Genomic DNA, 264,733 nt, shown 5'->3' with positions numbered 1-264,733 from the left:
CTCTTTATGGTTGTATATATCCGTAGCTGTTTGGGGCTTTAGGCATCATCTACTTTGTGTGGTCAATCGTCTAGAGTCTATTATCTTGAGTTATACATAGCATGTCTGCACCATCCCTGCACAGTTGAGCCTCGACACCCCCATTGTACCCATGAGATATGGGCTGCAACTGTGTGTGCTGCCATGCCAGAGTCTGTATTGGTTTCTTTGAGTTAGTCGATGTTCAAGTTGTTCATGTTCAGGTTCACTGCTGAGTCGTGTTGTTGTTGCTCTATTGTTGTTCATTGTCTTCCGTATTTGGATTTTGTGGAGTAAGATTGTCATAAATTCTAATATTGAACCAACCCAAATGATTTTCTCATACTAAACTGATCATTTAATGTGGGAGAATAAACTCGAACAAGGGTTAGAATATAGACATGTGCTTACAAATCTATCTCAACACGGGGCCAATGGTTAGGGTTAACTTCATTAAAGACCTCCAATGATTAGTGTTAAAAGGGGATGGAAATGGAGAGAGCTCTTGGAGGGAGCTTTTAAGGGAGATTTTATTATCCTTTCACTGGAGTAGTGTTTGCAAAGAAAAAGCTTTCCATGGCCTCATCGGAGAGAGCTTTTTGGAGGGAGATTTCTTTGCTATTTCACAATCAAGTTGAACCTTCAATGTTACATGTATATCAAAAAAACATATGCTTTGAACTTAGGGCTAGGACAAGAAGCTACACCCCACCCTATTAAATCATGAAATTCTTCAAAAATAATTACAATATTAAATCGGCATCTAACATGTAGTAACCAAAAAATATGATTCGCACATAGCAAATGAACATTAAGACACAAGCCACCCTCTCAAATCATGAATTCCCACAAAAGAATTACAAAAACTCTCTCTCTTGCAAAAGTATTATTCATGCCAAGTTAATTAAGTATTATGGTTAAGATGCTACTGCTAAATAAGTTCACCCTCTATGTTCTCAAAGTAGTCTCACAAAAATGCTCTCTTTAATTCTCCTAATTCTGCTATTCTCAAAGTTCATAGGCCATTTCCATTACAAACATCTCATGCACACTGCACTAGGAGAACCCACTACAAAGGGCATGACACATTATCTCCGCTACAGGTGCTCTTATTTTTGGCAGTTCCTGTGGGACCTAAATTGAAGTCTCACTCCGTCAAAAGTCGACTCGAGGAGCTACCTGGTTTTAGTTCCCTATATCACTCGGTTTGTTTGCACAGTCTGGGCCTGCCTCAGCTTGGTCCTGTCTAGTTTTCCTTTGACCTCCTTAGTTTTCAACTTGCTCATCTAGACCAACTTGTCTAGTCTCTCGTCCTGGTCTAGTAGTCTCTAGGCTGGGTCTAGTCCTTTCTCGTCCAGGTCTAGCTAGGAATAGGCTGGGTCTAGTCCTATCTCATCCAGGTCTAGTCACTCACTCTGGTCTAGTGGATTCTAGACCAGTGTGCAGTAAGTAAAGATCTTCGTGCTCAAAGCTTGGGTGGGATTTTGGTTACTATATGACACATACAACGCAGTCAAAAGAGCAACAAATCCCACTACTAAGTCCCTTGAAGTACTACCAGATAAAGCGTCAACCCTTCGTGCTGCCAAGGAGAAGTCCACTAGCCGCATTACCCCTACCTTGCCCCTCAACCAATTCTACACCTCCCCGGTCACCCCCATCAATAAACTTCTCATTTACTGTGTTAGAGCAAGCTCCTGTACAGACAGCCATGGAGGAGCTTACAAGTGTTCTAGCTAAGGTGAATATTAATTTGTCGACTTTCTAGGGTCTCTCCACAGAGGATGCTGACAACCATGCTCAGAGGTTTGTTTCTCTTTGCCAGAGGCTGTGGCCTCAACCAGGAAGATCCCTACTTAGTACTCTTCCCATCTACCTTGGATTAATTAGTAGACAAGTGGTATAGTCGGTGTGCAGAGAACCACTTTACTACTTGGGCTACATTAAGACAACAATTATGTGAAGCTTTTAGACCAAGCGACTTCCAAGAAAAGGTTCAGGAGGAGTTGGCCAACTTGCTACTTCAACCCAAAGAGACTTTGGGAGAACTCATGACCCGAACAAAGCCTCTGGTCGCCAAGCTTCCTCACTAACCAGGTGAGTTTATGGTGAAGAAATGGGTAGGAAGGCTCTTCCAAAGACTTAACAGCAAAGAACTTAGAGAGAATCTCCGACCTGACGCCAACCTGGAGCAATTTGTTGCGACTACTACTAGGATAGAGGGGGCAAGGAAGCTATTTACCGACTTTTCTCAGGTAGAGCTACCTCTATACTCTTGGAAAGTCTATTTTACCCTTTGACTTCTTTACGTAGGGAACTCAAAGCCCTAAAACTACAACATGCTCTCAACAGGAGAAATCAATCTCTCTTATATAGGAGAAGCCCCCACATCACAAGGCTTTGGATCAAATCAAGAGAGAGCTAGAAGAGCTTAGGTCTCAGCAGGGGACTAAGGCTATGGTATGGTGTAGCTCATGCCGCTCTCCAGGACACGTGCTCCACAGGATTGCCCCCTTCGCGTTTATGGCCACTTCTGCGTGAAGTTTGGACATGAAGACAAGGATTGGTACTATATCAAGGGATTGCGGCAAATACAACAAAGTCTAGGTCCTTCTCTCCAACAAGGGCTAGCACCAACATCCATATATGGTTTCCCCCTATGGCCATCCAAATTACATGCCACCTTTGCTCAATACCCCTACTGTCCAAGGTATGTCAAGTACTTTTCCGTCTCAAAATTTTTATCATACCCATGCTCCCTCAGCCCCTCGGAGCTTCTACATCTCAGCTTCGAATTCCATGCAGCAAGAGCAAAGACCACCTCGTCCCCCGTTTTGTCCATCAAATTGGCCCATCTCTTAGCTAGAGATGTGGAGAATATGGGCATTACCAAAGCAAATGTCCTTTACTTGAAGGGTCTCCTCCTTGTCGTCATTGCCCGGAGTCTATGGACCACTACATTAAGGATTGTCCCAAGTGAAGGGAATCCTCATCTTCAGTCTCAACTCAAAACCAACAAGAAGATCAATCTGGTCGCAGTGAACACCATCCCTCAGCCATCACTTGCTTCTCATGCGGTTAGACCATAACAAGTGGGGGAGGCCGTTGGCATCCTCACTCAGGCACAAAGGGTAGATCTTGGTATAAGCTTGCCAACAGGTCCATCTCGTCCATCTCCACTTCCACAACCTTACCCAATTGACGAGCCTTCCATTAGTGCTAAGACCAGGCCAACCTCTATGCTATCTGACATTGATGGAGACTTCTTGGAAGCAGTGGCTGACTTGCAACGGGTCAAAATTTTAGAGGAAGCCCAAATCAAAGGAGCTAAGCCCACAACATAAGCAATCTTGAAGAACAGCTTTCAGCAAGTGTCACTTTACGATATGCTCCGGCTCAATGCAAACCTCAGAAGTGACACCCTCTCAGTCATTCAGTCTCTGTACCCGGGTGTAGGGCCTAGTGGCACGCACCCCCCCGAACAACCCTCAAAGTCTTACAAGATTTCCTATCCAGCCGCTCGCTCATCGATTACAAAAGTCCTCGTCTCACTATATCTATTCTTGGGCATAAATTCTCCGGCGTCATAGTCGATGGTGGATCTGGGATCAATCTGATGCAAGAGTTCACTATGCTGGCTTTAGGTCTGCAGCCTACCTGCCCTGCTCCATTCAATGTTACATTGGTCGACCAGAGGACAATCTATCTAGTGGGCATAGTAGATAAAGGTGCCTCTGAAGGTACAAGACTTCACCTTTAGCTTGGATTTTGTGGTGGTCAGTCTTCTCCAGGTGGAGGGAGGATTTCCTTTGCTTATTGTTGGTAGACCATGGTTGCGGCACACTAAGGCACTTCATGATTGGGGAAACGTTGCCATGTGGATACATACTCTTGGCTCCCCCATGCAACCAATTCGACTCGAAGGAGGCATGGATCCAATAGTTCATCACAACTCTTTGTTAGTACAATCCATTCCCGACCTCATGTGGTCTCTATTCAAGCCTTCCCTGTGGATACACCCTCTTTCACGGATCCTCGGGCTAAAACCAGTGACCCAAGTCATCCAGAAGAAAGTGTGACAGTCCCACAAGCAAGTGTGTTAGTCCCTGATGATCATGCTTCAAGTGTTCCACTGATGGAAGTCATCGGCCTTGGTGAACCTATAACACATCATAGAAGGGGAAATAAATCTCCTCTGCAGGAGTTTGCCAACGTTCCACCTCTTCCATTAACATCCCCTGGGTCTGACACCCTGCCCACTCAAAAGCACTCTGTTGTGTTTGAAGACTTACCCTTTGCGGAGCTTCCACCATGATGGTTACAAGAAGAGTATGTGGAGTTTCTAATCAATCAGACACTAGCCCATGATGTCTCGAAGCTCGAAGAGGCAGCTCACTCTTCATCTTCTGATGCACCCTCCCCAGCTACACCTCCTCACCCGATCAAAGAATTTTCCTATTTCATGGGAACCTCTACACACACTTCTCTTGGATACCGCCAGCCTCAACACTATACCTACTATCCTCAGGAGCTTCAACCATCGGCTTCCTTACCCCATATGCAGTCGACACAGAGCATTCCTTGCGACGACCTTGTTGGTGCACATCAACATGGTTGTGTTAGTCGACGCACTGAGTACACCAGATTTTGAACCTTGTGGATTTCACTAGATTCTTTACACATCTTTGCAATCACGAGCTAAGAGGTTTCGAGCCCAGGTGCAATCGGTACAGTCTAGCTTTCAGTGATTTGTAGCTCCTATGTTGGCTTGGGTTATTAACATACATATAAGCCCGATGGATGTGGATGCCGAGATGCACAGTACGCACTCCAAAGTAAAAGGGAAATCAATCGCCCACCATAAAGCAGGTCTACTTGAGAAGAAAATGAAGAAAAGGGCTAAAGTGGTGAAGGATACAACATAATCACTAATAAAGTTGCTAGTATCAGAGAGTCAGCAGCTTCAAGTGAAGCATCCTATATGACGATTATCATCTACTCCCGCTACTAATTTTGGGACATGCTCGGGTGCTTCGGATCACACTATGTGTGTTACAGTTGTGGCTTCTACAGTGTGTGTGCCTCTCTCTATTTTCACTCCTACCACATTGACTAGCTCTCGCGCCCCGCTTGGAGTTGCTTCTTCTCCTATGCCTATCCCTGTTGCAGCGACTCCACCCGTCTCTACTCCACCACAGAGACTAGCTACCAGTTCCCCGCCAATAGTGCCACATGCTCCTAGTTCACCACCAACAGTGCCACTTGCCAACCCTCTCCCACCTTACCATCTTCCACATGACACTGCTACGGGTTATTCAACAATTTCGGAGTCTACATCACTTTTTTGGCTATTGGAGGACATACTGCAGGAGTCCACGTAGGCATTGCTACCAGTTAGCTTAGGGCGGAGCAGTTGGCTGCTACTCACCAGTGCCACTTCGCTACATACACAGCTATGGAGGGCTCTTTGCATGTCACAGAGAGCGCGATTGCAGATAAAGATGCTACTATTTTTGCTTTGTGACGTGCATTACAAGAAAAGTCTAAAGTCATTGATGACCTCCAAGTTCAGATGCAAGGACTTTGAGGAATGCTACTTTATAATGATATGGGATTTTAGGCTCAAGAGAGTAGGGGATATGGTTGGATAGGACAGCGGATACGGGTACATGCTCTTGTTGGGTATGTACAGCCAGGTAGCTTTGCCCATTTCATGGGACCCTCTACACACACTTTTGTCGGATACGGCCAGCCTCAACACTATACCTGCTATCCTATGAGCTTCAACCGTTGGCTTCCTTACCCCATATGCAGTCGACACAGAGCATTCCTTGCGACGGCCTTGTGAAACACACCAACATGGTTGTGTTAGTCGACGCCCTCAGTACACCAGCTTTTGAACCTTGTGGATTTCACCAGATTCTTTACACATCTTTGCACTCTCAGGCTAAGAGGTTTCGAGCCCTGGTGCAGTCGGTACAGTCTTGCTTTCAGTGCTGATGTGGATACCGAGATACAGAGTACGCACTCCAAAGCAAAAGGGAAATCAATTGCCCATACAGCAGGACTACTTGAGAAGAAAACGAAGAAAAGGGCTAAAGTGGCGAAGGATACAACAGAATCCCTAATAGGTTGCCGATATTAGAGAGTCAACCGCTTCGAGTGAAGCATCCTTTACGACGATCATCATCCACTCCTGCTACTAGTTTTGGGACATGCTCGGGTGCTTTGGATCACACTATGCGCGTTACAGCTGTGGCTTCTACAGTGTGTGTCCCTCTCTCTACTTCTATCATTTTCACTCCTACCATAGTGACTAGCTCTCGGGCCCCGCTTGGAGTTGCTTCTTCTCCTATGCCTATCCCTGTTGCAGCCACTCCACCGCCACTCCACCCGTCTCTACTCCACCAAAGAGACTAGCTACCAATTCCCCATCAGCAGTGCCACATGTTCCTAGTTCACTACCAGTAGTGCCACTTGCCAGCCCTCTCCCACTTGACCATCTTCCACATGACAGTGCTGCGGGTTATTCCACAATTTCGGACTCTATATCACTTTTTTTGGCTATCGGAGAACATACTGCAGGAGTCCATGCAGGCCATTGCTACCATTGAGCTTGGGGCGAAGCAGTTGGCTGCTACTTACCAACGCCACTCTGCTACATAGGCAGCTATGGAGGGCTCTCTGAGTGTCGCAGAGAGCGCGATTGCAGATAGAGATGCTACTATTTTTGCTTTGCAACATGCATTGCAAGAAAAGTCTAAAGTCATTGACGACCTCCGAGCTCAGATGCAGGGACTTTGAGAAGTGTTACTTTGCAATGATATGGGATTTTAGGCTCCAGGGAGTAGGGGATAGGGCTAGATAGGGCAGGGGATATAGGTACACACTCCTGTTGGATATGTATATCCAGGTAGCTCTGTCCATTTAGGGGGACCCTCTACACACACTTCTGTCAGATACGGCCAGCCTCAACACTATAGCTACTATCCTCACGAGCTTCAACCATCGGCTTCCTTACCCCATATGCAGTCAACACAGAGCATTCCTTGCGAACGGCCTTGTTGGTGCACACTGACACAGTTGTGTTAGTCAACACCCTGAGTACACCAACTTTGGAACCTTGTGGATTTCACCAAATTCTTACACATCTTTGCAGCATGGGCTAAAAGGTTTTGAGCCCTAGTGAAGTCGATATAGTCTAGCTTTCAGTGCTTTGCAGCTCCTATGTAGCCTTGGGTTATTAACATACATATAAGCTCGGTGGATGTGGATGCCGAGATGCAGAGTACGCACTCCAAAGTAAAATGGAAAACAATCACCTATACAACATGTCTACTTGAGAAGAAAACGAAGAAAAGGGCTAAAGTGGTGAAGGATATAGCAGAATCCCTAATAACGTTGCCAGTATCAGAGAGTTAGCAGCTTCGAGTAAAGCGTCTTGTATGACGATCATCATCTATTCCTGCTATTGGTTCTATGACATGCTCGGGTGCTTCGGATCACACTATGTCTGCTGTGGCTTCTACAGTGTGTGTCCCTCTCTCTACTTCTGCCATTTTCACTCCTACCACAGTGACTAGCTCTCGTGCCCCGCTTGGAGTTGCTTCTTCTCCTATGCCTATCCCTGGTGCAGCCACTCCACCAGTCTCTACTTCACCAGAGAGACTAGTCACCAGCTCCGCACCAGCAGTGCTACATGCTTCTAGTTCACCACTAGCAGTGCCACTTGCTAGCCCTCTCCCACTTGACCATCTTCCACATGACACTATTGCGGGTTATTCCACAATTTCGGACTCTATATCACTTTTTTGGCTATCGGAGGACATACTGCAAGAGTCCAGGCAGGCTATTGCTACCATTGAGCTTGGGGCGGAGCGGTTGGCTGCTACTCTCCATCGCCACTCCGCTACATACTCAGCTATGGCAGGCTCTCTACGTGTCACAGAGAGTGCTATTGCAAATACATATGCTACTATTTTTGCTTTGCGACATGCATTGCAAGAAAAGTCTAAAGTCATTGAAGACCTCGGAGCTCAGATGAAGGGACTTTGAGAAGTCCTACTTCATAATGATATGGGATTTCAGGCCCCAGGGAGTAGGGGATATGGCTGGACACGCCAAGAGATACAAGTACATGCTCCTGTCGAATATGTACAGCAAGGTAGCTCTGCCCATTTCATGGGACCCTCTACACACACTTCTGTCGTATACGCGCAGCCTCAGCACTATACCTACTATCCTCACGAGCTTCAGTCGTTGGCTTCCTTACCCCATAAGCAGTTGACACAGAGCATTCCGTGCGATGGCCTTGTTGGTGCACACCAACATGGTTGTGTTAGTTGATGCCCCTAATAACGAGGTGAAGGATAGAGCAGAATCCCTAATAACGTTGTCAGTATCAAAGAGTCAGCTGCTCCGAGTGAAGCATCCTGTATGACAATCATCATCTACTCCCGCTACTGGTTTTGGGACATGCTCGGGTGCTTCGGATCACTCTATGCCTGTTATAGTTGTGGCTTCTACAGTGTGTGTCCCTCTCTCTAGTTCTACCATTTTCACTCTTACCACAATGACTAGCTCTTGTGCCCCGCTTGGAGTTGCTTCTTCTTCTATGCCTATCTCTTTTGCAGCCACTCCACTCGTCTCTGCTCCACCAGAGAAGCTAGCTACCAGTTCCCCACCAGCAGTGCTACTTGCCAGCCCTCTCCCACCTCGCCATCTTCCACATGACATTGTTGCAGGTTATTGCACAGCTTCGGACTCTAGATCACTTTTTTGGCTATCAGAGGACATACTGCAAGAGTCTGCTACCAATGAGCTTGGGGCAGAGTGGTTGGCTCTACTCACTAGCGCCACTCCGCTACATACGCAGTTATGGAGGGCTCTCGGCCTGTCACAGAGAGCGGGATTGCAGATAGAGATGCTACTATTTTTGCTTTGCGACATGCATTGCAAGAAAAGTCTAAGAAAAGTCTAAAGTCATTGAAGACCTCCAAGCTCAGATGCAATGATATAGGATTTCAGGCTCTAGGGCGTAGGTGGTATGGTTGGATAGGGCAGGGGATGCAGGTACATGCTCTTGTTGGGTATGTATAGCCAAGTAGCTCTACCCATTTCATGGGACCCTCAGCACTCTACCTACTATCCTCACATGAGCTTCAGCCGTTGGCTTCCTTACCCCATATGCAATCGACACAGAGTACTCCTTGTGAGGGCCTTGTTGGTGCACAACGACTGGTTGTGTTAGTCGACACCCTAAGTACACTTCAGGCTTGATGATCCCATTAGTAGTGCAGCAAGTGGCAGCTCTAGTCATCGACAGCTAGTTCGGCCAAAGCAGTAGAGCTCAGCTCCTCCACTAAGGTGGATACTTCAACAGTATTGGTGACGACTCCCTCTCTCGGGTGACTGGATCAATCTGCTCAACTAAGATCTCTTTTGTGTATATAGTGACTTCTCAGTTCTCTTTGCAGCATAGTGTTACTCTCACCAAGACGATGAGTGGTTTTTTGGCGGGCAACCTGTAGCAGGGCTATAGTGTCGCAAACACTAGATAGACATGAAGGAGTACGAGCGGAAGTGCGACGCGAGAGAGAGTGCAAGAAGAAGAGCATAACGATATGGTGAACTCTCTCTACTGTAATGTGTAGAGCATAGTGAGTTCTTATTAGGTTTTTACAAAAGAATATGAACCTCCCACTTAAAGTCCAATGTCGTACTTTAAGTGTGAGAGAAGCTACTATACAAGCTAATATACAAGAGATGTAGAGAAGTGATGTACTACCCTACACTTAACTGCTTGCGAAAATGCGCAAAGCTCTCTGAGGGAAGTCCTTTTGTAAGTAGATCAGCAGGATTTTATGTGGTGTGAACTTTGACAAACTGAAGTTGCTTATCCTTGAGCATTTCCCTGATGAAATGATACTTCACATCCACATGCTTTGTCTTTGAGTGATAAACTGGATTGCGAGCCAATTGTATAGCACATTGACTATCACAATATAACACAGGCATCTCTTCTTTGATTCCCAAATCTGTTACTAGTCGATTAAGCCAAATTGATTCTTTGCATGCCTCTGATGCTGCAACATATTCAGCCTCTGTAGTAGACTGAGTAACACAATCTTGTAATCTGGAACGCTATGATACTGCTCCACCAGCCAATGTAAAGACATACCCTGACGTAGACCTTCGGTTGTCTAAGTCACCTTGCATAATCTGAGTTTGTAAAACCCTTTACACTTAGCTCCTGACTCCCATAGCGTATACGCATACTCTTTGTAGCTTTCAGGTATCTCAATATTCCTTTCACTGCCTCCCAATGTTTCTTGCCTGGGTTTGACATGTATCGACTTACTACTCCCACTGCAAATGCAATGTCTGGGCGAGTAGCAATCATTGCATACATCAAACTACCCACTGCAGACGCATATGGAATCTTATCCATTTCAGTCTGTTCTTCCTCAGACACAGGACAATCTTGTTTGCTAAGTTTCACATATGGTGGCAATGGAACACTCAATGCCTTTCCCTTCTCCATATTGGAACGTTGCAAAACCTTGTCAATATACTCTGTTTGAGATAACCAAATCAACTTCTTTGATCTGTCTCTCTCAATGCGCATACCAAGTATATGACTTCACTCACCCATGTCTTTCATGTCAAACGATTTTGCCATCTTTGACTTCAAAGCTGAAATTTCTTCCAAGTGCTTGCTAGCAATCAACATGTCATCCACATACAAAATAAGGATCAGCCAACTGCCATCCTTAGCCTTCTTTGTATATAGACAGTGATCGAACTCGCTACGTTTGTAGCCTTGAGAAAGCATAAACTTGTGGAACTTATGGTACCATGCCCTCGGTGATTGTTTTAAGCCATAAAGACTCTTTAACAATTGGCACACCAAATCTTCCTTGCCTTTCTCAACAAACCCTTCTGGCTGCTGCATGTAAATTTCCACATCTAAATCACCATGCAAGAACGCTGTCTTGACATCCATTTGGTGCAACACCAAATCTAATATGGCAACCAATGCAAGAAAGCATCTCAATGTAGTCATCTTGACCACCGGAGAGAAGACTTCATCAAAGTCAATGCCTTGTTCTTGTTTAAAGCCCTTGGCAACAAGCCTTGCTTTGTACTTTGGCTGACCATCATAAGCGGTGATCTTATACATGTAAACCCATTTACAAGGTAGAGCCTTTTTGCCATGTGGTAATTTAACTAGCTTCCATGTTTGGTTTTTATGCAGAGCTGTCATCTCTGTCTGCATGGCCAATTGCCAATTCTTGGAGTCCTTCATTTGCACTGCTTCCTTGTAACATGAAGGCTCATTGCAATCAGTCAACATGACATAGTTCATAGATGGAACAAACCTATCAGGAGGTCGCGTGATACGTCTAGATCTACGCACAATAGGTGGCTCAGGCTCAGCCACAACCTGTGGTTCCACTCTATCCTGCCCTTGCTCCTCTTGAGCCCTGACATTTTGTCTTGCACGTGCAGGTCCATCTTCTTGGAAGACAACTCTTCTAATCTCCTCAGCCCTCTCTGGTTTAGAATGATATTTGGCTTCATTAAAGTGAGCATCATTGTTGCGGATAACCTTTTTGGATTCGGGATCCCAAAGTCTGTACCTCATCTCACCAGAATCACCATAGCCTAGAAAGATGCACTTTCTACTCTTTGGCTCAAGTTTGTTCCTAAATTCCTTTGGAACGTGAGTATATGCCTCACAGCCAAAGACTCTTAGATGCTTGTATGGGGGTATTTTGCCTGACCATACCATCTCTGGCACTGAATCCTTCTGCAAAACCTTGCTAGGAGATCTGTTTATAGGATGAACAGCTGTTGATACAGCTTCAGCCCAAAACCCATTTGGCAGCTGTGCATTAGACAACATACTTCTGACCTTCTCTTGTACGGTCCTATTCATCCTCTCAGCAACACCATTTTGAGGAGGATTGTAAGGAGCAGTAAGTTCACATTTTATACCTTTTGACTCACAAAAGTCCTGAAAGGCCTTTGAAACATACTCTCCACCATTGTCAGTGCGTAAGCATTTAAGCTTCTTGCCACTCTGATTCTCCACAAGTGTCACAAACGTTTTGAAAACACTAAACGCTTCATCCTTGTGCTTGAGAAAGTAAACCCATACTTTCCTCCAGTAATCATCTATAAATGTCATACAGTAAGAAGCTCCCCCTAGAGATAGGTTAGGCATAGGTCCACACAAATCACTATGAACAAGTGCCAACTGTGTATCTCTTCTACTGCTTCTATGCTTATGTGGCTACTATGTTTGCTTACCATACAGACAATGTTCACAGAATTCAAAATCATTAAATGACAAGCCAGGCAAATAACCAGAACGAGACAAGATTTCCATTCCCTTCTTGGACATATGTCCTAACCGGCTATGCCACAAAGAAACGTTCGGCTGCTCGGTTACATTGATTACATTTTTAGAGACATTTGATACATAAATCATGTAAAGTCCGCCAGACTTTACTCCATGTGCTACCGTCATAGAACCCTTGGATATCTTCCACATGTTATGTCCAAAAGTGGTGACGTAGACAGCATCATCAAGTAAACCTGTGCTAATCAATCTCTTTGTAATTGCGGGAACATGTCTCACATTCTTCAGCGTCAAAGAAGAGCCATTCTGAAACTTCAATTGAACATCTCCAACACCTAAGATCTCACATGTCTGCCCATTGCCTAGCCGAACATGATCTTTAGTGGTCACATAAGAAGTAAACCACTCCTTGTTTGGAGACACATGAAGTGATGCCCCTGAGTCTATAATCCAGTCACTCAGTGCATTTCCATCATATGCTGTAAGAAGAGCTGAGTCCATTGTATTCTTCAAGAAGTAGATGTCTCCTGACACTAGACTGTCACCCTCTGCAACAGTGTTTTTCACATTTATTTCTTGAATCTTCACTGAGGACTTGTTCTTCTCACCATGGTCTTCAGCTTTCTCTTTGCCTTTTTCTGCTTTCCATTCTCTGTAGTCTCTTTTCATGTGACCCTTCTTTCCACAATGGTAGCATTCTATGTCACTCTTGCCTTTAGCACTGTGGGACTTGCTACGAGACTGATTCCTCTTTCCACATTTGTACTTTTCTTTGGTCCTTCCCCTGACAACTAAGGCTGTTCCTTTGCCTTTGTCCATTGTCTTTCTGTTGGTTTCTTCAGTAAGCAGACTGCCTTCTACACCTGCTATGGTCAAACCATCTGGAGGTGCATAATTACTCACAGCAGTACGAAAAGTGTCCCAACTTTCCGGCAATGTGATCAACACAAACATAGCTCTAACAGGTTCATCAAACTTGACACCTTGAGCTGACAACTGACTGTAGATGGTGTTGAATTTATTCACATGATTGGACATAGGTGTCCCTTGTTTCATCTTCAAGTCAACAAGCGTCTTAAGCCAGTATACCTGTGAAGCTGCACTCTGCTTCTCATAAATATCACTTAGCTTTGTCCATGCTTCATAAGCCGACATCTCGTCTGCTACATTGAAGTAAACGCTTTCTGCCAAAGTCAGCATAATGGTAGAAAGTGCCAATTCATCCATTTCGCTCCATTCATCTTCGTCCATATCTTCTGGTTTTATCCCCTTGAGCTTTATAGGTTTTATCTGCTTCTTTTGTACCAACACGTGCCAAATCTGCTTCTTCCACAATGGGAAATTGGTTCCATCTAGCTTCTTGATATTGTAAAGAGCAGTTTCCTGTGATCCAGCCATAGCTACGCTTCACAATAGTTTACTTTCCTGGGAAAAATTCAGCAGAGTTTCCCCTGTAAATTGACCTGTGAACCAATATCAACCTGTCAAATGAACCAAGAAAGCTTCAGATTCTGCATAAATTTTGGCAGAGTCTCCTTTGTAAAATGGCTCTGGTGTACTAAAAGACAGACCAAAAACAGCTTAAAAAACCACTGTCTCTCTAACACTGTAAGTTGTGGGTAAACCTGTCCTCCACTTGTACTGTCTCTCACTGTCGTGTAAGCATAGACTGCGACAATGCCTCAACGGCAGTAAAGCAAAGATGCAATCCCAACTGTCTAACTCAGAGTCAATACATCCTAGCTGCCTATCTAAGGGTGCTCAAGGGATCGCTCCAAGACCTGTATCACCGAAAGGATCTCAACATTCGAGAATCCCCCAGCTCAATAAAACCTCACTCGACCCTCAACAAAGGCTGCAGTAAATGTGACAGTACATAGAGTTCCCACAAAGTCATACATCCACAAAATTCCCACTATATGCTGTAACCGCTGCGGCGGTTGTTTGCTGCGTGACTCACAGCCAGCAAACCCTCAATAGACATACATCATCTCTTACAATACATCCCATGTGGAAGTACCTGTAATGTCAGGATGAAATCTGGAATATCAAGCAGCAAACACAAGCTACCTGATGAACTAGTGGATGTCGCCTACAATCTGTGTGTAGATGCGCCCGTGTCGTATGTGACACGCCTCCAAGAAATGTGAGCCGTCCTTCGATGTGTAGACAACCACAAATCAGCACTCTGGGAGTGCCGATATCCTCAGCACCTGTAGTCGTAGGCCGAAACCCCAAATTTGCGGAGTCAGATCTGCTCCCGTCGAGACCACGTAGTCGAAAATGGCATGTGCAGAACTTTGTCGAAGCCGAACGGTGGCCGAGATGACCTCAGAATGAAATTCTGAGAACACCAAGCCCTTTTGGCTTGCCCACAGAATTTGGGGCCGTGTCTTCGCCTGTCGAATCTCACTCGAATGTGAGCAGGTGACTCTGGCTACCTGCAAATGTTGCCCCAAGCCTCGATCCGAGCTCTGATACCAGTTGAAGGAGTACGAGCGGAAGTGCGACGCGAGAGAGAGTGCGAGAAGAAGAGCACGACAATATGGTGAACTCTCTCTACTGTAATGTGTAGAGCATAGTGAGTTCTTATTAGGTTTTTACAAAAGAATATGTGTACATACCTGGCGGCCTGCCCACTTACCTGGGCGACCACATTGGGCTTTATACCCCAACAAGACAGTTAGTTGCAGTTGGGCAGAGTCCACATTGGACTGACTTTTGCTTGGGCAATGACACATGGTAGGCATACGGGTTGTGGTCTAGCATACGCGAGGCCAGACCACCACGACCATAGTTTTGAGATAGTCTTAACTGGATTAGATGTTTGTGAGCCTTGGTGGCTCTTTATGGTTGTATATATCCGTAGTTGTTTGGGGCTTTGGGCATCATCTACTTTGTGGTGAGTCGTCTAGAGTCTATTATCTTGAGTTATACACAATACGTCTGCACAATATTTGCACAGTTGAGCCTCAACACCCCCATTGTACCCATGAGATCTAGGTTGGAGCTGTGTGTGTTGCCATGCCAGAGTTTGTATTGGTTTCTTTGACATAGTCCATGCTCATGTTGTTCATGTTCAGGTTGACTGCTGAGTCGTGCTTTTGTTGCTCTGTTTTTGCTCATTGTCTTCTGTGTTTGGATTCTATGGAGTGAGATCTCACGCACGCTGCATTGACAAGCACCCACTACGCATTATCTCCACTACAAGTGGTGTTCTGTGATGTAGCACATTGTAAACCCCTCCTCCATGGTCATTTGTATGGGCAAGGTCAAAGGGGTCAAATTGCCTTTGAAAGAAATGAGACTTGGGAGAAGGTATACCTCAAATACAAGATTCAACATCATTTTGAAACTTTTCATTGTTACCAAATATGGTGATCACATATATGTGATTGATATGTGATCATGATCAATAACGATGACATTCAATTCTGTAGGACAATGACAATAAACTAGCAAGAAGCATGGTACATGCACTGCAAGGGCACTCAATGCCTCAAGCACAACAATCCCTGTGTAGCTGATAAGCATGTAAATATTATGAAAGACAAGGTATAGTGTGGCAAAGTAGAGAGTCCCCCAACCACAAAGATGGAAGGCTACATCTTGGCTAACTTTGGTATGATGAAACGACCAAAGATCAATGATAACTCCATCGGAGTGTATTATTGAACTAATGTGAGTTATTTTATTCTTTTTAAGAGCCTTGATTAGTAGCTTGGTAGGGGGGTTGAGTGTCTACCTTGTGCCTTTGATTGTAGAGAAACTTTCACCACTTCATGAGACTTTTCCAGCTCTTGTCTTGTAGGGATAGAAGCTCTAACTTGGGAAAAAAATTAGAAAAAACTCTTGAGGTGTACCTTGATCGTGTCCTCACAGATGGTTAGCTTGCACCACTTCATTTTTCTTCGTTTTCTCTTGGCTAGTGGTTTGTGGAACTTTACTTAAATTTTCTCAATCTCTTGACTTGTACCTGAATTAAAGTCTCAACATTACCAAACTCAATCGGCCAAGTGGTATCACCATCTTCACCCTCACAATAATTTCCAACCTTATCGATAGGCATTGGCTTGATCTCTTTGAACTGAGCTTGATTTTTTTTTTATATCCTTGATCGCGTTCTCACAGATGGTTAGCTCACACCACTTCATTTCTCTTTGTTTTCTCTTGGCTAGTGGTTTGTGGAGATTTTGCTTAAATTTTTTCAATCTCTTGACTTGTACGTGGATTAAAGTCTCAGTATTAGCAAACTATATCAGCCAAGTGGTATTACCATCTTCACCCTCACAATAATTTCCAACCTCATCGATAGGGCATTGGTTTAATCTCTTTGAAAGGAGCTTGAATTTCTTTAATATCCTTGGATTTCTCAATAATTAACCCCATAATGCCCATTTTTATTGTGTTGCTACTCAATTTGTTCACAGTTGTGGTCATACCTGGAGCAATTTTCTTAAAGTGAGGATAGGTTGGATTGGTGTATATAGCACAACCAATAGGCTTTGATATCCCAAGTTTTCTTGGGCATAGCCTCAATATCTCCCCAATAGGCTGGTAGTATTTTAGGGGTAAGAGCCTTAGATCCCTTAGATTTCTTAAAACTTGCATCTCCATAGACTCAAGATTACATGTCTAGGTCCATATGAGGATGATCCAAGGCAGGTCCTCTATCACGAGTTGATTCAAAAGTTTTACTACCATCTCTAGCATCCCTCATAGCACTCTAAAGACTGTCAAGCCAATCTTCTATGACCACTACTATTCATGTCATGACATCTTAAGTATCCTTGACTACTGGGTGTCTCTCACCTTGCTCTTTAACAAGCATGCCATCAGAGGAGACTACCTTACTTCATCTTCCTGGTTCTTTTTTGGTCTACTCTTGGTCTAGGTTCTCTGACCAAGTCAAGAGGAAGCCTTAATGTTTTCCAAGAATTCTTTGTTAATCTTGATGGGTTTTTTATAAGCTTCTAGCTTTCTACTGATAACGGTAGAGTTTGAGAAATACTTCCATTTGTTTTCTAGATTTGGACATGCCTTGAATCCGGCATTTATAGGCTTGAATGTTTTCAACTAACACAGGTCCACTAGAGTCCAAATATGACTCCACTAACATAGGTGAAGCTAATTCACGAGCTCTCTTGGGTTCTCCTTTAGCTTCTATTGCATGTTGTTTTGTAACTTTTCTTTTCTTTTCCTATTCCTTCTGCCATCTTGATGTCCAGGATCTTTTCCTTTAGATTCTTTCTTTTGCTCTACTTCTCGGAGTTTGTCTAGGCTTTGGTGACCACTTGTTCGAGTACCATTGGATCATTCTCTGAAGAACTAGCAAAAGGTAGCATCTTTAATAAATTCATGTGGGCCTTGCCCCTTTACTATGTGTTTTGAACATTCAAGAATGAGATGAGTGACACCATATTCCCAAAAACATCCCTTGCTTGGCTCCAAATTCTTCTCTCTCAAAGGACACTCATCCTTCTAATGGCCATTTTCCCACACAATTGCGGAAATCTCTTGGTTTTCTTCTTGGCTTGGGAGCTAGTTGTTGCATTCACCCACTAGCAAAAAAGTATAAAGTACTCAAAGTCATGGTGATTTGACCCTCAAAAATGCTTCTCGATACAAGTGATGACCACTATTTTTTTAGGTTTGCTTCTTGGCTTGGGAGCTAGTTGTTGCATTTACCCACTAGCAAAAAAGTATAAAATACTCAAAATCATGGTGATTTAACCCTCAAAAATGCTTCTCGATACAAGTGATGACCACTATTTTTTAGACTTGAGCTACTTTCTTCCTCGTAATAGGGAATGATGGGCACCATAGCCGTTTCCTCTTTAGACTCATTGATCCACACATAGATCAAATGCTTAGTTGAAAACCGCCAAGTAAAGGAAATTGTTGTCCTAGAACATGTTTAAGTTCCCCCCCCACCCCCCCCCCAAACCACCACCACCACCCACCTATATATATATATATATATATATATATATATATATATATATATGCAAGCCTATTCATTCATGCCATGATATTCTATACACTAGCCAATCTTGAGTTTTCATTGGTACATATGTACCATCATAATGTTGCCCATAATAGCACTTATAGGTCGCATGTTTGGTCCACTTACCCTCAACACCACACCACTTCCTCTTAAGTGAAGCCATGTTTCCCCCATGGTACGTTAGGTACTTATTCTACAATCATCAACTGAACTAGACACTAAGGTGGTCTAAGGAGCTATGTAACTCTTCTTATCATGTTAGCTAGGATCAAACTTACCATAGGTCCAACTCTCAGTAGTGTTGTAATTGTCACCTACTCACTTTTATCTTTAGCCTTTTTGGATTCCTCGCCATAGATGTTGTAATTGCCAACCAATTATAAAGTAGCACAAATTCACCATAGGTCCAACACTCTCTAGTATTGTGGATGTCGCCTACTCACTTTTATCTTTAGCCTTTTTGGCTTCCTTGCCATAGATGTTGTAGTTTTCAACCAATTATAAAGTATCACAAATGCACCCATTTAATGTCTTATGCTTCATTGAGGGAACTTCTCTTTGAGGGCACCTAATTATTGTATCACTCTATTTGCACAATCCGGCATTGTCTCTCCTTTCCTTTTGTTAAAATCCACAACTTTGAGCAATCACATTATGCTTGATTCTAGTCTTTGGGAAGGTGGCAATGAGATCTCTAGCCATATATTTTTAGATAATTTATACTTAAAGGTGCTAAGGTTGAAAAGCGTGATGAGATATTTCCTTTCAATGTCACTCCCGAATCCCCCCCAAATCGAATTGATAATAGAAGTCATAGAGATGTTTAGCCCTAAGAAACAATTAGCAACCACATCCTTGATCCATCATATTTCTTTACCCACTTCTCGAATCAAAGGGTTGGACCTTCCTTGGAGGTCATATCCTGATCTGAAAGGAATAGGTCCTTCCAACTCTTTATTAAATAAATTTAATTTTGTGAACTATTTTTTTTCTTGTTTGACTTTGCATTCCCATTACTATTCCAGTTAAGCCATTCCATGGGAATAAACTCTCCAGGGCACTCATTGTCTTGTTTTTAGTTTGATTTTGGTAAGAGGCCCATTTTGTATTCATTCCTTTTGTCCTCTAAGAACTCGTTGTCCGTGGATGCTTTACTTGAAACCTTTTTGCAAACAGATATACCCAAAAAAATGGTCTTTAAGACCTCCTCCCCTTGATTAGCTATTATTGAACCAAACATGATACAACGCTTGTAGCAAGGTAAAAACCTCTTGTTGGATAAAACATACCTAATCTTGCTAATGGACAAAGTCTTTAGCTTTGGATACTAATCAGTCTAAAAGACCCATATCACCTTCGATGCTTATGCTCAACTTCACTGAATGAAGGGGTTAAGTATAATTTTTTGGTCTGCAAGATGTGGATCAACCTAACTTGGACCCTCTAAGTTTAGCTTTACCTTGTAAGATCTCTCCAAAAAATTTATAAGAATGCATTGTCCATGGGATCTCATATTATAGGTGGAAATTTCTATGTGCTAACCCCAAGTAAACTACAAGAGGAAATAATTATAGGGAGAGAGTGGATTGAAATTCACAAACCACTTATTGTTATATCCTCTAGTCTCCCCTCAAGGTCTAGGCCTCAAAGAAGACAAAGCAACTAAGTCCATTGTATTGTCTTGTGCAAAGAACCCACAGGTACCATGTAAAGCAAGAGATTTTCCTCACATCATATTTTTACCAACAAAAACCACGCCATTGGAGAAAACCACTCTTCAAAGAACACTATTCTAAGTAGTGGAGTTGAGTCTCAGCTTACACAAAAGGCTAAAGGTGGTGAAGTCCAACTACACAAAGCTCAAGGTACCCCACAACGGCTAGAAACAATGATAGCCCATGTCTAGGATGTATTGCAACCTCCCCTGTGAAGTCTTTTTTAACAAAAGAGTCAAAGATAATGCACACAAAAAGCGAGTTTCCTATGGCTTTGGCTAGAGGTGAAGCTCAACAATATCTAACAAGCTCAATGGACACTAGAGCATCACCCAAAACGGCTCCAACACCACCAAGCCCATAGCCAATGTGCATAGCCTCAAAATTCAATCTCGAAGAGAAAAAACAATAGGCTTCATTGACAAATGACCAGAAAAGCAAAAAAGCCTCATCAACCACTAACCCCCACCAATGGCACCTATGAGGATTGGAATAGTACCTAAATGTAAATGGAGCAAGTGTCCGATGCTTAGTTCTAATTGACCACAAAGCAAGGTAGAACATTGTCTCCCACCAAACTTGGAGTATACAAGTCAACTAGTGCTTGAAAAGGGACCAATATGATGGACACTACCGTCAGCATCTAAAAGGGATCTGAGCATATGGAACTCTAAATGATGGCTTATGAGGATATGGATAGGATATGCAAGAAGAAGTAGTTCTTGGAACAGAATGGATGGCACAATGCCAATGCTTAAAGGAACTTGCATCCTTTTCTTGTCTTCTTCATGCAAAATAGAGCTGCAAATACACGTACCCCAAATGGAAAATATACCTCTGAAGTCAATTGTGACTCCTTCTAGACCATTAGTTGAGCATTCCCTTCTCCAAAAATCACCAAAGCTGCATACCAAGAGAAGTGGAAAAACTAAAGTGGATATTCTAAATTCTTCTGACCTTGATGTTCCCTATGCATCCACATCAACTATCCAGGAGGCATATCTACACAAAAGAAGGAACCTACTAGTAAAGAATCTACTTCAAAAAGCTGAAAGACATTTTCTATGCATTAGAATCGCTTTTGCGTTCCACCCATGCACTCAAACTTGCAAGATGACACAACCAAATCGATGAATCAACTTGAATATTAGCAACAAGATTAATAGCTTAAATCTTCTGCCTTGACACCCTCATCATTCAAGGCCCATTACCCCAAATGTTTTTTATAAATCTCTAAATCAATGGGAGCATAACCACTCTAATCCCTTGACTTTCATACAACATCTTTGGCTACTTCCTTTTCTTTCAAGCCGATCTTCCAATGTAGCCTAATCTAGATTTTCTATATGTACTTTATGATGGTCAATCAGCTTCCTCTAGAGTATGGTCCATACAAGAATCCCAAGTGAGCATACCAAAAGGGCACATTTTTCCCATTGGGTTTTTGTCCCTTGGCCATCTAGGTTTTCAAACCCGAGCTTACTCCAATAAACCTTTCATTTTTATTTTCTTTCCAATCCAAGAACCTCCCACAAGCCATGCCACCTTTTGTTCACATATCTTGCCAGCACCCAATTGCTAATATAGTCATATATTTTTAATATTAGGCAACATAATAACTTACAATTGGCCTCAACTATCTTCTTTTATTATACACTTACCCAAGCTACAAGCATCAACAACTCCCAAAGCTGAACTCAACAAGGTTCTTTGACTAAAGGATCAACACTCCCTCAACACCCTAGCACATTGCAAAGAGTCTCCAGGCATTAGGAAGGGGAGAGTTGTGTAGCGATTTGTGCAAAACTGGATTGCAATGGTGTGAAGATGCGTGGTGCGGATGTCTTAAGTGAAGCCTTACATGTATAGCGATAGTAGAAGGAAAGATGGATTGAGTCAAGACAAGTCACTCTTGAAGATGTGGTAAAGAAACATATTTTTGCATTGGAAATACTTCTAACACACTTTTCAATGTAATTCTTGCACTCGTAGTGATGTATAGTTGATGAGTTGGGCTCTAAATAAGTTCAAAGATGTATAATCATGCTAGATTAATTGCCTAGATGATTATACTTGATCAGAGGTGCTCATTAGTTTTTGGGTGCTTGGTCACTTTTAACAACCCTAGGTATAAAGGTCAAAAGGCTAAAATGTGAGCATACTTTTTGAGAACAAGAGGTTGTCTATGGTGTCCATTTCCTATTTCAGCACTAAGTAGTCTCCTACTCTCTAATCCTCTCGTGTTAGCTTCTTTGCTTGTCTACTCTGCATTAAGAGGCTATTCTTCTCCATGTGCACATGTGTGTAAAGTGATTTGAGGCGTGTGCATTATTGAATGCCTCTCCAATGGATGCTAATCTTTTAATTCCCAAGAAGAGGAATTTGAAGAGGAGAAGCTATTGGACTGAGCTGTGTGGAAAAGTATTCTTGCATACATCTCTCCTTGACATTGACCGAGTGGTTTGAAACATTTTCTACAAGGACTTGTGGGCTTCCTTCATCCTCATAAACTTGCTCTCGACTTCCTACATCTCCCAGCTTGTCAAATTCTCCTTTCATACTAAGAGTCACTTCCCACCAAGGGTGCTCGACTCATCAACTTGATTGAGCTATTACGCGAAGCTTGAATTTGTACAAAATTGACTATTGAAATTTACAACAAGATTTTCAGATTCTGCCAATTGTCCAACAAAGTTCATAAAACTTGAAGTCGCAAGATGATTTAAAAAACGGTAGAAATTTTTGTAAAAGCAAAATATCTAGCCGATTTCAAAAAAAAAAAAGATCAAATTGCCAAGTTATAGCTAATATTGAGTACCGATTAAAAGCGAAAAAAGCAAATATTTTATGAGATCTCTTTACACATCAATTTTCAAAACTTTGAGTTACCGCTGTCTTCTCGTAAACGGTCAAGAATTTTGACAATGGATCGCTATGCCAAAACTAAGTATTTTTGTTTGCTTTGTAATATTCTTTTGTTAGTATATTCTTCTTGATTATTTTATCACTTATGGTACACGTACTACAAGAACCTACAATTATCAAAAAATTAGTAAATCTGAAACAAAGTTTTGCATATGATCATATATGACACATTGAACTAGAGGATAATCTATCGCATATTACATGCACTAAAACTACACCAACACCTAGAAACAGTAAAATCAATAGAAAAGCCTTCAGTTTGAAGGATTTTGACAGTACCAAAGATACAAGCATAGTGTTGGCATCGCTCAATTTGCTAGATGATTATTTTCATGATGAATTTTTTTTCAAAGAGTGACAAAGTTAAATGTGCATCTAATCATTTTAAAAGTAGTGTTATGATCAAACAACATGGTGAAGGTCCACACATGGTCTACTTTTCAATAGTTGTTTCTACCACAAATTTTACTTGCATAATATATAAAAAACCCATGCAGCCAATGGGATTTAGTCTAAGAGGATAAACATCAAGGTGTACAAAATAATTTTGATTGCTTTTAGGAAAATTTTAATTCAATTACAGGCCATCAAGCATGTCAATAGGAAAAAATTGAAGCATAAGTTTATCTCAGGTTTAACATCCCACCTTGGTATTGAAATAAACATGTTTGAGCCTATAGCTTTGTCCGCGGCTATCCTTAGCACTAAATGCTCGGATCAACATTGGAAGTCAATACAAAATGTTGCATTCTCAGCTCTACTAACAAAAACAACATGCATACTTTTCTTCTCACTTTGACAAAAATAGAAACTAGAGTCATACTTTCTTTATATGACGTAGATTTGATATTTTTTCTCTATCTTGCAGCGGGACAACAACCACAATAACTCTCAACATGCCAATACCAATTCTCAACAAGTGCATATACGCTTTGTTAAGAAGAGGAATGGAACTTTCCATACGTGTATAGACTATCAGGCTTTGAAAAAAATCACTAGATTCCTTGATCCTAAAGTTGATGACCTACTTGATAGATTGAAAGGGTTTTTCAATAAAATGGACCTTAAGTCAAGATACCATCCTCAAAATGATAGAAGATTATGTCTATAGAACTAGATTTATGACACAAACAAATCACTAGAATTTCTTGTTATGGCATTTAGTCTTACCAATGCACCTGCTACTTTCACACAAATGATGAAGAGAATTTTTATTGATCACCAAGATTGCATCATTGTCTTTTATATATATATATTGGTGTTTACTAAGTTTGAACAAGAGCATAAAGGGCAATTGTAGCATGTGTTTGACTTCAATAGAATTATTTGTATTTGAATAATAAGAAAAGTATTTTCTTTTAGTTTAAAATTGATTGCTTATGACATATTGTTTCTAAATAAAGCATTCGTGTTGACCCAAATAAAAAAGAAGCAACGAGTTTATGGCCAAGGCCTTAAAATTTGCATAAATTATTATTTTTTCCGGTCTTTGTAGTTAGTATAGGAACTTTATTTACAATTTTGGATGTAAAGCCCGTTATTTGACTCTCAAAGCACTCGACATATATGGTATTCCTAACGGCTTCAAAAAAATTAAAAGGTAAAAAACTCAAAGATTCCAAAAAATTTCAAAAAAACATAGGTCTAGTGTAACCCCGCCTACAAATGGTGGGATTACATTAAACCTACATAGTGAAGTCCTATTAATATGATTTTGCGACCTTAGATAGTGCAATGAAACTCTACCTACATAGTGAAAGGAAATTTTAAAGAGAAGGAAATGCTAAAAGAAAGGTAATAGAGAAGAAATGCACTCAGACACTTCTTTTATATGGAGATGAAAAATCTTTTGACTTTTTATTTTGATGGGCTTTTCATTTCCTATGAATTTTCATTTTCATGGGCCTTTTTGTTTCCTATACTTACCCTTCACTTATGCATTTCCCGAGAAAATCAAGGATATTGTAGATTGGCCTCAACCTTCTTTTGTCCGCGAGATAAGAGGATTTCTTGGAATTACCGGATGGTAGAGGCGTTGGTGGTCATAGCATACTGCACAACCCACCGACATAATGTCAATCCAGTGGATCAAGACCCGTCGGCTAGTGCATGGAGGCATGGATGCACCTAATGTGATGGTAAGAGGACTCTAAGGAGAGGGGAAAAACAAGAGAATAGGAGAGGGAAAGCCAAGGGAGCTAGATCTACACGCATACACACTCTACTCACTAATCATGCGAACAATGATGTTAATTCTACTCTAATCTCAAGCACACACTCTCTAATCAAGCATTGAGCAAGCATATGGAAGCCTAACTAGAGCCATGCATGCAACCCACACACACATGCTCTCTAATCTAGCACACATATGCAACTACCATGCTCAAACAAGAGAGAAACAAGAGAGAGAAGACAAGATTAAGACTTAATCACACATCATTAAAACACATAATCAAGAGACAAGAGCTTGAGACAGCGGGCATGGGCTTGAAGGAGGGGATATGGTAGTAGAAACTAGGGTGGCGGACCAAGTGAAGCAGGCAGCGAAGTAGGATCAAGAAGGCAGTGCATGATTTCTATTAACTTGATTTTGTTTTTTGAGTTGAGTTGATTTTTGGTTTTATTTAGTTGTTTTTTGAGATTTTCTTGAGAAAAACAGAAAAAGAAATCCATAATCCAGATGAAGAAAAGACTGAAGAAATGCCTAGCAGCAGTACAAAGAGAAGCAAGTACAAGAAAATGGCAAAACTTCATGAGGTATGCCTTGAAAGTCATCTGCACAAGGCTATGATGTGAGAGGTGAGAAAAGAATGCTGATCAACCTTCGACAACAATGTGAGGCCAAACATGATTGAGAATGGTTATCAAACTCCGAGATTGCCTTCAAGGACAAAAAAAGTTGGTGATCGACTAAACGAAAGCACCCATCAAGTGTAAAGTTGCCATCAGACACTTCACACGATGACAAGGCCGTATATTGATAAATCATTAGATTTTTTTATTTATTTTTTGCATTTATATATCAAGTCCTCTCTCTCAAGGGGAAAGGGGGACACTTGTCCCAAGACTAGTATGCTTGCTTGGTATGACTCTTGCTTATGATTGGCTAGGCCTGAGGGGTCCAATGAGCTTCAAGCATGGGCTACAAGGGGAGGTTGACCAAAGCAAGTAAGGGTATACTCTCGCATGCGCACACACACACACACACACACACACACACACACACACACACACACACACACACACACTCATTGTGCATTGTGCAAAGTGCAAGAGCTCCCTCTCCTTCTTCAAGCAAGTAGAGAGCCTACACCAACTACAACACAACATGGAGATATCGACGCGCGTATATCGACGAAATTAGCGGGCGTCGCTATATGCGTCAATATACGCGTCTCAATGTACGTTGATATACGCGTGGAAAGGCTTTACTTCCCACGCGTATATCGACGCCTATAACAACGCGTATATCGACGTGTATAACGATGCAAAAAAATTTGGGGGAAAAAAGCAAAACCCGCGAGCAGCAGGGGCCATTTTCGCCTGCGCTCTGCTCAAATCTTGGCCTCCACCTGCTGCGCAGGTATTATGCCCCCCCCAACCCCTCTCTCTCTCTCTCTACATCGTGTGTGTGTGTGTGTGTGTGTGTGTGTGTGTGTAGGAGAGAGAGAGAGAGAGAGAGAGAGAGAGAGAGAGAGAGAGAGAGAGAGAGAGAGAGAGAGAGAGAGAGAGAGAGAGAGAGAGAGAGAGAGAGAGGTGTGTGTGTGTGTGTAGGAAAGAGAGAGAGAGAGAGAGAGAGAGAGAGAGAGAGAGAGAGAGAGAGAGAGAGAAATGTGTGTGTGTGTGTGTAGGTAATCAAAGAGAGAGAGAGAGAGATAGAGAATTAATGTATGCTTAGGAAATTAAAATTAAAGAAAAATAATTAAAGAGAGAAATGAAATGAAATGTTATATTAACGTCTTCGAAAGGCCAAAGTGACCTATGAGACATGAGACAAGAAAGTTAATGTGATGGATCTGATACAAAGTCATAGTAAGAAGATGACAAAATAAAATATTATGGAATCCTAAACTGCTGGGTATGGACTAAACGGTTAAACCAGCTAGCTGGGACAGGTAGATCATAGGAGATCCAGCAGCTGTCGCTGGCGGATCTTATCAATCTCCTCCATGGTCAGTAGTTTGACCGGGCGTTATGCATGTTGAGCCAAAGTGACCTAGCTAGATCCTCTGATGCAGCCTCTGTCGATGTTGTGTAGTCCTCCGCAGTCGTGGACGTCTAGATCTCCCTAGCTCAGTCGCTCGTTTGATCAATAAAGAGATAGAAAAGTAGAGAGCGAGAGAGAGATAGGAAATAGAGAGATAGAGAAAGAGAGTTATATATATATATATATATATATATATATATATATAGAGAGAGAGAGAGAGAGAGAGAGAGAGAGAGAGAGAGAGAGAGAAAGAGAGTTTTATATATATATATATATATATATATATATATATATATATATATATATATATATATATATATATATATATATATAAATATATAAATAGAGAGAGAGAGAGAGGTAGGGAAGTGAAGAGCGAGACAGAGAGAGAGATAGGAAAATAAGGAAATAGAGAGAGAAAGAGAGATAGCGAGAGCGAGATCGAGAGAGTCAGAGAAAGAGAGATAGCGAGAGTGAGATCGAGAGAGAAAGAGAGATCGAGATCGCTTTTTTGAGCAAGAACCATGCAAGGCTTCTGAATCTTTCTCAAGTTGCTCATCCATCTCCACATTATCTTCTGGCTTGGACATGGAGGCCCCGTCCGGTTTACAATCAGGTAGAAAACTTTCATTGGGCTGAAAACTTCCATGGCTTGTGCTTTCATCAAGTGCGGCATTGGAAAGCTTTCTCTGACAGGCTACCTCGGAATGGAGGCAGGTGGGTTCGTAGACAGAGAAGAAACTATGGAACTAAAAGAGGCAAAGGGGTTTTGTCTGCTACATGCATTGACATGTACACCTGGGAGTGCACGTATGTGTCTACCCATATAGGATTTGACCAATAAAGACGAGATTTTGACCCGGTGGTCCTGATCTCCGTACACCTCTGGACCCAGGTGTACGGAGATTGGGCAAGACTAGAGAATGCGAGGTAGTTTACATTGTGAGGAGTATATATATTAAAACAACATTCATAATCATTGTAGATGGCAACGTCATCAACTAACATGGAGGAAAAGATTGCATGCTCGTGCACGCTCTACAAGTATCAAATCTTGCGCAAACGTAGGATATGTAATGAGCATGTGCACAAGTATAGAGAGTTTGCTAGAGAAACCGTACAGAATCTGCGATACGACTCCTACGGAACGGGCATTGATTTTCACGACATAGCACCTACATCTGAGAGAGAGAGAGAGAGAGAGAGAGAGAGAGAGAGAGAGAGAGAGAGAGAGAGAGAGAGAGAGAGAGAGAGAGAGAGAGAGAGAGAGAGAGAGAGAGACATAGCACCTTCACACCCAAGGGACCGACACCTAGGGGGGGGACGCCTACGGGATTCAGGACGCCTATGGGTACGACGCCTTCTTCTCCCATCACGGCCGCTTCGACACCTAGGGGTGGGGCAGAGGCGGGTACGTCCTCATCTCCGCAGCACAAGCGCACTCGCCGATCTCGGCGATCGTCAGGTGGAGGTGGTGGTTGCTGTGGAGGAGGGTCCACAGATGCTTCGACCCCTCCTCGCTCACGACCCCCGTCTTACCCAGGCACACCTCTCGACACACCTCTTGGCACACCTGGGACACCTTGGGGGGCAGACGATCCTAGTGCCTCCAATCTCTATACTGTACGGGGAGATGGTTCTGTTGACATGGATAGAGTCGGGACTGATATGCGAGAGCGGATTCGCCAGCTCGTGGAGCTGCAGTTTTTGACCAGCATTCTGACGTCTTGGGATCAACAAGACAAAGAAAAAGTCACTTACATAGTGGAGACCATCCTGAGAGAGTACCAGCCTGCTCCGGGTTCTTTCGTTGTTTCGACGCGGTGGATCAAGGGTGTTGCACGAGACACCATCAAACATCGATGAGATGCAGCTCGGAAGGCTTTCAGGACCGGCTCGCCGAAGCCTTTGGGCATCCCACACGAGACGTGGCTGCAGATCAAGGAGGATGAGCGGACAGCGGCCACGCGGTTCAGACAACAGCGTGAGGCCGTGCAGGTACGACAGATGACTAGTGGGACATCTCATCTTGGTAGCGGAGGCTTCGACACCTTTCGCTATGAGTTTGTGAGTTTCTAATCCAATCTTAACTATGGCGTTTTTTAAAACGCGATGTATCATGTATTCTTATTACTTTGATTTTTGTATAAACGCAGAATCTTGCGATGCATCGAGCTCCATCACGCGAGGAGTCGTCGGATGGATATCGCAGAGGTATCTATGAAGTACTGAATGATCTTGAAGCTTCAGGAGAGCCTGTAGACTGGGAGGCCTTACAGTCTCGCTGATCGCTTGAGGTGAGACGTTAATATATGTGAGTTGATTTAATTAAGTCAGTATATGTGAAGTAATATCAATACTCATTTTGTGAGTTGTCCTATGTGCAGGTTGCGACGCCTAGTCATTAGTGGACCAGATTTCATCTATATGCTTTGTGAGACACAGACACGCTTCTGTGTCTCTTTTTTGTACAAACAGTTAGTGTTCAGACAGTTATTGTTTCCCTTATGGTTATGATTATTGTCATTGTCATTGTATAGACAGTTATTGTTTCTCTTTCTGGTTATGCTTATGGTTATTGTTAATTTTGTTTATGGTTATGGTTATGGTTATCTGCATTATGGTTTTGATCAAAGTGGTTATAGCCGGTTATGGTTTTAAGTTATGGTTATGCTTTTAAGTTATGGTTATGGTTCGTTATGGTTATGCTTTTAAGTTATGGCTATGCTTTTCAGTTGGTACGGTTGTCTTTCATTGGCCTTAAATCTCATGTGAGATCCTACATGGATAGCATGTAGGAGGCGTATACATGATATGGTTTTTTTTGAGAAGTTTATGTAAAAACAAAGGGAACTCTGCCGAAATTTCTGCGCGCGAGAGCATGGTTGATATTTTGGTGCTGCTTGCTTTCTTGGGCAAAGGGCAAGAAGTCTGGCTGTGGCTGTGTCCATCTTTTAACTGGGCACAGGCCAGGCTACCTGCCCTCTGTCCAAGAAAAAAAAATTCTGCTATGGTCGTCGCTATATGCATCGCTATGCCAGTCGCTATGCCCGTCGCTATATGCGTCGCTATCCGCGTCGCTAATAGCGACTGGTTTCACAGCGACGCGCATAGCGACGGGCAACATCGATATATGCGTCGATAACACCTGTTTTTGTTGTAGTGTGCAACACTCTTGTCTATGGAATGCAAATCCAACCAAGAGCCATGCTTCAATGCTTAAGCTTGCCATCTTCTCCATCTTCACATTACTATGCTATTATATATGCTAGCGAGAAGAGTGATGATAACTGAGGAACTAATTCTTTCTCCTATGAAATGTTTCTTCTTCCTCTTCCCGACCCTCATTCCCTGCTAACTCTCTCCACCTTCCAAGGTATTTGAGGTCTTGGGACCGAGACTTGGGACAGTTAATGCTTTCCACAAAGTTTATGTTATGCTTGTGATGCATGAAGCTTTCCATCTTCATTGCATCACCTAGGTCACAAGGAACACAAAGATTGTATTGTAACAAGTCTCTCTTAATGGGAGAAACTATAATACAAATGCCTATTGGAGGGGGGGGGGGGGGGGGGGGGGGGGGGGGGGCTCCACATAAATTTGGTCCTCAATTGTTGTCATGTTCTCTAAACTCTCTCTCTTGCAAAATTATTGTTCATGCCAAGTTAGCTAAATGTTGTGTTTATGCTGCTACCATCAATTAAGTTCACCCCCTATGCTCACAAAGTAATTTCCTAAAAAGTACTTCTCTAATTTTTGCTACTCTCAAAGTTAACAGGCCATTTCCATTACATTGGTATCAGAGCATTTGGTTTCTCTTTTCTTGCTTAAGAAGAGGTGTCCTTAAGTAGCCTATAAATGGTTGAATTTGTTAATTATATTAGGGTAAGTGGGACTCGGATCTATAATCGATTTTGTTGAGCCCACTGTGTGGGATATGGTGCACACCTAATAATGACGTATGTTTAGACTTGTCTACGGCTTTACCATTATTGAGGCATAAGAAGTCCGAAAGGAGCTAGCCCTTGGCAATTCTGCAATATTAGACCCACTCCACTACTCTCTATAATTAATCACTTCGAGCCGTGGGTGTAGATACTTAAGAGCTTATTTTCAAAGGTTAAGAGGAGTGGCAACTAAAGTTTTGGATTGCCAAAGCATACACTAAGTAAGTACACAAATTTCGTTAACATGATTGACAATAACCAAGAGAGTAGAATGAGCATTGATAGCTTTGATTTTGCACATAAAGGTGCGAATGATGATGCCCCCATGTTTGTCAATTATCTCGTTACTAGGTTGCAGCAAGCTATGGGCAACCCTGCTTTGCAAGCCAAAGTTACTCGACAACTTCGCGCTTCTGGGATTTCCATTCCTCTCTAAGAGGAGAGAGAGCTTAGGAGGCCCCTTGAAGAGACCCCCAAAAGAAGGCTCTCTCCCATATAAGAGGAGGAATCCAAAGAGCAAGAAAGCAATGAAACTTTAAGTTCCTCTGAAAGATGTGGCTCCACGAAGACGGCGGTCTAGACGATCGCCAACTCCTCCCAAGAGGAAAAGATCAACATATAGTCCTTCTCCTCATCACTCCGAAAGGGAAGAGAGGAAACAAATGAAGAAAACAGCAAAAAAGAGGTCACCCTCTTCTCCTTCTTCTTCACCTCCCTCCTCTTTCGACGAAATCTATGGCTATTCTCCTAGAGAATACAAGAGGGGAGGACATCACAAATCATACCCTGCATGGCAAAGGTCACCAAAACTCAAGAAGTTCAAAGAGGGAGGTAATATTATCTTTTTTCTCACCTATGATGGAACCTTGGTGCCATCGACAAAGTATTGGCCTTCATCTAGCAATTTGATGCGGCCTTTGGAGACGAGGGCTTCACGGAGTCCTCCAAGCTACGTCATGTAGGTATGCACTTCTAGAAATCAGCTCGTCAAATGGTGGGCTAGCCTTAGTGGCAACGGCAAAGCCCCAAAGACATGGAAAGCTCTACAAGTTTCCATCATGAAGCAATTCCTTGCAAGCGATGCAAAGGACAAAGTGCTCTCCGAATGGTGAAGTTTAAAGCTTCTCTCTCATGAGACTATCCATAAATATGTAGACAGGTTTTGGGATTTACATCTCAAGGCTATTGCCTACCAAAAGATAGACTTCACCGAACAAAAGCAAATTTTTTGAGCGGGATTACCTGAAGAGATGGCCGAATACGTCAACTCTCAACGGCCTGGTTCTATCACCGAAGTAATCCATCACACCATGCTTGCTTCACGCATCAATTTGCAACAAGGGGCTAGATGGAATTTCAAGCCCATGGAAAACAAAGACAAAAATGATGCAAGGGAAAAACCAATGCCCAAAATTCTTCCCAAGGCACTTCCAACAAAACAACAACAATCAGTCCAAGGAGAAGGGAGTTTACAAAGGCAAAAACAAACTCTCTCCTTAAGAGCTTGAAGCCATAAGTGTTTTAAGTGTAGAGAGCAAGGGCGTGGCTATAGTTCTTGTCCCAAGAAAAATATTGGCAATGAGACTCCTAGGGCTTCCACCATTGAAGCTCCAAAAGAGGATGCTCATTGCAAAGGATCATCTCTCTCCTATGCTTGGGGAAAGGTAAGGAGCATGATGCCTTCATCCTGTTTGACCCCAAATCTACTCACAACTTCATATCAATGGAGTTGGCCACCAAGTTAGGCATTCAAACTTTCGAGATGGGAGATATTGTAACGACTGACACAGGAAGCCTCCGTTACTCCCTTGATTGGGAAGTCGAGGCTTCATGTCCAAAGCTATATTGACAAAGAATACTTTTTCATCTCTCCTCTCCAACATGAGGATGCTATCCTAGGGGCACCATGGTTTGATCGCGTGGCTGCCAACATGAAGTTCCCTGAAAGGAGAATCTACTTCACCTATAGGGAAAAGAACATGTATCTAGATGCTAGTGAGTGTGGTCGTACTATGCCACTTGTAAATTCTCCTGCTTTTGATAAATCAATGAAGAGCTCAATTTCTGCATACATGATTTTTGTCAAAGAGTCCCTAAAAGATCCTTATGTTTCATCAAATGTAAATGGTAGGAATCAAGAAGAGTTAGACTTGTCTAATTTTCTAAAAGGATTCCAAGATGTGTTCATCGATGATATCCCTATGGACTTACCTCCATAACTAGGGGATGATGACCATCGCATTGAGCTCCTAACGGGAAGCTCACTACCTAATAAACCTCCTTATCAAGTTTCTCAAGCTCAACAAGAGGAGATCATGAGGCAAGTACAAGAATTGGTTGACAAAGGGATGGTGAGGCCTACCTCCTCTCCCTTTTGTTCTCCAGTCCTTTTAGTGCAAAAGAAAGATGGTACATATCGTATGTGTGTGGACTATCGAGCACTAAATCATATCACTATAAAAAACGGATTTCTCGTGCCTCGGGTAGAAGATCTGTTTGATAAGCTATAAGGGTCTACCTACTTCATTAGGATTGACCTTAAAAGTGGCTATCATCAAATAACGATAGTGGATGAAGATATCCTAAAGACCGTGTTTCGCACAACGTTTGGTCTTTATGAATATATAGTCATGCCTTTTGTCTCAACTAATGCACCGGCCATGTTCGATCCTCTAATGGAGAAAGGATTTAGACCCTACTGCCAATTCGCTGGAGTGTTCTTTGATGATATCATCATCTGCTCCAAGTCTTTGGAGGAACATAAGCAATATCTCTAAGTGATTTTTCAAGCATTGAGGGAGAACAAGCTTTCTCAACCAAAAGAAAAGTGAATTTTTCCTTCAAGAGATTCGATACCTAGGTCATATTATCTCTCAATATGGTATCCGTATAGATCCATCAAAGTTAGAGGTAATAAGAGCATAACCTAATCCAAGGAATCTACATGAGCTAAGAAGCTTTATTGGTATGTGTGCATACTATAGATGCTTCATAGCCAAAATTTCTCAAATAGCAGGACCACTACATGACGTAACTAAGAAGAACGTTGAGTTTAAGTATTTATATTGACTTTTAAGGAGATTTTTTTTTTGACAAGCTCAAAGAGAAGCTTACCTCCCAACCAGTCCTTATGCTTCGGGATCTCTCAAAGCCATTTGAGGTCCAATGTGATGCTTGTGGTGATTGCCTTGGAGCAGTTTTGCTTCAAGAAGGGCATGCCATAGCATATGAGAGCCGAAGGCTCAATACAGACGAATGTGTCTTAGGCATTTATGAGAAAGAGCTTTTAGTTGTTCTACATGCCCTAAACACATGGAAGCATTATTTATTGGGGACTCCATTTATTCTACCAACCACCAGAGTCTCAAGAACTTCATGATGCAAACCAAGTTTTCTGACAAACAAATGAGGTCGGCAAATTTTCTTTCTCAATTTATTTTCCATATTGCTCACATTGCTGGTGAGCACAATCAAATGACTAATGCACTTTCACGACGACCAAAAGTTAATGCGGTATCTATAACTACTCACAATGATCTATCTTCTATAATAGATGAGTATGCTAATGACCCTAACTTTAGAGACATAATGTCAGCCCTTGCTTTGGGGAAGAAAGAGGAACCATTCACCTTAAAGGATGGTTATCTTCTCCACGGCAATAGGCTATGTGTTACCCACTCCCTTTGTGAGAAAGTCATGTATGAATCCCACGCTCCTCCCTATGTGGGGCATAGAGGCATTCAACCTACTCTTCGAGGAGTAGAAACTTACTTCTATTGGCCTACCATGAAAGTGGACATACAAGAGTATGTTTCAAAACGTGCAGTATGCCAAGAGACCAAGTCTGATAGAGGGAAGCAACCTGGATTACTCTGGTCATTGCCTATCCCAAATTCACCATGGGAGAGTATATCCATAGATTTTATCTTTGGATTACCCAACTCTATCCACGGGAATATGGACATTTGTTGTCAGGTTTAGCAAGCAAGCACACTTTATTCCTGTTCACAAAAAGACTATTAAGGCACACCAAATGGCAACTCTCTTCATATCTCAGATTTTCAAACACCATGGATTACCAACATCCATCGTGTCAGATAAAGATCCTAGAATGACCAAATAACTTTTGGAAAGGTCTCTTTGAAAATCTATGAACAAGATTGAATTTCTCTTCGGCCTATCATCCACAAACGGATGGCCAAAGTGAGATAGCCAATCTTACGATACTCGATCTACTAAAGAATTATGTTATAGAAGTAGATCAACGCTCACAATGGGAAAACTATTTACCTCTTGTAGAGTATGCCTACAATAATGCTATACATACTTCTACGGTTAAAGCACCTTTTGAAATAATTGAGGGAATACATAAAAGTCCTTTGCTACTTAAAGTACATGGGAAGATCTTCGCTGCCAATGAGTATAGCCGTGACCTACAGGAATATTTTCAAAAGATTAAGGAGGCTGTATCCATCTCTCAACAAAGGCAAAAAGTTGTTACTGACAAGCACATAACGGCCTTAACGTTCAAAAAAAATGATTGGGTCTTACTTAAGTTTCCTAAGGCTCGATTGAGGCAAACGACGGGCAAAAATCCTACAGGCCATCAAAAGTATTATGCTAAGCTAGCAAAAAGATACTATGGTCCTTTCCAAATCTTGAAGCCCATCAATGAGATGGCTTACCAACTCAAATTTCCTAACCATTGGCTCATACACAATGCTTTTCATGTGAGCCTACTTAAGCCCTACAAAGGAGAGCCACCAAGTGAACCAATTATTGAAGACCCTCCCGAAGTTGAAGACTAAGAAGAGGTGCTACAACCCGAAGCTATTCTTTGGCATGAATACAAGGTACTACAACATGGTAAGATTATCCGACAGTATCTTATTAAGTTCAAAAATTATCCTTTTGAAGATGCTAGATGGATGCAAGGAATACAACTTAAGGATAGTATGAACCTTGTCAATGCTTACAATGCTACATTAGAGTAAGCAAATGTACAAATTTATTTTAAATGACCAATGTTTTTGTCTCATAAGACTAGTTCTTTTTTCATTGTGAACAAATTTAAATAATATTCATGCTTAGAATCATGTTTGTGATGACGATGTCTCTCAAACACCAAGTAGAATTTGTCACTCTACTTTGGGAGAATGAAATGGACTAAAGAGCAGACATGCTTGTGACAACTATGTCTCCCAAGCACCAAATGGATTAGTCATCCATCTTGAAAATATGTCATAGGGTAAAAAGGGATCCTCTATCCAGTAAGAAAAATTGACTATTGACTAAGGCTTTATCTCTTCTACCTCATAGTCGATGACTACTATGATTTCAAGAGAGAGATAATGTCATAAAATCTAATATCTAATCAACCCAAATGATTTTCTCATATTAAACTGATCATTTGATGTGGGAGAATAAACGGGAACAAGGGTTAGGATATATACATGTACTTATAGATCTATCTCAACAGGGGGCTAGTGGTAAAGGGACCCAAATGAGAGATGGTCTGTCAAAGAGCAAGGCTAACCAATGGAGCTTAAAGACCTCAGGGTTAGTTTCATTGAAGACCTCCAAAGGTTAGTGTTAAAAAATCATTTGACCTTAGGTAAGCTAGGGTTGAGCTTGAGGTGGACACCCGGCCCAAGCTTAAGGTGCTTGTCGTGCTTGCCCACTAGGGAGCTTGAGGTGCTTGTGGGAACACCACCCAAGCTTGAGGTGCTTTGTCATGCTTGCTGACTAAGGTGCTTGAGGTAAGGTTTGCAAAAGTCAATCATCAATCCCTACTACAAGGAGGGGGCGAACCCTACAAGAGGGGGGATGAGAGAGAACACACATACACTCACACAAGGCAAGCTTTCTACAAAGAAAGCAAAAGGGACACTTGTCAAGTTCCTCCTCATGTTGCCCTCATGGTGTGCCTAAAGCCTATTGGTTGGCCACCCAAGGGGTCCAATGATAAATCAGTAGATTTAATTAATTGTTTTTGCATTTATCAAGTCCTCTCTCTCAAAGGGGAAATGGGGACACTTGTCCCAAGACTAGTAGGCTTGCTTGGTATGACTATTGCTTGTGATTGGCTAGGCCAGAGGGGTCCAATGAGCTTCAAGCATGAGCTACAAGGGGGGGTTGACCAAAGCAAGTAAGGGGGGGTATACTCTCCCACCAACAAACACACACACTCATTGTGCATTGTGCAAAGAGCGAGAGCTCCCTCTCCTTCTCCAAGCAAGTAGAGAGGTTGAGAGCCTACACCAACACTCTTGACTATGGAATGCAAATCCAACCAAGAGCCATTCTTCAATGCTTAAGGTTGCCATCTTCTCCATCTTCATTACTATGCTATTATGTATGCTAGCAAGAAGAGTGATGATAAGTGAAGAACTAATTTTTTCTCCTATGAAATGTTTCTTCTTCCTCTTCCCTACCCTCATTCCTTGCTAGCTCTCTGCACCTTCAAAGGTTTTTGAGGTTTTGGGACTAAGGCTTGGGATAGTTAACGATTTCCACAAAGTTTATGTTATGCTTGTGATGCATGAAGCTTTCCATCTTCATTGCATCACTTTGGTCACAAGGAACACAAAGATTGTATTGTAACAAGTCTCTCTTGATGGGAGAAACTATAATACAAATGCCTATTGGATGGGGGACCGGCTCCACATAAATCCGGTCCTCAATTGTTGTCTTGTTCTCTAAACTCTCTCTCTTGCAAAAGTATTGTTCATGCCAAGTTAACTAAATGTTGTGTTTATGTTGCTACCATCAATTAAGTTCACCCGCTATGGTCACAAAGTAATTTCCTAAAAGGTACTTCTCTAATTTCCTAAAAAGTACTTCTCTAATTTACACATAATTTTTTGGTGAGCATTTTTTGACGAGCACTTTTTTGAAATGCGACAGCAGATTCCAAAAAGATTCTTTCTCTTTCTCCTGTCTCAACCCTTAATAGTTGGGCTCTCTCTCTCTCTCTCTCTGTCTCTCTCTCTCTTTGTCTCTTTCTCTTTCTCTCTCTTTGAATTTTTCCCTTGGCAAACACACCTCAATCAAACATCCATCATTTACAAATCTCCCTCTTGTTTTTCCTCACTCATGCACACTCATACAAGCACATAAATAGAACCAAATCATTGTGCATACACACACAATTTTTCAAACATCATAACCTATGTCGAGCAACAAGTTCAACCACCAACTGGATAATGCTACAATCGAGAATATTCTCCGCCTCACTCATGTACACTTATATATAAGCACAAAAGTACACCCGAATCATTGCACACATACTCTTTTCAAACGTCATGATATACGTCGAGAAACAAGTTTAACCAGTAACAGAACAATGAGGCATACACTTGGTTCATTTGCAACAATCTAATTTTAAGGGTTTACAATCCAAAATAATACAATCCAACTTTTATCATGATAAACCTATCTTATTTTGGCCTCACTCATGTGCACTCATACACATGCTCACTCATATAAAGCGCAAAAATACACTCGAATTAGAGCACACACACACTCTTTTCAAATATCATGATATACGTCGTGCAACAAGATTAGCCATCAACCGGACAATGATGCAAACACCCGAATCATTTGCAACAAGCCAATTTCAACGGTTTACAATCCAAAATGTTCCAGTTCAACTTTGTTCTCATAAATCAATGGATGAACAACATTGAAAGATTGCCGAAACAAACCCATATAAACTAATATTAAAAGGGTTGAAAGTACACATTCTCAAACAACAACTATAAAAAGATAGATATAGAGCAAAACAAAATCGTATAATATACTCATATGGCTTCACGCGCTTATTCCTTCAACACTAGCTTACAATGGGGAGATTTAGTTGTCCTCATCGCTAGTGTCATCATCATTGTCATTGTCATCATTCTCATTGTTGGCTCCATTGGCTTGTCTTTGTGCAACAATGTATGTCTTCCACACTTCTACCCAAGCCTCCACATGTCTCTTGAAGGTTTCACACTCCTGTGGGATGCAATAACCATGTTCCCCCTAAAGCATGATTGCATCGTTGGCAATAATGACAACTTGCTCAACATCCTCTTCGGTTGGATGTCATTTAAATCAAGCTCATACGTGGCATTGAATAGGGACGTTGTGGCATCATTGAGTGCACAAAAAGCCTCTATGTAGTTGCGTGCACTTTGTGATGTGCATAAATTATTAATTGCATACACATTGTTAAGAATGTGATTAGCATGCACACTGTTAATCGAGTCAACACGAGGAGGTGGTGGACCACGCTAAGGGCCATGCTCATGTTGTGCGGCTTGCCCATGCTAATTGCATTGTCCACGGTTTTCCCTTTGCATGGTAAATGTGTGAATGCAAGAAGATTTAAGGAGAACCTTGCGAAAAAAAAACATAGAGAAACTTGCGAATGAATGAGACTACTATTTTTTTGGCTTTATAAAGAACCCTTCGTGACTTTATTTCCAAGACCATTCACACCATGTCCTTCGTTTGCTTTTCAAATAAAATTTTTTATTTAAGAAAATCTCACTTGAAGATTAAACATCTTCGGTTAACTTGCCTTCAAACCAAGGATTATTTAAAATCACAACGCGATCCTGAATAAAAAATTAAAACATAGTGAGAACAACAAGTACCAAGTTTTAATGTGCCATTACATAGAGAATAAGTACATATGAAGTAATCAAAACATTTTGGCTTTCACGTTCCTGGTGGCTGCAGTTCTTGTGGCGGTTGTGCTATTGGGATGTGAGTGATTGTGGGGGCCCCATGGGTAGTGAGGAAAATAGTGGCCTATAGAGTGGTTGACCATCGCTTGGCCAACCTAGAACGACAATTGATGGTCTGCTCAAGGATGCACCAAACAACAACGTCGACTCCTAGTGACGTGGTAAAGGTGATGGAGCAGGTTGTGAATGTGCTAAACGTGAAACCTCGTCCACATGAAGAGTCGATCCTAGACCACTAGGAAGCAGCTACTATGGTTGAACACATACCAAAAACAATTTTCAACCTTGCTTGATGCTGATGCAATGTGGTTGTAGATGCTCACACTCCATCGCCAAGCCGTTGCATCCAACAAGACATTTCAAAATTGCATCACCAATGCAACCTGCATGAAGATACCCAACAACCTATGTAGAGGAGCACGTATATTAGTGGACAATGGAATGACATCTACTAAGCAAAGATGTCCACTCCTTGACTTCTCGTGTAAAGAACTCGCTCTTCTCTGCTCCGGGCGCCAAAAGGGTCGTCTAGCATTAATGGCACCTCTCGTAATGGCTCTCAGATCATGTCACTGTCAAATTCAAAACCATCATTATCGATTGCCACATCTCTAGCCTGATGATCGTATAATGGAACAACTAAAAGTCCTCCAATTTTACGTGTGAGCATGGCTAGCACCAAGATCTTAACATGCAACATGGTTTACATTTAAAACAAAACACACCAATATCTATCATGAAACTTGTAGAGAAATTCTTAAGAACTTATTGGATCTATGAAGTCGTCTATAATAATACATGTGCATGAAAACATCCAGAGGAAGACGATACGAAGATGGTGAAAATTGCACAAGCGGGCCTCCTTGGTGAGAGGGTCTGCTCGACACGCCACCACAACTGCACCATCAAATAGTAACAACTATACAACTAGGGTGAATGCACTGGAAATGGGCTCAATAAAGAATACAGTTGAATGTGGTATGCCACCAATGTCAATGTCAAGTTTGCAATGTGTGGGTAGATCTGCCCACACAAGTCGCACCCCTCCAAGCCACTGATCAGGCTCCATTTTGCCGGTGTGAGAGAGAGATCCAACCAAACGATGGGTCATTCAAAGGCTCTTGCAATGCACAAGACCATGCGTAAGAAGATTGATTGAGTGTCCAACAACTTCAAAATAGAAATTAGATACCGAAGTGTCATAAACTAACTCAAGATTGAATTTTGGATTGAATTTTGGATCCATGAGCATCTTCCATAGATGGTCTATATCAGCAAGTACTGTAACATGTACGGGAACCACTCTGACACTCACAATTTCTGTCATTTATGTGTTTGAGTGAGCTGAAACTATGTCACATCCAAAAATTTGATCAATTGTCACGAACCATTAAAATTTAAACAAAATGCATTGGCTTATTGTTGCATTTTTTACCTAGTGGAAAGGAAGCAAGTAGTTTGAGTGGCCTTGCTGAAAGTGGGTGACTACCCTTGCTTTGCCCAATAGTGATGGTTATGGTATGCATCAAACCTCGAGATCTTAAACTACAAGACAGCCCCGACCTTCGTGATTTCAAGTTTCGCTTCAAGTCACCCTGCTCATAATCTGACCCACTAACTTGCTTCTTGTTCCTTTCAATCTGCTGCTCTTCCGAAAACTCCTTGAATTCTTTGATGACTAGTCGTCCTCTCTTCTTACCTTGTGTAGGTCCACCAACTGTAGTTTTTGGGTTTGGACGTCCCTTCGTCGTGCTAGGGGAAATGGCATCGATGGGAGGCTGATTGATGGTGACACTTCCTCTTTTTCCCTTCCTCCTAACCTTCTTCTGTAATGTTGCATGTCCAAAAAAATGGTGAGGACACTGTACCAAACCAAACCACTTTAGTTGCCCAAGAAAAATATAACCTACTGTTGTATTCTTTGGCTTCGTTTTCAGGGAACTCGCCATCCACATAGTCCAAGAACCATGGACAGTCTCTCCACGTATCCTTACCATGGAGTTTGTTTATCCAATCATTGGGATAGATCCACTCTCCTCTCTCTCAGACTCCACTTACGCGTCACTAGGCTGCTAGAGGTAAAAGTCTATACTTGAATACATGTATAGCAATTGTTCCACAGTACGTGCAAAGTGCAGCTTCTCCTCTATGTTGTGTGTGCCTCGTGTGGTTGGCTTCCACTGCACAAAAGCCTTGCCAAAGTGCTCTTGTCAAAAAGTCTACGTTGCCTCTCCAAGAGATAGGCCACAATCACGTGTGACATGTGCATATAGCTTCTTCACCATGGATTTCTTAACCTCCATCTTCTCCGCCAAGCTTAATACACCCTTGCACTCCAAGTATTAGTAATATTGCAATGTACAATTTGATCCAGTACTCTATTGTTACTATGCTCACCTTTCCAACTGCCACCAATAAAAATGCGTTCTTGACCACTGCGAGAATGGTTTCTCTCGAGTCAGAATAGATGCCTCCATCATCAAAACTCTGTTCTTGGCCAATATGTCGACCAAACAACATTTTTTGCAGTGTATCATTGGACACCATCTTAGACAAAACAAACAAACAAATAGTGCATTCAAAAGCAAATAATGCTTACTCCACAGGACTGATGCAAGTGTGTGTAGCCTTGAACGCTCTAAGGGGATCATTTTGCAACCCTTTTCTCTCCTAATCCACAAATGAAATGCATTTCTATAAAAATTCCATGCCATTCTCGAGATTGGTGATGACCGCTATCTCCAATCTTGTCTACACAAAGAAGTTCTCGATCTCTTATATCTTGTCTTGTAATCATCTTCGTTCCTCTATTCCTTGGCCAACAAATGATACATTTTGAGCCAATACATTGCATTGAACTCCTCCTTTAATAAAAATTGCAAAGACAAAATGAGTTTCAAGCAAAGTGACATGTAGTCACCTAATACATGTGTATTATAAATTTATAATTACCTTCCACAATAGTTGTGCTAGCAAAGACATTGGTAGTTTAAGCCATTTTGATCGGTTCATTGTCGAGCCACAAAGTGTCCTCTTAGCTTTCACCCTATCCTCTTCATCAAATTTGTCTAACAAGGACCGTGGGCACCCTATCCTCTTCATAAAATTTGTCTAACAAGTGCTAATTTTTGCATCATAAAGATGTTGTGAGCAGTGGTGTGAGGCACATAGACTCGTGTAGCTATTTTTAAATATAAAATTTACTAACAATTAAAAATTGAAGTGCACCAATAGTATTGTGCAGGAACTTACTTGTTGATCGTGTCGAGCACTAACAGAGATTCCGCCATCTCCTCAGGGTCAAACTTCAAAATCATGCACTCAACCTTGGGGGTTGAGAATTCATCTAACCGCTCCCGCAATGCCCAATCTTTCCACGCATGGAGCCGATGATTATCGTCCCATATGATGAACATTTTCTCCTCCATGTTAGAGAGGTTGGGAATGGCTCTAATTTGGTCATCAAATGTAGTCAACGTCACTAACTCTCTCCCATAAGCGCCATGCCTATCAAATGGTATAAGATCTTGCCCAAGAAAAGCTCTGGACACAATGAAATGAGCCATCATGGGCTGGTAACCTCTTTTGGCTTTAGAGGTTGTGAGTTCTGCCACACAATTATTATTTGTTTTAATGGACGGATTGACCAAAAGACGACAAAGAGGGATTCGTGGCAACATGTAATTGTATAGCACAACATGTGCATCAATCCAACCTGAAGAAATATGGCTATCAACCACATATCCAAAGAGATCAGTAAGAGGATCATTACCTGTGTTTTGTGCTTCGAATGTCGACGTGATTGTATCCTTCGACATTCGTTAAATTTTTATTTTATTTTTTAATAACAAGGTGCAAAAAAAAAAAAATGCCGAGTGAGAGAAAAAAATAGAAGGTGTACATTTTGAAGATAGGATAGTGAGAGGAGAGGTTAAAAGAGAAGGAAAAACTAATATAAAATAAGTAATAAAATCACGACGCCTGCAAAAAAAAACCTTTGTGAAAAATTGCGTTATGATCTTCACCATCAGTGGTATGAATATACTTTTAATTCAAGGACCTCCTTTTAGATAAGAATATTTAATGGTTTATTAATATATTCTTGCTTCTATAAAAGTAATCTTGTTTAAGTATAATTTTTGAAGGTTTATAATCAAATGTATACCATTTTGACATTAGCAAAAATCTATACTAACCTTATAGAAAATTAAAACAATAGAATGAAGGTTTTAAAAACCATAGAAAACTCACTATATATATATATATATATTTTGAACTCTTGAGACATAACTTGATACTTACTGTGCTTGTTTATATATTCTAAATCATGCTCGTAAAAATAATCATTGAAATTTTCTTAAATGTTTAAACTATATTTAAAACTTATAGCTAAATTTTGCTAAGTAATTTATAGATCAAGTTACGTAAATTGATAGTTGAACGATATATATATATATATTTCATACTCACAATTGTGAGTTGAGAGAAGTTATATTAGCTCTTAAAGAATACAATTTTTCTCAAGCACTACATGTGCCTTGAGGGGACTAGGGTTTTAGTAGAGACTTGTACACAGAAACAAAGTGGCAATACACCTATCCACTATAGTGTTCTAAGTAGTTCCCTGCCTGAATCCATTCTTCATCCTTGTCAATTGCCCCTCTTCTTGCTCCTACTACATGTATAAGCTCAAATGAGGTACATCTAGTTTGCCCTAAAAAACACAAAGGTTTCTTGACTTCCATACCTGATTCAAGTAGCAGAATCTAATAGTTTGTGTGCACACCAAAGCGGGCTGGCTTTGGAAACCACGACTTCCCAAGATCAGGTCATCTCTAAAGAAAATGGTCTTTCAAGCCCTTCTTACCCATTTGCAAACCCTAGCAGCCAGTCCCCGCGAAGTAGGGCACTTGTAGAACATATGAAGGGGGTCTTCAGAGCCTGCCCTGCAGCCAGCCAGAGCAAGTGTCAAAGCTGATGCCTCTAGCGTGCACCTTAATCCCAATAGGCAAGGCACCCCATAGCACTTTCCAAATGAGTAGCTTTATGTATTTCGGCCCTTTAGTCTCCCAGATTGTTTGCCACTCTTTTGCCAACGTTCCTCTAACCAGTTTTTCTTCTAGATTCTATTGAGTGGGGCGAACCAATCCACTTTGTACACTAGTCCAAAAACCAAAGAAATGGTTGCACAAGTCCTCGGTGTAGACAAACATGAAGGTATACAAAAGGTACAAATGTGTGTGGCAAAGGAAATTGTGACAACAACTTTGATGCAAAAAGGGGGACTCTTGCTATGTACTTGGTGAGCAATAATTTCTAAATGTTGTTGAAGCAATGGGCCCCTTAGTGGAGGACATTCGTGAGGATGATTAATAGTTGTTCTTATTTGTGCAATTATTTCAAAGTAACTAAATTTTGTAATCCAAATTTCATAGGTCGGTGAAAGCAACAAAAAATGGGCCAACAAATGAGAGCTTCAATGTAGATTCCTTGTTGCGGCTAAAGAGGGATCACACATATGATTCTTTTCAGAGAAGTAGGTTTCTTGGGAAAGGAGTGGAAGGGGAGCGATACTTTGTGTTCAAGAAGTCTACGGTTGGCCGTGCCTCTAGATTGGAGTTGGTTAATTGGATGCGAGGACGAAGTGGAACTAGAGATCTTTGGCACACTTGGGTACAATTTGATCACACTCACCAAGTGGTGGATTGAATGATCATGGCATGCCATGTGTACAATCCAAGGTTCAATAATTTAGCAACATATTTTTCAAGTTTGACATATCTTAAGAAATGACTAATAATATTGAAAGTACATGAGTCTTCCAATAACTCCAATCCATAGATCTTTATCATGTTCTCTATCCATAAACCTCTACGTGTGTGTGTGTGCGTGTGTTGAATAGCACATAATACTGAAGTATCAAGTTGTTTGTTGGAGTTGCTTGCAAAATGGCTACATTAATGCACCTTGTATTGCCAAAAAAGAGAGATAGGCTGGAAGATGTCTCTATTAATAAATGCAATGGGATTGTTTTGTGCAAGTTGATGCATCTCTACATACAAACCATTGCTCAAAGAGATAGGGGCGACATAATCGGGTCTAATAGGCCCGATCAGACGGAGAGAGAGAGAGAGAGAGAGAGAGAGAGAGAAAGAGGATATCTACACACACACACACACACACGTGCACCCACGCGTGCCACATAGACCCCACACACACATATATTCTCACTACCATTTTACATTTTGTACGATAAGGGAGATAAACATTTGCTCAAAAACATTTTCATTTTGATCCCGATGGCTAATACAACTTTGGATTTGCTAGACCACTTTTGCTTTTACTTCATATTTGATCTCTCAAATTCAGTATACAAGGTCAATATGATTTTCAACTTCAATTTAAGGGAGAGGTTGATTTTGCACAAGGAAGTGTGACCGGAGGCACAATTTTCTCGAGACAACGACAACGCAAAGGCAAATGGCCATCGTACCATCGTCTTCTATATCTACATACATTATTTGCTTACTATCAATGCCCTTGAGTGTATTAAAAAGGCCACAGATCATGCAAGTTCTCTTAATGCTTCACTAGTTAACATGGAGATGACACACACACACCACGCGAAAGTGATAGAGCTAGCAGTGTGTGAGGGGCCTTAACATGGAGGAACCATAGAAGTTGAAAACAAGGTGAAGATTCACGGTGGCCTGCATAAGGATGTACCTAGCAAGGTATGTGGTGCGGCCCAGTGCTCGAAAAAAACTTTTTTCCTAAAACTTGGCAAACCTACATATGGGAAACAATAGAGGTAAATTGACAAAATTTGAAGGTTTTTACACCAAATTACACTAATTTTTTCAAAATTTTGTAGGTTTTCTCACCTTAAAATTTAGAGGTAAATTTCAAAATTTGTAGGTGGGATTACACTAAACCTAGGTTTTTTTCGAGCACTCCCTCTCTCACAGAAGTTCATATTGATGTTGAGGTAAGCCACAATGTGCCGATTATTGTGAGAATTTGTCCAAAACTTCTTGTGATAGACAACGCACTGCGCGCAGAGAGAGAGAGAGAGAGAGAGAGAGAGAGAGAGAGAGAGAGAGAGAGAGATATCAATGTAACAAAAGAGGAGTAATTGCAATAGAAAGCCAAAATAATAATAAATTGGCTTGTTCGGCATCAGACTTGCGATGCAGCAACCGATGACAAGAGCAGAAGAAGAACTGGGAAGCTGGGAATGAGGCAGATATTGTATCGAAAGGACTAACCATAGCGTACGCACGCCATTCTTAAAAGACTCCTTCATGCGGTTCTCCATAGCAAACGATTTGTACTGAGCGACTCTGCGCCGCCGTAGGTGCTAGAAAGGACGAGCCTGAGACTGCAGAAAACGTGACAGCGTGAGCGATAGACTCGCAATCGCACGGGACTCCAAGGCAGAACTCCGCATGTAGCTATAATCCAAGCTGAATTCCACATGCAGCTGCACGCCTTCACGTCGTCCTGACTCCGCTGTGCAAAACTGCTGGCCGTGCACGTGGACGCCATCCACAAAAGGACGCCCAACCAAGCCCAACACTAAGGCCTTTCTTTAGCAGGCCAAAAATGGTATTTGGTGAGTAGCTATTGGTTCGAGATCGAATGTGTGAATATGTGTCTCTCTGAAGCCATCACAAGAGTGTGCGCGCTCTTCTAAATTGTCAGCAACTTTCCACACTCTCTCCCCCCGATGGTGGGGACTGAGGAGACGCCAAGCCTCATGCTGTGAGAGCCTGCAGTAGTAGACTCCCTTTTGAATTCCATACTTTCCGGCCATGGCGTGTGGTAGCTGCTGCTTTTGCCCGCGGCTGTAATTGACATCACCATTAGTTTCTCTTGCCTTTAATTATCTCGCTCTCCTCTCTCACCTACCCTGCCTGCAAGAATGTCTTCTTCGCAAGGTGTGCCCGCGAGTCACCAGTGCAGCTTGGTAGCGGCCATAGCCACCCCGTGGGCTTCAGGCAAGTTCTCTCTCTCTCTCTCTCTCTCTCTCTCTCTCTCTCTCGTCATAGCTAATCCCCACGTTCTACCTTCCCTGTATCTTCGCTGGGAGCACGTATGATCGCGAAGCTATTTTTTGGGCAATGTATGTCGATGCCAACCTCTGTGATGGACAGCAGAAGGTCCATCGTATCTGCCTACTTCTCTTGCTCTCTCTCTCTCTCTCTCTCACACACACACACACACACACACACTCACTCACACGCACACGCAGAAAAGCTCTCCCTGCGTGTTTGTGTCGTTCTCGTCACCCACACACACTCACACCGTTATTTCCTCTCTAGAGAGACACATAGCTTTCTATTGGACACGGTTCATTCATCACTACGAAACCTCATTGCACAATTTATACGTCCTTTTCTTTACTGCAGCTCAATATCATCAGACATTTTTGGATAAGGCTTGCTTAGCTGCATAGGTTTTTTCATCCGGATGAGATCATAGAGCCCCTTTCGTCGAACTTAGCAGCGTTTTGCCACCTTTTCTTGGCAGCAGATCTCTTAAAGCTTCACATATCCAGGTTTCTTGCTAGAACTCATCCCTAGGCTGAACTTGCGCTTGCCAGCTCAAGTGTACTTCATTTTCTGTCGATCATGCACAACTGTTCTCAGCTTGATTTTTGTTTAAGTGCTGTGGTGTGGGACTTAATGATCGTCTAATTGTCTGTGCAGGCCCCACCTATCTGCTGAATTCCTGGCTGAAAAGTAGCTCTCCTGGAGAAAACACATTTTTTGGTATCACTTTGTCTTCAGCTATACGAGAACATGGTCTTCTGACATCCGGTATTACACCTCTCCTTTCTGTTGGGAGCATTGTGAGTGCAAGTCTTGGCGGACAGTCCTGGCGTCGAGTGTGCAAGAACTTCAGCATGGCAAGAATAGCTCCTTGGGATGCCAAAAGTAACTCATTGTCATCCACAGTTCACACTGTAGATGAAGATCCTCACACCAAGAATCAATCCAGTAAAGCAAGAGCTCCCAAAGTGGCATTTTTCGACGTGGATGGCACCATCACGAGAACCAATGTCGTCCTTGCTTATTTCACACATCGCATCACAGAACTTTCCTTCATTGTTAAGCTCTTTTGGATCCCTTGGTTTGCCCTCTCTTGTATTTTCTATCTGATCATTGACTCCGTCAATCGGGCAATCTTCAATAGGGTATTTTACCAAAGCTACCGAGGAAGATCAGTTCAGTCAAAAAAGCAAATGGCAGAACTTATTTACAGGAACTACTACCGGCCCAGGTAATCATTTGGCACTCTTTGTTCTCTGATAATGGGGTGTTTTCTCTGATGCTTTAATCACTGGCGAGTATAATGGGTATTTTTTTCGAACCCAATTATCACTTTTTCCTGCTTACAGATGGTGGTTCGCTCACCCCACAGGCGTTTTTCACTTGTTGCGATGTTATGGTCAGATATTTTACAAGTTTTGGGTTGCCTTGTGTGACATAGTTCTGTTCAGGGATTATAACATCTAGATCATATCATGTGATATCATCCCAACCTTCTCTTTGGAGTTGTGCTATGTTTAGATTACGAATATGGCTGTTAAATTGTTATACAGCAGGTGACCTTAAAAGTTCGGTTGTCATTAGAGGTGGTACGGGACAAAGAAGTAATGTCTAAACAATCAGTCGTTAGCATTGATAATGAGTGACAGTTTGTTATGAACTTCAAGAAGCTTGATATCAGCTCGTGAATCCTGATTGCTGTCAAGTCAGCCATTGTCCATTCGAATAGCTATAGCCTTCACCTTGAAGACAGTGATGATAAACATATATGCACCTACAGAGCTAATTTCAAGTTTTTCTTTCTTGAATTCTCTCAGACCTCTAAATAACTATTTTAAGCTCAAACAGATGTAGTTTGCACATGCACCAGTCTGACACCATTTTGGTCAGCTCGAATGTCCCTCAGTTGACTGCATTCCTGTGCACATGTGCTAAACTGTGTCCGATAGAGGGTCAGTTGACGAGGGCGATATGCTCTCTGCAGCAGCAGAACTGCCCTTCGAGGAACACATAGCAAGCTGCACCCTTTTGCAGGTCTGTCAATAGTGACAGCTGGTGTCATTATGATACGATCGGTGAGCCAACATTACACTAGGCAACAAAATAGTGCAGTTTGGGGAACAAAAGCCTCGCCGAATGGCTCCATGTGCGCAACACAAGACGATGGAAAGTGCATCACTGGGCACATTATGACGAGACAACACATACTGGGCTTAGCCCCAGCCATTCATAGTTGCTTGTTGTTTAGGTGATACTTGGATTAAGTTAAATGGCTCGATTTAATTGGTTCTTGGTTTGATGATCGATTCTTCATTTTTTCACTTTGAGCAGGATTTTTTCTGGTGCAGTGGATCTAATTCGGAAGCTAAAGCAAGATGGCTACCAGATAGTATTTGTGACTGGCTGCCTAGATTTTCTTATAGCTCCATTGGCTAAAGAACTTGGTGCAGGTATTTAATCTTTCTAGTTTAGCCAGTACTTCAAAAATTTCTATTTTCACATCAAGTTGTAGCATCGAAGGACTTTACCTTGCAACTACAATGTTCTCATTTATTTCAGCTTCAAATTTTCTTGAGTTTTAATCAGGATGCATGTGTAAAAACGCAAACTTCAGGCCTAGCAGTAGTATTTTGAGCAACAAGATGGTCTACTTTCGCGTGTCGATTCCTTTTGAATGTTGCGATAGTAGTATTGATACACGTGTTATGAATGCAGGTATTTTAGGGGCAAACTTTTGTTCTTTCAGGCCCCATGTCAAATTGGATCGATCTGGGTGGGTGGGTGGGTTGCAGACCGAATGACAATAAGCTGGGATACTGCCATTTATATTCTTGCAATAAAAGAGTATAGTGAAGGTCATACAATCAAAATAAGGAAGGCTGAGAGTTGGATGCTGGGTAGGGTTCACTCATCCTTCAAAAGGTGACCTTGAGCTGACTGCTCAGCCTTGGAGCTGATTGTTTGGTGCCTAGTGCAGAGAGTAAGGATTAACGTGGTTGGTTGAGCAGGAGAAGTATTTCAATACAAAACATGGAACTTTTTTCATTGCAAAATCATGTGGCTTACGAAATGGACTTCAAAGTAGAGACAAAAAGATTTGTTCTAAGAGAAACTAGTCTTCTTGCCGGTCCTTTCAAGGATTTTCTAAGAGGGAGGCGTGAGGTGGCTAAGAGAGGTTCCTAGGACTTACCTATGGTGACATTGCTCGCGTTCGTCCATACCTGTAAAGTGCAGCGGAAGTGAATGTTGAACTTTGCTCAAGATGAGTGTTGCGAACTGTGCTCAAGGGTTCCTTTTACTTACGGAAGGAAGAGCCTTTCGTTCCTTTAGTGAGAGAGTGCAAGTGATCACAAACAAAGTGGTAAGACACTGTGAATGAAGGTGTTGAGACTGAGAGATAGAGAGAGAAGAATACGACACCAGAATGTTGTCAAACCCTCCGCCGAAGGCCCCACTCTCTATGGCGAGAGCGGTCTACTATTGATTGCACAAAACTCTACAATGCTTTGGACTTGCCGAAGATGTCGACGACGAGACGGGCTGAAATATGAAAACGCTAATGGCTGAAATCCGCAAATCTTTATCTGCTGAATTCTGACTCTATGTCGATGATGATGTCGATGGCGACGATGCGATGCCGCCTCGATGAAAACCAGATGCTGAAATCTGCGTTTTACGTGCTGAAACTGCAGATTTCGATGGATCTGATCGTGCGGCGAGGATCTTCTGCGGGAAGGTGAGATCTGCGAGGTTTGGGACTTGCGGTGCGGAGTCTTGATGCTGAAAACTGAAAACGTTGATGCTTCTTGGGGTTCTGTCGCGATGAATCTGCAAAACGCTAGGGTTGCTGTATGATCCAAAAACGCTAGGGCTGAATCTGTTTTTTGTTGCAAAAACGCTAGGTTTTTGCTGTCTTGCTGCTGCCAGATTGTCTTGCAAATGCAAATCGCTAGGCTGATGCTGTGGATGAAAAGGCGAGGGGAATCTGCTGTGTCTTGCTGCCGCCAGGCTGATCTGCAATGCAAAAGCTGGGGCTGATCTGCAATGGAGAAAACGTTGGCTTTTCTTGGCTAAACGTTGAGTCTCCTGCCGAGGGGGGTCTCGCTGAGAAGGTGCACTATTGGATGTCATGTCCCTGTTGCCTCTTCTACCCAAAAGTGCTAGCGCTAGGGTCTCTTATATTCTTGAGGTTCTAATTTGCCCTACCTAGTTCCCAACAAAAGTCACTTAAAAATAATAAGTGAAAAATGTCAAAAATAAGGAAAATAGGTCTATGCATTGTAAAAATGCTCTTGATGGGTTTTGATGGTTATGCTATGTGCAACCAGAGGATATGCATCTATTCTATGTGACAAAAGCTGCAGCACAACCCAATGGAAACTCTGCCTCAAATCGCGGGCGTTCGCACAACCTACCACGTCATCAATCAGCGTGAAATGATGTGGAATGTCGTACAGCTTGCCATGTCAGCCACACTAGTGATTTCTTTTGATTTATTTCCTTGTGTCTCCCAGGGGCCCATCAGACTGGACCGTGTAAGTTGAAACAACTTATAACTTTAAATCTTGTGAGTTTTCGGGGGGACATGCCACGTCCTCATTTTGTGACATACCCCCCTCTTGAAAGAATTGTAATCGCCCTCCATTACGCATGCGAAATCAAACATAAGACAGAAACCAGTTCAATAGACACCGACTCTAAGCACTGACGCACGAGACAACACAAATTTAGCACTTGCACAAAGATGCTAGAGAGGTATTTGCTTTAGATTGCGCGAATGCTGATACAATGGTCCCACATGTTGAGATGCTTGCTATTGATGCTTGGATCTATGAAGCTAGGGGCTGAAAATGCAAAACGCTAGGGATGCTGGCTAGGATGATGATGATGGCTGAAAACTGAAAAATGCTGGTACTGATGACTGGCTAGGGCTAAAATCTGTTGTCGCTGGCTGATCTACTATACTTTGCTGAATTCTGCTAACGCTAGGGTGTCTGGGAACATGCTGAAATCGGCAAGTGTTGTGAGTAGGTGGAAACGCCACGGGTGCTGGGGGACATGGAAAACCTAGGATCTGATGAGGATACTTAGGGCACTCTGTGCCCATGCAGTGCTGGTCTGACTTGTGGAAATGCGGTCACCTTTATAGGCTGGGAAGGCTGGGTCGAACATGGCTGATTTGACCTCCCAGGACTTCATAAAATGATTCTTACATGTCGCTTATTAATAAGTTGGGTCACTTTTAATAAGAGGTGCTTCATATGCGGTGAACTACCTAGGATGGGTACGAACGATCTTTATGGGAACACTCCACAATGCCTACACCTAGCAGACACTGGCTATGCTAATGTGCAATCAGAGGCTAATCCACTACTCTTAAGCTGCCTGGACATGCACATCCTATGTACAGGCTCACAAGGGTGCCAAAACACTTCCTATGCTGTCCTAAACCCTAGAAATAGGAGTTACAACTTGTCCACATGCACATAGAGTTATTTGTGCACATAACACAAGACTATTCACCCTCCAAGCAATGGCTACCTCAGACAAGTAGGAAGGAAACCAATCTTCTGAGGAATCTACTTCATTTGCAGAAGCTTTGGATGAAGGTTCTGATGTTCTTTGCAAGCAATTGTCACCACTAGTCATTGCATGACTATCTAGAAAACGGGTTGTTAGGTGAACCTTGTCCTATTTTGTGGATCAACCTTCACTACCGTTCTCCTAGTTGTCATTATTATCATCTTAATGACCTCTTTGTCACTGTCTTGATGTCACCCTATTGTCAATTGCTGGGTTCTTTTGTCAGATGTCTTATCAACAATGTCCCCTAGTTTCAACTTTCGCTTATGAGGACAGTTGTTGGGGAAAGCCCAACTTGGGTTGCAGTGCTATGCTTCAGCAGCATGGCCTTCCAGTTGCATTTCTCAATCGGAAGTTAAATAGTGTCGGAAAGAATTATTTAGTTTATGACAAAGAACTTCTGTCTGTTATTCACTCTCTCAAGCATTTGAAGCAGTTTCTGTATGGTAGAGAGTTCACAGTTCGCATAGATTATCAAGCCCTCAAGTGGCTTCAATCTATGCCTAGTGCACATTGTAGTGATCGCCAAGCAAGATGGTCACAATTTTTTTTTGAGCAATTTGGTGGTTTGATTGAGTATGTGCCTGGTAAAGCTAACCGTGTTGTAGATGCATTAAGTCGCAAAGGACAGATCTTGGCTCTTGAGTCAAGATCCACAGTTTCTATTCAGGGTGTCTCTTACGACAACATGAAGAATCAGTTTGCAGATTCCGAGTTAGGTAAGCAATGGTTGCAGATTCTTGCTTCTCAAGGGCCCAACAACTATCTCATTCGTAAAGGTTTGTTGCATTTTCGCCACGTATATGTGTTTTGCCCTCTCAGGACAACCATATTGCACGATGCTCATGACTCACTCACGGGTGGACACAGAGAAATGAACACCACTTTGCAAAAAATAGAAAGATTCTTTTATTGGACTAAAATGCGAAAAGATGTGTTTTGTTATGTCTCATAGTGCATCATTTGTGAGAAGGTAAAAGCCCCTACGAGTAGGCAGCAGGGTTTTGGTACAGTTGCCTATTTCCGAAGGACCTTTTCAAGATATCTCTATGGATTTTGTGACTAATCTTCCACCTAGTTTGCATGCAAGGAACACACAATGCTTGACAATCGTTGATCGTTTTAGCAAATTTTGCATGTTAATTCCTTGTAAGACCATAGTCACTGCACAAGATGTAGCCCGGTTGTTCATTAAGCGTTGGTATCCCCTATGTGGCTTGCCAAATTCAATCGTTTCAGATAGGAATGTTAACTCCAAGTTTAATTTTTGGCGAGCTCTCTTTGAAATTTTTTGCACAAAGTTAAATTTTTCATCTGCTTTTCATCCACAGTCAGATGGTCAAACAAAAATTTACAATCACTTTGCTTTTGATGTTTTAAAGTCTTATGTGCATGATCAATAGTCTCATTGCGAGCTATATCCCCCATTAGTCCAAGCAATTTTGAATGACTCTTATTCCTATGCCATTGGTAGAACTCCAAACGAGGCAGCATTTGCTAGTCCGTTCGAGTCTCCTTTGACTCGTTCGATCAGTCAATTGCCTTATGTCAATGCTGAAAGTCAGTCATTGGATGAGATTACTGAGAGTGTGAAGCGGCGTCTTATTCACGGCAAGCTAACAAGTGTCGTCAAGATGTTACTATCAAGGAAGGGGATTGCGTCTATCTGAGAATCATGAAGCAACGTCTTTAGCAAGTCGGGAAGAAGTGTCCTAAGTTGTCTTTCATAATGTATGGTCCATTTCTTGTCATTAAAAAGATCAATGAGGTTTCTATGAAATTGTAGTTGCCTAACTCATGGTCAATGCACAACGTTTTCCATGTTTTCGTGGTTAATAGTGTTTCAGGGTACACCTCCAAAAGACATTTTCGAAAAAGAAAAACCAGAAATCATAGATGATGCCGAAGTCATGGAATCGGAGAAAGTCTTGTTGCATGGTTTCACCATGGTTCAAAGAAACAAGTGCGATAGTACTTTTTGAAGTTCAAAGATCGAGGAACCCACGAAGCCGTGTAGGTTGACGAAGACTTTTTCATAGACTACCCAGAGTTGTTGGCAAAACACAAGGAAGCCATGCAGCTGATGCTAAGTGCACATCTAACCCTATGTACATGTGGACAAGCTATGCCAGTTCTAGGATTCAGGTTAGCCTAGGAAGTGTTCTGGCACCCTTGTGAGCCTGTGCGCATGCCGTGCATGTCCAGGCTCTTAGAGTAGTTGCATACCCTCTGATTGCACAACCATTAGTACCCAACATTTCCTTTTCCCAAGTCAGTGAACCCATTTGGGGGTCGTATAGTTTGGAGGCATTTTTCATTTATTTTATTTATTTAAATATGAGGTTGTGGATTGTTGGGGAGCAAGTGCTCGACCCAACTTTCTGCAAGTATAAAGGGAGAAGAGGGGCGCCATTCACAAGCAAAAGAGGTAGCAGCAGGAGTTCCAAAACTCGCAAGGCCTCGACTCAGCAGTATCGGCGGAGAAGCACATCAGCGTTTTTCGGCCACCAGCACCTAGCGTTTTGCAAGTTGCAGATCAGCCCCCAGTGTTTGCAAGTTCGAGCTTCACCTAGCGTTTTCAGTCTTCAGCATCGCCACCAGCAGATCAGGTTAGTGTTTCCAGATTTCAGCCCTTTGCACTTGCAGTTTAAGGCCTTAGCCTCGTAGATCTCATCTCCCGAATCAAATCCTCATCATCCCATCAGTTCAGACAGCGGTTTCCAATTCAGCCCGCAGATTTCAGATTTCAGCATCAGCGGTTTCAGCGCACCGTCATCGAGTCAGCGTCATCGCCATCCTCTCCGACACAGTGTCAGTATTCAGCAGCAGATCAGCATTATCAATTTTCAACCAGATCAGCCCTAGCGTTTTTGCATTTCAGCCCGTCTTTGTCATTGTCATCATTGTCGGCAAGTCCATTGCATCTAGACCATTGTACCAGATTTGTGCAATTTATAGCATAAACCTCTCTCGCCATAGAGAGGGGGGACCCTTGGAGGGGAGTTTTGAGAACCCGTTTGGTGTCGTATTCTTCTCTCTCTCTCTCTCTCTCTCTCTCTCTCTCATTCTCAGCACTTTCACTCACAGTAGCATTCACTTTGTTTGTGATCATTGCACTTGTACTCTCTCTTTAAGAAGAAAGGAAGGCTCTCCCTTTTGTAAGTAAAAGGAACCCTTGAGCAAAGTTTGGAGCACTCATCCTGAGCACTATCAACATTCACTTCTGCTGCACCTTACATTGATATCAGAGCTCTTTGACAGTGTTCTGTATCACTCAAGGAAAGAAACACAATTTTTTTTTTTTGCTTGTTGCGGTCGCACATAACCCAAGTCCTCTTGGGCGTGTCGATTCCTAATCGTGTTTTGGAAGAGTGGCAGGTAACCCAAGAAAGGAGGGCTTGTCCAGCCTCCCCTTGTTCCTCTTTTCACTCATTGAGAGCGGACCGTGCACTTATCGGCCGGCCAATCAATGTGAGGTGGTAAAAAGCAACTTTGGTGTGAGCGCAAAGCCGCTAAGGGGTGTGCCCGTAGGGAAGAGTCGAGCTCGGGTAAGAGAAAAGCCTTCTCAAACACCGATTGCAAGCTAAGAACCCAAGTCTTCCAAGAACCCAACTACCTCAAGAACCGAAGTATCTAAGATCTCAGTGTAAGCGGAATGGATACTTTGCGTGAAGGTGATGAGAGTGGAGTTGGAGAAGAAGAAGTTTCTACACCAAGAGGATTGTTTCCCGATCTTGCCCCATCCCCATCTACGCGATGGATTGTATCAAATCCTATGGAGGCTTTTATCAAGTCGATGATGGAGATGATGCTACAACAGGAGGTGCAACGTCCTACCTTAGAATGAAGAAGAGCAGCCATGGAGCGTGAGCGCGCTCGGTGGTTGAAGATCGAAGGGCAACTATGGAGTTTGAGCGCGAGCAAGCACGCGAAGCTCAATGGATAGCGGTGGAAGAAAAGTGAGCGGCTATCGAGTTAGAGCGTGAGGCGCAGAGAGACCAAACAGGCTCTGTGATTGCATATATATCTCATTTTCAACGATTGAACTTAGAGGTTATGACACTTAGTCTCGATGACAAACTACATTATTTCGTTGACGGACTTGAGCTCACCTTGCGCGATGATGTACATAAGGCCAAACCCCCTACGGTTAAGGATGCCATCTCTTATGTGGAACGATTAGGAGACTTTCGAAGAGATAGAGACAATTTTTTGCTTGGTTGAGTCAATGATAGCCCATATGGTTGCGGATCTCGTGACCCTTTTCGAAATCAGCGTGAAGTCTCTTATTCAGGCAACAGATTACTAGGTGGTTCTAATTTTTCGCAATCACAATCTAGTGCTAGTTCCTCGTTCCGGTCTAATATTTGGAGTCTTGGAGCACAAAATGGTAGACCTAATTTTCAAAATGATCGGCATAATTTCAATCGACGTCGTCGAGGTTGTAATCTTTTTGGCAAAATACATCTCAGGATAGACGTTCGTATGGCAATCAAGCTTCAACTTCCGTTGCACCTCAACAACAGTCTACTTCACATATCAAGCTTCAACTTCTGCTGCTTCTCAACAGCAGTCCCCTTCACATTTATCCAAAGATGGATATGCACAATTTGTGGTGGACCTCATATGGGTTCATTGTGATAAGAAGCCTTAACTGTCCAATCTGCGACGAAATGCTAATGTGGAGACGCCTTCAACATAACCTTATACTTCTGAGAAATATGCACCTTCTACTGCAAAACAAGACAAAGGCAAGCGTGTGGTTAGTACAATACTCGTCTCAAAGATGGCTACATTTCTTATGAAGAATGCCAAGAATGATAAGCTAGTACCAAGCAGCTTGTCTAATCAAGTCTTGGTTGTTCTTCTTGTGCACTTTTTTGGTGAATGAAGGGAATGGCCGGGAGTGCCCAACTCGACTCCTGAATCAAAACAAAACAAAAATTATAATTTTTGGCCAATGTTGGTTACATCAATATGATCCTCTTATCAGTTTCCGAGGACATACCATAACCCTATGTAAGGATGGTCATATTATTACTTTGAATCGGTTGTTCCGAGGACATATCATAACCCTATGTAAGGATGGTCATATTATTACTTTGAATCGGTTGTTCTGAGTACTACCAAAAGCTGTTGTTTCTGCACTGCAAGTTAAGTGGATGGTACGAAAACCGGATAACTTCACAACACTTTTAATGATTTGTAGCACCGATGATGCCCCAACCAATACATTTCAATCCAAACAACACCAAAACCAACAGCCTTTCTTGAGCAACCTTTCTACATACTATACTTGGATCTCTTTCCTGACGTTTTGCCAAGCACCTTATCTCCCAGTACACCAGTAGATTATCCTATTGATCTAATCCCTGGTAGTGCTCCGCCTACACAAGCTCTGTATAGAGTCTCATACTTCAAATCTTAGGGAACTGGAAACAATTGGCAGAATTGCTAGATAAAGGTCACATTCGTCTAAGTAAAAGTCCTTTATCTAGCAGAATTGCTAGATCTTTATCTAGCAGAATTGCTAGATAAAGGTCACATTCGTCCTAATTAATGTCCTTTTGGTGCTTAGTCTTGTTGGTAAAGGAAAAAAAGATGGTTCTATGCGCTTGTGTATTGATTACTGCACATTAAACAAACTAACAATAAAATACAAGTTTCCTCTACCACGGCTAAGATATTTTCAAAGATCGACTTGAAGTCTGGGTACCATCAAATCAGAATAAAAGCATGTGATGAGTAGAAAGCAGCATTAAGAACAAAATATGGACATTATGAATTTTTGGTATTCCCTTCGGACTAATCAATGCTCCTTCATCGTTTATGACCTTGATGAATAAAATTTTTGGTCCATATTTGGATAAATTTGTTATAATTTACTTGGATGACATTTTGTTTTTTAGCAAGAATATTGCAGAAGACAAAGCATATCTTCGTTTGGTGTTTTTAGTATTGCGGACTAATGTGCTTTATATCAACAAGAAAAAGAGCAAGTTTTTCAAGAATCAGATCGAGTATGTTATATCAGTTGGTGAAATAGCAGTTGACGCTCATAAAATCAAAGTTATTGTTGAGTGGCCTCTTCCAACAATGCTATTTGATGTTCGCTTATTCCTGGGTTTAGCAAATTTCTTTCATAGCAAGGTCTACAAGTTTTCGACATTGCTACTCCTCTCTCAGAGTTTGCGAATTTTGAAAAGCTTACATGGTCCTTAGAAGTAGAAAAGTCTTTTAATTATCTCTACTCTGGTCATGGCCATTGCGGAACCTACAAAACCATTTCTAGTAATGACAGACGCTTCAGATCGTGCTTGTGGAGGAGTTTTGATGCAAAGTGATAGAGTTATGCATTTGACAGTTAAAAGCTTACTGCTATACAGATCCGTTATCCAATGGCGTTTCTAGCCATTGTCTATGCATATCATGTCAAACGTGGCAATGGAAGATGCAATAAAGACAAGAATTGGCTCGTGATCCGGTGGGTACCTAAAATCCGATCTAGAACTCCTACAATGCCAAACACATGAACAAGGCACACCAGTTGTCATAAACTGCTGACGTGTCGAGCCCTAAAGAATGGAGCCAACTTGTAGATCCCGACCAAGGGGCCTAAACCCTAGAAGAAGCTGAAGCAACAGAAGAAGCAGCAGCAACAGAAGAAGCTGGCCTGCTGATGTGGCAGAGTCGTACGGAATCCCACATTTTATGCTGGCCTATTGACGTGACAACTGTACGAACGCACGGATTTCGCGTTGATAGATGTTGACGTGGTAGTGTACGGATTTCCGTAATTCGCGCTGAAAGATGTTGACGTGGCAGTGTACGGATTTTCGTAGTTTGTGCTGGCAGCTTTTTTCTTATTTCAGCTTTTGAGGCCAATTGCTTTTAAGTTTGAAGGCTTTTCATGTAAACTGCTTTTCATAGGCAAAGGGCCTTTAAATATGTGCAGAGGGCTCATTCTTTGGCACGCTTCAGTGAGAAGGTGCAGAGCGCGAGTACATGCATTGTTCGAGTTCAAGTAATATAAAGAAATACCAAAAAGGGCGCCAAGGTTTGGGGCCAATACTCTCTAGGGTGGAATTCCGCCACTCCGTGTCGCGTGTGCTCTCTCTCTCTCTCAGTTCAATTGTTATTGAAGTGCTAAAAGTGTATTCAGTCTGTTCTTTTCTATTGGCACGTGGTGTCCGTCTTGTGATAGTGCTATTTGAGCATAAGGCGTTTGTAGACAATGCAAACCAGAGGCTACAAGAATTTTATTTGAAGAATCTTTGTGTTCCGACCCTTGACTTATTAGCCACTCCCACCCTTACTACATCGCGCATCAGGCGCGCTCCCATCTTCACCGCTCTGTCTTACAGGGCATAAGCCATAAAGATTCTAAGACATGGCGTTCATGGATTCTGAAGAATATTTGCAGCGTCTTCTCGACGAGCTTCACGACATTCTTTCGCGGCATCCTTAGCAGAATCTTTCGATGCTGCAAAGTTTCAATAATTTTTGAATTACATGTTACTCCCTCTGATGCCTCAGGTGGTACCTCCTCCTCTGGCACCAAAAAGTACGAGGGCTTCCAACAAGCATTCTCCCAACCGTTTGTTTTGATCGAGGGAGTCTTCAGGAATATGGTGCAACCATCTGACCCTGATCTAGTGCAACCGCCTTTGCCACCGCCGTTGCCCCCACCTCCCCCACCCTCCACCACCATCAGGCTACTATGGTTGGAGCCCAAATGGATATCCTTATTATCCTACAGCAATCCAACGACATCTATGCTTTGGGGAACTATACAGAAGAATCCAAGATTTCTCGAGCAGCGGGATTTGTTAAAGATAACGCTATGCAATGGTGGAGTTCAATCGCGACACAACCGCATGCTCCAAGGACCTGGCAAGCTTTCAAGACAATTTTTGCACGTAGTTACATGACTTTTATGTTGGAAGTTCGGATTTTGGCAGTGTGGGGCAACTTGAAAATGCTTGCCACCAAAACCATGGACGACTATAACCAAAGGTTTCTCGCCTTCCGGTGTCCTTCTTTAGGTTCGTTCCTTTGGAGGCCCAATGCGAGCGATACACCATTGGACTACCATCACCATTGCAGGAATATTGTTTGTCCAAGCAAGTCTCCACCATGCAAGAGCTTATGGACCATGCCGTGGTCGGCTACAAACTGATGAAGGGAAAGTTAGAGTTTCCCACAGAAGAACCTCCGGCCACTAACCACAACTCTCGACAACAACGAACAACTCCCTCGAGAGTCTCGTGAAAATCAACCGCAAACTTCAAAGGCCTCGTTTGATGCCTCAACAACGAGACACCTTACTACAAGAAGGCCGATGCTTTGGATGCTTTTAAACAGGTCATAACCATTCTAGTTGTTCCCATTGCATTGATAGACTAGCGAAGCTCACGCCCGCACCAACGGTTGACAGAACCTCAGCTCCACCTCCAGCTAAGAGAGTCAGACTTGCTATCGGACTAGTTCATGATATCTATGCATACGCCATGAAAGTACAAATGAATTGTGTCGAGCATATGGCAAAGTCAATGGGTTCAAAGCCCTTATTTTCTTCGATCCCAGAGCTACAGAGAACTTCATCCATCCAGAATTGTGGAAACAGATGCACTTTGATTATGATGCAGAGGGTGGAGAAATTGAAACTGAGCTAGCCACGGGGCAAACTTAGAAAGTGGTACCGTTCATTGGTGCTCTTCCAGTGACTATCCAAAATTATCATGGAAAAGCTCATTTCCACATTATGAAGTCGCGCAATTGCGACATTCTCTTGGGCATGCCTTGGCACGACAAGAATGTTGCGACTCTCTAGGTTCGGAACCGAACCATCGCCGTGATGCAAAAGCACAAGCCAATCGTCCTCAAAGTTTGGTTGTTCGTTGATGGAACTCTAGTTGTTTTTTGTAGCTAGATACTTTTAAACACTGTTTGAGAAAGTATTCTTTGAAAATTTGTTTGAAATGGACGGTATTTGTTTTGAACTTATCTTTGTGCCGATTTGAAATCTTTGACTTTGGATTTAATAATGGTTTCAATGATTGGTGATTTTACTCCCGGGTGGAGTAGTGAGAAATGTTGTTTTGGTATTGATTAAACCTTCGAACGAAGCAGACGGGATGTCTGGGAAGCGTATGGTTGTATGCTTGAAAAATATTGTTGTTGTTACTTCCGGCCCGGACTTGGATGGTTATGCGAGACGAGTATTAAGAAGTCTGAGCAGTGGTAACTCTCAGTGCTCCAAACGACGCACGCTGCGGTCTGGGGGGCGTTTGGTTGTAAATGGCCTCTATATCTCCCGGCCCGGACCTTTTTAGGTTATGCGGGAGGAGTGATGAGGGAGTCGATGAATATCTTCCGGCCCGGACCTTGTTAGGTTATGCGGGCGGAGTGTTCATCGAAGACTTTATGTTTCAATGTCTTGTAACATGCACATGTGAGCATTTGTGTTGCATTGTGATGTGTCAACCACTAAATATTCCTAATTGCATGAGATTGCCTGGGTATGTAATTTTAGTGCATCAAAACACTTGTGGAAGATCAGTGTCGTTTGGGTATGATGGCTAATTTTACTACGCCGTAATATCAGGAGTTCCGATCCGGACGAAAGGAGAAGCCAACTCCTTGATCAAAAGAGCCGAAAGGAGAAGCCAACTTCTTAACAAAACGATCAAACTCATTGTCCCTCTGATTGTCCCTCGGAATGTCACTTGGAATTTATGAGCAGATATGTTGTAATCACGGACGATTACTTTCTTTCAAGAAGGGGGGGTGTCACAAACTGCTCACATGTCAAGCCCTAAAGAATGGAGCCAACTTGCAAATCGCGGCCAAGGGGCCTAAACCCTAGAAGAAGCTAAAGCAACAGAAGAAGCAGCAGCCATAGAAGAAGCAAAAGCAGTAGAAGGATTTTTCGTTGGCCTGCTGATGTGGCAGAGCCGTATGGAATCTCGCATTTTATGCTGGCCTTGGTGTGGCAACTGTAGGAACGCCCGGATTTTGCGCTTACAGATGTTGACGTGGCAGTGTACGGATTTTTGAAATTTGCGATGGCAAAATTTTTTTAATCAACTTTTGAGGCCAATTGCTTTTCACTTTGAAGGCTTTTCATGTAAACTGCTTTTTATAGGCAAAGGGCCTTTAAATATTTGTGGAGGACTCATTCTCTGGCACGCTTCAGTGAGAAGGTGCAGAGCTCGAGTACCGGCATTGTACAGAGTTCAAGTAATATAAAGAAATATCGAAAGGGGTGCGAAGGTTTGGGGTCGATACTCTCTGGGGTGGAATTTCGCCACTTCGTTTCGCATGTGCTCTCTCTCTCTCTCTCTCTCTCTCTCTCTCTCTCTCTCAGTTCAGTTGTTATTGAAGTGCTAAAAGTCTGTAAGCAAGATAAAAAGCAAAAAAAAAAGAATTGACTTCCCAGGTTATTTGGGTCGTCAATCTACTTTTGCCTCGGCAAGAAAGTAGAAGAAGCATGTGCGATTTGAAGGAGTTTCGAGTTCTCCTTCTTCTTCTTCTTACAATTCTTCTAGCTCTTCTGACTCGAGCGAAGAACTAGAAAGGGAAAAAAGCGAGCAAAAAGAAAAGCTTCGAAAGGGCAAGAAAAAGGCAAAGAAGCCTAAGTTTCGCCCAGTCTTTGACAGTTCTACAGAGGACTCGTCTTCAAATAGTTCGGAATATGACTTTCTCGAAGATAAAAACAAGAAAATTCGAGAATTTAAAGAAGGTGGACAATCAATTAAATTTGACAATTTTTCTGGAGCTTTTGGTGGTTATTTGTGCTTTAACTCAGTGGTGACATTACCTATTCAGAGCCGATTTACGGTCTTCATGATCACCAGAGTTTACGGCGTACGCTACTTCTTGTCACAGAAGCAGCTATCGGAAAATCAGATGCGGTGGGCGAACATCTTGTCACAGTTTCACTTCTAGATTGTCCATGTGCAGGGACAAAAGAACTTGGTGGCAGATGCTTTGTCCCGGAAGCCGTTAGTTTTGGCTATTTCCGCGATTCATCATAGAAGCATTGAGGACATGGTTGATCAGTACACCATAGATCAAGATTTCTCAGATATATTCTGTCGAATACAGAATGGGGAGGTAGTAGTAAGATATTCCATCCGAGATGGCTACTTGATGAAGAAAACGATGTTGTGCATTACACAGCGGTTGAGGGAACACTGTCCACCATGTACGTGTCATCGCGGCATTGATAACACCTTGAAAGGTGTGGAAAAATACTTCTTTTGGCCGAAGGATGTGGACGATTTTGTACGCAGTTGCTTGGTATGCCAGAAGGTTAAGTTTGACAGGCATAAAGCATAGGGATTGTTAGAGCCTTTACCCATAACCACCCACCCCTGGGAAAGTATTGCTATGGATTTCATTTTTGATCTCTGAAAGACACAGAGTGGGCACGATGGTATCTGGATTGTTATTGACAGATTCAGCAAGCAAGCTCATTTCATTCCAGTGAAGAAGTTAGTCGAGCCGGATCATTTAGCGAGACTGTTCATTGCCCAGATATTTAGATTACATGGCATGCCTGAGACGATTGTCTCCGACAGAGATCCCCGATTCACGAGTTTGTTTTGGAAGGCTATTTGGGAGAACTTGGCACACGGTTGTAGTTCTTGTCATCTTTCCACCCATAGACAAATGGCAAATTTGAGATTGTAAATGCAGTCGTACTGGATTTATTGAAGTCTTACATTTCGGATCAAAAGACTCAATGGAAAAAGTATTTGCCCTTGGTGGAATTTGCTTACAATAACACGATACACTCTTCGACAGGGAAGGCGCCATTTGAAATTATTGAAGGTGCTCCGAAGGTTCCACCCTTGTTAACAACGAAAGATAAGATTTTTGAAGCCAACCAATACACGAGGGACTTGGACACTGCTTTTGCCAAGGTTCGAGAGGCTTTACAAAAATCTCAAGAAAGACACAAAAAGGCAGCAGATCGACATCGTCGCGACTTGAAATTAAAGGAGAACGATTGGGTGCTCTTACGTTTTGAGAAGGCATGCCTGAGAAAGAAAAAGGGAAAGAAGCGGCTTTTTTCAAATCTTAGCATGAGATACTATGGACCTTTCCAGATAAAAGAAAAGATAAATGATGTCTCCTTTAGACTGAAGCTGCCCGATACTTGGAGAATTCACAATGCTTTTCATGTGAGTCTCTTGAAGCCTTTTAAAGGCGATGTGCCCGATGATGGGGAGCTAGATGAGAACCCGAAGTGGAGAAAAACGAGGAGATACTCGTTCCAGAACAGATATTGGCACATAAAGATAGAAAGATAAAAGGTAAAGTGATGAGGCGGTTCTTGGTTAAATTCAAGAACTATCCCCCATTGGATGTGAAGTGGATGGAGGAGGAGGACCTGGCAGATACTCCTCATATTGTGAATCTTTACCTTGAAGCATTCGATTTAGCATAGTCTACTCCGATAAAGCCCCGATTTCAGCTTCAACGGAATTTGGTGCAGCGGGCTTGCACAAGAGGGGAGTCACTCCGCTCCTTTGTCAACAGATTGCCCCGATTTTTGATAATAGAGTCATTGATGTCCCTATTGGGTTTTAGGGATACTGTGGGCTGACAGTATTTTGCTGTAATGACTTTAAGACTTGGAATTTTTGATAATATGATACTAATTTGTACTTGACTTGTTTAAGTGTAGGAACTGATAGACGAAATGACATGATTGGAATAAGGATTAGTCAATCGGGCATCTGAGAGATCTTGATTGGATCTAGATGTGATTGCTAAATACGTTGCCGATTAATCATGGTGTGAGACTCAATGAATTTTTGAATGTGATTTGTCATGTGATGTCCTGTGATGTCAAGTGATGTTCTGTGATGTGACTTTCGATTGGTACATGTGCTAGATGTGTTGTTCCTAGTGCGTCGGTGGTGTCTGCTAAGACAGTTTATGGCTTTTGTTTGTTTTGCAGGCGTAATTGAGGGCGATTACAATGCTTTCAAGAGGGGGGTATGTCACAAATGGGTCACGTGGCATGGCATGGCCTTGGACACAATTACAGTGGGGTAGCAGAGCACACACACACTCCTCGGCTAGCAGACATACGCGGAAAAAGCGCTAACATGTTGATGTGGCATACCATACGGACTTCCGTGATTTGTGGCGCAAGACGCAGCAGCAGGATGTACGGAGATCTGCTTTTACGCCAACTGAATTCTACGCAAGGCTAATTTTGAAGCTTTTGGGGCTATTTGCTTTATTTTAAGAGGCTTTTAAAATTGACAGCTTTTGGGGCTCTGCTTTTGGGCATCCCTTTTAACCTTTAAATAAGTGGGTAGGGTCCTCACAACTCAGAGCATCTAGACGCAGAGTCTGAGAGTGAGAATCCTTCCACTCTCTTGTACTTTGAACATAGATTAATACAAAAAGAAATACCGAAAGGAGCGCCAGTCTGTGGGGCCAATATCTCTAGGCACGGAACTCCGTCGAGCCGTGTCGAATCAATTGTGAACTGTGAACTGTTTTGAAGTGAATCTTTGTTGTGTCGCGGTAGAATCTTGACTTGGAGTGTCCAAGTCTGTTACATCTCAATGGGTTTCTTCATCTCCCCGATGGCATACTGTTGAAGGGATGTTGTCTCTATCTCCATGAGAACCCATGTGCGCTGCAAAAAGGATTAGATTCTCCGTAGAAGAAGAATCGTTCTGAGCTGAGATATCACTGTTACAAGCTTGGACACTCCAAGCGAGAAATCAATAGCAACATACAAATAGAAACTGCAAAATCATTAAACTTGAAGAGAGAAAGAGAGAGAGAAGGAGAGTCAACTAAAAGCTCAAATCATTCATCAAACAAAATCCTGAGAACATTCATCTTTCTCTAACAATACGCGTGTGAAAGAGCATGTTTCTCCTCAATTGGAAAATTCCAATTCAATGCACATATTTTCATAAAGTCGTTCTGCAAAATATTGTCAGTATGTGAGTATCCCTAAAATCTTAAAGAGAAATTAGTGGCTTTATTCAATCTAGGCAATTTATGACAAAGGAGTGGAATGGCTCCCTTCTTGTGCAGTCTGCATCGCACTAAATTCAACCTGTTGATTTATTGGTAACTATTAGCATAGACATTGCTAAAAATCCAAAAGCTTCAAGGTACAACTTAAACTCAAAAGAATTTGCGATGTTCTCCTCCTCCATCCACTTTGCATTGAGAGGCAAAAAGTGCCCTTGACAAAATTTTATGGTGGACCTTGCTTATCTTTCTATTCTTTCATACGGTTCCTTTTGTTCTCTCTTCCCTGGAAGACTCTTGCCCTGTTGAGGTGGACATTGGCTTGTCCGTAGGATAGGTCAACGACTGGCATGCATACCAAAACCTTGTTTGGCATGTCCCATAAGTCTTTGAATGGAGTCAAACTTCTATTGTGGACAATACTGTCAAATCTCTTTTGGTAGTCGGTAGCAAAACCACTCAATCTCGTTCTTCATAGTGACCCTCTGAAACGAGGACACTGGCAAATAAGAATCCCAAAACCTTTGACAGTAGTCATCCAAAGTGTCTTTGTTAGTCATCCTCATCTAATGCCAAGCAGTGATAACATCTTCTTCATATTCTTCTGCTATCCAAGCAACAAAAGTGAAAATTCTCTTGAATTTTACCGAATTCTTAGGTGCTTCTCTACGCAACAACATAGTAGACCACCATGTCGGTGCATTTCCTTTCAAGTAAGGTGCCGCCCTTCGCACCTTGGAGCGTTCCGAGAAACACCCTTCCAAGAAGGCGGGCCTCAAACGCACAATGGGTGTCTTGGTAGCCTGAAAACGTGTCAAACTTGACTACTTGACCCCAATCCTTGGCCTTCTTGTTCTTTTGTTCACTATTTGAACTGTCAGCAGAGAATGACGTCTCCTCCATTGAGCTGCTAGATGGCTTCCTATGCCTTCTAGACTTTTTCAAAAATTTATTTTTCTTGCTTTTTCTCCGCTTCTTCCACTTTTTCTCATCCTCTTTGGAACTATAAGACGACGAACTGTCGGAACTCTGTAAAGACAAAAGAAAAATTTGGATCATCCTCGAAATGAATACGCTTCTTGGATCCGCTTACCACCTCAAAAGTCGACTTCCGGCCCAAATAATCAAGGAAATCCGTTGATATCTTCTTCTTTTGAGAACGCTTTAAGCTTTTCATCAATCATTTGTCTTCTTTCAAGGGCTTAGTCAATTTTTGTTTAGGAGTACAGTTTTTGCTTTTCTACACTCGGCTATTCTTTTAGCTTCCTTACTGCCTTTGAGAGGAGAATCAACGGCCTCTCACCATCTCGCATGAATCTCATTAATTTTTCAGGTGATTCACATATTTCGGGTCTTTGGAGTCCTTGATCAATCTTTTCACACGTGCCAACAGGCAGTCCACGTTTGCACTCCGCTCAATCTAGGTTCCCTTTCGGAAATTTGCCAAAATCTTCATTGGTTTCTTATATTTCCATGCTGGGTTTCAACTTTTCTTCATCTCCCCGGCAACCAACAATCCAAGGGGTGTCGTCTTTGTCAGATTCTTTGCAAAAATCCATGTGTTGTAGAGAGAATCGAATAGTCCGTAGAAGAATCATTCTGAGCTCTCACTGTTGCACGCTTGGACACTCTAATTGAGAAATCAATAGCAACACACGAACAGAAACCGCAAATGACTGAACTAAACTTGAACAAAGAGAGAAAAGGAGAGTCGGCACAGCATGGTAGAGTTCTGAGCCAAGATGCACTAGCCCCAAAGACTGGCATCCCTTTGGTGTTTCTTTATTATTACGCTTCGCAAAGTACAACGCAAGGGTCCTTGTAAACTTACAAGGGATGCCCAAAAGCATCAAGACATAAAGCACTCACACCCAAAAGCGTTTACTCTCAAAAGCTATCGCCAAAATTTGTTGAAATCTACTAGCACAAAACGCGGAAAATCCATACAGCCTGCCATGTCAGCATGTCAACGCGACCTACACTAATCTCAACCAAAGTTCAAGCTTTTGACGTTTTGGGTTTAGGTCCCTCGGCCAATGTAACAGAAGGTGTGGTAGCACGGGAGCATAGAGGACCCAAGCCCCATAGAGGGATCCGTATACAGGGGTGCAAACAAACATCTAGACTCTCTTAGAAATATCCCACGACCCATAATGGGGGAATATGAGGAGTCACATGCGGAAAACAGGGCTGCCCACTAAAAGGCCCAATGGTGGCACAACGGACAAAAACCAGTATATCCTCGAGGCATGATGCTTGGGACTCTAGAAAAGCCTTACAAGGCAAAGCACATGCACAAAGAAGCCCTCACTCAATCACTCACTCTAAACGGGGAACTCCGGATGTGACCTCCAAACCTCTTAATATCAAGATCAAGCAAGGGTCGAAGCTTGAAAGAGGGTGTATAGCAGCAATGTGGGGTTCGGCTCCTCCAAAGGACATGCATGTCATATGGCCCATCACACTAGGAATTGGGCGTTCCTTATAGAGAAGGAAATAATTCCCTCTTTTGAGAGTCATCAATTCTCTTCAAGAGAGAGTAGGCAGAAAATTTGCATTCACTTAGAAGTGCTTATGCAATTACAAGCAACAAAAGTGTATTCATCATAAAAAGACTATCTCTCCATCGAACCTTTGAAGAACATGTGTGTTTATTCATAACTGAACTTAGATAAAAACTGAACTCTAAACAGAACTAGAAGACAAGAGATTCAGAGACTGAATGTATGTTGATTGATTTGAAACCTGTTACAAGGGTGTTCTTATATAGAAATTGAAGAGAGACAATCAAAAGACATGACCATAGGTCAAGAGGCATGACTCTAAGTCAATAGTTGTGTCCTTCTATTGTAGAGTCGTGACCATTCGGCGTAGAGGTGCATAGATGCGCTGAAGAGACAATACACCAGAGGCATACTGCTTGATTGGGCGATGGAGTTGGGGCAGTCTCGTCGCCCACGGATGAGGGGGCCCTCTCGACATCGACGCAGACTGCAAAACAGAGGATCCATACCATATTGGCGCGACATAGGAGCCGTCCTAACAGAGTGCCTACCTTGGAGGACATTGAATCTATAAAGACTTTTGGATACTGATGTATATGTATATGATGCCTCGACTGTCAGAGAGCTCCATTGTATCAGCTCACCCTTTGTATTCCCCTTGTATCAGCTTTCACCCCACCCCAACCCACTATTTTCTTTTCAGTTCTTTGTACTTTTTGTACCCAGACCTGGTATTAGATTCACCACATGTAACCTTTTGGTCTCATAGGTCATTTTGGCCTTTTGAAGACGTTAATATTACATTTCACTTCATTTCATTTCTCTCTCTCTAGATGCTCTCTAGCCCCATATCACTTCCTATTCTTTGTCGAGGCCATGACTCTCTATCTGTAGGGAGGACGACACAACTTGAGGAGCCTAAACTCCTATATCAGAAGTATGCTGGTGACATTCAATTTTTTTTTTTTTGTCTTGCCAGTGGAGGTTTCATCAATTGGCAATTTTTTTAATGCTTTTTGGCTGGGTGTTGATGCGTTTATCACGGGGGATTATGGATGGTTTTACTTGTCTAGCCCAAGTAGCGGCAAGACTGGCCAGAAGCTAGACAAGTAAAACCATCCAATAATCCCCTGTGATAAACGCATCAACACCCAGCCAAAAAGCATTAAAAAAAGTGCCAATTGATGAAACCTCCACTGAAATGAATGTCATCAGCATACTTCTGATATAGGAGTTTAGGCTCCTCAAGTTGTGTCGTCCTCCCTACAGATAGAGAGTCATGGCCTCGACGAAGAACAGGAAGCTATGCATTTATCACTTGCAGGTAAAGCTATGGTTGTAAATCAGGTACTTCTTCTGACAACTTGTTATACTTCTTCTGGCTGGGTGTTGATGAGTGTTGTCACAGGGGATTATTGGATGGTTTTACTTGTCTAGCTTCTGGCCATTTTTGCCGCTACTTGGGATTTCATGTAGGCATTGACACTTCTCCACAGCAGTGGCTTGAGCTAACTTTGTAGTCCATTGAAGCTCTGTCTGATGTCATCGGTCTTCTATGCATTTGTCACTTGCAGGTAAAGCTATGGTTGTGAATCAGGTTCTTCTTCTGACTACTTGGTATACCTCTTGTTGTTGGATGTTTCTTCTAGGGTTTTATCCCACCTCAACCGTCTACCGTGCAACTTCCTCTGTGGAGGTCATGATGTCTCTAGAGACACTTGTGCATGGTTCTAAGTATTATTTGATACATATTGACACGAGAAAGACATGGGTATTTTGTCTTGCTAAGAAATTTGATACTTTCTGGATAACTCAAAATGAGAACCAATCTCTGAAGCCTTAGCTCTAATGAGCCGCGAGATCATAGAGACCAAAGGCTTCCCCATGTCCCCCCATCCATGAGTGCGGCCTGTCCTCCAGTGATGATCCAATGAAGGTCCCCAAATTTCAGCTCCATAAAGCAATGAAGAAGCCACCAAAGTGTCAAAGAGCCATAGCTTCGTCCGAGGCTCTGAAATTGAACCTGTGAACACATCCTTTTCAATCTACCCAATGCTGCATGGGCTCTGATCAATCTAGTCTCTGCTGCCCTCCTCAATGAAAATGCTGGCCCACTAAAAACCACTCCAAGGTAAGTGTAAGTATCTGTATACTCCACTATCTCCTGGCCGTATGTGAATGCAGGCGCTGACCTCCTGATCCACTGTGGGGTGGTATTAAATACCATGACCTTGGTTTTACCAAGGTTGACGGACATACCACTTTCCTGGGCAAACCTATGCAAAGCATCCAACTGATGTTGCATCCCCTCCGGAGAGTCGGAGATCAACACAATATCATCAGTATATAACAATAGTGGAATCCATGTCCTTGCCAACTGTGCACCTCTATCACCATCTCTCTCAATGTAGTCAGAAACCTCATCCACATACATGAGGAGAGAGCGGGTAACCTTGCTTCACCCCAATAGTTGAGTGAACCGGTGTGGATAGACCCTCTGAGGTGCGTACATGCCCCACTACTGACATGTATAATTCCATGACCCCCCAAACGAGCTCTGTGGGTATTCCCATCTGTTGTAATCTACGCATCAATCTACCTGTGGGTATTGTGTCAAATGCTTTGCGGAAAGAGCCGCCATACCTCACGTGAGTTCTGACTCAAGAATAGCTAGGCGAGCCAAAAATGCCCTCTTCTTTATCCGCACTAGGTGTCGGAAGTCAATCTGTGACTGTCTGTGAGTGATGTCCCCCAAAAGCACCTCCCTCTGAAGTCTAGCTCTAGTGTCCCAGCATTCCTCATCATACCAACTGTTCTGGAGCATGCTCCCCGAACGGTGTCTCTGCTCAGGCTGGGTATGTGGGTATGCCTCTACTGGTGCATCATGTACTGTCATGTCAGTATAGTAGTAAGCTCCTCTAGAGGTCTGTGCACAGGCGTCTGTAGATCCCATCTATGTATACAGAGTCCGTCTCCCGCCTGAAGGTGTAGCGAATAGGGGTTGCTGCGCGTGGCGTGTGTGCTACAATAAACTGAAAAGAGATGGTCAACGACACGAGCTTGATCCACTGCCACACCAACAGGTATGGGTCCAACCGTGAGATCTTGGATGTTGGAGATGAGGCTCGGCTGTGCCATGACATAATCCACTGTGCTGGCTCCATGTCTGTGTGGAAAGCATGTAAAACCCCCCTGCAGTGGGAAATCTCTGTAGGCCATTCAAGATGGCCAATCCATGTGCAGTCCCCACGTCTATCAAGTGTCGTCCATACTCAGTGTGTTCCCCATCCTGTGATAGTCTGGATAAGTCCGTCTCTGCAACATCCAGCTCTCTCAGCATCTCCTCTGAAGTATCATAAAATACTGTCTGGTGATGGGCAATCCTAGCATTGAAATCCCCTAGAATGATGATGTCACCATCTCTAGAGAACTCCCATATGTCATCATCCAAAATAGAAAAGGGGGACTGTCCTCTGGGTGGTTCATAAATTGACGTACTTTGGGGAAAGTAGCAAATAGCAATGTAAAGATATCTTCCTGTCTCTGCTCTCAATCTCACCCACATGTACCTAGCTTGCTCATCCCTGCGGGCTATATGTACCAATGGCTGCAACTCCTCCTTGAATAACAGTGCCACTCCTCCTGAGCCCCACCCTCTGTGCTCTGATCGTGTCTCCTGTCTACAGGCTGTCTCCCATCTATATCCATTAATGTAAGGCGTAGATTGCCGAGGGGCCTGATGTGTCTCAGAGTAGAAGACGATGTCTCTTCCTGTAAAACTATCCTCAAAAGCATCAAGGCGCATCGATCCATCACAATTCAAGGTGGCAACTTTGAGTGTGGTCCCATAGGTCTTGCACCGTCATGTGGAGCGCTGCTCTAGAATCACCATCGGACCATCTCTGTATAGAGAAATGAAATGTTATATTAACGTCTTCAGAAGGCCAGAATGACCTATGAGACTAGAAAGTTACAATGTGGTGGATCTGATACAAAGTCAGAGTAACAAAAATGACAGAATAAAATGCTATGGAATCTGAAACAGCTAGGTGTGATCTAAGCAGATAGGTGGGATAGCTAAATCACAGATCACAAAAGATCCAGCATTGGTCGTTGGCCGATCTCATCAATCTCCTCCATGGTCAATAGCCTGACCGGGCGTCGTGTATGCTGGCCCAAAGTGATCCGAATCCTCTGATGCAACCTCCGTCGATGCTGTGTGGTCCTCCGTAGTCGTGGGCGTCTGGATCTCCCTAGCTTAGTCGCTCGGTCGATCAATGTGCCTCCAGTGTGAGGCGGCGAGCTCTCCTGTGGTAGCAGCTCCTCCGGGTGTCCAGTGTCTGCTCTAAAGAAGTCTGTGATCCGTCTCTGAGACTGGCTGATCTCTCCTCTCATCAGGCTCTCTCTGTGTCTGCGCAGCTCCAACAAAAACAAACCCAAGCATCTCTGATCCTCGTACCGCATGACTTTGGAGAGTGGTTCGAAGCCCTCTCTGAACAAGCAGTGGAAGAAGCGGCCGCGTATCTCGTAGTAGACGGGGCAGTGGCATGTGTAGTGCAACTCTGTCTCAGGCTCCAGGTCACATAGGAGACATGTCCTGGCCTCTGCTGTATCTCCCAGTCTCGATCCGCAGCTGGTGTGAAGGTGTGCGTATCTGGCCAATAGCACATCGTATCCCATGAGACAAGTGGGTGTCCATGTATCTAGGTCTAGTCACAAAACCGTCCTCCGTAAGCTGGAGAAGATGCTCTCTGTAGAAAGCCATCTTCGTGCCCAGCTCTCGTGTTGGCTGTATCCATGTCCTCTTGATGTCTAGCTGAGTCAGGTCCTGGCGGATGAGCCTGGTAATCTCGGACTGTGTGAGAGTCAGAGAGGGTGCATCCAGTGAGTACTAGAAGGGTGGCAGTCTGTCTATGCTGAACCCATGCGCTTGAAACCTTGATGTCATCTCCCCATACCGGCATGCTGTATCTCCCTGCATGGCTAACTGTCGAGAGGACTCAAGTGCAAGGCGGGCATATTTGTTTCTAGGAAGTTCCCAGATGTGGGTGTATGAAGGAGACGGACCTGGTGAGCGCCTCAACCACTAATGGGGGGACAGCTAGCTCTGCTCGTATAATGGCACGTGGTACTGAAGCCTTGGCTCTAATGAGCCGTGAGATCATAGAGACTAGTGGCTTCTCCATGTCCCCACATCCATCAGTGCGACCTGTCCTCCCATGATGGTCCAATGAAGGTCCCCAAATCTCAGCTCCATAGAGCAATGCAGAAGCCTCTAGGGTGTCAAAGAGCCAGAGCTTCGTCCGAGGCTCTTGAAACTGAACATGTGAACACATCCTCTCCAATCTACCCAATGCTTCATGGGCTTTGGTCAATCTAGTCTCTGCTGCTCTTCTCAATGAAAATGCTAGTCCACCAAAAACCACTCCAAGGTAGGTGTAAGCATCTGTATACTCCATCGTCTCCTGGCCGTACGTGAATGCGGGCGCTGACCTCCTGATCCACTATGGGGTCGTATTAAATACCATGACCTTGGTTTTACCAAGGTTGACAGACAAACCACTCTCATGGGCAAAGCTATGCAAAGCATTCAAGTGACGTTGCATCTCCTCTAGAGAGTCGGAGATCAACACAATATCATCAGCATATAACAATAGTGGGATCCATGTTCCTGCCAGTTGTGCACCTCTATCACCATCACTCTCAATGTAGTCAGAAACCTCATCCACATACATACCAAACAGAGTAGGAGAGAGCGGGCAACCATGCTTCACCCCAATAGTGGAGTGAACCGCTGTAGATAGGCCCTCTGAGGTGCGTACATGCCCCACTACTGACCTGTACAGTGCCATGACTCCCCAAATGAGCTCCGTGGGTACTCCCATCTCTTGTAATCTGCGCATCAACCTAGCTCTGGGTACGGTGTCAAATGCTTTGGGGAAGTCCACAAAGCTGCAATAGATCCGTCTCCCATGTGATTTGCCCTCCTCAATGATGGCTCTGAGTGTCAAGATATGGTCAAGAGTAGAAAAACCTCTCCTGAATCCTGCCTGCCCGACTGCGCGTATCCCTTCCCTCTCTGCCCATCTACTCAGCTGCTGCTCAAGAATGGATGCGTACAACCGTGTCAATGTGTGTCCGATCATGATAGTGCGATAATTCCCAGGTTCCATAGGGTCTCCTGACTGGAAGATAGGTACAATAGTAGATAGGCTCCAAGTATCAGGCAAGCCCTCACACATGGCACGGTTAAACATAACTTCTAGGAGCTCTGCTAGTAGATCTCTGGCATGCATGAAGTGCTCAGCCACTAAACCATCATGATCATATGCTCTTCCAGTCCTCATCCTGTCAATGGCCTTCCTCACCATCTCAGCGGGTGAATGAGTTTGCCGATTGCTTCTTCGAGAGTTTTCTCTGGTGCTTGAGGTGTGATGTTCTTATGTACGACAAGTTTCTAAGTTCTGGATGTGCAAAAGACCGTGCTGAGTGCATCTGGCAGTTGCACAGATTTTGTCTTAGTGTCTCACGCAATTTGCACCAACTTGAGCAGTTTTAACACGAAGCTTGTATCCAAGCGAGTCTACTCTGATTTCAAGTTTCTTGTAAGGTATGGCATGCCGAGAAATAAAAAACAGATAGCTCAGAAAGAAGTCATATGGAAGTTTACCACTTGTTTAGAGCTTGCTGTCTTGTGACATGTTTTAAAGCTCAGATGCATTTATGCTTTTTCCTTGGATATAACTGTGCTGAATATATGTGGGCTTGTTCTGGCTGATCATCTTTATGCACATTTTCAGCCTGCTGCACAAGTTCAGTTGTGACTTCTTGGGCTTCGTGTTTTCAGATTTTGTTTATGCAGCAGAACTGGTCGAAGAAAATGGGAGGTGAGGCTATTTTCAAGGATTTCAGGCTATTTACAGTTAGAAGGCCACTTTTTAAACTGGGTTTTTTTCTCAAAAACAAGATAAATAGAGTCCTTGTTAATTTCTTTGTTCTTTATATATACAGGTTCACAGGGCAGTTGAAAGGCATGGCTTCAAGTAATGCAGAAAAGGCAGAGCGGGTTCGAGATTATGCAAAGAATCATGGGGTTTCCCTAGCTGACAGCCTAGCATTTGGTGACAGTGTGGCTGATTTACCGATGCTCGAGATTGTAAGTTTCTTTTACTTTGCATTATAGTTCTCTGCTGACTTCAAGCTTACTTTGAACTTTCTCTTTAACTAAAAAACAGGTAGGCCACCCACATGCTGTGAATCCCGATGCGCGGCTCCAAGTTCTTGCTGAGAAGCGAGGATGGCCTGTTATCAATTGGGGTTTGAAACCAACACTAGTCTCTGCAATTGCAGCATAGCCTCACTCTCAGAACTGCTTTGTGATTGATGGTGGTACTACCGACATTCCCTATTCTTACCCTCTCTGGAATGCTAGCTTGAGCCCAGCCAGTGACTCTCACCAATCTTGTAATACTACACAACATATGATGTCTTGAGACTGTTTTATTACTAAATTCCTTTGTGTTCTCAACACCAGCTCCCTCATACCGACTCCCAAGTTTTTTCCCAGCTACTGGTGGGTTGTATGGAGGATTGTGTCCGAAGAACTATTGAAAGCATTGGAAAAGAAAGGCCAGTCATAAAGAATACGACCCTACAGATTGAAAGCTTCAACATGGCCACAATTTCAAAATGTCAAGACATGTAATCTGTTTTGAAAAATCTTAGCTGTTTCTGATTTGTGATCCTTGTGGGTTGTCTTGTATTGCACCTTTTGCTTTGAAGGAACACTACAAAAAACTTCAAATATCATTCTTGAGTTGAAGTTTGTGCATTTGAAAGGACCAGAGAACAGAGTTGCAGGTTTCAAGAGGGATAAAGCGATTGTATCATATGTAGGCGATGTATCAGTCGCATGTTGAAGCAGTCTTTTTTTTTCGAATGGCCCAATTGGGATCCGAGGAAGAGGCGTTCTTTGTGCTGTTATGCACGTGTTCTGGTTGAATGCAAAAGTAATCTTCAGGGGTTTACGCAAGTGTTTCAACGAATGTTAACCCTCTCCAGTTTAGTTGGGCTAGTTTTGCTCGGCCCACTCAGTGTAATCTCTCCAAGCTCTGCTTTTAGCTCTTAGTAAAGGGAATTCGAGATATGCAGATGTGGTGGTGTAACATTAAGTGTAGGTTGCTAATGCTAGATCTCTGAAGAGATCTTATCTGTCCAAGATTTATAGGAATGTAAACGGAATTATTTCCTTGTCTTGCAGCTTAATCTGCCCTGCCTCATTTATCACTTACTCATGTATTCCAGACACTGGTGTGTGGAGGGAGATGCCAATTTGAGAGAACACGACTGATATCAATTTGATTGGTCGCCGATTTGCATGCTGCCACTAAGTGATTGGTTGCTGATTTGCAAAGTAGCCACAAAGGGCCTTGAAAAAAGCTTCAACACATCCTCTTGCGAATAGGAACCCAATAAAGGGTTTGTAATGAGGGTTTTGCAACCCCCACTTTTTTTCTGTAATACTTGCAGTGTTTGTGAGAGACTTTACGATGAGCAAAAACCCACAAGAAGATGATGTGCTGAGTAAATCCTGCACTCAGACCATGAAAAAGTGGGTTGAGGCAATGAATAATTGTTCAGTCCAAAAATAGCTTCAGGCATAATTGAGAGATACCTCAAATGATGTACAAAAAGTGTAGCGATTGTTGCAAAGACATCTATAAGAAGTGACCAACATCTTGTGGAGTCTGAAGGAACAAAAGACCACAAATCACAATATTGGATCCACTTTGGTGAAAAAGGTGGTCGCATCTATATAAGAGTATCACAGCACACAAAACAAACGGAACCACTACCCAAAGCAAACAAAAGGGAACATGACACAAAGGCTAACTGGAAATGTGCAAAAGGCATGTCTGAAAAGAAGGATATAAACAAAGCAAATTTGAGTCTCCTCTACATGTAGACAGCATGGATATCATGCTTATGAAATTCAGTGTTTTGCAAGTACAACACCTATTGGAACCATTCCAACAAGGTATCTCCATAGGAACAAATGCGTGTACATTTGCATCACCAGTTGCATATGCCAGCATGCTCAGATAACCAAGAATGTGATTGTGACTTGCAATGTATGTGGTTAACTGAAATTTGAGGAAAGAAACCTCACAAAGGTGGCAATTAGTAAATCCTTATTGAGCATCCAAAGGAGGAATTGACAGGAATGAAGCCAATCCCTGATTCGATACTAAAAAGAGTGGTAATGATTATCAAAATCAAAACAATGTTGCCAATATGGAATGAAAATACAATGCCCATTTTCATCCACCAGATCATCCAACATTTCCACACTTTCTAGTGCTAAAATACATGCTGTTCGAGGAGCAAGATCAGGTAATGTAGTTGGAAAAGCCATATTCTGACGTGAACCTTCCAGGTTTATTAACCAAATCAGCTATGAGATGCCTAGATGATTGACAAATGACTTTTTTACAATCTGCAACAAGTTGGGTGGCATATAGCCAAGTATGAAGCCAAATATTTGACTGAAGATCACATTTCAGAAGGAAGCCAATTGCCAAACACAGAGGAACGTAGTCCATTAAACATAAATGCAACTATCTAGGTCTAAGGTTGCTTTTGAGCAGCAAAGGTTCTGTGTAGCATAGCCTCACATACTATGTATTCACCCTTCCAAAATGCTTCGAGAGAACAATTGTTTCTTTTGAGTTATAAATTTTTTTTTTCGACACACCAGAGGGCCCACAGGGGGAGGTGCTTATCCCTTCCAAATATTAGCCATGTTACATGGTCGGGCAAGGGCCACGTACCATCGGACAAGAGCCACATGTAGGCATCACCATGGCCACCTAATTGATGCACCATGTGCTGGGAACGATAGAGAGAACTCGTAGCAACCAGCTAGGAACCTCCTCCTCAGGTGACCCACCCCAGGAGGAGGATGCACTCGAGTGTCCAAGGGCAAGAGCCCTAGCAACGTGAACACCGGGTGAGCACAAGGTGTCCGGACCTCTAGAGTGTGACCTAACGGGGGATTTGATCCCACAACTCGTAGGTTGAGAGGCCAAAGCCTTACCATTAGACTAACTCTTTGGTAAGCATCAATAGAGCTAAGTGACCAATGGAATGATGACAAAAAGAACTAAATGTAGGCAATCAAAACAGATTACACAATCCGCAAAGGAGCCAAATGGAAAGGTTTTATTAGTGCAATTTGCAAGGCACATTTTTCAAATCATATTACACAATCCGCAAAGGAGCCAAATGGAAAGGTTTTATTAGTGCAATTTGCAAGGCACATTTTGAAGCACCCTCTCTACTTGGTAAAAGGAAGTGTCACACCTAGCCTAAGGATATCCGAAATGATGAACAATGTAAGTAGGTTACATAAGCCACTCTGACAAACAACACCAGTGCTTTCTTCATATGGCTAATCTTTATTATGTCTTCCTGAGAGAGAGTGACAAAGAGAAAGAGAGAGAGAATCAATCATGATCGACCTTTGCTACCCTTAATCACAAATTGATAATCACAAGTGGAATCTTCCTTCATCACACTCACGACAAAAGGAGATTATAGCTATACTTGTTATATTTTATGAACTAGCTCACTTACATTAATTTTTTTTTTCGACACACCAGAGGGCCCACAGGGGGAGGTGCTTATCCCTGCCAAATATTAGCCATGTTACATGGTCGGGCAAGGGCCGCGTACCATCGGGCAAGAGCCACGCTAGGCATCACCATGGCCACCTAATTGATGCACCACGTGCTGGGAACAACGGAGAGAACTCGTAGTTCACTTAGATTAACTTGGTTCTCAACTTTGTGCATACTCCTTCTGGCTCACTTTATGGACACGATACATGGGAGTCATTATTTATTATCTTGGACATTGGTCTGGCCATCTTTGCTTTCATAAATTGGGGATGGGTATTGTAGATTACCAGTTCTAGGTCATATTTGACGTTCTAGGACGATAATAAAGTCTATCTATCTCTCTTTCTCTTCCCTCTCGCTCCCCCTTCTCTTTCTATCTCTCTATCCCCCCCTTCTCTCTCCCTTTCTCCCTCTCCCCCCCTTCTCTTTATATCTCTCTATCCCACTTCTCTCTCTCTCTCTCTCTCTCTCTCTCTCTCTCTCTCTCTCTAGTGCAGTCGTTTTTGATCTAGTAGACAACACTTTACTCTTTTGATCATAACTTCTTCATCGAACTCCGATTTGGGTGTTCTATAGCCCCAGTTAAAGAGTATGACGTCCTCTATGCATTGATGTAAATACATAAATTTTCGAAGTTATGGAAGAATTTTTTGCAGTAGCATTTATGAAGTGAACAGGTTCTCAAAAGTTGACTTTCATCTCTTATTTTACATACAATGTCTTTCGACACTCGCAAGGATTCTTCTCCTTCAACAAGGTTTACAACCATTGTAGAAAATGATCCAAAATCTAGCAACACAATCACTCAACCAATGACATCGAAAACCGTGATCATGGCATACTTGGTATCGTTGCAAGAGACCGTAAACAAACAAGGTGAAGACTTACATGCACTTGCAATGGAGAATGACATGCTAAGGGTTCTTGTGATTGAGAATGAAAATCTCAAGAGGACATTGGAGATGAAAACAACACCTTTGATGCAACTTGAAGGAACGCATGAGCAAAGTAGAGCATGAACATGTATTGAAAGAGAAGAAATCTGACACCATGAGCTGGCATGTATGCGACATGAAAAATGTATGCACAAACAAGTCTTGGGCTAATGTATGTGGTAGCAATGTGGTTCCTAATTCCTCCCTCATGCAAGCTATGGCTCAAACAAAGAAGAACTAACAATTAAAGCTGATGTTGTACTTCTTAAAATGTGGGAGCATGATACACAAAGGATTAACGGGTTGGAGGATTACGATGTACATTCATTGATGTCATCAAAGAACCTCAAGCAACGAAGAGGGCAAGGAGAGATAGCATGTATGATTAAGAAAGGATTGAAAGATTTTGTATCAATTGTGAAAGATGACAAGCACAAATGTTATGTATGACTGAAAATTATGATACCAAAAAGAGCACCCATTTTTGTAGCCGGTTGCTGCATTCCTCATCATGATTCCCCTTTTATGTTTGCATGGATAAAGATTAGCCATGTTTTGATTTAGAGGAGGCCATGGCTCATTTTAAAGGCAAAGGTGATGTTATTGTCTTTGGGGACATGCATGCTCGCACAAAAACATTGCAACATGATAAGCAACAATTTGATATGCCATACATTTCAAGGGAGTTGGAATCGTACTTCAATAGACGAGAAAGAGTCGGATCACTGTGGAAAGTTACTTTCACACATGTGCAATTACATGGGTATGGTAATTGTGAAGGAGTACGAGCGGAAGTGCGACACAAGAGAGAGTGCGAGAAGAAGAGCACGATGATATGGTGAACTCGCTCTACTGTAATGTGTAGAGCATAGTGAGTTCTTATTAGGTTTTAACAAAAGAATATGTGTACATACCTAGCGGCCCGTCCACTTACCTGGGCGACCACATTGGGCTTTATACCCCAACAACCTCCCACTTAAAGTCCAATGTGGTACTTTAAGTGTGAGAGAAGCTACTATACAAGCTAATATACAAGAGATGTAGAGAAGTGATGTACTACCCTACACCTAACTGCTTGCGAAAATGCGCAAAGCTCTCTGAGGGAAGTCCTTTTGTAAGTAGATCAACAGGATTTTCTGTGGTGTGAACTTTGACAAGCTGAATTTTCTTATCCTCGAGCATTTCCCTGATGAAATGATACTTCACATCCACATGCTTTGTCTTTGAGTGATAAACTGGATTGCGAGCCAATTGTATAGCACTCTGACTATCACAATATAACACATGCATCTCTTCTTTGATTCCCAAATTTGTTACTAGTCGATTAAGCCAAATTGATTCTTTGCATGCCTCTGATGCTGCAACATATTCAGCCTCTGTAGTAGACTGAGTAACACAATCTTGTAATCTAGAACGCCATGATACTGCTCCACCAGCCAATGTAAAGACATACCCTGACGTAGACCTTCGGTTGTCTAAGTCACCTGCATAATCTGAGTCTGTAAAACCCTTTACACTTAGCTCCTGACTCCCATAGCATATACGCATACTCTTTGCAGCTTTCAGGTATCTCAATATTCCTTTCACTGCCTCCCAATGTTTCTTGCCTGGGTTTGACATGTATCGACTTACTACTCCCACTGCAAATGCAATGTCTGGGCGAGTAGCAATCATTGCATACATCAAACTACCCACTGCAGACGCATATGGAATCTTATCCATTTCAGTCTGTTCTTCCTCAGACACAGGACAATCTTGTTTGCTAAGTTTCACATATGGTGGCAATGGAACACTCAATGCCTTTCCCTTCTCCATATTGAAACGTTGCAAAACCTTGTCAATATACTCTGTTTGAGATAACCAAATCAACTTCTTTGATCTGTCTCTCTCAATGCGCATACCAAGTATATGACTTGCCTCACCCATGTATTTCATGTCAAACGATTTTGCCATCTTTGACTTCAAAGCTGAAATTTCTTCCAAGTGCTTGCCAGGAATTAACATGTCATCCACATACAAAATAAGGATCAGCCAACTGCCATCCTTAGCCTTCTTTGTATATAGACAATGATCGAACTCACTACGTTTGTAGCCTTGAGAAAGCATAAACTTGTGGAACTTATCTCCTCAACCCTCTCTGGTTTAGAATGATATTTGGATTCATTAAAGTGAACATCATTGCTGCGGATAACCTTTCTGGATTCGGGATCCCAAAGTCTGTACCCCATCTCACCAGAATTACCATAGCCTAGAAAGATGCACTTTCTACTCTTTGGCTGTTCGTTTGGAACGTGAGTATATGCCTCACAGCCAAAGCCTTTGAGATGCTTCTATGAGGGCATTTTGCATGACCATACCATCTCTGGCACTGAATCCTTCTGCAAAATCTTGCTAGGAGATTTGTTTATTAGATGAATAGCTGTTGATACAGCTTCAGCCCAAAACCCATTTGGCAGCTCTTCATTAGACAACATACTTCTGACCTTCTCTTGTACGGTCCTATTCATCCTCTCAGCAACACCATTTTGAGGAGGATTGTAAGGAGCAGTAAGTTCACGTTTTATACCTTTTGACTCCCAAAAGTCTTGAAAGGCCTTTGAAACATACTCTCCACCATTGTCAGTGCGTAAGCATTTAAGCTTCTTGCCACTCTGATTCTCCACAAGTGTCACAAACGTTTTGAAAACACTAAACGCTTCATCCTTGTGCTTGAGAAAGTAAACCCACACTTTCCTCGAGTAATCATCTATAAATGTCATAAAGTAAGAAGCTCCCCCTAGAGATAGGTTAGGCATAGGTCCACACAAATCACTATGAACAAGTGCCAACTGTGTATCTCTCTACTGCTTCTATGCTTATGTGGCTGCTGTGTTTGCTTACCATACAGACAATGTTCACAGAATTCAAAATCATTAAATGAAAAGCCAGGCAAATAACCAGAATGAGACAAGATTTTCATTCCCTTCTTGGACATATGTCCTAACCGGCTATGACACAAAGAAACGTTTGGCTGCTCGGTTACATTGATTACATTTTTAGAGACATTTGATACATAAATCATGTAAAGTCCTCCAGACTTTACTCCATGTGCTACTGTCAAAGAACCCTTGGATATCTTCCACATGTTCTGTCCAAAAGTGGTGACGTAGCCAGCATCATCAAGTAAACTTGTGCTGATCAAGCTCTTTGTAATTGCTGGAACATGTCTCACATTTTTCAGCGTTGACGGGAGCAAAGCGAACCCCGAACCCCCGATGACCTCTAAAACACCGGGGACCGAATGGCGCGCCTCTAGCCTGTCATGGTAAAGCAAACAGGGGGCACCACCTAGCTTCAGCGGCTATGACGCAAACAACACACCACCATAACAAAGTTTTCATCCAAGAGAGATGGATGCTTGGGAGTAATGATGAAGAGGAAGGGAAATGAGATCAAGTGAGTGAGAGAGAGAGAGAGAGAGAGAGAGAGAGAGAGTGAGGGAGGGGGTATAGCGGCTTAGTACTTAGGCACCACAGAAGAATGGCAAATCCGCACACCCTTCACACATACACAAGCTCACTCCAAACACAAGACTAGGTGGCGATTCCGCACACCTCACATGGGCAAAACATTGCAGGAAAACATACTCACAAAACCTCAAGCTTTATTTAGAGAATAAGGTGATGAAATGGGGAGCATAAGCTAGGGGAATGAGAAGGGAGAGAGTGGTAGAGTACATGGCAGATAGGTGGGAGTTGATGGCGAAGACTCGCACGAGGGTTATGGCCATCATCCTTCATTTAGCTGCCCTTCATCTTCCATAGCCCAAGGGTGTAGAGGTCATGCTCAAGACGAGCATGGTGATTGCGGTGATGGTGATGGTGTGAGTGTGTGTGTGTGCACTAGGCACACACAATGCATAGTGTATTCTTTGGTGATGTTGTGTGTGTTTTTAGTGTGATGGTGACCCCTCTTTATATAAGGGAGGAGGGGGGAGAAATTCTAGAATTTAGAAATGAAGAAATCATTATCTACATAGGCCATGTGACTGTGGGCCCCACTTGTCTGGCTGTGTGTATATGTGCCAGAACAGCAGTCTCATGAGAGAGAGACTAAGAGAGAGAGATGGGGGAATGAAAAAAAGTGAGAGGTGACATGGAGAATAAAGTAATTACAAGAGGGGAGTGAGGGGAGTGTGTTCAGAGGTGAATCTGTGTGCAGATGTGTGTGAACACGAGAAAAATCAGGTAACCACCGGGTGGGGATGGGTCTGTGGGCACCTTTTTCAGTGAAACTGAGTGTGTGTGAGTGTGGGGGAGGTTATTTAGCTACAAGACAAGAGACATGGCACCCTTTAGAGAGAGAGGGGGGTATTTGGGTCATGGGATATGATAGGAGAGAGAAAGGGGGGGTGGGGTATACTATTTTGGAAGATAGGATAAGTTGCATGTGAGTTAGGGTGCATTATTGGTGAGTTAGAATGCATTATTGGTGAGAGGTGGGGTAGCTTGAGGGGAGAGAGAAAGGAGAAAGGACAAGGGGAAGAGAGAGGGGGTTGACCTTTTGAGTGGAGGAGAGGAAAAGGGACACACGGCGGGGCATTAGTGAAGAAAAAGGAGGCAAGGTGAGGATGGGCTGCCCCGCAGGCATGAGGTGGCCTATTTTACCTTTCTCATATATTTACATAATCATACTTTATTTTTTTTCTTACTTTTCCAATGCCTTTTATCACTCCCTCCCTAAGAGGAGGTTTCTATGGGGTGGGGACGATAGAAGAGGGGTATGGGAGCTTGGCTTGTGAAAAGGCCCCATCATTAGCCCTCCCCTTTTGGCCAGAGGCATTCATGTCTCTAGCTCTGTTTCTTCTTCCGCTTAGGTGTAGGATCCGATATCGAGTTGCCTTCTGAACTAGCCATTCCATTTGGCCATTGGTGAGATGTTTGGAATATCCATGAATCTGTAACAGGTCCGAGTGATAACTTGTTTCTTGGAATAGTGTCGGTTGATTAAAGGGGAAGCCCATGGCTTCCAGAACTTTGTGCCAATGTCCTCCTGGATCCCAAGTGAAAAATAGGATCATTGTTTGCAGTGTCCGAACAATAAAATTTGCATGCCAAATTGGATCAAATTTGTAACCACCAGTAGCGAGAGGGGAAATGAGCATCTTGGCTCCTGCAAAGACATAACTGAAAATTATGATTCCCAAGAGTGTACCAAGAATCCACCATATATGGCCGCCTTGTTGGTGTGGTGAGCTCAAGTTGTCTTCAGAGTCCTGCTTACTGCCATTAGAAAAAACTGCAAGCATATCATGCTTCTTTTGGGTGTGCTCAAACATGTCAGCTTCCTTTACTGATGCTAATAGCAAGCCACCTACCTTGCGGCTTAAATACAAGCGTAATCCACTTACGTTTCTCCAAAGAGAGGATGCACTATTTGTAAAAAATTGTACCAAATTGCGAATGAGTCTTTATTCTTGTATTCTATCAGGCTTTTGTCTATCCATGGCTCCTTTGCTCTTATCTCCATGCTGATCTTCTCTCTATATGTTAGAGCAGCTAGCCATAGCCATAGGTCTAATGCATCCCATGCAAACACAATGCCGTGTTGTGGAGGAGTTTGGAACATCCTTAAAAGGTTGGCAACATATTGATTATCAAACTTACTCTGAACACCCTCACATAAATTGGAGGCATTACCCATATCCAAGTTTATAACACCCTTCAGTAGACTAGAGGCATTACCCATCTCCAAATCTATAACACTACACAATAAAGTCTTGCTCGGCTACCAAGCCTCTGGAGCAATAGCCAACTCCAAACCTTCAGTCATACTTACCTCTTCGTTATGGTCCTCAAGTGAAACTGCCTTGATGCAAGATTCCTTTAGCTTGCTACACTGTCCTGGGTCGATGATGGTGCACATGATTCCGTTTTCAAAGCCCTCCCCTTTGCTTGATATGTTGTCCATCTTCTGCAAAGCCTTGCTAACAGACTGTTTTTCCTCTTCTCTTGTATTTTTCATGACCTTTGCATTCCTCTTACTCTGACGAGGCCTAATCAACACTTTACACCTTCTTATCCTTACTGCCCAATGCTGTCGATTGATCGCTTTGGTTCCTATTTCATTCAAGGTTAAAGATGTACTCACATTTGTAACACAATTTTCTTGACTTACCTCCCCCACCTGGGTAGCATCTTTTGATTCTTTAACCTCTTGTTCCACTGCTTGAGTTCTTTGAATAGTCTTCTTACTTGATCCTTCTTCTGTTACACTCATTTTGACCTCTTCTGCAAGACCAATGATACTTGGTGTGCGGGTACCAATTGGTGGTGGGCGTAGGATGATTGTAAGGGGTGATTGTGGCGGACGTAGAATTTGTGTTGGTGGAGCTGGTGCTCGGGGTGGGGGTGTTCTTTCTCTAGGGGGTGACAATTGGTTCCTCCTACCTTCTCTATTATAGTTTTGTTGTGGTTTGGGACAGTAGTACATACCGTGACCATCTTCTCCATAGTTGTAGCAGTGATACTCCCAGTTTTGTCGTCGTGCTCTTCCAGGGTCTTGATCTCTTTCTTGACTCCTCCCTTGCTGTATTAAGTGGACAGACAAATTCTGCAGTTGGTCAGTAATATGGGCCAACATATCTTGTTGGTCATCTCTTACCCCAAGAGCCGGTGGTGGTGGTGGAATGGTGGTTGTCGTAGTTACTGGTCGATGCGATGTTCTTGATTCTGTTGACTCGGTTTTTTTGGCTTTCATTCACAGCTTCTTGTCTTTAAGGCGAGCAATCTCAACGGCTAACTCGTACGTAGCCGGGAATCTACCTTTCACCTTCTCCTTGAGAAGCGGCCATAAACCATGCGTGAACCGATCTTTTTTTAGGAAATCGGGTGCAGCTTCCCCCCTAGCCAGTGACTCAACCCACCGTTCTCACAAATCCACAAATTTGGACTCATAGGTGGCATATTCTAAAAGACCCTCCTGCTTCAAGTCTCTCAACTTGTCCCACAACTTTTCTGAAGTGGTACCTCCCCCACAACGCCTCTTAAAAGCGGTTTTTAAGGGTTTCCAGTCATCCTTGGTTGCTTGTGAAAGTGCATTGTACCATTATCTAGCTTCTAGCTTCATGAGATGCTTAAAGATTCTAACCCGGGATTCATCCGTATCTTTGTTGCTCACTACACATGCTACTTCAAAGTCATCTAGGAAGTCTGTTACCAAATCCTCCCCCTTCTTTCCTTTAAATGTTGGAAATGCTACACTTGCCATGATTACTGAGAGAGAGCTAGAAAGACACACTGCTTAACTTGCAAAAGTTTTTTTCTTCTTTACAAGGAGGTGTGTATACCCTCTTATACTAGGACATAGATTAAAACTTCAAACGGTACATTGCCTTGTACCAAAGGTAAGACAAATGGTTGATCTGATGCCAGAACCTCCAAAAACCGCTCCCCACCCGGCATGGTGTCAATGACGTGCTGGTAGTGAGCCTTCAAATCAAGTAGTACCTTGATTGAGCGTACACGTGTTGGTATGTGTGATCTGTCTTGAGGTAGGTTGTACTGATTCCGAACCCCCGACGGCCTCTAAAACACTGGGGACCGAATGACGCGCCTCGAGCCTGTCATGGTAAAGCAAACAGGGGGCACCACCTAGCTTCAGCGGCTAGGACGCAAACAACACACCACCATAACAAAGTTTTCATCCAAGAGAGATGGATGCTTGGGAGTAATGATGAAGAGGAAGGGAAATGAGATCAAGTGAGAGAGAGAGAGAGAGAGAGAGAGAGAGAGAGAGAGTGAGGGAGGGGGTATAGCGGCTTAGTACTTAGGCACCACAGAAGGATGGTGAATCCGCACACCCTTCACACATACACAAGCTCACTCCAAACACAAGACTAGGTGGCGATTCCGCACACCTCACATGGGCAAAACATTGCAGGAAAACATACTCACAAAACCTCAAGCTTTATTTAGAGAATAAGGTGATGAAATGGGGAGCATAAGGTAGGGGAATGAGAAGGGAGAGAGTGGTAGAGTACATGGCAGATAGGTGGGAGTTGATGGCGAAGATTCGCACGAGGGTTATGGCCATCATCCTTCATTTAGCTGCCCTTCATCTTCCATAGCCCAAGGGTGTAGAGGTCATGCTCAAGACGAGCATGGTGATTGCGGTGATGGTGATGGTGATGGTGTGGGTGTGTGTGTGTGCACTAGGCACACACAGTGCATAGTGTATTCTTTGGTGATGTTGTGTGTGTGTTTAGTGTGATGGTGACCCCTCTTTATATAGGGGAGGAGGGGGGAGAAATTCTAGAATTTAGAAATGAAGAAATCATTATCTACATAGGCCATGTGACCGTGGACCCCACTTGTTTGGCTGTGTGTATATGTGCCAGAACAGCAGTCTCATGAGAGAGAGACTAAGAGAGAGAGATGGGGGAATGAAAAAAAGTGAGAGGTGACATGGAGAATAAAGTAATTACAAGAGGGGAGAGAGGGGAGTGTGTTCAGAGGTGAATCTGTGTGCAGATGTGTGTGAACACGAGAAAAATCAGGTAACCACCGGGTGGGGATGGGTCTGTGGGCACCTTTTTCAGTGAAACTGAGTGTGTGTGAGTGTGGGGGAGGTTATTTAGCTACAAGACAAGAGACATGGCGCCCGTTAGAGAGAGAGGGGGGTATTTGGGTCATGGGATATGATAGGAGAGAGAAAGGGGGGGTGGGGTATACTATTTTGGAAGATAGGATAAGTTGCATGTGAGTTAGGGTGCATTATTGGTGAGTTAGAATGCATTATTGGTGAGAGGTGGGGTAGCTTGAGGGGAGAGAGAAAGGAGAAAGGACAAGGGGAAGAGAGAGGGGGTTGACCTTTTGAGTGGAGGAGAGGAAAAGGGACACACGGCGGGGCATTAGTGAAGAAAAAGGAGGCAAGGTGGGGATGGGCTGCCCCGCAGGCATGAGGTGGCCTATATCATACTTTATTTTTTTTCTTACTTTTCCAATGCCTTTTATCACTCCCTCCCTAAGAGGAGGTTTCCATGGGGTGGGGACGAGAGAAGAGGGGTATGGGAGCTTGGCTTGTGAAAAGCCCCCATTAGCGTGAAAGAAGAGCCATTCTGAAACTTCAATTGAACATCTCCAACACCTAAGATCTCACATGTCTGCCCATTGCCTAGCCGAACATGATCTTTAGTGGTCACATAAGAGGTAAACCACTCCTTGTTTGGAGACACATGAAGTGATGCCCGTGAGTCTATAATCCAGTCACTCAGTGCATTTCAATCAGATGCTCTAAGAAGAGCTGAGTCCATTGTATTCTTCAAGAAGTAGATGTCTCCAGACGCTAGACTGTCATCCTCTGCAACAGTGTTTGTCACATTTATTTCTTGAATCTTCACTGAGGACTTGTTCTTCTCACCATGGTCTTCAGCTTTCTCTTTGCCTTTTTCTGCTTTCCATTCTCTGCAGTTTCTTTTCATGTGACCCTTCTTGCCACAATGGTAGCATTCTATGTTACTCTTGCCTTTAGCACTATGGGACTTGCTATGAGACTGATTCCTCTTTCCACCTTTGTACTTTTCTTTGGTCCTTCCCCTGACAACTAAGGCTGTTCCTTTGCCTTTGTCCATTGTCTTTCTGTTGGTTTCTTCAGTAAGCAGACTGCCTTCTACACCTGCTATGGTCAAACCATCTGGAGGTGCATAATTACTCAAAGCTGTGCGAAAAGTGTCCCAACTTTCCGGCAATGTGATCAACACGAACATAGCTCTAACAGGTTCATCAAACTTGACACCTTGAGCTGACAACTGACTGTAGATGGTGTTGAATTCATTCAGATGATTGGACATAGGTGTCCCTTCTTTCATCTTCAAGTCAACAAGCTTCTTAAGCCAGTATACCTGTGAAGCTGCACTCTGCTTCTCATAAAGATCACTCAACTTTGTCCATGCTTCATAAGCCGACATCTCGTGTGCTACATTGAAGTAAATGCTTTCTGCCAAAGTCAGCATAATGGTAGAAAGTGCCAATTCATCCATTTCTCTCCATTCATCTTCGTCCATATCTTCTGGTTTTATCCCCTTGAGCTTTATAGGTTTTATCTGCTTCTTTTGTACCAACATGTGCCAAATTTGCTTCTTCCACAATGGGAAATTGGTTCCATCCAGCTTCTTGATATTGTAAAGAGCAGTGTCCTGTGATCTAGCCATAGCTACGCTTCACAATAGTTTACTTTCCTGGGAAAAATTCGGCAGAGTTTCCCCTATAAACTGACCTCTGAACTAATATCAACCTGTCAAATGAACCAAGAAAGCTTTAGATTCTGAATAAATTTCGGCAGAGTCTCCTTTGTAAAATGGCTCTGGTGTACTAAAAAACAGACCAAAAACAGCTCAAAAAACTACTGTCTCTCTAACACTGTAAGCTGTGGGTAAACCTGTCCTGCACCTGTATTGTCTCTCACTGTCCTGTAAGCATAAACTGCGACAATGCCTTAGGGGCAGTAAAGCAAAGATGCAATCCCAACTGTCTAACTCACAGTCAATACATCCTAGCTGCCTATCTAAGGGTGCTCAAGGGATCGCTCCAAGACCTGTATCACCGAAAGGATCTCAACATTCGAGAATCCCCCGACTCAATAAAACCTCACTCGACCCTCAACAAAGGCTGCAGTAAATCTGACAATACATAGACTTCCCACAAAGTCATACATCCACAAATTTCCCACTATATGGTGTAACCGTTGCGGCGGTTGTTTGCTGCGTGACTCACAGCCAGCAAACCCTCAACAGACATACATCATCTCTGACAATACATCCCATGTGGAAGTACTTGGAATGTCAGGATGAAATCTGGAATGTCAAGCAGCAAACACAAGCTACCTGATGAACTAGTGGATGTCGCCTACAGTCTGTGTGTAGATGCACCCGTGTCGTATGTGACACGCCTCCAAGAACTGTGAGCCGTCCTTCGATGTGTAGACAACCACAAATCAGCACTCTGGGAGTGCCAATATCCTCAGCACCTGCAGTCGTAGGCCGAAACCCCAAATTTGCAGAGTCGGATCTGCACCCGCCAAGACCACGTAGTCGAAAATGGCATGCGCAGAACTTTGTCGAAGCCGAACGGTGGCCGAGATGACCTCAGAATGAAATTCTGAGAACACCGAGCCCTTTGGGCCGTCCCACAGGATTGGGGGCTGTGTCTTGGCCTGTCGAATCTCACTCCAATCTGAGCAGATGACTCTGGCTACCTGTAAATGTTGCCCCGAGCCTCGATCTGAGCTCTGATACCAGTTGAAGGAGTACGAGCGGAAGTGCAACGCGAGAGAGAGTGCGAGAAGAAGAGCACGACGATATGGTGAACTCGCTCTACTGTAATGTGTAGAGCATAGTGAGTTCTTATTAGGTTTTAACAAAAGAATATGTGTACATACCTGGCGGTCCGCCCACTTACCTGGGCGACCACATTGGGCTTTATACCCCAACAAATTGTCAATGGTGCATCTTTGTGGAGTGGAGCCGATGGATTTATATGTAGAAAAGATAATGGGGACTATATGCTACTCTCCAAAGCCATCATGTATTGCATAAAGAGTTTTACGCTTTGCCATTTGATCCCAGAATCAGACCATCGAACCTTATGTATTGACCTTGCACATGGAGAAGCAACTAAGGATGATAATCTCAGCCAAAGGGAAGAGAAGTTATCACTATGTACGGATTTCAAATGGGCACTTCTGTATATTGAAATGGATAAGCAAAAGTTATGGATGACAAAAATTCAATATGATGCATCATTGGAAATTAAATGGGAAGCTTTCAAGAAGGTTATTTGTTTTTGTACAGAAGAATGCTTTGCCATAAAGCATGTCCATGGTATCAACAAAGATAGATTATGCAAAAGGTGGTTTGATAAAGAATGTCAAGATGTTCAAAAGTCCTTGATAAAGCTTGATGCAACTATAGGCAAAGACAACTATCAAAGTCATTTGCATACATACAAGGCATTGATTCAAAAGAAGATGGAAAGTAAATCATCAAATTTTTCAAGTCCAAGAAAAGGCACGTGCATGTGAGAGATTTTGGAGAAACTTGAGGGGCAAAGGGATTGAGAGTTTTGGTAACTTGATTCTTGTGGTATGTATACACATTTTAGGCAACTATATGAGCAACCAAATGTTAAAAAATATCATTTGTATAGTTCACTCCCATGTATACTCTCTTTTTTTACATTGAGGATGTATGCGGTGGGCTTAAAAAGTTGGCTAAACTCACAAAGCGGGAGATCTTCAAGGTATCAAGCCAAAAATGGTTAAATGGATGGAAGATTTTACACATGAGTGAATTTGTGATAGATTAAACCTTACACTTCAACATGGTTTGCCTTATGATTGGAATACTAATTGGGTATGTAAAGAATGTAAATAACTACCAGATTATAATGATTGAGTCTCTTATGGCAAAGTTGTTTGGGTGCATACTGAAAATAAAATTGAGTGATTGGGATGAAGAGAATGGCAAGCATGCAAAAAGACAAGCAGGTTTTGTTGACGCCATAGCACCATTGATCATCTTGTCACTCTTCGTGTTCTCATGGAGGAAAGTCGATTGAAAGGCAAGCAATTGTATTTTTGCTTTAAGGAATTTAAGAAAGCCTTTGATATGATTTCACGTAACAATTTGTGGGAAAGAATGAAAGAACTCCAAGTGCCAAGCGAGTTTATACTCGCGGTTTCTTGAATCTTGAGAAGGTGATGTGTCAATTGCACATGGAAAGGGGAATTTCAAAAAAAAAAATGCAAGCACTATTGGGGTTAAACAAAGATGTCCGTTGTCACCAACTCTCTTTGGTCTATGCATCGATCGATTGGAACAAATGGTACTTGACTTTATGCAAGAAGAAGGCATTGAAGAGGTCACTATTTGCAATGCGGTAATCATGCTTTTGTCGTATACGGATGATGTAGTACTTCTAGCACACACTTTAGAGGATGCACAAAAGCTTATGGTTGTCCTTGAGAAATTTTGCTTGCATAGTGGGCTGATTGTGAATGAATCTAGCACAAAGGTTATGCTTGTAAAAACTAACTATAAGGAGAAGCCATGAATTGTATACAACAATGAGACACTTGAAGTTGTTGAGAGCTTTAAGTACCTTGGCCTTGAGGTTCCAACCAATCACAAGTGGCATGAATGTGCTATGTGTTGTTTGGAACCCGAAAAGAGAGCATACTATGCATTTGGGTAATGTAGAAAACATCAAGTGTTGGATTCTCAAGAAGTACCTTTGTGACACATTGATTACATCGGTTCTTCTTTATGGAGTTGAGGTGTGGGGTGGAGCATCTCAAAGTCTACTTGGAAAGAGTTTGAGAATGTCCAAAAGAGTAACTTTCTCCAAGTTTTGGGAAGACGAAGTTCATGATCTTTCACACCTCAGATAGTGTTGGTGCCAGTCTACATACACTCTTGTAGGAGGTCATGTGGAGATGGTATGCATACCATGGGGTCATCTTTTTTTGTTGCCGCCACACATTTCACTAGGTGATCATCAACTAGGATAGAACTAACATGGGGATATGCTGCTTTTGCTATCCTAGAGAGATATTGCCACCATGTACACCTCTAATAGACTGAAGTGAATGGGTAGATTTTTCAACACTCTATGTACACCAACATTGATGTGTGGAGCCACGGTATAGGCTACAGACCTAGATGCACGCTTGTGGACCCAATAGAGCAACCACAAGGACTCATAATGGCACATATGGTATAAAGTAAACCCTTAGTACCTCATGATATTGTTCTAGTCAAGTTTGTTGCCCCACCCATGGTGGTGGAGGCCATATTTTAGACCATACGACTTCTAGATAGATTTTGAAAGATGTCACCCCTCCAATTATCATATGAAGACGAACGAGTGGCTTTTCTACACTCTACTTACACCAACACTGATGTATAAAGCTGTCATATGGGCACTAGGCCTAGTGCACACTTGGTGATAAAGAGGCCACAAGTACTCATGATGGAACATATGATACATAACAATATTTTTTCAGCTGAGTTTGTTGGACCACACATGTTGGTGGAGACCATATTTTAGACTCTACAACTTCAGAGAGATGTCACCTAGCCAATTGGTATATGGATCTTTCAAGGTTTCTAGATAGCTTGCTGAGGCAGAAATAGAGGATCTTGGTATGCCCAAGTGACATAGTGGCTCTCACTCTAGGGAATAAAGATGGACTGCCTCCCACCATTCAAACATGACATAGATGCACCACACATCCACCTATCACATGGTGAGAGGAACAAAATCTTAAGGTTAGACCTTTGGTAGCTATATATATGAAAGACGTAGATATCCTCCTGATAACCCCTTCCTCTAAATATGCTATACGATAGAGAATACTTCATGCGCATTTTGAAGGATGGGTTCATAAAGAGATCCATATACATGGAGGGAATTTTACCACATGGTTCTAGGGTGGTGATTGGCCAATTCATGGCTTTGTCACATCACCTTGAGATGGAGATTGGAAAAGCAGCTCAAATTCCTCAAGGAAGGACACTATGCAAACTATGCAGAGAGGAGGTGGATGGTGCAGAGTAAGGGAAGGTGGAGGAATGTTGGCATTATGTATGCCAACACTGCCATCAGGGATAAATACCCCACCTTGTTTTGAGAGAAGTGCTCCCTCTGTTAGCTCTTAGAGTGAACAGAACAATGCTCATGGGAGGTTTATACTAGAGATTCATCCACACAAAGAGCTTTATACTTCAAGCCAGCACTAACCATTGTACCTTAGACACACATCATCCAGCCCCACACCGGTCCCCACACAACAGAATGTCACCCTCCTGAGGGCAGAGAGAGTAGAAAATAGAGAAGTGCCTTGGTTGTTGAACACCCTATCTCTACCTACAAGAGATCATAGACATTGCAGACCACTTCCATCAAAAGATTTTAGAACGCCTGGCTAAGCTTAGATAAGATCCATGCATATTCTTCATGGACTTATTGCCACCTCATCTTTGATGTACACCGAACTACACCCCCCTATAGTTTAGTATAGAGCTAGCTAGAGTGCATAACATGCTTGTATACCCTCTGCATATAGTCTTGGTTTCCAAACTCTAGCAATAGATCTCTATCCTCCCTCTATCCATCAAGGTCATCACTCATTGTAAACGCAGAGTCCTAGCATTAGCTTGTTAGTTAGCTATCTTTATTTTCAATCTAGCAGTTTCCTTTTTTGGATGATATCAAACATGTTGATTTGTCTCATAGGCCAAGATCGGCCTTTCGAAGACGTCAATATAAAAATAAATAAATCTCAATCTCTCTCTCTCTCTCTCTCTCTCTCTCTCTCTCTCTCTCTCTCTCTCTCTCTCTCTCTCTCTCTCTCTCTCTCTCTCTCTCTCTCTCTGTGCTACCCCCACCCCCCTCGTGCTTACCCCTTTGCTGCCCCTTGCCTCGCGCTCACCCCTCTGCTTCCCCCGCCCCCCCCTCGCGCTCTCTTGCTCTCCCCCTTTGCAACCCTGCCCCCCTCATGCTCCCTCTGCACCCCCGCCCCCCTCGCGCTCTCCCTGCAACCCTAACCCCTCGTGCCCCCCCCCCCCCGCTGGCCCGTGCGTAGAGAGAGATTCAAGAAAAATTAAACGTAGAGAGAGAGAGATAAAAAGCGTAGAGAGAGAGAGAGAGAGAGAGAGAGAGAGAGAGAGAGAGAGAGAGAGAGAGAGAGAGAGAGAGAGAGAGAGAGAGAGAGAGAGAGAGAGAGAGAGAGAGAGAGAGAGAAAGAGAGAGAGAGAGAGAGAGAGAGAGAGAGAGAGAGAGAGAGAGAGAGAGAGAGAGAGAGAGAGAGAGAGAGAGAGAGATCTGTAGAGAGATAAAACCTGTGCGCGTAGAAGAAAAAAAAAACTTGCCATCATTGGAAACATATGTGCATAATGTGGAAACTTATGTGTGCATAGTGTGGCTCTCGTTGGGAGAGATTAAGCATGAGGAAGCAAAATGATAAGGTCAACCGCTTAGAGGATGCCATTCAAAAGTGCAAAGAAGAAATGATGAAAACCATTATTAAGATGAACCGCAACCTATTGGGCACAATCAAAATGCTCGAAGGATGCGTGTTGATCTAAGAAAGAAAGATAAATGCACTGGAAGATCGTGTGACGGCTTAGGATGAAGAGATTGCGTCACTCAAGAAAGATCTCGTTGAAGTACGATCAAGAAACACACTTGAAGAGGGAGAATTGCAACATAAAAAGGGAGAACTAAACACGATCAAGGAGCAAGTACCGGCCATCAAAGAGGGAGAAGAGCAGCACAAAGAAATGATGACTTCTTGGGTGGATGTTATTACAAAGACTCACGGACGAAGCCGAGAAATGGATTGAGGTTGCCAAGAAAGGAAAAGGCAAGGAAATAACGTTCACGTCCACACCCACTATTATTAATTTGACACTAGAGGAGGAGCAAAGAAGACGTGTGCGCGCTTTACATGTGAAAATTTGCGGGCTTAAAGACAAAGATAATGTGGACGAAGAGGTAAAATGACTCATGGCTTTGATGGGGGTTCATGAACCGATGCACACAAGAGCTTGGAGAGTGGGCAACAAGAAAAATGGAAGCAATGGGAAAACCTCGAAAAAAAGGGCACTCATCCTTCATTTTTCCTCCATGGAACCGAAGGACTTTTTGAAGAAAAGGTCAACTCTTAAGATGACGGGCATCTTTCTCGGGGATGATCTTACCCTCTTGCAGATCACTCATATGCAAGAGGTAATGCCGAAGATTAGAGCGGCAAGGGAAAAAGGAAAGATTGCCTTTTACCGAGATGGAAGAGTGGTAATACTGGAGCGACACGCCACATGACGATGCGAGACCTATGGGACCACACTCAAAGTTGCCGCCTAGAATTGTAATGGATCTATGCGCCTTGATGTGGGTGTTTTTGAGGATAGTTTTGCTGGAAGAGACATCATCTTCTACTTTGAGACACATCAGGCCCCTGAGAAATCTATGCCTCACATCAGTAGATACAGATGGGAGACAGCCTGCAGATAGGAGACGCGATTACAGCACAGAGGGCGGGGCTCAGGGGGAGTGGCAGTGTTATTCAGAGAGGAGTTGGAGCCTTTGATACATACAGCCCGCAGGGATGAGCAGGCTAGGTATATGTGGATGAGATTGAGAGCAGAGACAGACAAATATCTTTACATTGTTATTTGCTACTTTCCCCCGAGTACATCAGTCTATGCATCACCTAGAGGACAACCTCCCTTTTCTATTTTGGATGATGACATATGGGAGTTCTCTAGAGATGGTAACATTACCATTCTAGGGGACTTCAATGCTAGGGCGGCCCATCACCACCAGACAATATTAATGCTGAGAGAGCTAGATGTTGTATAGACGGGCCTCTCCAGACTATCAGAGGATGTGGAACATACTGAGTATGAACGACACTTGATAGACATGGGAACTGCACATGGACTGGACATCTTGAATGACCTACAAAGATTTCTTGCTGCGGGAGGTTTTACATGCTTTCCACACAGACATGGAGGCAACACAGTGGATTATGTCATGGCACAGTCGAGTGTCATCTTTAGTATCTAGGATCTCACGGTTGGACCCAGACCTGTTGGGGTGGCAGTGGATCATGCCCTTCTGTCGATGACCATCTCTTTTCAGTTTAATGTAGCACACAGTCCATGGGCAACAACACCTACTCACTACACCTTCACGCGAGAGACGGACTTTGTATATATAGATGGGATCTATAGACGACTGTGCACTGAGGAGACAGGGCGACCTCTAGAGGATATTACTACTATATTGACACAAACATTACATGATACAGCAGTAGAGGCATACCCACACACTCAGCCTGAGCAGAGACACCGTTTTGGGAGCATGCCACATAACACTTGGTATGATGTGGAAAGCTGCGAGACTAGAGCCAGACTTCAAAGGGAGGTGCTTTCGGGGGACATCACTCACAGATTGACTTCCGACGCCTAGTGCGACGAAAGAAGAGGGCATTTTTGGCTCGACTAGAGCAGGATCTATACCATCTATTCTTGAGTCAGGACTCGCGTGAGGCATGGCCGCTCTTTCATGAGCACTCTCCCCCCCTGCCATTACCTCTACAGAGGCATGGGGCCAGTACGCTTCATCTTTGTACACAGCTCCTAGACAAACGCCCTTCCCCGATGGTCCCGATCCATGCCCACACGCATGTGCTTTTTCCACCGCTGAGATGGTGAAGAAGACCATTGATAGGATGAGGACTGGGAGAGCATATGATCATGATGGCTTAGTGGCTGAGCATTTCATGCATGCCAAAGATCTACTAGTAGAGCTTCTAGCAGTTATGTTTAACTGTGCCATGTGTGAAGGCTTGCCTGATACTTGGAGCCTATCTACTATTGTACCTATCTTCAAGTCAGGAGACCCTATGAAGCCTGGGAATTATCACACTATCATGATTGGACACACATTGGCACGGTTGTACGCATCCATTCTTGAGCAGCAGCTCAATAGATGGGTAGAGAGGGAGAGGATATGTGCAGCCGGGCAGGAAGGGTTCACGAGAGGCTTTTCTACTCTTGACCATATCTTGACACTCAGAGCCATCATTGAGGAGGGCATATCACATGGGAGACGGATCTATTGTAGCTTTGTGGACTTTCGCAAAGCATTTGACACAGTACCCAGAGCTAGATTGATGCGTAGACTACAGGAGATGGGAGAACCTACAGAGCTCATTTGTGGGATCATGGCATTATACACGTCAATAGTGGGGCATGCACGCACCTCAAAGGGTCTATCTACACTGGTTCACTCCACTATTGGGTGAAGCAGGACTTCCTGCTATCTCCTACTCTATTTGGTATGTATGTGGATGAGGTTTTTGACTACATTGAGAGCGATGGTGATAGAGGTGCACAGCTGGCAGGGACATGGATTCCACTATTGTTATATGCTGATGATATTGTGTTGATCTCCGAATCTCTGGAAGGGATGCAACGTCACTTGGACGCTTTGCCTAGGTTTGCCCACCAAAGTGGTTTGTTTGTTAACCTCGGTAAAACCAAGGCTTTGGTGTTTAATACCACTCCACATTGGATTAGGAGGTCAACACCTACATTCACGTACGGCCAGGAGACCGTGGAGTATACGGATGCTTACACTTACCTTGGAGTGGTTTTTAGCGGACCAACATTTTCATTGAGAAGAGCAGCAGAGACAAGATTGACTAGAGCCCATGATGCATTGGGTAGATTGGAGAGGATGTGTTCGCAGGTTCAGTTTCAGGAGCCTCGGACGAAGTTCTGGCTCTTTGACACTTTGGTGGCCTCTGCATTGCTCTATGGAGCTGAGATATGGGGACCTTCATTGGATCATCACGGGAGGTCGGTCGCACGGATGGATGGGGGGACATGGAGAAACCTCTGGTCTCTATAATCTTGTGGCTCATTAGAGCCAAGGCTTCAGTACCACGTGCCATTATCCGAGTAGAGCTAACGGCCCCTCCAATAGTGGTTGAGGCCTTGCACTTGAGTCCTTTCGACAGTTAGCCATACAAGGAGATACAACATGCTGGTATGGGGAGAGACGCATGGGTTCAGCATAGACTAGTTGCCACCCTTCTAGTACTCACTGGGGATGCACCATCTCTCACTGTGACACAGCTCGAGATCACCAGGCTCATCCGCTAGGACTTGACTCAGCTAGACACCAGGAGGACATGGATACATCCAACACAAGAGCTGGGCACAAAGATGGCTTTCTACAGAGAGAGCATCTTCTCCAGTTTACGGAGGAAGGTTTTGTGAGGAGACCGAGATACATGGACACCCACCTGTCTCATGGGATGCGATGTGCTATTGGGTAGATACGCACACCTTCACACCAACTGTGGATTGAGACTGGGAGATACAACGGGGTACTAGCAGAGGCTAGGACATGTCCCTCGTGTTGAGACAGAGTTGCACTACACATGCCACTGCCCCGTCTACTACGAGATACGAGGCCGCTTCCATTGCTTGTTTAGAGAGGGTTTTGGACCACTCTCCAGAATCATGGGGTACATGGATTAGAGATGCCTGGGTTTGTTCCTGCTCGAGGTAGACACTGAGATAGCCTGATGAGAGGAGAGGATTAGACACTGAGATAGCCTGATGAGAGGAGAGACTAACTTGAAGGATGGAAAAGGGTCCGCCTCACGACGGTTAAACATACGGCGATTGTGATGGTGCCACAGAGACCATAGCAACCAAAATCTCACCCACGTGATGAAGATGGCAAAACGCTGGAGGGAAGTCAGAAGAATGCCAAAAAGCCAGAAACATTTGTGGAAAACCGCCGAGGGAAATCGAAGATTCATACAAGCAAAAATGCATCGAAGGAATGTCCTGGTGCAGCCACAATCGCAAAGCAGATGTCTGACATTCTCATCAGCAGCGAAGTAGCTGACACAACGAGAGGAGCTAATGCGACGCACTGCCATGAGAGTTCCAATGGGAAGAACTCCCAACACAACACCATAGAAACAAACGCTCCTTAAGAGGCAAGCGAGACTTCCAAATCGTAGTGAGGGCTTGTCTCCACAATTGTTCAAATTTGTGCAAAGCCCAGAGTGCAATACAGTGATCAACCAACCAAGAGTCTTGCACAAGAGAAGCATATATATGACGGGCATAAATTGCATCCATAGGAGTGTCCCAAATGAATCCATAACATGAAGACTCTTTGAAGTATACAAAAATGTTTTACTTTGCATATAATCCCATGTATGAAACTTATGTATTGGACACACATAACTTAAGATAAACTAATTCAACATTAACATAAATTTTAATTGGGTAAAACATAGACAAATATATGGTGCTAGTATAGATAAGCTATCCACAAAATTTTTCAAAGTCTTGGTATTTCTTTAAAGCTTATTGTAGCTATTCTTTATATTCATTACATGTAGTTTTGTGTGAGCTCTTTATGGGCCCAATTATATGTCATGATAAGCTTAAAAGTGTAAGGAGGAAAATTTTTAGAACTGTGACTTTTGCAGAGATTTTTTTAAAGAATGACATGGAATTTTACTCAAAACCTTGAAAAGAGGACACTGAAGTGTCCTGTTTTGGTACCAATCTAGCGCTAAACATACTTACATAAGAACTACTCATTTTGGGCTTATGCAATAAAATCTATCCCTCTATGTAGCTCTTCCTTTGATGAGCCAAAAAGTTCACTCATGCTTCATTTTAAAGAAACGTTAGAAAAAATGAGCACCTTACAATCATCCCAACATAGAATTTGAGATGTTGTCATCTCTCAAACAAGGTAATCAACAAACTTACCATTATATTCTTAAAGTCATCACCATTTAGGATGTGAATATAATCCCTCCAAATAGTCTTTCCTCTAGAAGGCCGAAAATACTTCTCTTGTCATAGAAATGAAGAGAGTCAAAAAACTAGAAACAGTCAAAGCATAACTCCAAAGCAAGACTTGAGAGGTACACGTGCGCACAAACATAGAAGAAGCAAAGCACTCTTAGGAGATTCTTTTTTGTTCTCCAACACACTAGAGGCCGACAGGGGGAGGTGCTTATCCCTTCCAAATATTAGCCATGAAACATGGTTTGGCAAGGGCCACGTACCATCGGGCAAGAGCCACTCGTAGGCATCACCATGACCATCGAATTGATGCACCACATGTATTGGGAACAACAGAGAGAACTTGTAGCAACAAAGGACACCCTAGGAGGAGGATGCACTCAAGTGTTCAAGGGCAAGAGCCCTAGCAACGTGAACACTAGGTGAGCACAAGGTTCTTGTGATTCTATCCATTAGTTTAAGGGGTGTATGAGCTCTTCCATCAACGAACCACCTTATCAGCACTCTTAGAAGATTCTTGTGATTCTATCCATTAGTTTCAGGGGTGTATGAGTTCTTCCATCACCAAACCACCTTATTAGCTAACAAGCGCACATGTGCACATGTAGGTATGCATGCACCCTTTTAATATACTCATCAGTCCTGATGTGATTATAACCTAGAGGTTTCGCATCTGTGTGCATGCACGATTCCTATCAACATTCTCTAGTTATTCCACAAAACAATTTTGTTCTTTGTCGAAAGTAGAAGGCTTGATGCTGTCATACGATACAAAATTTTTAAACAAGACTATGACTCAAAAAAGGCCTTCCTGACTTGAGCCCCAATATTACCTCATATAATTTACCCTTAACAACTGTCATAATTGAGGTAGATTACTTAACATCACATCATTCTCCCATATTGGTTGACTAGGATAAGGATCAAAATGTCTGTTTAGAAGGCATACGGACTTACACAGAACCCCATGCTCAAAATTCAAGCAATTGAAGGCTCCAAAACATTGCTTAATGGGGATGGCAGGATGCAGAACAAGGTTTTTGTCTTAAAGAAACTGAAAGCTCAAATTTTTTTCAAATTGTTCTAAAATGCTCTCAATTTTGTAATTGCCTTGGCTGAGTGAGCCATGGTAGCAGATGCCATCTCTGAATCTGGACGGTCCCAATGTATTATCACTCTTCGGTAGATTACGATCTCTTCTGATATCTCCCCTGTGCAGTATGCAATACAAAAGGGCGTGGAATGGTGTACTGTCTCATTGGCAATGAATAGGCCTGCAGTTTAAGAGAGAAAAATTTATTGCCTCGCTAGCTGAAAAACTACCAAATGGAATTCATGTTCAATGAGCAAGATGATTTTCTGCCATGAATACTACATTTAACTTACATGGGAGAAAAATACTTTCCGCTCCAGCTCTTCTTGCTCCCGTCGCATCTGCTTGGCAATACATTGTAACTCTAGGTGCCTCTCCAAACCTTTGATTGTGACAGGAGCAGTCTCTTTTAGGGGAGGTGATGGATTCACAGAAGGTTTAAAAGTACATTCCTTCAACGCTTCCAGCTCCCTAAGTGTTCTTGATTCCTGTTTGAAGTTGGCCTTTTCCTGTTATAAAAAATAGTCGAAGTCACGCAAATCAAGCTGAGTAAGACGTAGACACATCTGGCATACGAAAACAATATGTCACATAGATCCCAATGCATAACCCAGTCATTTTGCATGTTCCGCCACTCCATATCTACCGAGAAGACACAGAGTGATGAGTAGGTCCCTAAGCTAGGGGGTTAGTATTTATAATACACACTTGATTTGTTGTTAGGACAAGTTCTTTGCAATGAAAACCAATTGTGTCCTATAGTGGTATAGCTTCTGAGAGGATCTGTGGCTAGATGCTTTCCCAAGGTTGAGAACAGTGCTCACAGAAAACCATTTTCTCAACCAGTGAGAAAAGTGCACGATGCAAATCCTCCCAGTTTTTTGTGTCAAAATTTGAAGGACTTGCCAATTTTTACACTAAACGATGTAAACTTATGTCAGGTGCTTTCAACCTTGAAATCTAGCTCAAATTTTGGAATTTTAGCCAGATAAAATATACACTAAAGGTTGGTTTTTTGTGAACACTGGTTGAGAAGGGCCACCTCCAGCTTTGATCCATTTATGGGAATTTGATTATTTTACTTTATTTTAAAGCTTGACGTGAAGCATGGGTCTTAGTACTAAATCTATGTTTCAAACAACCTTTCAACAAATCTTTCATTGATGCAGGTAGCCAGTCAGGTAAGCAGTCAAGGATTATCCACTACGTCTAATTTCTCAACAAGACAGATCTTAACACTCTTGAGTTTATCTTGAAAAGTATGACCTTCCTCAGCTGCCTTCGTTGCATGATCATATTTTTCAAACGAAGATTATCATTTTTCCGTGTTGTTGAGTGTACCTGCATATTCATTCACAGTCTTTGCTCAATTGCATGTGATAAAGCATCTCCTCCTTACAGTTTAAATACATCCCTCCCCACTTGCCGAAGAAACTAACTTGAAAGTTCTGGCATTTATTCAGTGCTATACCTTACGAGCCTGCCTAGCCTAGTTTGCATGTGATAAATCATCTACTCCTTACAGGTTAAATACATCCCTCCCCACTTGCCAAAGAAACTTACTTGCAAGTTCTGGCATTTATACAGTGCTATACCTTAGGAGCCTGCCTAACCTAGTAATAAAGTGCAATAAGACATATAAAGAGGCCAGCTTGAATTACAAAGCTGCGGCTGTCTCAGCAGGAGCTCAATTGGGATTCATGTGGAGTGACTTCCTAAAGAAAGTCATATTATAAACTACTCACCTCAGGTCGAAAAGGGCATTTTTGCTGAAAATCGTATTCTGCAGCTTGTTCCAATGCTTCTTTTACCTTTCTACCTTTCTCATTCTATATCAGTAAATAACATTTGAAATTAAACCGAGCTCCACAAAATAAATAACTAACAATGCATGAAAAGGCACAAAGTGAAAAATCAAGTAATATTCATTGATATTTATGCATGATGACATACTTGAATGGAGTCTAGAACTCAGACTTGTACAGACATTTTTAGCACATCGGGATTTTGGTATATTTTTGGGTGGTGCAGTTGATGTGCCATGTATAGATCTCTCTTTAAACAGGAGAATAATACATACAACAGCGTGCTTTTGTAGATGTGAAGGATTGTTCTCTACAACTAGAGAGGAGGGGACTGTTTAATTGATTCTTTGTGGCTAGAAGAGCAAAGAAGAGAGAGCACCTTATTGATATTTTGAGTAAGATATTCCATATTATGGCAGACAGTGTCCTGGTTGGGAGTAAGTCATAGTAGCAAGACACGGGGGAAAGCTTTCTTAGACAAGCGAGGTTCCTGACTACATTAATATGTTTTTTACAATACGAAAGTGTATATTAATTTTAGTACTCAATTAAATAAATAAATATCACTAAGAACCCGGAGTGGACAATCGACCCCACCCTGGGGATAGAAGATGGCTGGTCCCCCCCCCCCGAAAGAGTATCTTTAAGGGTAAAGGAATAATACAAGCACGTTGATGGGGCTTGTTATCCATGATCTTTATCTCAATGGCACTCGGAAGATAACTCCCCCTTCACTAAATCTTTAGAGCAAAAACTTTCAACCCCAAAGAGTCTTAGCTCAATGTCAAGGTGTGGCAATCCTTCGAGCTTCCTCGGAGTCAGCTTCCAGAATCCTCCAAGCAAAGGCTAAAGCCCTCTCTAGCCACCACTCTCATGAAAGAGAGAGAACCTAAACATACAAGAGAACATCGCTTGTCACAAACTGTTGATGTAGAACCGGCTCGGGTGTAGACTCATTGCGAGTGGTGGTGAGTTTCGATCTTTCTGGATTTGTATGCGATGGAGTCGCAGATCTATGTATCCTGGAGCTCGGGGGCAATTGTCTCAGCCTGTTGTAGGGTGACCCCTCACTGTGCCTGTGTGATGGGTGATGGTAGAGTTGTGCTACTTTGGAAAAAATCTGTAAGCTGTGACTCTCTGCCACTCTTTGCTGCTGCTACAAGTGTCAGCAGTGTCTCTTTATGTCTGTGTATCTCCACTAGAAAACGGCCAAACTGTGCTGATCTCTAGACTCCATGATCTGCCGTAGGGTGGGTTGTCCTGTGAAAAGAGCCTCATATCTCATGCTCTACATCTGCAGACAAAGTGCTCCTCGTCCTCAGTCACCCTCTCTGTGCAAAGCTTGAAAAACCTCTCAGCTCGGGGGGTATGAGCAGCTCTTCCCGTCTCTCTCTATCTCTAGCTGGTGTGATGATACTCGGAGCTGACCGATTGCCACCCGTGAGCTATGTAGCATGTATGTGTCCATGTCGTGTGGTCTTTGGATGAACCTCTTGTCTAGCATGGTCAAGAAGTGCTCACTCTAATACATCATGTTCAGGGGAAGAGGCTGTCTAGATGCAATCCATGTCTCTTTGATGTAGAGCTTCCGTACATCCTCTCTAAGGATTGTGTTCCTCTCACTGTGTTAGAGCTGGATGAAGGAGTCATCTGAGTCATACAGGAAGGGTGGTAATCTATCCATGTCTATTCCATGTGCTCCAAACCTCTCTTGTTCTCTGAATGAGGCAAAATAAACTTGACTAGCATGGATAGAGTGGCTAAAGCTTCAAAAGGCCAAAATGACCTAGGAGACCAAAAGGTTACATCCATGTGCGACTCTAGTTGTAACCACCTTGGCATTGACAAGACGGTAAATTCTTAGCAACACACGAACAGAACAGAAACTTTAACAGATGAACTTCAAAACTCGAAGTAGTCGAGACACGAAGCGGCGGAGTTCTGCTTCCAGATGCACTGGCCCCAAAGTCTGGCACCCCTTCCGGTTCTCCTTTTTTTAATGATAAGAAAAGAGTACGTCTACCGAGGAGAATCCTCTACTCTGTGTGATCACACACTCATCTGACAAAGGCTCCCCCAAGGCACACTTATTGAAACTCCTCGCCAAAAGCAACTGTTACAAAAAGCTAGCGCTATTTCCAAAAGAATTTGCAAAAAAATATTTAGGTTCTCGAGTCACATGATTCCTTTTCTTGTCAAAAACATTGCCAAAAGTGTAGGAATTTCAGTCTTCGGAAGAGATAGTGTCAAGGTATGAGTGTCACTCGCTCTTCTTGCCTTGTCTAGAGTCCAAATCATTAGAAGAGGTAATGTTAAGATCTGAGCGTCAATAGCTCTTTTTGCCTCGTCTCTTGATGGTAGAAGAGGGAGAAGAATGGCTAGTGTCATCCTCGAAGTGAACATGCCAACGGTGTCACTTCTTAAATCCTTTTTTTACTAATTCTTCAAACGTGGATTGCTTGCCCAAGTACCCTGGAAAAAACTTGGACTTTTGTCCCTTTCTTGAGTGCTTGTAGAACTTCATCATCTCATTGATTTTGCATTCCATTGAGCGTTCGGCGTCCTCCTCTCTCAAAAGAGTGCGTTTCTTTTCTACTTTCGGCCTTGCTTTGGTTTTCATGGCCAACCTCAGAGGTTGTTGGGTAGTCTTCTGCCATATTTCACTTGATTCAGGAATCGATTGGTTCTTTCTATACTGAGCATAGGCTGGATCCCGTGAACACTTCATCAACCTCTTCGTACAACTCCTCACGTGCCATTTTGTGGGCCTCTATCTAGGGTCATGAGTTATGAGGATCAAAGATGTCGGGCTGTATCCACTTGAGTTACACAGGCAAAGAGACACTTTACTGAGGAGAGTTGGAGAGAGACAGTCCCAGAGACAGATTACAGATTTCTTTACACTAGATATTGGACACCCAGAGGAGCAGCCACCATTGCAGAGCTCTGCCCGCACTCAGAGAGAGAAATGAGAAATGAGAAATGTTATATTAATGTCTTCAAAAGGCCAAAGTGACCTATGAGACCAGGAAGTTACAATGCGGTGTATCTGATATCAAGTCAGATTAACAAAATAAATTAAACTAGGGATAACAAGATATAAATACTGCGGAATCCTAAACTAAGCGGATAGGTGTGAAAGGCGAAAGGCGTGAATCGTGTGAACTGAGCTATACAATGTGTAGACAATTTGGGAGGGAAGTAGAAATCTATCTGCATAGAGATCCATCTTCATCTGCACTCTAGACAACGAAAAAGTATGGCTCGAATCCTTTGCTGTAGCCTCCTTCGAAACTGTGTAGCTCCCCTTCTCCATCGGGGCCGTCTAGATCTCCCTAGCTCCAATGCACGGTCTATTAGAATGCCAGTAGTGCGGGTAGACCTCTCTACTGTTGGTTGCTCCTCTGTCTGTTCTTCTGGGTGTACAGTATCTAGTGTAAAGAAATCTGTGATCTGTCTCTAGGGTTGTCTCTCTTCAGCTCTCCTCAGTAAAGTTTCTCTATGCCTGTGTAGCTCAAGTAGATATTGCCCAAGACATCTCTGATCCTCATAACTCATGACCCTAGATAGTGGCCCGAAACCTTCTCTGAATAGACAATGAAAACGGCCTCGTATCTCATAGTACACTGTGCAATGACATATGTAGTGTACCTCTGTCTCTGGGTCTAGATGGCATAAGCGGCATATCCTGCTATTTGCTAGTGTCCCTCTGAATTTGCCAGTCTCAATCTCAAGCTGATGTGAGGACGTGCGTATCTGGCCAATGGCACATCGGACACCATGAGAAAGATGCCTATCCATATAGCTAGGTCGAATCACAAACCCATCCTCCGTGAGGTGGAGAAAATGCTCTCTATAGAAAGCCGTCTTTGTGCCCAACTCCTGTATCGGCTCTATCCATGTCCTCCTCGTGTCCAGCTGAATCAGATCCTGACGAATGAGTCTATTAATCTCTACCCGCGTCAAAGGCCTCAAGGGTGCCTGTAGAGAGTATTGAAAAGGAGGCAACTTATCCATGGTGAAACCATGTGTCCGAAACCATGATGCCATCTTTGCATACCAGCATGATGTATCCCCATTAAGAGCTAATTGTCTGGAGGACTCTAGAGCCACCCTTGCATATCTGTCTCTGGTAGTATCCCACAGACTGTGAACAAAGGAGACTGATCTAGTAAGTGCCTCAATCACCATAGGGGGAGCAGCTAATTCCGCTCGAATGATATCATGCGGTACGGAAGCCTTGGCTCTAATGAGCTGAGAGATCATAGATACCAGGGGCTTCTCCATACGCCTCCAACCCTCCTGGCCTACAGAAGGTCCCCAAACCTGCACCCCATATAACATAGTAGAGGCAACCAGAGTATCAAAGAGCCATAACTTTGTCCTGGGTTCCTCGAACTGAACTTGCGAACACATCCTCTCCATTCCTCCCAGAGCTGCACCAGCTCTGGTTAGTCTAGTCTCTGCCGCTCTTTTCAAGGAAAATCTCGGCCCAGTAAAGACTACCCCCAGGTAAGTGTATGCATCTGTATACTCCACAGTCTCTTGACCATACTTGAAAGTAGGTATTGATCTCCTGACCCATTGCGGTGTGGTGTTAAACACCATTACCTTGGTTTTACCTAGGTTTACACACAATCCACTATCCTGTGCAAAACTGCGTAGTGCATCCAACTGTCGTTGCATACCTTCTGGTGAATCAGATATCAGCACAATATTATCAGCATAAAGCAACAATGGGATCCACGTCCCTGCCACCTGTGCACCTTTGTCACCCTCTCTTTCGATGTAATAAGACACCTCATCAACATACATACCAAATAGCGTAGGAGACAATGGGCAGCCCTGTTTCACTCCAATAGTAGAGTGAATTAAATCAGATACCCCTTCCGGAGTGTGTACATGTCCCATCACTGATCTGTACAAAGCCATAATCCCCCAAATCACCTCTATGGGCACCCCCATCTCAAGTAATCTGCGCATCAATCGAGCTCTTGGTACCATGTCAAATGCTTTACGAAAATCCACAAAGCTACAATAGATCCGTCTCCCATGTGCTCTGCCCTCCTCAATGATGGCCCTGAGTGTCAGAATATGATCAAGAGTGGAGAAACCCCTCCTGAAGCCAGCTTGACCCTTCGCTCGTACACCCTCGCCCTCTGCCCAATTACTCAAGTGTTGCTCCAGGATAGATGCATACAACCGTGCCAATGTGTGTCCAACCATAATAGTGCGGTAGTTCCCAGGCTCTGTAGGGTCACCAGCCTTGAAGATAGGCACAATATTAGACAGCCTCCAAGTCTCAGGTAATCCCTCACACATGGCACGATTGAACAACACTGTGAGAACCTCCATCAGCATATCCTTGGCATGTATAAAGTGCTCCGCTACTAGACCGTCATGATCATATGCCTTCCCGGTCTTCATCTTGTCGATGGCCCTTTGTACCATCTCAGGTGTAAAGAAAGTGCTTGTAGCTGGGCAAGGCTTGGTAGGGTCTGGAAGGGGTTCCTGTCCAGGAACCGTATATAATGATGTCGCATATTGGCCCCACACCTCAGGTGAAGTAATCACTTGGGGAGGGGAGTGTTCATGGAAGAGTCGCCATGCCTCTCCTGAGTCCCTACTCAAGAACATCTGATACAAGTCTCGCTCTATCTGAGCTAGGTAAGCTCGCTTCTTCCGTCGCATAAGGCGTCGGAAAGCAATCCGAGACTGTCTGTAAGTGATGACTCCTAAAAGAAGATCCTTCTGAAGCTGGGCTCTCATCTCTCTGCACTCCTCATCATACCAACTATTCTGGGGCATGCTCCCAAAATGTCGTCTCTTGCCCGGCTGAGTGTGTGGGTACGCCACTGATGCAGCCCCATGCAGTGTCTCAGTCAATAGAGTGGTGCACTCCTCCACTGAGAGGCATGTACCATTTGTGCCAACTGTGCCTTCCAATAGACGGTCCCAGATCTCCTCTGAATAAACGAAATTAGTTTCTGGTGTGAATGTATAGCGGGTGTGTGACCTGCCTCCTGATGTCTGGGTTGTACTATACTGAAATTTAATGGATAGTGTCAAGAGAGCATGATCTACTGCTATGCCCATTGGCCTGGCTCCCACTGTGAAATCCTGAATGCAGGGGACAAAGCTCGGTTGTGTCATAACATAATCCACTGTACTGGCCCCATGTCTATGTGGAAAGAATGTGAAACCGGCTGCTCCAGGAAATCGCTGTAAGCCATTAAGTATGGCTAATCCATGTGTAGTCGTCATTTCCATGAGGTATCTCCCATACTCCGTTTGCTCTCTGTCATCTGAGCATCTGTCAAGTCCCAACTCACCCACATCCAGCTCTCTAAGCATCTCATCTGAAGTGTCGTAGAAGACTGTCTGCGAGTTGCCCGTTCGGGCATTGAAGTCCCCTAGGAGAATGATATCACCCTCCCTAGAGAACTCCCAAATGTCATCATCTAGGATAGAGAAAGGCGACTGCCCTCTGGATGCGGCATACATTGATGTACTGGGAGGAAAGTAACATATGGCAATATATAGGAACCGGCCTGTGTCAGTTCTCAGTCTCACCCACATATATCTAGCATGATCATCTCTTCGTACAATATGCAGTAATGGTTGTAGTTCCTCTTTGAATAGCACTGCTACTCCTCCTAAGCCTCTACTCCCATGCTCAGATCTCGCATTTGTCCTGTGAGCTGTTTCCCATCTGTATCCCACCACATGTGGCATTACCTGTCCAGGGGCCTGATGAGTCTCTAAGAAGAACACAATATCCTTGTCTTTGAAACTCTCCTCAAATGCACCCACGTCCAATCTCATAGACCCATTACAATTCCAGGTAGCCATCTTCAGTGTGGTCCCATATGTCTCGCACCGTCATGCAGTACGCCGCTCTAAAATCACCACCCTTCCATCTCTGTAGAAGGCTATCTTTCCCTTCTCCCTTGCCGCTGTAATCTCTGGCATTACCTCTCTCATATGTGCGAGCTGTGAGAGAGTCAGATCATCGCCGAGGAAAATACCTGTCTTTTTGAGAGTAGGCCTCTTCCTCAAGAATTCCTTCTTCTCTTCCAACGAGGGGAAGCGTAGTATGAGAGCTCTCCCCTTTGAAGACTCTCCCGTGCCATCACTTTTCTTACCTAGAGAGAGAGAGAGAGAGAGAGAGAGAGAGAGAGAGAGAGAGAGAGATGACACTGCATGTCGGGTCCTAACCACCCTCAATGGCCCCCTTGCTTTGTTGCTAGAGAAAGTACTTGCTTTAATTACTTGCACAAACTGCTACAATGCTGAATGCTAAATGGTTCGTGCGAATGACTGCAAAAACGCTACGGCTGATCTGATGCCGAGGCTGGATCTGATGCTATAGGCCGAAAACAATGATGGTACATGGCTGAAAACGCTGGTGGTAGATGGCTGAAAACAGTGGTGCTTGATGGTACCGGGTACTGGGGTACTACTATTAGCCCATGCAAGGGGTACTAGTTTTGGTGAGCTGATGCTGCCCGAGGGGGAGCCCCAGACCGGATCCTCCTAAGAAGAAGAATCGACTGAAGCTCTACCACTGTAGCCAGCTTGGCACTAACAACTTACAAGACGCTAAATCCTCAACAACACAGACGAACAGAACAAAAACTTTTAACATATGAACTTCAAAACTCAAACTAGTCGAGACACAAAGCGGCAGAGTTCCGCTTCCAAATGCACTGGTCCCAAAGTCTGGTGCTCCTTCCCATGCTTCTTTTTATATTGATAACAACAGAGCACAATTGCCGAGGAGAGTCCTTTGCTCTGTGTGACCACACATTGATCTATGAGAGGCTCCCCCAAAGCATATTTATAAAGGCCCCTTGCCAAAAGAAACCGTTACAAAAAGCTGTTGCTATTGCCAAAAGCATCTGCACGGCCAAACTTGCATGTTCAAACTATTCAAGCTTGCCACGTCAACTGCCGTAAATGGTGCTGCAATTGCTGCCGCGTTTTACCGGATTTCCACATTATCAGTGTAGAGACAACCACATCAAGATTTTTTGTTAGGTTCATAACGCCACATCATCACTTTTGTGAAACTAGTACAATGTCTGGGAACATGAAAATTAAAAATAAATGAGGGCACCTAGAGTGGGAAGGTATGTGAGCCTGTCCTACATCCTCATCATCATCATCATAAAATACATCATCTCAAAACATATGGGGAGGGGTACAATCATGTGAGGGCTAATGAGGTGTACAATGAAGAAAGCATACAATGGTGATTATCCCATGAACTCTCATGGGTCTTTGCAATGGTCTCCATAGTCAGCTCTCTAGGGGGTGTGCTTGATGTCGTTGAACGATGCTCCGGATCCTATGATGTAGCTCATCTAGGATGCGAGGATCCTCGCATCCTCCGGCATCGTGAGTGGCCAAGTTGGATGGCTTGATCAAGAAGGATGTCCCAATGAGGGTGTGAGTGGGTAACTTGTGGTGGGACATCCTAAATAGTCCCTCTGTAAAAAGTAGCGATTTGCCTCTATATGGATCCTCTATGTGTAGATCCTATGCTCCTGAGGGTAGTCTCTTTGAGTCTACAGATCTCCATCAAGAAGAGACCTAGGCACCTCTCATCATAGTAATCCATGATGCGAGATAAGAGGCCAAAGCCCTCTCTGAATAATCAATGAAAATGCCCACGGATCTCATAGTATTTTGTGCATTGCCAAACATAATACTGCTCTATTTTTGGCTCTCTCTCTGGCAAACCTGGCATAATCTCTCCTCTGAGGGTATACCTTTATATCGGTAAGTCTCTACCTCCAATTGATGAGATGAGGTGCGTAGCTGACCAATAACACATCTAATGCCAGAGACAGGTGGGTGTCCATATACTTGGGGCGTAAGATACACCCATCATCTATCATGCGGGGAAGATTGTTTTGATCAAAAGCCATCATCGTCCCCAATTCATGTGACGGAGACCGCCAAGTCGTCCAAGTATCCAACTGAGATCATGTTTATTAATCCTGCTAATCTTTGAATGTCTGAAGGTGGGGGATGGTGCATCCACGGAATACTGAAAAGGGGGCAGCCTGCCCATACTAAATTCATGCAGCTCAAAACAAGATAATCCTGCCAAGCTTTGAATGTGTGAAGGTGAGGAATGGTGCATCCACGGAATACTGAAAAGAAGGCAGCCTGCCCATACTAAATTCATGTAGCTCAAAACAAGATAATATTTGTGCAAACCAGCATAGAATATCACCCTCATTGGTCATTTGTCACGATGACTCAAGCGCTAGTCGTGCATATCTGTCATGTGGGAGCTCCCATGTGCTATGATGAAAGACGCTGATCTAGCAAGAGCCTCCACTACAATCGGTGGTGCACTCATCTCAGCTCTAATAATCTCATGTGGCATTGAAGCTTTCGCCCTGATCAGCCTCCATGGATCTGCATCCATCATATGTGCACCCTGATCTACTATGATGATACAGGCTAGGCCCTCATAACTGCACTCCATAAAGCATGGTAGGAGAGACCAAAGTAGAGTCATCAGGCTCTAAAAGACCCTTTGATGTTCGTATTGTCCCTATAACTGTCTCATAGAGTGCCATGATATTTCATACAAGTTCATGTGGGACTCCCAAGTCACGTAGTCTTCGTATCAATCTGACTCTCTGAACTGTGTCAAAGGCTTTGTGGAAATCCACAAAGCTACGATAAATCCTCCTCCCATGTGCTTTGCCCCCCTGAATGATCACTCTAAGCGTAAAGATATAATCAAGTGTAGAGAATCCCATCTTGGATCAAGTCTTCCGTGAAGCTCATACACCCTCTCTCTTTGCCCATCTGCTCAACTCATGCTCAAGGATAGATGCATATAGCTTGGCCAATGAAACCCCTCACACATGGCCTATTCAACATGAAGGCCAACAAACCATCAATATGATCTCTAGCATGTATGAAATGCTCTGCCACTTGCTAGAGATTATAATTAGTTTGTGCAAGTAATTAAAACAAGTACTTTCTTGTTCAGTTCTCTCAAGTGAAGTAGAGTAGCCTTGCGTTTGTGCAAAGTACTAGGTCTGAGTTAAAGTGCCAAGCCTCCCTAGAGTCCTGACTCAAGAGCATCTGATAAATATCTCTCTGAAGCTTAGCTAAGAAAGCTCTAAGGCCTTGATAGAGTATACATGAATGCCAATCTGTGATCTCCCCCAAAGCTACCACTCTTTGCCAGGCTCTTGTCTCTCATCACTCATCATCATACCAACTATTCTGAGGCATGCTCCCAGATCATGGTCTCACAGTAAACTAAGAGCGGGAAAAAGTTGTGGCTTCCGTTGTGTGTATCATCTCAGTTGATATTTGGGTGAGCTTCGACGAGGGTCTATGGGGGTTCTCTCTTGCTAGAAGACTATACAACTCTATTGTATACACTCCATTAGTCTCTCTGCATCTCGGATGGCGATGTGCTGCATGATGAAAGCCGCCAATAGTGTAAGAGTAGATCTCTCAACATCCCTCGGAAGTGTCAAAGAAGGATACCTAATGACATGCTGTCCTAGCATTGAAATTCCCAAGTAGGATGACATTTCCATCCCTCGAAAACTCCCAAATATCCTCATCTAGTGTCATGTATGGTGAGTTCCCCTTAGGTGAAGCATAATGAGATGTGCTAGGAGGGAAGTAACATGTGGTGATGCAGAGAGCTCTTCCCTCCTCCACTCTAACTCTGCCCCACATATAGCGGGTACTCTCATCTTCGCGAACCACCTGGATGATAAGAGTGTACCTCCTCCCTAAATAACATTGCTACTTCTTCTCATCCTCTGTTATTATGTTCATTACAAGCCATTTGCCTGCATGTGCTCTCCCATCTATATTCAATCACCCTCGCGAGTGTGCTCTCACGTCTCAAAATAGAAAATGACACCCCTCCCTCTAAGGAATCCTTGAATGCATAACTAGCCATTGCAATTCCATACCGCAAGCTTTAGGTTGGTCCCATAGGTCTCGCACCATCATGCAGAGCGTCTATCAAGTCTACCACTTTGGCTGACTGCCACATCACCAGTTCCGCGTTTTTCGGCTCAGCTTGCCACGTCAGCAGCTCCACACAAATTTGTTACTAGGTGTGTAGGGTTTTAGGCCCCTTGGGCGGTGTCTATAAGTTGGTTTGGGTTAGAATTTTAAAACTCTAACCCTTTGGTCCTCTCGACCATATCTTTTAAGTTGGGCATGCCCATGTTTCAGGTTTGTTTCCAGCGTTTCATGTTTTGTTTTGTTTTGAGGAGATGAAACGTGTTTTCATGTGATCTTGATTGGTGCTCATGATGGTGAACAATCTACTCAAGTTGGAGAATCTCTTCGATCTCCTCTACCTTTGGAGGATCTTCTATAAGTGGTTCACTCGTCGGACCAACATAAGGATGAAGTTTTATGTGAAAAGCACTATGGATTTTCTTCAAATCATAGAAAGATCAGATCTTAGAGTCGCATCGTTGACTTTGTTTGTAATCTCTAACGGCCCATAATATCTATAGGAAAGTTCCACAACTTTCCTTTTGTGGCCAGCTCGTTTCTTCAATCTTGCCTTCTTAGACTTGAAAACCAAATGGCACACACATGTGCTTTCTTTACCGCGCTGAGATGGTAAAGAAAGCCATTGACAGGATGAAGACTAGGAGAGCATATGATCACGATGGCCTGGTAACAGAGCATTTTATACATGCCAAAGATTTGCTTGCGGAGCTTCTAGCAGTGATGCTCAACCGTGCCATGTGCGAGGGCCTACCTGATACTTGGAGTTTGTCTACGATTGTACCTATCTTCAAGTCAGGGGACCCTATGGATCCAGGGAACTACCGCACTATCATGATTGGACACACATTGGCACGGTTGTACGCATCCATCCTTGCGCAGCAGTTGAGTAGATGGGCAGAGAGAGAGGGTGTACGAGCAGCAGGACAGGTGGGTTTCAGGAGAGGTTTCTCTACTCTTGATCATATTCTGACACTCAGAGCCATTATTGAGGAGGGGAGATCACGTGGGAGACGGCTCTACTGTTGCTTTGTGGACTTCCGCAAAGCCTTCGATACAGTGCCCAAAGCTAGATTGATGCGCAGACTGCAAGAGATGGGGGTTCCAAAAGAGTTGATTTGGGGGATCATGGCTCTATACAAGTCAGTAGCGGGACATGTACGCACTCTAGAGGGGATTTCTGATTTGGTTCACTTCACTATTGGGGTGAAACAGGGCTGCCCGCTATCTCCTACACTATTCGGTCTGTATGTGGATGAGGTTTCTGACTACATTGAGAGGGATGGTGATAGAGGAACACAATTGGCAGGAACATGGATCCCACTATTGTTATATGCCGATGATATTGTACTGATTTCTGATTCCCCGAGGCCCGAGGGGAATGCAGCGTCATTTAGATGCTTTGTACACATTTGCCCACGATAGTGGATTGTCTGTTAACCTAGGGAAAACCAAGGTTATGGTGTTTAACACCACACCACAGTGGGTCAGGAGGTCAGAACCTACTTTTACATAGTCCGGGGAGACAGTGGAGTATACATATGCATACACCTATCTTGGGGTAGTCTCCAGTGGACCGGCATTTTCATTGAGGAGAGCAACATAATATTACGTGCCCTCTATAATGGGTGCTCCTTAGTGCAATGTGCGTGATATCTCACTCCACAGACCGAAATTTCAAGGGTCTCTCCACACAGGGTGAATATTACGTTTCCGACTTTCAAGGGTCTCTCCACAGAGGATGCTGACGACCATGCCCGGAGGTTTGTTTCTCTCTGCAGAGGTCGTGGCCTCAACCGAGAAGATGCCTACTTAGTACTCTTCCCATCTACCTTCGATGGCTTAGCAGACAAGTGGTACAGCCAGTTTGCAGAGAACCACTTTGCAACTTGGGCCACTTTACGACAACAGTTTTGTGAAGCTTTCAGACCAGGGGACTTTTAGGAGGTCCTGGATGAGTTGGCAAACCTTATGCTCCAGCCAAATGAGACTTTTGCAGAGCTCATGACCAGAACAAAGTCTCTGGTGGCCAAGCTTCCTCAGCAATCGGGTGAATTTATGGTTAAGAAGTGGGTGGAGAAGGCTCTTCCCAAAACTTCCCAGCAAAAACTCCGAGAGAGTCTCCGACCTGACGCCACTCTGGAGGAGTTTGTTGCGGCTGCTACGAGGATAGAAGGAGCTAGGAAGTTGTTCACCAACTCCCCTCAGGTAGAGACCCCCTCAGTGTTTTTGGAAAATTCTTCTGATCCATTAACTTCTTACGCAGGGAACTGGAAGCCCTAAATTTACAGCAAGCTCTTCAAGAGGAGAGGTCCTTCTCTCTTAGACAGGAGCAGCCTCCACATCACGAGGCATTGGAATAGATCAAGCGCGAGCTAGAAGAGCTCAAGTCTCAGCAGGAGACTAAGGCTATGGTTTGGTGTAGCTCATGCTGCTCTCCAGGGCACCCTCCACATGAATGCCCCCTTCGGGTTTACTGCCACTTCTATGAAAATTCTGGACATGAGGACAAGGATTGCTACTACCTCAAGGGATTGCGACAAATACAACAAAGTCTTGGTCCTGCTCTTCAACAAGGGCCAGCACCTGCATCCAATATGGTGTCTCCCTGTGACCATCCACACCACATGCCACCTTTATTGACAGTCCCTCCTATGCAAGGTATGCAAAGTACTTTTCCCTCTTAGAGCTTTTATCATGCCCATGCTCCCTCATCCCCTCAAAGCTTCTATGCCTCCACCTCCAACTCCATGCACCGGGAGCAAGGACCACCTCGCCCTTCGACTCGCCCATTGAATCGGCCCATTTTGTGCTACAGATGCGGGGAATATGGTCATTACCAAAGCAAATGCTCCCTACCAAAAGGGTCCCCTCCTTGCCGTCATTGCCCTGAAACGAAAAATCACTACAATAAGGATTGCCCTAAACTTCGTGCATCCATGGGTTTGAACCCAAGTCAAAGCCAGAATGAGTTTACCTTTCCCAAGCTCAATTTGATAGCAGTTAGCACCATTCCTCAACCACCCCCTTCTGCCCATGTGGTTACCCCTCAAGATAAGATGCACTTGGTCGAGGAGCCAGCGGGCGTCCTCACTCGGGCCCAGCGAACCGCTCTCGGTCTTAGCATTCCCGCACGTTCAACTTCCCCACACATTCTCACAACAATGGATACCCTGCCTTCAGCTGTTGACAAGCCATCACCCAGTGACAAGCAAGAATCCAAATCTTTGCTCTCCGATATTGATGAAGCCTTCTTGGAAGCAGTTTCCGATCTACAAAAGATCAAGGTCCCAGAGAAACCATTGGTAGAACAAGAACACGTTCAACTTCCCCACACATTCTCACAATAGTGGATACCCCGCCTTCAGCTATTGACAAGCCATCACCCAGTGACAAGCAAGAATCCAAATCTTTGCTCTCTGATATTGATAAAGCCTTCTTTGGAAGCAGTTTCCAATCTACAAAAGATCAAGGTCCGAGAGAAACCACTGGTAGAACAAGAAAAGCTTACATCAGAGACAATCTTGAAGAACACCTTCCAACAAGTGTCCCTTATGACATGCTGCGGCTAGATGCAAGTTTTAGCAGTGACACCCTTGTAGTTATTCAACCACTTTACCCCGGAGCATGTCCTAGTGGGGGCACTTCCCAGTGCAACCATCAAAGTCCTATATGATATCCCATCCCGCTGCCCCCCTCACTGATTATCGAAGCTCTCGTCTCACCGTGTCCGTCTTGGGGCGACACTTCTCAGGAGTGATAGTGGATGGTGGATCTGGCATCAATCTAATGCCTGAGGCCCTGAGTTCACTATGTTAGCTCTTGGTCTACAACCTACTCGCCCTGCTCCCTTCACAGTTACATTGGCCAACTAGAGGACAGTCTACCTAGTGGGCATAGTGGACAAAGTGCCTCTGTAGGTACAAGGATTTACCTTTAACTTGGATATTGTTGTGGTTCGTCTTCCCCAGGTTGAGGGCGGATTTTCCTTGCTCATCGGTAGACCATGGCTGCGACACACTAAAGCACTTCATGATTGGGGAAACGACGCAATGTGGATACATACTCCTGGCTCCCCAATGCAACCCATTCGCTTAGAAGGAGGCATGGATCCCGTTGTGCAGCAAGTTTCTCTGTCAATGGAAAACAACCCTGCACATGAACAACCTACTACACCTGAAGGGTCAGACGAAGATTTGCTAGAGTGGTTGGAAGCTACTAAGTCTATGCCTTGTTATGGACTATCTATTCAACCTTTGCCTGAGGTCACACCCGTTTCCTGTGTTCCTATCGTAATCAAGCCCAATGAGCCAACAACTAGTGTAGAAGTCACAGAGGTTGATTGGTCAGTTGGCCCTTTACTAAAAGCCTTTACACTTGGTAAGCTCACAAAGGACCGCAGTAGGAGGAAGTTCGTCGTAATACCTCTATCTTCTCATTGTGTCTCTTGCTCTTGGCTGTTGTTTCCTACCCAACCCCTCTCCACCTCTCCTTTCTCTCGCCCCTCTCCACAATCACCCCCTATCCACCTCTCCTTTCTCTCGCCCCTCTCCACCCTCTAGACCCTACCCACCCCCTCCCTTCCCCCCTCGCCCCTACCCACCCTCCCTCCCCCTCTCGCCCCTATCTAGCCCCCCCTCGCCCCTACCCACCCTACCTCCCCCTCTCACCCCTATCTAGCCCCCCCTCGCCCCTATCTATCCTGACCCCCCCGCCCTACCCACCCCCTCCCCTCGCCCCTCTCTAGACCCCTCTCGGCCCTATCCCCTCACCCCTCACCCCTACCCTACCTACTCCTTCCCCTCTAGCCAACTGCAACTAATTGCGAATTCCTCCACTTCTGATGCCTTGTGGGATTTGTTAATCTTGGCCGTCTTCTGCTTCTACTTTTGGTCAGCTTACCTCATTGAGCCGGGGTCATTACTTCTTCATCATATCTTGAAAATATCGACAATGCTTCATTGGTACTTCTTCCTAGGAATTCCTGGGACTCAACATCTTCTCCAAACATCATCTTCTGACGTCAAGAGTGTACTGCGTTTTTTCCGGTGTAATTTCATTGTTCTCTCTAGTTTCACTGTTCCATCTCACCGGGACGGCGAGTGGTTTTGTGGCGGGCAACCTGTAGCAGGGCTACAATGTCACTCGCATGGGACAAGCAGTTAGTTGCAGTTGGACTTGAGTTCACACTGGGCGGACTCTCGCCTGGGCTATGACACATGGCAAGTGTTACGGATGGTGGTCCAGTGGACCCCGTGGACAGCTCACCACCACCTCAGTTAGGAGATAGGCTTAGATGGATTGAGATATTTGCCAGCTGTTGGTAGCTCTTAGCAGATACATATGAGTGGTTGGTTCCAGTCGTACGTACGCATCATCATCTACTTTGGTGTGGTCAGTCATCTAGAGTCTGTTATTAGAGTTGTACACAACATGTCTGCACCATCCGTGCACAGTTGAGCCTCGACACCCCCACTGTACCTATGAGATCTCGGCAGGAGCTGAGTGTGCTGCCATGCCAGAGTCTATATCGATTTCTTTGAGTTTGTCGATGTTCGTGTTGTTCCTCTGCTGAGTCGTACTATAGTTGCTCTGTTGTTCTTTGTCTTTTGTGTTTTCATTCTGTGGAGTGAGATATCACGCGCATTGCACTGAGGAGCACCCACTACAGAGGGCACGACACATTATCTCCGCTACACCATGTTGTAACTCTGTGGTCTCATAGGTCATTTTGGCCTTCTGAAGACGTTAATATAGCATTTCATTTCATTTCTCTCTCTCTCTCTCTCTCTCGTTGCCATTATTGTAGGGCTAATGATCACACGATTAAGCAATGTCCTAAATTGAAGGCAAAAGAGGCCAATGTAGCGCGGATAACGTGTCGTGCTCTCTATAGTGTGGGTTCCCCTCAGTGCAATGTGCGTGACAATCTCACTCAAACAAATGGAAACTCTCTCAAACAGAATGAAACACAGAAATAATGGAAAACAACAGAGACACAACAGTGGACTAGAACATGTGGCCTCGACTAGCTCAAAGAACCATGTATAGACTCTGGCATGGCAGCACACTCAGCTCCAGCCCAAGACTCACAGGTACAAATGGGGGTGTCGAGGCTCAAATGTGCAGGGATGGTGAAGCGGTGCTCTGTGTAAGACTCGCTCTAGACGACTACGTACAAGATAATCCTGTGAAGCAGATGATGATAATGACCCAACGGCCCATAAATGTCAGCCACCTAAGCCAATCTCCAAAGTGAGTGGTGGTGGTGACGTGGCCACGATGTCCACTAGACCACCGTCCGTATCCTGCCACGTGTCACTACCCAGCCCAACCCAAGAGAGTCCGTCCAGTGTGAACCAGACCCCGACGGTTCACACCAGACCAACTGTACTAACTGAGTGTCTTGTGAAAGTGACACTGTAGCCTGCTACAGGTTGCCCGCCACAAGACCTCTCACCGTCCCGGTGAGAGGAATACTGAAAAAACTGTGAAAGAAAACCATTAGGTACTGCATCTGTACATCCTTCATGAAGCAGGTTCTAGGCCCAAAAGTGGAGTTTAAACACACTGCACTGCTAAAAAATGATGTTCTACAGCAAAGAGATAAGCTCAGTTTGATTCTAGTGCATCATTATCTGCCCTAACCATAGTGATAGTAAAATGACTTGGTCCATGCTTGCACTTGCAGACGAACTTGCCACATTTTTTGCAACAATACTCTTCTCGCAGGTGGGGATGACCATAAGCCCGAGTAACACCGCAAATAGGGTTAGGTAGCTACATCATGATGGCAGAACAGAAATGCCTAGAAATGCCTTCACAGCAACAGGATGGAAACCAAGTGAATGCATTGAGCCATCTTATCATGCAGGTGTTGGGGGGAAAATTTTCTAAGTCTGAGAAGGGTGGGGAAGGCTAGATAGGGGCAAGGGGTAGGTAGGGGCGAGGTGGGGAGGGTAGGGTAGGGGCGAGTAGGGGAGGGTAGGGGTGAGAGAGTGTGAGGGGGAGGGTAGGGGCGAGTAGGGGGTAGGGTAGGGGCGAGTAGTGGGTAGGAGCGAGGTGGGGAGGGTAGGGTAGGGGCGAGTAGGGGAGGGTAGGGGCGAGTAGGGGGAGGGTAGGGGCGAGAGCAAGAAGGGGTGGGTAGGGGCGAGGGCAAGCTGGGGTGGGTAGGGAGGGGTGGGTAGGGGGAGGGCGAGGGGTGAGGGGGAGGGACTAGGGGCGAGGGCTAGAGGGGGAAGGGAGTGTGAGGGGCGAGGGACTAGGGACTAGGGGCGAGGGCGAGTGGGATAGTCAAGGGGCTGGGGGACTTAAGGGGCGAGGGCAGGGAGGGGGTGGGGTGAATAGGGCGAGAGCTGGGCAATGGAGAGGGAGAGGGACTAGGGCGAGGGTGTGAGGTTGAGTGGGTAGGTTCGAGTTGGGAGAGAGGTGGGTAGAGTTGGGAGTTGGGAAAGGGAGAAGAGGTAGCAGACCATGATGAGCAAGGTAAGGGCCAAGGACAGAACGAACTATCATTAGCAAGATAATTATCAAGAGTAAGGAATTCGTCAAGCAGGCCGGGCTCTGTGAAGGGAGTTCGCCAGACCCAGAGCAGAGCTTCGTTCTGGTCGTAGCAGCAGACATCTTTGAGGCTGATGTTTGAAGGGTGGTGAACTCTTGTGGTCGAGATTTCTTACTACTTCTATGCTTCTTCATAGACTCAAGTGGCTCATTGGGTTTAGTTACTGTGGAAACATTAGAAGAGGGTGTACCTTCATGCAAAGAGTGAATAGAGACTCCATAACAAGGCATAGATTTGGTAGCCTCTAACCACTCCAACAGATCTTCATCTGACCCTTCAGGTGTAGTAGGCTGTTCTTGTTCAGGTTTGGTTTCCATTGACAAAGAAACTTGCTGCACCACGGGATCCATACCACCTTCTAAGAGAATGGGTTGCATCGAGGAGCAAGAAGTATGTATCCACATTGTGTCGTTTCCCCAATCATGAAGTGCTTTAGTGTGTCGCAGCCATGGTCTTCCAATGAGCAAAGAAAATCCGCCCTCAACCTGGAGAAGACGAACCACCACAAAATCCAAGTTAAAAGTAAAGTCTTGTACCTGCAGAGGCACATTGTCCACTATACCCACTGGGTAGACTGTCCGCTGGTCGGCCAATGTAACTGTGAAGGGAGCAGGGCGAGTAGGTGTCACCAGCGTGTGACTACTATCTATCCTTTTTGTTGATTTCTTTCTTATTATCTATTTACTTTCACTTTTTGGAAACACCCCTCGGGAAATCTAACTGCCCTGCATTGCATAGCTAGTGTGGAACTGTCCAGAGGGAGTCCAGGCCTGAGGGCAAGAGAGCACTAAGGTTGGACAAGGACTATGGTTAGCCAAGTGGGGTCATTGACTAGCCAAAGTGGAATCCTTTGCTACAGAGGCTACATTTCACTTCTGGATGTGGCCGCAGTGTACAAAGAGGGTCGGATGACCTAGAAAGATACAATGGCAGCATCTCCTAAAATTTAGGGAACTGCTATTTTGGGACCTGAAAATGTGTTGACGTCATTACCTCTGGAATGACAAAGGGAACATTTTCTTGCTCTGCCGTGAAGTCAACTGGGCAGCCGGTTGGGAGATTTTTAGGTGGCAACCCCGAAACGGGAAAATGCTTATAAATGTGCCAAGCGGCACATTCTCGTGCACTTGCCTCATGCAACAAGAAGTGGCGCTGAATTTAGGAGGGGGAGAGCCTCATTTTCAGTTTTTGTCACAGGTTAAGAGCTATGGAGTGCTTGCTTTCCCTCTTATTCACAGTGCGGTGCCACGTGTGATGCCCTGCACGCTACGCACTGCCCTCTCTCTCCTCTTTGGCAGTATGTTATGCCCCTCTAGTGGGCTCTTCATTTGACCAATGTACAGTTGTGTGGGTTGATGCGCGATTGCCGAGGCAAGAGCCTCTTGCACAGGTACTGGATTAGCTAGCGGCTAATGCCCCGCAGGTACAAGTGAATTCGGAGAGGTTTCACGTCAGAAATCTCGTCCGATTCATAGGGCAAGTATCCCTACAGGTGCGGGAGCTCGAGGACTTGCTACGGATGCGACCGGCATGCGAAACGGAGCCCGAAACAGTAAATTACAGCCTGCTGTGTATTTTTGCAGGTTTAGGGTTTTGGCCCTAAACGGACCCTAATACCCCCAAGAGGTTCGGGGACGCAAGGGGACCGCTGTACAGGTGATCTGGCGCATTTTCAGGGCTGAAAACAGAGAATTCAGCGTGCTGCAGATTCTCGCCAGGTTTTGCAAAGTGCCCATATGCCTCGGGAAAGTCATTTAATGCGTGGGAATACTGACCGTGAAGGGTTCTAGTACAGTTATGCTGCCGAAATCGGGCTGGAACAGTGGAAATTCAGCCGAGTTTGTGCGGGGCAGCTTGTAGGGAACCACAACGTTTATTCCCTCTTTTGAACAATAAAGAAATACCGAAAGGGGCGCCTAAGTTAGGGGCCAATCTGGTGTCCGTCTACTCATACAGGTGCAATCTAGCAGCCTGTATCTCTCTCCCCTTTGTTGTGTCTTGAAAGTACAGGTAAAATAGACGACTAATAATGGGTGAAAGCTAAATCAAGGTTTAAAGTAAAGTCTACCGCCCTTTTTGGATTGAACAGGCCGGTTACATGGTTCCATCGACGGGATTAAATCACTTTTTCCCATAGAAGTGAGCCTTGGTCAATTTTGGGCTTGAAGACACAGGGGATCATAGACCAGACACAGGGAATTGCAATTATGGCTGACAGACCAGATGATGTGACTGAAGAGGTTTCCTCTTCACAGGGTCAACAGACACATGAAGTGGGTGAGTCCTCAAGACCACCACAGACAGATGATGATATATTCAGGACCCAGTTGGCTACTGCTGTGGCTATGCTCACACAAGTAATGCAGAACCCGAGGTTTTTAGCCTTTCTACAACCTCCTCTTCCGTCTCAGCAAGTTGGGTCACTGGATCATATTCAAAAGCCTGTTAAGGCTCGAGCACAGGTGATTCATACCGCATAGTCAATGGAAACACCTGTACACTTGACGGAGAACATGCAGTCTCCACAACCTATGCCTAAGGTGCAAGAACAGGTGGCTGAGATGCCAGTCTTTCAAGCTGTACCAGTTCAGCCTGCCACCTTTCAACGGCCTATAGCTGCTTCTAATGGGCAGGGAAGCAACCTACAGGCTATGCAACAGGTCTTCCCACCACCTTCAGTACACCCTGGCTATTTTGGAGGTGGATCCGTATTCCAGAGCATGGTTGGTCATGCACCTGGAAATCACTTTTACATGCCAGGAACAGTGTTTGGGGGTGCTCAAACGATGATGCCTAACCCCATGTACAGTGTCATGGGTATGCAACCAGGGTTTCAGAGCACTCAGGGCCAATTTGGGATGCCACAAGCAAATTTTGGTGTGGCTGGAATTACAAATCAGCAGCCAAATATGGCATTTCCAGGTCAAGTTAATAACGGCCAAGGAACACAGATAAACCCTAATAGTGTTCTCATGTTTCAGTCACTTCCATATGACAATTTAACGCCGATGGAGAGGCCAACTCCGTACAAAGAAGGTGGCAAAGGTGTGTCATTCACGACCTTTACAGGGTTTGATGACAGGAAGAAGGCTCTCTCATTCCTCCAGCAGTTTGACAAGGCCTATGCAGGGGGAAACTTTACAGAGGCTTCAAAGGTCCGCAAGGCAACCACTTTCTTGACAGGGAATGCGGGACAATGGTGGACAACTTTATTGCTTCAAGGGCAAGCTCCGTCCACATGGATTTACTTCCAGCAGATTTTTGCAGCAGCATGGTTATCTGATGACTTTGAAGCAGATGTCATGACAGAATGGCACCAGCTAAATGCTGCCACTTGCAGAAATCTGGATGATTACAATCGGAAGTTTTGGAAAGCTCTACTTCCAGTAACTTCCTATAGGTTTGTGCCATTGACAGAACAGATTGAAAAATACTGTTGTGGCCTACCCAAAGCATTGAGAAAATACTGCACGAAGACAAAAGTCACTACTTTGACGCAGCTCATCGAGGTAGCAAACACTCACAATGGTTTGCTCAAGGGAGAAGATTGTGAATTTAACAATGGCGTCAAGGCAGGATCAGGCAAGAAAAATTCAGCCAAGAAGCACGTTCCCAATGAGGCTCCTAAAGGGACTTAGGAGTCAGCCAACGCAAGGAAAGATAAAGCTACGGCTGAATGAGAAAAAGGACCAGCAGAGAAATGGAAAAGACGTTTTCCTCGTAAGTCAGAAGAGCAAAAAAAGGTCCTGAGGACAGAGAACAAATGCTTTATATGTGAGCAGCCTGGCCACATTGCTTACAACTGTCCTACAAAGAAAAGGCCAGCTGATTCTGATGACAAGGAAGACAGGAAAGGAAAGAAGCCCATGGCTGGTCTAGTGCCAGATATGGTGGGCGACAAGCCAAATTCAGATGCAAGTGAGCTTTGCAGGGCATGGGGAAAGGTCAGGGATCAAACAATGCTTATCTTCTTTGATCCAGGTGCCAAAGCCAACTTAATTTCCCCAGAATTGGCTTCAAAGTTGAGAATCAGACCTGAAGAGATAGGGTATACAGCAGAGGCAGGTTTGGCATGTCGTGGCCATACAGAGGCTGTGACACCCATCATTGGAAAGTTGCGTCTACATATCCAGTCCTATGTAGATGCTTAAGAATTTTACATCATGCCACAGGACGGATGTGATGTGTTGCTAGGTATTCCTTGGTTGTTTCGTGTACAGGGAATCATGGATGCCTACAACAAAAAGATCACTGTACAGAGCAGGGGAAAGACTCACATTCTGGATGTAAAGCTTAAAGGGGAGTCTATTCCTACTGTATCAGCTTCTGCTATTACTTCTGTAATGAAAAAGCATCTTTCTGCGTACTTGGTTTTTGCACGTGAAGTGTCAGATTGTGATGAATCAAATTTATCTGTGCAAGATAAAGAAAGGTCAATGTTTTTACAACAGTATAGTGACTGTTTTTCCGATTCATTACCGTCTCAATTACCGCCAGAGAGACCCGAGGACCATGCGATAGATTTGGTGCCAGGCAGTAGCCCACCAAATAGGCCTCCGTACAGGGTTAGTGCGGCTCAGCAGAAAGAGATAATGGGCCAAGTACAGGAGCTGTTAGAAAAGGGGCTGATTCAGCCCAGTTCATCTCCATTCTGTTCTCCAGTGTTGTTGGTGCAGAAAAAGGATGGCTCATGGCGTATGTGCATCGACTACCGTGCACTGAACAAGAATACCATCAAGAATAGGTTCCCTATACCTAGAATTGATGATATTATGGACAAATTAGAAGGAGCAGCTATGTTTAGCAGGATAGATCTAAAGAGTGGGTACCATCAGATCCGCATTAGATCAGAGGATGTGCACAAGATTGCTTTTAGAACGACGTTTGGCCTTTACGAATTTTTAGTGATGCCCTTTGGTCTCACTAATGCTCCTGCTACGTTCAATAGGATGATGGACATAATTTTCCGTCCACACCAGCAGTTTGTTGGTACATTCTTTGATGACATGATACTCTACTCAAAGAATGAAGAGGAGCATAGGCATCACTTGGCCATTGTGTTCAAAGAGCTACGCAGTCATAGGTTGCTCATCAATGCAAAGAAAAGTGAGTTTTTTCTGGAAGAGATTCACTTTCTGGGACACATTGTCTCAAAGGATGGTGTCAGAATGGATCCTACAAAAGTTGAAGCGATCAAGTCATGGCCAAATTTGAAGACGGTGCATGATGTCCGAAGCTTTTTGGGACTATGCTCCTATTACAGAAGATTTATCCGAAATTTCGATGAGATTGCTTCACCTTTACATGCTCTTCAAAAGAAGGCAGTCACCTTTAGATGGACACAGAAAGAGATTTCAGCTTTTAATCTCTTAAAGGAAAAGATGACTTCAGATCCAGTCATTGTGTTGCCAGATCTTAGGAAGTCATTTGTGGTCCAGTGTGATGCCTGCGGTAGTAGCATTGGTGCAGTGCTAATGCAAGATGGCAGGGTAGTAGCCTATGAGAGCAGAATTTTGCAAGGGCCAAAGATGCAAGGGCCAGAGATGACCATGCAGGTCTATGAGAAAGAGTTAGTGGCTGTGATTCATGCGCTCTTAAGTTGGAAACACTACCTGCTAGGTGCAGATTTCGTTGTCCAAACGGATCATCAGACCTTGCGATACTTCTTGACACAAACAAAGTTATCTGAGAAGCATATGCGATGGGCAAATATCTTGTCCATGTTCCATTTTCAGATTGTGCATGTGGAAGGCAAGAAGAACGTTGTGGCTGATGCCTTGTCAAGGAAGCCACAAATTTCAGCTGTGTCAATTCCTTATCATCATGAACTTGATGATATGAGAGAACAGTATGAAAATGAAGAAGATTTTGCAAGGGTCTTTGAGCAGCTAATGGATGGACAACGTCATGAACACTATCTTCTTAAAGACGGGTTCATGATGATGCATGGCAGATTGTGTGTCACAAAGCCATTGCGACGCAAAGTTATGGAAGAGAGTCATGTCCCACCGTATGCAGGGCATCGTGGTATCGATGCTATAGTTAAAGCGGTTGAGACATTCTTCTACTGGCCTACATTGAGAAGAGATGTGGATGCCTTTGTGCGAGAATGCCTAATATGCCAAAAGGTCAAGTTTGACACGCAAAAGGCACCAGGGTTATTGCAACCACTACCTATTCCAGATAAACCATGGGAAAGTATTGCTATGGATTTTATCTTTGATCTTCCGAGAACGCAGATAGGAAAGGATGGTATTTGGACCATTATTTGCAGATTCAGCAAACAGGCTCATTTTATTCCTGTCAGGAAGAAGATAAAGCCAGATCAGATGGCACGCTTGTTTATGAGCAATATTTTCAAGTATCATGGCATGCCACAGTCGATTGTTAGCGACCGTGATCCACGCATGACAAGTTTGTTCTGGAGAGGTTTGTTTGAGAATATGGGCACCACGCTCAAATTCTCTTTGTCATTTCATCCTCAAACAGATGGGCAGTCAGAAGAGGCCAATTCTACTGTCCTATATCTGCTGAAGTGCTATGTGTCAGAGCATAAAGGAAAGTGGGACCACTATTTTCCATTGGTGGAGTATGCATACAATAATACAGTGCATTCATCAACTGGCAAGGCACCCTTTGAGATAGTTGAAGGTGGCAAGAAAGTTCCTCCCATACTGCATACAAAGGACAAGATATTTGAAGCAGATAAGTATGTTCAGGACATGGATGAAATGTACAAGAAGGTCAAAGTGGCCTTAGAAAGGACTCAGGCAAAGCAAAAGAAAGCAGCTGATCGTCACCGTCGTGAAGTGGTATATTCACTTGGTGATTGAGTGCTTTTACGCTTTGAAAAGGCAAGGTTAAAGAAGATGAAGGGCAAGGAAAGACTGTTTCCAAAGCTCAGCATGCGTTACTATGGGCCTTTTCAAGTGTGCGACATAATCAGTGATGTTGCATATAGGCTGAAATTGCCTGACAATTGGAAGATTCATAATGCGTTCCATGTGAGTCTTCTCAGACCCTATGTGGGTGATGTGCCAGAAGATATGCCAGCTGAAGATCAGCCGGAAGTTGAGGAACTTGATGAGATCTTGGTCCCTGAACAAATTTTGGCACACAAAGAAAGGAAAGTAAAAGGCAAGGTTGCTAGGCGTTACTTGGTAAAGTTCAGAAACTATCCACCAATGGATGCTAAGTGGATGGAAGAAGGTGAACGTGCATAGTCACCAACTGTGTTATCACTTTACCTGGAAGCCTTCGATTTGCAACCTACCTTGACCCCTTGAGTTTCAAAGCTAAATGGATTGTCAGTGTGAGAATGGCTTCTGAAACAAATGATGTACATGGTATTTAAACTGAGCTCAATTCAAATACCTGTTACATGAATGTTAGAGCTGTACAGATTGTCAGTTTGGCAATTGCTCTTATGGAATGTCCAAAAGTTTGGTTAGCGCTATAGAAGTGAGTATTTCTTGTCACTTTGTCAAGGATACAGTGATTGCTTCTATTCAAGAGTACATGTGTAACTGCATTCTTAAACTGTCGGTTTGGGTACGCTCGAAAGTGTTACGGGATCCAACGTGTACTATAAGAGAGTGGCAAAATGTGCAGCTACCATTTTGTCATTGGAAAGTTAGTGACTCAAAGCAATGGCAGAGTGCATAGCTACCACTATGTCATTGGGACAGGATTCACACGCAGGCAATACATGAGTCGACGAGGTGTTGAATACACTAGGGTTGACAATGAGCATGTATGTGTCGTATATGTGTCGACGAGGTGTTGAATACATCAATGTTGACAGTAAGCATGTACGACATAGATGCAAACGAGGACGTTTGAGATTTCAAGAGGGGGGTATGTCACCAGCGTGTGACTACTATCTATCCTTTTTGTTGATTTCTTTCTTATTATCTATTTACTTTCACTTTTTGGAAACACCCCTCGGGAAATCTAACTCCCCTGCATTGCATAGCTAGTGTGGAACTGTCCAGAGGGAGTCCAGGCCTGAGGGCAAGAGAGCACTAAGGTTGGACAAGGACTATGGTTAGCCAAGTGGGGTCATTGACTAGCCAAAGTGGAATCCTTTGCTACAAAGGCTACATTTCAGTTCTGGATGTGGCCGCAGTGTACAAAGAGGGTCGGATGACCTAGAAAGATACAATGGCAGCATCTCTTAAAATTTAGGGAACTGCTATTTTGGGACCTGAAAATGTGTTGACGTCATTACCTCCGGAATGACAAACGGAACATTTTCTTACTCTGCCGTGAAGTCAACTGGGCAGCCGGTTGGGAGATTTTTAGGCGGCAACCCCGAAACGGGAAAATGCTTATAAATGTGCCAAGTGGCACCTTCTGGTGCACTTGCCTCATGCAACAAGAAGTGGCGCTGAATTTAGGAGGGGGAGAGCCTCATTTTTAGTTTTTTGTCACAGGTTAAGAGCTATAGAGTGCTTGCTTTCCCTCTTATGCACAGTGCGGTGCCAGGAGTGATGCCCTGCACGCTACGCACTGCCCTCTCTCTCCCCTTTGGCAGTATGTTATGCCCCTCTAGTGGGCTCTTCATTTGACCAATGTACAGTTGTGTGGGTTCATGCGCGATTGCCGAGGCAAGAGCCTCTTGCACAGGTACTGAATTAGCTAGCGGCTAATCCCCCGCAGGTACAGGTGAATTCGGAGAGGTTTCAAGTCAGAAATCTTGTCCGATTCAGAGGGCAAGTAGCCCTACAGGTGCGGGAGCTCGAGGACTTGCTACGGATGCGACCGGCATGCGAAACGGAGCCCGAAACAGTAAATTACAGCCTGCTGTGTATTTTTGCAGGTTTAGGGTTTTGGCCCTAAACGGACCCTAATACCCCCAGGAGGTTCGGGGACGCAAGCGGACCGCTGTACAGGTGATCTGGCGCATTTTCAGGGCTGAAAACAGAGAATTCAGCGTGCTGCAGATTCTCGCCAGGTTTTGCAAAGTGCCCGTATGCGTCGGGAAAGTCATTTAATGCGTGGGAATACTGACCGTGAAGGGTTCTAGTACAGTTATGCTGCAGAAATCGGGCTGGAACAGTGGAAATTCAGCCGAGTTTGTGCGGGGCAGCTTGTAGGGAACCACAGCGTTTATTCCCTCTTTTGAGCAATAAAGAAATACCGAAAGGGGAGCCTAAGTTAGGGGCCAATCTGGTGTCCGTCTACTCATACAGGTGCAATCTAGCAGCCTGTATCCCTCTCCCCTTTGTTGTGTCTTGAAAGTACAGGTAAAATAGACGACTAATAATGGGTGAAAGCTAAATCAAGGTTTAAAGTAAAGTCTACCGCCCTTTTTGGATTGAACAGGCCGGTTATAGTAGGCTGTAGACCTAGAGCTAACATAGTGAACTCGGGCATCAGGTTGATGCCACATCCACCATCAACGATGACGCTCGATAGCTGGTGCCCAAGAATAGATCCGGTGAGACGAGGACTTTTATAATCGGTGAGGGGAGCAGTTGGATAGGAAATCAAATAAGACTCTGAGGGCTGTACAGGGAGGTGCCCGCCACTAGGCCCAGTGCCCGGGTACAGAGATTGAATGACTGACAGAGTGTCACTTCTGAGTGTTGCGTCGAGCCTTAGCATGTCGTATAGTGACACCTGCTGAAAAGTATTTTTCAAGATGGCTTCTGCTGTGGGCTTGGCGCCTTCCAACTGGGCTCCCTTTGGGACCTTATTCTGTTCCAAGTCAGCCACTGCTTCTAAGAAGGCTCCATCAATGTCAGATAACAGGAAAGTTGGTTTGCTCTGAGCAATTTTGAAGGACTCGTCCTTTGGGTCAAATAGACCAGCTTGAGGAAGTGGGGACTGGCGAGGTGGACCTGTGGGCAGACTGAGACCAAGAGCTGCTCTTTGTGCCTGAGTAAGGACACCAGCAGGCTCCTCCACTTGCAGTGGCTTAACCACATGAGTAGCAGGTGATGGTTGAGGCACGGTGTTCACAGTAATCAAGTTTATCTTCGGGAAGGTGAATTCTTGCTGGTTCTGAGTCGAGCTTGAAGACGTGGATGCCCTTTGCGTGGGACAATCCTTACTGTAGTGATCCTTCGAATCAGAGCAATGACGACAAGGAGGGGACCCCTCAGGTAAAGGACACTTGCTCTGATAATGCCCATATTCTCCGCATCTGTAGCAGAGTATGGGCCGATTGGAAGGACGAAACGGGGGACGAGGTGGTTGCTGCATGGAGTTGGAGGCTGAAGTGTAGAAGCTCTGAGGGGTTGAGGTGGCATTAGCATTATAAAAACTTTGAGCCGAGAAAGTACTTGACATACCTTGGACAGCAGGGGTATTGAGCAAAGGTGGCATGTAGTTGGGATGGCCGTAGTGGGAAACCATGTTGGATGCTGGTGCTAACCCCTGTTGGAGAGTAGGACCAAGACTTTGCTGTATTTTGTGCAATCCCTTTATATAGTAGCAATCCTTATCTTCATGACCCGATTATTCGCAGAAGTGGCAATAAGAGCGAAGGGGACAGTCCTGTGGAGGGTGTCCTGGAGAGTGGCATGAACTACACCATACCATAGCCTTAGTCTCCTGCTGAGACCTGAGCTCTTCTAATTCTCTTTTAAGTTGATCATAAGCCTCTTGATGTGGAGGCTTCTCCTGTCTGAGAGAGAAGGATCTCTCTTCGTGAAGGGCCCGCTGTAACTTTAGGGCTTCTAGTTCCCTTCTTAACGAAGTCAAGGGGTCCGATGGACTGTCCATGAGTACAGGGGCAGTATCTAACTGAGGAGAGTCAGTGAATTGCCTTCTTGCTCCCTCTATTCTAGTAGCAGTAGCAACAAAGTCCTCCAGACTGGCTTCGGGACGGAGACTTTCTCTGAGCTTTTGTTGAGAAGTCTTAGGCAGAGCCTTCTCTACCCACTTCTTCACCATGAATTCCCCTGGTTGCTGAGGCAGCTTGGCGACCAAGGACTTTGTTCTAGTCATGAGCTCTGCAAATGTCTCCTTGGGCTGGAGCAACAGGTTGGCCAACTCATCTAGAATCTTCTCTTGATAATCCCCTGGTCGGAAAGCTTCACAGAACTGCTGTCTTAACATGGTCCAAGTAGTAAAGTGGTTTTCAGCAAACTGATTGTACCATTTATCTGCAAGACCATCCAAGGTGGACGGGAAGAGCACCAGGTATGCGTCTTCTCTGTTGAGGCCACGACCTCTGCAAAGAGAGACAAACCTCCGAGCATGGTCGTCTGCATCTTCTGCGGAGAGACCTTTAAAGGTAGGGAACTTGATGTTCACCTTTGCTAGAACACTTGTGAGCTCCTCCATGGCCTCTTGCTCCTGAGTTTGTTGCTCACTAGCTTGCTGTAACAGAATAGGGGAGAGCCTTACCGGAGAAGGTGACCTGGAGGATGTAGAACCGGTCGAAGGAATGGAGGTAGCCGTATGAGTAGGTATGGGTGATGGGGTTAATATGCTTCTACTGGGCACCAAGGGTTGACGTCGTCTGTGGTAGTACTTCAGAGGACTCAGTAGTGCACTTTTGATGCTCCAAAGACCTCCTTGTATGTGTCATGCAGTAAACGCCAACCCCACCAAGCTTTGGGCAAGGAGACCTTCACTTGGGTGAACATTGGTCTAGACTCTACTAGACCAGGGCGAGTGACTAGACCACCTGGCTTGGACCAGGACGAGGAAGGGCTAGACCAGGGACGAGAAGGACTAGACCAGGACGAGCACTGGGTGGACCAGGGTGATAGAGGACCAGACCAACAAGGCGAGAGACTAGACCAGCTAGATTGAGCTGTCAAGGGTGAAACTGGACCAGACCAACAGGCTGCACAGGCGAAGCGAAGAAACCAGCTACTCAACAGAGTGAGACTTCAGTTGAGGTCCCACCGTGATCGCCAAAATGAGAGCACTTGTAGCGCGGATAATGTGTCGTGCTCTCTACAGTGTGGGTGCCCCTCAGTGCAATGTGCGTGACAATCTCACTCAAACAAATGGAAACTCTCTCAAACAGAATGAAACACAGAAATAATGGAAAACAACAGAGACACAACAGTGGACTAGAACATGTGGACTCGACTAGCTCAAAGAACCATGTATAGACTCTGGCATGGCAGCACACTCAGCTCCAGCCCAGGACTCACAGGTACAAATGGGGGTGTCGAGGCTCAAATGTGCAGGGATGGTGAAGCGGTGCTCTGTGTAAGACTTGCTCTAGACGACTACGTACAAGATAATCCTGTGAAGCAGATGATGACAATGACCCAACTGCCCATCAATGTCAGCCACCTAAGCCAATCTCCAAAGTGAGTGGTGGTGGTGACGTGGCCACGATGTCCACTAGACCACCGTCCGTATCCTGCCATGTGTCACTGCCCAGCCCAGCCCAAGAGAGTCCGTCCAGTGTGAACCAGACCCCGACGGTTCACACCAGACCAAATGTACTAACTGAGTGTCTTGTGAAAGTGATACTGTAGCCTGCTACAGCCAAGAAGAAAGAGGCGGGTTCCACTACAAGTGCAACTATTGTAGAATCTTCTATGAAAGGAGATTGTGATGCTAATGTATGTTAGATTCTTCATCTTTAGATGCTTCGCACACTGTCTATAGGCTCCTCACCACTCACGTGCACTGGCCCTTGGTTGCGGGTTGGCCACCCGTACACCTGCTGGACAGGGATCTCAGGCACACTTAGGGTTGTTCAGCACGTTCGCCACTTTAGACCTGTTTTGGTCACACATTCCCCCATTTATATTGGAGGGTCATATTTTTAGGTCTTTGGGTTATATTGAGGATTATTGCCCCACCAGCCCCTATTCTCCTATATATACGAGGGGCGGCACCCTCTTTCTCATTGTATTCTCTCACACCATGTAGCCATTTGGAGTTATTGGGCTGCCAGCCTTTCCACCATCTGTCTCATGTCATGTCTCTTCTTTCTCTCTCGTGCCATTGTCTCTTTCTCTCTCGTGCCATTCTCTCTCTCTCTCTCTCTCTCTCTCACCATTTCTTCCATCTTTGTTTCTCACACTGTTACATCCAGTTTACCGGGTACCTATTGTATCAGCTGCTACACCCACGTAGTTTTAGATTGTAGTAGTAGTAGTAGTATTTTGTTCCACTTCTAGTTCTTTTGTACCCAGACATGGTATTAGATTCACTATTTTGTAACTGATTGGTCTCATAGGTCATTTTGGCCTTTTGAAGACGTTAATATAACATTTCAATTCATTTCATTTCTCTCTCTCTCTCTCGCAGGTGACGCGCTGACTGCTGCTGCTGACCTGCTGCCAACTGCCTGCTGCTGACCTACGCCACCTGCTGGCTGCTGCCTGCGCGCCACCTGTTTGCTGCTGCCTACTGCTGACGCGTGCCAACTGCCTGTTGCTGCTGATCCGCGCCACTTGGTGGCTGCTACCTGCGCGTCACCTGGGCTGCTGTTCAGCTGGACTGCACCCTCCCCCCCCCTGTTGTGACAGTGCGCCAACACCCCCAACCCCCCACCACACGGGATTACTAGCGTCTGAACTGCACCCCCCCCCCCCCCCACAAAACCCGCAGGTGCATTACAGTACGGACATTTTTCAGATTCACATTTTCAGATTTCCTGCAAGGAAAGTTCAGAATCTCAGGCTTTAAATAATTTGCAGCATTGACACGAAATTGCAGAAAATAAAAAATGTATGATTGATATGGGGAACACACATGTATGCATCATGCGGGACAGGGATGTATGTGTGATGTGGACATAGGGGGTTGACTTGGCAGAAGTGCAGATTGTATTTTTGATTTTTGATGGACGTAATGACTGCTTCGCCGGTATGTAAGCCCCATCCGAAGGCAACTTTTGTGCTTACAAACAAGCGGATTACACAAATGGAGAGGGAGATGAAAGATTGGAAAGCCGATATGGAGGGATGGTGGAAAGAGAAGGCCAACCTTCTTCAAATGTTTCTCAACGAAGGCGCGCAGTGGAAGAAAGAGAAAGAGGACCTGCACGCAGAGCTACAAGCAATTAAGGCGGACTCCAAAGCACTTAAAGAAGAGGTCTCAGCTCTCAAGCGAGAACTTGCCGATAGAGCGAGCAGTGGACTAGAGGAGGGGGAATTCCAGCCTTCGGTAGTAGAGGAAATCAAGGTCATCAAAGAGCAAGTACGGATGGTCAAAGAGGAGGAGAAACAAAAGATGGTAAAGACGTCTTCGTGGATGGATGCGATCACGAAGACACAAAAGAAGGCGGATGAGGCCGAGAAGTGGATAGAAGTCGCTAAGAAAGGCAAGGGGAAAGAAACCACATCTGTCCCCACTCCTACAATCATCAACATGACTCTAGAAGAAGAACAACGAAGGAAAACTAGAGCTTTGCATATAAGAGTAACCGGTCTAAAAGACCGAGATGATGTGGAAGGGGAAGTTGAAGAACTTCTCCGCATGATGGCTAGTGAGGCTACTGATACAAAGGCATGGAGGGTGGGGAAGAAGACACAAGGCAATGGGGAGACTTCAAAAGGGAGAGCTCTAATCATCCGTTTCCCATCCATGGAGGCAAAGAAGGACTTCTTGAAGAAGCGTCCTACACTAAAGAAAACGGGCATATTCCTTGGAGATGACCTCACTCTCACACAGCTTGCGCATATGAGAGAGGTAATGCCAGAGATTCGAGCGGCAAGGGAGAAGGGAAAGACGGCCTTCTACAGAGATGGCCGGGTTGTGATTGTAGAGCGGCGCTCCACATGACGGTGCGAGACCCGTGGGACCACCCTCAAAGTTGCCACGTGGAATTGTAATGGATCTATGCGACTTGATGTGGGCGCCTTTGAGGATAGTTTCAGGGGAAGAGACATCGTCTTCTACTCTGAGACACATCAGGCCCATGGGCAGTCTATGCCTCACATCAATGGATATAGATGGGAGACTGCCTATAGACAGGAGACACGATCAGAGCGCAGAGGGCGGGGATCAGGAGGAGTGGCAGTGTTATTCAGGGAGGAGTTGCAGCCATTGATACATATAGCCCGCAGAGATGAGCAAGCTAGGTACATGTGGGTGAGGCTGAGAGCAGAGACAGACATATATCTTTACATTGCTATTTGCTACTTTCCCCCGAGCACGTCAGTGTATGCACCACCCAGAGGACAGTCCCCTTTCTCTATTTTGGAGATGACATATGGGAGTTCTCTAGAGATGGTGACATCATCATTCTAGGGGATTTCAATGCTAGGACTGCCCATCATTAGACAGTATTTTATGATACTTCAGAGGAGATGCTGAGAGAGCTGGATGCTACAGATACAGGCCTCTCCAGACTATCACAAGATGGAGAACACACTGAGTATGGACGACACTTGATAGACATGGGGACTGCACATGGATTGGCCATCTTGAATGGCCTAGAGAGATTTCCCGCCTCAGTGGGTTTTACATGCTATCCACACAGACATGGAGCCAGCACAGTGGACTATGTCATGGCACAGCCGAGCCTCATCTCTAGTATCCAGGATCTCACGATTGGACCCAGACCTGTTGGTGTGGCAGTGGATCATGCTCTTGTGTCAATGACCATCTCCTTTCAGTTTAGTGTAGCACACAGGCTACGGACAGCAGCCCCTACTCGCTACACCTTCACGCGGAAGACAGACTCTGTATACATAGATGGGATCTACAGACGCCTATGCACAGAGGAGCCAGGGCGACCTCTGGAGGAGCTTACTACTATATTGACATAGACACTACATGATGCAGCAGCAGAGGCATACCCACATACCCAGCCTGAGTAAAGACGCCGTTCGGGGAGCATGCCCCAGAACAGTTGGTATGATGAGGAATGCCGGGACACTAGAGCTAGACTTCAGAGGGAGGTGCTTTTGGGGGACATCACTCATAGACAGTCAGATTGACTTCCGACGCCTAGTGCGGCGGAAGAAGAGGGCATTTTTGGCTCGGTTAGAGCAAGATCATATCAGCTGTTCTTGAGTCAGGATTCACGTGAGGCATGGCGGCTCTTTCAGGAGCACCCCCCCCCCCCCACCATCACTTCTACAGAGGACTGGGGCCAGTACGCATCATCTTTGTACACAGTTCCTGAGCAGGCCCCCCCCTCCCGACCCCCCCGATCCATGCCCACACACAGGTGCTTTTTTCACCGCAGAGATGGTGAGGAAGGCCATTGACAGGATAAGGACTGGGAGAGCTTACGATCATGATGGTTTAGTGGCTGAGCATTTCACACATGCCAGAGATCTACTAGCAGTGATGTTTAACCGTGCCATGTGTGAGGGCTTGCCTGATACTTGGAGCCTATCTACTATTGTACCTATCTTCAAGTCGCGAGACCCTATGGAGCATGGGAATTATCGCACTATCATGATTGGACACACATTGGCACGGTTGTACGCATCCATTCTTGAGCAGCAGCTGAGTAGATGGGCAGAGAGGGAGGGGATACGCGCAGCCGGGCAGGCAAGGTTCAGGAGGGGTTTTTCTACTCTTGACCATATCTTGACCCTCAGAGCCATCATTGAGGAGAGTAGATCGTGTGGGAAACGGATCTATTGTAGCTTTGTGGATTTCTGCAAAGCTTTTGACACAGTGCCTAGAGCTAGGTTGATGCGCAGATTACAGGAGATGGGAGTACCCACAGAGCTCATTTGGGGGGTCATGGCATTATACAGGTCAGTAGTGGGGCAGGTACGCACCTCACAGGGTCTATCCACCCCGATTCACTCCACTATTGGGGTGAAGCAGGGCTGCCCGCTCTCTCCTACTCTATTTGGTATGTATGTGGATGAGGTTTCTGACTACATTGAGAGAGATGGTGATAGAGGTGCACAGATGGCAGGGACATGGATTCATTATTGTTAAATACTGATGATATTGTGTTGATCTCCGACTCTCCGGAGGGGATGCAACGTCACTTGGATGCTTTGAATAGGTTTGCTTAGGAAAGTGGTTTGTCCGTCAACCTTGGTAAAACCAAGGTCATGGTATTTAATACCACCCCACAGTGGATCAGGAGGTCGGCACCAGCATTCACATACGGCCAGGCGACTGTGGAGTATATAGATGCATACACTTACCTCGGAGTGGTTTTTAGTGGGCCAACATTTTCATTGAGGAGGGCAGAAGAGACTAGATTGACCAGAGCCCATGCAGCATTGGGGAGATTGGAAAGGATGTGTTCACAGGTTCAGTTTTAGGAGCCTAGGACGAAGCTCTAGCTCTTTGACACTTTGGTGGCTTCTGCATTACTTTATGGAGCTGAGATCTGGGGACCTTCATTAGATCATCACGGGAGGACAGGCCACAGTGATGGATGGGGGGACATGGAGAAGCCTCTGGTCTCTATGATCTCGCGGCTCATTAGAGCCAAGGCCTCAGTACCACGTGCTATTGTTCGAGCAGAGCTAGCTGCCCCCCCACTAGTGGTTGAGGCGCTCACCAGATCGGTCTCCTTCATACACCGCATGTGGGAACTTCCCAGAGACAAATATGCTCGCCTTGCACTTGAGTCCTCTCGACAGTTAGCCATGCAGGGAGATACAGCATGCTGGTATGGGGAGATGACATCATGGTTTCAGGCGCATGGGTTCAGCATAGACAGATTGCCTCCCTTCCACTACTCACTGGATGCACCCTCTCTGACTCTTACACAGTCCGAGATCACCAGGCTCATCCGCCAGGACTTGACTCAGCTAGACACCAGGAGGACATGGATACAGCCAGCACACGAGCTGGGCACGAAGATGGCTTTCTACAGAAAGCATCTCCTCCAGCTTACGGTTGATGGCTTTGTGACGAGGCCGAGATACATAGACACCCACTTGTCTCATGGGATACGATGTGCTATCGGCCAGATATGTACATCTTCACCAGCTGTGGATCGAGACTGGGAGATACAGCGGAGTACCAACAGAGGCCAGGACATGCCCCCTGTGTGACATCGAGCCTGAGACAGAGTTGCACTACACATGCCACTGCCCCGTCTACTACGAGATACGAGGCCGCTTCCATTGCTTGTTCAGAGAGAGCTTTGGACCATTCTCCACAGTCATGCAGTACGAGGATCAGAGATGCTTGGGTTTGTTTTTGCTCGAGCTACGCAGACACAGAGAGAGCTTGATGAGAGGGGAGGCTAGCCAGTCCCAGAGACAGATCACAGATTTCTTTAGAGCTGCCACTGGACACCCGGAGGAGTTACTACCACAGCAGAGCTCGTCGTCTCACACCAAAGGCACACTGATCGACCGAGCGACTGAGCTTGGAAGATCCAGACGCCCACGACTACAGAGGACTACATAGCATCGACGGAGGCTGCATCAGAGGATTCGGATCACTTTGGCTCGACATGCATGACGCCCGGTCAGACTACTGACCATGGAGGAGATTGATGAGATCCGCCGGCGACCGATGCTGGATCTCTTGTGATCTAGCTATCCCAGCTAGCTGCTGTTCACACCTAGTAGTTTAGGATTCCATAGTATTTTATTGTGACATTTGTCATTTCATTTTTGTCATTGTTGTCATCTTGTTACTCTGACTCTGACTTTGTATCAGATCCACCACATTGTAACTTTCTGGTCTCATAGGTCACTTTGGCCTTTTGAAGACGTTAATATAACATTTCATTTCATTTCATTTCACATTCTGCTGCACACTCTATCATGGTATCAATGCTCTAGGCTTGGATCTGCCATCGCCTACACCTGGGAGGACTCTGCGGAGATTTTCATCGCGAAGAATTGCTTCATCTCCATCAACGGTTTTTGGGACCAGCGTTTTTTTGCTTCAGCCCTAGCGTTTTGTGGATCTGCATCTTCTTCTGCAACCTTTGCTAGTGCCCCTCCCTCCCTCTGCCTGGCGTTTTTCAGCCAGATCTGCATCAGCATTTTTGCAGGAGGGCAACGTGTTGACCTTGCGTTTTCAGCCCCTTGCATCAGCGTTTTTCAGCCAGCTTCTGATCTTGCGTTCTTTGCAAGAAGGCAGCCACTGATCTGCGGTTTTTTCAGCCCTATGCCCTTGCGTTTTTGGCAGGACAGCAGCCAATTGCACTAGCGTTTTTGGCAGCAGGACAGCCAACAGATTGACCAGCGTTTTACCTCTACTTCAGCCCTTCCCCCTTGCCGATCTTGGACAGCCGGAGCCCCACTCCTTGCCCCTTGGTCTTCCCGCTTGGAAGCTGATCAATCGTGTGACTTTGCCGGCGATTCTCCGACCTCTACCTTGCTGATTTTCAGCTTGTTTTGGTGTATTTACAGCCCTCACCTTACACTCTCGGCATCCGGTGATTCAATCACTTGGCATTTTGCTCAAACCCCTGGGTTCTCGCGGTGTTTCGAGCTCCCTTTTGCTGCGATTTCAGGTTTTGGACAGCACCTCTACCTTGCCCCTTCAACATCCCTTTGGGTTTCTCTTGCCTCTCCGTCACTTACACCCTACTTTGCGGTCATTTGGCGGTCCATCTGGTGCGGTTATTCAGATCCTCTTCTCACTCTTCCTCCTTTTTTTGTTCGACATTGAGACGTGGACTCAAATGTAGGTTCTGGCAGAACGAACGGATCTCCCTTGACATTGCACATCTTCCCTCCTCGAGGCTCTCTTGCCATCGGGAAGATGCAGGGGATTGGATTGGTATAGATACTTATGTGGACATGGCTTGTGTTCCACTGCTACTTCTCCCTCAGTAACCCTCCCTCCCTCTCCCTCGACTGTTGTCTCTCTATTTGGAATTGCCCTATCCACCTCCTTCATTGGTTCTCTGTACGATAGACCCGTGCCTCTTGGTACGTCAGACACTTCTTTTGGACATGTCCTCCTAGATGTGAGTATCCTTCAGCATTTGGATGCCTGCATGGTCTCTTCCGGCACACTCCTTCATGGTGGCTCTTTTCCCTTGCCTCTACTTGGTAGAGCCTCTTCCTTGCTTTTGCTTGGTTCTGTAACTCCTCCACTTGCAGTTTGGATGTACCTATGCACTACTTACACGGTGAAGACCTTATGGATGTTCCTTGCTTTGCTGGTCTACTCCGAGGCTATGACTTCTACATCACCGGTCATTCTTCCTGATGCATCCTCTCAGTCGTCCTTTACCTCACCACATTCCATTACTTTCCCGTGGGGGAGTGCTCTTATGTTGCGTGTCTTCACGACTTGCACTTGCAGACTCTCTCTTGGATATTTTTTTCAGACCCCGATGATGGATGTGCTCCCACAGGTTGACTTTCCCAAAATCTCCTTCGACTCTTTTGTCTGATATTGTGTGTTTGCCATGGAACGACAGATTATATTGCAGCTTATATATACCCTTGAGACGACTCCTCTCCCGGAAGATTGCAGATACTACGGTCTCTACATGGATGGATTGCTTATCCTGTCATCTTGTCTACTATCGTGGACGATGCCTTCATTATTGAGCCTCTTCTTCCTACTCTTCCTCCCTCTTCTGCTCGAGCTTCTTTGACTTGGATATGCTACCGGTTTCCCACCTCGACAGTTTTCCTCTCCTCTTGGTCAGAGTGTTCCTCTTCAAGGGGGGTCCCCATGACTTGTCTCATGCTGCTACATTGGGTTCCTCCATCTCCATGGTGATCCTCACCGATGGGCTATTGGACGCTCATCTTAGGTTACTTCCTCATATAAATTCTCTTCAGCGACTTATTCCGTAGCTTGCCACTCCATCACCTTCCTTGTGCGACTTGATCGGAGTTTTCTCACCCTTGGTCATCATCACATTGGTGCTGTACGGATTGTCGTGTTGTTTGGTTGGCGCTCCTCATCCTTTTCTCCCGGGATTTACATCTTCTCCAGATTTACCAGGCGTGTTGCATTCTCCTCGGCAGCTTCTCCGCATCTGTTGTTGAGGGGGGGTGTTAGATTCTTCATCTCCAGATGCTTCGCACACTGTCTACAGACTCCTTTGTCACAAACTGGTGACGTGGCTGCCATGTACACACACACCCGCCCTGGCTGAAACGCTGACGTGGTAATTTCTGGTTTTCACGCTGCTAGGGCTGACGTGGCATGCTATACGGAATCCCACGTTTTGCGGTAGTAACGGCAGTTTTTGGGCCTGCTTTTTATCTACGCAATTAGCAAGAGAGAGAGAGAGAGCTTTAATTTTGCTTTATTTGCCAAGCAATGGCTTGAGAGAAAAATTGCTTTATGAATCTTTTGATTTTCAGTTTTTTATGGGCAGCTTTTGGGGCTCTGCTTTTGGCATCCCTTGTAACTCTTTAAGTGTAGTTGGGCTCCCACTTCTCAGAGCATCTGGACGCAGAGTCTGAGAGTGAGACCCGGCCACTCCCGTGTACTTTGTGCAACAGATTAATACAAAAAGAAATACGAAAGGGGCGCCAGTCTTTGAAGCCAATATCTCTAGGCACGGAACTCCGCCGGGCCATGTCGAATCAATTGTGAACTGTGAACACTTTTGAAGTGAAATCCTGTCATGTCGCGGTAGAATCTTGACTTGGAGTGTCCAAGTTTGTTACAGTGGTATCAAAGCGCGGCCGATTTCTCTTCTACCGAGAAATCTGATCCTCTTGCTAGCGACACTTATGGATTCAGACAGAGATCAATCGACTTCCTCTGCATCTGGAGATGGGAGAAGAGATCACGAAGAAGATTCTCACGAGGAGTATGGCCCGCCTCGGCCTACTCTAGCGGAGATTGAAGAGATGGAGCGTCGACGATTGATTGACGATGCAACAAAGATGATGATAAATTTTGCGAAGGACCAGAAATTTGCAAAATTTATGACCCAGACCTCCTTCAACGAGGTGCACTCACATTGGCGGCAAACCAGAGAACCACCCTCAAACCGGCACTCAAGAAACCTCCTACTCCGAGAATGTTTACAGAGCAAGAATTAGAAGAGGTGGTTGATACACGGATTTCTCAGCTTTTTGACGTGCAGAACAAAGATGAAAAGCACGACAAAAAGCAGAAGAAAGGAACTGACTTCCCGGGTTTTGGGTCGTCAATCTGCTTTTGCCTTGGCAAGAAAGCATAAAAAGCACGTCAGATTTGAAGGAGTATCCAATTCTTATTCTTCTTCTTCTTCTGACAGTTCTTCTAGCTCCTCTGACTCAAGCGAAGAAGACAGAAAAGGGAAAAAGCGAAGCAAAAAGCCAAGCTTCAGAAAGGGCAAGGCAAAGAAGTCTAGATTTCGCCCAGTTTTTGGCAGTTCTACAGAGGACTCATCTTCAGACAGTTCGGCCTCCGATGATCATAGATTCTATGCAAAGAAGAAGAATTTCTATAAAGCCAACCAGTATGACTTTCTGGAGGATAAAAGCAAGAAAGTCTGAGAGTTTAAAGAAGGTGGAGTGTCAATTAAATTTGACACGTTTTCTGGATTTCGAGATGCTTCGAAGGCTTTGGCCTTCATACAACAGTTTGACATAGCTTTGTCTGGAGGACATTACTCATAGCACTCCAAGATTCAGAGGGCTACCTCTTACTGCAAGGGAAATGCTCGAACTTGATGGTCCACGTTTCTATTGAACAAGAAAGCGCCAGTTAAATGGCTGAAATTTAAAAGGCTTTTTATTCTACGATCAACCTATTATTGATGCAGATATACATGACGTACTTGATGTGGAAAGGGCTAAGGATGAGCAGGCTAGAGGTATGCCAAAATGGTTGGTGCATACTTTGCGTGACAGTAAATTGGATGCACCTATGTCTAGTCGTACTCGTTCAGGTTCTCGCCATGCATCTTATGCGTCAGATTGTTTTGCTTTGGCTGTTTCTAATTTATGTGATGAGGAGGAACCTCTTTCTTTTGATGACGCACAGAATTCAGAACATTGGGGACGGCTGCCATGCAATCAAAATATGATGCACTTATAGAAAATGACACAGGGACTTTATGTGATTTGCCTCCTGGCAAAAAGTCCATTGGTACGAAGTGGGTCTACAAGTTGTAAGCGGGATCGTGAGATTGATCGGTACAAGGCTCGACTTGTTGCAAAAGGTTATGCACAACAAAAAGGCATAGAATATGAAGAGACTTTTGCTCCCACTTGTCGTATGACTATTGTTTGTTTTCTATCTGCATTGGCAGCTCACTTTGGATGGGATGTACATCAATCGGACATTGTTACCACTTTCTTGAATGGTGATATATTTGAGGAAGTTTATGTAACGTAGCCTCGCGGTTTTGTCAAGAAAGGACAAGATTTAAAGTGTACAAATATAAGAAATCTTTGTGTGGGTTGAAGCAGTCTCCTCGTGCTTGGTATGAGAAAGCTGACACTCATTTGGTTAAACAAGGCTTTCGTAACAGTCCAACAGAAACCACTTTGTATGTCAAGCGTGAGGGTGATGTATTTCTCATCGTTGTTCTATATGTGGATGATTTGCTGATTATTGGCATGAATGCGGCACATGTTGCTGAATTTAGGGCTGATTTGAATGCTACTTTCAAGATGAAAGACTTAGGGCTTTTGCATAATTACTTGGGCATACAATTTAAGCAATGTGATGGTGGTATTACCTTGTGTCAAACAAGCTACATAGAGACATTGCTATATAAGTTTGGACTTAAGGAATGCAAACCTATTGTTGCTCCCATGGAAACAGGTTTAAAATTAAGTCTTCGTGATGTTGATGATCATGCCAATGTCATTCTTTACAGAACTGCTGTTGGATGCCTTATTTATGTATGCAATACGAGGCCAAATATTCATTTTGCAATCTTACAAAGAAGGAGATTTACGCATAGCCCAAGGTCTAAGCATTGGCAGGATGTCAAGAGGATTTTTCGCTACTTGAGTGGCACTTTACAACTTGGCTTGTTTTATCCCAAGGGGAGATCCTTGCCGCTAGATTTACATGCTTTTTCGGACTCGGATTGGGCGGGTTGTTACGACATGCGAGTGTCCACAAGTGGTTTTTGTTTCATGCTAGGCAGCTCATGCATATCATGGTCGAGCAAGAAGCAACCTATTGTGGCCACTTCCAGTCGTGATGCTGAGTACAAGGCAGTCTTCACAGCTATAGTTGGGTGTGCATGGCTCAGACGCCTTATGACTGATTTGGGTGTTGGACAGGACGCTGCCAACATCATCTACACTGATAGTCAGAGCGCATTGGCAGTTGCGAGGAACCCAATTTTTCATGCTCGCAAAAAGCACATTGAGGTGCATTATCACTATGTCAAAGAGAGATTCTCAACAGAAGAGATCAACTTGGCTTATGTGCCGACACTGGACAACCTTGCAGATCTTTTCACAAAGGCATTGCCTCGTGAGAAGTTCAAAGCTTTCCGCAAAGCTTTGGGCTTACTCCCCTTTGTGGATTGATCATGTCCTCAAGGCATAACAGTTCCCTATACACTATGTGCTAGCTCTCATTCACCGCATCACTCCCAAGGGGGATTTATTACCATACATATGTGGTAGTTGTAACCGGCCTGTTCAATCCAAAAAGGGCGGTAGACTTTACTTCAAACCTTGATTTAGCTTTCACCCATTATTAGTCGTCTATTATACCTGCGCTATAGTGACACAAGAGAGGGGAATGGGATACAGATGCTAGAATGCAACTGTATGAGAAGACCGACACCAGATTGGCCCCTAATTTAGGCGCCCCTTTCGGTATTTCTTTATTCTTTAAAAGAGGGAATAAATGCTGTGGATCCCTACAAGCTGCCCCGCACAAACTTGGCTGAATTTCAACTGTTCCGGCCTGATTTCGGCAGCATAACTGTACTAGGATCCTTCACGGTCAGTATTCCCACGCATTAAATGACTTTCCCGACGCATACGGGCACTTTGCAAAACCTGGCGAGAATCTGCAGCACGCTGAATTCTCTGTTTTCAGCCCCGAAAATGCGCCAGATCACCTGTACAGCGGTTCCCTTGCGTCCCCGAACCTCCTGGCGGTATTAAGGTCCGTTTAGGGCCAAAACCCTAAACCTGCAAAAATACACAGCAGGCTGTAATTCACTGTTTCGGGCTCCGTTTCGCGTGCCGGTCGCATCCGTAGCAAGTCCTTGAGCTCCCGCATCTGTAGGGCTACTTGCCCTTTGAATCGGACGAGATTTCTGGCGTGAAACCTCTCCGAATTCACCTGTACCTGCGGGGGGATTAGCCGCTAGCTAATCCAGTACCTGTGCAAGAGGCTCTTGCCTCGGCAATCGCGCATGAACCCACACAACTGTACATTGGTCAAATGAAGAGCCCACTAGAGGGGCATAACATACTGCCAAAGGGGAGAGAGAGGGCAGTGTGTAGCGTGCAGGGCATCACTCCTGGCACCGCACTGTGCATAAGAGGGAAAGCTAGCACTCCATAGCTCTTAACCTGTGACAAATCTGAAAATGAGGCTCTCCCCCTCCTACATTCAGCGCCACTTCTTGTTGCATGAGGCAAGTGCACTAGAAGGTGCCACTTGGCACATTTATAAGCATTTTCCCGTTTCGGGGTTGCCGTCTAAAAATATCCCAACCGGTTGCCCAGTTGACTTCACGGCAGAGTAAGAAAATGTTCCCCTTGTCATTCCGGAGGTAATGACGTCAACACATTTTCAGGTCCCAAAATAGCAGTTCCCTAAATTTTAGGAGATGCTGCCATTGTATCTTTCTAGGTCATCCGACCCTCTTTGTACACTGCGGCCACATCCAAAACTGAAATGTAGCCTCTGTAGCAAAGGATTCCACTTTGGCTAGTCAATGACCCCACTTTGGCTAACCATAGTCTTTGTCCAACCTTAGTGCTCTCTTGCCCTCAGGCCTGGACTCCCTCTGGACAGTTCCACACTAGCTATGCAATGCAGGGCAGTTAGATTTCCCGAGGGGTGTTTCCAAAAAGTGAAAGTAAATAGATAATAAGAAAGAAATCAACAAAAAGGATAGATAGTAGTCACACGCTGGTGACATACCCCCGCGTGGTGCCCATATTCTCAAACAAGCCTCTCCAGAACAAACTTGTCATGCGTGGATCACGGTCGCTAACAATCGACTGTGGCATGCCATGATACTTGAAAATATTGCTCATAAACAAGCATGCCATCTGATCTGGCTTTATCTTCTTCCTGACAGGAATAAAATGAGCCTGTTTGCTGAATCTGCAAATAATGGTCCAAATACCATCGTTTCCTGTCTGCGTTCTCGGAAGATCAAAGATAAAATCCATAGCAATACTTTCCCATGGTTTATCTGGAATAGGTAGTGGTTGCAATAACCCTGCTGCCTTTTGCCTGTCAAACTTGACCTTTTGGCATATTAGGCATTCTCGCACAAAGGCATCCACATCTCTTCTCAATGTAGGCCAGTCGAAGAATGTCTCAACCGCTTTAACTGTAGCATCGATACCACGATGCCCTGCATACGGTGGGACATGACTCTCTTCCATAACTTTGCGTCGCAATGGCTTTGTGACACACAATCTGCCATGCATCATCATGAACCCATCTTTGAGAAGATAGTGTTCATGACGTTGTCCATCCATTAGTTGCTCGAAGACCCTTGCAAAATCTTCATCATTTGCATACTGTTCTCTCATATCATCAAGTTCATGATGATAAGGAATCGACGCAGCTGAAATTTGTGGCTTCCTTGACAAGGCATCAGCCACAACGTTCTTCCTGCCTTCCACATGCACAATCTGAAAATGGAACATGGACAAGATATTTGCCCATCGCATATGCTTCTCAGATAACTTTGTTTGTGTCAAGAAATATCGCAAGGTCTGATGATCTGTTTGGACAACGAAATCTGCACCTAGCAGGTAGTGTTTCCAACTTAAGAGCGCATGAATCACAGCCAGTAACTCTTTCTCATAGACCTGCATGGTCATCTCTGGCCCTTGCAAAATTCTGCTCTCATAGGCTACTACCCTGCCATCTTGCATTAGCACTGCACCAATGCTACTACCGCAGGCATCACACTGGACCACAAATGACTTCCTAAGATCTGGCAACACAATGACTGGATGTGGAGTCATCTTTTCCTTTAAGAGATTAAAAGCTGAAATCTCTTTCTGTGTCCATCTGAAGGTGACTGCCTTCTTTTGAAGAGCATGTAAAGGTGAAGCACTCTCAACGAAATTTCGGATAAACCTTCTGTAATAGGAGCATAGTCCCAAAAAGCTTCGGACATCATGCACCGTCTTCAAATTTGGCCATGACTTGATCGCTTCAACTTTTGCAGGATCTATTCTGACACCATCCTGTGAGACAATGTGTCCCAGAAAGTGAATCTCTTCCAGAAAAAACTCACTTTTCTTTGCATTGATGAGCAACCTTTGACTGCGTAGCTCTTCGAACACAATGGCCAAGTGATGCCTATGCTCCTCTTCATTCTTTGAGTAGACTATCATGTCATCAAAGAATGTACCAACAAATTGCTGGTGTGGACGGAAAATTCTGTCCATCATCCTATTGAACGTAGCAGGAGCATTTGTGAGACCAAAGGGCATCATTAAAAATTCGTAAAGGCCAAATTCGTTCAGGGTCTCCTAGGGGATATCATCGAAGATGATATGGGTCATCTATGGTCTCTATGAGAGAGTGACTAGGAGAGTTCGTTGTCCAGGCGGCTTGTCACAGTCCATTGCTAGCACCATTGGACGATGCCCCCTCTCCCCGACTATCTTTCGATTCTATAGTGACGAGATCTCCGACTACATCTTACGAGCGGGAGGGGCAGGAGCAGACCTAGCAGGCACAACAGTCCACATTATGCTATATGCTAATGACATTGTTTTGATTTCAGAGTCACTAGAGGGTCTGTAGATCCATTTGAGTGTCTTTGATGAGTTTTGTACACATAGAGGACTAACAATGAACCTTGGGAAGCCCAGGGTCATGATCTACCGCACCTCTACGTCAGTTCGGTGAGTAGTCACATTTATAGCAGCAGGAGGTACAATTGCGGTGGTCACCTCCTATGTATATCTGGGAGTCACCTTCACTAGCAGATAGGGCCCCTTCTCCATGGCTCAGGCTGCCACTGACAGACTCACCCGTGGATATGCAGCTTTGGCCATGTTAGAGCGGAGATGTCATTACACACACTTTCAGGAGCCCCGCACGAAGGGGTGGCTATTTGATAAATTAGTCACCTAGCCTTGATGTACGCAGCAACAGTGTGGGAACCGGGGTTGACAAATAGCTAGTGGGCACAGATCGAGAGACCACATGTATACATGATTTTCCGCTTCTTTCGAGGCAAGCACACAGTGCCACATGACATCATCAGGGCAGAGCTTGCCGGCCCCCCCCCCCCCCCCCCCCCCCCCCCCCCCCCCCCAGGTAGTGGAGGCACTCTTTCAGGCAGTCTACTTTATCCAGAGAGAGAGAGAGAGAGAGAGAGAGAGAGAGAGAGAGAGAGAGAGAGAGAGAGAGCTCCTGGTTGACAGAATCACACGGCGAGCATTTGAGTCAGCCATACAAATAGCACAGTCTGGATATGACAGAGCTTGGTACACCTAGGTCAGAGCATGGTTCGGAGCACATGGCCTTGATCTTGAGAGCTTGCCATCGTTCCACTATGACCTTGACTCACCCATGGTTGATCTCTCATGTAGTGAGAGAAACATAGTGCTTCGACAGGATCTCTAGCAGGCCCGAGAGTGTTGAGCTACTGAGGAGGGACGAGCCCAGATGATGGCTCACCCAGCTACATTCATCCGAGCAGCCCTTGCTCCGGATCCTCCCATTACCACATTTTACACCCCCTATTAGCACAGGCTGGAACTAGCTAGCTTGATGCATCTACATGGTTGTACTACCTTGAGCATATAGACATGCACACATCCCTAGTACTAGAGCTCCATCCCCCCCTAACCCCCCCCACAATAGATCTCATCATACACCAAGGTTTTCTCTTTATTTTGTACCACTTTGGATTGTTTTGTCTTTTCCGATAGATGCAAGACATACACACATGTATACTTGATTTGTCTTATCGGCCGACTTCGGCCTCACACAGACGTTTAAAAAACCTCTCTCTCTCTCTCTCTCTCTCATAGGTCATTTTGGCCTTTTGAAGACGTTAATATAACATTTCATTTCATTTCATTTCTCTCTCTCTCTCTCTCTTCATTTTTATTTTTGTACCCAGACATTGAATTAGATCCACCAAGATTGTATCAGTTTGGTCTCATAGGTCATTTTGGCCTTTTGAAGACGTTTAATATAATATTTCATTTCATTTCTCTCTCTCTCTCTCTCTCTCTCTCTCTCTCTCTCTCTCTCTCTCTCTCTCTGCTGACCGTTGACTGCACGCCATGCCCTGCTGCACCCTCGCCATGACCTGCTGCACTGCCTGCGCGCGCCCAGCTACCTACGTGCAGCCTGTTTTGCGCGCAGCCTTTTTTTTTTTTTTTGTGGTTAACTTTCGTTTTGGGCCTATGCCTTCACGCTGGAGTCTATTCCCACTGCCCCTGCCCGTTAGGTTTTCTCCCGTCACCTTTTTCAACCTTCAATACAAAGGGGCCTCACCCATTGAGTCACCCCCCTTGAATTGCCCTGAATGGCTATGGCAAAAGGGGCCACAAAGGATGAAATGGCCAAGATGGAGGACAAGCTACACGCCACGATCAAAGAAAACAAAAAATTGACCGACTCCGCCATCACCACTATCATCAACCGCCTCTCCAAACTTGAGAAAGAAGTAGAAGTCTTGAACAAAGAGAAAGAAGAGTGGGCAAGGGAGAAGGAAGACAAAAATTAGGAGCTTGAAGGATGGAAGAGAGAGAAGGAAGAGATGCATGAGCAAATGGCCATCCTCAAGGCCTCAATCGCATCCCTTACCCCCGAGGAAGGGGAAATCAACAAGGACACAAAGGAGGCCATCAAAGAAGAACTCACTAAAGCCCTTACCGAGAGCCTGGAAGCCACAAAGGAGGGATGGGTAGAAGTGGTCAAGAAGAACCTCAAGAAAGAAGCGAAAGAGGACGCCCACAAGGAAGAAGCTCTCCTTGTACACACCACCCTTGAAGAGGAGAAGATGCAGAATGCCCGTCGCCTCAACATACGAGTCACCGGCATTGAAGAAGGGAAAGAATCCACCCCCGAGAAAGATGGTAAAACCTTATGCAACACACTTGGTTACAAAGTAGAAGACCCAACCCCCTTCACCAAAGCTTGGCGAGCCGGCAAAGACCTCACCAAGAAGAGGCCTCTTATACTCCAATTCCCATAGGAAGAAGCACGCACCCTTTTCATCTGAAAGAGGGTAATCCTACGAGGTCTCACGGCCCCCCCCATCTACCTAGATGACGACCTCACAAAAATGCAAGTGTAGCATAGAAGAGCATGCATGCCCCGGATCCAACAAGCACGCAATGAAGGAAAACGAGCCTCCTATCGCGACGGCCGTGTCATCATCGATGGCAAGGCCGTAGCATAGGGACTCGCGGCCTATGGGACATTATATGAGGAGATACACATGGCAGTTTGGAACTGCAACGGCTCTTTGCGGACACACCCAGGGAGATTGGAGGAGGTGATGCATGACAGAGACGTCATTCTAGTCACAGAGACACATGAGAGCTCTGAGAGAGGTCTACCCCGAGTACAGGATTATCAGTGGGAGTCTACACACAGGAAGTGCACACGACACAACACCACTAGAGGATCTGGCGGAGTAGTAGTCCTCTACCGTCGCGCACTCCATAGAAGGATACGGATAGTAGCCCGTGACCCAGGAGCACGTGTCACCAGCGTGTGACTACTATCTATCCTTTTTCTTGATTTCTTTCTTATTATCTATTTACTTTCACTTTTTGGAAACACCCCTCGGGAAATCTAACTGCCTTGCATTGCATAGCTAGTGTGGAACTGTCCAGAGGGAGTCCAGACCTGAGGGCAAGAGAGCACTAAGGTTGGACAAAGACTATGGTTAGCCAAAGTGGGGTCATTGACTAGCCAAAGTGGAATCCTTCGCTATAGAGGCTACATTTCAGTTCTGGGTGTGGCTGCAGTGTACAAAGGGGGTCGGATGACCTAGAAAGATACAATGGCATCATCTCCTAAAATTTAGGGAACTGCTATTTTGGGACCTGAAAATGTCTTTGCGTCATTATCTCTGGAATGACAAGGGGAACATTTTCTTACTCTGCCGTAAAGTCAACTGGGCAACCGGTTGGGAGATTTTTAGGCGGCAACCCCGAAACGGGAAAATGCTTGTAAATGTGCCAAGTGGCACCTTCTGGTGCACTTTCCTCATGCAACAAGAAGTGGCGCTGAATTTAGGAGGAGGAGGGCTCATTTTCAGATTTTGTCACAGGTTAAGAGCTCTGGAGTGCTTGCTTTCCCTCCTATGTACAGTGCGGTGCCAGGAGTGATGCCCTGCACGCTACGCACTGCCCTCTCTCTCCTCTATGGCAGTATGTTATGCCCCACTAGTGGGCTTTTCAATTGACCAATGTACAGTTGTGTGGGTTCATGCGCGATTGCCGAGGCAAGAGCCTCTTGCACAGGTACTGGATTAGCTAGCGGCTAATCCCCCGCAGGTACAGGTGAATTCGGAGAGGTTTCACGCCAGAAATCTCGTCCGATTCAAAGGGCAAGTAGCCCTACAGGTGCGGGAGCTCGAGGACTTGCTACAGATGCGACCGGCAGCAAAACGGAGCCCGAAACAGTTAATTACAGCCTCCTGTGTATTTTTGCAGGTTTAGGGTTTTGGCCCTAAACGGACCCTAATACCCCCAGGAGGTTCGGGGACGCGAGGGGCCCGCTGTACAGGTGATCTGGCGCATTTTCGGGGCTGGAAAAACAGAGAATTCAGCGTGCTGCAGATTCTCGCCAGGTTTTGCAAAGTGCTCGTATGCGTCGGCAAAGTCAGTCAATGCGTGGGAATACTGACTGTGAAGGGTCCTAGTACAATTATGCTGCCGAAATCAGGCCGGAACAGTTGAAATTCAGCCGAGTTTGTGCGGGGCAGCTTGTAGGGAACCACAACGTTTATTACCTCTTTTGAACAATAAAGAGATACCGAAAGGGAAGCCTAAGTTAGGGGCCAATCTGGTGTCCGTCTACTCATACAGGTGCAATCTAGCAGCCTGTATCCCTCTCCCCTTTGTTGTGTCTTGAAAGTACAGGTAAAATAGACGACTAATAATGGGTGAAAGCTAAATCAAGGTTTAAAGTAAAGTCTACCGCCCTTTTTGGATTGAACAGGCCGGTTTCATGGTTCCATTGCAGGGATTAACTCACTTTTTCCCCTAGAAGTGAGCCTTGGTCAGTTTGGGCTTGAAGACACAGGGGACCATAGACCAAACACAGGGAATTGCAATTATGGCTGACAGACCAGATGATGTGACTGAAGAGGTTTCCTCTTCGCAGGGTCAACAGACACATGAAGTGGGTGAGTCTTCAAGACCACCACAGACGGATGATGATATATTCAGGACCCAATTGGCTACTGCTGTGGCTATGTTCACACAAGTAATGCAAAACCCGAGGTTTTTAGCTTTTCTGCAACCTCCTTTTCCGTCTCAGCAAGTTGGGTCACTGGATCATATTCAAAAGCCTGTTAAGGCTCAAGCACAGGTGATTCATACTGCACAGTCAATGGAAACACCTGTACACTTGACGGAGAACGTGCAGTCTCCACAACCTGTGCCTAAGGTGCAAGAACAGGTGGCTCAAATGCCAGTCTTTCAAGCTGTACCAGTTCAGCCCGCCACCTTTCAGCAACCTATAGCTGGTTCTAATGGGCAGGGAAGCAACCTACAAGCTATGCAACAAGTCTTCCCACCACCTTCAGTACACCCTAGCTATTTTGGAGGTGCATCGGTATTCCAGAGCATGGCTGGTCATGCACCTAGAAATCAGTTTTACACGCCAGGAACAGTGTTCGGGGGTGCTCAAACGATGATGCCTAACCCCATGTATGGTGTCACAGGCATGCTACCAGGGTTTCTAAGCACTCAGGGCCAATTTGGAATGCCACAGACAAATTTTGGTATGGCTGGAATTACAAATCAGCAGCCAAATATGGCATTTCTAGGTCAACTTAATTGCGGTCAGGGAACACAAATGAACCCTAACAGTGTTCCCATGTTTCAGTCACTTCCATATGACAATTTAACGCCGCTGGAGAGGCCAACTCTGTACAAAGAAGGTGGCAAAGGTGTGACTTTCACGACCTTTACAGGGTTTGATGACAGGAAGAAGGCTCTCTCATTCCTCCGGCAGTTTGACAAGGCCTATACAGGGGGAAACTTTACAGAGGCTTCAAAGGTCCGCAAGGCAGCCACTTTCTTGACAGGGAATGCAGGACAATGGTGGACAACTTTATTGCTTCAAGGGCAAGCTCCGTCCACATGGATTTACTTCAAGCAGATTTTTGCAGCAGCATGGTTATCTGATAACTTTGAAGCAGATGTCATGACAAAATGGCACCAACTTAATGCTGCTACTTGCAAGAATTTGGATGATTATAATCGGAAGTTTTGGAAAGCTCTACTTCCAGTAACTTCCTATAGGTTTGTGCCATTGACAAAACAGATTGAAAAATACTGTTGTGGCCTACCCAAAGGATTGAGAAAGTACTGCACGAAGACCAAAGTCACTACTTTGACGCAGCTCATCGAGGTAGCAAACATTGGCAATGGTTTGCTCAAGGGAGAAGATTGTGAATTCAATATTGGCATCAAGGAAGGATCAACCAAGAAAAATTCAGCGAAGAAGTATGTTCCCAAGGAGGCTCCGTAAGGGACTCCGGAGCCAGCCAACGCAGGGAAAGACAAAGCTATGGCTGAATCAGAAAAGGGAACAGCGAGAAGAAATGGAAAAGACATTTTCCTCGCAAGTCGGAAGAGCAAAAGAAGGTCCTGAGGTCAGAGAACAAATGCTTTATCTGTGAGCAGCCTGGCCACATTGCTTACAACTATCCTACAAAGAAAAGGCCAGCTGATTCTGAAGACAAGCAGGACAGGAAAGGAAAGAAGCCCATGGCTGGTCTAGTGCCAGATATGGTGGGCGACAAGCCAAATTCAGATGCAAGTGAGCTTTGCAGAGCATGGGGAAAGGTCAGGGATCAAACAGTGCTTATCTTCTTTGATCCAGGTGCCAAAGACAACTTCATTTCCCCAGAATTGGCTTCAAAGTTGGGAATCAGACCTGAAGAGATGGGGTATACAGCAGAGGCAGGTTTGGCATGTCCTGGCCATACAGAGGCTGTGACACCCATCATTGGAAAGTTGCGTCTACATATCCAGTCCTATGTAGATGCTGAAGAATTTTACATCATGCCACTGGACGGATGTGATGTGTTGTTAGGTATTCCTTGGTTATCTCGTGTACAGGGAATCATGGATGCCTACAACAAAAAGATCACTGTACAGAGCAGGGCAAAGAGTCACATTCTGGATGTAAAGCTTAAAGGGGAGTCTATTCCCACTGTATCAGCTTCTGCTATTACTTCTGTAATGAAAAAGCATCTTTCTGCGTACTTGGTTTTTGCACGTGAAGTGTCAGATTGTGATGAATCAAATTTATCTGTGCTAGATAAAGAAAGGTGAATGTTTTTACAACAATATAGTGACTGTTTTTCCGATTCATTACCGTCTCAATTACCGCCAGAGAGACCCGAGGACCATGCGATAGATTTGGTGCCAGGCAGTAGCCCACCAAATAGGCCTCCGTACAGGGTTAGTGCGGCTCAGTAGAAAGAGATAATGGGCCAAGTACAGGAGCTGTTAGAAAAGGGGCTGATTCAGCCCAGTTCATCTCCATTCTGTTCTCCAGTGTTGTTGGTGCTGAAAAAGGATGGCTCATGGCGTATGTGCATCGACTACCGTGCACTGAACAAGAATACCATCAAGAATAGGTTCCCTATACCTAGAATTGATGATATTATGGACAAATTAGAAGGAGCAGCTATGTTTAGCAGGATAGATCTAAAGAGTGGGTACCATTAGATCCGCATTAGATCAAAGGATGTGCACAAGACTGCTTTTAGAACGACGTTTGGCCTTTACGAATTTTTAGTGATGCCCTTTGGTCTCACAAATGCTCCTGCTACGTTCAATAGGATGATGGACAGAATTTTCCGTCCACACCAGCAGTTTGTTGGTACATTCTTTGATGACATGATAATCTACTCAAAGAATGAAGAGGAGCATAGGCATCACTTGGCCATTGTGTTCAAAGAGCTACGCAGTCATAGGTTGCTCATCAATGCAAAGAAAAGTGATTTTTTTCTGAAAGAGATTCATTTTCTCGGCCACATTGTCTCAAAGGATGGTGTCAGAATGAATCCTGCTAAAGTTGAAGCGATCAAGTCATGGCCAGATTTGAAGAGGGTGCATGATGTCCGAAGCTTCTTGGGACTATGCTCTTATTACAGAAGGTTTATCCGAAATTTCGCTGAGATTGCTTCACCTTTACATGCTCTCCAAAAGAAGGCAGTCACCTTTAGATGGACACAGAAAGAGATTTCAGCTTTTAATCTCCTAAAGGAAAAGATGACTTCACATCCAGTCATTGTGTTGCCAGATCTTAGGAAGTCATTTGTGGTCCAGTGTGATGCCTGCGGTAGTAGCATTGGTGCAGTGCTAATGCAAGATGGCAGGGTAGTAGCCTATGAGAGCAGAATTTTGCAAGGGCCAGAGATGACCATGCAGGTCTATGAGAAAGAGTTACTTGCTGTGATTCATGCGCTCTTAAGTTGGAAACACTACCTGCTAGGTGCAGATTTCGTTGTCCAAACGGAACATCAGACCTTGCGATACTTCTTGACACAGACAAAGTTATCTGAGAAGCATATGTGATGGGCAAATATCTTGTCCATGTTCCATTTTCAGATTGGAAGGCAAGAAGAACGTTCTGGATGATGCCTTGTCAAGGAAGCCACAAATTTCAGCTGTGTCAATTCCTTATCATCATGAACTTGATGATATGAGAGAACAGTATGCAAATGATGAAGATTTTGCAAGGGTCTTCGAGCAGCTAATGGATGGACAGCGTCATGAACACTATCTTCTCAAAGATGGGTTCATGATGATGCATGGCAGATTGTGTGTTACAAAGCCATTGCGACGCAAAGTTATGGAAGAGAGTCATGTCCCACCGTATGCAGGACATCGTGGTATCGATGCTACAGTTAAAGCGGTTGAAACATTCTTCTATTGGCCTACATTGAGAAGAGATGTGGATGCCTTTGTGCGAGAATGCCTAATTTGCCAGAAGGTCAAGTTTGACAAGCAAAAGGCACCAGGGTTATTGCAACCACTACCTATTCCAGATAAACCATGGGAAAGTATCGCTATGGATTTTATCTTTGATCTTCCGAGAACGCAGACAAGAAACGATGGTATTTGGACCATCATTTGCAGATTCAGCAAGCAGGCTCATTTTATTCCTGTCAGGAAGAAGATAAAGCCAGATCAGATGGCACGCTTGTTTATGAGCAATATTTTCAAGTATCATGGCATGCCACAGTCGATTGTTAGCGACCGTGATCCACGCATGACAAGTTTGTTCTGGAGAGGCTTGTTTGAGAATATGGGCACAATGCTCAAATTCTCTTCGTCATTTCATCCTCAAACAGATGGGTAGTCAAAAGAGGCAAATTCTACTGTCCTAGATCTGCTGAAGTGCTATGTGTCAGAGCATAAAGGAAAGTGGGAGCAGTATTTGCCATTGGTGGAGTATGCATACAATAATACAATGCATTCATCAACTGGCAAGGCACCTTTTGAGATAGTTGAAGGTGGCAAGAAAGTTCCTCACATACTGCATACAAAGGACAAGATATTTGAAGCAGATAAGTATGTTCAGGACATGGATGAAATGTACAAGAAGGTCAAAGTGGCCTTAGAAAAGACTCAAGCAAAGCAAAAGAAAGCAGCTGATCGTCACCGTCGTAAAGTGGTATATTCACTTGGTGATTGGGTGCTTTTGCGCTTTGAAAAGGCAAGGTTAAAGAAGATGAAGGGCAAGGAAAGACTGTTTCCAATGCTCAGCATGCGTTACTATGGGCCTTTTCAAGTATGCGACATAATCAGTGATGTTGCATATAGGCTGAAATTGCCTGACAGTTGGAAGATTCACAATGCGTTTCATGTGAGTCTTCTCAGACCCTATGTGGGTGATGTGCCAGAAGATATGCCAGCTGAAGATCAACCGGAAGTTGAGGAACTTGACGAGATCTTGGTCCTTGAACAGATTTTGGCACACAAAGAAAGGAAAGTGAAAGGCAACGTTGCTAGGCGTTACTTGGTAAAGTTCAGAAACTATCCACCAATGGATGCTAAGTGGATGGAAGAAGGTGAACTTGCAGAGTCACCAATTGTGTTATCACTTTACCTTGAAGCCTTCGATTTGCAACCTACCTTGACCCCTTGAGTTTCAAAGCTACATGGTCTGTCAATGTGACAATGGCTTCTCAAAGAAATGATATACATGGTATTTAAAGTGAGCTCAAATGAAATACTTGTTACATGAATGTTAGAGCTGTACAGATTGTCAGTTTGGCAATTGCTCTTATGGAATGTCCAAAAGTATGGTTAGTGCTATAGAAGTGAGTATTTCTTGTCAGTTTGTCAAGGATACAGTAATTGCTTCTATTAAAGGGTACATGTGTAACTGCATTCTTAAACTGTCGGTTTGGGTATGCTGGAAAGTGTTACTGGGCCAACCGTGTACTATAAGACAGTGGCAAAATGTATGGCTACCATTTTATCATTGGAAAATTAGTGACTCAAAGCAATGGCAGAGTGCGAAGCTACCACTATGTCATTGGGACAGGATTCACACGCAGGCAATACATGTGTCGACGAGGTGTTGAATACACCAGGGTTGACAATGAGCATGTATGTGTCGTATATGTGTCGACAGGTGTTGCATACATCAGTGTTGACTGTGAGCATGTATGTGTCGTACATGTGTCGACAGGTGTTGAATACATCAGTGTTGACTGTGAGCATGTACGACATAGATGCAAACGAGGACGTTTGAGATTTCAAGAGGGGGGTTTGTCACCAGCGTGTGACTACTATCTATCCTTTTTCTTGATTTCTTTCTTATTATCTATTTACTTTCACTTTTTGGAAACACCCCTCGGGAAATCTAACTGCCCTGCATTGCATAGCTAGTGTGGAACTGTCCAGAGGGAGTCTAGGCCTGAGGGCAAGAGAGCACTAAGGTTGGACAAGGACTATGGTTAGCCAAAGTGGGGTCATTGACTAGCGAAAGTGGAATCCTTTGCTACAAAGGCTACATTTCAGTTCTGGATGTGGCTGCAGTGTACAAAGGGGGTCGGATGACCTAGAAAGATACAATGGCAGCATCTCCTAAAATTTAGGGAATTGCTATTTTGGGACCTGAAAATGTGTTTGCGTCATTACCTCCGGAATGACAAGGGGAACATTTTCTTACTCTGTCGTGAAGTCAACTGGGCAACCGGTTGGGAGATTTTTAGGCGACAACCCCGAAACGGAAAAATGATTGTAAATGTGCCAAGTAGCACCTTCTGGTGCACTTTCCTCATGCAACAAGAAGTGGCGCTGAATTTAGGAGGAGGAGGGCTCATTTTCAGATTTTGTCACAGGTTAAGAGCTATGGAGTGCTTGCTTTCCCTCCTATGTACAGTGCGGTGCCAGGAGTGATGCCCTGTACGCTACGCACTGCCCTCTCTCTCCTCTATGGCAGTATGTTATGCCCCACTAGTGGGCTTTTCAATTGACCAATGTACAGTTGTGTGGGTTCATGCGCGATTGCCGAGGCAAGATACAGGTGAATTCGGAGAGGTTTCACGCCAAAAATCTCGTCCGATTCAAAGGGCAAGTAGCCCTACAGGTGCGGGAGCTCGAGGACTTGCTACGGATGCGACGGGCACGCGAAACGGAGCCCGAAACAGTAAATTACAGCCTGCTGTGTATTTTTACAGGTTTAGGGTTTTGGCCCTAAATGGACCCTAATATCCCCAGGAGGTTCGGGGACGTGAGGGGACCGCTATACAGGTGATCTGGCGCATTTTCGGGGCTGAAAACAGAGAATTCAGCGTGCTACAGATTCTCGCCAGGTTTTGCAAAGTGCCCGTATGCGTCGGGAAAGTCACTCAATGTGTGGGAATACTGACTGTGAAGGGTCCTAGTACAGTTATGTTGCCGAAATCGGGCCGGAACAGTTGAAATTCAGCCAAGTTTGTGCGGGGCAGCTTGTAGGGAACCACAACGTTTATTCCCTCTTTTGAACAATAAAGAGATACCGAAAGGGGCGCCTAAGTTAGGGGCCAATCTGGTGTCGGTCTACTCATACAGGTGCAATCTAGCAGCCTGTATCCGTCTCCCCTTTGTTGTGTCTTGAAAGTACGGGTAAAGTGGATGACAAATTAAATGGGTGAAAGCAAATAAGGTTTAAATTTAAAGTCTACCGCCCTTTTTGGATTGAACAGGCCGGTTTCAGCATGCTACATGTGGGTGCGGATTGAGCTCTCTGATGAACACATTCTCTACATTGCCATTTGCTACTTCGCACCCAGTGGTTCTAGATTTGCACAGACAGGCGGAGGAGAGACAAATGAGGCTCATACGCAGGGAGGAGAGGAGGATGATACACTTTCACCATATGCATGTCTCAGGGAGGAGATCATGGAATACTCCAGGCTTGGAGAAGTTTTCCTCACGGGAGACTTCAACGCCAGGACACAGTGGACAGTGTGACATGTACGACTTTGACGACCCAGAGCTACTCTCCACCATGGAGAACACAGAGGCAGAGAGGTTTTCCAGAGACACCACCACACCGACACCGTACGGGCAACATCTACTTCGCTTGGGATCACAGCACCGTCTCGTTATCTACAACGGGATGGCGCAATGGCCATCATCTGGAGGCCTAACTTGAATACCACCATCAGTACCCAGCGGTGGCAATACAGTGGACTACATCATCGGCTTCAAAGAGGCAGCTCACCTGCTCACATCCTTCACCATCCCACCACTACGTATTGGGGCTGACCATGCATATCTTGCCCTCTCTTTCACTGGCTCACCCATCTCACACACACCACCCACACTCACACCACACACCACCATACATTTCACACATGAGCTAGCCAGAGTTTACTCATCGCATGTCTACGAGGGAATCTACACTCACGACCTAGATACACCACTCTCTACGCTCACTAGCCAGCTTTCCGCAGTTCTACACACCTCAGCCCTCAGTTGCTTTCCACATACTACCCACACTGGTAGACCTCCACCCTCTGGGACGATGCCCCATAACCGGTGGTACGACGAGGAGTGTAGGGATCTATACAGGCAGCTACGGGCTCGACGAGCCTTGGAGGAGATCACTGAGAGCGAGGTCCGGCGACAGATGAAGGCCATCACACGCCGTAAACGGCGGGCCTTCGAAAAGGCACAGGAGCTTGAGCTATACCACCTTCTCATGAGTACAGACTGCACCACCGCATGGAGGATTCTCAAAGAGCCACGTTCTACCACCCCCCTGGAGGATCCTCAGATCTAGCATGATTATGCCGAGCGCCTATACCAGATACCTGGGCAGCCACTGATCCCGGAGCCACCCGACCCTCGACCTACCACCTCGACTTTCTTCACATCTAGTATGGTGAAGAGGGCTATTCGACGCCTCCAGCATGGCCCCTCAGCAGACCACACTAGACTACAGAGCGAGCACCTCATCTATGCAGCAGACACCCTCTCCCCCTTGATAGCACGTCTCTTCAACTGCGCTTTGGTTGAGGGACTACCAGAGGAGTGGACCATGCACACCATTGTGCCGATCCACAAATCTGGCGATACCTTGGACCCAGGGAACTACAGGACTATCATGATTGGCCACACATTGGCCAAACTATATGGGGCAGTTCTTGAGGCAGAGCTCAGCACATATGCAGAGGCATCAGGGCTACAGGACTATCATGATTGGCCACACATTGGCCAAACTATATGGGGCAGTTCTTGAGGCAGAGCTCAGCACATATGCAGAGGCATCAAGGCTACGTGCACCAGGACAAGCAGGGTTTCGACGCACTTTCTCGACCATCGATCACATCTTCGTGCTTCGCTGCCTGATCGACGGAGCGAAAGCACGGAAGAGACGACTATACTGCTGCTTTGTGGATTTCCACAAGGCTTTTGACACCATCCCTAGAGAGAGACTCTTTCAGCGTCTTCAAGAGCTACAGATACCATCTGAGATGATATGGGCCATTCATTCTTTGTATGCACAGGTCATAGGTAGAGTGCGGTGCCCAGGTGGAGTATTGGACCCCATTGCTAGCACCATTGGTGTGAAGCAAGGATGCCCCCTCTCCCCGACCCTATTTGGCGTCTACATCGACGAGATAGCAGATTACATCCTACGAGCAGGCGGGGCGGGCTCCGACTTGGCAGATACACCAGTCCATATTATGCTCTATGCAGATGATATTATTCTAGTTTCTAAGACACAGGAGGGACTACAGAGCCACCTACACGCCTTGGATGATTTCTACACACATCGAGGGCTCACAATGAACCTTGGCAAGACCAAGGTCATGATCTTCCACACCTCCAAGACAGTCCGGAGTAGAGCAGTGCTCATGGTAGCAGGTGGACAGGTTGAGGTAGTTGATTCATATGTATATTTGGGGGTGACTTTCACTGGCACCACGGGCAGATTTTCCATGACCCAGGCAGCCAAAGACCGGCTTACACGAGGATATGCAGCACTGGCCACCTTAGAGCGCAGATGCCACCAGGCCCACTTCCAGGAGCCCCGCACCAAGGGGTGGCTTTTTGACACTTTAGTTACACCTGCCATGATGTACGCTGCCGCAATATGGGCACCAGGACTCTCAACATCTCTCTGGACACATAGAGCGCCCACAGATCATTATGATCTCTCGTTTGCTCCATAGCAAACCATCAGTACCACATGACATCATCAGAGCAGAGCTAGCGGCACCCCCGATGCTAGTAGACGCCCTCTTCCAGACAGTTTGCTTCATCCAGCGCATGCAAGAGCTTTCACCAGACAGACTCACACGCAGAGCTTTCAAGGCATCGATACAGCTACATCGGGAGGGGGACACCAGAGCATGGTACTCACAGGTCACAGAGTGGTTCACATCCCATGGCTTGGACATCACAGACTTGGCCCCTTTTCAGTATGATCTTGACTCCCCATACATACGCCTCTCACACCATGAGAGGAATCAAGTTCTCAGACAGGATCTCTGGTAGCTATACATCCGAGAGACATGCATCACACCCAGAGAGCCTCTTCCTACGAAGAGGCAATACTACAGAGACCACTTCCTGACCATCCTAGCAGATGGTTTCATCCAGAGACCGAGATACATGGATGTCCACATGCCACATAGAGCACCGGTCGCCATTGGACAGCTCAGAGTATCATCACACCAGCTACAGATTGAGGCAGGGAGAGCTGCACATGTCCCCAGCGCAGAGAGAATATGCAGACTTTGCACAGCAGACATTGAGAGTGAGGAGCATTTTGTGTACAGATGCAGAGCATATGAGGGGATCAGAGGCAGATATCCGACTTTGTTTGCAGATCAGCCCACCTTACACCAGATTCTTCAGTCCAGAGACCAGCGACTTTTCGGCCGCCTCCTCAGAGGCACAACAGCACTGGGACTCTCTCCTTCAGACATCATCAATCGTGAGAGACAAGCGCCAGACACAGCTTACAGATTTCTTCAAGAGGGGCACAGTAGTACCACCATTCCAGACTACTCAGAGAGGAGTGACTCTACAGCAGGCTGAGAAGGTCCGAGCTGTCACCAGCGTGTGACTACTATCTATCCTTTTTGTTGATTTCTTTCTTATTATCTATTTACTTTCACTTTTTGGAAACACCCCTCGGGAAATCTAACTCCCCTGCATTGCATAGCTAGTGTGGAACTGTCCAGAGGGAGTCCAGGCCTGAGGGCAAGAGAGCACTAAGGTTGGACAAGGACTATGGTTAGCCAAGTGGGGTCATTGACTAGCCAAAGTGGAATCCTTTGCTACAGAGGCTACATTTCAGTTCTGGATGTGGCCGCAGTGTACAAAGAGGGTCGGATGACCTAGATAGATACAAAGGCAGCATCTCGTAAAATTTAGGGAACTGCTATTTTGGGACCTGAAAATGTGTTGACGTCATTACCTCTGGAATGACAAGGGGAACGTTTTCTTACTCTGCCGTGAAGTCAACTGGGCAACCGGTTGGGATATTTTTAGACGGCAATCCCGAAACGGGAAAATGCTTATAAATGTGCCAAGTGGCACCTTCTGGTGCACTTGCCTCACGCAACAAGAAGTGGCGCTGAATTTAGGAGGGGGAGAGCCTCATTTTCAGTTTTTTGTCACAGGTTAAGAGCTATGGAGTGCTTGCTTTCCCTCTTATGCACAGTGCAGTGCCAGGAGTGATGCCCTGCACGCTACGCACTGCCCTCTCTCTCCCCTTTGGCAGTATGTTATGCCCCTCTAGTGGGCTTTTCATTTGACCAATGTACAGTTGTGTGGGTTCATGCGTGATTGGCGAGGCAAGAGCCTCTTGCACAGGTACTGGATTAGCTAGTGGCTAATCCCCCCGCAGGTACAGGTGAATTCGGAGAGGTTTCACGCAAGAAATCTCATCCGATTCAAAGGGCAAGTAGCCCTACAGGTGCGGGAGCTCGAGGACTTGCTACGGATGCGACCGGCACGCGAAACGGAGCCTGAAACAGTGAATTACAGCCTGCTGTGTATTTTTGCAGGTTTAGGGTTTTGGCCCTAAACGGACCCTAATACCCCCAGGAGGTTCGGGGACGCAAGGGGACCGCTGTACAGGTGATCTGGCGCATTTTCAGGGCTGAAAACAGAGAATTCAGCGTGCTGCAGATTCTCGCCAGGTTTTGCAAAGTGCCCGTATGCGTCGGGAAAGTCGGTCAATGCGTGCGAATATTGACTGTGAAGGGTCCTAGTACAGTTATGCTGCTGAAATCAGGCCGGAACAGTTGAAATTCAGGCAAGTTTGTGCAGGGCAGCTTGTAGGGATCCACAGCATTTATTCCCTCTTTTAAAGAATAAAGAAATACCGAAAGGGGCGCCTAAGTTAGGGGCCAATCTGGTGTCGGTCTTCTCATACAGGTGCATTCTAGCATCTGTATCCCATTCCCCTCTCTTGTGTCACTATAGCGCAGGTAAAATAGACGACTAATAATGGGTGAAAGCTAAATCAAGGTTTGAAGTAAAGTCTACCGCCCTTTTTGGATTGAACAGGCCGGTTTCATGGTTCCATCGACGGGATTAAATCACTTTTTCCAGACACAGGGAATCATAGACCAGACACAGGGAATTGCAATTATGGCTGATAAACCAGATGATGTGACTGAAGAGGTTTCCTCTTCACAGGGTCAACAGACACATGAAGTGGGTGAGTCCTCAAGACCACCACAGACTGATGACGATATATTCAGGACCCAGTTGGCTACTGTTGTGGCTATGTTCACACAAGTAATGCAGAACCCGAGGTTTTTAGCCTTTCTGCAACCTCCTGTTCCGTCTCAGCAAGTTGGGTCACTGGATCATATTCAAAAGCCTGTTAAGGCTCGAGCACAAGTGATTCATACCGCACAGTCAATGGAAACACCTGTACACTTGACGGAGAACATGCAGTCTCCACAACCTATGCCTAAGGTGCAAGAACAGGTGGCTGAGATGCCAGGTTTTCAAGCTGTACCAATTCAGCCCGCCACCTTTCAGCAGCCTATAGCTGGTTCTAATGGGCAGGGAAGCAACCTACAGGCTATGCAGCAGGTCTTCCCACCACCTTCAGTACACCCTGGCTATTTTGGAGGTGGATCTGTATTCCAGAGCATGGCTGGTCATGCACCTGGAAATCAGTTTTACACGCCAGGAACAGTGTTTGGGGGTGCTCAAACGATGATGCCTAACCCCATGTACAGTGTCATGGGTATGCAACCAGGGTTTCAGAGCACTCAGGGCCAATTTGGGATACCACAGGCAAATTTTGGTATGGCTGGAATTACAAATCAGCAGCCAAATATGGCATTTCCAAGTCAAGTCAATAGCGGCCAAGGAACACAGATGAACCCTAATAGTCTTCCCATGTTTCAGTCACTTCCATATGACAATTTAACGCCGCTGGAGAGGCCAACTCCGTACAAAGAAGGTGGCAAAGGTGTGTCTTTCACGACCTTTACAGGGTTTGATGACAGGAAGAAGGCTCTCTCATTCCTCCAGCAGTTTGACAAGGCCTATGCAGGGGGAAACTTTACAGAGGCTTCAAAGGTCCGCAAGGCAGCCACTTTCTTGACAGGGAATGTGGGACAATGGTGGACAACTTTATTGCTTCAAGGGCAAGCTCCGTCCACATGGATTTACTTCAAGCAGATTTTTGCAGCAGCATGGTTATCTGACGATTTCGAAGCAGATGCCATGACAGAATGGCACCAGCTAAATGCTGCCACTTGCAGAAATCTGGATGATTACAATCGGAAGTTTTGGAAAGCTCTACTTCCAGTAACTTCCTATAGGTTTGTGCCATTGACAGAACAGATTGAAAAATACTGTTGTGGCCTACCCAAAGGATTGAGAAAATACTGCACGAAGACAAAAGTCACTACTTTGACGCAGCTCATCGAGGTAGCAAACACTGGCAATGGTTTGCTCAAGGGAGAAGATTGTGAATTTAACACTGGCGTCAAGGCAGGATCAGGCAAGAAAAATTCAGCCAAGAAGCACGTTCCCAATGAGGCTCCTAAAGGGACTCAGGAGTCAGCCAACGCAGGGAAAGATAAAGCTATGGCTGAATCAGAAAAAGGACCAGCAAAGAAATGGAAAAATGGAGAAGACGTTTTCCTCGCAAGTCAGAAGAGCAAAAGAAGGTCCTGAGGACAGAGAACAAATGCTTTATATGTGAGCAGCCTGGCCACATTGCTTACAACTGTCCTACAAAGAAAAGGCCAGCTGACTCTGATGACAAGGAAGACAAGAAAGGAAAGAAGCCCATGGCTGGTCTAGTGCCAGATATGGTGGGCGACAAGCCAAATTCAGATGCAAGTGAGCTTTGCAGAGCATGGGGAAAGGTCAGGGATCAAACATTGCTTATCTTCTTTGATCCAGGTGCCAAAGCCAACTTTATTTCCCCAGAATTGGCTTCAAAGTTGGGAATCAGACCTGAAGAGATGGGGTATACAGCAGAGGCAGGTTTGGCATGTCCTGGCCATACAGAGGCTGTGACACCCATCATTGGAAAGTTGCGTCTACATATCCAGTCCTATGTAGATGCTGAAGAATTTTACATCATGCCACTGGACGGATGTGATGTGTTGTTAGGTATTCCTTGGTTATCTCGTGTACAGGGAATCATGGATGCCTACAACAAAAAGATCACTGTACAGAGCAGGGGAAAGACTCACATTCTGGATGTAAAGCTTACAGGAGAGTCTATTCCTACTGTATCAGCTTCTGCTATTACTTCTGTAATGAAAAAGCATCTTTCTGCGTACTTGGTTTTTGCACGTGCATGATGTCCGAAGCTTCTTGGGACTATGCTCCTATTACAGAAGGTTTATCCGAAATTTCGCTGAGATTGCTTCACCTTTACATGCTCTTCAAAAGAAGGTAGTCACCTTTAGATGGACACAAAAAGAGATTTCAGCTTTTAATCTCTTAAAGGAAAAGATGACTTCAGATCCATTCATTGTGTTGCCAGATCTTAGGAAGTCATTTGTGGTCCAGTGTGATGCCTGCGGTAGTAGCATTGTTGCAGTGCTAATGCAAGATGGCAGGGTAGTAGTCTATGAGAAAGAGTTACTGGCTGTGATTCATGCGCTCTAAAGTTGGAAACACTACCTGCTAGGTGCAGATTTCGTTGTCCAAACGGATCATCAGACCTTGCGATACTTCTTGACACAAACAAAGTTACCTGAGAAGCATATGCGATGGGCAATATCTTGTCCATGTTCCATTTTCAGATTGTGCATGTGGAAGGCAAGAAGAACGTTGTGGCTGATGCCTTGTCAAGGAAGCCACAAATTTCAGCTGTGTCGATTCCTCATCATCATGAACTTGATGATATGAGAGAACAGTATGCAAATGATGAAGATTTTGCAAGGGTCTTCGAGCAACTAATGGATGGACAACGTCATGAACACTATCTTCTCAAAGATGGGTTCATGATGATGCATGGCAAATTGTGTGTCACAAAGCCATTGCGACGCAAAGTTATGGAAGAGAGTCATGTCCCACCGTTAAAGCGGTTGAGACATTCTTCTATTCGCCTAAATTGAGAAGGGATGTGGAAGCCTTTGTGCGAGAATGCCTAATATGCCAAAAGGTCAAGTTTGACAGGCAAAAGGCACCAGGGTTATTGCAACCACTACCTATTCCAGATAAACCATAGGAAAGTATTGCTATGGATTTTATCTTCGATCTTTCGAGAACGCAGACAGGAAATGATGGTATTTGGACCATTATTTGCAGATTCAGCAAACAGGCTCATTTGATTCCTGTCAGGAAGAAGATAAAGCCAGATCAGATGGCACGCTTGTTTATGAGCAATATTTTCAAGTATAATGGCATGCCACAGTCGATTGTTAGCGACCGTGATCCACGCATGACAAGTTTGTTCTGGAGAGGTTTGTTTGAGAATATGGGCACCACGCTCAAATTCTCTTCGTCATTTCATCCTCAAACAGATGGGCAGTCAGAAGAGGCAAATTCTACTGTCCTAGATCTGCTGAAGTGTTATGTGTCAGAGCATAAAGGAAAGTGGGAGCAGTATTTGCCATTGGTGGAGTATGCATACAATAATACAGTGCATTCATCAACTGGCAAGGCACCCTTTGAGATAGTTGAAGGTGGCAAGAAAGTTCCTCCCATACTGCATACAAAGGACAACATATTTGAAGCAGATAAGTATATTCAGGACATGGATGAAATGTACAAGAAGGTCAAAGTGGCCTTAGAAAGGACTCAGGCAAAGCAAAAGAACGCAGCTGATCTTCACCGTCGTGAAGTGGTATATTCACTTGGTGATTAGGTGCTTTTACGCTTTGAAAAGGCAAGGTTAAAGAAGATGAAGGGCAAGGAAAGACTGTTTCCAAACCTCAGCATGCGTTACTATGGGCCTTTTCAAGTATGTGACATAATCAGTGATGTTGCATATAGGCTGAAATTGCCTGACAGTTGGAAGATTCACAATGCATTTCATGTGAGTCTTTTCAGACCCTATGTGGGTGATGTGCCAGAAGATATGCCAGCTGAAGATCAGCCGGAAGTCGAGGAAGTTGACGAGATCTTGGTCCCGGAACAGATTTTGGCACACAAAGAAAGGAAAGTGAAAGGCAAGGTTGCTAGGCGTTACTTGGTAAAGTTCAGAAACTATCCACCAATGGATGCTAAGTGGATGGAAGAAGGTGAACTTGCAGAGTCACGAATTGTGTTATCACTTTACTTGGAAGCCTTCGATTTGCAACCTACCTTGACCCCTTGAGTTTCAAAGCTACATGGATTGTCAGTGTGACAATGGCTTCTGAAACAAATGATGTACATGGTATTTAAAGTGAGCTCAAATCAAATACCTGTTACATGAATGTTAGAGCTGTACAGATTGTCAGTTTGGCAATTGCTCTTATGGAATGTCCAAAAGTTTCGTTAGTGCTATAGAAGTGAGTATTTCTTGTCACTTTGTCAAGGATACAGTGATTGCTTCTATTCAAGAGTACATATGTAACTGCATTCTTAAACTGTCGGTTTGGGTATGCTCGAAAGTGTTACGGGATCCAACGTGTACTATAAGACAGTGGCAAAATGTGCAGCTACCATTTTGTCATTGGACAATTAGTGACTCAAAGCAATGGCAGAGTGCGAAGCTACCACTATGTCATTGGGACAGGGTTCACACGCAGGCAATACATGAGTCGACGAGGTGTTGAATACACCACGGTTGACAATGAGCATGTATGTGTCGTATATGTGTCGACAGGTGTTGAATACATCAGTGTTGACAGTAAGCATGTACGACATAGATGCAAACGAGGACGTTTGAGATTTCAAGAGGGGGGTATGTCACCAGCGTGTGACTAGTATCTATCCTTTTTGTTGATTTCTTTCTTATTATCTATTTACTTTCACTTTTTGGAAACACCCCTCGGGAAATCTAACTGCCCTGCATTGCATAGCTAGTGTGGAACTGTCCAGAGGGAGTCCAGGCCTGAGGGCAAGAGAGCACTAAGGTTGGACAAGGACTATGGTTAGCCAAGTGGGGTCATTGACTAGCCAAAGTGGAATCCTTTGCTACAGAGGCTACATTTTAGTTCTCGATGTGGCCGCAGTGTACAAAGAGGCTCGGATGACCTAGAAAGATACAATGGCAGCATCTCTTAAAATTTAGGGAACTCCTATTTTGGGACCTGAAAATGTGTTGACGTCATTACCTCCGGAATGACAAGGGGAACGTTTTCTTACTCTGGCGTGAAGTCAACTGGGCAACCGGTTGGGATATTTTTAGACGGCAACCCCGAAACGGGAAAATGCTTATAAATGTGCCAAGTGGCACCTTCTGGTGCACTTGCCTCATGCAACAAGAAGTGGCGCTGAATTTAGGAGGGGGAGAGCCTCATTTTCAGTTTTTTGTCACAGGTTAAGAGCTATGGAGTGCTTGCTTTCCCTCTTATGCACAGTGCGGTGCCAGGAGTGATGCCCTGCACACTACGCACTGCCCTCTCTCTCCCCTTTGGCAGTAAGTTATGCCCCTCTAGTGGGCTTTTCATTTGACCAATGTATAGTTGTGTGGGTTCATGCGCGATTGCCGAGGCAAGAGCCTCTTGCACAGGTACTGGATTAGCTAGCGGCTAATCCCCCGCAGGTACAGGTGAATTCGGAGAGGTTTCACGCCAGAAATCTCGTCCGATTCAAAGGGCAAGTAGCCCTACAGGTGCGGGAGCTCGAGGACTTGCTACGGATGCGACCGGCACGCAAAACGGAGCCCGAAACAGTGAATTACAGCCTGCTGTGTATTTTTGCAAGTTTAGGGTTTTGGCCCTAAACGGACCTTAATACCGCCAGGAGGTTTGGGGACGCAAGGGGACCGCTGTACAGCTGATCTGGCGCATTTTCAGGGCTGAAAACAGAGAATTCAGCGTGCTGCAGATTCTCGCCAGGTTTTGCAAAGTGCCCGTATGCGTCGGGAAAGTCAGTCAATGCGTGGGAATACTGACTGTGAAGGGTCCTAGTACAGTTATGCTGCCGAAATCAGGCCGGAACAGTTGAAATTCAGCCAAGTTTGTGCGGGGCAGCTTGTAGGGATCCACAGCATTTATTCCCTCTTTTAAAAAATAAAGAAATACCGAAAGGGGCGCCTAAGTTAGGGGCCAATCTGGTGTCGGTCTTCTCATACAGGTGCATTCTAGCATCTGTATCCCATTCCCCTCTCTTGTGTCACTATAGCGCAGGTAAAATAGACGACTAATAATAGGTGAAAGCGAAATCAAGGTTTGAAGTAAAGTCTACCGCCCTTTTTGGATTGAACAGGCCGGTTTCACGAGCTCGTAGACGTCCACGTCCCGATGGGCGTAGGGCACCCCGACTTCACCAGAGAGAGATCCAGGAGATCTAGGAGCGCTACTACAGATCTCTAGAGGAGAGACGCATCCGAGCTTTTGCAGATCCAACCGCCATCCTACGGGGATTGTTCACACCTGACTCACCCATGCATCATGTCTTACACCCTGATTACGGGACTGGATGGAGCTAGAGATATGATAGCATTTCTTTCATGATTGTATATACCCCGGCATATAGGATTGCATCTCTCCCCTGTTTTTAGAACCCCACCCTTGTACCACCTCCCTCCTCCCTCAGTCCTTACATAGGATAGCTATTTTTGCTTTGTACCTTTTCATCCTTCACAGGATATCCAGAGGACACCCACCCCATATACTTTGATTTGTCTCATAGGCCGATTTCGGCCTCCTATGGACGTTAAAAAATCTTTCTTTCTTTCTTTCTCTCTCTTTCTCTCTCTCTCTCTCTCTCTTCCTAGAGAGTGCTTTAGACCACTCTCTAGAGTCATGGGGTACGAGGATCAGAGATGCCTAGGATTATTTTTGCTCGAGCTACGCTGACACAGAGAGAGCCTGATGAGAGGAGAGGCTAGCTTGTCTCAGAGACGGATCAAAGACTTCTTTAGAGCAAACACTGGACATCCGGAGGAGATACTACCACAGCAGAGCCCACATTCTCCTCGCACCAGAGGGACGTTGATCAACCGAGCGACCGAGCTAGGGAGATTGAGACGCCCACGACTGCTGAGGACTACACAACATCGAGGAAGGCTCCATTAGAGGATTCGGATCAGTTTGGCCCAACATGCATGACGCTCGATCAGACTACTGACCATGGAGGAGATTGATGAGATCCACCAACGACCGATGCTGGATCTCATGTGATTATAGCTCTTTCTGAGGGTGCACCCACACTGTGTTGTCTTAGTCCCCCCATTCACTTCGCCCCCTTCTCCTTACTCATATCCTACACAAACCCAGCTGCCTGCTTAGCTCACATCTAGCAGCTTAGGATTCTATAGTATTTTTATTTTGTTAATCAGACTTTGTATCAGCAGATCCACCACATTGTAACTTTCTGGCCTATACATTCTTGGACAGGAACCCCTTCCAGACCCTACAGAGCCATGCCCAGCTACGAGCACCTTCTTTACCACTGGGATGGTGCAGAGGGCCATTGACAGGATGAGGACCGGGAGGGCATATGATCATGACAGTCTAGTAGCGGAGCACTTTATACATGCTAGGGATATGTTGATGGAGGTTCTTGCAATGTTGTTCAACCGTGCCATGTGTGAGGGTTGCCTGAGAATTGGAGGTTGTCTACTATTGTGCCTATTTGCAAGGCAGGTGATCCTAAAGAGCCTAGGAACTATTGCACTATTATGGTTGGACACACATTGGCACAGTTGTAATATGTATGAATCCATTCTTGAGCAGCACTCGAGTAATTGGGCAGAGGGTGAAGGTGTACGAGCGAAGGGTCAGGCCGGTTTCAGGAGGGGTTTCTCCACTCTTGATCATATTCTGATACTCAAAGCCATCATTGAGGAGGGCTAGTCACATGGGAGATGGATTTATTGTAGCTTTGTGGATTTCCGCAAAGCATTTGACATGGTAACGAGAGCTCGATTAATGTGCAAACTACAGGAGATGGGGGTGCCCATAGAGTTGATTTGGGGGATTATGGCTATACAGATCAGTGAAGGGGCATGTACGCACTCCGGAAGGGGTATCTGATTTAGTTCACTCTACTATTGGGGTGAAATAGGGCTGCCCATTGTCTCCTACTCTATTTGGTATGTATGTTGATGAGGTGTCTGATTACATTGACAGAGAGGGTGACAGAAGTGCCCAACTGGCAGGGACGTGGATCCCATTGTTGTTATATGCTGATGATATTGTGTTGATATCTGACTCACCAAAGGGTATGCAGCGACATTTGGATGCACTACACAGTTTTGCAGAGGATAGTGGATTGTGTGTAAACCTTGGTTATGGTGTTTAACACCACACCACAGTGGATCAAGAGATCAGCACCTACTTTCACATATGGTCAAGAGATTGTGGAGTATACAGATGCATTCACTTACCTGGGGGTAGTCTTTACTAGGCCGAGATTTTCTTTGAGAAGAGCAGCAGAGACTAGACTGACTAGAGCTTATGCGGCTTTGGGAGGATTGGAGAGGATGTGTTCGCAGGTTCACTTCCAGGAACCTAGGACAAAGTTATGGCTCTTTGATACTTTGGTTGCCTCTACTATGCTATTTTGGGGACCTTCTATAGGCAAGGATGGTTGGAGACGTATGGAGAGACCCTTGGTATCTATGATCTCTCGACTGATTAGAGCCAAGGCCTCCATACCGCATGATATCATTCTAGCGGAGTTAGCTGCCTCCCCTATGGAGATTGAGGCGCTTACCACAACCTATGGGATACTACCAGAGATAGATATGCCAGGTTGGCCCTAGAGTCTTCCAGACAGTTAGCTCTACAGGGGGATACATCATGCTGGTATGCACAGATGACATCATGGTTTCAGACACATGGCTTCACCATGGACAGGCTGCCTCCTTTTCAGTACTCTCTACAGGCACCCTTGGTGTCTCTGACATGGGTGGAGATTACTAGACTCATTCGTCGGGGTCTGATCCAGCTGGACACGAGGAGGACATGGATAGAGCGGTACAGGAGTTGGGCACGAAGATGGCTTTCTATAGAGAGCATCTTCTCCATCTCACAAGAGATGGGTATGTGATTCAACCTAGCTATATGGACAAACATCTTTCTCATGGTTTGCGTTGTGCCATAGGCCAGATACGCACATCCTCACATCAACTCAAGATTGAGACTGGCAGATTCAGAGGGATACCAGCAAATAGCAAGATATGCCGCTTATGTCATCTAGAGCCAGAGATAGAGTTACATTACATATGTCATTGCACAGTGTACTATGAGATACGAGGCCGTTTTCATTGTCTATTCAAAGAGGGTTTTGCCGTTTTGGGCCTTTATCTAGGGTCATGAGTTATGAGGATCAGAGATGTCTTGGACTGTGTCTACTTGAGTTACACAAGCATAGAGACACTTTACTGAGGAGAGCTGGAGAGAGACAGTCCCAGAGACAGATTACAAGTTTTTTTACACTAGATATTGGACACCCAGAGGAGCAGCCACCATTGCAGAGCTCTGCCCGCACTCATACTACCACTATTGTCATTCTTATAGACCGAGCATTGGAGCTAGGGAGATATAGACGACCGCGATTGAGGAGAGGAGCTACACAGTATAGACGGAGACTACAGCAAAGAATTCGAGCCATACTTTCTCGACGTCCTGAGTGCGGATGAGGATGGATCTCTCTCTCTCGCCCCGACCTCCCGCCCTCTTTCTCGCCCGCTGCCCCCTGCTCTGCACCCGCTGCCCCTGCCCCTGCCCCTGGCGAGGGTTCTTGGCGAGGGCGAGCAGGTTCTTGGCGAGGGCGAGCAGGTTCTTGAACGGTTCTTGCGAGGGCGAGCAGGTTCTTGGCGAGCTGGCTGGTTCTTGAACGGTTCTTGGCGAGGGCGAGCAGGTTCTTGGCGAGCTGGCTGGTTCTTGGTTCTTGGCGAGGGCGAGCAGGTCTTTGGCGAGCAGGTTCTTGGCGAGCTGGCTGAGGAATCTGAGGCGAGGGCGAGGGCGAGCAGGTTCTTAGCGAGGGCGTGCTGGCTGAGGCGAGGGCGAGCAGGTTCTTGGCGAGCAGGAATCTGAGGCGAGGACGAGCAGGTTGGCAAGGGCGAACTGGCTGAGGCGAGGGCGAGCTGTCGCGCTGCAAACCTGCTGGACGAGGGACGAGAGGCGAGCTCTCTCTCTGCTGGACGAGAGTCTTGGGCGAGGGCGAACTGCTGATCTTGGACGAGAGACGAGCTCGACTAGGCGAGGGGCGAGCTGCTAGACCTGGTCAAGGGTGAGCTGCTAAGCCTGGGCAAGCTGCTGGTCCTGTGTCAAGAGGTCGAGCTCTTGGGTCGAGGACGAGGAGCCTACCAAAAGGCGAGGACGAGTTGCCTGCCAAGGGCGAGGACGAGGGTCTTGACCTCTAAAGGACGAGGGCGAGCTGCCTGCCAAGGGTGAGAGCGAGCTGCCTACCAAGGGCGAGGGCGAGAAGAGCCAAGGGCGACGAGACGAGACCAGCCTGCCACGGCTAGGGCGAGGACTTTGGTGACGAAGGCGAGGCCAACCAGGGCGGAGGCGAGACCTCTGCTGGTGAGTCTTTGTTCTTCTCTCTCAAATGGAACAACCAGCCGAGGATGGTGATGCAAGTGGATTCACCACCCCACAAAAAATGAAAGTGACTTTCAAGCGGAGGAGCAGAGATAGTATACTCTCGCCAAGCTCACTGAGGGCAGGGAAAACCGTCAAAGTCCAAGATGATTTAATGATGGAGAGGGTTCAAGTAATGATTAAATCTGAGCTCAGCTTTATGAGAGATGACATCAGGAAAGAGATGTACGCAAATGCAGATAGTTATAAGAATTCTATGTATGCAGATATGAGGAAAGAATTAGATAAAGCGATGCTTGATAGGCATGATGAAATGTATCTATCTGTGAAAGGGGAGATGCAGGCTCTAATGCGGGCAGAAGTGAATGTAATGGAATGTATTATGCAGAAAAATCTGGATGAGGCAATGGCAAGCTTTGAATCTTGGAAAACCAATGTGGAAAAGTGCATGAAGGAAAAAGATGCAATGATTGAAGAGCTTAAAGGGGAACTTGCAGCTTGCAAAATTATGCCCAAAACGGAAGGGGGAAATCAGCCCTCTATGTTAAAGGAGCTCGAAGATATTAAGGAGCAGGTGAAAACTCTGCACGAAGGGGAAGAACAAAACTTGAAAGAGGCTTCCTCATGGGCGGAGCGCCTTTTTAAAACATAGGAGAAAGTTGACGAAGCAGAAAAATGGATTGAAGGTGCAAAGAAAGGGAAGGCCCGGATGCCAGAAGCCGCACAGACTTCTACCATCATCAATATGACCATTGAGGAGGAACAGAAGAGGAGGACTGGTATCAAAGACACCGAAAATGTAGAAGACGAAGTGAAGGAACTCTTGCAGCGCATGGGCATCCCGGAACCTATGCACATAGGTGCTTGGAGAGTAGGAAAAAAAGGAGTGGATGAGAAGGGAAACGTCAAAGAGAAAGCACTTATTTTGCGTTTCCCGACTTTGGAAACAAGGAAGGAATTCTTGAAGAAGAGACCGGCACTTAAGAAAACTAGAATATTTATGGGGGATGACCTTACTTTAGCACAAATAGCACATATGCAAGAGTTGATGCCAGAGATCAAGGCAGCAAGGGAGAAGGGAAAAATTGCCTTTTATAGAGGAGGGAAAGTAGTGGTTTTGGAAAAACGCACAGCATGACGGTGCGAGACATATGGGACCACACTCCGGATGGCGGCATGGAATTGTAATGGATCATATAGGCTGGATGTGGGTGCCTTTGAGGATAGCTTCAGAGATAGAGACATTGTCTTTTACTCATAGACACATCAAAAATCTGGACAGTTGATGCCAAGTGTGACTGGTTATTTATGGGAGACAGCTTGTCGGCCAGACGCTAGATCCCAGCATGGGAGTCGAGGTTCAGGAGGGGTAGTAGTCTTACTCAAGGAGGAGTTGCAGCCGCTATTACAGATTTTCCGGAGAGATGACCAGACAAGATACATGTGGGTGAGACTGAGAGCTCAGACAGGCAGATTCTTATACATTGCTATATGTTACTTTCCCCCTAGCACATCAGTCTATACCTCACCTAGAGGGCAATCCCCTTTCTCTATACTTGATGATGACATATGGGAGTTCTCTAGAGATGGAGATATCATTCTCTTGGGAGACTTTAATGCCAAGACGGCCAACTCCCAAACGGTATTTTATGATACCTCGGAGGAGATGCTTAGAGAGATGGATATATCGGAGATGGGGCTTGACAAACACTCACAGGATAGAGAGCACACAGAGTATGGGAGATATCTCATAGAGATGGCGACTACGCATGGTCTGGCCATACTTAATGGTCTAGAGATTTTTCCTTCGTCTGGGGGATTCACATGCTTTCCACACAGACATGGGGCCAGTACAGTAGACTATGTCATGACTTCACCGAGCTTCATCTCTAATATTCAGGATTTCAGTGTGGGCCCTAGGCCTGTTGGAGTAGCAGTGGACCATGCTCTCCTGACTTTTTCAGTCTCTTTCCAGTATAGTGTCTCTCAGACACCACGAAGGATTGCACACACACGGTATACTTTTACACCAGAGACGGATTCAGTTTATGTGGAAGAGATTTACACACGGATGTGGGCAGCCGAGCCTGTATATACAGTGGAGAAGATCACCACTTTATTGACGGAGATCTTGCATGGGGCAGCAGCAGAGGCATACCCACACACTCAACCAGATCAGAGAAGACGTTCTGGGAACATGCCTCAGAATAGTTGGTATGATGAGGAATGCAGAGAGATGAGAGTTCAGATTTGGAGCGAGCTTATACTTGGAGTCATTACATATCGACAGTCTCGGATTGCTCTTCGGCGTTTAGTGCGACGGAAGAAGCGGGCCTTTTTAGCCCAGATGGAATGTGATTTGTATCAGCTCTTTTTGAGTCGAGATTCAGGTGAGGCCTGGAGTCTCTTCCGTGAGCACTCACCTCCTCCAGTGATTACCTCTCCCGAGACTTGGGGTCAATATGCAGCATCATTATATACAGTACCCGGGCAACCACCACTACCAGACCCTCTAGAGCCATGTCCAGCCACTAGTACCTTCTTTACCACTGAGATGGTGAAAAACGCCATTGACAGGATGAGGACTAGGAGAGCATATGATCATGATGGTTTGGTGGCAGAGCACTTGATACATGCTAGAGATTTATTGTCAGAAGTTCTTGCACGGTTGTTTAACCGTGTCATGTGTGAGGGACTACCCGAGTCCTGGAGATTATCTACTATTGTACCTCTCTTCAAGGCAGGGGACCCCACAGTGCCAGGGAACTACCGTACTATTATGATAGGGTACACATTGGCACGGTTGTATGCATCCATTCTTGAACAGCAACTGAGTAAATGGGCAGAAAATGAGGGCATACGAGCAGCAAGACAGGCTGGATTTAGGAGGGGTTTCTCCACTTTGGACCATATTCTTACACTCAGAGCCATTATTGAGGAGGGTCGGGCTCATGGGAGACGGATGTATTGCTGCTTTGTGGACTTCCACAAAGCATTTGACACAGTGCCGAGGGCCAGATTGATGCACAGGCTACTGAAGTTGGGAGTACCCACAGAGATCATATGGGGGATCATGGCTTTATACGGCTCAGTGACTGGCCAGGTACGCACTCCGTAGGGGATTTCTGACATTGTTCATTCCACTATTGGAGTGAAACAGGGGTGTCCTTTGTCCCCTACACTTTTTGGTATGTATGTAGATGAGGTCTCTGACTACATTGACAGAGAGGGTGACAGAGGCGCTCAGCTAGCAGGGACATGGATCCCTTTATTATTATATGCTGATGATATTGTGTTGATATCAGAGTCGCCAGAGGGCATGCAGAGACATTTGGATGCATTGCACAACTTTGCAAAGGATAGTGGACTGTCTGTGAACCTTGGTAAAACCAAGGTTATGGTGTTTAACACCACACCACAATGGGTCAAGAGATCGGCACCTGCATTCGTATATGGTCAAGACATTGTGGAGTACACAGAGGAATATACATATCTGGGGGTGGTATTCACGGGACCGAGGTTTACTCTGAGGAGAGCAGCAGAGACTAGACTGTCCAGAGCCTATGCGGCATTGGGAGGGCTAGAGAGGATGTGTTCACAGGTTCAGTTTCAAGAACCACGAACAAAGTTATGGCTCTTTGATACTTTGGTTGCTTCAGCTATGCTTTATGGGGTCTAAGTGTGGGGACCATCTGTGAATCATGACAGTTGGAGGAACATGGAGAGACCCTTGGTATTTATGATATCCCGGATGATTAGAGCCAAGGCCTCCGTACCACATGCGATTATTCGAGCGGAGGTAGCCGCCCATCCTATAGAGATTGAGGCTCTTACCACATCAGTGTCCTTTATGCACAGTCTATGGGATACACATAGAGGCAGATATACCAAATTGGCTCTTGAGTCCTCTAGACAGTTAGCAATGCAGGGAGATGCATCATGTTGGTATGCGCAGATGACCTCATGGTTTCAGAGGCATGGTCTCAGCATGGATAGATTGCCTCCCTTTCAGTATTCCCTGGATGCACCCTCCCTACCAGTCACACGGACGGAGATCACTAGACTCATTTGGCAGGATCTTATACAGTTGGACACCAGAAGGACATGGGTAGAGCCGATGCACGAGTTGGGCACCAAGATGGCTTTCTACAAAGAGCACCTTCTCCAACTTTCGGGAGATGGGTTTGTGACTCGTCCAAGCTACATGGACACTTATTTGCCTCATGGTCTGCGATGTGCTATTGGTCAGATTCGCACATCCTCACACCCGCTAGAGACTGAGACGGGTAGATTCAGAGGGATACCGCCGGAGTCTAGGATATGTCAACTATGCGGTAGAGAGCCAGAGACAGAGCTACACTACATATGCCAGTGCACTGTGTATTATGAGATACGAGGGCGCTTCCATTGCTTATTCAGGGAGGGTTTTGGACCCCTAGATAGAGTCATGAGGTATCAGGATCAGAGATGCCTTGGCCTATATCTACTTGAGCTACACCGACATAGAGATAGTCTGTTGAGGAGACATGGAGTACGACAATCGCAGAGACAGATCACAGACTTCTTTGGATCGAGGGAGCCAAGAGATCAACCACCAGCACACGGTTGTACCCGCATTCATACGAGAGGCACCCTCATTGACAGGGCGATTGAGCTCGGGAGATCGAGACGACCACGACTGAGACACAGGAGCACACTACATCCACGGAGACTCCAGCAGAGGATCAGAGGCATTCTAGCACGACACCCAGATTGTCATTGAGGGCCTATTCTACATTTTCAGATTTCACATTTCACACTTCATTTTCAGTTTTCATTTTTACTTTCAGTACTTTTTGTACTTGTACTTCAGACATTGTATTAGATTCACCACTTTGTATCTGATGGTCTCATAGGTCATTTTGGCCTCTTGAAGACGTTAATATATCATTTCATTTCTACCATATCTCCCCCCCCCCCCCAATCCTCTCTCATTGTACTACACATTGTACTGGGCACCTTGTGTATTAGTTGGCACATCCATACAGTCCCAGCTTGTAGTATTTGTAATTTTGTTTCAGTTCTTTTTTATTCCGGACATGGTAATAGATTCACTATGTTGTATCAGCTTGGTCTGATAGGTCATTTTGGCATTTTGAAGACGTTAATATATCATTTCATTCGGCCACGATTGAGGAGAGGGGCTACACAACATCGACGGAGACTACAGCAGAGGATTCGAGCCATACTCTCTCGACATCCAGAGTGCAGATGAGGATGGATTCTAGTAGTAGTAGTATTTTTGTTCTAGTCTATTTGTACGCAGACATGGTATCAGATTCACAATTTTGTAACAGTTTGTTCTCATAGGTCATTTTGGCCTTTTGAAGACGTTAATATAACATTTCATTTTATTTTATCTCTCTCTCTCTCTCTCTCTCTCTCTCTCTCTCTCTCTCTCAGCATGTTGGTATGGGGAGATGACATCATGGTTTCAAGCACATGGGTTCAGCATAGATAGATTGCCTCTCTTCGAGTACTCATTTGGATGCACCCTCTCTGACTCTTACACAATCTGAGATCACTAGGCTCATCTGCCAAGACCTGACTCAGCTAGATACTAGGAGGACTTGGATACAGCCGGCTCAAGAGTTGGGCACGAAGATGGTTTCCTATAGAGAGCATCTTCTCCAGCTTACTGAGGATAGTTTTGTGACGAGGCCCAGATACATGGACACCCACTTGTCTCATGGGATACGGTGTGCTATTGGCCAGATACAGACATCTCACACCAGCTATGGGTTGAGACTGGGAGATACAGTGGAGTACCAGCAGAGGCCAGGATATGCCCCTTGTGTCACATGGAGCCTGAGACAAAGTTGCACTACACATGCCACTGCCCAGTCTACTATGAGATATGAGGCCGCTTCCATTGTTTGTTCAGAGAGGGCTTTGGACCACTATCCAGAGTCATGGGGTACGGGACCAGAGATGCCTCATGACTCTGGATAGTGGGGATTTGTACTTCATGAGGGATGTCTTCACTTGCATCCTTCATAAAGTTTAAAACGATGCCTTCTCTGGCATGCTTTATAGATGACATCATCCAAACTTTCAGGTGAGGATCACGTGAGGACCATAGGAACTCTTGACTGCTGGGTGGCAGATGGGGAACATAGATGGCTCACACGGACTTATATTCACAACACAATTACTCAGACACCTATCATGAATCTCGTGAGCATTGCCCCCGAATCAAGCTTGGCTGGAGTAAAGCCTTCACTATCTTAAGTAGGGTGGTTACCTCGATCTCCATTTGGTTACCTGCGGCAATAGCAAATGGTATACCTTTCTTAAGCGTAGAAAAGACTGAACTTACGAATTATAAGAGGGGCTAAAACACTCACAAAAAAAACAAAAGCAATGGACACAAGAAAACAGATAAAGAAACAACTACATCACTTTATTTGTTACAAAGCAAAAATAGATAAAACAAACCATTATTCGCTTGAAAATGCTTTTAGAAAAGGCATAGGCAAAATAATTTGAAGAGTTTATTGGATTGAAACTTTGAAACAAGTACTCAAGTTTGAACAAACAAGGATAAGATATCACAAAGACTTACTCCTAACACATATAGTCTAATGCACAAGTTACAAGCATGACATGCCAAGTTTTACAAACCGCAATTTGTAGCATTGCATATTTAGGAAATTGACAATAATAAGCAAGGAGGACCCTAACCTTGTACAAATCATCTATGGAATTGTTGCGAGCTAGAATACGCGAGAATCCATCAATCTCCGGTTGGAAATGAAATTGTGCATAGTAAGCTTCCTAAAAGAAAGGTTCTTGTTTCAAAAGATAGCAAAGAGAAGTTTCCAATGCTCGAACAAATGAGTACTATTGTAAATTAATTATTTTGTCTTGACTTGTTCTTATTACTGTTCCACTTAATACTTATGGTCATCTAACAGGGCACAAACCTTCCATCTTTCAAGACTCATACTTGATTCAAACCCTCTCTAGGAAGCAACTGGATCACAGGCATGTCCTTTGGGAAAGGAGCAATAAGTACGCATTTCAAAGACTAAGTTTCGTGAGGTATATTTTCATATATGAGAACATGAACTCTTAGCTCTATTGTCATATCGTTGTAAAGTATCTCTGTCAACACCAAATCCTAGGAAACTTGCTGAACAAAATGCTTTCAATAGTCTCAAGACAAAGCGACTATTGCTTGCTGCTACTGCCTACTCTGCTCGCTTCACCCCCACCCCCTTTCCTGTGCTTGCCACACAGACACACAAAACGAATGGGTGCCTAGGTTTTCTCCCACTTCCAATGCCCCTTACCTTGACTGGGAACATGTTTGCAGCCCTACGTATTTTTTAACTAACAGACAATCTCTTTCTTGGGGGGAAGAAAACATTTCCAAGGAACTGCAAGTTATTTTTAAAGGAAAATTACGAAAATACCACTCTAATTTGTGGAAATTCCCAAAATACCCCTCATATTTTAAAAATTCCCAAAATACCCTTGTATCTATTTTGGTTGGATTGTTCAAGATTTTCTAATCTTTATTCCTTTTTGAAAATTGAGATCCGTTTTTGAGTGCTTAGCATGTAATTTGTCACAAATTACCTTGCAAAAAAAGGCAATTATGTCTAAAAATATTGAAGCAATTCATCTCCACAGCCTATGTAACCAACTCAAATTCTAGTTTTAGCATCTTGTGTTGATAGACAATCAGTCTTCTTATGGAAAGCTACAAGTTTTTTTATCTTTCAAGAAATTTAATCTCACAACCAGGGGTATTTTGGAACTTTTTAAAATTTGAGGGGTATTTTGAGAATTTCCACAAATTAGAGGGGTATTTTGGTAATTTTCCCTATTTTTAATTCATACACTTCTGGCTCATTAGCCATCTCCTCTAAAACATTGGAAACCTTAGCTTTTAAAAGCCTTCGTAAAAATCAACCTCTTGCCTAATCAGTTGAGGAGTAAACAAAGGTATAAAACACTCTCTCCCCTGAATTGAAAATTCACAAAGATAGTATCCTGATTGTGCTGCTGATGTCAAGAAAATCTTAAAAAATCTTCGTTTCTTTTTTCTGTTTGCAAGATTGATTGTCCTCCGCTACACAAGGGACAAAATCATTACCATTTCCGAAAAATGTACTGATACGGAGAGGTCCTACACATTCTCTGCAATTCTTTCGTGAGAATTCCTACCATAAACAAATACTTCTTGGCTGATGCTTATAGGGTAGTTTGATAAGAAGTTTCTCAAACGTTGGATCCAGAGGGTAGGAGTGCAGTGTATTATGGGAGCCCATCAAGCTGCTCTAGAACTGAGGTGTTGGAGTTCAAGGTATAGAAAAGATATGGAAAAGAAATGCGGAATCCGCACATTTATGATATGCAACAGCATCCCAAAACAACAGAGCTTCCATTTCACTATGGCCACACACTTCTCGAGAAAACAGGATGGAAAAATCTCTGCTGTATGTACAGTTCTTCACCAGCAGGGATAAAGGGTATGTATGGGATCAACATTTCTGACACTTGGGACTAGATGTAATTAGTACCAGGACTCTAACATGGTTACTTCCTTTAGGCTTCAAGCTGTGAAGGGGCTTTGAAAATATGAAAAAATTGTGGGCCTCATGCCCTGAGACAAGAAGCTAGTTAGTTGCATTTTCTTATTCAACCACCTCTCAGACCTTCAGCTTTTCTCTTTCTATTTCAAATACAGTAAGATAAGCATTTGGTATCAGGAAAAGAGTATTGTTATGTTTTCCCCGGAAACAGTGAAGAAGGCAGTAGTTTCACATATCAGGAACTAGTTTCTTCCTTGTTCAAGTGTTTGAGTACCTCAAGGCATTTTTGGAGCTTAGGTGATCTGCTAGGCAAAACTATAAAAGATTTTTTATTTTGATGATTCTTTGAGAGCCTCAAGTTGATTGTTTTCAGGGTATTTTCTGCATACAAGCCTCCATTCTATCATCTTTCTTTGTTCTTTTACCTTGGGGTCTGTGCCTTGAAGTCTATTCATATAATGTTCCTACCTGATAGGAAAAGAAGAGTAAAATTAAAACTTTTTAAAGCTGTAAGTTTGAGACGCTACTTGCTCGCTAACGATGTCTCTATAAAAGAAGGATCCTTTTTAGAAAGAAAGGATGAAAACGTATATAAGGAATCAGCATGCTTGAATGATAATTTTCATCACCATGTACCCATCAGTAAGAAGAGAATCTACATACAGACACTCTCTCTCGGGCATGCCAAAGCTGCTCTCTGTCCTTGTATGCAAGCCTTCTGAATCTTTCCACTGGTGTTTCTTGCAATACATCTTGACTATGAGACTGCTTCAAGATGAGAATGGAGTTACCAATATCTGGACGAAAGCGCAGATCAAAAGTTGTTCCATGCTCCTTTGACTTCTGCAATTAATATTCAAAAAAGGTTCAAAATTTGTCTAAGGCAGAACACATACCTTTTAATGTGAGAATCAGAAAAGGCACACTTTGTTGAAGAGTTTCTGCTGATTTTCCATTCAGCTAGAAAGACCTCTGCATAGCAAGCATTATCATTTTACCCTCAGCAACAATGTTCTAGCTCCTACCAGACCTTCCCGTGAGCACCATGTGATGTTGAAACAATACCTTCTTCTCTTCTAAAGTTTGCAGGTACTGTTTCTGCCTCTCTAAAAAGCCGACAGAGGAACCTTTAAACTGCCTGGAAGATGCTATAATGTAGTTTGTATTCTTATTGATCTCTGGCACAAAGGTGCTTTGGTTTTTCTGGAAGATCAAAATGCATTAAAACTGAGCAAAGATCCACTAGCACAGAGCAAATCAAATTTTACCATAAAGATTCAGTACCTGAGGTTCAACTTTGCAATCCAGATGAACTGACAGGTGCATTGCACTCAATCGCTGGGCTACATCAAGTGCTTCTAGTCCTTTCTGTTGTATACAAAAAGCATACTGAGATACATCAATGGAAACTGCTGGGGAAAAAGGATTAAGCCTGATCCTACATCAATTGAGCTATCAGTAGGCCCTTACTAACTTGTTTGCACAATTGGATTGATTTTTGATTTATTTCAGGCTTGAATGTTAACCCCATATTCATTCGCAATTGTGCATTCGCTATTTTCTCAAACTTCCGCCTCTGCAAACACCAAAATGAGATTGAGGAAAATCTCATAATTCCCATGTGAATAGAAAGTAAAATGTGGGAACCTTGTGGACTTACCTGAAGCTCTTGAAATCTGTCCTGAATGGGTTGGTAAGTAATCTTATCATAGACCTGAGAGCGAAAATTTATCCTTGGCCAGAATGAGCAGTTATCAAGCTCCTCCTTCTCGAATGCTTTTCTTGCCTGCAGTATAAAAAATAAGCATCTAGAACATAAGGGTTAACATAAGGGAGCATAAGGGATCACAAAATAAGACAACAAACAGCAATTGTGAATGCATTGAATCTACCATACACCCTAAGCAGCAAAACTCTCATAAGACAAAAAATCGTCCTTTCGGATTAAGAAATAAACTCAAGAAGATGTACACTAGAGAGAAGTGGCATAACCGATCCACTCACTTTGAAAACAAGAAAAAAAAAGAATTATATAAAGGTCTATCGAATGCTACAAAACTAGCCTAAAGGACAACCATGTACAAATGCTCAGGTGTGTGATGTGATATCCTCCGAGCAATGTGCTCATAGTCTCACTCAGTGAAGAAAACTCCCTCAAAATGAATGATAGCAAAAGCACAACTAAATTGATAATCACAATTCACTAGCTTGAGCTGAAATAGAAACCTGACCACATACACAGCAAGGACCCAAGTACAAGAAATTTGCTGGCAGCAAACTCAACTCTAGACTAAGGATTGTGAGACTCGGACACAAGGGGATGCTGAGGCTAGAAAGTGCAAGGTAGTGAGCTTTGTGTAAAAGTAAAGACACTAAACACTAGACTACTATGACAAGACAAACACCAAGACTCCTCAATACAACTGATACCAGACGACATATATACAAGGACCAAAATATCTCCCAAGAAAGGGTGAACCATGTAGATTGTGTGAAGGGTAGTACGCCACGTAAGCACACAACCATGTCAACAGCCTAGCTACCACTAGACCAGGAAAGTGAAATAACACCGCTAATTCTGGTCCATTGGTCCTCTAAGTCGACTAAGAAAAGTAAACCATATCCCCATGTAAGCTGTCACGTGGTGAGCCAGAAGACTATTCAACACCCGGTGAATCTGCAACCGAAATCCCTGGAGAACATAGGTAAGAAGACTGAGAAGAACGCTATCTAGGAAAAGCGAACTTTGAAGTGGGTGGAGTAAGTACAGTGGTGTGATGTGAATACCACTACTGAAGACCCTCTGCACCAGAGGCTGCTGCCCGCTCTCTGATGGATGCTGCTAAGTGGTGGATGAAGGAAGCCAAGGGTGGGTTTTGTGAGGGCGACTCTGTGCTCTCATGGCTGAAAGCTGTACTGAGAGTGGAGCAATAGAAGGAGAATATGCCTGCGGAGGAACAAATGTGTGCGTGGAAAATGGAATACATGGTGATGCATAAGCCTGCTACGAATGGTAAATATGAGCAGAGGGATAAGCAAACACTTGTGCATGAGTATATCCTGGAGGATGTGTATTGACTACAGGGCACTCAATGAGTTCACCATCAGAGACAAATTTTCTATTTGTTGGATAGCTGACATCCTTGACAGGTTGCAAGAACTTGCTCATTTCACTTGGATGGATCTCAAAAGTGAATCGCTATTGTATGTCAATTTCAAGATTGTGAATGCCCCCCCTCTCAGGAGAGGGTTCTTAAAAGTGCAATTTGAGTCTACGGATCAAGCCATGGAGGTCTTAGCACAGAGCTCTATGGACTTTCATTTTGCTATAGTTTTCATCGCCAAATGGACACAGGGCTAGATTTCCAAGTCTTCTATCCTCCTCATGTAAATGAAATTGGGAGATGTATGGGCTTTGTGGTTGGCGATGTTGTGAGTCCCAGAGATGAGGATCACACAATCTCCATTAGGATGGTTCTTTACCCATCCTTAGTGAAGAATCCTCTGCAATTCATTTCTCTCCCGACTATCTATGGGGAAAGAAATCTTGCAGAGAGTATTCTTCATTGGTCTTCCTGGCCACTGATTTATTTGTGGCAGGAAGGGCCATGTTGCTGCAGTTTGTACCTGTCGGAGGATACCTCCTGATCACCAAGCTGGTCGAGGGCGAAGGTGGACTAGAGCAAGCTGGACCAGACCAGCAGACTAGACCGGGCAAGGGGCTGAACCAACTAGCTCCTCGACCATGTATGCTTAATGGAGTGAGACTTCAGTTGAGGTCCCACCGGGTGTGCCAAAAATGAAAGCACCTGTAGCATGAAAAGTGTGCCATGCTCTCTATTGTCAGTGCTCCTCAATGCAATATGCATGAAACCTCACTCCAAGAAAATGAAAACACTATAGAACAATGGAACAAGCAAACTCAAAAGACACAACAACAAACTCAAAACTCAATGGAACTTGAGTAACTCATGTAACCAGTACAGACTCTAGCTGGAAGCACACTCAGCTCCAAGCCCAAGACTCACAGATACAATGGGGGTATCGAGGCTCCAATGTGCAGGGAGAGTGCAGATGTGTGGAGTTAGACACAAGACAAAGACACTAGCCTCATAGGCAGTCTAGGAAGCCTACGACGACTAGAACCAACTACACATGTATACAATCATAAAGAGCAACCAACGGCTAGCGAAATATCCCTGAAAGTCCAGCTACGTCTGTCTCCGAACTGTGGTGTGGTGAACTGGCCCCGCTGTCCACTAGACCACCACCCGTGTCCCTGCCATGTGTCGCTGCCCAAGCGAGAGTCCGTTCATTGTGAACCCAAGACCAACTGTAACTACCTGTCCTGTGCAAGTAACTGTAGCCCTGCTACACAAAGCAATGGTGTTTCACACAAGCAGGCCACAAACAGTACCAGGATATGGCAACCACTTCAAGGGTAGGGGACACTTTGTTAAAGTATCCAAGAAGGCTAACTACATTGGCCCATTAAACAATTTCCCCAACAGTCCTGACAAGCAAGAAACACTCAACATCTCAAAAGATGGCTTGCAGAGATAGCTTGAACTAAAAAGCTAACTATGAATCAGTGAGTGAGAAAGAACAGTCTGACAATAAAAAGAGGCCGCAAGCGCGTAATGTTGAGGTTCTTTTTGCTCCAATGGATGCCAGCCACCTGCACTACATGCCCAATCCACTCCATGTTCCACTGCCTAAGTGAAAGTAGTATGGCTTCTAGCTCCCATAATTTCTCCAAAGAAAACCCACATAATCAAGTTGCAAAAATTTTCGGCTATTTTCAGCTGGAGCAACAAAACGATTCCAGGTTTGAAAACATGATATTTGTCATTATGAGAAACTCTAAGAACGAACTACAGAGACGGGAGAAAGAGGGCAGCCAATGGCAGTTAAATTTCTGTTATCTGGCAGTGTAGAAAACTGTTCAGTCGAGAATCCACCCTAAACCTTGAGAACTGTCTGCTGCCCTGCAAATACTCAGTATCTATCCAGTCACAATCTCCTCGTGATTATGCTCCTTTAAGAGACTTTGCCAACAACAACATGTAGGCAATGGCTCTCATGCAGTTCATGAAGGGAAACTTTTACTGCTAAATCTAAGTTTAAGCTAAAGTGAGAGGGCTGAACACAAGAAGGCTTCAAATACCTAAGTACTCTAACGACTGCATGCTCATGGTGATCCACCCGAAACAGAATTCCCAGAGTAGCTCTCATGCAACAACATGAGAGCTACTCATGTTGTTGGCAAAGTCTCCTATAAGGGACTTTGCCAACAACAACATGTAAGCAACGGCTCTCATGCAATTCATGAAGGGAAACTTTTACTGCTAAATGTAAGTTTAAGCCAAAGCAAGAGGGCTGAACACAAGAAGGCTTCAAATACCAAAGTACTACAACTGCAGCTCAGGGTGATCTACCGAAACCAGAATTCACAAAGTAGCACAACAACAAGGGTCCTCCCAACGACCGGTTGCAACCCCTCATTCTTTCTTGATGGCCTGCCCTATCTGTAATTTGCTTTTGTCTTTTGCAGGTTCATATTTTCGCTTCAACTAAACAAGAAAGAAAACAACATCCAAACGAAACCGAAATATAGAATCTTGGGCTCAGGCGTGTCTGGACACTCTTACAAAGAGGCATCACCAACTAAACACCCTAAAGGGTATGTGCAAATACAAGGGCTTTTTCTCTCAGCTGTAATGTTAATAATCAGAACATAAAAGTATACTGCAAACTGTGATAAAGATTGAAAAGACATACTCGTTTTCTTAGGCCAAAACGTTGTTGAAGCTCAAGAATTCTTTCAATAATTGGTGCAGAATGCATTGACTCTGGATCTGGCTTTCTGCCAACCTTAGGCTGTCGCCAAAAGCAGAATTATCACAGCAACGTTCAGCTTCTCTTGTCATTATTGAATCAATATTCACAAACAAGACAGTTAAGTGACACTCTCCTTTAGGAACACCATATTATTCAGCACTAGAAGGAAATTCAGCTGCTGCCCCCTTTCCCCTTTCTTTTACAGAAAAAACATAGCACACTTCCTTGTATAGAATGACCTAAAATCAATCAATTTGGTGGCAGTGCAGCGTGCCTGCACAATGCTGGAACCTATGCCTCTACAGATCTACAGTAGGGTATTAGGAGCCACAGGAAGAAGAGGAGGTTATGGGAGCTATTCTCAATGGGGGTTTGCCAGCAGGAATGGTTACATGGGGTATATGCCCAACTTCAAATGAGCGTCACATATTTAAAAAAGTTGACTTGCTGATACTAGTGGCATTCCCATCACTTCCATCAAATTTTTTGCCACATAAACAGGAAATCAATGGGCCTCTAGGGTGAACATGGCAAAAACCATCCTTGAAGCCATTGATTACACAAATACCCTTAGAATCAATCTGTGTCCATGCCTTATTCATGCTTCTACTTGTACCAGTTGCCTATCTTAAGAATAGAGAGAGCTTCAACTAGACTAGGATAAACAACCCAAAAGCAACGGCAAAATGGAAGAGTTGGTCAGTTGGTAAAACATGTTTAAACATTCAAGAACCAGCAGAAACACCGCCATCACTATACATTACAACAATAGCTACACAAAACCTTGGTCTTATCACTTCAAATCTGAACTTTTCCAAAACGATATTGATTAGATGCACTAGATCAAAAACACAAATTCGTGGATTGCCTTGAAGGAGCACTGCTGTAGTTTTTCTCGTTCTAACAGAGCTTTTAGCTCTGCCAGTTTTCTGTAAACTTCAGTTCGAGGTCTTGCCAACGTCTGCAACCTGTCCTGCAAAAATTTCTTCATGGGTGACTTGGGAAATACCTAAAGCTTGAGCCCTATCAAAAGCGATAATGTTGCAGAGGTAGAAATTAAGGAAAAATATATGCTTTAACTTACTTCCTCCATAGTATTATTTTCATGGCAGGAAACACAGTTTAAGGATAAATATTACCTCACACCGTTCTTTTGCGACTCCTTTGCTTCTTTTGTGCCTTTGTGTTTTATTGACCTATTTTGTCAAACGAAGATTTTGTCCACGCGTGCACACACATAAAAACACACATTTGGGGCGAAACTAAATCTGCATTAATTATAATTAAGTACAAGACATAACCACCCAAAATGGGTGGTGTGTGCACAAACACATGCAAACACACACAGGTTTTTGTGGGTGAGAGTAAATTTGCATTAGTTACAATAAGATACAATACATAGCCACCCAATATGGGTGAGCTATGTAAGAGGGCTAGGAACTGTCATAGCAGAGCTAGAACTGCTGAATTGAAATTTCTCCCAAATGGGAACAGTCACGAAGAGACTGAAGCAGCCGAGTGAAAAAGTAAAGGTAGGGCAAAACTAAAGGTATCACGAAGCACCCATGATGAAATGGATGCTGACAATGATTGCGTTTTATTATATATAGCCCAAAGGGCCAAAAACCGCAACCAAACCATCATGAAAATTCTAAATGAGCAGAGTACATGTATGGGTAGGGCAAGACAGAAGAATTGCTGCCACGACAAGATGCCTCCTGAAGATGATTGCGTGTATGATGAAAAGTCAAAAGGGCCCCGCACTGCACTGGAGTTCAAAAATGTTTGTACTCTGGTAGTGCAGGACTCAATCAGCCAAAAATCTCAAGAGTTCCGAAATGGTGACGAGGAAATGATATTGCCTAGCAACTTTAACATAAAGAAAAAACAATGTGTCGGTGTGCCAAAAAGAACCCAACAGCAAGCACACCAATGAGACAATGTCAAAAGAAAATCCTCTGTTTGAGAGGCAGCTTGAACTTCCAAGTCTTTTGTATGATACTATCTACCGACAAATAGGCGTGCAAATGCCATAACCGATTGACATGCTCTAAAATCTAGGGTGGGGGAGTGAGCAAGCAATATGCACTGGAAATGGTAAGTGCACCAAAACCAGAGGAGTAACCCAAACGATTAAAACTTTGGCCAAAAATTGCATACCCAAATGCCATTTCTGAACAACCACAAAAATAGAAGGAACCATACCATCTGCAGTAACCACATCATCAGCATGACATATAGCAATTGCTGAGAGATGATATGCTTTCCCTCTATAAGCCAAAGCCAATGGTTGTGGAAAGGCTCTACTCCAATGCATGCTCTGAGAGCGCAGCGAATTGTCGATGTGTGGCGGTCACCCAAACCAATGAAGTGAGGGCAATATTGGCTCCCACTCCAAAATCTAAATGACAAGGTGTATGACCGTAAGCCATAGTTACAAGGAATGGCAGTTTTCAGGTCTCCGTTCCCCATTCCCATTCCAACTTCCCGTTCCGAATTTCCATTTTTTGCGTTTCAGACGTGGGTATCCGTAACAGGGAATGGCATTTCATGCCTGTTCCGCATTCCGATTTCCCGTTCTGGGTAACTATGCCATAAGCATGTCCATAGATGAGATTCATATGGTAGAGTGACCAATGACCATAAGCACGAACTCTCATTTATCCACACAAGGCTAACATCTTTGGTCCAACCTCAAGGTCCCAGTTGTCAAAGAAAAGTAGGCAAGAGAGAGGCCTTCTGAGCAAGCATGTGATAATCGACATCGAGAATATTGAGGCCTTCATGGAGCGCACAAAATCTCTTTGAATCAAAACCAGAACCTTGCGATTAGACAAAGTTCGCTAGAAACTTTGACGGCCTCGGACAAACAGATCAATGTGCTTTGCATTCCACGTCAATAACAGATTGGACATCCACAGACAAACATGCAATGGCGAAGTGAAAAGTTACTAGAAGTTAATCTTGCAGTCAAGATAAGTCAAAACCAACCCACTAGATCTCATAAACATCCCAACCAAAGGGGTAACCGAGATCATAGCAGCCAGATACAGGATGGGCTGTATAATGCGTTGAAGTATAATAGGTGTGAGGACCCCGAATAAAACACATGGTTTTTTATCATAAAATGTACTTGCATGGCCCTAAGTATTAGTTGATATGATATATGCATTATAGCTATATGGCATAACACAAAAAGTTATATCAGTTTCAACTTTCAACGTTTACTTACCAAAGTATCGAGATTCATAGCTTAAAAAGTTCATACTAAAACTTCAATTCAAAGAGACAGGAGCAAGCAAACCTCTTGCCATCAATTAAAAATAATAGAGCTCACTTTTAAATCCGAAGGGCCTGTCTATAACTTTCTAAGGCTCAAAAAGACGCACGCGTCTTTTATCAATGCTACGAACCATACGTGAAGAAAACGTCATGTATTTTAAATATAATATGTGTAGCACAGCTACTATGATCGCAATTCCAAACCAACTGGCCATGAGGAACAATTTAATCAAACCAAGGATGTAAATGCGAACCACAACAGAAAGGAGGCAATGTAACCGGTTGGCACCATGTGCCAGGTGGTGATTAACCGAGCCAGGATGTCACGTCACCACCTGCGACATACCTCCCACTTAAAGAGGAGTAATCATTCACAATTACACCTGTCAAAAACCGAACTAAAGAAAACATATCAATAGTCACTAGCTCAAGCATCAATGCTTTTAGAGATGGCATACAAAACACGGATGCAGCTTATGTAAACACTGTAGTATCACATGAACTGTGCACAATGGGTCCTTGGATATTATCCAATAGTTCTATTTAACCATCAAAACAGGTCCTAGGATGACATCCAACCGTTAACCCGAGTCGAAACTATGGATCTTAGATGGAACCCAACCATCGAAACAAGTCCTTGGTTGACATCTGATCGTTAAGCCATGGGTTGAGAAAGACGGGTTATGCGGGTTAGAAGAGCATGCAGGACAGGTCAAGAAACGGTGTAACATAGGTCTAACTCCACAAGGTGGATCTTGACAGTTCCAAGTTCCAACAAGTCCAAATAAGTTCAAACAAAGTCAAACAGGTTCAAGCAGATTCTCCTCGCCAGTTGTTCGGACTAGGGAACCTCTTGTAGTGCATTGTTTGTTGGATGAGGTTTTCTTGCGGACCACTCTAGAGTCTAGAGCAAGGTCCCACTCCACAAGTGATCAGATTTAAATGCCCTCTCGGCTATGCTTGGAGACTTGGTTTGTTTTGACATGAACTACCGTGGGGAGTGCTTTGACTACTTTTTCACAAAGCATCTTGCCGATTAGAGACAAATGTTGCACCATCTGGGATCAAAGCCCATATTTTCTTGGTGCCAATTGGGGGAGATGAGGCTATGGATTCCTTTGTTGGCTTCTCCTTCCCACTATCGGACAAGTTCACTCTCAAATTCTAAACCAAACAGGTATTTCTCCTCTTATCAGCGGAGATCGATCTCCATATCCTCATGCACATGCTCTAAGAGCTCCATATCCTGCCATATCAAACAAGTTCACTCTCAGATTCTAAACCAAACAGGTATTTCTCCACTTATCCATAGTAGCGGAGATCGATCTCCATATCCTTGTGCACATGCTATAAGAGCTCCATACCCTGTCAGATCCTTGTATGCCCATCTTAATTGGCTCAAGAATGCACTTTACTTTGTCATTTGTGAAAAACTAAGAAGAGTAGCAAGACACAAAAATTGTTTTTTTTTTTGCAAAAACCTAATTTGTTGTTGAGAACCCTAAATTTTGAAGATGGTAAAAAATGAAACCTTTTTGCGTCAATGCATAGGGCTCATTGAGAGGGCAATGCTGAAAACCCATCCTACCAAGGTATTCACACTCTCTAACCCGCGAGCTAAATCCCTATAAATCTCTAACCTAAAGAACTCTAAACGATACCAAAATCACTACGCAAGGTGAACAAGCAATGGGGAATCTTTTGGTGAAGTCAAAACTCAAAATAGGCATTCGGTTGTCTACATAGGCTACGCACACACTATGATAGCAACTCACCAAAATCACATAATCTATGTTTTTAGACATGTCTACTTGACGGAATGATCACAAATATGCACTTGAACCCAAAAATACTAAATGCCAACTACAAAACAAAACAAAAATGCTCGTAGGTGAGCACATTCATTGGGTCATTGCAAAAATCACAATTTGGATCATATGAGCCTTTTTGCACAAAATTCGATATGTCTAGGTCATTGATGTTCCCTAGACTCTATTTTTTTTATTTGGTCACATATGAAAGTGATTTGGATAATCAAAGGTGCCACAAATTGAATGATGTGGCGTGACATTGGACAAAAGAGAGGGGATAGACTCGACTAGGAATGGCAACGATCACAAGGACCAAAAGCTAAGGACAGTGGCCTGAAAATCCCACCATAAACCGCGGCGGATTTTCCACAGTAAAACATAGGTCACGTATGGCAGTAGACATGGTAGGTGTTTTTAGTGCCAGATTTTGAACAATTTGACTTTTGAAGCTTTTGGGATCAGTTTTTGAAAGCAATTGACTTTTGGAGCTTTTTAGCCATGTAAAAGCAAGAGGCCAAGGACCTATAAAAGAGATGCCTTGTGCGAGATCTAGGTAACCAATTGGATGCTAGACTCGTACTAGAAGTTGTATCTTGCGAAGATCAATATAAAGAAATACCTTAAGAGGCCTAGTTAGGGGCCGGTGCATCTGTTATTGGAACTCCGCCACTCCATGTCTCATCTCAAGTGTGGTATTCTCTTTTTAGTTCAAGTGTTCAAGTGCTAAGGTTGTTCTTTTCAATTGGCATGTGGTGCCCTCATAATTACATTGTCAGAGCATCAGCCATTTGCTTTTCTGACAAACAAACCGATCCTTCATCAACCTACAATTAGAAGCTATGCAGTGGAAAAAAGAAGAAACAACAACCCAAAGAGGAAACAAAGCAGAAGAAGTTCATTTTTGCTCTAAAAATCCCAAAATGCTTTTTTATGTTCCAGAAACCTCTAAAAAAACTCTTCAACGGATGAGATTTTGAATATGCCACAAAAGTAAATGTTGATCCTCTCAACGAGCTCTACGCATTGATGCAAACAAATATTGATTCCGATGTCACAAACTGCTGACGCGTCAAGCCATTGAAGAATGGAGCCAACTTGCAAATCCCGGCCGAGGAGCCTAAACCCTAAGAGAAGATTATGAAGACTTGCTTTGTGGCCTTATTTTTAAAGAAGTTTCCACCAACTTATAGGACCCCGTCCAATGGGGCTCAAGTGACACAAGAAGTTAAAATAAAAGGACACACACACACACACACACACACACACACACACACACACACAAATCGCGTGGAGACATGGCAGCAGTATGGACTTCTGCGAATTGCGTTGCTGATGTGGCAGTTGTACGGACTTCCACGAATTGCGTTGTTGACGTGGCAGGTGTACGTATTTTCGTAATTCGCACTAACAGCTTTTGGGCCAGATGCTTTTAGAACTTGAAGCTTTTCATGTAACCGCTTTTCATGGCCAAGGGGCTTTAAATATGTGCCATGGGGTCAGTCTCTGGCACGTCTCCGCGTGGGAGGTGCAGAGGACAAAGTACCGGCTTATACTAAGTTGAAGCAATATAAAGAAACACCGAAAGGGGCGCCAACTTGGGGCGAGTGTTCTCTTGGGGTGGAATTCTGCCACTCCCCGTCTAGTGTGTTGTGTATCTCTTTCAGTTTACTGTTATTTGAAGTGCTTAAAGTTGTTCAGTCTATTATTTTCCGTTGGCACGTCGTGCCCCCTCCCTGTTACATCCAACCACTTGAAAAATCAGGGTTTTCAACAGCAAATCAGAGTTTCTATAGAAAATTTAAGGACATGTGGAATTAATGTTTTTGGATTTTCTTGTTATTTGTTTGCAGATAAGAGGTAGTGGGACAGAGGAAGATGGATTCACAAGCATTTGGAAGCACGGGGATGGAGATCCACACTTAAGGAACGAGAAGAGCCACTTGTTTCAAATTTTGTTTGGGAATATTGTTAGAACTTGTCTGAACTTTTTTTTCCCCCAAGAAAAGATCCTTCCATTAGTTAAAAAACTGCCCAAAGGGCTACAATCTGCCCCTACTAGAGAGGGCTACATCAGTATGGGGAGACTCTCCCAATGAAAAAACAAGATATGTACAATGAAGGCTAGATCAGGAAATGGGGGGAGGAAATAGCCACACTGGTCGACAATACTATACCATTTCGGCGCAGCAAATACATGGTGAAGAACGGTCCTGGACGCCAGGGACGCCAGAAGACCTCGTGGTGCTCCCTCATGCGGTCGGAGCTGCCCTGAAGTCTCTCAAAATGGCCCCTGAGTGTATAGACTAGCTCCAACCAGATGTCGCTAGCAATCTCTGTCAGAGGAATAGGGCGAGCCTTGGAGATGGGACACCAACAGGCTCGCCAAATAAACCATATTGTCAAGCAATAGGCTCCCAACACCACTCTCTCAGTGCTCCACTCCTGAGGGATAAGCTCCACGGCAAGCTGGAGTGTAGGACGACCCTCTTGGATCACTATCATCCTGCTGACTAAAGCCATCTCAAAACGAAGTGTAGGGTCCGTGAGTGTGGACCACACTACAACCCCCCAGGTGTACTGGCTGGCTGTAGACGGTGCAGGCATCAGCCGAAGAATCCGTAGCCAAACCTGTTGTGCTATGGTGCAGTCCCATAGATAGTGACGTTGGGTCTCAAGTGGGTATTCACAAGCAGCATAGACTCCCGAGAAGCCGTTGTGCACCAACCAACTCCCAACTGCAGTAGCTCGATGCGCAACTGGCTACTGAAACATGGTGACTCTTCTCGGCTCTCTGTTGTCCCATGGGCGCTTCCAAAACCTTGCCAAGAACTCAGACGTGAGCCCCACATCCTGCCAATGAATCGTTGCCGCAGGACGAACCTCTCTCTATGTTGTCCGTATGTGTCGGCCAAGCTGAGCAATGTACTAGAAAAAGGGGGTCCCCGGGTGATCAGTTGAAGCAAAGGGGTCTCACCAAAACCATCCCCTTGGGTCCCACTGCAGCCATGTCCCGTGTCCAAGGGTGACTCTCCCAAGCCCAGAGTCGCCAGTGTCCTGACTCCAGGTCGGTCGGTCGGGTCAAGGTCTATGACACAAGTCCTCCCATTGATGCCCACCACTCGAATCCTCTGAAAACAGCACTCAATCACCTTTGGTGCCTCGACAGTTTTTAAGACGACCCTCTCCTTGAATATCAATGAACCTACAAGAACCTGTGTCTGAGCAGGCCCTTTTACAATGAGGACCTCCAGTCGTGTGAAGTCCCCCATCCAACGGGGAGCTGTCGACTCTAGAGGGGTGAGTCACTCCGTTGGTATAGCCTGTGCAATATTCTAACACATGCTCTGCGCCCCCCTCATGCCCCAAAGCTGAATACTCTGCATCTCCTCAGAATCTCCTGTGAACTGTAGCCGATCCCCAAGAGAGCGGGCTGGCCCCTCTGCCATGGGACCTCAAGAAACATGAGGTCTGCTACCAACCATGTGGCCTGGCTGGGTGCAAACCATATGGTTCCAAACAAGTGGTTGTCTCAAGCGCTCCTCGGTGCATGTGGGCTGATTCTGCTCAAGGCCATTTCGCAACTGCTTCCACGCCCTAAGTAGGCTCGCTGCAAAGCGGTCCTCCCAGCTCCTACTCAGGCCTACTCTGCGCATCTCTCTGAAAATCCATCATATGGAAGGGCTCCATGGGCCGCCCGTCCGAGGGACTCGAGCACAAATCGGATGTAGCAACAGCCCCTTCCAGGGCTCCACCCTTGGAAGAAGACCTCTAATCACAAGCTTCCCAAGAAGGGCTCTACTCTGTCATGTTGGGTCAATGATCCTCAACCCTCCCTGAGAGCAAGGTAAAGTAATGACCTGCCAGGAGACTTTGGCCCGAGCTGACTGTGTATCTCGCCCTGAACACAAAAAGTTCATGATCACCCTCTCCAATTGGCTAATGCAAGAGCTCGAAAAAATCCAGCAAGACGTAATGTACCACATAGCAGCCAAGAGCACCTGGTTGGCCAATACAACCCTGCCAGCAAGACAAAGCAGCGTCCTAATGGAGAGGAGGAGAGGAGCTATCTGCTGCTCTGGGGTCAGGTCCAAACCAATCTGACGACCAAAATATCGTACGGGTGTCCCTAGGGGGATCCACTTAAAACCCTCTTCACGCGACCAATCAGGCGTGGGAGCACTACCAACCCAAAAAGCCATTGTCTTTCTCCAATTGACCAATGCTCCGACACACAACAGAACACCTCAAGAGCCTGCTCACACATGTGCAAGTTTGCCTCTCGGCCCTCCAAATACACGCCTGAGTCGTCTGCAAAATCGGCTTCCAAGAGCTCCTCTCCCCTAACAGGCAACTCCAGTCCCCGCCGACCAACCTCCTGTGAAGTCAAAAATCTGCTCATCGCCTGTGCATAGAAGAGAAACAAGAAGGGAGCAAGAGGACAACTCTGTCTAACCGACCTCGTGAGCATGAAACGGTACCCTCTTCCTCCTACCAAAAGCACGTGACTGTGAGCACACCTGTAGAGAGTTGAGACTCCCCTAATCCAAGCATCTGAAAACCCCATACGTCGCAGAGTGCCCTCAAGGAAATCCTAGTCAACTCTAGTCTCTGTCATACGCCTACTCAAAATCAAGAAGTACCACTAGATCCTCTCCTCTAAGGCGTGCAAGGGCACTCGCCTCCCAGAAAGTGAAGATGTTGTCAAGGATCGTGCACTCCCTGACAAAGCCTGTTTGTGTCTCATGTATGATGCTCTCTAGCAGTGGCTGGATCCTCAAACTCAAAGCCTTTGCTAAGATTTTGTATGCTGAGTCGAGAATGGTGATAGGTCGCAACTGCCGAATCTCGTCCAAGGATCCTCCCTCCTTGGGGATAAGAAAGATCAAGCCCTCACTCATACTGTCCGGCATCTCACCAGTATGCAAAATGTGTTGATAAGCGCTACACACGTCAAGACCAAGCATCTCCCAATACTCCAAAAAGAAACTGGGAGTCAAACCATCCTCCCCTAGGCAGCTACCCTGAGGCCCTCGTGCAACTCCTCTAGCTAGAGAGGCATCTCAAGCCTTTGGCGCATCTCCTTAGAGACTAAGCAAGGCATTTGTGCCCACATCTGCTCTTTGCATGCATCTCGACGCTGAAACTCCAATTGACCCATCTGGCCTCCTCAATTGGCTAACATTGGTGCACGCATGTTGAGGGCCCACTCTCAAAAAACTCGCCAATTACGCCGCCGCCTATCTAGGTCCAATGAGATGCCTGACGGTGGAAGGCAAACCCGTGCCGCCGCTCCTCAATGGTAATCATCTCCTGCCGAGCCTGCTGCATCTGCTCCTCCATCAAGGGGCTACCAAGGTGAGGCTCCTGCATCCGCTACAAAGAAGCAATGCCCCATCGCATAAAATAGGCCACCTCATGCCTGCGGGGTAGCCCATCCCCACCTTGCCTCCTTTTTCTTCACTGTTGCCCCGTCGGGTGTCCCTTTTCCTCTCCTCCACTCAAAAGGTCAACTCCCCTCTCTCCCCTCTTGTAATTACTTTATTCTCCATGTCACCTCTCACTTTTTTTCATCAACCCATCTCTCTCTCTTAGTCTCTCTCTCATGAGACTGCTGTTCTGGCACATATACACACAGCCAGACAAGTGGGGCCCACAGTCACATGGCCTATGTAGATAATGATTTCTTCATTTCTAAATTCTAGAATTTCTCCCCCCTCCTCCCCTATATAAAGAGGGGTCACCATCACACTAAGGACACACACCATCACCAAAGAGTACACTATGCACTGTGTGCGCCTAGTGCACACACACACACCCACCATCACCATCACCGAAATCACCATGCTCGTCTTGAGCATGATCTCTACACCCTTGGGCTATGGAAGATGAAGGGAAACTAAATCAAGGATGATGGCCATAACCCTCGTGCGAGTCTTCGCCATCAACTCCCACCTATCCGCCATGTGCTCTACCACGCTCTCCCTTCTCATTCCCCTACCCTATGCTCCCCATTTCATCGTCTTATTCTCTAAATAAAGCTTGAGGTTTTGTGAGTATGTTTTCTTGCAATGTTTTGCCCATGTGAGGTGTGCGGAATCGCCACCTAGTCTTGTGTTTGGAGTGAGCTTGTGTATGTGTGAAGGGTGTGCGGATTCGCCATCCTTTTGTGGTGCCTAAGTACTAAGCCACTATACCCCCTCCCTCACTCTCTCTCTCTCTCTCTCTCTCTCTCTCTCTCTCTCTCTCTCTCTCTCTCTCACTTGATCTCATTCCCTTTCCTCTTCATCATTACTCCCAAGCATCCATCTCTCTTGGATCAAAACTTTGTTATGGTGGTGTGTTGTTTGCGTCCTAGCCGCTGAAGCTAGGTGGTGCCCCTTGTTTGCTTTACCATGACAGGCTCGAGGCGTGCCATTCGGTCCCCGGTGTTTTAGAGGCCGTCGGGGTTCGGGGTTCGCTTTGCTCCCGTCATTTGGTGCCCCCACTGAGGATCTTTTCATGAAACCCTTCAGTTTACAAGACTGAAACCCCTAAACTATTGTGAATCGATGAATGGCTAGCAGGATTTGCTAATTGGACGACAGAAGAAGAAGAGCTCCAAGCACAACTAGACGAACTCCGCATCTCCATCGAAGCTCGAGTGCCAGGCGTAACGGTAATCGATTTGCAGTGGGAGAGTCAACCAACACACCAAACCCAGTGGATATACATAGGCCAAGTGCCAAGAAGAAGAAGAGAAGGTCGAAACCATGTCCGCAACCTACAACCAACCCACAACAACAAAATGGAAGGAGCTCTACACAATAGAGAATCAACACTATTCTACTTTGAGAATCGGGTAACTCAAGTCACCGAGGTAATTATCACAGTCAGTTTTCAAGTCGCACCTGATGCTGCAGCACAGATAACGGAATCATTGGCTCACACTCTCACTAGAGAAACTAGGGATCTACTGAGTTTGTTTCAGGAAAGAACACCACCCTCTCCCACAAGCTTGGACAGTGACTAAGCACCTCTAAGCTTCACATGAATCGGTACAACCTACCTCAAGACAGATCACACATACCAACACGTGTATGCTCAATCAAGGTAATACTGGATTTGAAGGCTCACTACCAGCACGTCATTGACACCACGCTGGGTGGGGAGCGATTTTTTGAGGTTCTGGCATTATATCAACCATTTGTCCTACCTTTGGTATAAGGCAATGTACCGTTTGAAGTTTTAATCTATGTCCTAGTATAAGAGGGTATACACGCCTCCTTGTAAAGAAGAAAAAAAACTTTTGCAAGTTAAGCAGTGTGTCTTTCTAGCTCTCTCTCAGTAATCATGGCAAGTGTAGCATTTCCAACATTTAAAGCGAAGAAGGGGGAGGATTTGGTAACAGACTTCCTAAATGACTTTGAAGTAGCATGTGTAGTGAGCAACAAAGATACGGATGAATCCCGGGTTAGAATCTTTAAGCATCTCATGAAGCTAGAAGCTAGATCATGGTACAATGCACTTCCACAAGCAACCAAGGATGACTGGGAACCCTTAAAAACCGCTTTTAAGAGGCGCTTTGGGGGAGGTACCACTTCAGAAAAGTTGTGGGACAAGTTGAGAGACTTGAAGCAGGAGGGTCTTTTAGAATATACCACCTATGAGTCCAAATTTGTGGATTTGTGGGAACGGTGGGTTGAGTCACTGGCAGGGGGGGAAGCTGCACCCGATTTCCTAAAAAAAGATCGGTTCACGCATGGCTTATGGCCGCTTCTCAAGGAGAAGGTGAAAGGTAGATTCCCGGCTACGTACGAGTTAGCCGTTGAGATTGCTCGCCTTAAGGACAAGAAGCTGCGAATGAAAGCCAAAGAAACCGAGTCAACAAAAACAGCAACATCACGTCGACCGGCAACTACGACAACCACCATTCCACCACCACCACCGGCTCTTGGGGTAAGAGATGACCAACAAGATATGTTGGCCCATATTACTGACCAACTACAGAATTTGTCTGTCCACTTAATACAACAAGGGAGGAGTCAAGAAAGAGATCAAGACCCTGGAAGAGCACGACGACAAAACAGGGAGTATCATTGCTACAACTGCAGAGAAGACGGTCACGGTATGTACTACTATCCCAAACCACGACAAAACTATAATAGAGGAGGTAGGAGGAACCAATTGTCACCCCCTAGAGAAAGAACACCCCCACCCCGAGCACCAACCCCACCAACACAAATTCTACGTCCACCTCAGACACCACTAAACAAGCATCCATTCCACCTCTTCCACCAGCCCCACCACCTGATCGCCCTGTAAACATCAAAAGGCTAGAAGAGAAAGGAAAAGCCGTAGTAGTGGATCCACCCAGAGCAAAGGAGAGGGACAAGGGTAAGGAGAAGGTAACCTTTTTAGAACCACTTGAGGCCATGACTATGAAAAGAGCTAGGAGGGAGAAGGCTACACAATCAGATGATGAGAGAAGCATGAGAGGAGAAACTAGCAAGAGGCCATCCAGGCCACGACGGAAATTGGGCATCACCGACTTCCAGCTAGGGGAAAGTTCTAAGCTCTATGATCTAACATTGGATGTGGCAGAGCAAGGACCGAAGATTACATGGCCACAGCTGCTACATCTTGTACCTAAAGTAAGGCGACAATGGTCTAAAATGGTAAGTACAAGACGCTCCAAAACAAAGGTAGCCGGAGCAATTTCGGGATGCAACATGGATGACATCCTTCCAATTGTCGACGTAAACATAAAAGGAAAGAGGGTTGGAAACACCTACATTGATGGAGGTGCACAAATCTGTGTAATGAGCGAAGCTATGATGCTTCGATTAGGGTTCGAGGTTGACAGGCCTTCTCCATGCAAGGCAAAGATGGCAAACAACGCAAAAGTAAAGTGTGTAGGTGTGGTAAGTGCCGTGAAAATCAAAGCTTTCAACACTGAGGTAGAGGTAGATGTTTTTGTAATGCCTACTAAGGGGGAGGGCTATCCACTAATTTTGGGAAGGCCATGGTTGACGGCCATGAAGGCAAAACAGGACTGGGGTACTGGCCTTCTACGCATAACCGGTAAGAAAGGGGAGACAATCTACTACGACATGAGGATTGGCAAGCAGAAGCAAATGAATCTGGAAACATCGGCAGATGAAACCACTAACGAATCTTCCAGTTCTGAGGAGGAGACCACATCCATCGACGAAAGTGACAGTTCCATTGATGTGATGGGTATCATTATGAAGGATCCACAAAGGGTAAGCACAACTGGTGATCCATCACCAAAAGGGCAACCCAATGAAGAGGAGAGCAAATCACCTGGCCTAGGAGGAAGTAGGTTGAAGGGTATGTTGTCTACGGAATTAACACTTGAGGAGAAAGATAGTTTTTTGCAAATGTTGATGGGATTTCCTAACCTGTTCATTGACAACTATGAAAGAATCACAGGCATTACAGTGGTGGAACATCATATTAAGCTGAAGGAAGGGGTAAAACCAGTTGTGCAAAAGCTACGACGACTGGGGGTCATGCAAGAAAAGGCACTCTTGGTCGAGGTAAGGAAACTGCTGGAGGCGGGATTCATCTATCCTGTAGAAAACTCAGAATGGGTGTCACCCGTAGTGGTGACGCCTAAAAAGAATGGTGAGTGGAGGGTCTGTGTTGACTACAAACCACTAAATGCAGCTACAAAGAGAGACCACTTTCCTCTCCCTTTCTTGGATGAAATTCTGAATGAAGTAGCGGGTTTTGAATGCTATACCGTCTGTGATGGTTATTCTGAATACTTTCAAATACGCATAGCCTTGGAAGATCAGCTAAAAACCACTTTTATCACGCCATGGGGTTGTTTTGCATACAGGGTTATGCCATTTGGTCTCACAAATGCACCTGCCACATTCCAAAGATATGTCACATGTTTTTCAACCGTTCTTTGGAACATCCATAAGAGTGTTCATTGATGATTTTTGTATATATAGCTCCAGTATTTCACATTTAGAAAAGGTAACTGAAGGTTTGGCCAGGTTGCAGAGCCTAGGTGGGCAATTAAATGTGGATAAATGCAACATTGGGGAGAGTAAAGTCATTCTACTAGGCCATGAAATTTCAGCAAAAGGTATCAACGCCGACCCAAGTAAGGTGTCCGCACTCATAGCCCTACCTTCACCAACGACCGCACGTCAACTGGTCTCTTTTCTACAGAAGGTGAGGTACTTAAGTAGATTCATACATCTACTATCACAACTTGTTCTACCACTGCAACAACTCACTCAAAGATCAACTTTCACTTGGGACGAGGAAAGCGAACATCACTACAACAAGGTAAAGGAGGTCTTAGCCACTCTGCCAACTATCTCACCACCTAAGTGGGATGGAAAATTCTATGTCACCTCAAGTGTTGGTGATGACTCATTGGGGGCTGTGCTACTCCAAAAGGATACGGCGACATCTTTCATGAGGCCAATCTACTTCTCTAGTCGAATGATGACAACAGGAGAGAAAGGTTTCACCCATGTGGAACACTTAGTCCTAGCTCTTAGATTTGCAACTACAAAGTTTAGGTCATATTTGCTGCCTAAGCAATTTGTGATTCTAACCACGGATGAAATATTTCCCTATGTTGTACAACACATGGATGTGTCTGTTAGAATTACTAAATGGCTAGTTCGTCTGCAAGAGTTTGACTACACGGTACAGGTAGAAAGCACGACAAGGGCAAGTTTGGGGGGACTCATGACCTACCAAATCTTTGAAAGGAAGGAGAAGCAATCTAAGAAAGGAGAAGTCCGATTATCTCCAGTACCACTGATGGTAGAAGGAGCATACTCTCTCTACTTTGATGGAGCCTACAAGCGAGCGTCTGACAAAGCAGCTGCAGGCATAGTGGTCTTTGATGACAAAGGGACAAAGGTATTTTCGTTGGGCCAATTGTTAGATTCACATTCTAACAATGAAGCTAAGTATGCAACAATAACCAAGGGTCTACAATGGTGCGTCTCGCAAGGTGTACAACGCCTTAATGTATTTGGGGATGCTCTACTTCTGGTAAGGCAAGTAAATGGAGCATGGACATGCAAGAATCCTAGTTTAAGGACTCACTTAAGTGGTGTAAAAACCTTGTTGGGTAAGTTTGAAGAAGTTCAAATACACCATATCCCAAGGGCTCAAAACCAAGAAGCAGATGCCCTAACAAGTGAAAGACTAAAGGAAGTGGTGGTTGGAGCAATAAAACTAAAGCTCCCTCTATTTTAAGGCAGTGATGCCTTACCTGACATCATGCATTTTTTGGAAACAGGGGAATGCCCATCAGATTTAACAAAGGGACAGAAGCAATGGCTGACGCGGAAGGCCACAAGGTATCGACTCATCAATGATGATTTGTACTGTAAGGGTAAGGACCAAATACTCAGGAAGGTCCCTCTCTCACGAAATCACGGGAGTAATTGCTAGTTGTCACGACGGGGTTTGTGGTGGTCACTTTGCCCTAGACATAACAAGTAGGAAAATCTTGCAGGCAGGCTTCATATGGCCTAGCCTCAACCGTGATGTACACCATTGGTGCAAAACGTGTAAGTTGTGTCAAAAGGCCGGCACTAGGTCACTTATGCCTGAACCACAGACACCTATTCTCTCATATGGCCCATTTGAAAAATGGGGTATCGATGCCATTGGGCCATTACCTAGGGCCAACTCAGGAAAATTCTACATTATCATGGGAGTCGATTACATGACTAGATGGGCAGAGGCTACAGCCACCACTAGAATCACAGCGGTAGAGGTAGCTAAATTTATCTATGAGCACATATGCTGTAGGTTTGGCACACCTTTAGAGATCATCTCTGATAGAGGGCCAGGTTTCAGAGCAGACTTGGTAGGAGAATTAATGCAGAAACTGGGCATTACAAGGAGGCACTCTTCACCATATTACCCTCAATGTAATGGCCTAGTTGAAAAGGTAAATGGAATGGTTTCTAAAATTATTACCAAGCAGGTAAACAATCATCCCGGAGACTGGGATAAGTATCTACTATCAGCTTTATGGGCCTACAGAACTTCATTTCGTACATCCTTGGGATTCACACCGTATCATCTAGTATTTGGTAAGGAAGCAATCTTGCCCATTGAAGTGCAACTACAAAATCTCAGAGTAATGGCAAGCCAACTTCAACAACCCAACATGCATTTGAGAGATCACATCATCAACTTGGAAAGACTGCAACTGGACAGAGAAGAAGCAATAAATTATTATGCAGCACAAGCAGAGCATAGACGGCTTAGCTTTAACGAGCATCTCCGGAAAAAAGAATTGAAGAAAGGAATGTTGGTGCTCCGCTACGACAATCGCTTCGACACGCGCAAGGATAAGAAACTCCTGCTCCGATGGGAAGGCCCTTTCATCATCAGGAAAAAGTATGCCAATGGAAGCTACCAGCTTATGGAGGCTGATGGAAAACTTCATAAAACCAGGGTAAATGGTTGGCGACTTAAACCTTATTTTCTTCGATTTGACCACGCTCCACCAATTGACATTCCAGATGAGGACACACCATCATCCGCCACCTCCGACGATAATGATCAAACAGATGAGCTAGAGACATGAATACCTCTAGCCAAAAGGGGAGGGCTAATGATGGGGGCTTTTCACAAGCCAAGCTCCCATACCCCTCTTCTCTCGTCCCCACCCCATGAAAACCCCCTCTTAGGGAGGGAGTGATAAAAGGCATTGAAAAAAGTAAGAAAAAAATAAAGTATGATTATGTAAATATATAAAAAAGGTAAAATAGGCCACCTCATGCCTACGGGGTAGCCCATCCCCACTTTGCCTCCTTTTTCTTCACTGTTGCCCCGCCGAGTGTCCCTTTTCCTCTCCTCCACTCAAAAGGTCAACTCCCCTCTTGTAATTACTTTATTCTCCATGTCACCTCTCACTTTTTTTCATCAACCCATCTCTCTCTCTTAGTCTCTCTCTCATGAGACTGCTGTTCTGGCACATATACACACAGCCAGACAAGTGGGGCCCATAGTCACATGGCCTATGTAGAAAATGATTTCTTCATTTCTAAATTCTAAAATTTCTCCCCCCTCCTCCCCTATATAAAGAGGGGTCACCATCACACTAAGGACACACACCATCACCAAAGAGTACACTATGCACTGTGTGTGCCTAGTGCACACACACACACCCACACCATCACCATCACCGCAATCACCATGCTCGTCTTGAGCATGATCTCTACACCCTTGGGCTATGGAAGATGAAGGGAAACTAAATCAAGGATGATGGCCATAACCCTCGTGCGAGTTTTCGCCATCAACTCCCACCTATCCGCCATGTGCTCTACCACGCTCTCCCTTCTCATTCCCCTACCCTATGCTCCCCATTTCATCGCCTTATTCTCTAAATAAAGCTTGAGGTTTTGTGAGTATGTTTTCTTGCAATGTTTTGTCCATGTGAGGTGTGCGGAATCGCCACTTAGTCTTGTGTTTGGAGTGAGCTTGTGTATGTGTGAAGGGTGTGCGGATTCGCCATCCTTTTGTGGTGCCTAAGTACTAAGCCGCTATACCCCCTCCCTCTCTCTCTCTCTCTCTCTCTCTCTCTCTCTCTCACTTGATCTCATTCCCTTTCCTCTTCATCATTACTCCCAAGCATCCATCTCTCTTGGATGAAAACTTTGTTATGGTGGTGTGTTGTTTGCGTCCTAGCCGCTGAAGCTAGGTGGTGCCCCCTATTTGCTTTACCATGACAGGCTCGAGGCGCGCCATTCGGTCCCCGGTGTTTTAGAGGCCGTCGGGGTTCAGGGTTCGCTTTGCTCCCGTCACTGCTAAAATGCAAACTGATCCTCCCATGTCACAAATGTGATCACTAGCGTAAAAGCGATCTATCCTAGATAGATGCACGCCCCCTACTCTGCGGTCAGATTTAGAGAAAGAGAGGTTGTCTGAGGGGCCATCTGAAATCTTCAAGGTCATACATAAACATTCCCAAGCTGCTAACTGAGCCCCATGAACCGTAGCATGGCTGCCTCAAATCTTGTCCAAGGGGTCCTCCACAATGTTGAATGTGTGATGGTGCATGCTAGAGATTAAATTGTCTAGTGGTGATGGTCTTTGGCATATATGCAAGAAGTCAATGTGTACTCAAAAATCGGATTGAAATTTCGTAAGCGTAATCATGGCCGATTTTCTCTATAGGGATAGTATATCACAACTTGGATGACGTGGCATAACAACTTTGGATGGAAGACAAGGGACCCAGAAAGGCACTGAGCAAAAGGACCAAAAGCTAAGGACCGTGGCCCGAAAATCCGACCATAAATTGTGACGGATTTTCCACCGTAAAACCTGGGTAGCATGGTGTGGCAAGTGCTTTTGGCACCAAATTGTGTAAGTTATGACTTTAGAAGCTTTTAGGATCGTTTTTGAAAACAAGTGAATTTTATGGTTTTCTAGCCGTGTAAAAGCAAGAGGCCAGTCACCAAATTGTGTAAGTTATGACTTTAGAAGCTTTTAGGGTCGTTTTTTAAAACAAGTGAATTTTATGGTTTTCTAGCCGTGTAAAAGCAAGAGGCCAGTCACGCATAGTTACCCGGAACGGGAATGGGGAACGGGAACGGGAGGGCCCGGAACGGGACGGGAACGAGGAGGAGGAGGGGAGGCCAGAACGGGAACGTGGCCGGAACGGTCCACTAAAGTAAGGCTTGAATTACCTCCATTCAGCTTAGTCCCAAATAAACTCCTAAACAACCCCAAAACTACCCCCAAATCTGCCCCCTAACCTACTCTCAAACAGCCCCAAATCTGCCCCCAAAAGCCCACTTTTTTGCCCCAAAATGCCTACTTTTGTCCATTCCCCCCTGCGTTTCGCCATTCCGCCTCGTTCCCCCCATTTCGGTTACACCCCGTTCCGGAACAGCATTCCGTCCCCATCTCCGTTTCGGGAACGGGACTCTTGCGGAACGCCGTTTCGGAACGTTTGGGTTGTGTTCCCCCCGTTCCCTGTTACACTGGGCCAGTGGCCTATAAGAGAGAAGCCTTGTGCGAGATGTAGGCCTCCAATTTGACGTAGACTAGTACCGGCAGTTGTATCTTGTGAAGATCAAGGTTGCATCAATACATACACATAGATCAGTATGGTATCGTACATCTGTACGCATAGTTTTTCATAAGGAAACCATACGGCATACGCATACACATATGGAAGTATGAAATAAGTATATTCAAACCCCTGTAACGTTCTATACATGGGATTTCATACGTGACCTTAAAATTTAAGGGGGGATACACCAAAGTAGACTACAATGACTAAAAGCAATGAAAGATAAACCCCAAAAAGACTTAAAACAAGTTACCATACTATATTCACAGGTGGTTGCCGGTAATAATCTGCGATAGAATCATAGATTGATCATCGAATGACAGGACATAGAAACATGATATATGATATATCTATAAACCACAACATGCTGGTAACAAAACAAAGTCCCGGCCCAAGGTAGACAAAACTTAGGCACATTACCGACCACTTGTGTGGCTTTTCCCTCCCACCATTTCTTGATTTAGCCCCATTGTACATATGCTGGTTTTTTCATTGGGAGAGTCTCCCACCATGGTTGTTGTAGCCCTCTCTTGAAGAGGTGGTTGTAGCCCTATGGGCAGTTTCAGTAACTAATAGAAGGATCTTTTTCTCGAAAAAAAAAAAAACTTAGGCACACGATTTTTTCCCGAAAAAAGGGTCCTCTGCCCGTTTTCCCTTAAAACGCTGCCCACACATGGTGTGCCAACGTGTGCATACGTGGGCAAAAGATTTCATACGCGTATGATAAAAACTATGTCCATACAATACGGATCACTACATACGAAAAGGTACTGTAAGGACCTTTTTTATAAAAAAATGCAAGGGTGGCAGATGAGCGGATTTTCGGTGAGTTCATTTATGGCCATATCCAACAAGCAATCATTGAGGTGGGAGAGTTCCCTACCATTGTGTGGACCCCTTGTGCAGCGCGTTGTTTGGATTTTCTTATGGAGGGCATAGGTGAATTGTCATGGGTGCAGACTATTGTCTCTAATGCTGCAAAGATCACTACCTTCTTTCGCAAGAAGCATCACGTTTTGTCCATATTCAGGAGCTATTCTACATTGAACATGATCAGACCCAAGACCACGTTTGCTTACATGTACTTAGTGCTTCAGAGGTTCTGAAAGGTGATGCACTACTACAGAATGTTGTGGATCCGAAGTGGAGGTTGCTACATCATGCTCAAGATGAGCGTACCAAATACATACAGAGGAGAGTGCTTGATGAGACTTTTTGGTAGGAGGTGCAATGCCTCATAGGGGCTCTTCAACCCGTTTAACGGTTTATGTTCTTTTGTGGGTTACTAACATGGAGGGCTCGATCGACATTGGGTCTAGTTTTTCATCTATTCATTTAGATGAAAAACCACATCTCCTCTTGCAGCATACTGACACCGAAGTGGTAAGATCTTGGCTACTTGCAACTCCTTTGCCTTTTTTATGGTCTTGTCTCCTTTCAATTTTGCAAGCGTTCTGAGATCTTGGCTATTATAGAGAGTCAATGGGCATTCATGAGTCATCCCATTCATGGGATGGCTGCATTGCTCCACCCTCTCTACAAGAAGCCTAGCTTGTTTCATGATACCACCTTGTCCACCTTGCAAATGCACTACATCAACAAAATGTTCTCGCAAGATAAGCAACTCATCATTGATTCTGAATTCGTGAGCTACATGAGCAACCTTGGGCCATCATTTGTGAGAGTTGTAGCATTCAGAGAGGAGGCTTGCAAGCTTCCTTTGGCATGGTGACAAGTTCATGGAAGGATAGGTCTTCCAAAGCTATGTCGCCTCGCTCTTCGTATCCTTTCTTAGGTTAAACTCGCTTTTAAAGTGAGGAGACAGGGAGGGTAGGGCGAGGGGGGGTGGTGAGGGACGAGGGGAGAGGGGAGGTGAGGGGCAAGAAGAGGGAGGGTAGGAGCGAGGAGAGAGGGAAGGTAGGGCGAGGGGGGGAGGGAAGGGCGAGGTGGGGTGGTGAGGGGTCAGGAGAGGGGGAGTGGTGAGGGGCGAGAGGGGGAGGGTAGGGGCGAGGTGGCGTGGTGAGGGGTGAGGAGAGGGGGGTAGTGAGGGGCGAGAGGGGGTAGGGGCAGAGGGGGGGAGGGGAGTAGGGGCACTTGGACATCTGGTGGCTCTTCTCGTAGTTCGCAAGGTACTTCACAGAATGCACAAAGAGCATTTGATGGAGGAAGCTGAAGCTGACCTGTTCCAAGATTTGAAAGAAACATGCTCTCTATGGTATGCCGATTCCAAACGGGAAGATCAGATAGCCGTACACTCACTAGTCTTCCAAGAAGTTTTACAAACCAATCTTTTTCAAAATCATCAATGCTTGACTCTTCTGTAACTTCGAAAGAGGCTAATCTTATCTTTTGTGACATAGACCACAACAAATAGGACTCTCTGCTTTGCATATGGTCTAGCAGAGCCGGGTGTGCATCAGAGTCGCCAGAGTTGGGCCCGAGTGAGGACACCTGCGGGCTCCTCTACCAAATGCAGCTTGTCTTGAGGGGCAACCACATGGGCAAAAGGTGGCGGCTGAGGGATGGTGCTAACTGCTATCAGATTGATCTTGGGAAAGATAAATTCATTTTGGCTCTGACTTGGCTCGAAGACATGGTTGCGCGAAGTTTGGGAAAATCCTTACTGTAGTGATCCCCAACTTCAATGCAATGACGGCACGGAGGTGACCCTTCTACAGGGGGAATTTGCTTTGCTATTGCCCATATTCCCCGCATCTGTAGCACAAAATGGGCTGATTGGATGGGCGAGTTGAAGGGCGAGGTGGTCCTTGCTCCTTGTGCATGGAGGTGGAGGTGTAGAAGCTTTGAGGGGCTGAGGGAGCATTTGCATGATAAAAGCTCTAAGATGCAAAAGTGCTCTGCAAACTTGGCATAGGAAGGATTGTCAGCAAAGGTGGCATGTGGTTTGGATGGCCATAGGGGGAAACCATGTTGGATGCAGGTGCTACTCCCTGTTGAAGAGTAGGACCAAGACTTTGTTGTATTTTCCGCAATCCCTTTAGGTAGTAGCAATCCTTGTCCTCATGTCCAAACTTTTCACAGAAGTGGCAATAAGCCCGAAGGGGGCAGTCATATGGAGGGGTTCCCTAGAGAGCGGCATGAGCTACACCGGACCACAGCCTCTTGAGTCCTCAGCTCTTCTAGCTCCCACTTGATCTAGTCCAAAGCCTCTTGATGTGGAGGCTTCTCCTATCAAAGAGAGAAGGATCTCTCCTCCTGAAGAGCTCGTTGTAACTTTAGTGCTTCTAGTACCCTATGTAAAGAAGTCAAGGGCTCAGACAGACTTTCCAAGAGTACAGAGGCAATCTCTACCTGAGGGGAGTCGTTAAATACATATCTTGCTCCTATCCTAGTAGCAGCAGCAACAAACTCCTCCACAGTGGCGTCAGGTCGAAGACTCTCTCGAAGGTTTTGCTGAGAATTCTTGGGGAGAGGGAGAACCTTCTCCACCCACTTCTTGACCATGAAGTCTCTTGGTTGATGGGGAAGCTTGGCGACCAAAGACTTTATTCTGGTCATGAGTTCTACAAAAGTCTCATTGATTTGAGCAATAGGTTTGCCAACTCATCCAAAACCTTCTCTTGGAAGTGACCTGGTCTGAAAGATTCACAGGACTGCTGCCTTAGTGCTGCCCAAGAAGTAAAGTGGTTCTCAACAAACTAATTGTACCATTTATCTGCTAAACCGTCCAAGGTTGACAGAAAGAGCACTAGGTAGGCGTCTTCTCTGTTGAGGCCATGACCCCTGCAGAGGGATACAAATCTCCTAGCATGGTCGTCTGCATCCTTTCTGGAGAGTCCTCTGAAAGTCGGAAACTTTATGTTCACCTTAGCGAGAACCCTTGTGAGCTCCTCCATGGTTGCTTGCTCGGGAGCTTGTTGCTCAAGAGCTTGCTGTAACATAGTGGGTGAGAACTGTACTGGGGAAGGTGACCTGGGAGGTGAAGATCTCACTGAGAGAGTGAGTGTAGATGCAGGGAAGGGTACAAGCAGGGTTGTCCATGTTCGTCGAACAGAACGTCTCGTCCATTCCGTCCCGTCCCGTGCATTCCGTATGTTCCGTAGGGGACCCGTTCGTTAAAAAAATTCCTGACCGTTGCAATCCGTTTTTTGACCGTTTTGAGTTTCCGGATTTTTTAGCGCCTAACGGCTGCAGTTTTTGATCGTTGGGGGCCTTGGAGCCTTGGAAGTTGGGGCATCATAAGCCCTTATGCATGATGCCATCAAGCCTCTCTCTCTCTCTCTCTCTCTCTCTCTCTCTCTCTCTCTCTCTCTCTCTCTCTCTCTCCCCCCCCCCACACACACACACACACACAAAGCCACATGGGCCATGGGCATGGCACATGAAATTTGAATTTTGAATCATGCTCTCTCTTTAACCCTCTTCTCCCTCTCTCCTCAAAACCTATATAAGGTTGCTCACCCTCTCTTCTTCTCCATATCTCCCTCAAGCTCTCTCATTCATCTCCTTCCCTACTCAAGCTCCCTCAAGCTCTCTCCATTCATCAAGGGCCAAGGCTTCAAGCCCCACACTCCATCAAGGCTTCAAGCTCCCTTCATCTCCTTCAAGCTCTCCATTATTCCTTCAAGCTCCCTTCATCTCCTTCAAGCTCTCCATTATTCCTTCAAGCTCCCTTCATCTCCTTCAAGCTCTCCATTATTCCTTAAGCTCCCTTCATCTCCATCCATCTCCTTCAAGCTCTTCATTACTCTAAAGTTCTCTCATCACTCCCCATCCCTCAAGCTCTCCATAATGCCGCCCGCTCTTCATGAAGCCTTCACCAAGCATTGCCGCTACTTTGAAAGGGTGAAGAGTAAGCAAAATGTTTGCAAATGGTATTGCAAATATTGCCCCAAGACCATGACCCCAAGCTCCACCCACCTTATCATCCACTTGACCAAGATGGGGGGGCAAGCGGGCCCTTGTCCGAATATCCCCGACGACATTCTCCAAGAGTGCAAAGCAAAGTATCTCCCCTTGAAGACGCGCAAGGGGGTTGCAAAGGCATCGGAGGAGGTGGTGCTGCCCGACCATGATGTCTCCGATTCGGGAGAGGATGCTTCTCCATCAATGTCCGTTGCATCCGGCGCCGCTACCATGGCCTCCACCGACGGAGGTAGCGTCTCAAAGAAGAGCAAAAGAAGTCATGGTGGGCGGTCTCCAAAGCAAGCTACTCTTGCACAAACAGTGGGTGGAACTTCCGGTCCATTGTCTTTCCTCAAAGAGAGGCAACGACAAGCGGAGATAGAGATTGCACGCACCATCATTGAGTGCAATCTCTCTTTTCATATTCTTCGCACAGACTGTTGGAAATGCATGGTGAAGGCTATTGCCGCAGTTGAGGGGTGGAGTTGAAGAAGCCTTCCGCAACACGCTTTGCCGCTATGTGGCTCCTCCTTGAGCACCTCTATGATGTGCAAACCAACTTGCAAAAGACAATGGTCTCGGATGAGTTCAAAGCATGGATTGAAGAAGAGAACCAATCATCCCAACAAGATGCAAAGGCCATCCAACGGCTTTGCTTGAAGGAGGAGTTTTGGCAAGAGGTCAAGGGTCTTGTCATGGTGGTATTGACATTGTGTAAGGTGCTTCGGATGACCGACATGGAAGGGTCTACAATAGGTCTCCTTTACCACTTCATGGAGGAGGCTTACAAGGAGATTTGAGAGATCCACCATTCTTGATGGAGCACCCGATGGTTCACGGTAAACATTTCATCTTATGATTTATCTACATTGTAAGTTGTCTTTTTCCATCTACGGTTCTACCCTTCCATGCTTGACTATCTTTCTCTCTCTCTTTGTAGTGATGTGTTGGAGGACTCTCCAAAGAAAGATGACATTCTCTTCCTTGTTAAAAAGCGGTGGGATTGGACGAGGCGACCAATCCATGGCTTTGCCGCCCTCTTGCATCCGGCTTTCAAAAAGCCATCCATCTTTGCGGATCAAGCACTTCAAGAGGAGCGCGACAAGTACCTTCCAAAGATACTCAATGAAGAACACCATGGAGAGTTTCTCCAAGAGCTCATCAACTATGGAGACCAAAGAGGCACGGCATTCGCTTCCTCGGTGTGTTGGAAGAGGGATTCGTTAGTGAAGCCTCTTTTTTAATGGGAATGCTTTGGCTATCAATTGCCTCACCTTCAAAGGGTGGCATTGAGGGTTCTTGGACAGGTATATCATATATATTATACATAATACCATAAATTATAAATTTATAATCTCAATCATGTCATCATTTGACATTCATGTGACATGAATCACCTCTCAATTCCCACAATTCAAATCTCATGCCTCTCTTCTATCATCTATGTGCTCTAGGATTGCTCATCGGGTGCATGTGAGCGGAATTGGTCGGCGTATTCTCTTATACACACCAAGATCCGCAACAAGCTTTCTACGAAGCAATTGGAGCGGCTTATCTATTGTCGCTCCAATTTACGCATGTTGCAGTCCATGCATGAGATGCCAATGGCTAGGCAGGTAATTGAGTTGGCTACATCATACTCTTTATTTATGCTTTTACATGTATGATGTATCATGTGCTCATATTTTTGGCATGCCAAATTGCTAACTCCATTAATCTTCCTGCATGTTGTAAATGACAAATAGGTGAATGTAGATGAATGCAAGCTCTCCATTGAGACTCTTAAGAGTCTCAACAAAGATCGCGATCCAGAGGAGGAGCAAATATTTCAAGACCTCTACTTGGAGTTGGAGGAGATTGATTGCCGTGTCTTTCGCACACGGTCCCGCAAGAAGGTGGTTGTGCGAGCTTTGGCAACTACAGGTAGAGGAGCTTCCACTCCGGTTGCTCGTGGGAGTGGAAGAGCGTCGGCACAGACACCCAGGACCTATGTGCGGCGAGGCTCGGGTAGTGGATCTACTATGGCGGACACCACTTTGGAGAATATGTCCATTTCTAGGCCTACGGATCCTAGAGAGCCACAGTTTGATGATGAGGGCAACATCCTTAGTGAGGGAGATTATGGTCTTGCATCTAGTGCATCTGATGCAAGTAGTGATGAGGATGATGCAGCTACCTCTAGCTCAAGCTCGGACCACAACTCCGGTGATGAGAGCGATATGAGCACTTAGAACTCTCTCTTTATGCTTTAAAGTTTGCACCCATGGGCCATGAGACTATGAGTTGTGTCACTACTTTTTGTCACTTGTTTCTCTCGAGCCTCGACTCTCTACTTATGTAATGAAATCAAATACAATCATGATCTTCTTTTTTCGAACATTGCCGTTTCCAATGTCCATGGCCAAATCTTTAATGGTCTTACTTGTAAGACATCTCCTTTATGTTGTAAGTACTTAATACTAAGTAGTTACATTACTAAGGTCTATGTCACGACTCATAATAGACTATAGGCTCTAAAAGATATATGATTTATTTTTTTGCATCGTACGTTACTTCAACGTACGTCTAATTTTTTTTAGTTCGATTAGTACCGCACTTCTTCGTACGTGTAACCATCGTACGTGACCGTACGTGTCAACTATGGGTACAAGTAACGGAGCTGGTGGACTTCTACTCGGCACGAAAGGTTGGCGCTTTCAATGGTAGTACTTCAGAGGGCTTAGTAGTGGGCTTTGTCGATCTTTGGAATGCCTCGTATGTGTCATGCAGTAGCAACAACCCACCCAAGCTTTGGGCACCGAGATCCTTGAACTTGCTGGACAGTCTAGTACCACTAGACCAGACCTGACTAGACTCGGCTAGACCACTCCTGCTAGATAGGGGCGAGAGAGACTAAACTAGCTAGACCAAGCTCGACGAGGCGAAGATGGACTAGACCATGCTGGACTAGAGCGAAGCTGGTCTAGACCAAGCTGGACCACACAAGCACACTAGGCCCGGCCAGGAGCTGAACCAGCTAGCTCCTCAACATGTAGGCTCAACGGAGTGGAGTGAGACTTCAGTTGAGGTCCCACCGGGCATGCCAAAAATGGAAGCACCTATAGCAGGGAAAGTGTGTCGTGCTCTCTACAGTGGGTGCTCCTTAGTGCAGTATGCGTGAAACCTCACTCTAACAGGGAAGAAAACATCACAAAGCAATGGAACAACAACTCAAAGCACAACAACAGACTCAGAACTCAGTGGAACTCGGCAAACTCATAGAACCATAACGACTCTGGTTGGCAGCACACTCAGCTCCAACCCTAGGACTCACAAGTACAATGGGGGTGTTGAGGCTCCAATGTGCAGGGAGAGTGCAAGTGTGTGGTGCTGGACTCAAACTCGAGACTCCATACTCTAGACCGTAGAAAGCGGATGATGATGATGGGGTGTACCACAACTCGAACCAACCACACATACGTGTATCATAAAGAGCCACCAACGGCTAGCAATATATCCCAATCCAGCTAAGCCTATCTCCAAGTTGCGGTGGTGGTGATTTGGCCACGGTGTCCACTAGACCACCACCCGTACCACTGCCACGTGTCACTGCCCAAGCGAAAGTCTGTCCAGTGTGAACTCCAAACCAACTGTAACTAACTGCCATCCTCTGCCAATGACAATGTAGCCCTACTACAATAGCTTTTAAAAATGCTATTGTCTCCCTTGCTGCCTATAGGAGATGCCTCGCGCTCAGTGTTTTAAAGCGCAAGTGAAAAAACGCCAGCAAGGGACTTCTTCACCGATGACACCTTCCTCACGCAACTCCTCTTCGGTTCCTCTTTTCCGCCAAGCCGCGATCTCCTCTATTGCCATCAACGAGAGCAAAGCTCTAATACATGTCAAAGTCGACGATGCGGAAGAGTAGAGAAATGGAAGGAATACACGAGAGAGAGAGAGAGAGAGAGAGAGAGAGAGAGAGAGAGAGAGAGAGAGAGAGATTGTTTAACCAACCAACCTTGGCAATGAATCGATTCTATACAATGGGGGCTAAGTATACTTGTATAGTAACCTTAGCAAATTTCCCTACCCAGAGTTTGACAAATAAGTAAAATGTTTAATAAATACCTAGATGAATCCAGGATATACCCAGATTCACCCTTGAAGGAAAGTGCAAGGTATAGACTCATGGTAGTCACCCACGAGACAATATAACCATCAGCTCCATCATGCATAGTATTGACTAAATACCACGACATCCCCACTAACGTCGTCAGTGCCCAATAGTGGGTGTAGAACTAGGTACAAACATATGCTCCCAAACACAACACACACCACACGCACACACACATGAGCATACATCAACACAAAGTTCAGCATGCTGAGTTTCTGTCATGACTCTGGAGATCAAGGGCAGACTCAGCCATAATGAAGCCTAGCACTAAGAGAAGCGTTAAATGTTTAATAAATACCTAAAGCCGATCTCAATAATGGGATCACATTGGACTATTCACTTGAGATGCCATAACTTTAACACGACACTACTTCAATTGCCACTTTTAATCTGTGAGAACTCTCCAATCTTCTCAATCATGGTGTCACTCTCTGAAATAGTTAGCTCATTCAATTCCTTCTCAAGCTTTGAAAGCTTGGTGGTAGAGATGGATCTATAAAAAGCATACAGATCATCCCAAAGGTCATTAATAGTACCTCTCTCTCTCTCTCTCTCTCTCTCTCTCTCTCTCTCTCTCTCTCATGAGCTCACTCCTGTTTATATACATCACCTGCATGAGCACCTTATACACTTAGACCCCACAGCACCTCTGGACACACTCACCACACACATTACATCCATCTTACACGAGTCAGCCACTCAAAGTTTCCCACATCGCATACACACACACCCTCCACGCACTGGCACTATGCCACAAAACAGGTGGTACGACGACGAATGTCGAGATCTACACAGACACCTACATATACTGGAGATCAGAGGGGAGATTACACATCGCCAGGCTCAGCGCAAGATGCAGACACTTACCCGTCGTAAAAGACGGGAGTGGGAGGAGCACCAGTATTGGGACATCTATCATTTACTCATGAGCAAGAATAGTGCTGAGGCATGGCGTCGGATCAGCCCTCCCAGGCCATCCACTCCTATTCAGGACCCAGCGACATGGCACAAATATGCCGAGAGCTTATACAAGATCCCAGGACAGCCACCCATACCTACGCCATCGGCTACCCGACCCACATCATCTACTTTCTTCACCACCCACATGGTGAAGAAAGCTATATCCCACCTACAGCATGGGAGGGCTAGAGATCAGGCAGGCCTATAGGCAGAGCATCTTATATATGGCTATGATGCATTGGCACCACTCATTGCCCACCTCTTCAACCGCGCGCTTTCAGAGGGATTCCCAGAGTCGTGGACAGCGCACACCATCGTGCCTATCCACAAATCTGGGGATGCCATGGATCCTAGCACATATCGCACTATCATGATTGGTCCTATACTGGCCAAACTATATGGCGCGGTTTTAGAGGAGGAGCTCAGTTCTCTAGCAGAGGGAGAGGGCATGAGGACACCAGGACAGGCAGGCTTCCGCCGAGCTTTCTCTACTATTGATCATATCTTCACCCTTCGTTGTCTGATCGACCAGACACGGGTGAGGAAGAGGAGATTATATTGCTGCTTCATTGACTTCCGCAAAGCATTTGACACAGTACCTAGAGAGAGACTTTTCCGATGTCTGGCTGCGCTTGGGATTGGAGAGGAGATGGCATGGGGGATCTATGCATTGTATGAGCATGTATCTGGCAGAGTGAGATGCCCGGGTGGATTATCTGACACCCTTGTGAGCACCATTGGTGTGAAACAAGGTTGCCCCCTATCACCTACACTCTTTGGTCTATACATTGACGAGATTGTAGACTTCATCTTGCACAGGGGTGGAGAGGGTGTGGATATTGCAGGGACTACTGTACACATACTCTTATATGCAGATGATATTGTCCTGATGTCAGAGACGGCAGAGGGACTACAACTACATTTGCAGGCCCTGGATGATTTCTGCTCACAGAGAGGACTCATGGTGAACCTTGGCAAGACCAAGGTTCTCATATTTCATACATCGGCTCAGATTCGCCGACAGAGTAGATTTACAGTAGCTGGAGGGGATATAGAGGTGACAGGCTCATATGTATATCTGGGGGTTACATTCACCGCAGCATCAGGGACCTTCTCCATGACACAGGCAGCCAGAGATAGACTTACCAGAGGATACGCATCACTAGCTCTGATGGAGAGACAGTGCCACCAGGCCCACTTCCAGGAGCCCCGGACGAAGGGGTGGCTCTTTGACACACTGGTCACACCTGCACTCATGTATGCCTCGGCCATTTGGGGACCGGGACTGACAGACTCAGTATGGACACAGATAGAGAGGCCACAGATTATTATGATCTCCAGGATGATTCGCAGCAAGCCATCAGTTCCACACGACATTATTAGAGCTGAGCTGGCTGCACCACCGATGTTGGTAGAGGCACTCTTTCAGACTGTTTGCCTTCTTCGCAGATTCAAAGATATGGATCCAAATAGGATCTCTCATAGAGCCTTCATTGCATCTAGAGAGATGGCACAGGCAGGGGACACTAGCTCATGGTATGCCCAGACAAGAGATTGGCTAGCTCAGCACGGTTTTGATATCGATAGACTACCACCACTCCAGTATGACACCCAGGCCCCGACCTATACCCTCTCACGCTCTGAGTGGAATAGGGTCATCAGACAGGAGATATGGCATACATATATTCAGAGGACATGGCGCACGCCCACAGACACCCTACCTCCTAAAATGCTATATTACTATGAGCATTTTCTGAGGTTCTCAGAGCAGGGATTCATTGAGATTCCATTATACATGCAAGAGTACATGCCACACCGACTTCGGGTCAACATTGGCCAGCTACGAGTGTCATCACATCAGCTAGAGATTGAGAGTGGCAGAGCCAGAGGCATACCACGAGAGGAGCGTACATGCCGGATTTGCCAGACGGAGGTGGAGAGTGAGGAGCATTTTGTCATGAGATGCCCAGCATATACAGAGCTGAGAGAGAGATATGGCATTGGAGACTCACTACAGCAGCATATGATAGGCCGAGAGCAGAGGAGGTTTGGCCAGTTCCTGGTTGCGGCTTTAGAGGTTCGAGAGCAGTTGTTACAGCCACGCCAGAGTCAGGATAGCAGGACACAGACTACCATCACACAGTTTTTCCGACGAGCAGGACCAGACCCCCCCACACTACCTACACAGAGTAGAGGGCTTACCCTTCTGCAGGCAGAGTCTCAGAGGGCACGTCGGAGACCAAGGCTCCCAGGATACAGGACACATGGGTGTCACCAGAGGGAGATCTCGAGGATACTAACCTTACACCATCAGTATCTAGAGCAGAGTCATGTACCAGCACCAGGAGATCCAGCATTCCAGAGATACCTGAGCAAGCCACCACCGATGTACCACATTCTCTACCCTACATATGTTGCTTGTTTTTAGATACCCACACTATCATCTCATGGTGGTATCACCTTGCAGCCCCTAGTTGAGCCTGATGATGCGTGAGCACACCTCGACACGAGGACCCACACTATACATTGTACACCACATGCACCACCCTACCACACCCTTTTGCATAGCATAGGCTCATTTCAGTTTGTACCCTTTTTTTATTTTCCGATGCCTAGAGCATCAACACATGTATATGATATTGTCTCATAGGTCGAGTTCGGCCTTTCGAAGACGTTAATAAAGCTCTCTCTCTCTCTCTCTCTCTCTCTCTCTCTCTCTCTCTCTCTCTCTCTCTCTCTCTCTCTCTCTCTCTCTCTCTACGACACCTCAGATGAGATGCTTAGAGAGTTGGATGTGGATGAGCTGGGGTTTGACAGATGCTCACATGACAGAGAGCAGACTGAGTATGGGAGATACCTCACGGAGATGACGACTACACATGGGCTAGCCATACTTAATGGCTTACAGCGGTTTCCTGGAGCAGCAGGCTTCACATGCTTTCCACACAGACATGGGGCCAGTACAGTGGACTATGTTATGACACAGCCGAGCTTTATTCCTTGTATTCAGGATTTCACGGTGGGAGCCAGACCAGTGGGCGTAGCAGTGGATCATGCTCTCTTGACACTGTCCGTATCTTTTCAGTTTAGTACAGCCCAGAAATCAGGAGGCAGGTCACACACCCGTTATACATTTACACCAGAGACTGACTCGGTTTATACAGAGGCGATCTGGGATCGTCTATGCACAGTTGCTCCAGGCCTCTCAGTAGAGGAGTGCACTACTTTATTGACTGAGACACTACATGATGCAGCATCAGAGGCATACCCACACACTCAACCGGATCGGAGGCGACATTCTGGGAGCATGCCCCAGAATAGTTGGTATGATGAGGAGTGCAGAGAGATGAGAGCCCAGCTTCAGAGGGATCTTCATTTAGGAGTCATCACCTACAGACAGTCGCGGATTGCTTTCCGGCGCCTTGTGCGAAAGAAGAAACGAGCTTACCTGGCCCAGATGGAGCGAGACTTGTATCAGTTGTTCTTGAGTAGAGACTCAGGCGAGGCATGGCGACTCTTCCATGAGCACTCCCCTCCCCCAGTGATTACTTCTCCTGATGTGTGGGGCCAGTATGCGACATCGTTATATACGGTTCCTGGGCAGGATCCCCTTCCAGATCCTACAGAGCCATGTCCACCTACGAGCACCTTCTTTACCACTGAGATGGTAAAGAGAGCCATTGACAGGATGAGGACCAGGAGGGCTTACGATCATGACGGTCTAGTAGCGGAGCACTTTATACATGCTAGGGATATGCTGATGGAGGTTCTTGCAGTGTTGTTCAATCGTGCCATGTGTGAGGGATTACCTGAGACTTGGAGGTTGTCTACTATTGTGCCTATATTCAAGGCAGGTGATCCTACAGAGCCTGGAAATTACCGCACTATTATGGTTGGACACACACTGGCACGATTGTATGCATCCATTATTGAGCAGCAGTTGAGTAACTGGGCAGAGGGTGAGGGTGTACGGGCAAAGGGACAGGCAGGTTTCAGGAGGGGTTTCTCCACTCTTGACCATATTCTGACACTCAGAGCTATCATTGAGGAGGGCAGGTCACATGGGAGACGGATTTATTGTAGCTTTGTGGATTTCCGCAAAGCATTTGACATGGTACCGAGAGCTCGACTGATGCGCAGACTGCAGGAGATGGGGGTGCCCACAGTGTTGATTTGGGGGATTATGGCTTTATACAGATCAGTGATGGGACATGTACGCACCCCAGAGGGGATATCTGACTTAGTTCACTCCACTATCGGGGTGAAACAGGGTTGCCCATTGTCTCCTACTCTATTTGGTATGTATGTTGATGAGGTGTCTGATTACATTGACAGAGAGGGTGATAGAGGTGCCCAGCTGGCAGGGACGTGGATCCCATTGTTGTTATATGCTGATGATATTGTCTTGATCTCTGACTCACCAGAGGGTATGCAGCGACAGTTGGATGCATTACACAGTTTTGCAGAGGATAGTGGATTGTCTGTAAACCTTGGTAAAACCAAGGTCATGGTGTTTAACACCACACCGCAGTGGATCAGGAGATCGGCACCGACCTTCACGTATGGTCAAGAGATTGTGGAGTATACAGATGCATACACTTACCTTGGGATAGTCTTCACTGGGCCGAGGTTTTCTTTGGGGAGAGCAGCAAAGACTAGACTGACCAGAGCTTATGCGGCCTTGGGAGGCTTGGAGAGGATGTGTTCGCAGGTTCAGTTCCAGGAACCTCGGACAAAGTTATGGCTCTTTGATACTTTAGTAGCCTCAGCTATGATGTATGGGGTACAGGTATGGGGACCTTCTGTAGGCCAGGATGGTTGGAGAGGTATGGAGAGGCCCTTGGTATCTATGATCTCCCGATTGATTAGAGCCAAGGCCTCCGTACCTCACGCGATCATTCGAGCAGAGCTAGCTGCCCCCCCCATGGAGATTGAGGCGCTTACCAGATCAGTGTCCTTTGTGCACAGCCTATGGGATACTACTAGAGACAGATATGCTAGATTGGCCCTTGAGTCTTCCAGACAGTTAGCTCTACAGGGGGACACTTCATGCTGGTATGCACAGATGACTTCATGGTTTCAGACGCATGGCTTCACCATGGACAGGTTGCCCCCTTTCCAGTATTCTCTTCAGGCACCCTCGCTGTCTCTTACACGGGTGGAGATCACTAGACTCATTCGTCAGGACCTGATCCAGCTCGACACTAGGAGGACATGGATAGAGCCGCCTCAGGAGTTGAGCACAAAGATGGCTTTCTATAGAGAGCATCTTCTCCACCTCACAGGAGATGGGTTTGTGATTCGACCCAGCTACATGGACACACATATGTCTCATGGTTTGCGTTGTGCCATTGGTCAGATACGCACATCCTCACATCAGCTCGAGATTGAGACCGGTAGATTCAGAGGGATACCAGCAGACAGCAGGATATGCCGATTATGCCAGAGAGAGCCAGAGACAGAGTTGCACTACATATGTCATTGCACAGTGTTCTATGAGATACGGGGGCGTTTCCACTGCTTATTCAGAGAGGGTTTTGGTCCTCTATCTAGGGTCATGAGTTATGAGGATCAGAGATGTCTTGGACTATATCTACTTGAGTTACACAGGTATAGAGACACTTTACTGGGGAGAGCTAGAGAGAGGCAGTCCCAGAGACACATTACAGATTTCTTTTCACTAGATATGGGACAGCCAGAGGAGCAGCCACCACTGCAGAGCTCGTCCCACACTCATTCGACCACTACTGGCACTCTCATCGACCGAGCATTGGAGCTACAGAGATACAGACGACCGCGACTGAGGAGAGGAGCTACACAGCATCGACGGAGACTACAACAGAAGATTCGAGCCATACTCTCTCGACATCCAGAGTGCAGATGAGGATGGATCCTCACCATTTCTTCCATCTTTGTTTCTCACACTGTTACATCCAGTTTACCGGGTACCTATTGTATCAGCTGCTACACCCACGTAGTTTTAGATTGTAGTAGTAGTAGTAGTATTTTGTTCCACTTCTAGTTCTTTTGTACCCAGACATGGTATTAGATTCACTATTTTGTAACTGATTGGTCTCATAGGTCATTTTGGCCTTTTGAAGACGTTAATATAACATTTCATTTCATTTCATTTCTCTCTCTCTCTCTCTCTCTCTCTCTCTCTCTCTCTCTCTCTGTGTGTGTGTGTGCGCGCGCGCGCGGCGCACTCCAGTCACCGCAATCTCAGTTTGCGGTGTTCTTCAGCTGGGTCAGATTTTGACCTATGTGGGCCATCTGGCACCATAGGAACTCCTTGATGTTCCAAGGCACTTCTGTTGATCCCTTTCCCTATTTCAAATTATCTCTTGGTCAAGCGCTGCATTTTGCCTATGACGCTGGAGACATCACTCTTGATACCTATAGGATTTACTTTGACTGTTTCTAGCCTTCGGAGCCTCATAGTGCTCCGCTTTTTGTATCCCTTTCTTTTCGTGGGTTTTCCTCGCTTTGAGGTCTCCCACTTGTAATTAATCAAAGCAAATTTACCAAAAAATATATATATGTGTGTGTGTGTGTGCGCGCGCGAAAACGGAAGCTGCATACTGTGTACAAGAGAGCTATGGGAATGATTAATAGGCCTATCTCCCAGAGGAAGTACAAACTGGAGGAGTACAATATGCCTGCTAGCTATGCATTTGCTAGCATATACAAAGAATGCAGTATGAACCGCCAAGGATGTGCATAATTCCATGTGATGTGTCCTTGTTCCAGACTGAAAAATAATGAAGACCGCACCCATAGCCAACGAAAAGAGTATCTACACCACCCCACTACCTTGCAGTAGCCTGCCAATGCATCCTTCTAGCCGTGAAGAGTATGCAACAACTCTCACCGGATAGTTGTCAAGGTGGTAGATGTCGGGGAAGGCTATGAGCCCAAGATGTGAGCATAGTGAGCCTTTTACATAATCCATGACATAATGCAGCAAACCATGGCAAAAACTTTATCCAGCGGATGTAGATCAAACTAATACATAGTGGGTGGAAGCATCAAAAGTGCCTCGTCTGTAACCCAAAGATGTGAGCATGAAGACCGGATTTGTAGGCGAACCCTCAAACAAAGTGTGAACCCAGAAATCGCAACAGCCATGCAACCATCCCCAACGTCACAAACCCGTCATGAATCAGCTCTAATAAGCAAACAACATACTAGCCGCCAAACTAGTTGTGCATATGGGCGTACTTTGAGCCTCGTTGAGCCTCTTCAAGCCTCTCGGGCTGCTTCAGAGTCCTCCCATGCCCCCCTCCCCCTTTCCTCTCTCCCTCTAATGCACGCAGCCTCTTATGTGCAACAACATGCACCCAGCCGAAGGTGAAACTCCCGTTAAAAGGTCTGATATCTCTCACATGCACACGTCCATCTTAGTCATAAGGGTCGACATAATTTTATTTTATTTTTTTAGCCAAGCTTTTTCAAGCAAAGGCCCTACTTCAAGTAGGGGGCATGCTTCAAGCACGGAGTGTCAGTCGAGGACAAGATGGCTTTTCATTGAGACCGTCTTCTCTACACGACAAATGATGGGTTTATCTCACGTCCCAAGTATATGGACACCTACCTATCTCAAGGCATTAGATGTGTTATTGGTCAGCTACGCACCTCATCTCACCAGTTGCAGAGAGAGACCGGCCGATACAGAGGTCAGGGTTGTCCACGTCCGTCGAACGGAACGTCCCGTCCGTTCCGTCCCGTCCCGTCCGATCCGTCCGTTCCGTCCGGGTTCCGTCCGATCAAAAAAAAGTGACCGTTGGCGGACTTTTTTGACTGTTTTTACAGCCGTTTTGTAGCGCCACATGCTGGCAGTTTTTGAACATTAAAAATTGAACGTTGGGGGCCTTGGAGCCTTGGCCCTTGGGGCATCATAAGCCAATGTGCCATCCCACCCCCCCCACCCCCCCCCCCCTCAACATCCACACACACACACACACACACACACAAAGCCACATGGGCTATGGCCATGGCACATGGAATTTGAATTTTGAAGCATGCTCTCTCTTTAACCCTCTTCTCCCTCTCTCCTCAAAACCTATATAAGGTTGCCCACCCTCTCTTCTTCTCCATATATCCCTCAAGCTCTCTCATTCATCTCCTTCCCTACTCAAGCTCCCTCAAGCTCTCTCCATTCATCAAGGGCCAAGGCTTCAAGCTTTGGCACTCCATCAAGGCTTCAAGCTTTGGCACTCCATCAAGTCTTCAAGCTCTACATTACTCCTTCAAGCTCCCTTCATCTCCTTCAAGCTCTCCATTGTTCCTTCAAGGCTCATGCTTTCTTTATCTCCTTCAAGCTCTCCATTAATCCTTAAGCTCTCTTCATCTCCATCCATCTCCTTCAAGCTCTCCATTACTCTAAAGTTCTCTCATCACTCCCCATCCCTCAAGCTCTCCATAATGCCGCCCGCTCTTCATGAAGCCTTCAACAAGCATTGCCGCTACTTTGAAAGGGTGAAGAACAAGCAAAATGTTTGCAAATGGTATTGCAAATATTGCCCGAAGACCATGACCTCAAGCTCCACCCGCCTTATCATCCACTTGACCAAGGTGGGAGGGGAAGCGGGTCCTTGTCCGAATATCCCCGACGACATTTTCCAAGAGTGCAAAGCAAAGTATCTCCCCTTGAAGACGCGCAAGGCGGTTGCAAAGGCATCGGAGGAGGTGGTTCCGCCCGACCATGATCTCTCCGATTCGGGAGAGGATGCTTCTCCATCAATGTCCGTTGCATCCGGCGGCGCTACCATGGCCTCCACCGAGGGTGGTAGCGTCTCAAAGAAGAGCAAAAGAAGTCATGGTGGGCGGCCTCCAAAGCAAGCTACTCTTGCACAAACGGTGGGTGGAACTTCCGGTCCTTTGTCTTTCCTCAAAGAGAGGCAACGACAAGCGGAGATAGAGATTGCACGCACCATCATTGAGTGCAATCTCTCTTTTCATATTCTTCGCACGGATCGTTGGAAACGCATGGTGAAGGCTATTGCCGCGGTTGGTCCATGTGAAGGGTGGACGGGAGTGTCATACCATGACATGCGCATCAAAAAGCTTGATGAAGAGAGGGCACGAATCGACAAGTCTCTTGACCCCGTGCGTGCCGGATGGGTAAAGTATGGTTGCTCTATTCTCACCGATGGATGGAGTGACCGCAAGAAGAGGGGAATCATTAATATCCTTGTCTCATGCCCTCTTGGCACCTACTTCTTGCGAGCGGTTGATGCGGGAGCAAGGGGGAAAAAGGTCACGGGTGCCTTCATTTACCGCCACATTCGTCAAGCCATAAAAGAGGTAAAATTTTTTATTCCACTCTCAAGTATCTACTATTTTCAATTTTGTCTTTTGCCTTGGCTCTTCTCACTTTCCCTTCTTTCTCCATATGTAGATCGGTCCAAGCAACGTCATTCAAGTAATCACTGACAATGCCTCCAATTGTGCTTCCATGGCCAAAAAGCTAGAGGCGGAGTATCCACACATAGTATGGACTCCATGTGCATCACATTGCATTGACCTCCTCTTGGAGGACATTGGCGACCTACCTTGGGTAAAGGACATTCTATCCCAAGCCCTCTCCATCGTCAACTTCATCAACAAAAAGGTGAGAGTACTTGCGATATATCGCACTTACTCCGGCTTGGAGTTGAAGAAGCCTTCCGCAACACGCTTTGCCGCTATGTGGCTCCTCCTTGAGCGCCTCTATGATGTGCAAACCAACTTGCAAAAGACAATGGTCTCGGATGAGTTCAAAGCATGGATTGAAGAAGAGACCCAATCATCCCAACAAGATGCAAAGGCCATCCAACGGCTTTGCTTGAAGGAGGAGTTTTGGCAAGAGGTCAAAGGTCTTGTCATGGTGGTATTGCCATTGTATAAGGTGCTTCGGATGACCGACATGGAAGGGTCTACCATAGGTCTCCTTTACCACTTCATGGAGGAGGCTTACAAGGAGATTGAGAGATCCACCATTCTTGATGGAGCACCCGATGGTTCCCGGTAAACATATCACCTTATGATTTATGTACATTGTAAGTTGTCTTTTTCTATCTACGGTTCTACCCTTCCATGCTTGACTATCTTTCTCTCTCTCTTTGTAGTGATGTGTTGGAGGACTCTCCAAAGAGAGATGACATTCTCTTCCTTGTTAAAAAGCGGTGGGATTGGATGAGGCGACCAATCCATGGCTTTGCCGCCCTCTTGCATCCGGCTTTCAAAAAGCCATCAATCTTTGCGGATCAAGCACTTCAAGAGGAGCGCGACAAGTACCTTCCAAAGATACTCAATGAAGAACACCATGGAGAGTTTCTCCAAGAGCTCATCAACTATGGAGACCAAAGAGGCACAGCATTCGCTTCCTCGGTGTGTTGGAGGAGGGATTCGTTAGTGAAGCCTCTTTTTTGGTGGGAATGTTTTGGCTATCAATTGCCTCACCTTCAAAGGGTGGCATTGAGGGTTCTTGGACAGGTATATCATATATATTAATAATTATACATAATACCATACCATAAATTATAAATTTATAATCTCAATCATGTCATCATTTGACATTCATCATTCATGTGACATGTCACATAAGTCACCTCTCAATTGAAAATTCCCACAATTCAAATCTCATGCCTCTCTTCTATCATCTATGTGCTCTAGGATTGCTCATCGGGTGCATGTGAGCGGAATTGGTCGGCGTATTCTCTTATACACACCAAGATCCGCAACAAGCTTTCTACGAAGCAATTGGAGCGGCTTATCTATTGTCGCTCCAATTTACGCATGTTGAGGTCCATGCACGAGATGCCAATGGCTAGGCAGGTAATTGAGTTGGCTACATCATACTCTTTATTTATGCTTTCACATGTATGATGTAATATGTATGATGTATCATGTGCTCATATTTTTGGCATACCAAATTGCTAACTCCATTAATCTTCTTGCATGTTGTAAATGACAAATAGGTGAATGTAGATGAATGCAAGCTCTCCATTGAAACTCTTAAGAGTCTCAACAAAGATCGCGATCCAGAGGAGGAGCAAATATTTCGAGACCTCTACTTGGAGTTGGAGGAGATTGATCGCCGTGTCTCTCGCACACGGTCCCGCAAGAAGGTGGTTGTGCGAGCTTTGGCAACTACAGGTAGAGGAGCTTCCACTTCGGTTGCTCATGGGAGTGGAAGAGCGTCGGCACGGACACCCAGGACCTATGTGCGGCGAGGCTCGGGTAGCGGATCTACTATGGCGGACACCACTTTGGAGAATGTGTCCATTTCTAAACTTGCGGATCCTAGAGAGCCAGAGTTTGATGATGAGGGCAACATCCTTAGTGAGGGAGATTATGGTCTTGCATCTAGTGCATCTAATGCAAGTAGTGATGAGGATGATGCAGCTACCTCTAGCTCAAGCTCTAGCTCAAGCTCGGACCACAACTCCGGTGATGAGAGCGATATGAGCACTTAGAACTCTCTCTTTATGCTTTAAAGTTTGTACCCATGGACCATGAGACTATGAGTTGTGTCACTACTTTTTTGTACTACTTTTTGTCACTTGTATCTCTCGAGCCTCGACTCTCTACTTATGTAATGAATTATGAAATCAAATGCAATCATGATCATCTTTTTTCGAACATTACCGTTTCCAATGTCCATGGCCAAATCTTTAATGTTCTTACTTGTAAGACATCTCCTTTGAGTTGTATGTACTTAATACTAAGTAGTTACTCATAATAGAGTAAAAGCTCTGAAAAATATATGATTTATTTTTTTGCATCGTACGTTACGTCAACGTACGTCTAATTTTTTTTAGTTCGATTAGTACCGCACGTCTTCGTACGTGTAACCATCGTACGTGACCGTACGTGTCAACTATGACAGAGGTGTACCCCCAAAGAAGACATTATGCTAGGTTTGCCAAAGAGAGTTGCAGATAGAGGAACATTGTATCTGCCACTGCACAGCATGCTGCGAGATCTGCGGGCGTTTTCCGCTAATTTAGAGAGGGCTTTGACCCCTTCTCCTGCCCATGGACTACTATGATGAAAGGTGCCTAGGTCTCTTCCTGCCGGAGATCCATAGACTCACAGAGACTACCCTCAAGCACAGAGAACCTACACTGTCACGTGCACATCTAACCCTGTGTGCATATGTAACTCCTATTTCTAGATTTTAGGACAGCCTAGAAGGTGTTATGGCACCCTTGTGAGCGTGTACACAGGACGGCATGTCCAGGCACTCTAGAGTAGTTGCATACCCTCTAATTGCACATGAGCACAACCAATGTCTACAAGGTGTAGGCATTAGGGAGTGTTCCAATATAGTTGCAATAGTACCCAGCCTAGGTATTCATTTGCATGTGAAGCACCTCTTATAAGTGAGTTAATTAACTCATAAAATAAGTGACATTTTTAGAAATCGTGGGATTTCTATTGGCATTACCTGACCCAGCTTTAATCTCATATATAAGTGACCCTAGAGGTCACTTCTCAAACATAAGTCGGTACCCTCAGTACCAGCACCAAGTACCCACAATACCTCAGCAGCTGTGGCGTTTTTGCACCGGATCAGCCCATCAACACCAACGTTTTCAGGCATAGCCTTGCCATATCGTCGCAGATCCAGCCATCAGTACCAACGTTTTCAGTTTTCAACCCAAGACAGCACATCAGCCAGTGTTTTCGATTCAGCCCTCAGATCAGCCGGTCTTTTCAGTTTTCACCCCATCACCGACATCGGCGACAATAGATCAGCCCATAGCCTTGTCGCAGCCGCAAATCCCATTCAGCATCCCTAGCTTTTCACATTTTCATCCCTTAGCCTCGCAGATCCAAGCACCTACAGCAAGATCCCATCAACATCTCAGCATCTAGGATCATTGTATTAGCATTTGTGCAATCTAAAGCAAACACCTCTCTAGCGATAGACAGCGGGGCACTTGGAGGGGGTTTGGGACCCCATCTGCTATTAGTCTCCTTTCTCTCTCTCTCTCTTTCGCTCACAAAACCTTCACTCACAGTATCATTCTCTCCTCTCTCTACTCTTGCACATCTCTCATGAAGTAAAAGGTACGCACTAAGCACTCGTCCTGAGCATTCACCAACAATCACTTCCGCTGTACATTACATACACATAGAGGATCCATACAGAGGCAGATCACTATTTTTACAGAGGGACTACTCGAGATGGCCCACCATAGGTTACCTAGTCACATCCTCATTGGGCCATCCTTCTTGATCGAGCCATCCAGTTTGGCCGCTCACGATGCTCGGGGATGCGAGGATCTTCACATCATAAATGAGGTCTACACCAGAGGCTACAGAGCATCATTGAGTGACATAGAGCACGCCCCCACAAAGCTCACTATGGAGGACGTTAAGGCCATAGTGCAAAGACCCATGAGAGAGTTCATGGGATGATCACCATTGTGTACTTTCCCCATTGTACACCTCATTAGTCCTCATGTGATTGTACCCCTCCCCATATGTTTTGAGATCATGTATTATGTGATACTAATCATGACGATGATGAGGATGTAGGGTAGGTTTACATACCTACCCACTCTAGGTATCCTCATTTATTATTATTTTTATGTTCCCCAGACATTGTATTAGAGTCACACATGGATATAACATTTTGGTCTCATAAGTCACTTTGGCCTTTTGACGACGTTAATATAACATTTATTTTCATTTCAATTCTTAGTTCACATCAATCAACTTAGGACCCCATAGTATATATCTTTGTTTTGTACTGTTGTTAGGTTATTTTGTTACTCTGACTTTGTACCAGATCCACCACTTTGTAACTTTCGGGTCTCATAGGTCATTATGGCCTTTTGAAGACGTTAATATAACATTTCATTTCATTTCTCTCTCTCTCCCATTACAGGAAATGGGAGTACCCACAAAACTCATTTGGGGGATCATGGCATTGTACAGATCAGTAGTAGGGCATGTACGCAAAAGGAGGGACTTTCTACACCGGTTCACTCCACTATTGGGGTGAAGTAGGGCTGCCCGCTCTCTCCTACTCTTTTCGGTATGTATGTGGATGAGGTCTCTGACTACATTGACAGCGATGGGGATAAAGGTGCTCAGTTGGCAGGGACATGGATTCCACTTTTGTTATATGCTGATGACATAGTGTTGATCTCCGAATCCCCAGAGGGAATGCAACGTCAATTGGATGCTTTGCACACGTTTGCACAGGAAAGTGGTTTGTCTGTCAACCTGGGTAAAACCCACAGTGGATCAGGAGGTCAGCACCTACATTCACATACGGCCAGGAGACTGTGGAGTACACAGACGCTTACACTTACCTTGGAGTGGTTTTTAGCGGACCTACATTCTCACTCAGAAGAGCAGCAGAGACCAGACTTACTAGAGCCCACGCAGCATTGGGTGGATTGGAGAGGATGTGTTCGCAGGTTCAGTTTCAGGAGCCCCGGACGAAGCTCTGGCTCTTTGACACCTTGGTGGCTTCAGCACTGCTCTATGGAACCAAGATATGGGGACCTTCACTGGATCACCACGGGAGGCCGGGTCGCTCAAACGGATGGGGGAACATGGAGAAACCTCTCATCTCTATGATCTCGCGGCTCATTAGAGCCAAGGCATCAGTACCACGTGCCATTATCCGAGCAGAGCTAGCGGCCCCCCCACTTGTGGTGGAGGCGCTCACCAGATCAGTCTCCTTCATAAACCGCACATGGGAACTTCCTAGAGACAAATATGCTCGCATAGCACTTGAATCCTCTCGACAGCTAGCCATACAAGGAGATACAACATGCTGGTATGGGGAGATGACATCATGGTTTCAGGCACATGGGTTCAGCATAGACAGGCTGCCACCATTCCATTACTCTTTGGATGCACCATCTCTCACTCTTAACAGTCAGAGATCACCAAGCTCATCCGCCAAGACCTAACCCAGCTAGACACCAGGAGGACATGGATACAACCAGCACAGGAATTGGGCACGAAGATGGCTTTCTACAGAGACCACCTTCTCCAGCTTACGGAAGATGGTTTTGTGGCGAGACCCAGATACATGGATACCCACTTGTCTCATGGGATACGATGTGCTATTGGCCAGTTACGCACATCTTCTCACCAGTTGCGGATTGAAACTAGGAGGTACAGCGGAGTATCAGCAGAGGATAAGACATGCCCCTTGTGTAACACGGAACCTGAGACAGAGCTACACTATACATGCTGCTGCCCCGTCTACTACGAGATACGAGGTCGCTTCCACTGCCTGTTTAGAGAGGGTTTTGGACCACTCTCAAGAGTCATGGGATACGAAGATCAGAGATGTCTGGGTTTGTTCTTACTCGAGCTGCGCAGACACAGAGATAGCCTGATGAATGGCGAGGCTAGCCAGTCTCAAAGACGGATCACAGACTTCTTCAAAGCAGACACAGGACAGCCGCAAGAGCCACTCCCACAACAGAGCTCCCCCTCGTCTCACACCAGAGGCACACTGATTGACCGAGCAATTGAACTAGGGAAATCCAGGCGCCCACGACTGCGAAGAACTACACAGCATCGACGGGTTCTACGACAGAAAATTCGGAGCACGCTGGCCAGGCATGCACGACGCCCGGTCAGACTACTAACCATGGAGGAAATTGATGAGATTCGCCAACGACCGATGCTAGATCTCTTGTGATTCAGCCATCCCAACAAGCCGCCCAAAATTTCTCCGCTTAGTTTTATGCTTGGCTCACATCGACCAACCTAGGACCCCATAGTAGATATCTTTGTTTTGTACTGCTGTTAGGTTATTTTGTTACTCTGACTTTGTATCAGATCCACCACTTTGTAACTTTCGGGTCTCATAGGTCATTATGGCCTTTTGAAGACGTTACTATAACATTTCATTTCTCTCTCTCTCTCTCTCTCTCTCTCTCTCTCTCTCTCTCTCTCTCTCTCTCTCTCTCTCTCTCTCTCTCTCTCTCTCTCTCTCTCTCTCTCTCTCTCTCTCTCCTTTCACACCTATCCGCTTAGTTTAGGATTCCACAGTATTTATATCTTGTTATTCCTAGTTTAATTTATTTTGTTAATCTGACTTGGTATCAGATACAACGCATTGTAACTTCCTAGTCTCCTCCTTTCGAGCCTCGCGGGTTTCTTTGAGAGTCTTCCTCCCATGGCCTCCATGACAAAGCAATGGCTTCCCTCGTGGCAAGAAAACTCTCCACATTTGCGGCCACCAACAAGAATCTCTCCACATTCGAGACGGAGATGAAAGTATGGAGAAAGGAGATAAAGGAATGGAGGAAGGAGAAAGCGACCTTGCTCAAAGAGTGGATGAAGGATAGAGAAGAACAAAATTGGGAGAGATTCAATGAAGGAAGAGATGGACATACTCAAGACGGAGATCACCTCCCTTTGAGACCGCCCATCATGTGAAAAAGGGGAGATTGTAGAGGCGAACAAAGAAGCCATCAAGGAAGAGCTCACACAAGCAATTAGCGAGAGCATTGTGAGCAAGATGGAGGCCACCAAAGAAGGATGGGTTAAGGGAGTGACGTGGTACATCAAGAAAGAGTTCAAGGAGGTGGCAGAACAAGAGGCCACCAAAGAAGGATGGGTTAAGAGAGTGACGTGGAACATCAAGAAAGAGTTCAAGGAGGTGAGAGGCTAAAGTGCACGACAAGAAGAAGAAATCCCTTTACTACCCTTGAGGAGGAGAAGATGGAACATGCCTACCAACTCAACAGAGTCACCGGCATAGTGGAGAAGAAAGACTCCACACCCGACATGGATGGTAGAGAACTATGTACCAAGCTTGGGAACGAAGAAGAAGAGCCACCCTCCTTTAACAAGATTTGGAGAGCCAGCAAAGATCTAATGAGAGAGAGGAGCCTGATCCTCCAATTCTCCTCCGACGAGGCAAAGACCTCTTTCATTCGAAAGAGGGTGATTCTACAAGAACTCACGGGCTCCCCCATCTACCTAGACACCAATACAAGTAGAGCGTAGACCGGCATGCATGCCTAGGGCACTCAAAGCACGCGAAGAAGGGAAGAAGGTAGCATACCACAATGTCACATTGCCGTTTAGAACTACAATGGTGATCTATGGACACACCCAAAATGACTAGAGGACACACACACTTTGTACTTGCATTGCCCAAAAGGCCACTACAAGACCAAGACCACAACTGAAAACTGGCTGGCAGAACTCCCAACTCCAGACCTAAGCGTAGCCTCACTAGCCTCCCCTATCCACTCGCACGTCAGTCTCAATCGTCGGAACCCTGAGATGCACTATCATCTGATCCATGTTCTTCTCTAGAATCCTCTGATGAGGTTGCACCTAGTTCCCTTGTTCGTCGGAATCCTCGGTTGCGCTACAATCTGATTCTCTTACTGCTCCGTAATCCTGTGATGAGCTGTCATCCAGTTCCTCCGATTCATTCACTTCATTGGAAGACTCTTGCCCTGTTGAGGTGGATACTATCCGTCCGTAGGATAAGTCAATGAGCCGGCATGCATTCCAAATCCTTGCTTAGCATGTCCTAGAAGTCTCTGGATAGAGTCAGGCTTATGATCTAGACAATACTGTAGAATCTCTTTTGGCAAACCACAGCAAAAGCGCTCAATCTGGTCACTCAAAGTAATCTTCCGAAACGAGGACATTGGCAAATAAGAATTCCAAAACCTCTGGCAATAGTCATCCAATGTATCTTTCTTAGTCATTCTCAAATGATGCCAAGCCGTGATGACATCTCTTTCATATTCGTTTGATATCCAAGTTGACGTGAAAATTTTCTTGAGTTTTACTAACGTTGCAGGTGCTTCTTTGCATAACAACACAATAGACCACCATGTCTATGCATTTCCTTTCAAGTAATATGCCACCCTTCGCACCTTGGAGCGTTCTGAGAACCAACCTCCTGGGAAGGCGACATCAAACTACTATATAAACTCTAGGGCTCGATGGGTGTCCTCGTAGCCTGGAAACGTCTCCAACCTGATGGCTTGATCCCCTTCCTTGAACTCCTTGGTCTCTTGCTCAATTGTTCACTGTTGGAAGAGGACGGGCTCTCCTCCTCTGAGCTGCTAGATGGCCTCCCATACCTCCTAGATTTTTTCACAAATCTGCTTTTCTTGCTTTTTCTCCGCTTCTTCCGCCTTTTCTCATCCTCACTGGAACTAGAGGACAAAAAACTGTCGAAACTCTCTGAAGAAGAAGAAAAATTGGGGTCATCCTTGAAACAAGCACGCTTCTTGGATCTGCTTGCCACCTAAAAAATCGACTTCCGGCCCAAATAACCGAGGAAATCGACCGATTTCCTCTTCTTCCGACAGTGCTTCAAGCCTTTCATTATCTGGTTCATCTTCTTGTCAAGAGCTATGTCCAGCTCTTTCTACGAGTACAGTTTCTACTTTTCTGCACTCGTCAGTCCTTTCAGCTTTCTTCCCGACCTGAGAGAAGAATCAATGGCCTCTCCCCATCTCGCGTGAATCTCATCCATCGGGTAAGTCTTCAGATGCTTCACATATTTTGGGTTCTGGAAGTCCTTCATCAATCTTTTCACACATGTGTCAACTTGCAGTTGACATTTGTACTCCACTCTGTCCAATTCCCCCGTCGGAAATTTGTTTGTGGCTTGCATTTTAGGGTGGCCCCCACTCCATGGTTCTTTCATGGCTTAATGGCCCTTAAGTTAGAGCGATGAAGACAGAAGTGCGCCCAATGCGCGATGGACTAAGGGTGGGAGTGGCTAATAAGTCTGGGACAAGGACACAAAGATTCCTTGACAAACAAAATCTTGACTGCTCTGTCAGATTCTCCTCGTCAACAACCTATGTGTGTTGCAGAAGAGATCGGATCCTCCGTAGAAGAAGAATCTTTCTGAGCTATCATACCATTGTTACAAGCTTGGACGCTCCAAGCAAGAAATCAATAGCAACACACAAACAGAAACTACAAAATCAGAGAGAGAGAGAGAGAGAGAGAGAGAGAGAGAGAGAGAGAGAGAGAGAGAGAGAGAGAGAGAGACGGCACGATGGGGTTCCGCGCCCAGATGCATTGGCCCCAAAGACTGGCGCCCCTTTCGATATTTCTTTATTATTATGCTCGCAACAGTACAACTCCCGAGGGTCCTCTACTCTTAGACTCTACGTCCAGATGCTCTGCAGAGTGAGGCCCTCGGGTTCTTTATGAACAGTAGAAGGGTTGCCTAAAAGCAAAGCCCCAAAAGCAATTCTCTCAAACGCACTAAACCCCAAGAGCATCCTCTCCCAGAAGCTAGCGTTGGAAACTACCAAAAGCTGACAATGGTTTGCGGGGGAAATCCGTTCAGCCTCCCACGTGGCATCAGCAGCGCAAAACGGAGAAAATTCGTACAATAGCTACCACGTCAGCATGCAACGCATTTTACGAAAAACCTCCTCAGAGTTCAAGCTTTGGGTTTTTAGGGTTTTAGGCCCCACGTCCGCTCATAATCTCTTTAAGTAGGTCGGTTCAATCTCTCTTGTCCACTTGGCCATTTCTCTTCCATTTGGTATGCCACATCATCACTTTGTAGCACTCTCATGCACTTTGCACTCAAAGTTTTCCACTTGTTGTTTTGGTCATTGCACATTCTCTCTCTAAGTAAGGAAGGCTCTCCCTTCCGCTAAGTAAAAGGAACCTTGAGCACTCACTAATCACTCATCCTGAGCTTACAACATCATTCACTTCCGTTTCACATTACAGCTAGCCTTGAGGAGCGGCGTCATGAGTTTGCCTTCCATCAGTAAGCATCTCAGTGCACCCAGGTGGGTGACAGAGTTACTGGGGAGTTTTTTGAGACGGTGGGGCCACGCCATGTGCACACCAGTGTCGGCCAGTTTAGGAGACCCAACTGGCCAATTGCTTCAACGCCTGAGGATATACGTGCAGTTGCTACTGACTCTTACCGTGATCTATTGTCAATTGAGCCTCCGTCAGAGCGTCAGGATGCATGCAGAGAGCAGGTTTGGGCACAAATGCCTCGCCTTGTTATTGAGGAGATGCGACAAAGACTTGAGCTTCCTCTCCAGCTATAGGAGCTCCATGAGGCCCTCAGAGCACTCCCCCGAGGTAGTTGTCCAGGGGAGGATGGTTTGACTCCTAGCTTTTTCTTAGAGTACTCGGACTTGCTTGGTTCAGATCTTTGCAGCACGTTCCAGTACGTTTTGCACACTAGCGAGATGCCTGATAGCATGAGTGAGGGCATGATCTACCTTGTTCCCAAGGAGGGAGGCTCCTTGGATGAGATTCGACAATGGCGACCCATCACTATCCTCAACTCAACCTACAAAATTCTGGCAAAGGCTCTAAGCTTGAGGATTCTACCACTACTAGAGAGCATTATACATGGGACCCAGACAGGTTTTGTCAAGAAGCGTAGTATCCTTGACAACATCTTCAGTTTTTGGGAGGCATATGCCCTCACGCGTCTCTGAGGAGAGGATTTGGTGATACTTATCAATTTTGAGAAGGCCTACAACAGAGTTGACTGGGACTTTCTCGAGGACACCCTACGCAGGATGGGTTTCTTAGATGCTTGGATCATAGGCGTGTCAGCTCCCTACAGGTGTGCGTAGAGCCAGGTGCTCTTGGAAGGGGGAAGAGGGGAAACGCTTCGTGCTCACGCGTTAAGTCAGACAGGGTTTCCCTCTAGCCCCCTTCCTCTTTCTGTTCTATGCTGAGGTGATAAGCACAATTTTAAGTTCTCAGAAGGTTGGCTTCCGTGGCCTCGAGCTCCCTATTAGGGCAGATGAGCTCCTTGACGTTGAGTTCGCCGACAATTCAGCCTTGTACTTGGAGGGCCAAGAGGCCAATTTGCACAGGTGTGAGCAAGCTCTTGAGGTGTTTTGTTGTGCATCAGGAGCACTGATCAACTGAAGGAAGACAGTAGCTTTCTGGGTTGGCAATGCTCCTATGCCTGATTGGTCGCCACGTGAGGGTTTTAGATGGATTCCCCCAGGGACTGTAGTTCATTACTTGGGTTGTCAGGTTGGCTTAGACTTGTCCCCTAAGCAGCAGACTGCTCCCCTCCTCTTGTCCATTAGGAGGAAGTTGTTGCATTGGAGTTCGCCACGGCTCTCTTTGGCAGGCAAAGTTGTAGTGGCCAACCAGGTGCTGTTGGCTACTATGTGGTACATCACATCTTGTTGGATCTTCTCGAGCTCTTGTATCAGCCACCTAGAGAGGTTGATCAAGAACTTTCTTTGGTCAGGGCGCGTTAGCCCGTTAGCCCGAGCCAAAGTAGCCTGACAGGCACCTTACCATGTTCTCGGGGGGGGGGGGGGGGGGGGATCATAGACCCAGCATAGTAGAGCAGAGCCCTTCTTGGAAAGTTTGTTGTCAAAGGATTGCTTCCAGGGGAGAAGCCCTGGAAGGAGTTGCTGCTTCCCTGACTTCGAGCTGGAGTCCCTCCTGCTCGAGTCCCTCATGCAGGAGGCCCTGCCGCCCTTGGAGCCCTTCCATCACGTGGATCTTTACAAAGATGCGCAAAGTTGGTCTGAGCAGGAGGTTGGAGGATCGGTTTGCTGCGAGCCTGCTTCGGTCTTGGGAGCAGCTGAGGAGTGGCCTGGAGCAACACCAGCCCACCTGCACGGAGGAGTGCTTGAGACAACCCCTTGTTTGGAACCCCATGGTTCGCACTCAAAGAGGCCACCAGGTAAGTAGTAGGCCTCATGTTTCTTGGGGTCTCATGGCAGAGGGCCCAGCCCACACTCTGAGCGACTGGCTTCAGTTTTCACGGTTGCCTGAAGAGGCACAGAGTATCCAGCTACGAGGCATGAGAGGGGTGTAGAGCATGTGCCAGTACATTACAGAGGCTTTACCAGCTGAGTGGCTGGCTCACCCCTCTAGAGATGGCAGCTCCAAGATGGATGGGGGCCTTCACGCGACTAGAGGTCCTCATTGTAGTTCGTGCTTGCTCAGAGTTCGTACCCCCATGTTCTTTGAGATCCAAGGAGAGGGTCGCCTATAGAGAGTCTCAGTAGAGGCTCCACAAGTAGCAGAGTGCTATTTTCAAAGGATACGTGTAGTGGGCATCTGTGGGAGGACTTGTGTCATAGATCTTGACCAGCAGATCATGAGACAGGCCACTGGCAGCTTTCGGCTTGGGAGAGCTGCCCTTTGGCACGAGTGCAGTGGGACCTGGAGAGTGGTTTTGGAGAGACCCCTTCTCCTCAGTCAATCACCCGGGGATAATCTTCTTTCAGTACACTATTTGACTGGGGTCATCACTTTGTGCCATTCCCCCCTCTTGAAAGAATTGTAATCGGCCTCGATTATCTTACAAAACAGCCATATGCCAGAAAATTTCTTCAATAGACATTGACTCTATGTACCATGCACCAGACTCCACCAATCCAATACTTCTACAAAGACATCAGTCATTGGTCAATTACAATTCTGTCGAGAATCGTGAATACAAATCCAGACTCCACCAATTCAGTACTTCTACAAAGACATCAGTCATTGGTCAGTTACAATCCTGTCGAGAATCGCGAATACAAATCCTGATCATTGTAACCATTTAGCAATCACATCCAAACCACACTGATCTTTTCACAGATGTCTTAATCTACTATATCTTGTTACTATTAGAGTCATATCCTCTCAAGCAAACCATGCCCATGACCATCCCCACAAGACAGTACATCCACATAGCATGGAGTTCACAAAATCACACACTTAGTTCACACTGAACATCGTGTTTAATCTATTTCGTCCAGAACTCTTGATGCGCCTAGATCACTGTGTAGCCATCTCATCCTTCCGAAACTCTTGATTCACTCACAATAGTGTCCAGACACCTTGATGCACTAGGAGGTCATTCGGTTCACATTCAATTCTCATTCACTTAGTCATCACATCCAAATCTCACTGATCTCTAACAGATGACTAGATGCACTAAGTTCAAATCATTCATCAAAAAAAATTCTACAAACATTTCATATTTATCTACATGCCTCTAATAATACACACGTAGAAGAGCACGTGTTAATTCAATTAAGGAAATTTCCAATTCATTGCACATCTGTTTATAAAGTCATTCTACAAAATACTGTTAGCCCGTCAATACCCCTAAAATCTTGAAAAGAAATTAGTGACTTCATTCAATCTAGGCAATCTATGACAAAGGAGTGCAGTAGCTTCCCTCTTGTGCAATCCGCACCGCACCAAATTCAACCTGTTGATTCATCGGTAACTTTTGGCATAGACACTTGTTAATAGCCCAAAAGCTTCAAGGTACAGCTCTCTCAGAAGAGAATTTGTGATGTTCTCCTCCTCCATCCATGTTGCATCGAGGGCAAAAAAGTACCTTTCACCAAATTATCCGGTGGACCTAGCTTACCTTTTTGTTCCATTCGTGTGCCCTTTGACCTGTTGGTAGCCCTACAGGCCTCCCTTGTCCTTGGCACCTCAATCTAGATCATCGGAATTCTTTGATCTACCAGCTAATTGTAGCAGGGCTACAGTGTCACTTCACAGGACAGACAATTGGACAGTTGGTTACACTTGGTCTGGTTCACACTGGACGGACCCTCTAGTCTGGGAGTGACACGTGGCAGGTACCTACCGACGATGGTCTAGTGGACCTCGTGGCCAGGTCACCACATGGTTGACATTTATGAGCCGTTGGTGGCTCTTTATGGTGATACATATGAGTAGTTGTTCTGGGCCAGTGGCATTATCTTGTGGGTAGTAGTCGTCTAGTGTGGATCTTTTACACAGAGCACTGTTTCACCATCCCTGCACATCTGAGCCTCGACACCCCATTTGTACCTGTAAGTCCTGGGCTGGAGCTGAGTGTGCTGCCACGCCAGAGTCTGTACATGGTTCTTTGGTTCTTTGAGCTAGTCGAGTCCTCATGTTCTGGTCCACTGTTGTGTCTCTGTTGTTATCCATTGTTCCTGTATTTCATTCTGTTGAGAGAGTGTCCATTTGTTTGAGTGAGATTGTCACGCACATTGCATTGAGGGGCACCCACACTGTAGAGAGCACGACACATTATCCGCGCTACAGGTGCTCTCATTTTGGCGATCACGGTGGGACCTCAACTGAAGTCTCACTCTGTTGAGTAGCTGGTTTCTTCGCCTCGCCTGTGCAGCCTGTTAGTCTGGTTTGGTCTGGGTCAGCTTAATCTAGCTGGTCTAGTCTCTTGCCTTGTTGGTCTGGTCCTCTCTCGCAGTGGTCCACCGAGTGCTCGTCCTGGTCTAGGCCTTCCTTGTCCCTGGTCTCTGGTCCTTGGTCCTTGGTCCTGGTCTAGTCCTCGCCCTGGTCCAGCCCTCCTCGTCCTGGTCCTTGGTCCTTGGTCCTGGTCTAGTCCTTGCCCTGGTCCAGCCCTCCTCGTCTTGGTCCTTGGTCCTCGGTCCTGGTCTTGGTCCTTGGTCCTTGGTCCTGGTCTAGTCCTCGCCCTGGTCCAGTCCTCCTCGTCCTGCCAGCTAGGTGGTCTAGTCATTGGTCCTGGACCAGGTGGTCTAGTCACTATCCTCACTTGTTCGGTTTTAGACCCGTGTTGTTCACTGCATGACACATACAAGGCGGTCAGTTGAGCGTCAAAGCGCACTACTGAGCCCTCTGAAGCACTATAACAGAAGACGCCCTGTGGTATCTAGTAGAAGTCCATTAACCTCATCAACCATACCTCCACATACGACATCCCCCATTCCTTCATCCGGTTCCACATCTTCCAGATCACCTTCTCCAGCAAAGCTCTCTCCTATTCTGCTACAGCAGGCTATTGAGCAACAGGCTCAACAAGGGGCCATGGAGACGTTGGCTAGTGTGTTGGCCAAGGTAAACATCAAGTTCCCCACCTTCAAAGGACTCTCCTCGGAAGATGCGGACGACCATGCACGGAGGTTCGTATCTCTCTGTAGAGGACGTGGTCTTAACAGGGAAGATGCTTATCTGGTACTTTTTCCATCAACCTTGGATGGCTTAGCAGACAAATGGTACAGCCAGTTTGCAGAGAATCATTTTTCAACTTGGGCAGACTTAAGACAACAGTTCTGTGCAGCTTTTAGGCCGGGCGACTACCAAGAGAAAGTGTTGGATGAGTTGGCCAACATGGTGCTCCAACCAGAGGAGACTTTTGCAGAGCTTATGACCAAAACCAAGTCTCTGGTTGCCAAGCTTCCCCAGCAACCCGGTGAATTCATGGTTAAGAAGTGGGTGGAGAAGGCACTTCCCAAAACCTCTCAACAAAAACTCCGGGAGAGCCTCCGGCCCGACGCCACTCTGGAGGAATTCATCGCCGCTGCTACGAGGATAGAGGGGGCTAGGAAGTTGTTCACCAGCCCCCCTCACATAGAGACCCCCTCTGTGTTTTTGGACAATCCTTCTGATCCTTTATCTTCTTTACGCAGGGAACTGGAAGCCCTAAAGTTACAGCGAGCTCTTCAAGAGGAGAGATCCTTCTCTCTTAGACAGGAGAAGCCCCCACATCAAGAGGCTTATGATCAACTTAAAAGAGAGCTAGAAGAGCTCAGGTCTCAGCAGGAGACTAAGGCTATGGTATGGTGTAGCTCATGTCGATCTCCAGGGCATCCTTCTCAGGACTGCCCACTTCGAGCTTACTGCCATTTCTGCGAGAAGCCTGGCCATGATGACAAAGAGTGCTATTATCTGAAGGGAATGCGGCAACTACAACAGAGCCTCGCCCCCAACCTTCAACCCAACCTTCAACAAGGGTTGACACCTACATCCAACATGGTTTCACCCTATGGTCATCAACACCCTATGCCACCTCTGCTGACAACACCTCCTATGCAAGGTATGCACAACAACTTCGCATCTCCCAATTTTTATCATGCTAATGCTCCCTCAACCCCTCAGAGCTTCTACACGTCACCCTCAAACTCCATGCAACAACCACCTCGCCCGCCGTTCCGTCCCTCCAATCGGCCCATTTTATGCTACAGATGTGGAGAGTATGGGCATTATCAGAGCAAATGCCCTCTGCCAGAAGGCTATCCTCCGTGCCAACTTTGCCCTGAGGCTCAGGATCACTACACTAAGGATTGTCCTAAACAACGCGCCTCTACCTCTGCGAGCCCAAGTCAGAGCCAACCGGAATTCACCTTTCCCAAGATCAATTTGATGGCAGTTAGTACCAACCCCAAGCCACCACTTTCTGCCCATATGATTGCCTCTCAAGACAAGTTGCAGCTGGTAGAGGAGCCAGCTGGTGTCTTCACACGAGCTCAGAGGGCAGCCCTCGGCCTCAATCTTCCAGCAGGCACAGCCCTTTCCTCCCCAATGTCTACACCTCCTCCAGCAGCTGACATGCCATCCCCTAGTGCTAAGAAAGGATCTTTTACTATGCTTTCCGATATTGATAGGGCTTTCTTAGAAGCAGTTGCTGACTTACAAAAGATCAAGGAAACTGAGAAGACACTAATCCCAAGAGAAAAACCTACAGCAGAGACTATATTGAAAAATACCTTTCAGCAAGTGTCATTGTATGACATGCTTCGACTTGATGCAAATTTTCGAAGTGACACCCTTGCCATCATTCAATCTCTGTACCCTAGTGCAGGGTCTAGTGGCGGGCACCTCCCAGTGCAGCCCTCCGAATCCTACATGATATCCTATCCCGAAGCTTCACTTACTGATTACAGGAGTCCGCGTCTAACCGTTTCTATTATGAGCCGCGAATTCTCAGGGGTCATAGTAGATGGTGGGTCGGGTATCAACCTGATGCCTGAATTCACTATGCTGGCATTGGGTCTCCAGCCCACTAGGCCTGCCCCATTCACAGTGACTTTGGCCGACCAGAGGACTGTCTACCCCTTGGGCATTGTAGAAAAGGTGCCTCTGCAAGTTCAAGATTTCACATTCAGCTTGGATTTTGTGGTGGTTCGCCTTCCCCAGGTAGAAGGCGGCTTCCCATTGCTCATTGGCAGACCATGGCTACGACACACGAAAGCACTACATGATTGGGGAAACGATGCAATGTGGATACGAACCCCTGGCTCCCCAATGCAACCGATTCGCCTTGAAGGTGGAATGGATCCGGTGGTGCATCATAGTTCCCTGTCCATGGAGTCCAATCCCGAACTGGAACAACCTACTCTGCCGGATGGGTCAGATGAAGACTTGCTGGAGTGGTTGGAGGCTACCAAATCTATGCCTTGTTATGGAGTCTCTATTCACTCTTTGCCTGAAGGAACATCCTCTTCAAATGATTCCACAGCAACTCAATCTAATGTGCCACCTGAGCCTATGAAGAAGTATAGAAGCAATAAGAAATCTTCTCTACAAACACCTTTGGTGTCTGCTTCTCCTACCATAACAAAGCTCTCCTTTGTGTATAGCAAACTCCCTTCACAGAGCCCGTCCTGCAAGATGAATTCTAAGATCATGATCGCTGTATTGCTCATGGTAACTGCGTGCTCATTATGTGCACCTATCTACCCTATCCCCCTCTCCCCCTCACTACCCCTCGCCTTACCCTACCCCTCACCCCCTCGCCCTAGTCCCTCGCCCTCGCCCTCCCACCTACCTACCCCCTCGCCCTCGCCCTCCCCTTCCCCCTCACCTACCTACCCCTCGCCCTAGCCCTCCTACCTACCTAATTCCCCTCGCCCTAGCCCTCCCCCTCCCACCTACCTACACCCTCGCCCTTGCCTCCCCTTGTCCCCTAGCCCCTAGCCCCTAGTCTCTAGCCCCTAGCCCCTAGCCCCTAGTCCTTAGCCCCTAGTCTCTAGTCCCTAGTCCCTCGCCCCTAGTCTCTAGCCCCTAGCCCATAGTCCCCTCGCCCCTAGCCCCTAGCCCCTAGTCCCTAGTCCCTAGCCCCTAGTCTCTAGTCCCTAGTCCCTCGCCCCTAGTCGCTAGTCCCTAGTCCCTCGCCCCTAACCCCTAGTCCCTAGTCCCTAGCCCCTCGCCCCTAGTCCCTCGCCCTCGCCCTCGCCCTTTTTTTTAAAAAAAAAAACAAAGTTTTTTTTTTTTTTTTTTTAAGTGTAGCCTGCTACAGTGTCACTTTCACTTTCACACAACAATAGTTTGCAGTTGGGCTTTGGTCAGTTGGTCTTTGATCTGGTCGGTTCCACATGGGAAGAGACACGTGGCAGGATGGTGGGTTCCTGCCTAGTTAGAGACTTAAGGCGATTGCAAGCAGTGTAGTGTTTTTAACTCCACTTTTGAGGTATGTATGGTCATGGGCCTAACACCTACTTCAAGAAAGATCTACGGAAGCAGTACCTAGTGGTTTTCCTTCACAGCTTTCTCAGTATTCCTCTCACCGAGACGGTGAGCGGTCTTGTGGCGGGCAACCTGTAGCAGGGCTACAGTGTCACTTCACAGGACAGACAGTTGGACAGTTGGTTACACTTGGTCTGGTTCACACTCGACGGACCCTCTAGTCTGGGAGTGACACGTGGCAGGTACCTACCAACGGTGGTCTAGTGGACCTCGTGGCCAGGTCACCACATGGTTGACATTTATGAGCCGTTGGTGGCTCTTTATGGTGATACATATGAGTAGTCGTTCTGGGCCAGTGGCATTATCTTGTGGGTAGTAGTCGTCTAGTGTGGATCTTTTACACAGAGCACTGTTTCACCATCCCTGCACATCTGAGCCTCGACACCCCATTTGTACCTGTAAGTCCTGGGCTGGAGCTGAGTGTGCTGCCACGCCAGAGTCTGTACATGGTTCTTTGGTTCTTTGAGCTAGTCGAGTCCTCATGTTCTGGTCCACTGTTGTGTCTCTGTTGTTATCCATTGTTCCTGTATTTCATTCTGTTGAGAGAGTGTCCATTTGTTTGAGTGAGATTGTCACGCACATTGCATTGAGGGGCACCCACACTGTAGAGAGCACAACACATTATCCGCGCTACACTAATTCCCTTTATGTTCTTGTCTTGTACCCTAGGACTTGTTGGTAACCTCGCTCGCCTCCCTTGTCCGTTGCACTTCAATCTAAAGCGTCTAAATTCTCTGAGGAACCATCAGCTGATTCCCCTTCTTTGTAGGAACCCTCAAATGCACCCCTCGGATACACTATCATCTGATTCCTTTCCTTCTTTAATATCCTCTAATGAACTTGCATTTGGTTCCCCTGAGTCATTCTCTTCACTGAAAGACTCTTGCCCTGTTGAGGTGGACACTAGCCTGTCTGTAGGATAAGTCAATGAGCCGGCATGCATTCCAAAACCTTGCTTAGCATGTCCCATAAGTCTCTGAATAGAGTCAGACTTCTGTTGCAAACAAAATTGTCGAATCTCTATTGGCAAACCACAACAAGGCCGTTCAATTTGGTCCCTCAAAATGATCCTCCAAAACGAGGACACTGGCAAAAAGGTATCCCAAAACCTATGGCAATAGTCATCCAGTGTGTCTTTCTTGATTATTCGCACATGATGCCGAGCCATGATGACATTTTCTTCATATTCTTTTAATATCTAAGTTGACGTGAAAATTTTATTGTATTTTACCCACATTGTAGGTGCTTCTCTATGTAACAACAAAGTAGACCACCATGTCTGTGCATTTCCTTTCAAGTAAGATTCCGCCCTTCGCACCTTGGAGCGTTCCGAAAACCGACCTCCCGAAAAAGCGACGTCAAACTGCTATATAAACTCAAGGACTCGAGAGTCGATGGGCATCCTAGTAGCCTGAAAACGTGTCAACCCTGACGGCCATCCTTGAACTCCTTAGTCTTCTTGCTCATCTATTCACTATTAGAAGAAGACGAGCTCTCCTCCTCTGAACTACTAGATGGCCTCCCATGCCTCCTAGACTTTTTCATAAAAATCTGCTTTTCTTGCTTTTTCTCCGCTTCTTCCGCCTTTTCTCATCCTCACTGGAACTAGAGGACGACGAACTATCGAAACTCTCTAAAGACAAAGGAAAATATGGGTCATCCTCTAAACGAACACGCTTCTTAAATCTGCTTGCCACCTCGAAAGTCAACTTCCCGCCCAAATAACCGGGGAAATCTACCGACTTCCTCTTCTTCCGAGATTGCTTCAAGCCTTTTATCAACCAGTTCATCTTCTTTTCAAGAGCTCTGCCCAGCTCTTTATACGAGTACAGTTTCCACTTTTCTACATGCACCTTGTCTCTCAGCTTCCTTTCTGACTTGAGAGGAGAATCATTGGCCTCTCGCCATCTCATCCATCGGGTAAGTCTTCAGATGCATCACGTATTTCGGGTTCTCGGAGTACTTTATCAATCTTCTTACACATTTGTCAACCTGCTATTGACGTTTGTACTCCACTCTGGAAAAATTTCCCGCCGGAAATTTGCCTAAATCTCCGTTTGTTTCTTCAGTTCCCACACTGGGGTTCAACTTTTCTTCACCTCGCCGCACAAGGGTGTCGTTTCTGTCAGATTCTCCGCGAGAACCCATGTGTGCTGCAGAAGGGATCGGATCCTCCGTAGAAGAAGAATCTTTCTGAGCTCTAATACCATTGTTACAAGGTGGATACTCCAAGCGAGAAATCAATAGCAACACACGAATAGAAACTGCAAAATCATTGAACTTGGGGAGAGAGAGACAGAGAGAGAGAGAGAGAGAGAGAGAGAGAGAGGAGAGAGTCCACACGACACGGCGAAGTTCCGCGCCCAAATGCACTCGCCCCAAAGACTGGAACCCCTTTCAGTATTTCTTTATTATTGCTCACCACAATAGTACAACTCTCAAGGTCCTCTCCTCTCAGACTTTGCGTCCATATGCTATGCAAAGTGAGGCCCTAGGGGCTCTTATAAACAGTACAAGGGTTGCCCAAAAGCACTTCACCCAAAAGCATCTGATCCCAAAAGCTAGCGTCAAAAACTGCCCAAAACAGCCAGCGAAATTTGTGGAAGTCCATACAGCCTGCCACGTGGCACAATCAACACAAAACGCGAAAAATCCGTACAGCCTTGCCATGTCAGCGCGTCTTACGGAAATCAGCCTCAGAGTTAAAACTTTAGGATTTTTAGGGTTTTAGGCTCCTCGGCCCGTGCTCATAAGTTGGGAGGGAACTAGGATTAAAAAATCCATTCTTATCTTTAATTTTAGGCCCTGGCCATTCCTTCTGAGTTCAGAACTTCCTCTAGTTGTTTCTCTTGTCCTTGGCCATTTCTTTACAGCTGGGTATGCCACGTCATCACTTTGTGACACACAAATTGAAATTCAGCCTCCCCTCTCATATTTGGGCGCCCCCAGCTCGAATGAGGCCTTCTGGAGTGTGTGTTGGCTTGCAGGCTCTCCTATAGTCTACTGCCATGCGTCCAATTTGCTTTTGGTTTAATTCCTAATACCCACCAACTTATAAAGTCTCGCAGAGGGGCCTAAATGACTTAGACTGAGCCTAGCCACTTCTATACTAGTTAGATTCCAATGCCGATTGGCCCAACCATCTCATGGCTGCCTGGTCTTGAATCTTGCGGGTGAAATTCTTGGCCAACGGCCATTTCACACTCGACATGCAATGTCCAAGCATTTGTGATTTCAAAAAGGGAGTCCCAAAAAATTAAATAAAAATCAAGGGAAGGAAACCACCAAATAAAGTTAGTGTTTGTCACACTCTCATGACATTTGTGGTGTCAACGTGGTTTGTCTTTCTACATTTTACTTCTCTTCTCCCTTTCCCGTAGATCAAGTGCTCGCTAAACCAAATGAATATCCCCACCTAAGTCAATCATTTCTATCCCTGGAAGTGAAAATCCTTCTTATTGAACCTATTGGGTGTAGAGACATTGTAGTTTTGGAGAGCAGTGTTGCCCTCTTAGTTGTATGCTAGATAGGTGATTTAGGATGCCTCACTTTAGTGTTCACGAGGATGGGTGGGTTGTGGATATGAACTGGAGACATCTGAGCAGTAACCCCAGCTCCCTAAACATGTGAAGACTGTGGGTCGTCATAATTAGGTGAGTTTGTGCTCTTTTGCATGTGAGCGGTAGCTTCCTTTTCTTGAGATGCATTTGTTGCTTATTTTGAGCCTCTTCCAAACGGGCTTGAAACCCATAAGGTTCTGTGAAGAAGGTATTTGTTAGAGTACCTCTAGGGGATCCTGAACTTGGGGTTCTTTGTCATTGTTTTAGACTAAGGGCAAGGAGAGGAGGGGCACGCAGAGGGAAGGGTGAGGAAGAGAGGCGAGCAAAGGGGCGAGGGGAGAGAGCAAGGAGGAGAAGGGCGAGGGAGAGGGGCAAGGGGAAGAGCGAGCAGGTTGGGGCGAGGGGAGAGAGCGAGCACTGAGGGCAGACTTAAGGGCAAGTTTTACGGCGAGGGAAAAGGCTTTCAGCAAGGCAAATGAGGTGGAGGGCAAGAGTAGAGACAAGTGGAGACTAAGGGCGAGGGGAGGCTAGAGCATTGATATTTAAGCTCTTTTTACATCGTTGTTGTTGTTCGAGGTGAACTGAGGCATGTACATATTGCACAGATGTGACAGGTTGCGGAGTACACCACAGAGCGTGATACACAAATTTCTGCTACAGGCATGCTTGCTTTTGTGTCTCCAAATGCTGTTTAGCTTTGTAGAAAAAGTAATAAAAGACGTGGTTTTTTTTATAATTATTAACCCGATGATTCCAGCATATACAAAACAAGTGCATGTAAATTCTTACTTCAAGACAATCCCGTGAATGAGACACAGTGCTGGGTACACTTGGCCTACATCATATGAAGCAAATGAGCAAAATTCAATTACCTTTTGGGAAATGTACATGTGCTCTGCTGGTTTCCCTGAGCCTGAAAAACCTGCTAGATTTATGCGTTCTGACTCTGAAGAAGTAAACCTGTCAGAGGAACCCCATGTTACACCAAGGGCTAGCCGAGAGACACCCGAACTGTCTGGGGTCGAAGCTTGCATCTTATCATTCTCCGAGTGTAAGCAATCTAGTGATGAGCGATGAGAATGTTTGCCATACACAAAAGAATCATCCTCCTTAAAATCAGATTCAGCAATGCAAGGGGATGTCCTACTAGATAAGCCACCCTCATTTGAATCCAATATTGTTGTTGCAGTTACTTCTATTGCATGACTCCTAGCTTTGGTTCCCGCATTCCTGCATTCATTTGATCTCGTCTCACTAACAATGCTTTGCGTAGCAGACAAATTGTCTAAAGGAAGGACCACATGAAGCCTGTCACAATTTTCATGATTGGTGACACTCTTTTGTGATAAGCGCGATGAATCCTGGCATGATCCGTTGATAACCCACTCTAGAGAAGCAGCAGAGCACTCGCTTTCCAAAGAATAATTGTTGCCACTACTTGCACTGCTCTTTGGGCAACCGCTTGGACTTTTTGCAGAACTCTCTTCGAAAGAGCCGGTACCGTGCACATAAGAGCCATGACCAGCACTAGCACTTGACTCTAGAAGACTTTCTGAATTTCTTTCAGCGCTCTCATGCACACCTTGTGGCTCTGGCGTAAATCGGAACACACATTGATCCTCGGCTTTATCAACACTGGGTTCAAGGTCAGACTTGCAGCCCGAGCTCTCCTGAAGCTTTGTTGTGCCATTGACCAGTAAGTCCATGTTCCTTTTCCAGAGCTCCTGAGAAGAAAAATCAGAAACCTCTTCTCCTTCTACTTTTGCAAAACATCCTCTGCTTGTGTCTGCACTTCTTTCTTTATCACTGAAGCTTCGCCTGAGTCCAGAAGCTGAGGCTACATAGAAGCAACAGACACGGCCTTTATTACGTTTGATGCAGAAAAAAGAAGATTTTTCTTTGCTTATGGTCCAGTTCCAAAAGGTCCATAAGCCATAGCCAACACCCAACATGAAGCACTATGCTGAATCTGATGGGTTTCATCTTGAAGAAAGGCTGGCACTTCAAAACATATGGTCTCATCAAGTCTCTAAAGGGTTAAAAACATAATTCCAAATTACAAGTATGCAGAGGCTGAAAAATTACTAGCTTGCTTCCTGTAATTAGAGAATGTGACATGTATGTCCGTGAAAAATCTTGATAGGGAAATTTCATCACGTTTACCACACATGTTGTACATGAGCAAAGCCACAGCAATCCCAAGGGTGCCACTTACATGAAGTTTGAGCATCATGTACTCCACAGGACTTTCAATGGCATTATGTACATAGAATCAAACAGTCATATTCTTCACAAAATCGAAAATATGATTGTGATAAACCAACCAGATACGAACAAGGAGAGACACAGCGAGCTGTGTACGAATATCGAAAGACAAAAATGTGTCAAAAGTCAGGAAAACTTAATGGCGAGCTGCAAAATGTGCAAATGCCAATGCGTAAAAGAAAAATTCAATTGGAAATGGTGACGGACGTGCAGAGAGAGAGAGAGAGAGAGAGAGAGAGAGAGAGAGACGTACTTTCAAGAGCGAGGGGCGGCAGGGCTAAAAGCTCCTCGCAGCGGCGGATACTGTCGTCAACACCTTCTCTGTAGCCAGGCGATTGCTCCATTTATTTCCTTTCTTCCTCACTCGCTCTTCTTCTCCTTCTGCATCATTTGATCGAAGTGCATTGGTCGAGTTCGTTAGTGTCAGGTCGTCAACTAGTCTCAAATTTCAAAAATTCTTCTTGGGCATGCCACAGGCCAGAGCATTGATTTTTGACGGGCACTTCAATCAAAAATTGGCAGAATTTTATTATTTGGGAAAATTACCAAAATACCCCTATAATTTGTGGAAATTCCCAAAATACCCTTGTATCAATCGTTCAAAATTTTCTGACCTTTATTCCTTTTCTGACAATTGAGATCCGATTTTGAGTGCTTATCATGTGATTTGCCACAAATTACCTCACAAAAAAAAAAAGTCAACTATGTCTAAAAATATTGAAGCGATTCATCTCCAAAGCCTACATAACCAACTCAAATTCTAGTTTTAGCATCTTGTATTGATAGATCATTCTTCTTATGAAAAGCTACAATTTTTTTATCTTTGGAGAAATTTAATCTCACGCCCTGGGGTATTTGAAAATTTTGGAAAATTTGAAGGGCATTTTGAGAATTTATGACAAAATATTGGGGGTATATTGGGAATATTTGAAATTTGAGGGGTATTTTGGGAATTTCCACAAATTAGAGGGGTATTTTGGTAATTTTCCCTTATTATTTTTTTGGTGTTTTGAAGGGTAGCCACATTTTCACACGTTAAAACAGGAAAATAACCCAAGACTCCATCACTGCTGATACAAAACTTTATATTGTGGAAGTCCAGAAGGGCTATATGTTTTGAACGTCCAGAAATATGTCCCACATGCAACATACAAGAGCTAGTGTGCCGTGTTGCTATTTTGAGAACCTATGGACTCTTTCTTAGAAGGAGCATGAACCAATTAAGTGGCACATCTTGGTTTGATGGGGTCTTTTAGCTTGCAACATCTCTTGACTTTTCTTTTTGCAAAGTTGGATTGCAAGTGGCAAGTGTGTGCATGAGCCTACGTCTTGAAGGACTAGTTAGCAGCAAAAGTGTATGGCCTACGAGAAGGGACATCTTAGCATTGCATCAACACCATCCCACACGAGTGAATACGGGGGGTTGTGATGTACTTCCACATTTCCACATAAATACCAACTCGACGTGTACTTCAAGGAGCCAGCACAATTGTAGTGATTAGGGTTTAGGTTTATAGCTTACAATCTTGCCGTTTCACAATCAAGTTCTTGATGGTGCCAGGTATGAGCCAAAGTTCATTTAACCTCCCAAATTTATTGTGAAAATAAGCGTCCTACAATTAGTTTTTCTAGAACGGTGACACGAGGGACCCTATTTGTATAAATAGGACGTTGGATGAGAGGAGTGCCAAAGTTGTCCTACCCTATTTCTATCAATAGTACCAAATCCAAGGGGAAGAAACCCGTGGCTTTTTGCATGAGCATGCAAGCTGTGGTCTCTCTCTCTCTCTCTCTCTCTCTCTCTCTCTCTCTCTCTCTCTCTCTCTCTCTCTCTCTCACACACACACACACACACACACACACACACATAACAAGCCAACTCAACCAACATGAAATCGATGGCAATGTAGCTCGAAGCATTCACCTTATCATAAGGGGAGAAACTCGTTTTATCCCCCTCTTTATGCAAGGAACCCATGGGGTTGTGCTCTCCTCCTCTCCCTCACGATTTCTCTCTGCTTAGCGCCATAATTTGTAAGCTCTTGGGGCTCATATCTTTTTTAATTAGGGGCCCCTAAGGCCACCCTAAGGGACCATTCCCCTAAGGGGAAGATCAAGAGAGTATAATAAGGGATTCTGGTTTGGCAAGGCCACAATCGCCAAAGGTAAAGCCACACTTGGCATAAAGTTTTTGAAGATGAAGGCCTAAAAAAAAATGTACAAAATTAACGTACATAATTTTTTCTACTAAAAGTGATCACTCACAAAACAAAGGTGTCAGCAATAAAATTGAAGCTTACAGCTTCTTCAAACTAATACTTGCTTGCAAGTGCATGTGTAGTTGTTGATCAAACCAGTTCCACCAATATCAAAGCACGATGCAACGCACACATACATTGAGTTTTTTTTCTGCTTTGAAATCACAATAGGTTGTGACAAATATCAAAGTACGATGCAACACACACATACATTGGGTTTTCTGTTTTGCTTTGAAATCACAATAGGTTGTAACAAACTGCAAAAAGCTCAAGCAAAGTTCCTTTTTTTTATGCAATCTAGAGACTTCTACATTTTCTCTTGAAACATAGATTTGACAAAATTTTAAGTTCTGCGACACACACACCACCATGGATTCAGGTAATTTTCAAATATCCACCACTTTCACTTTTAGCTTTGCTCGCTACTGTCAACCATGCAAATCCTAGACGTGTTGTTCTCATGGTAGACATAGACAAGGATCCAGTCTACGATGCGGATTGTGATTTAGCCAATGTTACATGGTTTACAAATCTCGTAGTTAATTTTATGGCTCAGTAAGAAGCAATCGGAACACAACCTTTAGCGAAGGGCAATACACATGTACCAACTCCGATAGGGAAACCCACCAAAGGGGTTGGAACTCCTACTAATACTAAATTGTTGTCATTTTTGAATCCCAAAGAGGTGGCCAAATTGCTAGGGAGATATCCATCATTCACATCGTTCTTCAAACTCATTCAAGGCAATGTACATAGATCTCGGACTTGAAGGCAAGGCCTACACATGGTGGGAGATGTACAAGGCACATAATTGTCTTGAAACATTGGATGTTTTTTAGAAAGCGCTTCGAAAAGAGTTCCTTTCAGATTGGGATTCATGTTTGATGCAGTAACATCACACATTGAAACAATACATTTTTCATTATCTAGTGTCATTATAAAAGTAAACAGGTTGGACGAGTTCAAGTAAGTTCGTGGTAGATGGCAGTGCATCCCACAATTTTCTTCACTATAAGTTAGTTAAAAATCATAATCCACTATAGACTCTTGACCCACATTGTTACAAGGTAGTATTGATTAATGGGCATGACACCAAGGTGTGGGATACTTAGAGATGTCCCTCTCAAAGTGCAAGGGCATAGCATGACTTTAGATTTGTAATTCATGAACATGGATCGGGTTGATGTGGTTCTAAGCCAAGAGTGGTTGCATGGGTTGGGTTCCTCATTACACCATAGCTACGAGAATCATTCGCATGTGTTGTTGTTGGGAGAAACGAACATTTCTCCTTCACCGCCTAGTTGTATAGCTAAAATTTTCCAACTCGATTCTGATAATGAAATGGAGTAGTTGTTTCTTTCTTGCTTGATGTGAGCTTCCTCAACACTGCATGTTTTTGCCTGTTCTTTGTATGCAATTGCTAAAAACTCATACTTTGAACAAACTTTGACATTAAATACTCAAGCAGAATAACCAAACTATCTAGGGTACAATTCAACTCAAGGAGTTTCTTAGTGAATACAACAATGTTTTTCATAATGGCATACTTGTTGGTTGACCACCTACATGAGATGTGCAACATGGCATAGACATTGTGCCACGTAGTAAACCTATAAGCAAGCCACCTTAGGTGAAAATGAAGCTTGTGCACTACCTTAGTAGGGGCTTTGTTCAACCCAATTATTCACCATGGGATTCTCCTATTCTATTGGTGAAGAAAAAGAATGATACCATGCGCATGTGTGTAGATTAAAATGGTTTGAACTTGGTTACTATTAAAATAAGTTAGTGTATTAAAATCATACTTAGTTCATTATCGTCTTTCTCAATGATATCTTTGTTTGTAGTGCTACAAAGAAGAGCATTTAGAACATCTTTGGTAAGTGTTTGACTTATTACTTCAACTCAAGCATAATGCCAAGGAGAGTAAGTTTAATTTTCTTAAGATATAAGTGTACTACGTTGTTCATATTATTCCAGCAAATGGTATAGCAATCAATACTTCCAAAGTGGATGCTTGTGCAATGGCCACATCCTACTAATTTGAAAGAACTTTGTTATTTTTTAAAATTGGAAAGTCTTTATGTAATTTTGTTCAGGATTATGCAAAACGTGTTGTTCCTATGACAAACCAACTACAAGGAAAAGGAAAAAAGTTCTTTTGGGGAGAAGATCAAAAACATAGTTTTAACACCTACACTTCGTATAGTTGATCCACTTAAACCATTTGTTTAGAAATAAATGCTAGTTTGAGAGCGGTTGGTGCAATTGGTGCTAGTTTGAGAGCGGCTGGTGCAATTCTCCTCCAAGAGGGAAGAACAATGGCTTTTGAGAGTAAGAAACTTGATCGTACACAACAAAATTACTTTGCCTACCAAAGAGAACTCAATGCCATAGTGTACACTTTCAATGGTTCACAAATCAAACATATATGGAGGATCAAAAGGAAAGGTGGGCTAATATTCTTCAAGAGTGTGATTTTCAACCACGATATTGCAAAGTTGAGTGTAATGTTGTACAATAGAATGGTAGAGATTAACTCTCTTTTGTTAACAGAGATACAAAATGAGTTTTTAGCATCTCTAAAAGAGCATATGTGAGCATAATGAGACATATTCCTTCTCACTCCTAAGCTAATAGTTCATGTAGTTCCTCCACATGTAGTGAATCTTTTCTATCAAGTGCTAAACTAAGCCGATGGAAAACAATATCCATCAAAGATGGGTACTTGCTCCATAACAAGAGAGTATGCGTATTGATGGATAGACAATTGGCACCAAAATTTTTACAACTGTCATGATAGTCCAAGTGCAAGGCATCTAGAAATAAGGAAGATTTATGTACTCACAAGACAATAGTTTTTTTTGCCTTGTTTACATATACATGCTCAAGATTATGTTTTGCATTGTCAAAAATCTCAAGTTAATAAAGGAGAGAGTCTCAAAGCAAGTGGACCCCCTAGAGATTCCCAATGGTAATTGAAAAAGTATTTCTCTGGGCTTTATAGTAGGTCTTCCTACTACATTCACCGTACATGATGCCGGAAGAAATACTATGAGCATATCTTAGCAAGAAGCAAACAAATTGAGAAGATTATCTACATATTCTTGAATTTTACGATAGTACAAAACATGTGATGCCACATTAAGTTTATTTATGCTTATATATGGCTTTCAACCTATGTCATTGGGGTTAGACATAGAGAACTACAACATGTCAAGGACTTCCTTCACGATCATATGGATATTTTACATACGGCTCGCTAAAATGTTTGGCAAGTTCAAGATCACTATAGAAACTATGTACATGAAAATAAATGTCAAATTCCTTTCAAAAGAAGTGATGCAATCTTCTTGAAGGTTTGAGAACATTCAAAAAGTCTTAAAACTGGATTCACTTGTTTCTAAGATATCTTTTTTTTTTAAAAAAATACTCAAGTGAGTAGGAGAAATTTGGTATTTCATGTAAGTCATTTATGACAATGCTTATAGTAGTATGACAATGTTGTTAATCAAGATGGCTTGGTCAATTTCATTGAACCTCCCATTTTACCGCATGAACCTTAAAAAATGATGGATTTGCATGGGATTTGGGCAAAAAATCATGCTCTTCGTCAAGTGCTACCAAGTGGAAAGATAGACTTGAAGAAGGTGCCACTTGGGAAAACTTTGGTGCTCTTACAAAGAAAATTTCCTATCTTTGTTTTCTAAAATGAAAATCTTTCTTAAAGGGGGGGGGGATGTGGGAGACAAGGGTCCTATGGAGCACGCTCCATGATGGTGGCATGAGCGGCTCTATTTATATAAATAGGGGGTTGGATGAGAGAAGTGCTAAAGTTTCCTACCCTAGCCCTCTCATTTACTTTTGCATCTTGATTGACCGATTCCATCCCACATCCATAAAAAACTATATTGGATGGGCTCTATGACCCAACCCATCAATCCCATCTTGATTTTGCCATGTGTGGTATTATTGAGGTTAGTGCTGGTTGCTAGAGATGATCATGATTATGCTAGAGAGTGGGAAACTTTGCATTGCACTAAAGTCTAAGTCAACATTAAGTGCGAAGACAAAGCACAATTATTTTTTCCATTTGAAAAGAGGTTTATTCAAATTCACATTGAATCCCACAACTATGGTGTAGTTGTCTAAGGTGATGGAAAATGAGACCACAAAGCACAATTATTTTTTCCATTTTAAAAGAGGTTTATTTAAATTTACATTTGAATCCCACAACTAAGGCCTAGTTGTCTAAGATGATAGAAAATGAAACAAAGAATGGTGTAGCTTGCTACTAAAGTCATTGATGTGAAGAGATCAACAAGAACCAATAAGGTAGTGAGTAATATTGAGATAACATACATTAAGCTTATAGTGGACAATAACCATGACAAAAGAAACTGTGAATGACACTACTCACAAAATTATGGAACCAGTAGATGCCTCTCACATGCTTTGAAATTGTACGGTTTAGCATGCAAGGAACACATAGCAAGAAGGAGTTCAAGAGCTCACAACACTAAGTATTGATTAGGGTGCTATTTGAAAGTTAGGTTGTCCTTTGAGTGAAGGGCTTTTATACAATTCACGG

General features: G+C 45.0%; 5 protein-coding genes and 1 pseudogene across 21 annotated transcripts; 5 read left to right on the top strand and 1 right to left on the bottom strand.

The window, feature by feature from the left end:
• The first annotated feature begins 47,579 nt into the window (after positions 1 to 47,579).
• Positions 47,580 to 77,820, top strand: LOC147433838 (uncharacterized). 3 transcript variants are annotated; one of them, XM_086490466.1, is made up of 6 exons: positions 47,618 to 47,921; positions 48,633 to 49,206; positions 50,307 to 50,425; positions 76,926 to 76,965; positions 77,090 to 77,234; positions 77,314 to 77,820. In XM_086490466.1, exons 1-6 carry the CDS (start codon positions 47,846 to 47,848, stop codon positions 77,431 to 77,433), a joined length of 1,074 nt encoding a protein of 357 aa, XP_086346592.1. In that variant the 5' UTR covers positions 47,618 to 47,845; the 3' UTR covers positions 77,434 to 77,820. The 3 variants fall into 3 exon arrangements, with proteins under 3 accessions (XP_086346593.1, XP_086346592.1, XP_086346594.1); XM_086490468.1 differs by lacking the exon at positions 47,618 to 47,921 and adding an exon at positions 48,328 to 48,481; XM_086490467.1 differs by lacking the exon at positions 77,314 to 77,820 and having other exon boundaries at positions 47,580 to 47,921; positions 76,879 to 76,965.
• Positions 77,821 to 103,899: 26,079 nt separating this feature from the next.
• On the bottom strand, positions 103,900 to 258,340 carry LOC147433833 (uncharacterized). 15 transcript variants are annotated; one of them, XM_086490458.1, is made up of 15 exons: positions 258,138 to 258,339; positions 256,492 to 257,456; positions 194,851 to 194,907; positions 194,580 to 194,684; positions 193,652 to 193,750; positions 189,531 to 189,656; positions 189,345 to 189,446; positions 189,155 to 189,238; positions 188,936 to 189,073; positions 188,662 to 188,713; positions 186,012 to 186,100; positions 105,922 to 106,005; positions 105,443 to 105,517; positions 104,470 to 104,685; positions 103,900 to 104,357 (listed from the first exon to the last, which is right to left on the bottom strand). In XM_086490458.1, the coding sequence occupies exons 1-15, from the start codon at positions 258,226 to 258,228 to the stop codon at positions 104,271 to 104,273; spliced, it is 2,370 nt and encodes a 789-aa protein (XP_086346584.1). In that variant the 5' UTR covers positions 258,229 to 258,339; the 3' UTR covers positions 103,900 to 104,270. The 15 variants fall into 15 exon arrangements, 12 of the variants coding, with proteins under 12 accessions (XP_086346584.1, XP_086346578.1, XP_086346581.1 ...); XM_086490452.1 differs by having other exon boundaries at positions 186,012 to 186,104; positions 188,534 to 188,713; positions 258,138 to 258,338; XM_086490455.1 differs by lacking the exon at positions 105,443 to 105,517 and having other exon boundaries at positions 186,012 to 186,104; positions 188,534 to 188,713.
• LOC147433837 (uncharacterized) lies at positions 164,894 to 165,433 on the top strand (annotated as a pseudogene).
• On the top strand, positions 224,141 to 226,290 carry LOC147433836 (uncharacterized). The gene has a single exon (XM_086490623.1). It carries the CDS (start codon positions 224,206 to 224,208, stop codon positions 226,288 to 226,290), a length of 2,085 nt encoding a protein of 694 aa, XP_086346749.1. The 5' UTR covers positions 224,141 to 224,205.
• On the top strand, positions 232,214 to 235,341 carry LOC147433835 (uncharacterized). Its single transcript, XM_086489814.1, has 5 exons — positions 232,214 to 233,168; positions 233,263 to 233,870; positions 233,972 to 234,338; positions 234,519 to 234,680; positions 234,824 to 235,341. The coding sequence occupies exons 1-5, from the start codon at positions 232,287 to 232,289 to the stop codon at positions 235,319 to 235,321; spliced, it is 2,517 nt and encodes an 838-aa protein (XP_086345940.1). The 5' UTR covers positions 232,214 to 232,286; the 3' UTR covers positions 235,322 to 235,341.
• LOC147433834 (uncharacterized) lies at positions 248,409 to 249,853 on the top strand. Its single transcript, XM_086490622.1, has 2 exons — positions 248,409 to 249,547; positions 249,823 to 249,853. The coding sequence occupies exons 1-2, from the start codon at positions 248,622 to 248,624 to the stop codon at positions 249,851 to 249,853; spliced, it is 957 nt and encodes a 318-aa protein (XP_086346748.1). The 5' UTR covers positions 248,409 to 248,621.
• Positions 258,341 to 264,733: the final 6,393 nt, after the last annotated feature.

Source organism: Adiantum capillus-veneris, chromosome 19 (genome assembly GCF_014529385.1).
Source record: "Adiantum capillus-veneris isolate H3 chromosome 19, ASM1452938v2, whole genome shotgun sequence".
Taxonomy (NCBI): Eukaryota; Viridiplantae; Streptophyta; class Polypodiopsida; order Polypodiales; family Pteridaceae; genus Adiantum; species Adiantum capillus-veneris.
This window is presented reverse-complemented; position numbering and strand designations above follow the sequence as displayed.

What these genes read in the sequence shown, in the direction of transcription:
- LOC147433838 (XM_086490466.1), top strand. Translation starts at nt 47,846, where the DNA reads ATGTCTTCTTCGCAAGGTGTGCCCGCGAGTCACCAGTGCAGCTTGGTA. An exon ending in AGCCACCCCGTGGGCTTCAG is followed by an intron (nt 47,922 to 48,632) that starts GCAAGTTCTCTC and finishes TTGTCTGTGCAG; the next exon opens with GCCCCACCTATCTGCTGAAT. An exon ending in ATTTACCGATGCTCGAGATT is followed by an intron (nt 77,235 to 77,313) that starts GTAAGTTTCTTT and finishes ACTAAAAAACAG; the next exon opens with GTAGGCCACCCACATGCTGT.
- LOC147433836 (XM_086490623.1), top strand. Translation starts at nt 224,206, where the DNA reads ATGGATCCTAGCACATATCGCACTATCATGATTGGTCCTATACTGGCC.
- LOC147433835 (XM_086489814.1), top strand. Translation starts at nt 232,287, where the DNA reads ATGCCGCCCGCTCTTCATGAAGCCTTCAACAAGCATTGCCGCTACTTT. An exon ending in TTCGTCAAGCCATAAAAGAG is followed by an intron (nt 233,169 to 233,262) that starts GTAAAATTTTTT and finishes CTCCATATGTAG; the next exon opens with ATCGGTCCAAGCAACGTCAT. An exon ending in CATTGAGGGTTCTTGGACAG is followed by an intron (nt 234,339 to 234,518) that starts GTATATCATATA and finishes TATGTGCTCTAG; the next exon opens with GATTGCTCATCGGGTGCATG.
- LOC147433834 (XM_086490622.1), top strand. Translation starts at nt 248,622, where the DNA reads ATGGAGACGTTGGCTAGTGTGTTGGCCAAGGTAAACATCAAGTTCCCC. An exon ending in CAACCCAACCTTCAACAAGG is followed by an intron (nt 249,548 to 249,822) that starts GTTGACACCTAC and finishes GCCCTCTGCCAG; the next exon opens with AAGGCTATCCTCCGTGCCAA.
- LOC147433833 (XM_086490452.1), bottom strand. Translation starts at nt 258,228, where the DNA reads ATGGAGCAATCGCCTGGCTACAGAGAAGGTGTTGACGACAGTATCCGC. An exon ending in AAACTTTAGAAGAGAAGAAG is followed by an intron (nt 188,714 to 188,935) that starts GTATTGTTTCAA and finishes TATTAATTGCAG; the next exon opens with AAGTCAAAGGAGCATGGAAC. An exon ending in ATGCCCGAGAGAGAGTGTCT is followed by an intron (nt 186,105 to 188,533) that starts GTATGTAGATTC and finishes CCTTTCTTTTAG; the next exon opens with GAAGCTTACTATGCACAATT.